The 282,165-nt window shown below is 38.4% G+C and overlaps 23 protein-coding genes, 2 long non-coding RNA genes, 1 other non-coding gene and 1 pseudogene across 56 annotated transcripts in view; 16 read left to right on the top strand and 11 right to left on the bottom strand.

The window, feature by feature from the left end:
- The window catches only part of LOC131301082 (zinc finger CCCH domain-containing protein ZFN-like), an 11,498-nt gene extending 9,479 nt beyond the window's left edge, over nucleotides 1–2,019 (top strand). For both annotated transcript variants that reach the window (XM_058327215.1, XM_058327216.1), the window contains 2 exons: nucleotides 420–752; nucleotides 1,530–2,019. In XM_058327215.1, the coding sequence (XP_058183198.1) occupies nucleotides 420–752; nucleotides 1,530–1,784 (588 nt within the window). In that variant the 3' untranslated portion in view covers nucleotides 1,785–2,019. The remainder of the gene's footprint in view (nucleotides 1–419; nucleotides 753–1,529) is intronic.
- A 1,935-nt stretch (nucleotides 2,020–3,954) lies between these two features.
- On the top strand, nucleotides 3,955–5,268 carry LOC131301083 (uncharacterized). The gene is made up of 2 exons (XM_058327217.1): nucleotides 3,955–4,252; nucleotides 4,550–5,268. Exons 1-2 carry the CDS (start codon nucleotides 4,178–4,180, stop codon nucleotides 4,829–4,831), a joined length of 357 nt encoding a protein of 118 aa, XP_058183200.1. The 5' UTR covers nucleotides 3,955–4,177; the 3' UTR covers nucleotides 4,832–5,268.
- A 1,315-nt stretch (nucleotides 5,269–6,583) lies between these two features.
- On the bottom strand, nucleotides 6,584–15,319 carry LOC131301081 (uncharacterized). 4 transcript variants are annotated; one of them, XM_058327214.1, is made up of 15 exons: nucleotides 15,191–15,319; nucleotides 14,964–15,060; nucleotides 14,272–14,378; nucleotides 13,946–14,008; nucleotides 12,965–13,060; nucleotides 11,755–11,832; nucleotides 11,533–11,651; nucleotides 11,303–11,404; nucleotides 10,457–10,573; nucleotides 9,788–9,856; nucleotides 9,514–9,580; nucleotides 9,303–9,356; nucleotides 9,060–9,143; nucleotides 7,642–7,680; nucleotides 6,584–6,978 (listed from the first exon to the last, which is right to left on the bottom strand). In XM_058327214.1, the coding sequence occupies exons 2-15, from the start codon at nucleotides 14,986–14,988 to the stop codon at nucleotides 6,871–6,873; spliced, it is 1,128 nt and encodes a 375-aa protein (XP_058183197.1). In that variant the 5' UTR covers nucleotides 14,989–15,060; nucleotides 15,191–15,319; the 3' UTR covers nucleotides 6,584–6,870. The 4 variants fall into 4 exon arrangements, 3 of the variants coding, with proteins under 3 accessions (XP_058183197.1, XP_058183195.1, XP_058183196.1); XM_058327212.1 differs by lacking the exon at nucleotides 15,191–15,319 and having other exon boundaries at nucleotides 9,514–9,625; nucleotides 14,964–15,129; XM_058327213.1 differs by lacking the exons at nucleotides 7,642–7,680; nucleotides 15,191–15,319 and having other exon boundaries at nucleotides 9,514–9,625; nucleotides 14,964–15,129.
- A 3,943-nt stretch (nucleotides 15,320–19,262) lies between these two features.
- On the bottom strand, nucleotides 19,263–20,152 carry LOC131301080 (uncharacterized). Its single transcript, XR_009191163.1, has 2 exons — nucleotides 19,897–20,152; nucleotides 19,263–19,540 (listed from the first exon to the last, which is right to left on the bottom strand). It is a non-coding gene; the product is annotated as an uncharacterized LOC131301080 (long non-coding RNA).
- LOC131301079 (cytochrome P450 CYP72A219-like) lies at nucleotides 19,461–26,078 on the top strand. 2 transcript variants are annotated; one of them, XM_058327210.1, is made up of 6 exons: nucleotides 19,461–19,934; nucleotides 20,060–20,459; nucleotides 22,483–22,700; nucleotides 23,657–23,901; nucleotides 24,450–24,843; nucleotides 25,518–26,078. In XM_058327210.1, the coding sequence occupies exons 2-6, from the start codon at nucleotides 20,180–20,182 to the stop codon at nucleotides 25,944–25,946; spliced, it is 1,566 nt and encodes a 521-aa protein (XP_058183193.1). In that variant the 5' UTR covers nucleotides 19,461–19,934; nucleotides 20,060–20,179; the 3' UTR covers nucleotides 25,947–26,078. The 2 variants fall into 2 exon arrangements, with proteins under 2 accessions (XP_058183193.1, XP_058183194.1); XM_058327211.1 differs by lacking the exons at nucleotides 19,461–19,934; nucleotides 20,060–20,459; nucleotides 22,483–22,700 and adding an exon at nucleotides 22,712–22,972 and having other exon boundaries at nucleotides 23,350–23,901.
- A 2,778-nt stretch (nucleotides 26,079–28,856) lies between these two features.
- On the top strand, nucleotides 28,857–31,567 carry LOC131301078 (uncharacterized). 2 transcript variants are annotated; one of them, XR_009191161.1, is made up of 3 exons: nucleotides 28,857–29,213; nucleotides 29,293–29,447; nucleotides 29,647–31,567. It is a non-coding gene; the product is annotated as an uncharacterized LOC131301078 (long non-coding RNA). The 2 variants fall into 2 exon arrangements; XR_009191162.1 differs by having other exon boundaries at nucleotides 29,293–29,442; nucleotides 29,647–29,692.
- A 9,486-nt stretch (nucleotides 31,568–41,053) lies between these two features.
- On the bottom strand, nucleotides 41,054–44,481 carry LOC131301077 (auxin efflux carrier component 5-like). Its single transcript, XM_058327208.1, has 6 exons — nucleotides 43,917–44,481; nucleotides 43,558–43,777; nucleotides 43,364–43,449; nucleotides 42,665–42,822; nucleotides 41,764–41,846; nucleotides 41,054–41,461 (listed from the first exon to the last, which is right to left on the bottom strand). Exons 1-6 carry the CDS (start codon nucleotides 44,422–44,424, stop codon nucleotides 41,389–41,391), a joined length of 1,128 nt encoding a protein of 375 aa, XP_058183191.1. The 5' UTR covers nucleotides 44,425–44,481; the 3' UTR covers nucleotides 41,054–41,388.
- Nucleotides 44,482–49,565: 5,084 nt separating this feature from the next.
- LOC131301075 (uncharacterized) lies at nucleotides 49,566–61,613 on the bottom strand. 3 transcript variants are annotated; one of them, XM_058327206.1, is made up of 13 exons: nucleotides 61,396–61,613; nucleotides 59,209–59,261; nucleotides 58,319–58,487; nucleotides 58,153–58,216; nucleotides 57,022–57,101; nucleotides 56,745–56,898; nucleotides 55,903–55,964; nucleotides 54,451–54,522; nucleotides 54,017–54,075; nucleotides 53,619–53,700; nucleotides 51,342–51,385; nucleotides 50,994–51,227; nucleotides 49,566–49,828 (listed from the first exon to the last, which is right to left on the bottom strand). In XM_058327206.1, the coding sequence occupies exons 1-13, from the start codon at nucleotides 61,540–61,542 to the stop codon at nucleotides 49,810–49,812; spliced, it is 1,239 nt and encodes a 412-aa protein (XP_058183189.1). In that variant the 5' UTR covers nucleotides 61,543–61,613; the 3' UTR covers nucleotides 49,566–49,809. The 3 variants fall into 3 exon arrangements, with proteins under 3 accessions (XP_058183189.1, XP_058183188.1, XP_058183190.1); XM_058327205.1 differs by having other exon boundaries at nucleotides 49,566–51,227; XM_058327207.1 differs by lacking the exons at nucleotides 49,566–49,828; nucleotides 50,994–51,227 and adding an exon at nucleotides 53,260–53,314 and having other exon boundaries at nucleotides 51,350–51,385.
- Nucleotides 61,614–63,065: 1,452 nt separating this feature from the next.
- LOC131301074 (peptide chain release factor PrfB1, chloroplastic) lies at nucleotides 63,066–73,182 on the bottom strand. 3 transcript variants are annotated; one of them, XM_058327202.1, is made up of 7 exons: nucleotides 72,840–73,182; nucleotides 71,681–71,752; nucleotides 70,880–71,100; nucleotides 70,098–70,301; nucleotides 66,276–66,491; nucleotides 65,001–65,187; nucleotides 63,066–63,753 (listed from the first exon to the last, which is right to left on the bottom strand). In XM_058327202.1, exons 1-7 carry the CDS (start codon nucleotides 73,090–73,092, stop codon nucleotides 63,446–63,448), a joined length of 1,461 nt encoding a protein of 486 aa, XP_058183185.1. In that variant the 5' UTR covers nucleotides 73,093–73,182; the 3' UTR covers nucleotides 63,066–63,445. The 3 variants fall into 3 exon arrangements, with proteins under 3 accessions (XP_058183185.1, XP_058183186.1, XP_058183187.1); XM_058327203.1 differs by lacking the exon at nucleotides 63,066–63,753 and adding an exon at nucleotides 64,323–64,887 and having other exon boundaries at nucleotides 72,840–73,164; XM_058327204.1 differs by lacking the exon at nucleotides 63,066–63,753 and adding an exon at nucleotides 64,323–64,884 and having other exon boundaries at nucleotides 72,840–73,164.
- Nucleotides 73,183–74,315: 1,133 nt separating this feature from the next.
- On the top strand, nucleotides 74,316–85,812 carry LOC131301073 (phosphoacetylglucosamine mutase-like). 5 transcript variants are annotated; one of them, XM_058327199.1, is made up of 10 exons: nucleotides 74,316–74,560; nucleotides 74,835–74,915; nucleotides 75,008–75,270; nucleotides 78,134–78,253; nucleotides 79,590–79,732; nucleotides 79,824–80,066; nucleotides 80,494–80,912; nucleotides 81,531–81,706; nucleotides 84,590–84,686; nucleotides 85,525–85,812. In XM_058327199.1, the coding sequence occupies exons 2-10, from the start codon at nucleotides 74,855–74,857 to the stop codon at nucleotides 85,677–85,679; spliced, it is 1,677 nt and encodes a 558-aa protein (XP_058183182.1). In that variant the 5' UTR covers nucleotides 74,316–74,560; nucleotides 74,835–74,854; the 3' UTR covers nucleotides 85,680–85,812. The 5 variants fall into 5 exon arrangements, with proteins under 5 accessions (XP_058183182.1, XP_058183180.1, XP_058183184.1 ...); XM_058327197.1 differs by having other exon boundaries at nucleotides 74,372–74,560; nucleotides 74,699–74,915; XM_058327201.1 differs by having other exon boundaries at nucleotides 74,374–74,560; nucleotides 74,830–74,915.
- An 11,391-nt stretch (nucleotides 85,813–97,203) lies between these two features.
- Nucleotides 97,204–99,745, top strand: LOC131301072 (acyltransferase GLAUCE-like). The gene is made up of 2 exons (XM_058327196.1): nucleotides 97,204–97,748; nucleotides 98,604–99,745. Exons 1-2 carry the CDS (start codon nucleotides 97,281–97,283, stop codon nucleotides 99,564–99,566), a joined length of 1,431 nt encoding a protein of 476 aa, XP_058183179.1. The 5' UTR covers nucleotides 97,204–97,280; the 3' UTR covers nucleotides 99,567–99,745.
- Nucleotides 99,746–119,966: 20,221 nt separating this feature from the next.
- Nucleotides 119,967–124,184, top strand: LOC131301071 (acyltransferase GLAUCE-like; annotated as a pseudogene).
- A 10,229-nt stretch (nucleotides 124,185–134,413) lies between these two features.
- LOC131299791 (uncharacterized) lies at nucleotides 134,414–135,301 on the bottom strand. Its single transcript, XM_058325368.1, has one exon. The coding sequence runs from the start codon at nucleotides 135,299–135,301 to the stop codon at nucleotides 134,414–134,416; it is 888 nt and encodes a 295-aa protein (XP_058181351.1).
- Nucleotides 135,302–140,976: 5,675 nt separating this feature from the next.
- Nucleotides 140,977–144,789, top strand: LOC131301070 (protein HEADING DATE 3A-like). Its single transcript, XM_058327195.1, has 4 exons — nucleotides 140,977–141,320; nucleotides 141,589–141,650; nucleotides 143,399–143,439; nucleotides 144,268–144,789. Exons 1-4 carry the CDS (start codon nucleotides 141,084–141,086, stop codon nucleotides 144,492–144,494), a joined length of 567 nt encoding a protein of 188 aa, XP_058183178.1. The 5' UTR covers nucleotides 140,977–141,083; the 3' UTR covers nucleotides 144,495–144,789.
- Nucleotides 144,790–151,992: 7,203 nt separating this feature from the next.
- Nucleotides 151,993–156,587, top strand: LOC131301069 (protein HEADING DATE 3A-like). Its single transcript, XM_058327194.1, has 4 exons — nucleotides 151,993–152,334; nucleotides 152,571–152,632; nucleotides 154,215–154,255; nucleotides 156,156–156,587. Exons 1-4 carry the CDS (start codon nucleotides 152,092–152,094, stop codon nucleotides 156,380–156,382), a joined length of 573 nt encoding a protein of 190 aa, XP_058183177.1. The 5' UTR covers nucleotides 151,993–152,091; the 3' UTR covers nucleotides 156,383–156,587.
- Nucleotides 156,588–159,960: 3,373 nt separating this feature from the next.
- Nucleotides 159,961–167,835, bottom strand: LOC131301068 (OVARIAN TUMOR DOMAIN-containing deubiquitinating enzyme 1). 3 transcript variants are annotated; one of them, XM_058327192.1, is made up of 10 exons: nucleotides 167,577–167,835; nucleotides 165,463–165,736; nucleotides 163,662–163,727; nucleotides 163,500–163,583; nucleotides 163,256–163,378; nucleotides 162,226–162,278; nucleotides 162,009–162,058; nucleotides 161,202–161,302; nucleotides 160,452–160,766; nucleotides 160,186–160,357 (listed from the first exon to the last, which is right to left on the bottom strand). In XM_058327192.1, the coding sequence occupies exons 2-9, from the start codon at nucleotides 165,628–165,630 to the stop codon at nucleotides 160,467–160,469; spliced, it is 945 nt and encodes a 314-aa protein (XP_058183175.1). In that variant the 5' UTR covers nucleotides 165,631–165,736; nucleotides 167,577–167,835; the 3' UTR covers nucleotides 160,186–160,357; nucleotides 160,452–160,466. The 3 variants fall into 3 exon arrangements, with proteins under 3 accessions (XP_058183176.1, XP_058183175.1, XP_058183174.1); XM_058327193.1 differs by lacking the exons at nucleotides 160,186–160,357; nucleotides 167,577–167,835 and adding an exon at nucleotides 159,961–160,133; XM_058327191.1 differs by having other exon boundaries at nucleotides 160,186–160,766; nucleotides 167,577–167,718.
- Nucleotides 167,836–171,777: 3,942 nt separating this feature from the next.
- Nucleotides 171,778–176,032, top strand: LOC131301067 (2-alkenal reductase (NADP(+)-dependent)). Its single transcript, XM_058327190.1, has 5 exons — nucleotides 171,778–172,229; nucleotides 173,348–173,525; nucleotides 174,421–174,587; nucleotides 174,680–174,762; nucleotides 175,274–176,032. Exons 1-5 carry the CDS (start codon nucleotides 172,005–172,007, stop codon nucleotides 175,650–175,652), a joined length of 1,032 nt encoding a protein of 343 aa, XP_058183173.1. The 5' UTR covers nucleotides 171,778–172,004; the 3' UTR covers nucleotides 175,653–176,032.
- Nucleotides 176,033–180,112: 4,080 nt separating this feature from the next.
- LOC131301062 (beta-hexosaminidase 3-like) lies at nucleotides 180,113–191,746 on the top strand. Of its 3 annotated transcripts, none has more exons than XM_058327182.1 (16): nucleotides 180,113–180,249; nucleotides 181,291–181,605; nucleotides 182,156–182,230; nucleotides 183,082–183,117; nucleotides 183,217–183,328; nucleotides 183,695–183,765; nucleotides 184,414–184,544; nucleotides 184,668–184,733; nucleotides 185,882–185,982; nucleotides 186,072–186,131; nucleotides 187,583–187,616; nucleotides 188,739–188,837; nucleotides 188,913–188,972; nucleotides 189,695–189,945; nucleotides 190,558–190,704; nucleotides 191,013–191,746. In XM_058327182.1, the coding sequence occupies exons 2-16, from the start codon at nucleotides 181,375–181,377 to the stop codon at nucleotides 191,060–191,062; spliced, it is 1,524 nt and encodes a 507-aa protein (XP_058183165.1). In that variant the 5' UTR covers nucleotides 180,113–180,249; nucleotides 181,291–181,374; the 3' UTR covers nucleotides 191,063–191,746. The 3 variants fall into 3 exon arrangements, with proteins under 3 accessions (XP_058183165.1, XP_058183163.1, XP_058183164.1); XM_058327180.1 differs by having other exon boundaries at nucleotides 181,267–181,605; XM_058327181.1 differs by having other exon boundaries at nucleotides 181,267–181,605; nucleotides 190,558–191,746.
- A 1,700-nt stretch (nucleotides 191,747–193,446) lies between these two features.
- Nucleotides 193,447–227,889, top strand: LOC131301064 (beta-hexosaminidase 3-like). 3 transcript variants are annotated; one of them, XM_058327187.1, is made up of 17 exons: nucleotides 193,457–193,480; nucleotides 212,539–212,588; nucleotides 214,125–214,143; nucleotides 215,955–216,294; nucleotides 217,065–217,139; nucleotides 217,997–218,032; nucleotides 218,135–218,246; nucleotides 219,536–219,606; nucleotides 220,260–220,390; nucleotides 220,498–220,563; nucleotides 221,570–221,670; nucleotides 221,753–221,812; nucleotides 224,671–224,704; nucleotides 225,718–225,816; nucleotides 225,890–225,949; nucleotides 226,736–226,986; nucleotides 227,621–227,889. In XM_058327187.1, the coding sequence occupies exons 4-17, from the start codon at nucleotides 215,971–215,973 to the stop codon at nucleotides 227,785–227,787; spliced, it is 1,587 nt and encodes a 528-aa protein (XP_058183170.1). In that variant the 5' UTR covers nucleotides 193,457–193,480; nucleotides 212,539–212,588; nucleotides 214,125–214,143; nucleotides 215,955–215,970; the 3' UTR covers nucleotides 227,788–227,889. The 3 variants fall into 3 exon arrangements, with proteins under 3 accessions (XP_058183171.1, XP_058183170.1, XP_058183169.1); XM_058327188.1 differs by lacking the exon at nucleotides 214,125–214,143 and having other exon boundaries at nucleotides 193,447–193,480; XM_058327186.1 differs by lacking the exons at nucleotides 193,457–193,480; nucleotides 212,539–212,588; nucleotides 214,125–214,143 and adding an exon at nucleotides 214,098–214,124.
- LOC131301063 (beta-hexosaminidase 3-like) lies at nucleotides 195,060–208,595 on the top strand. Of its 3 annotated transcripts, none has more exons than XM_058327185.1 (15): nucleotides 195,060–195,186; nucleotides 196,139–196,478; nucleotides 197,267–197,341; nucleotides 198,199–198,234; nucleotides 198,337–198,448; nucleotides 199,743–199,813; nucleotides 200,459–200,589; nucleotides 200,697–200,762; nucleotides 201,769–201,869; nucleotides 201,952–202,011; nucleotides 205,379–205,412; nucleotides 206,426–206,524; nucleotides 206,598–206,657; nucleotides 207,443–207,693; nucleotides 208,328–208,595. In XM_058327185.1, exons 2-15 carry the CDS (start codon nucleotides 196,155–196,157, stop codon nucleotides 208,492–208,494), a joined length of 1,587 nt encoding a protein of 528 aa, XP_058183168.1. In that variant the 5' UTR covers nucleotides 195,060–195,186; nucleotides 196,139–196,154; the 3' UTR covers nucleotides 208,495–208,595. The 3 variants fall into 3 exon arrangements, with proteins under 3 accessions (XP_058183168.1, XP_058183166.1, XP_058183167.1); XM_058327183.1 differs by lacking the exon at nucleotides 195,060–195,186 and adding an exon at nucleotides 195,257–195,297; XM_058327184.1 differs by lacking the exon at nucleotides 195,060–195,186 and adding an exon at nucleotides 195,509–195,525.
- Nucleotides 209,695–212,322, bottom strand: LOC131301066 (sister chromatid cohesion 1 protein 4-like). Its single transcript, XM_058327189.1, has 4 exons — nucleotides 211,014–212,322; nucleotides 210,726–210,831; nucleotides 210,236–210,365; nucleotides 209,695–210,088 (listed from the first exon to the last, which is right to left on the bottom strand). Exons 1-4 carry the CDS (start codon nucleotides 211,051–211,053, stop codon nucleotides 209,978–209,980), a joined length of 387 nt encoding a protein of 128 aa, XP_058183172.1. The 5' UTR covers nucleotides 211,054–212,322; the 3' UTR covers nucleotides 209,695–209,977.
- Nucleotides 227,890–228,986: 1,097 nt separating the features above from the next.
- Nucleotides 228,987–246,378, bottom strand: LOC131301061 (sister chromatid cohesion 1 protein 4). 2 transcript variants are annotated; one of them, XM_058327179.1, is made up of 15 exons: nucleotides 245,946–246,378; nucleotides 241,754–242,015; nucleotides 241,265–241,362; nucleotides 241,096–241,139; nucleotides 238,340–238,398; nucleotides 237,314–237,395; nucleotides 236,305–237,178; nucleotides 235,758–236,192; nucleotides 234,628–234,775; nucleotides 233,976–234,112; nucleotides 232,119–233,068; nucleotides 230,303–230,336; nucleotides 230,015–230,120; nucleotides 229,525–229,654; nucleotides 228,987–229,377 (listed from the first exon to the last, which is right to left on the bottom strand). In XM_058327179.1, exons 1-15 carry the CDS (start codon nucleotides 246,067–246,069, stop codon nucleotides 229,279–229,281), a joined length of 3,582 nt encoding a protein of 1,193 aa, XP_058183162.1. In that variant the 5' UTR covers nucleotides 246,070–246,378; the 3' UTR covers nucleotides 228,987–229,278. The 2 variants fall into 2 exon arrangements, with proteins under 2 accessions (XP_058183162.1, XP_058183161.1); XM_058327178.1 differs by having other exon boundaries at nucleotides 237,293–237,395; nucleotides 245,946–246,353.
- A 3,496-nt stretch (nucleotides 246,379–249,874) lies between these two features.
- Nucleotides 249,875–255,899, bottom strand: LOC131301060 (protein root UVB sensitive 3). Of its 3 annotated transcripts, XM_058327176.1 has the most exons (14): nucleotides 254,978–255,603; nucleotides 254,764–254,823; nucleotides 254,633–254,671; nucleotides 254,489–254,551; nucleotides 254,331–254,387; nucleotides 253,754–253,817; nucleotides 253,049–253,132; nucleotides 252,616–252,698; nucleotides 252,384–252,513; nucleotides 252,179–252,271; nucleotides 251,580–251,718; nucleotides 251,261–251,301; nucleotides 250,992–251,179; nucleotides 249,875–250,408 (listed from the first exon to the last, which is right to left on the bottom strand). In XM_058327176.1, the coding sequence occupies exons 2-14, from the start codon at nucleotides 254,779–254,781 to the stop codon at nucleotides 250,313–250,315; spliced, it is 1,095 nt and encodes a 364-aa protein (XP_058183159.1). In that variant the 5' UTR covers nucleotides 254,782–254,823; nucleotides 254,978–255,603; the 3' UTR covers nucleotides 249,875–250,312. The 3 variants fall into 3 exon arrangements, with proteins under 3 accessions (XP_058183159.1, XP_058183158.1, XP_058183160.1); XM_058327175.1 differs by lacking the exons at nucleotides 254,764–254,823; nucleotides 254,978–255,603 and adding an exon at nucleotides 255,622–255,754 and having other exon boundaries at nucleotides 254,633–254,763; XM_058327177.1 differs by lacking the exons at nucleotides 249,875–250,408; nucleotides 254,978–255,603 and adding an exon at nucleotides 255,622–255,899 and having other exon boundaries at nucleotides 251,014–251,179; nucleotides 251,624–251,718.
- Nucleotides 255,900–256,591: 692 nt separating this feature from the next.
- Nucleotides 256,592–256,665, bottom strand: TRNAN-GUU (transfer RNA asparagine (anticodon GUU)). The gene has a single exon. It is a non-coding gene; the product is annotated as a tRNA-Asn (tRNA).
- Nucleotides 256,666–256,724: 59 nt separating this feature from the next.
- On the top strand, nucleotides 256,725–260,636 carry LOC131301058 (pentatricopeptide repeat-containing protein At1g69290). 3 transcript variants are annotated; one of them, XR_009191158.1, is made up of 2 exons: nucleotides 256,725–258,842; nucleotides 260,507–260,636. XR_009191158.1 is itself a non-coding variant. In XM_058327171.1 (1 exon), exon 1 carries the CDS (start codon nucleotides 256,798–256,800, stop codon nucleotides 258,754–258,756), a length of 1,959 nt encoding a protein of 652 aa, XP_058183154.1. In that variant the 5' UTR covers nucleotides 256,725–256,797; the 3' UTR covers nucleotides 258,757–259,246. The 3 variants fall into 3 exon arrangements, 1 of the variants encoding a protein (XP_058183154.1); XR_009191159.1 differs by lacking the exon at nucleotides 260,507–260,636 and adding an exon at nucleotides 260,055–260,073; XM_058327171.1 differs by lacking the exon at nucleotides 260,507–260,636 and having other exon boundaries at nucleotides 256,725–259,246.
- On the top strand, nucleotides 260,303–262,983 carry LOC131301059 (uncharacterized). Of its 3 annotated transcripts, none has more exons than XM_058327173.1 (3): nucleotides 260,303–261,325; nucleotides 261,444–261,500; nucleotides 262,728–262,983. In XM_058327173.1, the coding sequence occupies exons 1-3, from the start codon at nucleotides 260,491–260,493 to the stop codon at nucleotides 262,760–262,762; spliced, it is 927 nt and encodes a 308-aa protein (XP_058183156.1). In that variant the 5' UTR covers nucleotides 260,303–260,490; the 3' UTR covers nucleotides 262,763–262,983. The 3 variants fall into 3 exon arrangements, with proteins under 3 accessions (XP_058183156.1, XP_058183157.1, XP_058183155.1); XM_058327174.1 differs by having other exon boundaries at nucleotides 262,656–262,983; XM_058327172.1 differs by having other exon boundaries at nucleotides 262,458–262,983.
- Nucleotides 262,984–281,043: 18,060 nt separating this feature from the next.
- Nucleotides 281,044–282,165, top strand: part of LOC131301057 (probable inactive purple acid phosphatase 1) — a 7,945-nt gene continuing 6,823 nt past the window's right edge. Inside the window, exons 1-2 of one of the 2 annotated variants that reach the window (XM_058327170.1) lie at nucleotides 281,044–281,201; nucleotides 281,980–282,151. In XM_058327170.1, coding sequence (XP_058183153.1) covers nucleotides 281,981–282,151 — 171 coding nt within the window. In that variant the 5' untranslated portion in view covers nucleotides 281,044–281,201; nucleotide 281,980. Of the gene's footprint in view, nucleotides 281,202–281,968; nucleotides 282,152–282,165 lie in introns of both variants that reach the window. The other variant, XM_058327169.1, reaches the window with a different exon arrangement.

The raw sequence follows: 282,165 nt of genomic DNA, 5'->3' as shown, positions 1-282,165 counted from the left end.
TCACTGTTCACCGGATTTTTTTATTAGCCCTACTTCTTTTTATGTTTTATTGTGTGGAAGTTTAAACTTGTGTTTTTAAGGGGTTTGCAATCTCCAATAGTTTATCTCCATTGAAGCAAAATGCTCATTGCTTGGCAATGCTATTCTTTGGGCGTCATATCTCCGGTGATAATTTAGTTCTGAAATGGCATGTGACATTGTTCCTAAAATCGGTTAACACTCTTTTGTTCAAAAAGTTGGAGTTAGGGTTTTTTCATACGTATGAAAATATAAATGTCTATACGTGTATATCTGCGTTTGTTTACTCCTTCTAGCTACGTGGCCTTTGGGTCTGTGTGAGTCAAGCATATCCATGTTCCGTTTGGCTTATAAAAGTTTTTTTATGGGTAATTCCGACTCATGAGAGTCTCCTTTTCCAGGGTCAGCTAAGTTCAGTGCCATCTTCAGAGAGCCTGCAGCTAACGGCAGGAAACAGTCATACTTATGGGACTTCACACCAGAGTGAAGCAGCAAATGCAGGAGGATCCCAAGGGGCACTTTCTCCATATCGTTCTGGTTCTGTACCTGTGAGTTATTATGCGTTGCAGCGGGAGAATGTTTTTCCGGAGAGGCCTGGCCATCCTGAGTGCCAGTTCTACATGAAGACTGGAGATTGCAAGTTTGGAGCGGTTTGCAGGTTCCATCATCCAAGAGAAAGACTAATCACTGCTCCAGACTGTGTATTGAGCCCTATAGGTCTTCCTTTACGTCCGGTGAGTTCTTGTTCTACACAAGTTTTCACTGCTTAGTAATTTGCGCTTCTGAAAATAAATGTACTTGCTTTAACTCCTCTTTCCGCATCCTTTCCACTTTTCTGTTTCTTTTTGTGTTTTTGTTGTACACCACTACTCTATAGAAGCTAAAAAGCTCGAATGTGGAAACCCAGCACGACACTTGAACAAGCCATTCTTTTAAAAATTAGGACACAGACACACTTGGGATATGATGAGTGTACTTCAAGGTATATCTTATAAGTAGATACAAAAATTAAAGACATCGTCTTTGTCAAAGTACAATTAAAAATGCAAAATAATGGATATATAAACCAAGAGTCGCTCAATTAAATAATTGCATTATGACCTCAATGCGTCCCTTACCCAGCTTAATCAGATCCTATGCTCGGGATGTGTACTTGTCCCTTGTCCGGCTCGAAAATAAATTCCAAAAAGTGGAGCAAGCCATGTCGCGTCGGTGTCCACATGTCAGACACGGATATACATGACGCTGGTAGATGTGTCCACTCTTCTTATAGAGGTATTCGCGCTTCTTGAGGATATGTTCCAATAAAGACAAGCGATAAGATAACTGTTATGAAAATGCTAGGGGTGTGAAGACACAGATTAAAATGGGATATTTATGGTTATGGTATACGATTGTTCTCTATCATATGTACACCTCTCTCTCTCCCCCCTCCTTTTTCTCCTCCATTTATGGACTGTCTGTTTTCACTAATTGCTAAAATTACTCGAGCTGCTGATGATTTCGTACAGGGAGAGCCCTTGTGCATTTTTTATTCACGTTATGGTATTTGCAAATTTGGTCCAAGTTGCAAATTTGACCACCCTATGGGAGTTTTCACCTACAACATGGCTGCATCATCTTCAGCTGATGCCCCAGTTGTTCGTCGTTTGTTGGCTTCATCCACCGGAACTGGTGCCTTATCATTGTCTTCAGAAAGGCGACTTTCTCTATCAGAATCAAGACAGATGTCTTCTGGTGATGATAACATTGACACAGAAGGATGAACGCTCCCTAAAAGAAAGTCGGAGGGAGATAACTTGTGGTTGTCTGTAAATTTATTTCCCATTGCTGGCGATGTACAGAGTTCATGTTAAAGCCGAATCCATTCTTCTGAAAATGTGTTCAGTTAGACACAGGCTTTACTCCATTTAATTCGGTTTGCTGCATTGTATAAATACGCGGATTATTGCTGCTTTTGGTAAAAACCTAATATGGACATTTCTATCAGTTTTAAAAGCCCGTCCTTCTCGTTTATCTGAATCATTTTCTTTTACTCATTCATTATTTTTCTTTATCTTTCTGTTTTCCATGGTTTTGGTGAAGACTGGTGCAATCGTTAATGGCTATCGGTCTGGTGTTCCCTCAACCTTTTGTTCCGAAAGCATTTTCAATTCACAATTCCTCCTGTAATTCTGTCATTCACAGTTCTTGTTTTCGCAGGGTAAAATATGTCTGTATTGGCCTATCCTGGAGGATTCCTGAAGCACTTATAGACTCATCCCCGCTAGTACTGTTTTTGCTAACGGAATTCTGTCATGGAAAACAATTGGACCATCATGTTTGTAAGGTCCAAAAACCTGAGCTCCTTTGCGTAGGCAGACTCGGCACTTCCATTGACAACACACGCATTTTTCAGTATTCCGTTTATCGAGTTGGAACTGTGTTGGAAACTAGATTCAAAGAGCTGAAACTTCATCCGAAATATAATAAATTTCCATTTCAGATTTTTACTAGGTCAAATGGGAAAAAAGGACTCTCTTCCATCGGGGAGGGACTAAAAGTAGTTCTGACACATCAACCAAAGAAGCATCACCATCCAGGGCGCTAAGACAAACCTCGCCGAGCACCCGCATACACACCAAGCAAAACCCTTAGCTTCCCTTTTCTTTTTGTTTTTCCTTTTAATAAAGCGTGGATCAAATTAGAACAAAAGATAATACTCCTACAATGCGCCATAATCATCTCCAATAGACAAAACAAGATAATGGTTGAGAAAACTATTAGGAAAAACAAACAGAATACCTCACAATTGGAATTCTTACAAAGCAAGCCTAAAAATAAGTTCATGAAAGACAATTTTTACTGTCATGCATTTAGCGTTGCCCTACAAGATTTCTTTTTCAACTTTGGTCAATGTTTTTATATATTTTTTATTCTTCTGATCGAGACACAAAAGATTACGACAAAAAGCTAATGGTGTGTTTAGAACTTGAGCAAAGAAATGGAAAGGGAGAGAAAATTAAAAATAAAAAATAAAATCTTCCATTGTTCGGTTTTTAGAGAAAGAGAAGGAAAAGTTTAAAAATCAAATTCAATTTTGTCTCTAATTTCTTCTCAATTTTCCCTTTAATTTCCCTCTTTATTATTCCCCTCCCCCCTCCCCCCGCCCCCCTTATTTCTCCAAGTTCCCAACACCCCCTTAAGAAAAATTAAATTAGTCCACACCATCAGTAGCGTTTTAAAGTTTTTCTTATAAGGTAAAATAAAAATGATTTTGGTACTCCATTTTTTTGATAATCACACATCCTTGTTTGTCTTTGTAGTGTTTGAAATAGATATAGCACAATTTTTAAAATACACCAAAAGTCAAATTTTGAAGCGTAATTATCAAAGGAAAATGATTTTCACATTCTTTTTTTAGCCACTCACATTCCTCTTTGTTTTTTTGTTTTTTATCCACAAGAATGTGTGAAAAAGTGTATTAAGTAAAGGACAAGATTAGTAAATTTAAGTGGATAAAGAATAAAAAAAAAAGAAGTGTGGGTGACTAAAAAAAAAGTGTGGGCCTTATCAAAAATTGAAGTGACGCCTTGTTCTCTTCCTTTTTCAAAAAATTCCTCCTAGATTCTCCATACTTCCAACATTTCTCTTTCTATCTCTCTCCACTTATTACCCCTATTATTTTTTAAAAAGAAATTCAGACATCAATCAAAACAAAACATTTTATCATGAGAAACACTAAGTGCAAAGAAAATGAGCAAAGAAAAGACCCTTAAAGTATACATGAACAGCTCAGATGTATTGCACAGTGAATCTGAGCCGTTTATGTACACTTTAATAATTTTTTTTTTTGCCTATTTTTTTTGTCCCTAGCACTCATCTTTTATCATTTGTCCATCATTTAACACCGTAATCATTTAACACCGTAAGAATAGAAATTGTGCTAAACAATTGTACTAGTACTATCCGGATCAAAACTGCTTCTTTAAAAACCAACAGTACACACTACACACCCTTCCAAGTTCCAACCAAAGGAAAGGGAAGAAGTATCAAAACCCATATCACAGTGTTCCCAAACAAACCAGTAGTGAAGCCACACACATTCTTTAACCAATTTCCCTTCAAATTCTTCTACAAAACTAAACCACTGCTAGTGCCTGTCCGAGCAGGAGAAAGGATGTCTGCTCATGGGCTCCTCTTCTCTCTCTTCCTTCTGCTCTTCTTCGGTCTCAATGCAGTAACCCATTCCCTTGTAAGTTCCTCTCTCTCTCTCTCACTCTCAGAACCCTCTTTAGATTCACAGATCCCTTCAGTTTTCATGTCAAATTGGATATGGGTTTTGTTTTGGGTTAAACCCATTTGCTCTTAAAACCTCTGCTGCATCAAGACCCACCTCAAATCCCACTTGCATAACTGGAAATGCCATTGTTAATTTATCTAGTTTCTTTTCTGGGTATTGTTTGTCATTGAACATTTCTGTTTCTTTTTTTCTTTCTCTATTCATTCAATGGTTTTTGTTTTGTTTTGGTTGTTGATTGACGTGGACTAGGCAAATGCTGGGGTGGTGCCGGAAAAAGGGACGGCGGAGATGAAGCCGGCGGCGGCGGAGACGAGGGTTATGATGGTGGATGTGAATGAGATTAGTAGTAGGAGGGGGTTGGGGGGGAGCTTCCAGATCTGTGCGCTGTGCACTTGCTGTGGTGGGGCCCAAGGCTACTGCCTGCCTTCCCCTTGTTGCTATGCCATCAACTGCAACATTCCAAACAGGCCCTTTGGCTTCTGTGCTTTTACCCCCAAGACCTGCAATTGCTTTGGTTGCTCCAATCTCTAAAGATTATAGTAAAACTCACTCACTCTCTCTCTCTCTCTCTCTCTCTCTCTCATTACTATTATTTAATCTTCTTTAGGGTTTCTTGATTCTGTTTAGTGAGCATTAGTGTGTGTGGGAACATTGGGAAGAATATCTGCTGTTGTGTGATTTGTTTATGTAATTACTTGGGAACTGCTATTTCCAGGTATATTCTTGCTACTTTCAGTGGGATTTGTCTTGCTGGGCATGAGGGTCAGATCTGTTTTGGAAGTAGCAAAAGTTTGCCTGGGGAAGGTAGGAATCCAAAACCATTTAAGGAGTTTGTTAGGACTGGAATGAAGGTGCGGAAACATTTATCCTTATCCTTCCCAAAGGAGGAGGGCAATGAGGTCATTTTATTGTTTTAGAGAGTGACAAGTAAACATGCAGAGTGTGAATATGAATTTCCTTTGGTAGTAGTTCTTCTCTCCTTTCTTAAGCATTGTTTCCTTTGGTATTATTATGAGCACTTAGAAGAAATGTTGCTTTGTGTTATGATGACTGGGATTTTGTATTTTTTGAGTTGTGTTTTGTTCATTGGGAAAATGCTTACAGATGATATAGATGTGACCTAGAACCGCCCGATTTGTGTTGATCGTATGTGTATCGTGTGAGACCTTCCTGTATCAGACGTTCCCAGCAAATCTTGTGTTGAAATCTATGTTTTGGGGAGAGAAAGCTGAAAAGTATGTCACCCATTCAGATTATTGTTACATTCCATTTTGCTCATTGTCCCTCCAAATTAAGAGCCAAACAACCAAGGAAAGAAAATTTCTACTTTCCCTCTGTTTTTTCTTTTATTCCCTAGGTTCTAAACATAAGCACATTTGGAATAGGTTACTCTCCTATTCACAATGTAGCCTTAACCTAGCCTGTCGGCCCCACCGTAGATTCATTTTAATGATTCGAACCGTCGAATATGAAGATCTTCGATAAAAGTTATGCCAGTACTTGGCATCTTACTTTTACGCGTACGATGTACGTATCAGTGTATTTAGAATGGACTATTCAAATCATTAAAATGAAAAACTAAAAACCTCAGACCCAATAATAGAGTCAAGTCCAGTCCAGTCCACATGGATACTGCCCTCTTGACTTTGAAATTAGCTGAGTATTGATTGTGGGTGTCAATACTCTCCACTAGGCAGTGCCAGCCAAACTAGATTTGAGGTGGGTGGTTGTTTGGTGAGCAATTATATTTGCCCAGCTACCTTTTGCTTCAATAATTAAAGTGGTGCCAATTGTGATTCTTGGTTAGCTGTTAGTTTCGTTTTCAGCATTATGTTTGGCAAATGGGTTGGTTTGTGAGGATTGAAACGAGTCATCATTTGATTATTTGATGATCGGATGTCTGGGTCAGCCTGCGAGGATTGAAACGAGTCATCATTTGATTATTTGATGATCGGATTTCTGGGTCAGCCTGCGAGAGTCATCATTAGACGGTATGGATTATATCTGGATGGGTTAGGGCAGTTATATTCCATCTATAAACGATTTGCGCCCCATTTTAGTTCCCGCGAAATAATCTACTGAAATATGTATTTCCATGTATGGCCTTGTCAATCAACTACATTTTTTTTTTGGGGGACCCTGGTAAGCGGTCCGATCCAACCATCCACTAGTTGGACCCCAAATCGAAGTTGGGGCAGAACACGTATGGACTAGGCAAACATAGAAATTAATAGCACGGAGAGTGAAAGTCGAATACCAAACCAAAGGCTTTGAGACTACCACTTCGCCAACGGTGGGTTCTGAATAAACTTTTTGGGTACACAAGGCCCGTTAAAAGATCAAGTGCTTACCCAAGTATGCTACTGCAGCAAGTAGTTCATCTTTACAAGCATTCTTTTATGATACATTACAAATTTGAAGAACAGAAAAGATGAGGAAGCAAAATGTATGCCTGTGATGCATGGATATAAATAAGCCCTTCATCGCTGGCCACTTGAACCCTTTTCTGTTATGCTTCTATAACGGCAATATACACATTAGAAGGTGGTCGAATGCCATCAGGTTACGTTCTACTTTGCTGGCTGTGGATAGGGATCGATCCAACATTCATCACTCTCTGCGGCTTTTCTCCAACGCGTTTTGAATTCCATGAAATCCTTATAGGACTGCCGTCTCACCTGAAAAATTCTCATGTCTTACCCAGTTAAGAAGCAAGGGACCAAGATTGCTTACTGTCCAGAAAGATAGTGCACCATCTTCGCTGGACGATTTATGCAAACATTTGTGTGGCGTTGCACACGGGAAATACATATTACACTCTTTCCAGGGTGGATTGTTCGTTTTGCAATAGGAAACGGTGGATTGTCGGATTTCCAATAAATCCCAACTACTGCAATTCTCCATCAGAAATGCAGGTGGATGTGTAGAGACATCAGCTGATCAGCATATCGACAAAAAGAAATTTCTTCTTGAAAAGAAAAGAAAAGAAAAGTGAGGGATATTTCCAACCGTCATCTTGTCCTCTAACATTCGCGAACATAAACCCAGTAAGTTAAATGGAAAAGGAGAGTGTGTAGCCCAAGAATCCTCTATGTTGGTCCAATTTTAGCTTCAAATGTTCAAAAGATAATTAGAACTAGGAAGATCTCGCCGTAAATTTTTGAGAAGTATATATATCCACTGATACTTCAAATTTCCTCATCTACCCTGGTTCTTTTTGTAGCACCATTCAATCTCTATTGGACAAACACGAAAAAACGATACTAAACCAAATGAAACCAATAAGACAGCTTTGAGAGTAGGCGAATAAAGTTCCTAACAAAGTTTGTTTCAAATCTTACTTTAGCTCTTCTATTGGTTTCATGACGCTTCAGCAACGCCTGCAATTCGGCCACACTAAGTCAGCATCGATGTAAAATTGGCTATGACAGAGAGCAATGCTTTTAAGAAAGATACGCGAGTTTCTACACTTGACAGTGAATCTTTGGTTTCAGAAGCACCGGGATCGCCAGCCAAATATTTCCAAAGAAATGAATATCAATGGCAGCAAATAACCGAATTGCAAAACCATGTCTAGTAAACCTTTCATGTGTTATATTGCTCTTGCAAAAACTATTCCTACTGACCATTGGCAAAAAATACAGGCATTTATTGCAAACCTAGGGTTTGATAAATTGATTACTTGTTTTCATGCATGAAAACCCATGAAGGTAACCAATGAAAGTTGCAAAGTTTCCCTCGGTCACCTTTCTTTGAAGGACGGTCCCTTAGGGACAGCATGTGTGCAGACCCATATCGGCTGTCCATTTTGGCAATGGAAAGGTTAAGATTTCATCTCAGCCGAACAAATCTCAACCATCCATCCGTTCATTGCCAAGATGAAATCTGAGCCGTCCATTGCCGAAATTGGATGGCCCGGATGGGCCAGCAGGCTCAATTTGGGTTCGTGATGGATGACTAATTACGAATATTTCAATGATACTGCTATTAACTTACACATAGAATTCGATATTGAGGATCCTTGTTAACTGATAAGGTGCTGCTTGGGGTTTAGGCCGTGTGTGGTTGCAATGCGTACGTAACTACACAGAGTGTAAAACAGCTTTTTCCCCCAACATATGTCATTTCAACTTATCCCACCTCAACTTTTAACATAAACCAGTTTCCTTCAACATGTTATCAGAATGAATCCTACCAACTTAAGCCGTGTTCAAACTTTGCAAGTAGATAATTGGTTCATTCAGGAGGGGCTCCAGTTTGATCCAATTACTACAGACTAACTTGCTTGGGCATGACTCGTTATGACTCAACCAAGCTCGAGCTTAGTTCAGCCCGAGGCAGACAAGTACTCTCCTGTTAGGGGCTGTGGACTCGAGTCATTCGACTTGGAACTGTTTGACTAAGATTGAGCTCAATTTGGCTCGAGCCACCATGCCAACATAAGGTTGTGACTACAACCTAGACTACAATGGGCCAATAGGCCATACTTCAAGAACAAAAGCTATACATCATCTATTCAGGTTTAGCTTGAATAAATTATAGAATTTACCGAAATAGTTAACCAGGTAGATTGATCTGAGCTCGAAATGTACAAATACCATTGGGGAATAATGTGAATGTACAATCTAGCTAGATGATTGACATTTCAAGGACACCTTGGTTTTATTTTAGTTTTAATTTTTGATTCCTTTGTGTGTACTTTATTCCGCTTTGTCAAATAATTATCGACAGAGCCTTTCAAAGATGTCACGTATCTGACCTTGATTTTGTCTCCAAGTGTAGGCAGGGCATAATGGACAATGTACTCTGAGTCCACAACTCCAATATTTGTGGTCCGATCACCCTATCAAAGTAGCAAGGAAGGAATCAGATAAAACACTAAGACGACAAATGCATGTATCCAAAAACAGGAAAAAAAGAGAACCAAAAACAGGAAAAAAAGAGAACCAAAAACAGGAAAAAAAGAAAAACAGATCGAGAAGAACTCATTCTAGGAAGTTGCCTGCGCACAATAACCAAGCTGATAATCTAGTCCCCAAGCATGTACAAAGTCGTTCTGCAAGGAAATCAACGGTAAATTAATGCAATGTGGATAACCACATGAACAAAGGATATACCACTGGGTTCTTTTCACATGCTTGTGACACTAAATAGATACAGAAATGTGTATCAAGACGGACGCTATGAGTTGTAACTCATTGAAGATGACCAACCTGGATCATGTACCATACACAGCGCCACGCAGCTCTAGAGAACACGGGAGCCATAATCTCTATCCACCTGGGGACAGATTTTGTTTTTTCAACTCTCCTATATATTATGTATCTATCAACAGTAGTAAAAGGATCGAGTAAACCAATTGGTTCATCCAACCATATTGAAAAACATGCACTGGTTTTCTTCAGCCAGAGAACAAATCGACTTTTCACAGCTTTCGTAGAACTATCAAAACCACAATAAGATAGTTCAGTGTAAGTTAATATTCACCCAGTGCACGGAGGGGTTGTACTGTTTCCATGACATATATCTGAACCATTACGGGACTTGTAAATCCTCCTGCAGACAAAATGGACCGAAGCTAATCAAACAACCACCATACCGGATTTAAGTCTTCTACAGAGGCCAAACATTAATGGAACAGAAGCACCAGATTATAACTATACCTAAGGAAACTGTTTCAGGTCGTGTACACGGACCTAACTATACCACCGTTCCCATGCCAACTTTATAAATGGGCTTATTAATTCAATATTCGCCAAATATCTTGTGATACAAACTTTGGGCGAACTATAGAAGGGGAGAGCAACCTGTCATATGGTTCGCTAATCTGTTTCCCTAAAAGAAAACAAAAGGCACCAAAAAATCACATCTTGTGTCATGGGTATCCAGGGATGGACAGGCAAAAATAACATACGATCATAAAGAAAAAAGAAAGCCCAATAGAGGCAATCAACGCCGTTGGATGGAGTGATATCAACGGGTTTAAAATGATATATTAGATTAAGTGCTAGGAGTATGGCATGAAATAGAGTAACATAAAACAGCTTTGACATGGCACCACCCATTGGACAAGAGTCATAAGACAGATACGTCCCGCTTGAACTACATTTTCTTATAATGGGAAAGGTACATCAGTGTTTGAATTTAGAAGACAACCTGTGCACATTTGATCCCCTCTCGCGCGCAGTAATCTGATGATGCACCTCTGATTTGTCTGGATCTAGTGCTGGTTGCGATATCTCAAGCTGTTCATCTTTCACAATTGCTAGATATCTGGAAGAACCAAACAACTTAGATAACAACACGAAGGTGAAAATTTGAAAATAGTTACCATGCAGAAACAAAATAACTGAGCTGTTAAATCTCTATTGGTTCTTATGGAAAGCCACATGGGTGACTAAGCGTCTTCTATATTCATTGATCTCATGTTTTGTTTCAAGAGAAGAACTTTTTTCATCATTTAGTTAAGCGAACTCAGCTGAAGAGTTGGAACAATTCAATGGGCCTTGCGAAGTAAAGATATGCAAAATGGAATCTATTGCCGGGGCTAGCGGTGACAACAATCACAGTCCAAACCGATTTACCCACCCACATTGCAATAAATAGATAGTTTAACAAACAAGGAGCAAATGAGTTAAACAATTGGCAGGTTAGATGGGCAAATAACAGGTTTTGTAGTACTAGAGCCAGTTGTTAACAAGGAGTTTTGTCAAAGGCCTCTAGTAGGACTCAAAGCAAAAGAAAATTGGATGTGTTTGTGTCGGGCCATTTTCTATTTTAGTTATTTTTATGCATTTTATGGCAAGATGGCAAACACATCAAACTTTAAATCTGAGACAGCGGCCGAAATAGGGTACCTCCTAAGGAGTGATGGTGAACAAATGTGGTTTACAATTCTTCAGCAGTGTTTGGTATTTCTATGCCAAAACCTTTACATAAACCACAACAAAAGGCAAGATGAAAAACACGGCAAGTGATAATAAGCGCACAGCTTCCACATACCGTTCAGGCTGGAAATCTTCAACTCCAAGGTCCTCATCCCAGAGGAAAATGTAACTGTACTCTGCAACAATATCCGGATGCAAAAACCGCTTGGCAAACCACCTATTTTTGTCATGACATGATTATCACGATCATAAAAAATGTCATACAACGTTAGAAATAAGAAGAGACGTGAAAATTGTGAGTATAGTAACTTAAGAAAATAGGGCGCTAAAATGCTAACAAATTACCATTTAGTTTGATTGACAGCGGATATATGTATGACACGATCACTCCATTCTAAATCCTTCCATTCATCCACGATACCGTCATAATGGAAAAGCATTACAACAAAATTACTTGACAGAAACTGCATTGTTGTGAGAAACAAAAATTAGATCACTTGACCATGTGTATGGACTAGGAACTAAATCTGGAAGTAAGTGAAGAAAAGATATCAATTTTATCCTTACCTTTGTAACCATCTTATCTACCATGTCCTTTTGCTTTATTCCAACGGTTGCAGAGAATAAGTTTGGAAATTTTGCCTTCTGTTGCGATATATTCAAACAGATACTTAGCTCAAAAGCAACAAAAACAAAAAAACAAACAAAAAGAAGGCAGGGAAGAAAATGAACACCAAACTCTAGAGTTGCAAATTAACCGACGTATTTCATGCACCTCTATGGTTTCTCGGAGGAGTTAGACATAGCAGTCTATCTATTTTGAGTTCTCATAACAATTGTAAGCACTTGTTTGTACTTGATTTTGTTGTATCTCATTAAGCATGAAGATAACCTAGGGGGTCATTACTTGTATAATGCTGTTCTATACCAAGTGACAACAAGAAAAGGAATTTGTTAAATCAGAAAGAAGAAATTGAATCTTTATTTCGTTCAGTAGATGGAGCAGACTAAAAGATCTTAACGATAGGAGACAATAGTCAGCAACTGAAGAACAGCCAACAGTCTGGAAAGTTGGAAAACTAAGCACTGGACAACTTCTCATCTTTTAGGTACTGAAAATACTACTGTTTATGCAGATTTTTTTGCAGGGCAATAGAAAATTGCAGATCTCAACATCTATTTGACTCAAAGTGACCCCATTAAAAAGTGGTCATTCGAACGAGTGCATCTGGGCTAGGAAGATATCAATGGCAGTATTAGCCATGAAGAAGATGTTAGTCCTGGAAGAAAAATAGTGGTCATTCGCATCACAAATAATGGAGTAGGAAGGGTGAGGGATAGCAATGCAAAGCAAAGTAGCGATTAACTCTGGTATCCGAAAGAAGATGGATGTCCCATGGATTCAATCGGAACACTGTATTGTTTGGAGAATCTTAAATGGAAACATCATGGAGTACAACAATCATTACCAAATACTATGATATAGGAGTTTGAATTAATACCATTTCCCATGATAAATACAACCGCAGCAATTAGCTGCAACAAACTCCAACAATTTTCACCTATTATAGAGAATGCATTTGTACCATCCGCTACCAAGAAAGAGATGTTCGAGCAACTCAGTTTTAAAAAAGTGAATCAATGAAAGGATAGTGGTGTAAATTCAAATGAATAAAGACAAAAAAGGGTGCACAAGTGGAAAAACAATAGTGCAAAAATCAAAATGACCTAGTGAGCAGTTACTCAATTCTTTAAAAGTGATTCTGAAAAACAGTACCTTTGGCGAGCCCCATAATGGTCGCATTTGCAAGTTAGAAGCGTTGGAGACAATATCTTTGGGTAATGACTCACTTCCAGGAGGCCTGCACTGACTCTAAAGCACCAAAACAGATCAGAACCAGAATCAATCTTAATCCAAATTACTTGAGGACAGTTCAATTAGACAAACAAATCCATCACGCGGCGAGATTACGATGCAATTTAGCTATCAGATTGAAGGCAACAATAACTCCTCACTATTTTAGAGAAAATTACCTACAGAAAAGTGACACTTAATTCCCACTAAGAAGAAATGGAATACTTAATTACCATTAGGTCCACTTTTACAAAAATACATTTACCATTAATAGAAGTGTCATCTTAGGGTTTAGGGTATGCTAGGATTTTGTGGTACCCTAGTGGGTACCCTAGTACCCTTAGGTATCTTAAAATCTTAGGGTACCATAGAATTTTAGGGTTTTAGGATACTCAAGGTTTATGGTACCCTAGAGTTTAGGTTTAGGTGCTTTCATAGAGCCTTAGGGTTTAGGTTTAGGCACTTTTATAGAAGTTTTAGGGTGCACTTTCCTATTATAGGGTTTTAGCGGTTTAGGCACTTTCATAGGGTACCCTAGGGGTTTAGGCATTTTTATAGGGTACCGTGGGGTTTAGGCACTTTCATAGGGTGCCTTAGGGGTTAGGCACTTACAATGTTTAGGGTTTTAAGTACTTTTATAGGATTTTAATGTTTCGTTAATTAGAGGAGACTTTGTGGGAATTACTTTCTATTTTCTGGACCTAGAGGTATTTTACGCCGAAGTAAGTCCTAGAACGCTAGTTGGTAGCAGGAGAGGGAATTTCAATTAACATTGGGCCAATACAAGTCGGAAGGTATGGGCAACTAACTCTAATAAACTTCAAAACACGAGCCAGAGAACGATAAGAAACACAAGCAGATAGAAAAAGCAATCTGAGAAAAAGCCTTTAAGGAAAAACATACCTTGCATTTGTCGTATTGCATCTCTTGCGCGCTCTTTTTCCATAACCCCCACCTGAATAATTTCTGTGTAATAGGACTCAAGTTATTTGATGAATACAGAAGACATGAGACCCAATTTGGTGCAGCAAATGAAGGCGAGAAAGCATGAACCAAAATAATTGTGAAAATGTTTCCAGCAGAGTCGAATAAAGTACCAAAGTAACAGAAAATGGCGTGTGAAAAACAATTCCAAAGTTCAAAGGGAACTTTCTAGGCATGATTATACAAACTCGTATCAGCAATTACCAAAACATGCCAAGTGAAGGGATTCAAGTAAGTATCGATACCTCTTTGTCATCTTGGGCTAAGAATGCACTTCCTATGAATAAAAGTAGACACAAAAGAGAAGCTGCTGGAAAAATGCTGAAGAGACATGATCTGCTTGTAGAGATGCCTGCGAAAGAGCGACAACCATGAGTCTAAAGACAATATGTCAACCGATGGAATTGTATGTATCTTTCGTCCTTACGAGGCAATATTTGACAAGACAACCTTGTTCAGTATAATACAACCAAGAGAGAAACAAGGCTTGATAACACATACAAAAGTGTCCACAAGCAAGTCCACCTATGCTTCATAACATGTTGAGCAATAAAGAATCACTCTAAAGAGGATGTGCACTGAGGATGAGTAGAACTACAAGAAAGGATCCACTGTAACACAGTTGTTGTATTATTAAAGCATATTCGACGTTCATGAGATATTAAATTGAAATTGCAGGTGGAAAAAAGAATTTAACAGTATTGAATCCACTCAGTGATGAAGTCTTACTAAACGGACCACGCTGGAGTCGAACTCCAATTTTTTTTTTTTTTTCAGGGGCTAATTTCATTTAAGAATAAGATAACAATCTCAAACATCCATGATTAGTTGAGATGCGCGTAAACTAACCCAGACACCTGAGTTATAAAAAAACAATCTCGAAACCCAAGTCCTAAAAGTAAAACGAATAGGGGTGCAGAGGAGAGGAGTGGCTTACGAAACTGGACGACTTCATCTCCCATGAACGTCCAAAAGCATCCACCAAAGACTCACTGTATATATAGACAATACCTTAGTTGTGTTGTGCCCAATAGCTGTAAACAAAACCATAGACAAATAAACAGAGCATATTGAAGACTATAGCGTCAAGTTATCAACTGAGAATATACAGTCAATAATGACAGAAGAAGAAGTTTCGTCTATGAGACAAAAGCTTCGTGGTACCTGTAAATTTCCAGAGAGAGACAGAGATGGCCCAGATGGAGAGAGATTGGAAGGACTTGATGTTCCTGTTTTGTTTGAACCATTAAACCAGATGCTAACTTTGATAAGTCAATTGGAGAGGGAGAAAGAGATTTTTTTTCCCTTTTTTTTTTGTAAAATGGAAAATGCTAATCTCCACCCGATAACGCATAAAAGATGCATTGATATTCGCAGAAAAAATTATTAATATTTATAAAAACATATTAATATTTGTCAAATATGTACTATTATTCGAACTTATTTAGAATTATTTGTGTATTACATACCCCACTGAGAGAATTATTTGTGTATTATATACCCCACTGAGTGGGCGGAGGCTAACAAAGACCGTTTAGTTTTTTATTTTTAAAAGTGGACGAGAAAGGAAGAATTTTTTTGCCGTGAATACTAATCTACTCTGTCCTTGAGACTTGACAATAGAATTTGTGCTTACCCACTCCACTTGCGGGAGAAAGAGATTGAAGTGGGCGTTTGACGTTTGTGTTGCGGGTGGAGAGAGAGTAGCCCGAAATCCGCGGCAGTGGTAGGGATAATGGTGGGGTCGTGGGGGTGCCCAAATTCCTATCCCGGTGACCATGATCTGCCACGTGTCCCACGTAGGAACCGAACCTCATCTCTTTCGACTCTACTTCACTTTTTTCATCTGGAAATTACGACGACCTCCGACTTCCGTAATATCTCGCCGGCCGGATTCTCCACCAGAGAACCATTATATTCTCCGGCCAAAATCCCCCCACCACCACCGCCGCATACTTTTGTATTGTATTTTTGCAACTGAAACCTCCTAACTCGAATCCTACTCGCGCCAAAATTCAATCAATATATTACAGTATTTTTGTGACCATTGAGCAAGAAAAACTATGGGTACACCAGAATGTGTACATCCTCGGCTCACAAAAATTATGGGAAAATCACGGGTATGGACGTTTTTTTATAATTAATAATACCCGTTAAGGACGTTTTAGCTTGGCCTTGATGGGTGTTAATTATCAAAACACATTCTGACCGTCATTTTTCAAAAAATTATTTGAGGAGAAAATGATGGTCCAGGACGTGTTTTGATAATTAATATCTGCTAAGGACAAGCTAAGAACATTTGTTAATGCTGAAAATATTCTTGGCGGGTATTAATTATCAAAACGACCGTCATTTTCCCTTATTTGAGTTGTTGAATTTTAAAAGGGGAGATTTAGTGATAGGCCCACTATAGACATTTTATAAGCCCACAAGTTCACCTAATAGTTTTGTAAAGTTACAAGTCCACACAACCTAAACCCTAGGGTAACCTATGAAAGTGCCTAAAACCTTAAACCCTATGAAAATGCCTAAATCACTAAAACCCTATAATAGAAAAGTGTACCTTAAATCCTATAAAAGTGTCTAAACCCTTGGGTACTCTATGCTAGGGTAATCTACTCTACCATAGGGTACCCTATCCTATAATAAAAAAGTGCACTATAAAATCTAATGAAAGTGCCTAAACTCTATGGTACCTTACGCTACTCTAGGGTACCCTAAAACGGACTTGAGACCTTACAAAATTAATAGGTGGATTTGTGGGCTTATAAAGTTCACATAATGGACCTAAAATTAATTTTCTATTTTAAAAAAATAACTCAATTAGATATCGATAATGATTTTATAAATAAATTAAGAGTCCCCTGAAAAAATAATGTGAGTGTGTTTGGGACGAAAAGTGATATCAACTATTACTACATGTCGTTTGTCAAAGAATAAGATTTTGAATGAATTAAAAAGAATGGTGGATAAAAAATAAATGTTATAAGGGGGACTAGCGAAGAAGTAAGGATTAGCTTATAATTGGATTGACTAGTAATTGATATTAATGGATAAAAGTTGGTGAATAAGAGTAGACAATATAAAAATTACATAATTACCCTCATTAAATTATTGGACTAAGAGTGCAAAAAAATGTTTAAGAACTAAATAAGTTTTTTTTCCCAAACACATTTATAAAAGAGAAAAAAAAAATTAATGGGGACTCCCGTAAATAAAGTTTACAGAGGCCAATATCGACTGTCAAAAAGTGTTTTAGACGATTTGATTAAAAATAAACTATTATTAACTGTAAGAAATATTTGTTACCGATAATAGTTTTAAAACGTATCTCAACATTAACTGCTGAAACAAAAGAATGAGTGCGCGGAGAAGTGAATAAGTTACTAATAAGTTTTTCTCTTTCTAAAAAGGTAGTGATAATACCAAAACTGTTTTTGTTGGTGCCAAAACTCAAGTGCATAACTTGTATATTGCACATGACCTTTTGTGCACTTAAGTTTTGACATTAACAAAAACAGTTTTGGCATTATCATTTTCCTTATAAAATAGGATTAACATTATTATGCTGGATTTTCTTTTTGGGAAATTTTCAGTTTGACCCCTCATGGTTTGGGGTCGGGTACGGATTCCCCCCTGCCTCTTTGAATATCAGCACATAACACTTCCAGCTTTGTGGGCCAATGTGCACGGTTATATTTTCCATCCAATTTGACTAGAGGTGTGGTTCACTCGCCTGTGTTAAGAGTGAGTGTAAGTACAACAACAATTTTGAAACAAAAAACCCTAATCTATCTCCAAATTACACAAGTGCCATCCTTCTTCTTCCTTACCTCTCTTCCCATATCAGAACACCTGCAATATTCCCTTCTCTCAATCATACCCGTATACAATATATGGATATTCATCGAGAATAATTTAAATAGGTAAATATAAATGTGTATATGCATAGCTATATATATACTTATAGGCTTTTAAATGTGTATCTGTGTAGAGCTATATGAATTGGGTCCCTAATGTAACATAACTTCATTATTAATTTACTAAATGTATATCAAACCCAAATCAATGAACCCTTATCGGAAATCTCAAAACAAAATCAAACCTCGTCGTTATCGCCAATGTTGGCCATGACGACCATCGTCGGTCATTCACTCCCTCTTCCCTCTGTAGCATTCTCTTTCTCTCATCCTCAGAAGCCTCCGATTTGGTTCGACTGAATTGATTCACCCTTTCTGTTTTTGGTTTTGGTAATTTATTTTTGGCAAAAATTAAAGACCCAAGTGTTAATCCAACCATCAATTTGACTTTCCCACTTCGTAACTCTCACTCTCTCTCTCTCTCTCTCTCTCTCTCTCCATATATATACCATATGTATATGTATATGTATGTATACATATATATGTTTGGTCATATTTTAAAAAAATTCAAACCAATACACATTTAGATTTGATTTCCGATTAGGGTTTTTGCAACAATTTTCCCATGGTATCCTAATGGTTTGATTTTGGGGCATTTGACTGGGTTTGTTTGTTTGTTTTTCTATTAGGTGGAAAAGAGATTATATTCAACTGGGTTTGTTGATGGATGTTTATTTTTTTTATGACATCCAATTAAAGCTTTATGCTTGTATTGTGTATGGCTGTGTATGTGTTTTTTTGTTCCCATTACCTCTGTATATATGGTTGTGTAAATTTGTGAGAATATATGTGAGAAATTGAAAAACGGGTGAGAAACACAGGAACAAAGAGATGGGGAAGAAGAAAGAGGCCAAAAATATAAGAGGGCACTATCATCATTTTTTATTTTCTGTCAAATTGGATGGAAAATATAGCTGTGCACATTGGTCCACAAACCAGGAGGTGTTATGTGCTGGGGCGCTGCTATTCGCAGCCTTTTATTTTCTTCCATAACTCGTTAAAAATTTTCAATTATACTCGACAGTTAGTTACCGAAATTGAAATATATTTTCAGTATCCAATTACTGAAAATACAATATTTTTTTCAACAGTTATTTACCGAAAATGTATGTTCGACAGTTGTTTATCGAAAGTTAAACATATTTTCGATATGTAGTTACCGAAATATAATCTTGTTTTCAACAGCTATTTACCGAAATGTTATGTATGATTTTCAACAACCATTTATCGAAATGTAGTGGGCTATGAGAAAAAATAAAAGGCTACGAATAGCAGCGCCCATGTGCTGATATTCAAAGGGAGAGGGGTGTATCCGCACCCAACCCAAACCACGAGGGATCAAACTGAAAATTTCCCTCTCTCCCACAGAATCACACCACCATGCCTGTCGCCCCTACCCACTCCTCCAGCGTCCAAATCGAAAGAAAATCGCGCAGTTCATGCATCGGAATCATCGATTACTCATTGGAACTTTGTTACGATTGATCGAGGATGTACGATTGTTCGTGATATGGAAACCTAGGGCTCCGATCCTCTTGGGACGGCCGTTCGTGGTGGGGGTTGGGGAAGGTAGGCGACCGTCGGCGGCGTCGTGCTGGTGGCTGTCGCTGCCGTGTGATGGGGCGATTAGGGTTTCGGGGCGGTACGGATCAGACGAGGAAGGGTACATGTGTGGGATGATAATTTGACGATTTGGCAAGACTCCATTCGGTGTCCGTAGCCGTGGAGAAGTTTCTCTCCCTTTTTTAAATTTATATATTTTATCAGCTGTTGTATTTATGTAGAAAAATGGAGAAAAAGAATAGAACAAAATTTGGCCGTCGCAGCCTTAGTCAACAAACTCCTTGCACTGGACTGGCCTTACGCTCACAATTCTCGCTTTCGCAGGTTTTAGTAGTTTATGATGTGTTTTAAAGAAACAGAGACGATTTCATGCTCGTGTAACTGCACGCGAATTGCGCGACTTAGGATGCAACTAGTGCCATGAGGTAACGCGTGACGCATATTGCTACATTATAACCCTTTAATTAATGTTAACTTCTTCTGCTTCTGTCTATATTTTTTGTATGTTTTATTATTAATAATTGCCTGATTTTTCCGGGGAGGCAAACAGTTTGTCGAGTAATATAAGGGGTTGGAGTCAATCTCATCTCTCATACTCCCTGCACATTGTTAGTCTCTCTTTTCAACTTGCAAATTCTCTCTCTCTCTCTCTCTCTCTCTCTCTCTCTCAATGGAGTTGAACAGCTTTGCTGCTGCTGCTGCGGTAGTTGTTGTAGTTGTGGTGATATGGTTGGGGTGGAGTGTGTTGAATTGGGTGTGGTTGACACCAAAGAAACTGGAGAGGTGCCTTAGGAAACAAGGCCTGAGTGGGAGCTCCTACAGGCTTTTATTTGGAGATGTGAGAGACAACACCAAGATGACAAAGGAAGCCATGTCCAGTCCCATCAGCCTCTCTCAAGATATCGTCCCTCGTGTCGTACCTTCCATTCATGATTCCGTCGCCACCTACGGTATGAAGTAACTCAATCATCACCTTGTGTTATTTTCAATAATCGTGTATTCAGATCAGTTTGTGCATAAATCGACTAATCTCAAGCAGGGGCGGTGCCAGAATTATTTTTCGTTAATAATAGTGTGGTCAATAGTTAAATCCATATATAAGTTACTTTGTATTTGTTGATCCAAAAGAAATATCAAAATTAAGAGGATAGATATAAGGTAGATACAATTTTGCTTTACGCTTGGTCCCCAGACTTATTGTATTTTGAAAACCATGCGTGATAGGTTCATTCGAACTACTATTAACTCCCGAAAAGAAGAGAATGCTAGAGTTTTCTCTTCATTTGAAGCAAGTTGGGGCAATTTAGAATTTTTTTTGGGATTTGGCTGTAAAATATCAAATATCCTTGTGAAAAATCAAAGTGAGTGGTGACCCCTCTTGTACCTTAGTGCCTCCACCACCGATCTCAAGGCCCATAGTTAACGAGAAATATTTGAGGAAATCTTTAGCTTTGTAGGACCTGTAAAGAGGAACTTGACTTTAAATGTCAATTTCATTGGATAATCGATAGAGACTGGACAAGTTTTTTTTGATAGGACTGGACCAGTTACATTTTTGTTTTTTATAATCGGCTATTAATGTTTAGAATCATAATTACTGTTCCTTTTAATGTTTGAAGTTGATTTTTTTGAAATATTTATTGTTATATGGGCCTCTATGAACCAAAAATTTTAGATCATCCTTGATTCTTGATGGGCCTACCAAATGCGAAAGGCAGGAGATGGAGGGATGTGAGTGTGGAGGTGAGCTCATCCCTCAATTGTTATTTGCTAATAGCAAATAAACATAACTCTATCAATTGAATTAATTTGGCTTCAATGAACTCATTTGTTTATTCTTGTGAATGCTAATGTAGAATAAGCAAACAAGACAGTAATTTTAGTCAAGTCATTTTATAATTTGGTTCTACCAAACGAGTCGTGTTTGGAATCTATGGATAAGAAATTAGTGAGAAAAACCACTGTAGAAAAGTAGGAAAATAAATTATTGACTGAGAACTAAGAAATTCACTTTATTACCTTCTTACCTGTTCCTTTACAGGTTAATTTTACAGTTAAAATTTGGGAAAATGATAGCCCATGACGTGTTTTGATAATTAATACCCGCCAAGGATATGCTGAGAACATTTGTTAATGCTGAAAATGTCCTAACAAATGTTCTCAGCATATCCTTGGCCGGTATTAATTATCAAAACACGTCCTTGGCCGTTATTTTCCTTTAAAATTTGTATACCTGCTTGTTTTACACTGAACAACACATTTCACTTTTTGGATAGTACCTGCTGGATAAAAACTCTGAGTAACTGCTATATAAGTGGCCTCGATTGAGTTTCTTTCAATCCAGCTTGGCCATTACAAACACCAAGCATTGTCCAGGCTACATCTTAGCCCATCACGTCTTATCGTTGTCCCTATACCTCACCCAATGGTTGAGTGACATACCTATGGGTGTATGGCTGAAAATAGGCTATACATATAGAAATAAGATGGTGACAATGATACATTTTGTCATCTTAGATGGTTCTTTGTTCATTTATAGCTTAAACTTAAAAAGAAAATTTGCATAATTTCTGTACATAATTAGTAATTGAATGACAGGGCAGTGACATTTAACTTATAATCTTTTTCTTTGTCAAGAGGGAAGAAGATATTATTACTGCATAAACGAAGGGGCAAACGCCCTAACATCATCGAGGGCTAAGGACGATAATCATTGGGGAAAGACATGAGGAAAACTTAGAAGCCAGCTGAATACAATCTAAAATAATGGCATCACAATCTGCATAGGAATGTGTCTGATTCAGCGCTTGAGCAAGAGCATCACCTTCCGCTATAATTTGAGACCAATGCTGAATTTTTTGTTACATATTACTGCGCATGTTATTTTTCTTTTTACAGCCACTATTTTGCGAGCTTAATTCAGTTTGGTCTAGACGTTCTTTCGATATATGAGGGTATTTGGTTTTCATGCAGGAAAGAATTCTTTTACGTGGATTGGACCAAAACCAAGGGTGACTATCACAGACCCGGAACTCTTGAAGGAGATTCTGTCGAAGAATTTCAACTTCAAAAAGGTCAAGTTTAATCCATTAGCTAGGTTGTTAGTTCCTGGATTAGTAACCTATGAAGATGAACAATGGGTTAAACACAGGAAAATTATTAACCCCGCTTTCCATATGGAGAAGTTAAAGGTCAGTTTCCCTTCTCTGTGTTTCTTTTCCATTCTGACAAATTTTTCTATGCAATCTTTGACACTAATATCCCTTCTGTCTTAAACAAGGTTCTAAAAGACGCTAGGTTCTCCCAAGTCGGCCGGGTACCGCCTAGCACCTAGGTGGGGACTAATTGGCTGCCTAGCACCTAGGCGGGGGACTAGTCCAAGACTGCAAAATAATTACTCCACCAAAAGGGAATAATTGCACAAATAGTCAGCAGTGCATGCATTTTGGTCGAGCAGTGCTACGTGCACAGCAGCTGTGCACAGACCCCGTTTTCTCCCGCCTCGGGTCGCGCAAAGATGATCGGAGCCGCTCATTTTGTTCAAAATATGTCGTTTAAGGTCTCTGTAAAAAATGAGCTTCGTTCGATATCGTTAGAGGCGTTAACAAAACACCCAAAATCACTTCAGAAATTAGGCCTAAATTTTGAAGTGATTTTGGGTGTTTTGTTAACGCCTCTAACGATATTGAACGAAGCTCATTTTTTACAGAGACCTTAAACGACATATTTTGAACAAAATGAGCGGCTCCGATCATCTTTGCGCAACCCGAGGCGGGAGAAAACGGGGTCTGTGCACAGCTGCTGTGCACGTAGCTTTTCTGATTTGGTCCTTGAATTCAGAAACACCATTTGCCCCATTAGGGATTTGAAATATCGTCATGCATAAGGATTACTTGAACTTGCAGTTTCAGATTTCAGTACAAAATTGGTGCATTGAAAAATGAGGCCTCATGGAGCATTAGCTTCATATTGCATTGGTCCTGTTGTTCCCTGTAACATATCATTTATTTCGTTAACCGTCTCTTCTAAAAGCATCTTTAAGACAAGATACCATTCTGTTTTGATCTACCTATTTACCTACATGTGCATAAAAACATTATGCTGATAGTATCTTGTTTTTTTGTCCTCTAATGTTGCTCATATATAGCATATGCTGCCTGCATTTGATACAAGTTGTAGTGAGATGATAAGCAAATGGGAGAACATGGTGTCAGCACAAGGGTTTTGCGAATTGGATGTGTGGCCTTTCCTTCAAACTTTGACGAGCGATGTGATATCTCGAACTGCATTTGGTAGTAACTATGAAGAAGGAAGAAGAATATTCCAACTTCAGGCCGAACTAGCTGAGCACACAATTCAGATTATATCTTCAGTGTACATTCCAGGCTGGAGGTAAAGTTGAAGGGCAAGGCCATTGTAATCGGTCTGTGCTCCTATTCTCATGACATGATCCGTTTGTTTTATAAGTCTTAGTCTGTAAATCCTCAACAAATTAATTACTTGATCAAGTCACAGCCACATGACTTTACTACTACTATATTTGCAAAAAAATGGATGTATGGAGAACAAATATAATCTTTGGAAATGAGTATCTATTTTTTCTTCAGAAACGTGATGTAAACACATGCGGCCAAGTATTGCACTGACCGGGTCTTCTTGTTCATCATGATAAAGATTGATCGAGACCTACAAAATGAACAGATCTAATCATTAAAACAGGGCCTGTATTTGGTCCACGGGCCTGGGCAACAATGCTGTCCAGTGAGAAGCTTAGTTTGAAATTTAATTATCTCAAGTTCTTTGAATATTTTTTAGTTTTCGTGAGCAACATTATGTTGGTTTAGTTCCCCGTTTCTTATCTTTATAACGATGAAGGAGATAGGTGATGTTAAAAACTAAAGAGGCATTCTATTGCGCCATTCTTTTCGCTTTGTATGTAGGTTTGTGCCAACAAAGAGGAACAGAAGGATGAAAGAAATTGATAATGAAGCAAAAGCATCATTAAGGGCTATTATTGATAAAAGACTGAAGGCAATGAAGGCAGGAGAATCTAGTAATGAAGATTTACTGAGTATATTGCTGGAATCCAATCTCAGAGAAAACCAAGGTAATGGGATTAATGGCAAGAGCGTTGGAAGCATGAGTATCGACGAAGTGATTGAGGAATGCAAGCTATTCTACTTTGCTGGGCAGGAGACCACCTCTGTTTTGCTCGTGTGGACTATGGTTTTATTGAGTAGATATCCGCATTGGCAACAACGTGCAAGGGAAGAGGTTTTGCAAGTATTTGGGAACAACAAGCCATACTTTGATGGATTAAATCACCTCAAAATTGTAAGTATTTACTTTTTCACACTTGCGCACATATGTGTTTCTTATATTTGCATGCTTTTGGAACTCGTTCAGAAGGCTTTTATTTTCTGATTTCTGTCTTCTCCTTTTTGGCAATGAAAGTCCTAAAAACTAGTCAAGAACAGTGGGAAAATATAATTATTGGATGCTGTTCAATTTTAGGGTAATCGTAATAGGGAGAAAACCCATTAGGGTTAATTTCATTCAACGTAAAATATATATGTACAAGCTGTATAATAATTACACTACGGTCCTAGATACTTAAACTAATTACATGATAAGACACATAATTGCACTAGATACAAATAGATCCATCATCTAACAGATGCCAATAGTATTTTTTCGTATTTACTTATTGGGCTTTGGTCAAAAGTCCAATTTGGATAGTTAAACTCATTAGGAATCACTAGATTTGAAATTGAGCCTTTCATTGCATGAGATTTTTTGTGCAGTCTTTCATGCCTGCTACAGTTGGTAGGCATACTGTGACTATGTGTGCAATATCTTCACAAACAATTTTGTCACATCGCGCATAGAAACATACTTTCTATCGGTATCGCTTGCGCTTTTGATTTTAATCTATGAACAATTCTCATGGTTATATTATGTTTCAGCTTGATGAAAGTTTTGAATATGGCATTCTTTATCTTCCTCAGGTAACTATGATTTTGAATGAGGTTTTGCGTTTATACCCACCGGCAACTGCACTGAGTCGAACTGTGTACGAGGAGACGAAGTTAGGAAAACTGTGTCTACCTGCTGGAGTGATACTTGCTTTGCCATTAATCCTACTTCACCATGACCGTGAAATTTGGGGCGACGATGCAAACGAGTTCAAGCCAGAGAGGTTTTCAGAAGGATTGTCAAAGGCAACAAAGAACCAATCAGTTTCATTCTTTCCGTTTGGTTGGGGGCCTCGCATATGTATTGGACAAAACTTTGCGATGCTAGAAGCGAAGATGATCATGGCTATGATTCTACAAAGCTTCTCTTTCGAGCTTTCTCCATCTTATGCACATGCTCCATGTTCTGTCATCTTTCTTCATCCACAACATGGTGCTCACTTGATTCTGCACAAAATTTAGACGTTTCATGTAATTCTGGGGTTAAAGTCCTTGAATAGAGGTATGGTGTTGTTTTGAAAAAAAAAACTTTGTTCAACTTACATTTGATTTGGTTCAATAATGCCTATAGGCTATAGATGTCCATTCTACTTTGATCTTTGTGGCCTATTCTGATTTTCTTCGTATACCATTTTGTGACATTTATCACTTTCATGACTAGTTTTCTGGATTGAATTCACAACATGAGAACGATGAATATACTCGTCGGAATTTATGCTCCTTAATTGAACATATTGTTACTTGCTACTATTTGTCAGTATTTCTATATAGATGTCATATCCAAATGTGTTTTGAAATGTGCACATAGAAGACTTGATTCTTGAGAGGAATGGTTAGCCCCTAAACTAAGTTGTACACAACTATGTGTAGATGAAAAATGAACTATCTAAACTGTGTACGTGTTTTTGTTGATGTTTGTTTCTTGTGTAATTTAGCCCGTGCTATCGATGGGTTGTATGCGATTCAAAATATCTTCTCGTGTAAAGATTTTTCATTCAATTTCTTATTTTACGTAAAATGAGACTCACCATGAACCCATTTAATTAGCGACCCGAGCCGTTTATTTGTGGGTCTCAATACATTCGTCATCAATATAAAAGTTTAGGTTGATCGAAGATCGGTAAGCACCTGCTTGAATCATTAATTATTGTGAGAAGAGAAGTGACCGGTCAAATTCCATAGCTATTCTACAAACCAAGGACGTAATGTAGAACAAGTTGCCAAACAATTCTCAAGAGTATTGGGCCGGGAATTGATATTAGCAGCAAAATATGATTTCTCTATATAAGCTAGCTCAAAGTCCCAATTCTCAATATCCAGCATTTAGAATTTAATAATTTATTTACAAATCAATAATTCACAAGAAGACTTAAAGAAAGATAATTTTTTTTTAAAAAAAACAACCAAATTGAAAGGTCGAGTTAAATTCTAATGTTCCCTATCATTATATTATGAATGGACATAAGTTTATACTTTAAACAAAACCTTAAACAATTTTCTTGATTTACTCTCGATCGTATGTGCATATGTGAGGAAGTAGTTGAAAGGTTGAGAGAAAATCTTGATTTGAACCACTGATTTTCTTCGATTTTTTCTTTATCCATGAGAGATGATCCCCAATAAAAAAAAAGAAAAAGAAAAAAGGTATGGAAGCTATAATTGTAAACCACGATCGAATCTATGGAAGCTTTGGTTTACACATTTCTCTTAGTCTCTGTTAAATTCTTGCGTCCCCTATCAGTATCTTATTTCCTTGTAAATTTGTTGAATACCTCAAACGATTTGGTTAATGATTTACTCACATACACAAGTATGTGAGGCTCTACTGTGCAAGTCGCACTTCCGACTAAAAAGAAATTGTGCGATTCGATCGTTGAAATCGTCGATTTTGCATCAGAACTTTGTTGTGATTGAATTCCAGGGTTCGCGATTGTTGGTGATATGAAAACCTTAGTTATTTTAGAACCACAAACACTTGCACACACAAATGCACAAACTCTCTCGTATGAAAGTGTGGGCCCCACACACAGTATGTGTGGGACGATGGAGGGCTGAGCGGCAGTCGAACGACCGTAGGTGGTGGGGGATAGAAGAGGGTTTGAAAAGGCACGAATCAGATGGGGAAGGACACATCTATGTGATATCAATTTGATGATGTGGCAAGATTTAATTAGTTGTCGGTACGAGAATGTTCTCTCTTTTTTTTAAGTTGTTGTAAGTTAATGAAAAAAAAGAGAAAAAAAAAATGGGCTCGGTCATTGACCCAGCTGGTGCAATGAGGCATTGCATGACATATTTATCTATCTTATATCTTACATATTATTGCACAACGAGTTTCCGATGCATGACGTATTTATCTATCTTATATCTTACATCCATAGATCTACGGACCATGATACCAAGTTACTAACCCATGATCCAACGGTGGAGAGCCAAATCACGATTTTGGATCCCTCTACTAACCTCAATTCTCAAACAAAAGAAAAACAAAACACTTTCCCCTCTCTCTCTCTCTCCTCAATTTCTTTGGGGAGAGAGTAAAAACGGCGGTAGAGGCAGAGATGGAAGTGGGGAGAGAGAGGAAAGTGTGATGTTTTTGTTTTGTTTGAGAATTGATGTTAGTGGAGGGATCCATCAGCGTGATTTGGTTCTCCACCTCAGTATCATGGGTTGGTATCATGGTCCCTAGACTTATTGATCTTCCATATTGCATAACGAGTTTCCGACAGAAGAGCCGTGAATGTGACAAGTGGCAGTCAAACTAATCCTTATCATAATGGAAATAATTAGTTAGGTAATTCCGAATTTCAAACAAATTTGATAATTTATGGAATCACTTAAGATTTACAGATAAAATTATCATTTCTGATTGATTAATTCTGTATATTCCGTTTACTATAGAAGTTCCCAAAGAATTCATTAGAGGTAAGTTTCCAATAAAAATTGTTTGTTCTTGCGGGCCCAACTCGCAATGGGTATGATGCTATGTAGTGGTGTGCGCAACACCGTACGGTGCATCTCCGAGCCGTCGGATCGTGCATCCGACGGCTCGGATCTCATCTTGGCAGTGCACAGCACTGTGCTCTGCATTTTCGAGCAGTCGAATCGTGCATCCGACGGCTCAGATCTTATCTCAACAACCAACGATCGATAATCGTTCATTGCCAAGATGAGATCCGAACCGTCGAATGTACGATCCAACGGCTCGGAGGTGTGCCGGACTCCTTGCAGATTTTAATCCCGCACATAAATATAATTGAGAAGAACATGTGAGTGATTCATACACAACTTCCCTTTCTTTTACAAAGGGTTCTACTCGTTGATATGTTTCCGCCTATCCAAAATAAATAAATGATATGTTTCTGCAAAGAATTGAAATTCAATTTCTTCGTCTGGATCTTCAATCTTTCGAAACTTATTTTTCGGTCAAGCCCCGATCAATGAACCTACAAAAAAGGCCTTCTAATTGTATCTGATTAAACCCAGGAATTACTGATATTCCTTCATTTCCATCATCATTTTGAATTTCCCATTTATATTCTCAAGGGGCTGGACTCCTCTTTCATTCTCCTTGCACATTAGTCTCTCTTTTCAACTTGCAATCTTCCCTCCCTCTCTCTCTCTCTCTCTCTCTCTCTCTCTCCACGACGATATGGAGCTGGACAGCTTTGCAATCGCAGCGGCTCATGAGGCTGCTGCTGCTGTAGTAGTTGTAGACTTGTAGTCGTGGTGATATGGCTGGGGAGGAGCGTGTTGGATTGGGTATGGTTTACGCCAAAGAAACTGGAGAGGTGCCTCAGGAAACGAGGCCTGAAAGGGAGCTCGTACAGGCTCTTATATGGAGACCAAAAACACAGCTCCAAGATGGCGAAACAAGCCCAGTCCAGCCCCATCAACATCTCCTAAGACATCAGTGCCTCGCGTCCTGACTTCCATTCACCACTGCGTCACTACCTACGTACGGTATCTACTTTATCTGCGTCTCGTCTCGTCTCGTTTAGTAACTCAATCACTACCTCATGTATTTCGATGAGGTCGCCAACTTCCTTGACCTTCCAGGCATCAGCCCCCCCTACATAGTACATGTCTCGTATAGTAACTCAATCACTACCTCAAGTATTTCGATAATCGAGTATTCAGATTAGTTATGGTTTTCATGCAGGGAAGAATTCTTTTGTGTGGCTTGGACCAAAATCAAGGGTGACCCTGAACTCGCAAAGGAGATTCTGTCAAAGAATTTCAACTTCAAAAAGCTCACGTCTAATCCATTATCCAAGATGTTAGACAGCGGATCAGCGACTTACGAAGATGAACAATGGGTTAAGCACAGGAAAATTATTGACCCCGTGTTCCGTACGGAGTAGTTGAAGGTCATTTTCCCTTCTCTGTTTTTCTTTTCCATTATGGGAAAATGTGCTTTGCAATTTTTTTTTTTGGTTCGACGGTCAGAAGTGTCCGAGCCATGTTACACACACATATATGGTACTTCTGATAGTATCTTGTTTTTGAATGTTGTAATAATTAATGTTGCTGGCATAGAACATGTTGCCTGCATTTGATATGAGTTGCGGTGAGATGATAAGCAAATGGGAGAACATGGTCTCCAGTACTCGAGGGATTTGCGAATTGGACGTGTGGCCTTTTCTTCAAACTATGACGAGCTCGAACGGCATTCGGTAGTAACTACGAAGAAGGATATTCCAACTTCAGATCGAACAAGCTGAGCACACAATGCAGATTTTAACTTCAGTGTACATTCCAAGCTGGAGGTAAACTTGAAAGGCCATTGTAATTGGTCTGGCCTGTCCAATTTTGATGACATGATCCATTCATTTTATAAGTCAGGATTTTTAGATCATCGACGTGTGCAACACATGGATGGATGGAGTACAAATATAACATGTAAGAACAAGTATCCATGTGGGTGTCATTATTGCATCGATTGGGTCTCTTGTCCATCGCGATATTGATTGATCACGACCTACAAAATGAGCAGATCTGATCATTAAAACAAGACCCATAGTTTGGTTATATTGCGCCGAACAAAAGGATGAAAGAAATTGTTAAAGAAGTAAAATCATCATTAAGGGCTTTTATTGACAGAAGACTGAATGCAATGAACGCAGGAGAGGCTAGTAATGAAGATTTCCTGGGTATGTTGTTGGATTCCAATCTAAGAGAAATTCAGGAGGATAATGGGATAGATAGCAAGAGAATTGGAAGGATGAGTATCGACGAAGTGATCGAGGAATGCAAGCTATTCTAATTTGCTGGGCAGGAGACCCCCTCCGGTTTGCTGGTGTGGACTGCAGGCATCCACATTGGCAACAACGTGTGAGAGAAGAGGTTTTGCGAGTGTTTGGGAATAACAAGCCGCACTTTGACGGATTGAATCGCCTCAAAATCGCAAGTATTTACTTTCAGTATACATCATATGCATTCTTAAGGCGATTATGTCGATTACTAGTATCTTTGACCTTCGAAACAAGGATTTGTGCTTTTATTTTCTGATTTCTGTCTTCTCCTGCTAGCCCATTTTTAGTGCATTCTTTAGTGGTTATATTATGTATCAGCTTGATGAAAGTTTTCAAATATGAAATTATTATGCTCCTCAGGAAAACTATGATTGTGAATTAGGTTCTGCGCTTATACACACCGTTAACTTCACTGACTCGAACTATCCATGAGGCTATGCAGTTAGGAAAACTATGTTTACCTGCTGGAGTGGTACTTTCTTTGCCATTAATCCTATTTCATCACGACCACGAAATTTGGGGCGATGATGCAAAGGAGTTCAAGCCAGAGAGATTTTCAGAAGGGTTGTCAAGGGCAACAAAGAACCAATCAGTTGCATTCTTTCCGTTCAGCTGGGGGCCTCGCGCGTGTATTGGACAAAACTTTGCGATGCTGGAAGCGAATTGGCAATGGCTATGATTCTACAAAGCTTCTCCTTCGGCTTTCGCCATCTTACGCACATGCTCACTGCAATGTCCTCGCTCTTCAACCACAATTTGGTGCTCACTTGATTCTACACAAAGTTCAGAGATTTCAAGTAGTTTTGTGGTTAAATTTCTTGAACTAGCTAGAGGATGTGATGTACGTTTGATGTAAAATGGCAAAAGAAATTGCATTTTCAACTCACCTTTGATTTGGTCCAACAATGCTTACATATGACCTCCCTGTGTACTTGTACGCATTGCCTTTTATTGTCGAATTTACGATGGTGATTGTAGTGAAGTTTTCTGAAATTAATTACTACTACATTTTGCTTGGATTTTCCTTTTCTTAATAGACTCTCTCTCTCTCTCTCTCTCTCTCTCTCACACACACACACACATCAAATTTACAGCAATTAATATCTGTTTTTCTACCTTAGAGAATGGGAAAGAGAGGACGGCATTGTAACAAAAATGATACTGCTTACCAAGGGACATATTGTTAAGACAAGATTTGGTAAGTATCCTTTGCTTTTGATGAGTTTTTCAAATTTCTGTTTCTTTTCATGTTTGATTCATTCTGTTATTTCTGTTTGCAATTTGAGTTTACCTGTCCAATGCACGATTGTGGGTAACTTGTGAGGTTCGTTAAAGAAGGAGAGCGATGGGTCCTTGCCTTTGGCGCCAATGACGAAACGAGGGGCAGATGAGACCGGGAGACCGCCTTACCCAAGTTTCAAAATTTCTTTAGAATCATAATAGTTTTGGTCTTAAAAACGTTGAAATTATATGAGAGACTTAAAGAATCATCTTCAAATGCCACTCTCCGTAAGTTTTCATCCAACGCTTTTTCTGTACTTATGATTTTATCCTATTTTTTCATAAAACCAAGACTGTTCTTATATATATATAGAGTCCGTCTCCCGTAAAGATCACCTTATTTTAATAAAATGCGGACCTCCCTTTTCCAATTGAATTTCGATGATCCGAGCCGCTCAATATGTTCAGAACGTGATTTTAAGGGTACCCGCAAGAAATCAGCAAAAAAAATGACTGGGAAGGGCTTCATCCGAGCAGTTTTTGTTTGTTTTTTTATCAAAAGGTTCAAACAAAAATTGCTCGGATGAAGCCCTTCCCGGTCTTTTTTTTTGCCGATTTCTCGCGGATACTTTTATAATCACGTTCTGAACACATTGAGCGGCTCGGATTATCAAAATTCGATCGGAAAATGGGAGAAATGAGGAGGTCCGCATTTTAACTAAAATAAGAACTCCCTCATTTGAGAGACTGACTGTGTATGTATATATATATATCCCAAAAAGGAGACCAAAATTTAATCCTCCCATACCGCGATAAAACGGGCACAAATGCTACGTACACTACAAACTTTCACTACACCATCCACTATATTCTTTATGGGACTCATTTCGGGTTCAACAAAAAATACAAAAAAATATCCATAAATTTTAAAATAATATTTTAGGGGGCCCCGTAAAAAATCAGCTCTAACGGGTATCGATAAATATTATTTCTGGGTTCGTATGTTCGAAACTGCGCAGTTGAACATTTTCACTCATATAAATTTAGAAATAATACTTACCGATACCGGTTAAAGCTGATTTTTTGCAGGGTCCCCTAAAATATTATTTTAAAATTTATGAATATTTTTCTATATTTTTTGTTGGACCCGAAATGAGTCCCATAAAGAATGTAGTGGATGGTGTAGTGAAAATGTGTAGTGTATGTAGCATTCCTCTAAAACGGGTGTTTGATTTCCGTTTTATCCGCTTAATCCCGAAATTTATGGCGAAGACTTCCATATCCTAAATTCCTTCCATTTATCCTCAACCATTTAAACCCTCCAAAAAACTTCCAAAACCATGATTTCAGTGAAATCACCGCCCCAGGACGAAGCTAGGAATTTCACCACGCAGGAGCGACCGTGCATGCGAGAAAAAAATATAAATACACATGCATAATCACGTAAATACATTAAAACTCAAAATATCGTAAATACATAAATCGGTTTAACTAATGGGGACGATCTTGATGTATGTGTCTTGTTTTCCTTCATTGTTCATCTTCTTCTTTTTCATTCATCACAACTGGACGAATTCGGTACATGGCCTTTCATGTTACTTGATTTTACCAGTCAAAAAACAAAGAATTAATAGAAGTCTAGAACAACAATGGAAGAAAGATATACCTACAACTTAAATTTCACCAAATTACTTACGGTTTCCAAAATCTCTTCTCCTTCGTTGCTATTTTCTCAAAATTGCCTTTGAAGTTTTAACAATTGGGGATGTTTGTGCCACAAGAGAGGGAGGGAGGGAGGGAGGGAGGGGATTTGGTGTGCCATCGAAATTTTAGGGCAAAAAATAAAATAAAATTGTAAAACACTAAACTCATCTAATTGGAAATTTATTACTTGAATATTCACAATATTAACTCTATAGTTTTATTTTTTGTTATATTTTATCCTTTAGTCTTAATTAATGTTGGTATCTTTGTATTTCAAAAGTTACTATTATATATATTTTTTCAAAATTCTACAAAGGGGTGAGCCTATATACTTTTTTAGGATTTTTTCTTTTTTACATATAATAGTAGTGTTTCTTTTTCTCCTTGCAGGGGCGACCGCCCCTGCTGGCCCCTCCTTGGCTCCATTCCCCCAACCTTCCAAAACCATGATTCTCTGTGAAATCAACGCCGCAAACTTCCACTGGGTTGGTCCCGTCGGCATTTCAAGCGATGAGGGCGACAGCATCCATCGTCAAATCTGCAGGAGTGCGCGATGGCGTTCGATCGTGGCTATGGGTGCAAATCGCCGGTCTGCAAAGAGGATAGAGAGAGCATGCGGCGGTGCTTGTAGAGGAGGGGTGCAAATCATCGCCGCTCCGACGTGAAATCTACTTGACGAACTACTGCGGAATTGGAGACGCCTAGCATTGGTTTTGCCGTTCCAATTTTTCTATTTACGGAGTATGTTTTTTGTGTTTGACTGTCATATGAGAAAGGGATAATAATCCCATGATTCTTGGTGAATTACCTATGTATGTGTACATCCCAATTGTTGAGTTGGTGGTTGGGAAGGGTGGTGTTGATTTGGGATTTCATGGTTTATTTTTGTAAATCGTCTTGTATTTATGATTTCATGGTTAATTTATTTAGGTAGTTCATGGTTAATTTATTTAGGTATTTTATGGTTCATAAACCATGATTTCATAGTTTATTTTATTCATAGTATGTGTATTCATAAATTATGGTGTATTCCTAAAAAATCATGGTGTATTCCATTTAGTTAATGAAATTATGGCTCGGATTTGTAGTTTTTAAATAAACCATGGTGTATTTATTAAATCGTAATTGTTTTGGTTCGATTCAATATGAAATATATCATGGTGTATTTATGAAAAACATGATCGATTTGACTATCCACCATTTTTCAGAAAATATGTTTCATTGTAATTTTGCAGAAATAAATCATGAAAAAATGAATTTTCGCAAAATTGGTTGAATCATATTCACTTAAGTTTAGAATATCACATACGACCAATTTACAAAAATTCACGAAATTAAGGATATAAAATGGTTTAGAATATATCCATTAAGGATTTGAAAATTTGGGAATTTAAAATTCCCACCATTCCTATCCATTAATGATCCCAAGAATTTTAGGTAACTGTAATTATTACAATTTCACTAATTTAGGAAGAAAAAAAATATATACATACATATGAATTTCTTATTAAAATGGTAAGATAGGTAATTCACCCTCTGAAAGGATGAAAACATAATTGTTCAAAAAATGCCAAATGAATATTTACATTGGATGAGTTCCAAGGATGAATATTTAAAAACTCCAAATTATATTAGTTCGCCCACCCAATATTTATAAAAGAAAATCTAACTTCCGTCCATTCAAGATTTTCTTTTCAAAAGTTTCATAAACGTCTTCTTAAGATTGTATGGATTTAAAAAAGATATTGATATTAGGTTAACATTTTATCTTTTTGTAATAGCTATGGGGTATGCACCAACAACTATATATGTCTATATTTTTATAATTGCATAGGTTGATAAAAAATATCTATGATTGTCTTTTTAGCACATTTCTTGTAATATGTGCCTCTTGCTGGGGAGTCAACATCTGACTTTCCATAAATCCAGAATCATCCATAACAGACTAGAGAATTCTATGAAAGTTCGATAGGCTTAAGAGTGTCATAAAGTATTCCAGAATAGTTGACAACTCTCTAGAAAAGTGGAGAATAATCAAAACTATTCTAGAACAGTCTAACATGTAAGAGAATGTTCAATATTTTTTTTGAAAGGTTATAAGAAGAAAAAAGTTAGAGAGTTCTAAAAAAATTCTAGGAGATTTTGGAATGTTCTACAAGATTGTAGAATACTCTACTATATGCTAGACTTGTGTGGAAAAATTTGAAATATTTTGGAGATGTGAAGAAGTAAAGATATTTTTTAGAAGAGTTTTTAAAGGAGAATGTGGGCCGTTTGATGAAAATAATCTTAACTGTTCATTAAAGAGGTAAAAATCTATATTAAAAAAAAAGAATGTGCTCATTTGTGAGTTTGCATTTGTGTATGGATACTTTTTAGCTCCAAAGTCATCTAGTTTTATAAATTTGTTTAGTTTTTGTGCTTAATTAGGTTTCATTACATTAACTGATTGCGCACAAACCATGGGAAAAGTTTAGAGCTTTGCAAGCTCAAGCTCAGAAGGTATGATTGACATTTATCCTTGCGCTTGACTTTGTCCTTAGTTATACACTAGGGGCCGGGGCACAATAGGTTTTCATTTATTATTTGTTTGATCAAATTTTGTTAAAATTCAACTTGCACACGAATCGCGTGTGCCCCGACCTCTAATTTAGAAAGTAAAGTAAGGAGAAACTGGGAGGTGGTGGGTAGTGATTTTACCGAAGCTGTCATCTCTTGTTTTGAGACAGGGGTGTTGCTTAAAGAATGGAATGCCACGGCCATTTCTCTCATTCCAAAGGTCAGTGCTCCCTCTTCTATTAGAGACTACCGACCCATTTCTTGTTGTAATGTCACATACAAGTGCATTACTAAAGTCTTGGCTAATAGAATGCAAATGGTCCTGCCTCTCATAATTGATCAAGCTCAGTCTGCATTTGTTAAAGGAAGGTCTATTGTAGATAATGTGCTTTTGATGCAAGAGTTAGTTAGGGGTTATCATAGACCAAATGGGGAACCAAGATGTGCTATTAAAATTGTCCTTATGAAGGCTTACGACTCAGTGGATTGGGGTCTTCTGTTTGATACAATGCTTTGTATGGAGTTTCCAACCTTGTTTGTTAATTGGATTAAAGAATGTATGACTTCAACAAAGTACTCTGTGGTTATTAATGGTAGTATGGAGGGATATTTTCCTGGTCAAATAGGGTTAAGGCAGGGAGACCCAATTTCTCCCTATTTGTTTCTAATGGTGATGGAGGCATTTGTAGCCATTCTCAAGTTTCGAGTTCAGCATGACAAGTTTAAGTTTCATCCAAAATGAAGTGCTCTGAACCTCTGCCATCTTGCTTTTGCTGATGACTTATTCATTCTTAGAAGTGTGGATCATGATTCCTTACAGCTTATTAGTGCTCTTTTGACTGATTTTCTTTCATTCTCTAGGCTGAAACCTAATGCCAATAAAAGTGTTGTTTTCTATGGTGGAGTAGATGAGCCTTTAAAGAGGCAAATGCAAAGTGTTCTCCCCTTTCTATAAGGTAGCTTCCCCATCAAATATTTGGGGGTGCCTCTCATTTCTACTTAGTTGCGATCAGCTAATTGTGTTGTTTTGAAAAAGAAGATCTTACAAAGGATTATTGCTGGTTCTAACAGAACAATGTCTTATGGTGGAAGGGTTCTACTCATCCACTCCGTATTGTTTAGTATTCAAGTTTATTAGAGTTCCATATTCATCCTTCCCAGCAAGTTAATTCAAGAGATTGAGGGCACTCTTATGGCCTTTTTGTGGTTTGGACCTGATCTCAAACACTCAGGGGCAAAGGTGAAATGGGCTCATATCTGCTGTCCTAAAGATGAAGGGGGTTTAGGGCTCAGAAGGATTAAAGACTGGAATGGGGCAGCTATGCTTAAGCATTTGTGGGCTGTATGTAAGAAGGCAGACACCCTTTGGGTTAAGTGGATTCATACATACATCATAAAAGGGCAGTGTATTTGGTCCATGGAGGTACCTTGTAATACCTCATGGACTATGAGGAAGCTCAAAGGCCTCAGACACCTTGGGCAACCTCTTATCATGTATCAAGTTGGAAATGGGAACAATATCTTTTTGTGGTTAGATAACTGGCACCCTCTTGGGCCGTTGTACTCTACTTTTGGTGAAAGGGTAGTGACTGATGTGGGTAGGTCTTTGAGGGCTAAGGTGGCCTCCATTATTGCCCATGGGTATTGGAGATGGCCTCGTTTACGAAACCCCATTATCCAATCTATCATTGCCCAAACTCCTCACTCTCTTAGACCAACTTTTGAGGAGGAAGACACTGTCATTTGGGTGCCTCATCCAAGTGGTTCTTTCAATGTTAGATTAGCTTGGAATGCCATAAGGGTGAAGTACCCACAAAACCCTTGGTCTAAGATAATCAGGGGTCAACATACTGTGCCTAGGTGGTCTTTTATTCTTTGGTTGGCTGCTCTCCAACGTTTGAGAACTAAAGATAGGTTACGAAACTGGGGCTTACAAGTGGATGAATTATGTTGTTTGTGTAATTCAATGAAGGAAACCCATCAACACATATTTTTTGAGTGCTCCTTTTCTTCAACAGTGTGGTAGCAGATGATGTCTAAGACCAGAGTTCAAGGGATGCCTATGAGCCTAGAGCAAATTCTTAACTGGTTTCTCTCTACTGGAAGGGGTACTAATACTAAGCCGAGTTTCATTAGCCTTAAAAACACTTTGGTTGCTTTTGTTTATGGGTTGTCGCAGGAACGGAATTCCAGAATCTTTCGAGCAATGGCAAAAGGGTATACCCAGGTGGCTGATGGATTGAAGCTACAATTCAGAATTTTCTCAGCTCAAGGAGACATATGAAACTATCCAGTCAAAATAAGAATATTTGTGCGATTTGGGGACTGTCTAACAGAGTCATGGAGGTTGTATAGTTAGGAGTTCTAGTTTGATAAATGGTTGTTTTTGCTTTGTTTATGTTGTAAGTTGTTTCTGTAAAGGGATTGCCTCTCTGGAAATCCTTGTTTTTCTTGTTTTGAGCTTAATAAAAATGTACACTTATCAAAAAAAAAAAAAAGAGTAAGGAGAAAGGTACCACAAACGGAACTCAACTCGCCCAAACTCATATGAAGCTAGCATGCATATAGAAAATTAACATGATAAGCATGTGCAAGTCGAAAACTTATCTAGGAAAAAATCTCTTTATCGACCAAATAGCAAGGTTATCTTAACTCACCTCTTCACCAATTCTCACGATAACTATGTAAACCTCTGTCCTCGGTTCTTGGTCTCTTCTTTTTTAAAAATCTGTAACAAACAATCAAGTAATCAAATTTTTTTTTCACTCTAGAGGACCACATATTCTTCCTAATCCCTTACTTTTTGACAAAGAAGGGAGAATGTGGAAAAATTAAAGACACTGTGAGGGTTGCTACATGCTACGCCCGGTAACTCCCTCCTCCACCCTTTTATTTGGCAATTTTATGGCATCTTCACACTTAAAAAAAGCAAGAACAAAGAAATTAGACATTAGTGCTACCAACTCATACTTAATAAAGCAAGAACAAAGAAATTCGATATTAGTGCTACTGACTCATAGTACTGTTGCTTTTTTTTCCAGGAAAATAAACACCTTAGTAGTAGAATAAAAGAAATCGAGACAAACCAAGAAAACCCACTTCAGTGTTCTTTTCGACGAGGACAAGCAGAAGGAGGTGAAGTAGAAGTGGAATCGTCTACACCCAATAAAATTACATTAGACATCAGACGGCCTAGATGGCAGTGCAATACTACTACCTTCCCCCGTACCATTTTTAATGGAAAAGAAAAATGAAGCATGAATCAGATGAAGTAAAAGAAGTAGAAAAAGTGGATTGTTTTGTACCTTAGTAAAAGAGGAATTCACAGATTTTGCAGGTCTAAAAGTTACGTAAAAGGAAAATTTCTGGGGAATTTGGGGAGAAGAACAGAGACGTGTGTAGTCTGTGGAGTTGGAGGATACGTAGTAGGGTGGTTTTTTGGTGTTAAAATGTCCAATATATTCCTACAGTTAATTGTTTGCTGTTTTTTTGTAAGGGCACTGATGGAAAAAGAAAATACATGACAAGACTTCAAAAAATGAACACATCAAAGTGGTGTTCTTCCTTTATATATTAGAATAGATTTTTTAAACTTTTCTCTCTCTTTCAAATCCATGAGGCGCCATGGTTCATATACGAAGATGAAGATGAAGATGAGTCATAATGGATTAATGTGTATGAGATAGGGGTATTTTGTAATTTGCCAAACATGAGGGAACAATTTGTAGTTTTCAAAAACTTCGGGGTTGATTTTGGTTACTTGCTGTACAAATAGGAGTTCCTTACACAATAGATGTATCCAAAGCTTACAAAGCGTCTGAATTCATTTCATCTATCCTGTTGCATGTTAGTAGTTGCAAAACTTTTCCTTCGCTCGAGCCCAACCGGTGAAATTAATGATATTCAATTAAGCTGATTTTTTTCGTAGTCGTTCTACTCAACGAGCTCTACAAAGTGAACGATTCCGATCATCGGAGCAAGACCAGAGTAGGCCCGAAAGTGGGCCTGTCCCCAAGGGGACAGCAGCCCCCCGCGTCCGTGAAAATTTTGGTTTTGTACATGATCCAATCACAGCAGTGTTGTGTAGTGTATTTTTTATTTTGTGCATATGATCCAATCACAGCAGTATTGTGTAGTGTGTTCCTGCTTACAAGGATAGTTTGGTAATTTTAGTGGAGCTCTGGGTCCTTTTCTTTTCTGCTTACAAGGATAGTTTGGTAATACTAATTAGAAAGTATAAATTAATCCATAAATAGCCCCCATGAATAAAGATTTAACAATATAATTGGTTCATCGCTTCAAATTTAAACTTAATTATGACTCTTTATATGTGTCTTGACCAACTAGAACAACTTGGTTTTTTCACAGAGCTCCTCCAAATATGGTAGTTTTTTTTGTCGTGTGTGAGTAGCTTTTTTAAACTTTCTTTGTACTTTTCTATTTGTTGAAAGTTCTGTATAGGTTACAAACGAATTTTTTTTTTAATTGAATGGAGGACAGCATGATTGCTCATCAACTCACCTATCTAGGGTTGCTAACCGAATTTCAAGCTACTTGAGTTCGAACTCGTGTTAATTAGTTCATTAAAAACTTACGTAGTCTACATGGGTTTGGTATCTGAACAAATCAAACTTGAACATTTTTTCTTGAAGCTCATTAAGTTTCTAAACCAAACTCGAACAGGCTATTACCTGACTCATGATTCGGCTTGTACGAATAAAAAATGCAAGCTACTCGAGATCAGCTCGTGTTTGACTGGTTCTAATTTTCTTTCCATGTTATACATTTCGGATATCGTTTTACTACATGGAGTTTTCATGAACATTTACATCAGTCAATCTCATGAATATAGTTTTGCTGAATCAAAATCATGATACATTTACTATATCTAGCTGAATAGGAACTTGAGCTCCCAAATTCAACACATGGTTACTTCCATTAGTTATCGGAATTTTCCATGCTCCCAAGATGATTACATTGTTTTTTTTTCTGATAACTTGGTATCTAGTCCAATAGACCGGCTAATCTAGTCAGGAAAAAGAGGGGAGGCAATTAAATCTGAAAACCGAAACAAAGCCCTGTACAGATTGGCCTCCTCGGACAAATACATGCAGCAAGTAAGTTCTCGAACAATTAATCGACAAATTAAAGTGGCAACGGAACGATCAATGCAAAGACTCTATAGCTGCATAATAAGCCATCAGCACCGGGAGCGAAACCATCGTTCCGAAGATTACCCTGAAAATGAAGCGATTTAAATTTGAACAAATTAATAGACTGTAGAAATCTTCACTGCAAGTTGCCCGGTTAGGACAGTGGACCTACCACGGATCTCACGTCGATTATTCGGCCTGTTTATTTTGTAGGGTTCTGCATGATTGGTCGTGTTTGCCTTAAAAAGGCGGCCTATTCATATTGCTATGGTTATCGAAACAATACAACTTTTTCGTAAATGCTCTACGAAGGGCTTAAAAGATAAAAGAAGAGCGAGAACCCAACTGGGCGATTAGGTGGACTGCCGTAGTTCATAGGAAACTTACGCGGTACTGAGCACGTCAGCATGTAATTGCGATCCGTATTGCTTCGCGTATATGAAGGTCGTGATGGATTGCGGCATTGCGGCCTGCATGCAACAAAATGAAGCAATTTTACTGTCAAAGAAAAAGTCGACTACTCTTGTAGTGTGTGCTGAAACATGTGTGAGCGGATGGTGTAGAGCAGGCGCTGTTGGGCGGCCAAAACGGCTTTGCCTCCTTCATTCAAATCTCAACATTTTCATTCGGGAGATGCATACCGAGACCACAACAAGATGATCCAGACCGCTTTTGAAGATGTATTATTGGCTAAACTTGGTCTGTGAAATTTAAGTTACAAGATTCAAAAGCTTTGAGGAGGCCTCAATGCCCATATTTTTATCCAGTTAGGTAGTGTTTTAATTATTCGGTTTTCCAATTTTGTCTTACCTTCAAAAAGTTTTAATTCAAAAATCAAATACTAAAAATTGAGATTAAATTCCTTCCGCCGACGACAATGGAAACTATGGATTTTCCACCACCATCGTTTTGGGCCCTATAGCGCGTTAATTGTCGATATGAACCGTTCATTTCCTAGGACCCGCAGATCTGTGTTCTCATTCAAAAAATTAGCTTCACCGGACATCGATAGGTGTATCAAAATTTAAACGTTGGTTTATAAAGCGGATCCGGTCATGGACACTTGAACTTGACATGATTAGACCGGACATTTTTTATAAACTAAAATTCAACTTTTACTTGATCTATTGATATCCAATCAAGCTGATTTTTTGAGTGAATAGGCCTGACAAGATGAACAATTCGAATTATAACATAAACGCATGGTAAGGTTCACAATGGGCGGCGGAGGAAAATCCACTATTTCCACCGCCGATGGAAAGGATTTAATCTCCTGTAAAATTACTACCTGAATGATGGCTATACGTAGGACATTGCCCCGCAATCCAACGGCTATAGACGCGATAACCATCAGTGCTGGTCCAGCAACGAACCTCAAAACCATACCGAACACGGTTAGGCCAGCACCACATGCAATTATTTTCTCTTGCATTCCAGTGAATAGTCCTGCACTTACACAAGCAACCCTCATCATGACTCAAAAATCCTAGAATAATGGTTTACGGAGGTGAATCGCGCTCATCCAAAGTGTATTGGACAGTTCAGATTTCTGGGAAAAAGTTCCCGGAAAAAATTTATTAAAATCTGGACCGTTCAATGCCAATACGGACGGCTGAGATCAAGCGGCTCCATAAATTACCTCTTTACAGCGGCTCCGTAAATAAGCCATACTCCTCAAAAATATTACTAGATTGCAAGATTCATGAAATATAACATTACGTACAACTTTAGCCGGGCCGTCAGCCTCTCAATGGAGTTCTGTCCGCGTTGATATTTTTCGTACGAAAAAAACAGAGAATTTACCTTTTTTGCGGTTGTAATGAACACGAAAAATGTTACCAAATGGTGGAGGTGGTGGAGTTTGAGGCGGCCCTCAATCTCTACCACCTTTTCGGTAATATTCTTGTTCCAGTAAAAAAACAACCGCATTCGGTTATAATTCTCCAATTTTGTAACGATAGATACTAATTGCTGGAGATGTTCTTACCCATGCTAAACATGGCAGTGCCGGTTCCGGCTCTTGACAGGACCAGTATCGATCCTTCAACGATATTAGGCATCTTAAAATGAAACCTAAAATTTAGAACACCAAAAGTTTCACCAATTAGCTCTTAACTGATTGATGAATTTTTTGTTGCTGAAATGCGACGAAGGGGAAGAAAAGAGTAGCGGAATTCGTACCTGTTCGAAAAGAATGCCCAAGTGATTCCAAGAAAACAAGCGTAAGAGTTTGGATTCATGGCGAGCTTTCGCAACACAACTTTCATCAACGACCAGAATGACAGCGGCTGCCTAGTCGTCGTAGTTTTCAGATCAACCTCCAGAGCATTGCTGTTACGATTTCCTTCCAAGTCTTTCCCTTCATCAAGAACACGGGCATCTTCGACAGTATTTGCGATAGCTGTGGAAGCAGAATTTTTTTTTGTTATAAACTTAGATTTCGCTTCCGATAACAAATCATGAATTCTAGTGGTAGCGGATTAAGAACTAAAATCTCAAAATCTGCTACTAGTAAATTCCTTTCGTAAGCTCTCACGCACTGCTCTTTTCTGCCACGAAGAATTGATCATCTTCGGTCCGACTATGTCTAAATTCCAAGACAAACAGAAGAAAAGAGAACCACACCAGAGCCTGGACCACTGCAGCCTGAACCACAAGGTCAAGCCCCAGCCGACCATACATGGCTTTCATCAGTGGAGCCCCTACAACCAAAGTATTGCTCAATGTAGCCAAACAAAAACTTGTTATGCCCCAGCTTCCATGGCTACTACTACACTTGGCCCAAAATCCAACTGCTGCCACCGCGATGCACTTGGAGATGGCGTCTGCGGCGATGAAGCGGTAGTTCATCGCGAAAGGATCGACGGTGGCCGTGAACTCAAAGGTGAAGAGAGGGAGGATGAAATAGCAAACGAAGCGGTCTATCGCGCCGCAGTGGTCCGGCGTAAACATGTGCCACCACCTGACCGATCCGTAGCCCAGTATCAGGGCTACGTAGAGCGGTGCCATGGCCTCCGCCACCTTGTAAACATCTTCCCACACCACCATTCTCTCTGTTTCTTTTGGGATGATTTTTGTGATGTGATACCCTTGGGAAAAACAGAGAGAACTTGATGATCAGTGCAAAAGGCTAGCTATTTATAGAAATGGGGGACCCTGTTATGTCTCCAAAGCGACAGCATGGGTGTTGGCCCATCCGGGCAGTCCATGCTCGTCGATAATGGATGGCTCAAATTTCATCTCGGCTGAACAGAACTCAGTCGTCTAGTCGAGATGAAATCTGAACCATCTATTGCCGAGCATGGACGGTCCGGATAGTATACACCGGAAAACAAAGCTTGTATGCTCACATTTTTTTTTTCTCACATGGATCATTTTAATAGAAGCTGAATGGTGGGTGCAGAGGGAACCGAGGTCCCTGTACCGTAGGGGTGCACTACAGGGTGTAGGGCACAACCGAGCCGTCTATCTCGGATATTAATGTTTTAGATCTCCTCTTAAATTTTAGGTTTGAAACTTCTTAGGTTCTACTCCCTCCGTTCCATTTTTATTGTCCATTTTCGTTTTTCGTGTCATTCTTTCAACTCTTATATCTCCCAATCTACAATGTTTTTCATAATTTTGAAAACTTTGTATTATAGATCTAATCAAGAACTATCAAACAAGATCCATATTGCATATATTTGGTTATTCTTATTAGAAGATATAAGCGTTGAAAGAACGACACAAAAAACGAAAATGGACAATAAAAATGGGACAGAAGGAGTATCAATTCTTATAGGGTTAATCCATACGGAGCTTTACTCTTGTTTTAATCGGTTCCTTGTTAGTGAGCGGTGGGATTGCTCCCCTAAAGATTAGTCGAGGTATGCACAAGTTGGCTCAGACAATATGAGTTACCGTTAGAAAAGGAAGGAAAGAGGGAAAATGGGTTGTATGAATGAATCACAAAAATCAAACTAGAAGTGAACTGCAAGATTTTATTGAAAGGAAAAGTTTTTAATGGGTCAGGGAGAGGAATTATTGACACATTTTTCATATATTTAGGGCACACATTTACAAATTAACTTATAAGGGTCGTCAATGATTTAATTTTGTCACTTAATTAGCAGTAAATTACATTGATAATAGGGATTAACATGAATTCATGATAGCTCTACCTACCATTAGGGCTAGAAATGAACCGAGCCGTTCATGAATTGTTCAAGACTCGACTTGGTAAATGTTCGTTCAAATTAGATTCGTCTACGAAATAAACAAATCTAGAGCCTCAATTTTAGACACGTTTAATTAATGAGCCAAACCTGAACCTAACAATATTCGGCTCTATTAAACTCGCGAACCTTGGATGTGCCATAAGAACTTCATCAATATCCTTGAATATGTATAAACTAATACTACATTCCTAATGTCCATAATGGAAATGTTTATAACATGTACATGTATAACCATTTAAAAGTACTATAAACTTATACTTAGGATCCAATGAGGGATCCCGCACGGCCTTACCGTGCGGGGCTCCCCTTTTCCGATCAAATTGTGACGATTCGAGCCTCTCAAAGTGTGCAGAACATGATTTTAAGGGTACCCGCAAGAAATCAGAAAAAAAAAATGATCGGGAAGGGCTTGATCCGAGCAATTTTTTACTGAACCGTTCAATAAAAAACTGTTCGGATCAAGCCTTTCCCGATCATTTTTTTGCTGATTTCTCGCTGGTACCCTTAAAATCACGTTCTGATCACTTTGAACGGCTCGGATCGTCGCACTTTGATCGGGAAAGGGGAGTCCCGCACGGTAAGGCCGTGCGGGATCCCTTAGGAGATCCGGACTATTTATAATCATATATATATATATATATATATATGTATGTATGTATGTATGAGCTTATATATGTACAAGATCAATTTTTTTTTTGCAGCTCTCAACCTGTATGTGTAAGACCATAAATATCTATTATTTTGACTCGTTAAGACTTTTGAATAAGTACGAGTTCGACTCAAATCTACACAAGTTCGGTTTGAGCTCAAGCAGCCAAATTCTTCTTATGCTCGAGTTCGAGTTTGCTAAAAATTTAATGAATTAACTTAAATGTTCTAAAGAGCATCCATATTTGACTCTAGAAGATTTTGGATGTAATAAAATAAAAAGTGTTAAAAGTGGGGTCCAAAAATTGTTTGTTAGAGGATTGTTAGGTAGAGTAGAAAGAAGTGGTAGTTTGACATTTTTTTTAGGGGTCTTTTAGTGTTAGTTTAAGTTTTATAAAAAAATTAAAAATGGAACCCTTGCTCTCTCCTCTCATTTGAGCACTATCTACATAAAAAGGGTTACTTGTCACAAAGAAAGGAGAAAATTTTGGGTACGGGAAGGGTATCGCAACGTGGTGTCTGGCACCTCATCCGAGCAGTCCAATACACTTTTGGATGGTTCAGATTTGAGGGAGACCCTCTTAAATCTGAGCTCTCCAAAAGTGTATTGAACGGCTCAGATGGAGTACCGAGCACCACGTGGGAATACCCTCCCATGGCCAAAATTTTGTCCAAAGGGAGACGGAGAAAATGTAGAGACAGAAAAAGGTTGATTGCAGATGCACGCCTCACCTCTTATAAGGACACTGTATTTATTGGAAGCTTGACATCTTTGCACAAACAAATTGGGAAAAAGTTCGAGCTATTATTACACTTTTCAATTTTTTGTCACAATTGTCCAATCCATTGGTATCTGAAGGAGATAATTAGCATAAAATTTAGTGGGAACCAACTAGGATTAGGATCTAGACTGGTTGATCACCCTCGTACATTCTCTATTTAGAGGTCAAATGGCAAGATCTTATCAAAGACGAGATTTGATTACTAGTTTTACATGTTCGGGTCAGCTTACGTGTACCTAGACTAAGTCTTTGGGGCTCAATCTCACCCCGCCCACTTGCGGGGAATCAAACCGGAGCAAAATTCCGTCGAAGTGGCCTCAAAGAAATTGACAATACTAGAGAGCTGATTTCTGAATGGTCACCTTGTTATTATAAATCTTGAATCTAATTCTCTTACCACAAGTAGAAAAAGATTAGTGCTGTTGATTAGACTTGTCTGGGGAAGCAAAAGTAAGGTATAGATTCATTCAATAGGAACGGATTTTCCACGTTGGAACCCACCTAATCCCCTTTTTTTTTTTTACTTCGGAATATTGACCCACTTAATCCCCTGATTTGCAGTCAAGGGCGGAGCTATGTTAGGGCTGGGGCTTCGGCTCCTCCGGCCCCGATCCTCCGAGCGTTTGAATTTTAAAAAATTTATTTTGTATACTAATTGATTTTGAATATTATTCGTAATTATTCGCGTATAGCTACTTATAATTTCAATAATTTTGGTTTGATTTGATAAAAATTGGTTATTTTACATTTTCATTTCTCAATTTCTTTCACAAATAAAAAATAAGCATGTGACGGTTGAAATAACCTAAAGAAAAAACCAAAATGTTTGGTATACTTTAATATTATTAGGCTAGAATCATTTCAATGTAAAAATATAATATAGTGGAAAGCAAAAACCTTATAATATAATAAGTATACATTTTGATAAAAATATATGTCTATTAAGCCGGCCCCCGGAGTCCTAATACTGGCTCCGCCACTGTTTGCAACGAATCGAAAAAGAAAAAAGGTCGTAAAAAAAGGGAGCGATGATGACTGAATTGTTATTTTCTTGCAGCATAAGAACCATTCTTTCTAGAGTTGTATGTCGACGGTGTGTCGTGGGGGACATTTTATGTCTAAGAATGATTCCATATAGAATAGAATGCACTTTTAGCACGCCCACAAAAGCTTTCAACATGATCAACAGCGTTCCACCATCCGTTTTTTTGGTCTGAAAGCAATAAAAACCAAACCAGGGTGAGAAATTACGGTAATAATCCGGTTGGCTAGGGCGACATTTTTTTGGGACTCTCTATGATGAAAGCGTCAAAATATAGATTTAGTGGCAATACCTCAGTGGGACAAGATTCAATTGCGATCCTCCACCCACCTCCACCGGTGAGAGTGATGGGTTTGACATCAGACCGGCTTTTTTCGTTTTGTTGTATTGGTTGTCATTTTGTTCTTGTTTCTTACATATGGAACGATCACCTACGGTCTTCGACTTAAACACCACGTGTGCATAAATATGTTACCGAGCTTGAAAAACGATCGATGCAAACAAGCAAAAAAATCCAGAACACAAAATGCTGTGATTACCAGTTGTGACCCTCGCATGTCAACCATTTGGATTTTTTTTTTTTTCCCCATTTGAAAGATTATTCAATGCCTCAGGTACAAAGACGGTGCCCCAACTCTTCTTTCCACCACACATTTGTAAGGGCTTTATCTGGGGTGGCTCATCTAATCGCACAACACTTATAGATACTGAAGTGGAATTTAGAATCCTCTATATCATCGATATGGAAGCGCGTCGCAACAAATGAAAAAAATACGACACTAAATCCATTCCTGTTCGACAAAGCGACTAGCTTGGAAACTAAGCTGTGCGCTCAATCAAACAAACTATGCGGGTACCCGGTCCCATACATACCATGACTTTGAGATGATTAAGGAATAGTACTTTTCCCCCTCCAGTCGTTCCTCACGACTAGGGATTGAGGAACTAATTCAACCCCAGATGAAGGGAAGGGAATGGAATGGAGACATTCGATCCTCACGACTAGGGATTGAGGAAGTAATTCAACCCAGGACGAAGGAATGGAATGGAGACGGAGATTATGAGATTGAAAGTAACCGACGCACACAGGCACAAGCAAAAGAAAGGCTACTTTCCAACGGATAAAAAAGTGTCGTCAATAGAGGAGGTGGTGAGCAGAGCAAGAAGACCGTCCTCATAGTACAGGACCTGCTTAGCATAGTGTTCCGGAGTCATAGGGACGGGGAGAGGGAGGCTGACGAAAGGTAAAAGCAGAGGTTATCGTATAATTGCATAAAATAAAATAAATAAATAAAAAAACTCAACCCTAGGCCCTAGTGTGGTGTAGCTTCTTCCCTAAGGTGCAATAATGTTGAGTCCCATATTCATATTCCATGCATGCCATTGACACCCAAAGGAACACCAGTATTCCACACACCTATTCTCCATATCGAAAGAACCACGCAAATGAGTATTGATCCAAACTCACGAGAAAAGAGCAGCAGCATCACAACAAACACATTAGGCAAAAGTCCAATGAAGTGAACCTTGTCAATAAGCCAAGCCGCACATACACAGTCGAAACAGCACAGCACTAGACCAGTAAAAAGAACAAATAGTCGGTGATAATCAACTAAGCAATTTCTTCTCTATCATTACAGATAGTATTTCTCAAGTTCCAAAATAAAGCAGACATCATTTTCCCTCTGACCAAGACGAGCAAGCCAATTTCTTGGGGAAAATTCCTTCAGCTGCACTTCGTGATCTAATAGCGATCATGACGCCTGTTTAGATAGGGAAATTAGTACAGATGAATCAAAATTTGTTCTTATAAAAAGAACTTACAATCGTATGCCCGGACCCACTTTTGGAGACCAAGATAGTTGGAGCAAGCAATGGTGATGCGCTGATGGTGGCATATAGAAGCAAATTATAGAGAACTAAGAGAAATACAGATTTCTCGCCGAAAACATTAATGAAGATAGACTCTGCATTTTAGTCCAAACCACGTGGTGTGTTACTTATGAACCATAAGAAGCTTATGTGTTTTGGGACAAGCCCGAGGAGTTTAATGTGTAATAACCCCTAATATAACAGGAGCAACGACTGACAATGACAACAGATAATCAATAATAAAACTAGGTGAGGAAAGGAAAAAGGTGGTTTCACCTAGTAATAATATTTAAAAGATCAAGGACCAAGGTTTTACAGTAGTGACATAATGTGATGGAAAGTGTTATCTGACCCAATCTTGGTATGCTAGTTCCATCATGGGACCTCGCGTCTTGACACAAAAATAGCTATTAGCCGTAAGTTGTCTAATTGTCTACCTTTCCTAAACCCTACTCTACATTGGATACAATTCTTTACCACGGACCAAGGTTTGACAGAGAACCTTTTCTTGTCATGGATGGTTGCTTGCTTTTTAATGTCTCCAAAGTTTCAGAGATGAGACTTTTCCTAAATGTACAACCGGATATATCGAGTCTTTGGGCATATTATTTCTTGTCGAGTTTTCCCCCTACTCTTTATTGTTTCAAATAAAGGCCAAAGGCTTAAATTGAAAATAAGCATGATGAAAACCAATAACCATGTCTAAATGGGAGATATGCCTCACCTTGTGGACGCCTTGCAGAAGCGAAATGTACAGACCTAAACATTAGCATTACTAATCCAATAGTAAAAACCAGGACGGCCAAAGGAATATGAACCAACTTACCCTTCCTTGTTACCATAAATTGCCGGAATAAATTTAACAAATATGCCCCCGAGAGTGGATACACCAAATGCAAGAGTTCTAAAGTAAAATATTCTTATGACCAAAGGTGAATTTTTTTCCATCTTAATCACCACAGATTTACGACTACTCTACATGAACAAATAAGAACCCAGCATAAAAAGAAAATGGTGACAAGGCATGTACTAACAACTGTTGCATAGAACACGTACCTGTGACGATCATAATCCCTGGAACGTTCATTTGACCGCGAGCGCGACCTGCGACGACTCCTGGAATCATAGCCACGGGATTGATCTCTCTCTCTGTCATGCCTGAGATTACGATCATAATGCCTATCACGATCTCTGGTCCTGTGGTCATAATCCCTCCCCCGATCACGGTTTTCACCTTTATCCAGATCCCTGCTAGCTTCCCTGTCACGCTCCTTGCTTCGCTCTTTTGATCTGCAGGATAAAAATGCTCAATCAATCCAAGAGCCAGCCCCACAGGGGAGGTCATGGTTTAAAAGCCTCTAGACAAGGAAGAGAGAACAAAAAAGGAAAATGAATCTGAAATACCTTCTCTCCTCTTCTAAGACCTTCCGTTTATTGTTCCTCTCTTCCTGAAATATTAATTGAGAAGAGAGCACTACTGAAACACCTCTTTGACAAAATTCCAAAGCGTCAGGCAAGAGATATTGCCAATAGACACACTACATAAGCTACGCATTAACCATATTGCCTCGATGTCTGAAAGCCTAGTCAACTTGAACATGTTCAAGTCCCACAAGAGAACAGTTTTGCCCAAAAGCCCACACTCAACATGAACATGTTCAACTTCAACTGAGGAATAATTTATTTCCCCGGGTCAATTAAATACCATAGTTATTTACCTGGGTTAAATACCATGTTCTCAACTGAAATCTCAAGCAAATGGCAATTATCTTCAAGTTTTTCTACCTCAACCTCTAACAACCAAGGCTCCAATAAGGGAAGTAATTAACCTTACTAGAACTAAATAGCATAAAAAGGTGATTGTGACTCCAGCAGAAACTGAACAGGACCGTAATCAGATATACAAATCAGAAGGCAGAGAAGATGGAACAAGTAAACCATATTGGACGTGGCACACAATCATACACAACATTAGGTTCAACATAAAAATCTGAAAAATGAGAAACAAACACAAATTTAAGCATTAAAAACATACAAGCACAAGTTATTGAAAAGAGTGACATCACATGACTCCAAAAAAGAGAAGTATATATTGATGGATGCATGCAATGCAAATAATGACAACCAATAATGATGAATTTTTCAAAAAGCATACATGTATACATGTTATATGTATAATCATGCCCATTCAAAGGCATGATATACCTGCATTCTGGAGTTGTTAAAATTTCCTTGAACTCGATGCATATGATTCTGTATTACTATTTTGATATTGCTAATTGCTAAATAGCAAGGCGTAGTCTATGACAACAAGTAGTCATTTCATATTCAAATTTTTTCCGCCACAAATAGGTGAACGAGCATGAACAAGAGATGATTGGACAAATCACTCAGTACCATTCTCGATTAAAAAGATCCCCAAAACTCTGAAATAGAGTGAAAAATAGTCGAGCCAAGCCACCGTGACTGTTTATGGCCCCTAAAAGTCAGGTGATACTCAAGCTTGGTTGCATGTTAATGACCTTTGGAGCTCAGCTCTAGTTCCAGCCAAGACCAAGGCCCAGCTCACCTCATCGAGGCTTGATGAACAGATCGTCTGACATGCTAACTCGTGTCTTTAGGGCCTCAGGCACTATGCAACTGAAGAGCAAAAAATTTACTCTTGCAAGAGAAATTCCAAGGACTGTCTTGCCATGACCGAAGGTTGGAAAGGACATTTGACAAGTCAAATCAGAAGATAATCTTACATTACAATGCAGTTTATGGGAAGTACACGAACAGTTAAAAAAAAGGGCAAACTATTAGTGGCCACAATTTATGATTTCACTCACTTTCGTATGAATTTGAGGGCAGGCAGCTCGAGGATAATCATGCTAAGGAGACAGCAAGCCAAAATTAAAATCCGTTTAAAAAAGCTGTCTAAACAAGCTGCAGCAGATCACTCAAGCACCAAATTGCCACAAAGTACAAGCTCTAAAAAACAAAGTTTGAACACGTGTCAGATACTCAACTTGTTTACAGCCCTAATCTGGATAAGGTGACCAAACCAATGGGCTGAAGTTTGATCACGATTCACGATGTTCTTAAACACAAGCACAATATTAAGCTGATTTTATTCATTCCTAACCAATCCATAACAAAGAACTGGTTTTTTAAAACTATGCTTCAGCTTCAGTATTGTCTATTGTGTTGGAAGTCAATCAAGAGACAAATGCAGCAGAAATTTGAATGTCAAACAAGAGAACGTCAACACAACCGCATCGCCCAATAAGAGACAGACAAAATATGGAAGAACACTCTTCCCGAGTTAAGGAAAACTCACAGATGCATATTAATTGAGAATCTCTCAGAAGCAACTGAAACATTTATACCAGCACCTGAATCACATATCCAGAGTACCAACTTTAAGTATTCAACACATACACTATTGGGTAAACTAACATGCAAACCACATGTAGTACTACAGCACTATTATCAGGAGCTACTAATAAATTTGCAGATGACATTAATTAGGCATCCAAGGAAACGGATAAAGCAAAAGCCCAGATCCCAAATCGGAAGAACAAAATTATACAACGTGCCAAACATTTTGTTTGCTATTCCATCTTAAACAAACTTTCTTCAACAAAATAAGTAAATAGCCCCACAAAATCTACGCAGAAACTGAATTAAATCATTTACCTGAAGCTCAGCTAACTTCTCACGGACTTGCATATAGCCCAAGTGAAGCTTTCCTCCAAAATGATCTGCTAAACGGCGGTCACTAGAGACCACATAAAACATCAAAATAGCATCACTAAAGAAGATCCTTCAATGGATAATTAAGAAGGTAATACATTAGCCCCATAAATTTAGAGCCACTAATAAGATGATCTACAAGCATAAAACAGAAAAAGACGCACATTCTTTAGCTGCAAAAGTTTATCCTCCAAAACTGGGCCAAAAGCCTGCTGGTGACAAGGAGGTATAATCGCCATGTCAAAAGCTGAAGTACTTAAAACCCCAAGTACTAGTTCTTTGTCGTCCTTAACAAAGTAGAACGGTAATTACAATTACTGAGGACTAAAAAGAAGATTTACCTGTCATAGACGCTCAAAAATGCTCCACAGATGTCACAGACACGTAGCTTCTGATCGGTCTATGAGAACATGAGAATTTCCGGATTAGAATGTGTTTATGATACAAGAAACATACACACTACAACTTTTGGGTTCAAACAACTCTTCAAGTACCAACCCTTGTTGAACTTAATTTGTTTCCAGAAAATTAGCCAAAGAAATATTCGAAGTTTCCCAGCTAGAATTTTAAACTTCTTAAGATGTGTTCTATAGACAAACTCTGATATATAAATTAGCTTTACCACTGTCAATGAAAACTAGGATAGTGGCCAAAGGCAAATTAAAAGAACCGTTGATATCATACAAATTGCAATGAAAAATATAAGACTGTCTTCCAACATGACATGAAGATTAGAAGCCATGAAGATTAGATGGATGGGAGGAGAAGGACTCACAATGCGAACATCAGCAGCAGTGTACTTGGACGAATCCAAAACAGGTTCCTGTCTTGGAGCCAGGCTAGCCAGCTGAAGAAATCAAAGAAAAAATAGCATATCAGAATTATAAGGTAAGAATAAAAAAAGATTTAACATACACGAACTTATCGTGGACACCAGGAATAAGGTGTTAAGGTATCCACATAGCTTAAAACAAATATTCCAGGGGGAAACTTATGGAGATGTGTATAGATATATCACCATAGTACATAGTTAACTGTCTCCCAAAAATAGTTACCAGTTACCACAATACACAAACAAAATTTAGAGCCAGAGATCTTTGAATTGCTCATAAGAAACTTGTGATGACCTCATGTGAAACACTTTAAAACAAATTAAAAATTCTGATAAGCATGTGTGTAGGATACTCCAAAATATCTCCAGCAGAAGACTAAAATAATTATAGTCACTGAATACCATAAAGTTTAAATCGCAAAAAAATCAGACAGGGTTCAATGAAAATATATGCATCAACGAAAGCTCATTTACCAAAAAAATTTCATGAATTTCAAGTGAATACGAAGTCCAAAAATCTACTACGAGCATACAATGATTGAGTGTAGGGCACTCCAAATTACAATTTAGGCACCCCGAACCACTCGGATGTGTTAGAATGCCATTAGGAGGTTGTTCAAAACTTCAAACATACATAAGACTGTATCGCTGTGCAATATTCTTGAAACTAAATTTGGATGCAATGGTTTACCACGTATTCCAAACGTCTCTCAGTGATTTTCCCAGAACAGTAAGAGCCTGTCTAATACTCGTAGTTCGCAGCTTGTAATGAAGTGCTTTCTAAGGAGTTTCTAAGAGCTGATTATGAGGAAAAGTTTTGAGCCTCTGTTTCACTCATCACCATTCAAACGAAAGGCAGCAGGCTTTTCTCTTTAATCTGAAAGCGCTTTTAGCATGTACATAACCAGACAATACCCAGTTTTGAATTTTGATTGCTAAGAACTCCAATGCTTAATGAATCACAACTCACAACATATGGTAGCCATTTTGCCAATAGCTATGCAGATATGTATCCACACAGCGTAAATGAACCACATTTCTCCACAATGCACAACTAGTTTGTTACTACTTATTAGTAAATCCAAAAACAGATAGTCGTATATCTGCAAAAAAAAAAAAGTGTTCTTTTATGTAGCATCTGATATAGCAGGCAATATCCCTAATTGCCCACCACATAATAAGATTTGTATAAAAAATTCAAGTGAATATGGAGCATAAGAAACATTTTCCAATACATCAGCCGCACGATTAAATATTGGAATTTCAACACACAGGAGCTAATTGACATATATCGTGAATCGCAATCATACATTCGTGGTTGGGGAATGTCCGTAGAGACAGAGAACTCAAATGTTTGACATAAGAAAGACATATTCTTAGTAGGAAATCAGAAACCTTCTTAAGTGCTTCAGCCTCTTCCAACGCTCTTTGCGCTTCATCAACCATTCCTTGCTCACCTGAGAATGGTGTGAAACGACAATTCTTTAAGGCAAGAAAAACATAGTTCAAACGAAATTAGCAACACTTAGCTAGCTAACCAACTGATATCACTTCAATACACCCCTCAACTGGAACGTCAAGGTAAGGTGCGCTTATTTCTCCCCCATAATGGGGCATCTTTCCTAAGTTGTACTTCATGATTGTTGGGCTTTGGTTTACTTCTTAAGTTATACTTGTTAGTTGTTGGGCTTGTTAGTATGCTTGTGGATGCGTTCGTTGGACTTTAAAAGCCCTACAAGAAGGCATAAAATCTACCCAACAGTTTTACCTTGTAAAACCTTCCCAACAGCTACAAAAGTAATACTTATTAGTTATTACTCACACATAAACCCAAACCATAATCATACAAAGCCATACGTGCAACAAGTAAATTGTTAGTCTGGCTCTTTTCTTCTTTCTATGTTTTGTATCAACCCTCATGGATTAAGAACTTTAAGATCACCTACAAGTTTAAATCATAACTCCTGAAAGAAGTTCAATTGCTTGTGGTAAATCGGAGCTAGTGCCAAATGTAGAATTATTTGCGTCGTCGAATCACTTCTTGAATTTTTCCTTACTGTCATAAGTCCGGTTTTCACGGTAAAGGGAGTAACTTTGTTTTTATCACTCCTACTACATGGACACTCGTAAATATGTAAATTATATGCATCGCACATAGCACAAAAAGAGATTTTATTAACTTCGCAAATTCCACCCTAACATGTCAGCCTTCTATGACATTACTGATACACACATACCAAGATCTTCGGCCTTCTTCAGCTTCTCATTTATCATTTCTTGAGTACGAGCATCTGGTGCAACTACAGGCAGGGGTGCCAATGGTGGCGGATTTGGAAGGGGCTGAGGTAAGGAAGCTCGATCTTTGTTGAAGGCATCAAGAAGCAGCATTGACTGCCATGGAAGCATTAACCATTTAATGCATGTCAAATCGATTCGAAGTACTAAAATACCATACTAGATAACATTTCAACAACAAATCTACAACTGACAAGCTATATACATCAAAAAGCTAACCTGCATGTCAGCTCTTTTCGTTCTTAGTTCATCCACTATTTCCAGAGACCGAATTTTCATATCTGTTTGGCCTTCAAGATCTGCGAAATTTAAAATAATTCAAAAACTTAATTACTAGCAAATATCAGCTCCTTTCGCCCAAATTGGAGGATTTTCACAAGACCTGCTCCCTCCACAATAGTATATAGCTATGGGAAACATGACACTGAACCTTATGCCAGACAAGGCAAAGAGTTACTAAATGAACCTCATATCTGTAGTTAAATACAATTTGCAGGTGAATATAAGCATACGTGTAATGAGATACTGATAGTTATTTTCAAACTGTTTCATGCCTCATTTATCATGTCTGTACCGATAATCTGTTTCATCAGACACAACATTATTGTCATCTTTGGCCTCTTACACGATTAATATGGTCCCAATCCTCCTCTTTTGCAGCTTCATTGGCTTGTATCTTCTACAGTCTTTCTTATCATAATTCTCTAGTACAACTTAGTTTGTACTTACAATTTCTTCATGCAGTTATGAATTATCTTTCATAACCCAAGACATGTCGACTGAAATAACGTGTAGCCACAAAAACAGCAAGTCAACAACACTTTTGCTTCCCGTAGCTATATAGTGGATGAACTACAGATATGAGGTTCCTTTAGCAACTCTTTGCCTGGTCTGGCATTTTCATCGTTGTGCTTCCCATACCTATATACTATTGTTTCCCATATACTTCATGTGTGTGTGTATATAAATATATAAATATATATTATGCCCCGATAAACCAAACCGAGCCTTATGTCCCAATCACTTGGGGTGGGCTACATGAATCATTTTCCTCCATTGAGCTCTGTCTATGGTCACTTGTTCACACAAACATATATAGATATATGAGAGAGAGAGAGAGAGAGAGAGAGAGAGAGAGAGAGAGAGAGAGAGACTCAGACACAGATATGTACATAATCACATACAACCTTTGACCAACTAGAAAAGTAATCTTTACAATTACAAAAAGGTCCAACAAATAACTACTCAACCACACCGAAAATAAAAATAATCGTAGAAAACTTGTCAGCAGAAAAAGCCCTCGAAGAATACAGTAACTAGAAAAGGTAAAGTAATCCACGAGGAACTTACCATATTGATCCACTTCCTTCAACTTCTCCTTGATCTGTTTCGATAACTCAATGACCTCAGGTGTCTAGAATTCAAACAAAACAACAAACTATCAAAACAAAAGCAGGATAGAAATAACGGGAATAGATGTGAAAAAAAGTATGTTTTCTTAGAGGCTGGCCATCACCTGTGTAACCTCAGTCACTGAAATTGCAATAGCAGCTTTAGCATCGTCATCCTCTAGACGTTTCAGAGCTCTAGTGATTTTTCTATCACACTCAACAATAAGCCGATCAATAACATCTTCCAAGTCCCGATCATAGTTTTCTAGGCCTTTTGCTCTAGCTTCTTCATATCTGGAAACAGTTAAAGTAATGCATTCCCAAGTTCTCAAAACTTAACATATACGACAAGACTTGAAGAGGAAGAGGTTCGACATACCACCGCTCGATAATCAATGGTAAGAACACATAATATGACAAACAAACATCTAAAACCAAATGTATAAAATTAAGAACACTTTGCTAGATGAACCGTAAGGCTATAACAAACAATAAATGACAGTACTTCCGATCTGGAAACTTCTACAATAAAGAACAGGAACTCTACAGGTCTTGAACTGCTATAATCTGACGACGGTCACAGTACCAAAGGGACTATGTCAGTTCAGAGATATTTCTTCAACGATCTCGGGGGAAAAAAAAAAACAGCTTCAACAGTCTTGATTAAAGCAAGATTTTGAAAATGGTCTCTTGATTAAAGGGGTTATTGACCAACACCATGTATTGTAAGGGATAATCTAACACCAGATTGCGTAACTACTGCCTCTAATTCAATACTGGAAACAAATTAGCTTTGTCTAACTTGTCCATGTTCCTTCTTTCAGAAATATTGAGAAAAACTGCATAAAATAGGCAAGAATGGAAAAGAAAAGAACACCACCTTGCCAATGTGTAGCTAATTGTTTCTTACAAGGATAGCCTTCTAATTTCTTGTGATAACATATGCTTTGACATTCATAAAGCAAAAAAAAAAAAAAAACAAAGTAACTATCCTTCACAATGGGAAAAAGGATACTCTTTCCTCAGCTGCAACGAATGCATCTTTGGACACGGGCCCATGTCCATTTTCTGGAAAGAGAAAAAAAAGAAAGGAATAAGCAGAGTAAAATATAGTGGCTAGTGACATTGCTCATGCATTAAAAATCCTTAAGATGCCACCAAAACAGAAATGCAAAAGTAAAAACAGTAGCTCAATGACATGCATAAGAATCGTACAAAATGCAGGAATTAGAACATCATATGTTCTCAAATATAATAACTCCCATTAGTACTGCAGAATGCAGGTTCACTGTAACAGCACATTATTACTTGTCAGATGTCATAATAGTGGTTATAGAGAAGACTTATCAAACAATAGGTACAAGCCCCATAAACTTTCAATATAAGCTAGAAAGCCGCTAGTTACTATTGTCAAGTTTTCACTGTAAAAAGTCCAATCATTCTTCTTAACCTTGAGAAGACCTCTTTCAAACCATAATTTCAATTAATCAAAAATAGTACAATACTTTCAGAGAAACTTTAAATTTGCCCCCCTGTGACTTGGGCATGAGCATATTTTTTATCCCGACTTTAAGAATTACCGCACGATGCCTGGTGATGTCGACTAAAGTGCACTTTTGACATCCGTTAACAGCACTGGAAAAATTACCTTAACACCTTCATCTTCTTCTTTTGATCTGATGAAATATACATCCGTCGTCCCTCATTTCTCTCTAGACGTATAATGCATATCACAATCATGGGTTTTTCATCCAAATGTACAAAATGAAGATTAATTCAATGGACGAAGACCAAGAATCTGTGCCATCAAAAGGCCTCAATTGGAGTTTTCACTCTACCCGTAGTCCCATACACATACATACATGCATAGACACACAGACAAACACCAATAAAACAAACACACCACCTCCCACCAATCGACCCCAGACCGTAGGATGTCAAAAATAAGGGGAGCATAGTGGACTAGCAACTTCAATTGACATTCTTTTACCGACAACAAAAACATATTATTTCCTCACCACTTCTTCTGTTTCTAAACAGTGGTGCTGCGTGAATGGGTCACACTCTGGTTAGTTTGTTCACTAAACAGTGGTGCTTTTCCTTCAATGTGAACAAAATTAAGTACCAGATTGTATTAACAAAATAGATATCATTTGTTCAGGGAAGTTGAAAACTACAGATTATATCTTGGAGCACCGCCACGTTGTACTCCTGGGACCATCTCACCACACATTACTGTGGAAGGCACACACCAATGTGTGGTGGATAAGGCCCCTAGGGCACCACGTGGCGGTACTCCGATATCACTTATTAATCTTTCCTCATGGAAGCTACCATATAGATCCTATTCGAAAAACTCTTCCTTTCAAAACAAATAGAAACCGCCTGTTGCATTCTGCAGATTGTTTTCCACTTGGTCAAGGCTTTCAAGTCCTATCCTTTGACGACAACTCAGAATGCCTGCATTTCGTAGAACTTTAGGGCTCACACAGAAAGCCCTTTACTTTCTCTTCAATAACCCAATAAGGGTCCTTAAGAGGAAGGGGATCCACACAAAGGAAATTTGTGCTGATTGCCTAACTCCATGTACTTTTAAGGGTCACACACTCACACTATAACAAGAGACCGAGCAAACAGGAACAGGCTTGAGTACTGTCCAACAAATTGGGTAAATGGTAAGGAGTCTAAACCCATGGACTACTGTGAACCATTGATGGACATTCCACATTAAAACATCAATTCAACTCCAGCTCTGACACTAGTAGAAGTTGCTTACACTACCAGTAGGGGTGGAAACAGTCAGGGCTTTTGATGTTTAAGTTTGTGGCATCGGAAGGTTAACGGATCATTTGAACAAGGCAGATGTGTTGCTTTACCAAGAACATCAAGAAACACCGCGCCTGCGCACACAATGTATGCAGAAGAAACCCTAAGTGAAACCACCTCTCATTAGCTTGTCTTTTTCTTTAGCTAGATCAAACACTCGTCTTACCCAGCGACCAATTTCCGAGCTTTTAGTGCTCAACCAACAACTTCAATCCATACCAAAACTTTAGCCCCAAACTTAGACCAACAATCGAATCGAAAGGCGAAAATAACAAAATAATAAAAACTTTAACGCGACAATAGATTGAGGACTAGGGTTTTTAAAACAGGAAAAAAAAATCAAAATCGAAAGAAAAAACAAGTGGGGGGTACTTACGGTTAATTGGAAGAGCTCGTGAGGGCATAGGCCGACCAAGAATAGACGGCAAACGTCGCGATCATAGTACTTTCGATTGACTTCTCTCACGTCGCCGTTCCTGTTGGCTCCCATCAACACGTCCAGCTGCTTCCTGAGCGAATCCATCGCCAATTTCTTCTCTCTCTCTCTCTCTCTCTCTCTCTCTCTTGGGGCTTTTTTCAGGGTTCGCAGCGATGAGTTCAGGGAGTATACGTAACATGTTTACTGGGTTATTTTCACTTGAGTCCCCTAAGAATGTGTTTATTTCGCTCTTAACTTTTAAACCAAACCTATTTCATCCCTAAATTAACGAGGAGGTTGCAAACAAGTCCCTGAAAGTTTGCTCTCAAAAGCGGACCATCTCCGGGGGTAAATAAACAACAATGCTACTCACACAACAACTTACACAACCTTTCACAGTTCTCACATACATGTGAGACTCACACATAGTAGTGTATGTGGAGCTCATATGTATGTGAGAGGTTGTGTTTGGTGTTGTGTTTAAATTATTATGAGAATATCATTTTTGGTAAAAAAAAACAACTTTTAACCTCGTGACTGACATGCTTATAATTTCATGCTTATAAATTTTGCATAATTCTCCATTGGGTCCTCCACTCTCCCTTTTTTTTTTATCCGCCTCCACTCTCCCTCAATCATCACTCTATGCTATTATTCACAGCCACTCTTGCAAAAAAGCAGTCTGACATATTTTTGAAAAATGTTTTTTACTCCCGCTCATGCACGTGCACATTAATTGAATTAGCTTATAAAACTCCTTGTTTATTTTTCTTGATAAAAAAACTATGAGTTAAATAGTGCAAGGGTTTATGGCACGGAAGCGGGGGGCTGTTGTGAGCAAAATACAGCAGCGTGCAATAGCATGCAATCTCACCGTCCAAGAGTATTTTGGACGGTCTGAATTTTAAAAAAGAGTATTTTTTTTTTAAATCTGAACTATTGATTGTCAAGATGAACGGTGAGATCAAGCACAGTTGCACACTGCTATCTTTGCTCACATTAGCCCCCCTTCGTTCTGGCACGTTGGAGATCCATGATTTAGGTTTGTTGAGCTAGCAATTGGAAAATTTCTGTCAGGATGATGGATCAAGCTGGGAAATAAGGAGACAACACCATCCTCATGGTTTAGTAATGTGTATATACTTTCGTTTTTTCCCTCATTGTCTTTTGCTTTCTTTCTTCTTCCTTGCCGTCTATTTTTTTCCCTTCCATTCTTCTTACCGATTGACCGGAGGGGATTGACATTTTTGGTGGTATAAACCCGCATGCCATGGAAACCGTCTATTTGAAGAGCTAACATTATATATTAGACTTCATTGTAACTATCTCAATAGTCTAGGGACGAAGTAGGCAAGTTGAAGAGGTTTTTTTTTTTTTTTTTTGGAAAGGCAAATCTTCAATTAGAAATCCAAAACGGATCAACAAAGAAATTACATGGGAATGACCCAGGCCAGGGTTAAATGGATAGTAGACCAAAAATCGGACCAGCAGACGGGTAGCTACCCCCGATGTGTCACAGGCACATTGGGTATCCACATGGCCACCAGGCACACTACTGTAGCCAGATTGCACCATGATCATCAAATATGATCACTAAATCGCTATTATCAAACATATTTATCGCAATATGACGCTAAAATGCCATTGTTATTAAGAACTCTTGTAACTACATAACTGAAATTGCACATTATTACAAGATTACAATTGATATTCCCATGCATAGCTTGTCTACGTTTGCTCGTGCTCAGAGAATAAACCATGTTTAAATAGATTTGACAACAGTTTCATCTTTAATTTCTCGGGCAACTTGGGCCAAGAGGCCCATGAGATAGGATGAGTTGGGATAATTACTTCTCTCCAGGGCTTATGAATATTACCACAACTGGTCACTAAAGGGCGAAAATACGGAAATACACCAAAACACATGCAGATTTTCCTCCTTCCTGATGGGCAAAAAAACGCACATACAATTACGCGGTAACAGACTAAGAAAATCACGGGTTAATGGTCATTTTATCCCAACTGCCGTCGCCATGGCCATGCTGTATTTGTATTTGAGATAAGCTTTGATGAAGGGATCCAATTCACCATCCATCACAGAGACAACGTCTGAAGTCTCAAGCCCAGTCCTAACATCCTTCACTAGTTTGTAGGGATGAAAAATGTAGTTTCTTATTTGTTGGCCCCATTCAGCCTTCACTGCATCCCCTCTTATCTGCTTAATTTCCATTGCTCGTTGCTCCTCAGCGATTACCAATAGTTTGGCTTTCAACCTGCTTAGAGCCTTGGTCTTATTCGCCAGTTGGGTTCTCTCTTCTGCATTTCACAAGATAACAAACTGCCCGTCAATCTTGTAACAAACCCAGAAACCCATCAGTGTTGAGAACTTATTGAGACACAATCAATGAAGAGTCTTCTATGAGAAGTAAATGCTATTTTACTAACTTAAGAGTATAATATTCTGAATGGAGAGGAAAACCTCCAAAAAGTTATACCACCGGCATCCATATTAGCCCTTGCCGTTTGGTTCTAGAGGACTTCACATCCCTGACACACAAGACTTAACGATCTTTATTTGGTAATTTAGCTTCACATAGCCTGTGTAACTTGAGCAGCCTGGCGCTGCCTAGTCTTTGGTTTCATATCACCTTAATCATATTTTATCTGTTTCCTTTTTTCAGGTGCTAAAACCTCGACATTGGCGTAGGGCAAGAACTATGAATTCACTACTGACAAAGATTTAAGAGAGTAACGACTTCCTTTGTTTAGTAAGCGACTGAGGTAATTCCAGGGACTAGGGGGGGCTAGAACATGACACACGAGACACTTGGCCTGCTTGGCAAGACCACGCAAGGATGAAGCGCACCGCAAAAAAAAAAAAGGACGAAGCACACCACAACAGAACATGTGAGGGTGGCAGGCCAGGCAGAGGTGGTGAAAGTACTCAAGATTATCAAGGGATTCGTACATTTCTTGCTAAGGGAAGGAAATCCTGGAGCTATGGGGTAACTGCATCAGTAGGCAAGAGCCCTGGTCTAGGAGCCTTGCTCCCCATGATACCTAGTCATATAAATACGCCCACACCACCAACGGTAGAGGTACACAATCATAATGGCCTATATTGTCGCAAAGTTAAAAGGTACTCAGTCCCCAAACAGCCTTATGTGCAGGATATCTTGGGCGTAGGGAACTCCATATTGACTAATGGTCCACATTAATACAACTCCTTTGCTTCAGTTTCTTAGCTCTTCAAACAAGCCAAGAAAGTAGCAGCTAAAAGTTACCAACTGTTGAAAGTCCTTCCTTCCACAAGTTCACGAGTTTGATAAACTTCAACGAAGAGCTGATCTCCACCACAATTTTCAGCAGGAAAGAGGCCATAACTACACATGTATATTATTCCTACTGTCTTGATCAAATGGCTCACAGTGTAACCATGCCACCATGCTACTCTCAAAATATCCATGGAATTCAGCAGAAAGAAAAACCAACATAAAGTTTAAAAGGGGCAAACAAAAGACTGTCCCAAAAACAAGCAAAAAACACGGTCAAGAGTAGAGAACCTGTACAGCGAACAGTGACCCCAGTGGGGATATGGGTTATTCGGACAGCAGTTTCAACTTTATTCACATTCTGACCTCCTTTCCCACCTGCCCTTGAAAAACTGATGTCCAAGTCTTCCTCAGGTATTTCAACAGCCATTGACTCATCAGGAAGAAGAGGCATGATTTCAACACCAGAAAAGCTTGTCTGTTGCAATTCAACATTCAAATATGCAGTTATATGAAGATCAGAAGAGAGGTTTATTCAAAATAGAGCCTCAAGCACAGTAATTTGATATAGTATATTGTATCAATATTCATGTCATATCTACCATGTTGTGGCTAACGACCTTCAGCATATTAATCTGATGTTACATACTGTTTCCACATTCATGTCATATAAGTTCAACAAACAACTTCAAATGAAATTCTTCTTCTTTTTCTGGCATGCTAACTATTCATCCTCTCACCATATTTTTTATGGTTAGTCTATAAAAAGAAGTGGAAATGGGGACTGCTGAATCTCCAAGACATCTGATTGTCATTTCTTTATATACGTAATAAATTTATTGAAAAGACATTAAAGGGATGCCACCTATGTACAAAAGAAAGCGAAGAACGAAATGCCAAAAAGCCAACAATAGAACATATCTGATCATCATTGCCTTTGTTATTTTTAGTTTGCCAAAATGATCATCAATACCTAAACCATATTCAACCAAACAATGGGAAAATAATCCAGGAATGAGAATGGACAAGGTTTTCCCTATTCCCCAGGTAAGCGCCCTAATTTTCTATGTACATGTTCTTAAAGAACCAAGATAAGCTCACCTTATTTTTGTTTGAACATCAGAAAAGCTCAACTCACTACAGTTTCTTCAGAAAATTTGTCAGAATGGATGGGGACCACAGGGTAAAAAACATACGGAAAAATGCTGGATGCTTAATTAAAACTCATTTTCATGCTAGGTGAGTCCAACATGGATATCTCATGTCAACTTTAAGTCTAGATGAAACACAGCAGTGACATACACATAGAACACCAGCAAAATATATGGACCAAATTCCTCACAGACGACCATCAAGTTGTTTTCCCAATTGGATCCATCTCTTAACACTTAATGGTCTCACCTTTTATGGAAGCTTTCAGAATATGAAGAGACATGATTTCAGACTCAACATCTCAAATATTATAACTCCAAAAATCTAAGGCTTTCCTTTTAGACATCCAGTACCAACCAATGAAACAGAAAAAGAAAAGAAAAGGAAAGGAAAGGGATAGCTTGGTGAAGTTACCTGCCGAAGACCTTTTGCATTAAAAGGAGATTGTCGCACAATGCGGTGTGTTCCTTTCTCTCCAGACAAATACCCATAGGCATATCGACCTTCAATTTCAACCGTTGCTGACTTAATCCCAGCTTCTTCTCCCGAGGACATTTCAACCACTTTTGTTTTGTATCGCTGCTTTTCTCCCCATCTCACATACATTCTGAGAACCATGTCAGCCCAATCCTGCACTGGAAATTAGCCAACAATATTATAGAAAGCAAGTAGATAATCACATGGACTTTGCAGTTCACCTTAGATATCTAGCAAGAAGTTTAGTTACAACATGAATGCAGGGCGTGAGACTGTTGAACAGGACCGAGGGCATACAAATCCAACCAAGTTAGCTCTTATCACAGAATCCACCCGGCATCCAGAAGAGAGAATGAAACCAAGATAACAAGAAGGTCTAATGGAACATTCCTGGTAAACATTAACCTTTATGTTTAGAGGGTGAGGGTGAGGGTGAGGGTGAGTGTGTTTGGAGGGGGAGGTTGAAAAAGGGTGTGTGGATAGTCCTTCTTTGCATGGAGTATCAGTGGTTGCCTGGCACTCTGTCTTGGTCCAAGTGGGGACAGTCTTTCTCTACATGTCCATGGAGTTTTGAAAAATCCAAACTTCTCATAGATAGATAGAGAGTTAGGAATTTCTCAAACGAACCGCACTCCTTCGTATACGTCAGGAGTCCATTGATGAGAAGGGGCAACTCAACCTCTTTCGTTGACATTACCTTTGCTTTCTTTACCTGCTCGATTTTGTTGAACGAGGCATTAGACCTCATATTTATAGCTAGTATCTTATTTCATATCCACCCCCCCCCCCCCCCAAACTCTGTTCTAAATGGCGGCCGCCGAGGCCGCCTAGGCGCTTGGAGGTACCCTGCCGCCACGCCAATACCCATTGGCGTTTGATTTGGAGCCCAGGGAGGTTTGGCGGTGTTTGGCGGCCGCCTAGGCGGCCTTGGCGGTCTTGGCGGCCGCCTAGGCGGCCATGGCGGTCTCGGCGATTTGGCGCCCAAGGAGGTTTGGCGGCCGCCTAGGCGGTCTTGGCGGGCCTTGGCGGGGCTTGGCGGCATCATCAACGTCTTTGGAGGCCTTTGGCGGCCTAAAATGTATAGTATTAAACTAATGTAGATCAAGTTTTGGAAGGGTATGGAGGAGAAGAGTTAAAGAAAGGAGATGAACTTTTAACTTGGTATTAGGGATCTCCGATCTCGTTTATTTCTACTTATTGTCTTATTCAACTTATTTGCTAGTTGCTACTACTTAATTTCATTTGGATTTGTACATTAAACTTTGCATTATGGTTATGTAGAACTTTGATCTTGTATTATGGATACATAGAATATAGTTTGATTGGATAATGGTTTGTTAAAAAAAAAAAAAAAACGCCGAATTGCTTGGCGGCGCCTAGGCGGCTTGGCGCTTGGAGGTGGGTCTCCGCTCTACTAGCGCCAAGCGCCATTTAGAACATTGCCCCCAAATCTCCCATCTCGGTTAACTCTTTTGCGTTCACTACTTTCTTATTGCTTGGTGAGATGAGTGTTTACGGACAAGTCTCCTCGTCCTTCTTTCAGAGGGCGTTGGTCGGGTGAGGTGGCTTGAATTTGAGGGGGTTCTTTCGTGTGGATGGATATGTGGGGTTTTTTGTTTGATGGATTGGTTGAGGGCATCTCTTTCAGAAATGCGTATTTAAGTGGGAGGGGGAGTAGAGGGTGAGGGGGAATACCAGAATAGAGGGCGAGTGTGGTTGGAGGGGGAGGGGAGGGTGGGTGTGTTTGGAGGAGAAGGATGGTCAGAGGTACATGGATAGACCTTCTTTGCTTGGAGTATCGGTGATCGCTTGGCTCCATTTTTGTCGAACAAGGGTCAAACCTTGGATGAGTCGAGAAGAAGCCTTGTTGCCTTCCCTCTCCGATTGATGGTCGGGGGTGGATCTTTCCTCGGAATGGTGATTTCTTTGCAGTTGACCGACTAATAGCCGGGGTGGATCTCTCCTTGCATATCTGCGTGGCTCCTTTCTTTTTACAATTTCCACTTACGAGCTTTCTCATTACGAGCATGAATTCCCCTTTCCTTTTCTCAAGTTAAAGGCTATCGAGCTTTCCAAAACAGAAGCAGCAAAAAAGATCACACTTAGAACACGGGAAAGAAGACGCTCCTATAGAGATCAGCAGATCCAGCCGTCAGTACCTTATATTCCACAAAGCCTTTGGCCAGCAATTCGGCCTTACCTCTTAAGCATTAGTGGACGCGTAGGTGGTCAAACCGAGAACAAAGAGAAAGGGGGCAACCCGCTTACTAAGCGTTGGTTCTATCCCATCTGAAATCGTTCTTTCACTCGAAAGTCCTCTCTCTACGCTAAAAGGCAAAATCATTTAGGCTCCGTTTGTTTCGATGTAAAATGTTTTCCATGTAAAATGCTTTTTCAGAAAACAAATTTCAAACTTTTATTTTCTGGTGTTTGGTTGGCACTTGAAAAATATTTTCAGAAATCGACAAAATAGTGTAGAAAGAGAGAGGGGGGCTTAAATGGTGAAGAGGTTTGAGAATATTGGAATTGAACGTGGGTCTAGGAAACTGAGCAGTGAGAATTGAGTAGAAGGCAACAGGTTCATTTCGGAAAATAACTTACGAAAGATTTAAGGGTAAGTTATTTTCATCCAATTAATGGAAAATGTTTTATATGTAAAATATTTTCCTCATTTTTTACACAATCAGACATCAGAAAATAGGTAAAACATTTTATTGGAAAATATTTTACGTCCAAACAAACGGGAGCCTTAGGCTCTTTCACAGGAATTTGTATAGTGAATAAGGAATTTTGAATAGCCAAATTCAATCAGGAAGCTCAGCGACAAAGCGCATTGACATAAAGCACTCATAAGAAGGGTTGCCCTGGAACAAGAAAGGAGGACCATTCGTTATTACAACTAGTTCAATCTTTTGGTTAGTATACGGGGTAAATCCTTGGCCAGCAGCTGACGTACTTGCCCATCCAAGATCCGGAGGAAAGTCCCATCCCTCAGCGGACATGGCATCCTCGAATCAGATGTAGTAGGAATTTCTTAATTAACTAGCTTGAGGAAAGGACCGTCACTTTATTAATGAGTTCCTTCTTGGATGACTGTTCTGAGGAACAAAATAGGGGGGCTGGGGAGCAGTTCTTAAATCGAAGAAGGGCAAGAAAGAGGAAATGATTCAAATTCAAGAATAAAGAGTCATTTTTGTCAAAAAGGGTTCAGACCTCGGAGACCGGGGATGGTTCGGCACATGCTTTCAGGTGTTATTTGGACTTGGTCATCCGGGACATAATTGTTATTTTATTATTTCCGAGCCTTTATTTGGCATGCTCTTGACTGGCCATTTTTGTCTCCCATTTGTTTTGGAGGTGTGAGGTCTCTAGGCCATTACTAGCTCAGTTATGGTAGAGACACCTTGACACCGTCCTCTTTGGAGTTTGGATTCGAGGTTAGCTCTTTTAGGTTGTTTTTGTTTCTCCCTGAGGTATGCGTTTTGTATTTATGCACTTCCCTTTTATACATACAAATTGTTTACTTATAAAAAAAAGAAGGTAAACCTTTATGTGCATGAATGAATCCAACAGACAGTTGGTAAGGGTCATCTACTAAAAATTCAATAGCCAAACAGATCTGTGCAGTAAACAAAATGCTGGTCCCCTGCAAGACTATATATGTGCATTACAGATAACAGATCTGATTCCATCAAAAGAAGGGGGGGAAAAATTGAAACCAGTCAACCTTCTTCTTGTTGTGTGTAAAGTAACAATTACCTGAGCATCAGTACCCCCAGCACCAGCTGTGATGTAGAGGACAGCACCTTCTTTGTCATATGGACCAGAAAGCAGTTGTGTCAGCTCAAACCGATCCAATACCTTGTTCAATTCTTTTACGAGACTGACAGCCTCTTGAAGAAGTGCACCGTCAATAGAATCCATCTCCTCAGTAAGATTAACTATTGTTTCTGCATCTTCAACCTGCATGAAACAATCAAATGTATTATAATCCCCATAGTATGTCCCAAGTTCGTAGCTAAGGGACACACCATGAGAAAAAGGATACGAGACAAAGACAAGGGTTCAATTGGGCACTGATGGTACAATCTCGCACTAAAGGTCTATTTGAACAAAGCTATTAAATTAAAGCCAAACTAAACATCAAACACAATCTTTTATGATTCTTAATGTGCATGTAGTTCCAACAAACAAGGTGCACACATTTTGCAGAGAGCTATTACAAGAAGACAAAAATCACAATATGATTGCACACTAGAAAAACAATTATTAAATCTTTCGTGTCACTTGTGAGACTAATTGGTTTATGGTATCATGCTTTTTCTTACATGTCTGTTATGAAAACACCCATCGGCTCCACCAGAACTAGCTTGCAAAATCAAATTGAAAACAGAAAACCACTCTAACCTAGAAAAGATCCAAAATCATACTATTGAAAAGATCGGGCGATACTAAGCTGTTTATCAGTGCTATAACAGAGAAAGTAAAGCAAGGAAAATGGTTTAAATTCCAAAAGGGGAAAGAAAAAAAAAGTTTGGGACCTGTGTTTTGATCTCAGTCAGAAGCTTTATTTTGTCTTTGACATCATTGAGAGCCATCAGGATCTGTTGGGCTCTAGTACGGTCATCCCAGAAGGAGTCATCTGCTGCTGCCGTCTCCAAACGTCTTACTTCTTCTTCCAACAGCTCTAGACTGGAAGAGGCCCGTACCTCTTCAACACGTTTTGAAGTAGTTTCAACATCCTTTCGTAACAAATAAAAATCTGGTTACAAATTGAAAAATCTTTCAGATATGGTTTACTGCACTGCCACCTTGGGGCTATTCAACTACAAGAATGATTCCTATGCCCCGTAATAATGAGACTTTGCCCACCGATTGGTCACCTAAATACTTGATGTGGCAAGTTTTCTTATACATACACCTTCTTTGATTCCATCAAAACAAAACTCTTTGCTAGTTTTCTCATATGATCACGATAGTGATGGTTTAAAAATTCAGCGAGTGAACTAGGAAGAATCCGATGCAAGAGATACAAAAGCCCTGTATTGTTTGGAGCACAATGAGTATTGCGGTAAAATCATGTCATGGTTTTCCAAAAGCACAGCATTAATATCCAATTGCACTTAACCAAAAAAAAAAAGAAAGAAGTAGTGCCAGTAGTCACTTTTCTAATTTTTCATCCGGTACTAACCAGTATATCAGCAACATAAGCAGATGATGAAAAACACACAAAAGATTTAGAACAAAACAAGATATTGACTAAGTAACGAAATAGATACTACATCGTATTATTAGTTAGTCTGTAAACTACTTAAGAAAAACCTAAAATTAAACAGACAAACCTTGCATGTCCCATTCTCTTGTTTCAGGGCTGTCTCCCAAACTTAATTGACTCTCAGGTGTTGCAAGTAAAACTGGGACAACACAGCATAATATATCAATGAACTGCCAAAACGAACAAATCTAAACAATTTACGAAACAAACATGTCAAAGTTCAAAATAAGCTATAATTCATACAGATGACCTGGTTTGGAGGCCTGATTTTCCCATTACGCATTATCCACATGTTTTTGGAGCGGATTCTAAAATGCATATTGTCAAAATGCTTTCTGAAAAATGAATGGGAGAATGCCGAATCCAATAATCACTATTGGAGTAGCTTTTTAGATTCTCATTATACTTGCGCTCACAAAATCTATTTTGCACATATCATCCAATACCAAACACTGTTACACATTCTTATTATTATCCGAACCTATAATCTAAAATCCAAAATCCAGAATTTGAAAAACAGTTGCCTCCCAAACACTCCCTGGCTATAATAGGCAGCATAAACCTTAAGATCTGGAATTTCTCCGATAGACGGCATTAACCCAAGATTGTACTAATAGCAGGACATCAACTACACCGTTCAAAACCCATATGACCAACAGCAATATTGACAACAATGCAATGTAGAAAAAAAAAACCATTAGAATTCTAGCCGCAATAAGCAAAGCATTATATTTTTTTGTCAATCGATGGTAGAGATCATTTACAACATATATGAATTACAAAGTCCAAACCCAGGACACTATATCAATTGTGAGAGTCCACAAAATAGCCAAGTCCAATAACTCAACCAATACGAGAAATAAGCCTATCATAGAGAATAAACAAAGAAAGATAGGAAAGCCCATCTAAGGAAAGAACACCCACACTCAGGTGGAGAGATTTGAACTCCTGACCTCCTAGTGAGATGCAAGAGTCCTAACCAACTACCGTTACAGTTGGTTCAAGCAAAGCATTCAAAAGCCATTTTATCATAATTTATCAGGAATTTAACTCTTACCCACTTAAATTCTACACTTGAAACAAAATTAGCAAGTTCAATTGGCAAAAAGAAACCCATCAAAATTCCACACGAATAGAACTAAACCCCACGATAAAAAAGAGAGGGCAATTTACACTAATCAGATGCAAATAAAAAAGGGAATCACTTGAAATTGAGGTTAACGCACCAGTTGAAGTAGACCGCGAAGAAGGCGAGAAGGGTGTGGAGAAACCCAGGAGTGGACGGGGAGGAGAGAGAGAGGAAGTGGGCTTCGGCGGGTACTGGAGAGAGAGTGGTGGTCTAGTTCTACTAATACGTGGTTTTGGCGATACAAGAATTGTTGGAGAACGTGTTGGGCAGGAGTGCAGTGGTCCCAGGAGGTGGTCGGATCGCTGCTTTGTGAGGGTTTGCGCGAGACCCTCTATGGTGGTCTCTGCCATAAGAGAGAGAGAGAGAGGGATAAGCAGCTACTGTTAATTGGTCGAAACTCCTGCAAAAGATGAAGCCGGTCACTCTCTCGCTCGAAATATATTTTTGGAAGTGATATCCACCCTTTTCTTTTATACTCTATATGCACTTCTTCTTCTTTTTTTTGTATTTTAGTAAAAAAAAATACTTAAATTTTCAAAAAAAACCCAAAAAAATGAGTGTGGATATAAAAAAGAGTGTGATATAAAAAAGGAGGTTAAAAATCAATTCCTATTTATTTATTCTCTAAATAAAAAAGGTACCCTCTCTGTTTCTAAAATAAATCTCCTTTACTAAACAAAATGTGATTTAAAAACAAAACAAAGTACTTCCGTTTCTAATTTTTAAAATTTCAGCGAGACAGCTCATTCTCTTACGATACATCACATTTAATTCAAAAAATAAGCTTATTTCCTTTAGCACAACGAAGCATAATATGCAGATGTGAGAGTTTAGAATTTTGGATAGCGGTTGTTTAAATAAATGTAGAAGACGCGATGACCTTTTGGTCAGAACCCTATGTCATTTTGGTGGACTTCCATAGGAAATCCTTGGACGAAGGTCCTATAATCGCTTATTTCTATTTTTTGGGACATTGGATTTTTTTACCGAAGCCCATATTTCATTATAGGGAAAATTACGGTCCAAAACGTATTTTGATAATTAATATCCATCAATGATATTTTTAGCATTAACAAATATTCTCAACATGTCGTTGTCGAATATTAGTTATCAAAACACGTCCTGAGCCATAATTTTCCCTTCATTATATTCTTTCAAAGAACCGGTAATATTCATGTTTTTTACCTTCTTATGTTTCAATGTTTTTTCGATCTTAACTGAAATTCTCATGTGATTGAGACAAGAGTTCCTTATGCTTGCCCCACCGCCTAGCAAAATTGATGTGAGCATCTTATTATGCTCTTCCACTTGTTTTTGAAATGAATGTCCAATGCTTCTGTTAGAATATGGTCCACCTAACAAAATTGACGCGAGCATCTTGTTATGCTCTTCCACTTGCTTTTGAAATGAATGTCCAATGCTTCTATTTGAATATGGTACGGATCAATAGTGGATTGAGAAATTTCACGGAGAGAAATCATCTTTTGAGCATAAACTTATAAAAATTCTGACGATCCAATGTAACGAGAAATAAACGTGTTTAATAAAATACATAACGGTAACAAAAATGAACGGACTAGTGTCTTTTCACTTGAAATATGGCCAACTAGGTCAGGCTAACCTTCTCACTTCTCAGCCCAACGGCTCGTCGCCTCCTCTCCTTTCCAAAGACCGAAGCCCTAACCTATCTCCAGTATCCCTCTCCGTCCATCTCCTCCTTCTCCGGCGATGACCCGCACTACTCCACCTTTCTCTCTCTCCATCATCGCACGATTGGCCTGATCTCAAACTGAAGCTCGAGTCCTCGACTATAAACTGGTCCCTCTCTCTCTCTCCCTCTCTCCCTCCCTCTCAGAGATACCACTTTATATGCTCTATTTAAAAGCGCTGCTTATAAAGATGAAATTGCATAACGTTGATGTTTTTTTTTGTATTTTTTTTCTCTGGTTTCTCAAGGATCTATATCCCCCTCCCCTTCCCTTGAGATTGGAAAACAGATTTGGGCTTTGGATATTCCTTGAATTTTTAATTCTACGATTTCTGCTTGAGACTGCTCAATCCAACTATTGTGCGATTATTTGCTTCGATTCAGTTGATATCGAAGAAGTAAAGATGAACGAGAAGCAACGATCAATCCTCCTCGACTCTTCCTCTCGCTTCCCCCCACCTCCAGGTCCGCATCTCACTCAATCACCCTCGAATCGCCGCACATTATTGCGTACTCCTTAACCTCTAATTTCATAGTATCTTTCGATTTTTCTACAGGAGTGAAGCTATCGTACGGAACGGCGGGGTTCAGAGCCGACGCCTCGATCCTCCAGTCGACGGTGTTTAGGGTCGGGATACTGGCGGCTTTGAGGTCTTTGAACACGCAGTCGGTGATTGGTGTGATGATCACTGCTTCACATAACAAAGTATCTGACAATGGTGTCAAAATTGCCGATCCGAGTGGGGGTATGTTGACTCAGGCTTGGGAGCCCTTTGCCGATGCTCTCGCGAACGTCCCCGATTCTCTACATCTCGTCCAGGTCTCCCTCCTTCCCCTATCACACTTTTTTTCTTTTAAATAACCGGATGTCAGGACCAGCTTGCGTGCACCTCGGCTAATTCCGGGGCAGCCTTGAAGTTAACTACAGACCAAGGCCAAACATCTAGTGGGCCAAGGTTTGCAATGTTTAGCCTCCATGGGAATGTAACATGTGGCCTCATGAAGGAGCACTTAGTTTTCTCCTATCACACTTCATGTATTATTTCTGCTTGCGACCGGGAATTGTGTAGGTAACTCGACTTACCCATTGCCATTTTGGGTGCCAAATTCATAATTTGACTTTTGACAATTCTTTTGGTAAAATTCAGTTCCACTCACTCGTTGATGCCAGTGAAATGTGAATGCCATCTTTGATACCAAATTTGGCACCAAAGATGACTATAGCCATTTCTCCCTCGTCATTGATTTGCATTGACGAATGAATGAGTTTATATTCAGTGGTGTTGATTTGACATTGTGCCAAATGGAACCAAACTGGTCCCGTAATGACGCTGTAGCAAGCCGAAATGGCTTTGGAAGGTCATTTTGGTTATGACAGGTGAACGTGCTCTTAGAAGCAAAAATACCATGCTAATCATGTTTTCAAATCGGGATATGTATTGTGTCTTGTTTTTCTCAATTTATTACTCGTATTGGGACACGTAGCCCATATCGTAAGATACATTAACAAAAGCTAATATACAACTCAAAATAGGTGTACCAAATAACACATTAAAAATCTATTGCATATATGGAAAAGAAGTTTTGTAGGATGAAAATTTTGGAAGTTTCCCAAGTGGGGTCTATAACATTGAGGCGTCTATAACATTGAGGCGTTCTAGTGTCTTGGCTAAGGGAAGAGAAGAAGAGCCCTTATTCAATTGATCATACGTTCTGTCTTCTGCTTGAGATCTAATGGATTGACGATGTGTTTTGTTCAAATGGTTTGAACATGGCCATAATTAGATCAAATGATTTAGAACATGTTTGGAGTTCCGCTTCTTAAAAGAAAGTCTAACTTTTTGTCAATAAGTAATCGTTGGATATGTACCGTATCGCGATACGCCTTTATTTCGTGGGATACATCATAGTCTCGTGGGATTTTTATACAAAAAGGATACATGGTGTAATACGTATAGTTTTTCGAAGGAGACGAGACGAATTGTGGATACGTATCTTGTATCGTAGGGTTTTAATAACCATGGCTATATTCTTGGTAAAAGTTTCAAACTTTGATTGAGGATACGAGAAATTTATTATCTAATATTGTATAAACCTTCCAATCAAACCCTTTATGAGGTCATATGATTAGTTTGTTTTTGTATTTCCTACCCTATGTTGTATATAAGTTTGTGATGTTATGTTGATCTATCAGGAGCCTACCTCTAGAAGGACACTTTTCATGTGCGTCGTCTTTCTTTCCTCCCTTTTTTTTCCCAGCATGTCGGAGGTGTAATTAACCCTGTGCATGATCTTCCAAGCCTTCGGCCCACCCAAATCCCTGTAGTTCAATATTCAATCTCGGGACCTGAGTTAATAATCTGATTGCTTTGACCTTGAAAGTACAATGAAAATCGAATACCACACCCAATATTTTCAATCCTTTAGAAAATAAAATTTCGCAAAAAGCATTGAAATTGAATAATAACCAAAAAGACTACATCAAAATGCATAAAATGAAAGTATGAAAACACAACATCTGAGCATTCAATAGCCTATATTTCATTTCAGTGAAATGATCACAACAATGGGGACAGGAAAAAACATTAAAACATAACCGAAGTACTTTCTATGCATCTGTCCGTGAGTGTTACCATGGTACAACTAACAATAGATGTAGCAAATGATTAGAATTTCATGGTTCATTCCGATTAAATAAGGCAGAGCATGCAATTCTTACGAGATTGCAGAGTGGAAAAGAAGAAGTTTGAGGTTATACAATGGGTGAAAAAGGAATGTAAGAAGGAAAGGGAGCATATGCTTGCATTGAAATTGTGTGCTGGGTAATTGCTTCCCTCCGGTCTTGATTCAGGTCTTGGCTCATCAGAAGAACACTTGTAATACTTTAAGCGAAGTGCCTTGCAATTGTGAGGGATTCTAAAGCTGCAGCAGTTTGTGAAAGTGGGTGATTATGTAGTGTTTCTTTTCACATTTAGGCCTGTAATTTTATTCAGGTTATAAGTTAGTTCAAGAGGTAAAGTGATTTGCTTTGTCGTACAATTTTGTAACAGAGAATAGCGTGATCAGCTTCTAATCTCAGTAACCAAATAGGGTATTGGCTTTATATGATGGAGTAGTACATCTATACAAAGATAGATTTGCACGATGCTTATTGACGCTTGTCGGTTGAGGTTTAAAAGATTTACGATTGGTTGGCCATTTCAGTGAACGTGACAATATCATGAACGTGCATTATTTGTACAAAGATGCGTTGTGAGGGATTCTAATTTATGGATGATTCCTCATTTTTGCATGCTTATGTGTGCTAAGTGAAGTGCCTTGCAATTGTGAGGGATTCTAAAGCTGCAGCAGTTTGAGAAAGTGGGTGATTATGTAGTGTTTCTTTTCACATTATTTGTACAAAGATGTGTTGCCACAATCTTGTGGGTATAATGGACCTCTCCATTATATGAAGAGGATCTTGATCGCATAAATGTGCACATATTTGGCAATGTAGGAGTGCATTTATCTCTGTAGTCTGTAGATTCTGTAACTAGTTTAGGTTTCGGTAAAATGGCTATAGGTTTGTGGTCAGAGTTCAGATAGATATTTTGCGTTACTACGTGGATTTATGAGAACTTTGCTTTGCTTGTCTTGTGCATTCCATTGGTTGATGAATGAACATGCCTGTTTTTGGAAAACAGTTGGTTGATGATTTTGTGATGAAGGAAAACATACCACTTGAAGTAGTGCAGTCAGCTGTGATATTATTGGGAAGGGACACAAGGCCAAGTGGGGAGTCACTTCTAGAAGCTGCAAAGCAAGTATGGCTACCTTTCAAATATCACTAACTTTCCATTGTTTATATGTGTTAGTTTCAGGTCATGAGTGTATAAAACTTATTCATACTACATGTTCTCTTCTCTATTTAGGTGTGGGCCTATTTCTTATTACCTCCAACACCATATACTACGGTTTCAAAAGTTAACCACAGTACATGTCCTCTTCTCTATCTGTTTTTTATGCAAAGGAACAATGGAAAAAGTGTATGAGATAGAAGACTAACTGGATGGTGCGGCTGTCGATGAATACAAAGTCGATGGTTGGTCGATCAGCTACTCTTGTTTTTTGTTGTTGTTGTTGTTAGTTCAGTGTAAAATAAACCAATTATATGGGGCTTTAGCTAATTAAATAAACCTAACGAGGACAAATTGGGCTTTTGGGGATGTGTTGTCCAACCCTAAGTCACACAGTACGTGAGCGTGTGCAGATGCGGGTGCGAGAGCGCCAATAATTAGAAGAACTGTAAACCAGAGCATCTCAGAGCGTCTTCACCATATATATCTATATTTTTTATACTCCATGGTTTTTTTTACCGGCCTTGAGTGCAGCAATATTTGGTAATACAATATTTCATTCATTTCGTATTACTGATATTTAAGAACTATAAGTTTCAATTGACTGTGTACACATTTTCTTTGCTTGCAAAGTGGAGGACAATGCAAACAAAGTTATCCATAGAGTTGCAGACTAGTTTTGGTAGAGTTTTCACTGACAAATCCATTAGGCAATAGTTCCCTGAGATTTGATGTTATGCAAGCTTATAGTTTTTGTTGGCTAGAAACTAAGCACGTGCATTTCAACTATGGAATTAACATAAAATCTGTTGTTTTGACAAACAAATTCGTGCACAGGCAGAAAACAGTTCGCGGATTATGTTCGAATTTTTTATGAGTTCGCCAATACGTGATTTGAGTGCGGGTCTCCGCTACCCCAAACCCATGAATTGGGTGACTAAGGTCCAACCCAAGTTAAACAAACCAAAATGAGCTGTAGATTCTGTGATCCTCTCAACCTTTTTATTAATTTGCTGACATGGCGTGAGGTGATTGGCTGGGTGGACTCCATGCCCTTTCTGCCTAAGCTAGACAGAATTTTTTTTCAAACTGAAAACATGTCCAAAATCACATGTAAATAACTCATACTTGGGCAGCGAGGAGGGAGTTAAATCTTTATTTTTCTCGGTTTTCGTTCTTTGATTCCCTGTATATGCATTACATGTGGAGGGGTTGTACCAACCTTGCCTTTGAGTGAATTTATTTCTCCAATCATAGAGAGGTAGAGGGAAATTCTCATTCATCTTTTCATATTCAACTCAAGGGAATCAGTTCGATAGTTGGAGCTGTTGCTGTTGACATGGGAGTGCTAACCACCCCACAACTGCATTGGATGGTTCGATCCAGAAACAAGGGCATGAAAGCAACGGAAATGGATTATTTCAACCAGCTTTCAAGCTCTTTCAGGTTCATTTGAGCCACTAATACATACATTCCCTTTGTTTCCTTGATCAAATTTATTACGAATTATTTGGTTAATCGGTGCATGATTTGTCAGGTGCTTGATAGATCTGATTCCCCCAGGAAGTGCAGTCAATGTGATGGACAAGTTGATTGTGGATGGGGCAAATGGTGTGGGTGGAGAAAAACTTCAAGTTCTCAAGAAGGTGTTGCATGGTTTGGATATACAGATCTGTAATTCGGGAAAAGAAGGTGTACTCAATGAGGAAGTTGGTGCTGATTATGTGCAGAAGGAGAAGGTTGTTCCTCGTGGGTTTGCTCCTGCCGATGCTGGTATGAGGTGGGCCATCTTCCTTTTGGTTCATCTCGTCGTTTATTAAGATGAATATTGGTGGTAAATCCAACTCGATTTTCCCAAAATCTTTTCATCTTGTTAAAGCTGCATAGATCACAAATGATGAACACCGGAACCTATGTTGCAATTTGATGCATATATTGTTGTTATCCGCTTACTCTGATGATGCGGACTAACTTACTATTTCGTATGAATAAAGTGTATAGAAATGTTGGCACAGGTATGTTTTCTAAATCAGTTTCTCTGATATAACTGGTACTTGGGTTTGGTAGTGTTGCCCATTTTCAGTTAAGTCCCATCTCTCAAGTTACATGCCCAAAATCTTAAAAAAGAGTGCTTTACAACTTCTTGTGTATTTTTTACATTGGTACTGATGTGGGAATTAACTGCTTGGACGGTTCTAGTGTTTCAGGTGTGCAAGTTTGGATGGAGATGCTGATCGGCTTGTCTATTTCTCTGCAATACAAAACTCTAATAATAGGATTTGTCTTGTTGATGGGGATAAGATCTTGTCTCTGTTTGCTTTATTTATCAAGGAGCAACTAAGCATCCTCAATGATAATGAAGGTGACAGAGAAACCAACTCTTACCCAGCAACTCTTGGTGTTGTTCAGACAGCTTATGCGAACGGGGCATCCACAGATTACCTCAAACATTTAGGTCTAGAAGTTGTGTTTACTCCGACAGGAGTGAAATACTTGCATGAGAAAGCTGCAGATTACGATATTGGGATCTATTTCGAGGCAAATGGGCATGGAACCATATTGCTCTCGGAAGGTCTCTTGCACTGGTTGGATGGCAGAAGCAGTGAGCCTTCTTTAACTTCAAAAGGTCATATATGATACAATTCCACATTTTGCCCCACCTTGTTTTGTTATTGACAAGGATCAAAACTTCTGTTTCGTGTTTCTGTTTCAATGCCCCGAAACAGCACATTTTTTAAAACTCTGTGCCAATGTTTCAGAAACATTTTAAAAGAGACAAAAGGATACTGAAAATGGAAAAGACTTTTAGATGCATGAACTATTAAAGTTAAGTGCATAAGCCTGAGAACTGGTAATCAAATGTATTAAGATTTGTTGATTGATTAACTAATTGATGAGAAGAGGAACAAGTATAAAATAAAAAAGGTACATGTTGTTAAGAAATGAAAATTGGAGACTATTTTAAACTAAATTTCAAATCCGCATTGGCACAAATTTTGTTTTGTTTTGTTTTGTTGTGTTTTCTGTTGCTGGAAAGACTGCAATCTAGTGTTTCGTTTTATTTCTCTCTCCTTAGAAACAGAAACTTATCTGCCCTATCGGAACAGACAAATGAAAATGTTGATCCTTGGTTACGGACTGTAACATTAAATTTTCGTTGTCGTTGTGACCTTAGGTTTCTGATGATGTTTTTTCACCATTCTTTTGTTGTCTAAATTCATGATTTATGGATTTCTGGTTTCAGGTTCAGAACAGCAGAAGGCTGCTCTGAGACTATTGGCAGTCAGCAAGTTGATCAACCAGGCAGTGGGAGACGCTTTGAGTGGATTGCTTCTTGTAGAGGCTATTTTGCAGCATATGGGATGGTCAATTCATAGATGGAATGAACTTTATCATGATTTACCCAGCAGACAACTAAAGGTTTATTCTTTATTCCTTTCTACAATATGTTTATGGAAGCCTTCTGATTGACTTTTCAGTTTTGAATAGCTTATGCATTCCTAAGATGAATCACTTTTTGTGGTGTTATCATTTAGATACTCTATATATGTATTCCAAATCGAAGTGAAACTATCTTCAAGTTCAAAACCTTTAGGGCCTGCTTGGATGGAGTGAAAAGAGGAGGGGAAAAATAAGAAGGGGTATATGGAGAGGGGCCCACCCGTTTTCCCCCCGTTTGGCATCCCAGTTTCGTCCCCTATTATTTCTTACCCCCTCTTCATTTTCGCCAGTTCTAGGGTTTGTCCGGTCTTAGTTTTGGGCTTCTTTTGAGGTCCCAAAAAATAATCCGGCTGTAGAGGGGTGTTTTGTGGACGAAAATACCCCTCGTTATCCCCTTTCCCCATTGCCAGGCCCCCTCGTTTTACTATTGCCGCCCATTTTATGTATGTGGAAGAGAGGGTTTTGGTGACAATGGCCTCAATTTGAAAAAGACTGCGACTTTCAAATCATGCTTGCAACTTACGAATTGAGTGAGGCAAATAATCAATATAGGTGTGAGAATAAAATTCATATAAAAAGAATTATGAAAAATGAAGAGGTGAAATATGGACCCATGTTTAGAGAGGAGAGAGAGAGGCGAAAACAGAGTGCTCTGTTTTTCAAGCTTTTTGGCAGCCACTGGATCAAGGCCCGGTCAACCGGCCGGTTGACCTATATTTCGACCGCTACTCCATCCGGATGCATGCTAAAAGAGAGAATGCAGCTTGCCAAAAAATAGCCCAAGATTCTTGAATATTATTAGGCCCAAAATTCTAAAGTTGCCCACTAAAGTAAATTTCCTGTAAACTAACCAAACCAAAAAACAAGCCCAATCAATATCTATGTCAAGTCCCTATAAATATGCCTAATAACAGTCAAGTTGAAACTAACATTTTATCTCCAAAAGCTAATTAGATTAACATTAGCATCTTTAACAACATAATTCTAACACAATCATCAAAATCAAATTCCTAAAAAAATCACTTTCCAAAAAAATGTTTTCATTTTTCCGAACAATTAAAATTGCATCTCCCTCAATGAACATTTTCTAGATTAAATGAATTTATAAGGCTTAAACATTTTATAGATTAAATGAATTGATTTTATCAAAAAAAATGATAAATACAAACCATTAATTAAAAAAACGTTTTTTAATTTAAATTTTTTAGAATAGACATTTTTTAATTAATTAATTTTTTTTATACTTCCAATTGTCCAAAATTGATTAAATATATTGATTTTTGAATTTATATACTTATTTTAATACATAATCAAATTTAACACTGCACATGGGCAAAATAGTCATTTGACAGCTTTTCCTATCATCCACCCCTTTTTATCCCCCCATTCTATAAACCATCCAAATAAAGTCAAATTTTATTCCCCTGTTTAATACCTCATCCAAACCACATACTATTTTATCCCCCTCCATAAACATCAAATCTATGTGGGCCAACCCATCAAAATTAATACCCCCTACTATCTTATTCTCCCTTTATATTTTTTACCCCTAATTTTTTACCTGCATCCAAGCAGGCCCTTAGTTCCTGAAAGAATGGTCTTTATTTTAGCAATACAGGCTACAGCAAAGAGAGGAAGTTGGACTTTTTAAATCTCAAATCCATGCTTGACCACTGTAGTTCAGTGTTATATCGGGTTTATTCCTAAATTCTTGTTTCAACTTGTGAGTGGAGTGACCTTCGTCTCGATGTATGATGTAGAAGTTCAGGTTCTATCTCTTTCCTGAATCCATTCTGAAGTTATGGGGTCCCTGTACAATCGAACTTGCCACCTTGTTGTACTGTTTGAACTTTCCATTTGTAGTACTTGTTCCTTTTTTCTTTCAATTAAAATGTGGGGCTTGCTTCCTGCTTTTCAGTTCCCGTGAATTACAGGTCACATTGGAAAATCTATGGAGTTTAGCAAGTTTTAAATACAAGGATGGTTGGAAAATAGACCGGTTGTAACTACAGAAACTAGCCTTGAATGCTTTATGTTATCATCTGCTATAATTTGCGTAGAAACTCCCATTATTGAAGCAAAGAAACTTTACCTTACTGCAAACATTGTTTAGCGTTCTCTCTAAAAGGCGCAAATGCAAATAAAAAACATCTTCTGAAGAAGTTGTAGGTCGAAACCATGGAAAACGGAGAACGTCAGTAAAAAAGAAAAAACAGTTCTGTTGAAGTTCTCAAGAATATTGGTATGTGCTGATTGAGATTGTTCTTGGAGGATAATCACTAATTTGATATCAAGCAGCATAGTCTATCAAACAGATATTTACATTTTACATAACAGTGGTCTTTCTGTTAATAGACTTTTTGGATTTAGTATACAGTCTCTATCAGTCTATCATGACTTTTTGTGCCTGAACACTAGTGTTGCATCGTATGACCTTTGTTTTTGTAATGGTTTAGGTATTCATAAGGGCCAATTGAAGGTGGTTTTCTTGGTCCGTTCTTATTTTTGTCATTAGTTCTCATTTTTAACATGCTAGTAGAGTTATTATGCATTCTGTGAGCCTTAAGTGTGTTATCTTTCTATATTTGACTTATCTTTTTCCGGTAATTAAGGTCTCCATGACATCTGATTTTGAGGTTATTTGGATTAAGGATTTGTGGAGTGATTGACGAAGGGTAAGTAAATGTCAAGGGAGTTGCCTTTACAAATTTAGGACGTGCCCTTTGCCTTTTCTTTTTCCTCGACAAATCCCTCCTCACAATCCTTGATCTAAATACAGCCTTAAACATTGGGGCTTCAACTGTTGTTCACATCCTGTTCAATTAAAAAAACTGTTGTTTACACCCTTCCTTGGGGTTTCAGGTAAAAGTTGTCGACAGAAGTGCCGTTGTTACAACAAATGCAGAAACCGTGGTAGTAAGACCCCTCGGCATTCAAGAAGCCATAAATGCTGAGACTGGTAAGACATATCACTGTTAATCATGTTTTCTCTCTGGGATTCTAATCTTTGCCTATAAGTTTCCAGTTAATTTTTATACGTTCACCAACTTGATTGTCCATTCAAATACGCCAGTTGTTTGGCTTGCCATAGTCTATATAGCACGGACACAGATACAGACTCAAACACGGATACAGATACGGAAACGGAACACGAAATTTCTTTAAAAATGGGGACACGGCAAAAATAAATAAATAAATAAATAAAATTTATTGTATACTAGTGAAAATATAGTTAGGTGTATAAGATTGAAGCTTCAATATTTATAAGCAAGCATCATATATACATCGTAAAACGTAATATTTATTCCAAAATATATGAAGCAACTACACATTTACCCCCCAAAGTTTTTTAAAAAATTGCATATTTAACGCTCGCCGTGTCCCCATACGTGTCCCTCGCGTGTCCCTGCCGTGTCCCTCTAAAAAAATTAATTAAATTCACGTGGTGTGTCCCAAACGTATTTTGCCGTGACCCCCCACCTGTCCTTGTGTCGGACACGGGGACATGAGGGCCTCTAGGAGTGTCGGTGCTACATAGGCCGTAGTATGTACCATACTCACATCAACCTTCAATTGAAATGCTCTTTACGTTGAATGCATATGAAAAAAGAAACAACTGCTTGCAGAATCACAAACAGGGAAGCTGGACACGGGAATTTCTGATTTTCCTGCTTGTATGGGTGTTTCTTCATAATTTGCAGTATACGTTTTCTTAGCAATTGAATGTGACCTAGACCACAAAGTACATAGAGACCTCGGATATTTCTGATGTTTCTTTATTTTTTTTCCCTATGCAGCAAAATACCCACGAGGCCGATGTTTTGTACGACCATCAGGTACAGAGGATGTTGTAAGAGTATATGCAGAGGCGAGCACAGAGGAAGCAGCAGATAACCTAGCCAATTCCGTTGCACAATTAGTGGATCAGTTCCTTGGTTTCGGAAGCTCTTAATAATCACTTACCAAAATTTTCACCCTCCTTTTTTTTTTTCTTTTTCAAACATCTAATCTACATGCAGCATTTTATCAATGAAGGTGATTTTAAGGCCCTATTTATGAAAATGGAGAGAGTGACTTTACAGTAAGTCTACACACATAGCAATTGTGCACACAAGTTGTGCATAGAACGCGATGTAGGGCCCACATGAAAATGATCCGAGCTGTTTATTAAATGTAAATCATTTTTTCAAGGACCCCTATGAAAAGTCACTTCAATCCAATACTTATAGGGAAAATGTCAGGGACACATCAATGTGTTACATCTCAACCACACCTCTTTCACATATATGTGTGGGAATTTCACAATATACTCTAGGGACCCGGTAGGGACCCACATGTATGTGCGAGGGGTGTGGTTGATGTGTGACAAATTGATCCAATCATCCAACTTTTCATTATCCGAAAATCTTAATAAAAAGTTAGATGATAGGATTGAGCACTTATAGGTATCGGATTGAGCTAATTTTTTATTGGTATCTTTGAAAAATATTTTATATTTAATGAACAGTTTGGATTGTTTGTGTGGGATCTGTGGTGGGCTCCACCCCTGAATTAGTGCAAGTATCTGTGTGGGTAGCATGGTTGGAGACTTTATGGGCGAGTGTGGGTACCCTTTCCACGATTTTTGTTTCATAGCTTAACTTTTTTAGCTCCTTTTGGGAGTGTGTGAATTTTGAAATAGGTACCAAATTTTGAAGATCTTTTCCCAGATTATTGGCTAAACCAGATCCTGCTTACGTAGTTTTATTGTCAGCCTATGTCAAGGGAAATTATTTACGTTCGCATACCGATATGTTGAGGGGACATGACAACCATGAAAAGAGTAAATTGAATTATTTGAGACTCATGTATTCATTTCTCTGTTAGTTTCCCTACTCCAAATAGAGAGAGAGAGAGAGAGAGAGAGAGAGAGAGAGAGAGTAAAAACTTTTTGCTTTGTTTTTCCTTGCATTTCCATTCCTTCATATCCTTTACAAATTATAGGATTTTTTGTTTGTGGGCCGTTAGTTGGTCGGTCTTAATCAGGGGCGGATCCAGTGTAGGCACGGAAGGGTCACGTGACCCCTTTGAAAAAAGGGCTTCAAAGTAGGGCTACCAAGTTAACTCAAATGTAGACAATCTGCTATAGTATTCCAGGCAATCGGCTTCCACAGACTTGAACCAAGTTTGAATCCAAGTGCCCTCTGTCTCAGTTTTTGAGTTTAAATCATTAAAAAAAAAAATTCTTCTTCACAAAATTTTTAGTTTGTTGAGACTTGAACCTATGGAAAAATTAACTCATATAGCATTGGTACAACAAAGCCCATTATAACGATTCTATTTGATACGCAAATCAATTATTATAACTACATGTTTCACGTAAAAGTATAGAAATACTAATTTTCTTTAATATTATACATTTTGTTTAGTTTTTCTATAAGCTCAAAATTGACCAACACCAACATGAAAAATATGACACACACACACACACACACTCATTTTCGAATTGAATAATAAAAATTGATGCGAGTTCTCTTAGGGTTTTTAAATGTATAGAGCATGTTCTGAAAGGGTGACCCCTCGATAAGACATTCATGGATATGCCACTGGTCTTATTGGGTCGGTCCGTCAAATTACTACTCCATTCACTTGAACTAAAGAACTCACGATGTTGCACAATCGCTGAGCCAAAGTTCTTTAACAATAACACATTATTGCCTTTGCGATAGAGGTTTGGAAAGGGTGTTAAAATGTCAAACATGAAGGACCATCTTAGTTAAGCCAAAGTTCAAGACAATAACACGTGCATGGCCTTTGCGATAGAGGTTTTGAAAGGGTGTTCAAAAGTCAAACATGAAGGACCATCCTAGTACACCATGGATCAAAAGGGGGAACCAAAACAAAGGAAGATAGCTACTTTAACCTACATTTCTCACTAATGCCAAGCGTTGAGGAGCAAAATTTATTAGTCACTATTTGGTTGGTAGGAGTAAGATTTAGTTGGGACATAGCTATCACTCTTTTGCAGGCTTTTTTGCCTTTTTGGTCCCCAAAGTATTAGCGAGTTGTCAATTTGGTCCCCAACGTTTAAAATGTGTGCCAAAATGGTCCTCATCCCCAACGGCGTTTGCCTCTTCCTTCAAAAGGGGGGACATGAATGGAATTTCACCCCCTTTACACGTAACTTATGCCTAGTTTGGCATTATAAGCCAAACGGGTTATTTTTTTGGACAAAAAATTGCATATGTTAGTTTTTCATCTATTTTTTGAGAATATTGCTTCTTCATGACGAGAATAATCTAAAAAGTAAAAAATTAAGATCGAAATCTATTTTTTTTAATAAAGAAGAAAAAAATAAATTGGCTTATCGGCTTTTTTTTTGTCTTTATCAAAAAAAGATTGGGTTTGATTGTACTTTTTTTTTTACTTTTTAAATTCCTCTTGTCATGAAGAAGCAATAATCCTCAAAAAATCAACGAAAAACTAACAAATGCGATTGTTTTTTGAACAAGGACAATAAATAAGTCAACAAAAAAATCCTGGGTAAACAAAACCTCTCTGTGTGTGTGTTTTCTTTTGAGTGTTATAATCTATATAAGAGGTGGGGGATGAAATTTGGCGGGAAAAAGCTCTCCATGAGAAGAAAACGTGTACAGGGGTGAAATACCATTCATGCCCCTTTTGACGGAAGAGGCAAACGCCGTTGGGGAGGAGGACCATTTTGGCACACATTTTAAACGTTGGGGACCAAATTGGCTAAATTCACACATTGGGGAACCAAATTGACAACTCACTAATACTTTGGGGACCAAAAGGCAAAAAAGCCCTCTTTTGCACATGATCGTACGTTCGATTGTGGGATATGCTCCATTAATTATGGAATTTTTTTTTTAATGACAAGCAGTGAAAAGCGCAAATATCTGAATTACATTATGGAGAACATATGCTCACAATTATACTATGCCTAACTGAACAAACAACCAAACAAACAAACAACTAAACAAATAACCCCATTTGGGGAAAAAATTAACGATAACATAGACTTATTGAAGACAGATTCCGCACAGATTTTTGTGTGGCCCACTACGGGTCTCACACAAATAATTCGAGTCGTTTGTTAAATGTAAACATTTTTTCAAGTGCCCCCGCTAAAAATCAGCTCAATCCGATACTTATAGGTACTTGATCCAATTATTTAACATTTCATTATCTTGAAAACCGATTGAAAAGTTTGATAATTGGGTCGAGCATCTATAGGTATCGAATTGAGCTGATTTTTCGCGGGGGCCTTGGGAAAAATATTTTACATTTAATTAACGACTCGAATCGTTTGTGTGGGATCCTGTGCAAGATCTGTTACCTATTTATCTGTGTGTGTATGGCACCGTTGAAAAATTAATGTTTGTTTTTGGCAATGATTGATCTCCTAACCTGTCCTTAGGGAAGTGTACGAAGTTATCAGCTGAGCTAATTGAGCAAGCCCAATTCTCCCTAAATTTTATGTTCTGTCTTTTTTTTGAAAATTTTTGTTAGATTCATGTTATTTTTGGTTTAATCATTTTTTTCGACAAGAGGAGTCTAAAAAGTTTTAAAAAAAAAACCACGACTAAAAAGAAAAAAATGCACGACAAGAGCAAGCCCAAACATCTTGTATTTTTGTTATCTCATTAACTTTTTTCAACTTCGGTCTACATTTGTGTACTTTTCTGCATTCTTTTCATCGCAATAAGACCATTAATCCAAAAAATCACTACGAAAAACTAAACAAAAACTTACGAAAAGCAAAATTACCCGAAAAAGACCCAACCAAAAAATTTGGGAGAATGGCGCCAAAATTGAAATGGGCCGACACAGCATTAGTAGCTTGATACCTCTCTTTGGGCCATCAAAATCCACTTTTCAGCTACATGTTCGGCACATAAAAATCGCCATGAAAATCACCCCTAGGTCTCTTTCAAATGGAGTACTTTGTGTCGTAAAAAGCTGTAAAGATGCATATGAACATCTTTTTGGTTCTGTTTTACTAACGTCATACTACTTGTAGCAGGCCGAGCTCAACCGCAATTACACCAGGGACCACCTCTACTCCTCTGCCACCGCCAGCTGCTGCACGGGGCAGCTGACCCACTCCACCGGGGCTCGACCTCAGTCGAGGCGTACCAGTCGTTGGTTCTGCCTTTGCCTTGCGTCTGGCGACGAAGAGGATTTGTGTCAAGCTCGGCCACCATTTGGGGGCTGCTCTGCAGACGACGTTCACCTAGCCCAAATTCCCTTCGGGCTCGGCTTCCCTTCAAGCTCGGCAACCGACAGGTTCTTATGGGCTCGGCCACCTGCGCGGCCACGTGCCCACCCACGCGCGGAGACGGTTATGCCAAGAGAAATTGAGAACGCACATGGGAGTGCCAACTCACCCCCAGAAGCGGTTACCAGATCTGTTCAATGACGTCACTGTGACGTCGCCTGGCCCGTGCAAGGCACATGCCCGTGCTTGGAGAGCAAGTCAGGGAGGCTCTATAAATACCAAAGGATAACGCCTCTGGGGAGGTACGCGCTCATACACGCGAATATCCACTCAAAACCCTAGTCTCTTCCCTTTCTTCCTGCACATACTTATCCTCTCGCCGGAGGGCCTTGCCGGGCAACCCCCGGCCAGGTCTTAGTCGTGTGCTCACTGTGCAGGGTACGTGGAGAAGGCTAGGAAGCCACTGAACCAGCGGAGGAAGGACTCAAACCAGATATCACGGGCCACACACTACTATTTGAGTCATGATTTCTAGGTTTTTTTTTTTTAATGACTGGTTCGGTCTAGTTTTGGGCCGTCGTGGGTCTCTTCCGGGCTCATAATAATGATCGGAATCGTTTATTTTGTAGAGCCCGTTGAATATGTCATCTGTGCAAAAAATTAGTAGCTTAATTGAATATCGATAGGTACACGATCGAAACAGATTTGTACAAGATAAACGGGATGAAAAAAAAAATTCAAAACTTAAAATTTTCATTTTTTTCTTGTACAGATATGTATCGATCGTGTACCTATATTGATGATCGATCAAGCTAATTTTTTGCGCGAATGACATACTCGATGAGCTTTAAAAAAATGGACAATCCCGATCGTTGTTGTGGGCCAGGCTCACAACGGGCCAAAACTGGACTGAATTGGTCCTTAAAAAATTGGACTGGACCTCAGCCCGATTTTTAGAGGTGCCCAGCGGGCCGAACAGCCCGAAAACCCACCCGAGGTATTGTACAAATTTTGGTGGATTGGGTTCAATTCGGTTTGGGCAGTTTTCAAATATATGAATCACCCAAACCGCAACCAAACCAACCGAAACGGACAACACTCATGAATGGGTGCAAATGGGGAAAATGACAAACCGCAGCCAGGGGTTTGACTTCAAAACCAAACTGAACCGCGCAAAACAGCCCGCCTAGCAAATTTTTCATAGTAATAAATTAGGGTATTTGGATCAGCCTACGCACCTCGATAATTATGGATAGACCAATCACAAAGCATACTAATGGATGGCTTAATTAAAGTCGGGAGTGATCACATTCCTACTTAGTTTGAGAATATAACTCCTCGTTTAATATGCCATGGGGAACCGCATTCCCATTCCAGTCTGTTCCAAACATATGAATCATAAAAATATAACATAACATTATCGTTACTCCTCAAGACTGCCGTCATCCAACACAGCCTTCTTGAATTAATGCGTAGAACTATGAGAGTCTTTTGACTCAAAATTGATTAAAATAAACAGCCGTGAGAGCCACGATAAGCTATTTTAGTGAGGAAAAACCATGAAATAATTAATCTCTCTCTCTCTCTCTCTCTCTCTCTCTCTCTCTCTCTCTCATGCCTTCGTTGCATGTGAGCTTAGTCACATAATCTTTCAAATGTCATGTCTTGTCGCTCTCAATTCTTGTATTGCGCTCGCGCTCTTAATCTTGACCCTCGTAAATTTTAGTATTTTGAGATGTAATTTAAAAACGTTTTTGCGCATACAAATTGTACGAGTTTCTACATGTGAGATGGGGGGGCCATGATGAGCTATGGAAATCGGAAAATTCTATGTACCCCGAAAGAGTACCCAGAAATGACCCTGAATTTAAAAATTAATAGTCCTGATTGACTTTGAGTGAATCTGAACCATTAATTTTCAAATTCGGGATCATTTCTGTGTATTCTTTCGGGGTACCTAGTACTCCTCATGGAAATCAATTAAATGCGGCAGCCCCTGCTCCTACTTGTCTGGTGAAGCACACTTGCAATAAAAGCAGATTCAATAAAATGGCCATGGATGGATATGTATAGCCAAACACATAATCGCGGAATGTACACTGCGTACTCACTGGGGTCTGATCTCTTCTATCCCGAAAACTTTTGTATCTCTGTGCCGAGGAGTTTTTCGACCGTTGGATTGTGTGATTTTTTTTAATGTTTTAAATCTAATGGCCGAAAAACTCTGTGGCACAAAGAGACGGGTTTTCGGCCCAGAGGTTTCTACTTTTTTTTTTTTTTTTTCCTTTTTTGGGTTGTCGGTGGTGTACTGAACTGATCCACGAATAAATTCATTCTACGCGCAGGGTAGCAAAAAACGCATATACTAGGATTTTGCAAAATGTCCAAAATTGGTGAAAAGTAAATATAGCAAGATTGGTAACATTAGTGCGGAGGAAGGGGCAGGCTGCTGTGCCTTCATTTCGGGTCACGTCCCGAGCTCGAAAACATGATCATCCGAACCGTTCACTTTAACGTATGCAGTAACCCTGTTAGAAATTAATTTAATCGGGATGTCGGTAGCTTTACTAATCGAATCAAATAAGCTTGCTGTGTATCATTGAAATTGTATTTTGTTCTTAATTTACCGAAGAAAAAACATGCTTAGTTAACTACGTTGCTGACGTCCGATTGGCTTGATTTTTTAACTAGGCTACTGTAGGCGTCATGCAAGTTCTACAAAGTAAACGGGTCCAGTTAGTTCAATTCACTCAACAATGATAAGTACGTCTTTTGCATATATATAGTTCAATTCACTTCAACATAATTTGGTAACATCAGTCCAATTAATTCATTTCAACGGTGGTCCTCCTCTCTATATACTAATATCTCACAACCACCTTGGCCGAAGGTGGGCATGCTAGTTTTAAATACAAGCCACTATGTGTCGCCGTGTCGGTGTCCGGTTACTCCAATGGTGTTATATTGATCTCCAGTGAGACGAATCAAGAAAATTTTGGCGGATTGGCTTATTTTTGACAGCCATGTCAACTACCTATCATTGATAGGTGACGCTCATATCCATTTTTCGGTTTCCTTTACCCCTGATACTTGACCGATCCGAAGTGACGATTCCAAAGAGTTGTAACAAGCTAGGTGTTCAAAAGTTATTACTATAAATTACTAACTCAATAACGAACAAAAAAAAAAAAAAACACTCAAATGTTAGTACAAAAAGCGACCGTAAATATGAATGAATTTCATAACTGTGCTCGATCCCGTTAATAGGGAAAAGTAATTTCAAACTTCAGTTTTGCTACAGACTTCGAAAAAATGCAACGAAAACTGCTACGCTACATAACTGAGCTGGCACGAAAAACTGCTCTCGCTATAGCTACGTACCCTCTACCGACCACTCCCCCGATACAGCCGACGCAATTTTTGTTTTGGAAAATGTGTCGGTAGGGCCTAACAAAACAAAAACATCAAGTCTATGTTCACTGCACACATCCACTGCTCGGTCCACCGCACTCCTACTTGGGGTTCTCTCCGGGCTCCACAAAAATATAAAAAAATATCCATAAATTTTAAAATAATTTTTTATGGAGCCCTGTAAAAAATCAGCTCAATCGCATATCAGTAAGTATGTTTTTTATGAATTTGTAGAGGAAAAGTTGAGTAGTTTCGCCCCTAGAAATTCAGAAAACATACCTACCGATATGCGATTAAGCTGATTTTTTACAGGGCTTTATAAACATTTATTTTAAAATTATGAACTACCCAAACTACGAAAAGTTATTTAGTGCCTCTGGGACACCGTCACGCGGTATCCCACACTCTTTCTACACCCACGCATTTGTGTGGTTCCCACCACGAAGTATGTGAAGTCCAGGCAAATAGCATATTATAGAGAAGAGCCTGAGGCACTGCTAAATAAAAGTAAATTCGTTTTCAAAAGGTGTTGATTTCCAACAAAGCCTTATATTATTACGACTAAAACAAAAGTAAATTCGTTTTCAAGGTGTTCGCCTGCACACCCATACGCCAATCCCGCTAGGGGTGTAAAAGGGTCGAGCCAAGCTTTATAGTGTTCGATCTCAACTTGTTTACTAAACGAGTCTAAAATCCGAGCTCGAAAACGAACCAAGCCGGATTCATTTACTTAACTAAGCCTCTATAAATGAATACAAGGAACCGAGCCTAGTTCATTTACTAAATAAACCTCTGCAAACGAGTTCAGCTTTTTCGAGCCAAACTGAACTTTAGAGTGTTGAGCTCGGCTTGTTTCCCCTGTGTTAGGTGTTTATAGATATTTCAATATTAAATAAATCAATTATTTCATATGTCAATCATGAAGTCAATTTGGTGGTTGTCCAATTGATTTGGCAAAACAGAAATGAAGGGATAGCCTTATTAAATTAAGGGCCCGTTTGGACGTGGGATAAGGATTGGGGGTATTAGTTATGATGGGCGATAAGATAGTATGAAGTATTATGTAAGAAAGGTAAGCCCACATTGATGTGACGGGGGATTAAATAGTACTTGGTTTGGATGAGGAATAAAATGGAAGGATAAAATTGTTTTGTAGTTGAAATGGAAGAGAAATGGGGTATTATCCGGAGGTATTACGTAATAACACCCCAGAACCTCCCCATAAATATACCCCTTCAGGGGGTATTAAGGGTACAATGGAATCCGGGGCTTAGCTAATATCCCCTCCATTTTACTTCCCAAACGAGGTCTTTAAGGCTGGGCCCATAAAATAAAAGGGGATATCACAATTCCCCTCCACAATACCCCGTTCAAACAGGCCCTAACGGGTCAATACGCGGGTCTATGGCATCAGTGAATGAATTCAATACTCAACAGAGAGCCTCTATTATTTGCGTTGGAAGGGTATTTTTGTAGTGGAGCTTTGGGTAAATTATAACTCGTGCTGGGCAATTAGAGCCAAAGCTAGAACCTTACAAGTCGGGCTGTAGTATCCTAAAGGGGACAGCCCATTTTTATGTTTATCTCCGGTAATGGCGGCGGTTCAAGTTTTTACCAGCCACGTAGAGCGCGAACCTCCTGAAAGAAAGCGAGACATCCCCGCCTTTATGTATAATATATATCCATTATTTGGATTGTTTTCTGTAATATCCTCTGTGATTTGTTTGATGCGAGTGGATAACTGCAATGATTATTCTTACTAGTTGTCCGCACTACTTTTCTGCAGTTGGCTCTTGCTATACACTTTGATTCATGAGATGAGACCAAGTTTGGCTGCATTCCAAGACAAGGAAAGGAAGTATGGGGATTTAAGAGACATGGATTTTTGGAAAAATTGAAGAGAGATTAGGTTTTAGACTAGAGAGAATTAATGGAGGGGATGAGATTGAATTTTGGCGGTGGATGTTGAGTTCAGGGCAGAGGGCAAGGTGGTCGCCGACTTGCCGGAGGCAGAGGGTGAGGTGGTTGCTGGAGGTGAAGCCGGTGGGGGTCGCACGCGTAGTCCTCTCTCTCTCTCTCTCTCTCTCTCTCTTCGAACCAGACCCAGACATGTCTATTTCGTTTTGGAGGATTTTGAACGTTATATTTCATTTTTTTTTAAAACTTTGTGTTGGGATTTGTCCCATATTGGTTAATTATCTCCTCCAAAACTAGTATATAAGCCTGTGCGGCCTCTCCACTCTTTGCCAATTAGTTTGGAGTTGGATGCTGTAACACTTTGCTGTGTTAACGTGAGGGCCAATGCCACGTAAGCATGCGGTGGCTGGAGGGGTGAACGAATGCGGCGAGTGTAGATTTATTGCTGTTCGAATCACTTAAAAATCTTGTTGTGTTCTCATGGTTTGATTATGGTGTAATTTCTTGGCTCAATGTTAATTTTTGGTAAAGACCACCAACACTACGCATGTTTAAAAGACTCTAGCTAGAGCTCGTCTCGTTTAATAAACGAATTGAGCCGAACAGCTTTAGTTCGTCTGCCCCTATGACTGATTATAGTGCTCCCCCCTGCATTATGAGTCTCAATTTCCGCTCCGTACCATGCACCATCAGTATTGCTGCTGTAAGCATGCATTAAATTCATATTGAGTCCGCCGCACTCAATTTCGGCCCCGTACCATGCGTTCGATACATGATCTGGCGTTCTCGTGGGAACTACTACACTCCCGCCCGGCCACTAGGCCACTAACTAGCGCTCTCCATTGCTACCAACCATTCATTTTCCAAAAAAATGTTGAGCATATTACGCGTACAAAAAAGATCATGGTAATCGGACGTTGGTAGACACATGTCCGAGACTCATTTGTCTTACTTGATAAACCTATATGGGAGAATCAAAATAAATATGCAAAGGAAAAATACTTACCTTCTGCCATAGTGTTTTAAGTCTTGAGAAATCCGAACACCGTTTTGATCTTGAACCGAATTGTCTAACACTTACAACTCTCACTAATTTGTTTGGAGAGAAATGGGTAGGATTTCCGGTCTAACTTGATGGTAATCACAGGCTTTTATATAGATAGACAGGGACAATAGTCACAACCTATTATGTGACTCTTCATCAATAGTCACATCCTTTCCAATAGTCACACCTCGCGACTCTTCACCATGAGTCACACCTTTAGACTTCCTTCCATCAAGAAAGTATTAGGCAATTATTCATAAAGGTACCATTACATGGATAATTAACTTAAATCTAATATCCAAGTTTTAATAAATAAAATACATAAATACAATAATAAGATGACAAGTTATGTGAGCCACACTTAATAAAATATAGAACTAACATGCATTACCGTCATTCACTTAAGGAAAAACTTCAAAATAATCCATGACCTTTCACCTAAAATTTCACCTAAAATCACACAGAGACACCTGGCTACCAACGTCCGATTACTTGAATCATACGGAATACGAAGTACCAGCAATAACCCATGACCTTTCACCAGAATCATACAGAGTACTATCGTCCATTTTTGTAAACTAAATGGTATCCGACCGTACCTCTACCTATATCACATCAATTTGATTTTTTCGCACGGCTGATCTACCCAACATTCCCGTAAAAAACCGAACGGTTCAAATAACGAATATAGATTATAGAGGGCTCAAAATCGGAGGCACTACGTTGGTGCAATGCTATTGAAAAGGCTTAGAAGGTGAGGAAAAAAAAAAAATCCTTAGGAAACCGACAGCTATAAAGCAAACAACATCCATGGAGTACGTTCTTGTCATCAAACCTAATCCCATTCCTCTATAAATTAAGACCCAAGAAGTACTGAACTCCAAGGCCACCATAATTTCATCACAAAAAAAAAGCCAACCAAAGCACGATTAAGCACTTACTCTACTTGCCAAAAGAAGATGGGAACCCCACACCAATTCCAAGAGCCCCCAAGAGACCTCAAGGTCACACTCCAAGAAAAATGCCTTGTTTTCCCATCCGAGCAAACCGAGAGGAAATCCCTCTACCTGTCCAACATAGACCAGGTCCTAAACTTCCACTTCCAAACGGTTCATTTCTTCCGTGCCCGCGAGGACTATCCTCCTGGCGCGGTGACGGAGAGGATAAAGAGCGGGCTGAGCAGGGTGCTGGTGGCGTACGACTTCTTGGCGGGGAGGCTGAGGCTGAGTGACGGCGGCGGGGGCGGGCGGTTGGAGATCGATTGTGACGGGAGCGGGGTTGGGTTTGTGGTGGCGAGTAGTGAGTGCACATTGGAGGAGATTGGGGATTTGGTTTATCCTAACCCGGCTTTTCGACAACTTATTGCGCAAGGCAGTAGCGTGGATGAATTGGGAACAGATGGGAATCTGCCACTCTGCATTGTCCAGGTATAGAATAGTGTACATGGAATAGCAAGAATTTTTTTATGAAAATGAACTTTCCATTTTCATTAGACAGAGCATGCTCATCTCAACACACCATTTCCAAATTAGGAAAAAAAAATAGACCTGACTTCTACTCTCTCCGCCCCCATTTAAAAGGGATTTCGGGTTAGTGCTGTGCAGTGAAGTGCTGTGTACCTCTGAGCCGCCAGATCTCGATTCGTTTTATAAGACAACGTTTTTTAAATCACGTAAAACATTTATAAAGTATGAGATATAATTAATTGAAAAATAGCATCAACCCCCAAAAGGAACTATTTTTGATATTGTCACCATTACCCCTAGTTTTCTGCTTCTTTTCAATTAGCTCCTAAAAAAATTTCATTAGAATTTACTCTAAATGTGTCTAAGCTTGCTTAATAACCTTCAGAAATTACACTTTCATGTGTTGAATATTGCGATTTTTGGGCTTGTGTTCGGAATTTTTTATGCATAGCGGAAAATGTATAAGCTTATTTGGTTGTGCTCTACGTACCCATGGAAATATTTTCCAAAATTATGATTGCAAAGTGCCCGCACCCCATACGTCGGTATTCTGAATTTTTGTTGTTGGCCAAGAGCAAATCTACAAGTTTGCTCACTCTTAGGTCTAAGGTTTAGAATCTTTTAGTTGTTGTCTACTTTGAGAGTCAATGTCAATTCATACAGACCTTTGGTGACTTTAAAGGGCCTTGTGCCAGTGAACATTGAAATGGGTTCTTCCGAGATTAGTAAGCGCGCACAAGCTGACATGTATAATAGCTGCAAATTATCTAAATTTTTTTTTTTTAACCTTTTCTCTTTTGCAATCCTTTTTGACAGGTGACATCATTCAAATGTGGTGGCTTTGCAATAGGATTATCTAACAACCACACAACATTAGACGGCATAAGCATCAAAATCTTCCTGGAAAACCTAGCCTCCCAATCAGCTGACAAACCCTACCTGGCCATCACCCCATGCAACGACCGCCATCTCTTAGCCGCCCGATCTCCGCCTCGAGTCACCTTCCCCCACCCCGAGCTCCTCGAGCTGGAAATCCCCACCCCCGGCTCTATCCCCGACCAAACCATTCCTTCGGTCTTCGATTCTCCCCAGGACCCTGATCTCGATCTCAAAATCTTCCGCCTGACTTCCGGCGAAGTTTCTTCCCTAAAGAACCATGCTAAATCCGGCATTGCTACCGGCAACCAAGCAGAAGTAAGGATCACGAGTTTCAACGTCGTGACGGCGCACGTGTGGCGTTGCAAGGCCTTATCGTCGCGCGAAACGAGTCAAAACCCCGACAGGTCGTCTACTGTTCTCTATGCGGTTGATATCCGTCCCAGGTTGGACCCGCCGCTGCCCCAGTCGTACACCGGAAACGCGGTGCTGACCACGTGTGCGACCGCGACTTGTAAGCAACTCGAAGAGTCGCCTCTCTCGACGCTAGTAGAGATTGTCTCGGAAGGGACGTCAAGGATGACGGACGAGTACGCAAGGTCCGCGATCGACTGGGGAGAGCTGCACAAAGGGTTTCCGCACGGGGAGTTCCTCGTGTCGTCGTGGTGGAGACTAGGGTTCGCCCAAGTGGAGTACCCCTGGGGCAAGCCGAGGTACAGTTGCCCCGTCGCTCACCACAGGAAAGACATCATTGTGTTGTTTCCCGACATCGAGGACGAGGATGACGACGAACGGGCCGGCGGCGGCGGCAACGGCAGAGTGAATGTGTTGGTGGCTTTGCCTCGTGAGGAAATGCTTGTTTTTGAGAAACTCTTCCACAAGTTCTTGGCCTGCATTATATAAATGTGCAAGGAAGCACAAGTGGTATTGTACGTTAATTGTACGTATTTGGTTCTTTGACACAATATGCGTATGTGTATACGAATTAACGCAATATTTGTATGCTATGCACCACTAGTTTTATGTGTGTAGTTGTATTAATGAATGATGTTAAATGCATATGTTAGTATTAGTGTGCTAAAGTTTAAATGTTACTCCCTCTGTCCCTATTCTTTTGTCTCTCGTCTTATCCCAACAGAAAAAAACAAAAAACTACTTATAACTTTTAGTTGGTAATACTATTTATATGCAATATGGATCCTGTTTGATAGAACTCAATGAGCTCTTTTAAACGATGTTATCAAAATCACCTACAAGATTATAGATTGCAAGATATAATCCATTGAAAAATGGTATAGACTCCCGAAAAGGACTAAAGAATTGGGACAGATGGAGTATATTTAGCAGGCCCAAGAGTTTTTTTTTTCCTCTCATTAGTCCGGTTCGAGAGTATTGATTTGTCCACCTGCCTCTTCGGAATGGGTAACAAGTAAGGCTGTAAACGAATCGAGCAGCTCGCGAGCTTGGCTTTTTCGATAAAAACTCGGCTTGTTAAGAGTGGCTCGGCTCGATTAAGGAGGATCGTTTAGTAAATGACTTAGCTTGGCCCGAAAAGGGCTCGGCTCGTTAAGGGGCTCGAGCTCGAATTTTTGGCTCATTTAGTAAATGAGCCGGCTCGAGCTTGGCTCGTTTACTACTAACAAGTTACCCACCTTTCGAGTGCTACTTTGATGATTAGAGCAGCTCATTTTGTACAAATTGGCTGAATCGAAGATCACGCAAAAAAAAAAAAGGTCTACTAGATATCTGTAAGTGCTAGATTGAAAAATTGCTAGCTAGTTCTAGACCCCAAGAATTGGGCAGAATTGGAATTTTCGATGGAGTACGCGCCTAGCGCCTAATATCTAACCTTTATGCTAGTTATCGGCCCAGAAAACCCTTTGATATTTGCAACCCGAAAACGCCCATTTGCTGGCCTTCATAAGGTTGAATAAGAAACACTGCAGAGGCCCGAAAGGCCTAAATTCTGTTCCTCATGAAGACGACCTTAAGGCGCAACAAAGTTATTTATTTTGTTGGGTTTGAGAAGTTGCAAACGGATTGAAAATTGGAGCACTAGGCCGAAAGTGCATTGAAGTACCCCAAGCAAAGGGAGCCCGATATCGCAAACACACATATATCCTACTCAATTGGCTCCTCTCCCTCTGTATGGATACACTATAAAGTACCCTTTTTAAGGCCACATTCTGGGCATCAAATTGACAAAGTTTCGAAAAGAGGAGTAGAGGTTTACAACAACAGAAAGAAAAAACAAAAGAGAAAAGAGAAGTAGAGGATCGTGATTTACGCTTCAAATTTTGATGATCCGAGTCGTTCAATGTGTTCAAAACGTGATTTTAAGGGAATCTCCATGAAATTGGCAAAAAAAGGGGCCGAGAAGGGCTTTCGCGGGCTTCCATTATATCTAAGAAACAACATTTTCCAGAGCACTATATATATGGGTTTCTCTTTTCACACCAGAATTCTCATTTGGGATTAGAATTCTAACTAAAAGTAGAAGTACGATTTTGAGTTGTTTCTTGAAATTTCTCATGTGCGCAAGTGAAGTGGATTACATGCGTCTGAAGAAGTATTCAGGTCTGGCTGAAGCCCCGAACATACTTTTTAGTAATCGTAAGAAAATGAAACGATAACTACCAACCAGTATTTCAGATCGAGCTTAATGATTCAAGTCATTCGACTATTCCAAAGTAGGCTTGCAAATGAAATCATTTGCAAGCCGTTCGAGGCTCGGCTCATCAAGGACTCGGTAAATGAGCCGAGCTCAAATAGAAATTTTTGGCTCGTTTAGAAAACGAATCGATGCTTGAGTAGTCATCGCTCGGCTAGCATATAGGAGTATATTTGTGTGTGTGTGGCTCGTATAGGACTTGAACCAAGCTCGAGTTCTTGATGAAACATAAACATAGAACACCAGCAAACTACATAGACCAAATTCCTCACAGACGACCATCAAGTTGTTTGCCCAATTAGATCCATCTGTTACCACTTACCACTTTATTGTCTCACTTTTTATGGCAACTTTCAGAATAGAAGCCGACCGAAAAACTTCCAGAATAGAACAAGCCATTATTTCCTCCTCAACATGTCAAACGTATTACTCCGAAAACTTCCAGCTTTCGTTTTAGACTTCCAGGTACAAATGAAACAGAAAAGGAAAGGAAACGGGATAGCTTGGTGAAGTTACCTGCGGTAGACCTTTTTCATTCAAAGGAGATTGTCGCAAGAGGAGGTGTGTTCCTTTCTCTCCAGAAAAATACCCATAGGCACGTCAACCTTCCATTTCAAGCATCACTGACATAATCCCAGCTTCTTCTCCCAAGGACATCACCACCACTCTTGTTTTGTATCGCTGTTTCTCTCCCCAGCCCACATACGTTCTGAGAAGCGTGTCAGCCCAATCCTGCACTGGAAATTATCCAGAAATATCATAGAAAGCAATTAGATAAGCACATGGACTCTGCAGTTCACCGGAGACGTCTAGCAAGAAGTTAGTTACAATATGAATGCAAGGCGCAAGACTGTTGGACAGGACCAAGGGCATACATATCCAACCAAGTTAGCTCTTATCAGAGAATCCACCCGGCATCCAGAGGAGAGAACGAAACCAAGATAAAAGGAAGCCCTAATGGAACATTTTTCGTAAACATTAACCTTTATGTTTGAAGGGAGAAGGTGAGTAGAGGGTGAGGGTGAGTGTGTTTGGAGGGGGAGGTTGGAACATGTTTACTTAATCTTTAGTGTTGCATGTGAGCAAGCGACTAATTGGTTTTATGGTATCATGCTTTTTCTTTCCTGTCTGTTATGAATACACCCATCGCCCCCGGGTGGAGTGAGCTAGCATAATCAAACTGGAAACAAAAAGACACTCTAACACGGAAAAGATCATAAACTATACTATCGCAAAGATTGGGCGTTTAAACCTGTGAAAAAACTAAGCTGTGTTTCAGTGCAATGATTTTGAAATAAAGTGAAGCAAGGAAAATGGTTTGAATTGCAAAAGCAAAACGAGAAAAGGTTGGGACCTACGTTTTGATCTCAGTCAAAAGCTTTATTTGGTCTTTTGACATCATTGAGAGCCATCAGGATTTGCTGGGCTCTGATGGTGCCTTCTCCAAACGTGTATGATCTTCTTCCAACTGCTCTAGACCCGAAGAGGCACGTACCTCTTCAACTCGTTTTGCAGTTTCGAAATCCTTTCGTAACCAGTAAAAAATCTGGTTACAAATTGAAAGATCAATCAGATATGGTTACTGCACCTACCACCTTGGGTCTATGACTCTATCCAACTACAACAATGATTCCTATGCCCAATATTCACGAGACTTTGTCACAACGTATGGTCGCCTAAATATTTCATCAGGAAAATTTTCTTATCTTATACACTTTCCCAGTAATGGTTTGCAAACTAGGAAGAAGCCAATGCAAGAGGTACAAAAGTCCTGTATAGTTTCGAACATGGTGATGTTGGGAGTTTGATCGGCCTGAGGTTTTCCCGTGCGCGCGTAGGCCCAATTTGTTGGAGAGTATCCATGGAGTCCGCACCGCCTGAACCCAATATACATTTAGTGACCCATATTAGGAATGGCAACGGGGCGGGGCGGGTTTTTGCATACTCCGACCTCGACCCGAAAATCATTTCCCGACCCCGACCGGGTTTTTTTGGGGTACCCCTGTTCCCGCCCCGATCGGGAAACGGGTTTACCCGCCCCGTAAAAATTTTAAAAAATTAAAGTATAAGTAAAAAAGTAAAAAAAAAATGCTAAATAAGAATAAAAATTATCCAAAAAATAAAACTTTTGAAATTATTTTTGTGTCTTTTGGTATCGCAGTTTTATCTAAACTTTTAATTACCATCAATATTTTAGATACTTCATTCCATTTCTTTATGTGTAAAATTTATTATAAATATTTTAAGAGAACTTATTAAAAAATTCACTAAACACCAATAAATATCAATTTTTATTTTTTTTTAAATTTAATTAGCCTACTTGACAGTGAAGAGATATTGTTTTTTGAATTAATGCTAAAAAAATGAAAAGACATGTATATTAGTGTATATATATATATATATATACACACACACGCCGGGTCAGGTTCGGGACGGGTAATTTCGGGGCGGGGCACTTTCGCCCCGAAGGCGGACGGGTTTGGGAAATTTACCTCGACCCTGACCCGATACCCAAAAATGGGGTAGAAAACCCTCCCCGTTCGGGGCGGGTTCGGGCGCGGGGCAGGTAGGGTTGCCATCCCTAACCCATATCCACTTAATGAATTTGGGAAGCCACACAATATTTTGTACTACTAATCAGTTTATCAGAAACTGATTAGAAACAGAAACAGAAGCAGACTATGAAACAGAAGCAGACAATATTTTTTCCACACAATATTAAAAAATAACATATTTTTTATTAAAATATAGTCACACACCAATAAACACCAATAAACAGAAGCAGACTAATCAGTTAATCAGTTTATATCCACACAATATTTTTTCCTATTCTTCATCTGGTCCTAATCAGTTTATCAGAAACAGAAGCAGACTATGAAAAGCCACACAATATTTTGTACTACTACCAAACAACATATTGACTAACCAAATAGATATGCATCCTATCATTAATGAATTTGTAAGCTAACCAAAATCTAAAATTTAACAGAAGTACCTTGCATGTCCCATTCTCTGGTTTCAGGGCTGTTTTCCACACTGGGACAATACCACATGTCAAATCCCAAATTAAGCTTACTCCATATCAATGTTCTAAAAGTTGCTAAGCGCTAGTCGGGCGGTCAGAAACCTTTGAGCGGTTAATCGGTGCATATTAATTAGTAATCGGCGATTAATCGTTAGTCGGACCTAATCGGATAGATCCCATCAGTGATTAATTGGCGATTACTTGCCAATTAATTCCTTGTTTTAGAACACTGCTCCATCTATAATAGAGAAAGCATTAACCTTAACAACTGAGATTATCTTCAATATAAGGCATTATACCAAGAGTGTACTTATAGGAGGACATCAACCAGACAGCTGCAAAACCCAAATGACCAACCGCAAATATGACAACAATACAAAGCGAAAAAAAACCCATTAGAGTTTTAGCCAAGTTGAGCAAACCATGCAGAAGCCATTCTATCATAATTTATCAGGAATTGAAGTATTACCCACTTAGATTCTACGCATGGAAGTTCAATCGGCAGAAGGAAACCCATCAGAATTTATCCAGACGAATTGAACTAAAACCCACCATAAATAAAGGCAATGTACACTAATCAGTTGCAAATCAAAGAAGGAATGAGTTGAAAATTGACATTAACGCACCAGTTGAAGTAAAACGCAAAGAGGGCGAGAGGGGTGGACGCGGAGGAGAGAGAGAGAGAGAGAGAGAGAGAGAGAGGGGGTGGTGGTGGTTTTGGTGATATTGTCGCTCCAAATGCCTGCAAAGACGTTCCCCAAATCTGGGGGTGTATCCCAAGTTCCCAACCAGTTTTGGGATCAGTTTGGACTTTGGACTGATTGTGGGTCCTTTTCAGGTTCACAATAATGATCAAAACGTTCAATTTTTAGAGTTCGCCGAAAACATTGACCATAACAATAATTGTGGGCCCTTTGCAGGCCAAAAATCATGTTGATCGGATATTGTTTGATATGATTTCAAAATGTATTAATCTTTAAATAATTGTGTCAAATGGGTTGCAATACAGTGTTGCACACTTTTATTTCTTACGAATCTAATGCATTTTGAAATCATGTCAAAGTATCTGATCAACGTGATTTTTGGCGTGATCAATATTTTCTTGACGAGCTCTAAAAAATGAACGATTTTGATTATTGTTATGAATCCAAAAAGGGCCCACAATCAGTCCAAACTGGTTGGGATATAACCCCAAAATTTAGGTTGCGTGGATGGCACACAAATAAGAGAGTCCTGCTACGTACACAGCAGATCTGTGCACAGATTGTGCACAGATTTCATTGTGGGGCCCACCACGGGTCCCACACAAATCATCCAAGCCGTTCATTAAATGTAAAACATTTTTTCAAGGGTCCCTGCAAAAAATAAGCTCAATCCAATACCAATAGGTGCTTCATCCAACCATTTAACTTTTCATTCAGATTTTCGGATAATGAAAAGTTATATGGTTGGATCGAGTACCTATAGGTATCGGATTGAGCTTATTTTTTACGGGGACCTTTGAAAAAATGTTTTATATTTAATGAACGGCTCGGATGATTTGTGTGGGACCCGTGGTGGGCCCCACAACAAAATCTGTGCACAGATCTGCTGTGTGTGTAGACTTTCTGCACAAATAATTGTAGTCGTTTAATTTATTTAACATATTTTTTAAGATTTTTTTTTTTTGGTGAAAAACAGCAGAGTCATATATTTGTAAGAACTTGATCGATTATTCCTTTAATTTACTAACCAAATGGGAAGTTGAGCAAAGGATGATTATAGATTTTAGGGTAAATTACCAAAATCACCTCCAAAGTTTTCATAAAATTATAGATTATTCCTTCGCGTTTGAAAAATTACAAAAGGCCTCTAGTCTCATGACAAATTACTTTATTGTCGTGATATAGCTGTTAGAAAAGTCGACAAAAGTTGTGTGAAAACATCAAATCTGAATTATAGTGGACCGACTTGTCTTTTTTAGCCCGCGAAAGATTATTTTCACACATCTATAGCCTTTGACAAGCTACGAAAGAACAGCGTGATCCATTTTAATTAGGATTTGATGATATCAGACAGATTCTGTCGAATTTCTAGCGGCTACATCACGACAAGAGAGTATTTTTTTTTTATAATTTCCTTCACCACAGATTCCGTAAAATTTCAAGCGGTTACATCACGACATGGGGTATTTTATAATTTTCTAAACATGAGGGAACAATTTGTAATTTGCAAAAACCTCAAGAGTGATTTTGGTTGTTTACCCTAGATTTTTATATAGATCCTATGCTAGGGACTCTCAATCTTCTTAAGAAACTATTTAATTTCCTTCATCATGAAATTTTAAACTCGGCATAATGGAGATAGCGGGTAAGCAAATAGAAATATACAAGAAATGGCAGGGGGGAGATCTGTATTATCTGCCAAAATCGCATCACACATAAACATCACAGGCTTGTTGGTGACAAAAATTTTGGTAACCAAAAGAATTCGTAACTTATTCATAAAATGTGCAACTAATACAAAAAAATATGCATAAATAACAACAAAAAAATATGGTAGATATACACAAATTATAAAAGCATAATATACACTAAAAAAGAGAGAGTAACATTTCTATGATAAAAATGGGCAATCAAGAAAGGGACATAAAGGATTCGGCCCATGAGGTTGCATCCCAAGCTACGAGGGGTTCTTTACCAGTTTTTCGGAGGAGAAAGTCCCCTGGAACCCGGGGTGTCTGTTGTCACCATTCGAGCTATCCGAGCTCGGTAACGGACGGCTCAGATTTCATCTCGATGGACGGTCGAGATCTACTTGGCTGAGATAAAATTTGAGTCATTTGTTACCGAGCATGAATGGCTCAGATGGGAACAACAGGAACCTCCAATTCAGTCCCCTAACCCTGAGTCTGTCCTTTTGGCTTTGCGATGAAATAGCTCATCATGGGATGTTTCGGCAGATGAAAAAAACAAAAAGAGCGGCACATGTGGCTAGGCCTTAGTCACATAGTATAATTTTGGCGCACAAGTGTAAAAATGCCTTTGAAACACATCCCAAATTACTAAAATTTGCAAGAGAGAGGATGGAGAGCGAAAGCGTCAGGGCGTTTTAAACGGAAGTTAAGGACAGAACTGTAATTTTATAAGATGAGATGAGATAAAATTCTCAAACAGTAAACATACCTCCACTCGGTATTACATGTTGTTGTAAGGATTCTTCATAAGGCTGCATTTGTACTATTCGAAAAGAAATACTAGATGGTAAAACCTGTTTAATTTTCCATTGTCGTTAATTCGTTGGACTTTATTTAGAAACGGGGATCTTGGGGGCTGCTGTCCCTTAGGAATAACATCATTCAGCAGCATTCAATCTTACCGTTTATCTCGACAATTAATAGTCATGATTTTAAAAAACTCTTCTCAATTCTTCCATAGAAGAAATCTTTCGATCAAAATCTGGATCGTCTAAAACACTTTTTGGACGGTAAAATTGAGCACTGCCGAATGCTGTTGTCCAACAACCCCCAAGTCCTCCAAACGGGACTTGGGATGCGATGTACTCCGTATCGCGTAAAATTTTTTGAGCTCATTAGAATGGTAATATTGTCCCAAATATTTTATTGATCGAAGTTACGAAATTGCCTGAAGTATATATTACCACATATCTCTATACCAATAAAAACTAATTTTATCATGTACCATTGCCAAAATATGAAAAGCCGATCAGGGACTTTTGTGCCAATCAAATTCATCTCTTAATTATCACAATGTAAAATCTTGCGTTTATATAAAATTTCCTATCATTACATACAAAAATTTATATATATATATATATATATAGAAGAATTTTCAAGTGAGGGATCCCTCATTTTGTTAAAATGAGGGACTTTCATTTCCCGATCAAATTTTGAAAATCCGAACCGTTCAATGTGTGCAGAATGTAATTTTAAGGGTCCACGCGAAAAATTAGCAAAAAAAATGACCGGGAAGGGCGTCATCCGAGCAGTTTTTTTTGAGCAGTTCAATGAAAACTGCTCGGATGAAGCCCTTCCCGGTCACTTTTTTTGTTGATTTCTCATAGCGACCCTTAAAATCACGTTCTGATCACTTTGAGCGGCTCGGATCATCGAAATTCAATCGGAAAGGGGAGTCCCGCATTTTAATAAAATGAGGGATCCCTCACCGGAACCTAACTCTCTCTCTCTCTCTCTCTCTCTCTCTCTCTCTCTCTCTCTCTCTCTCTCTCTCTCTCTCTCTATATATATATATATATATATATATATATCGCCTATTTAGCCTGTGATTTTAAGCAAGGCTGATTAACGAACCAAGCTATTTATGTTTTGAGATCGTGTTTGTTCGTTAAAAACTCGTTCATTATCGCTTCGTTACATAAGCTTTGACATTTTTTAAGCTCGTTAAACTTTCAAATCAAGCTCAAACAAGGTACTGCTCTTCGACCTATGATGTAAAAAATTCACATTAGTCGAGATCGATCAGTTCTTGCATGTTCGGCTCGATATTTAAGACTTAGCTTGTTGAGTTCAAGATTGACTTATCTCATAAATAAGTTAAGCTTGTTCAACTTGTTTTGAAGCTCATTCTTGAACAACTGGTGTTCGGCTTGTTTATCACCTGACCTTATTCTCTTAAGTAAAATTTTGACTTACTTCACAGTAAGTTGATTGAAAGCTACAGTCCTCACTATGTAAACATTTTGCAAACTAAATCCTCTCTCTATCATAACAGCTAGACTTTGGATTTGCTCCCTCGTAAGATCTTAGGTTTGAAACCTTTCATGTGTTTTCAACTCCTTTGGGCTCCTCACAGAGTGGGCGGTGGAATTAAGCCCCTAGAATTAGTCAAGAGATGCGCACGTAAGCTGGTTCGGATATCTGAATCATCAGGAAAAGAAAAAAAGCACACGACGCCCCAGAACCAGAAAGAAAATTGGAGTAAAATTCTACAGAACATACATAGTCATTGCCAATACTAAACTCTGAGCTTGCTCCAGAGCCTGATATTAATCCTTTTACTAGCTAGCTAGTTTAGTTGAATACAGATATAAATGAAATTACTCTCAAAGATCACAAACTATATGCATGGTATATAGTATGAGAAAAACTTATTTACGGAGGCTTCATAAATAAGTTTTTACGACGTCCAATCTCGTGCATCCAAAAATATTTTGGACGATTCGGATTTTAAAAAAAAAAACCTCGTCCAGAAAAACTCTTCTCTGGAAGAGTTTTTTTTTTTAAATTCTGATCATTAATTGTCGAGACAGACATACGAAATTATGTGCTACCGTGTAAATAACTTTATTCAAGGAGAAGCCATGAACAAGTATATCTGATACGGTATAGTTCGTTTGTGGCATTGGAGCGTTGTGCACTGCACATGCTTTGGTTTGGATCCTTGGTTTTCTTTTTCTTTTTTTTTCTCATAATTTGATCTATATATGGTTATAATTAAACGGGACGATTCCGGAAACCTCTTAAACTCAGCTCTCCATTTCAAGGGCTGAGAAAATCCCTCAATTCCACTCTAAATCTAAAAGCGCTGCCCCCTTTCTCCATCCTAATACCGTCCCACCCACAGCCCCCTACTCCTCTAGCGCCCTCCATTCAGACCGACGACCCCACCGCCACCACCGACGGACAACCCGCCACCTTTGGTGACTGTCACCACCGCCGGGCTCTCTCTTTGTACTGTATTAAAATCCAGTAATTATGGAGAACAAGCGGGCTACTTGTCCCAAGACCAAGTATTTGTAAGTTTTATTTATGCTAGCATTTTCCAGTTTAAGCAAAGGGAAAAAAATAATAATGTAACGAGGCCCATTCCAAACGTGACAGCCTAGTGACTAATTATTAAAATATTTCTCCAGAAAATGATGATTGTAACTGCCTTTCTCTTTCGAGGCCATATAAATAGGAGTATCTCGGAAAATATCTTCAGTAGATTCCAACTTTAAAACGGGAACAAACTTTTAAATCTTACTACCTGAATTGTCCTTAGCCTTTTTTTGTTGATTTTAATGTTGTTCTCTAGATTGGTGTTTAGAGAGTACCAACATGGCAACATTGACTGTATTCCTATATAATAATAGTAATTTTGTGCATACTGATGATGAAAAAAATCTGATCTTCGGACTTGGTATTAACATGATTGGTCCTATTGTTTTCCTTCACTCATAGTTGGCTTTTATTTATTTAAGTTGCCAAATCCTTGCATTACGTCTTCATTACCAACGGTGCTCTATTCTGTGTTTGTGCGTACGGGTATGATATGTATGTGTATCTTTGTAATAGATACTGCTTTCCTCTTTGTAGGCAATTGAAGGGTGAACAATGGAGTTACAACCTTTAGATGATGTCGAAGTCAGGGATACCGAGACTCCAGATAACAATGTGGAAGGGTTTAAAACACCGACAATTGGGATGTATTTTGAGACAATTGAAGAAGCACCGGAATTACTATGAAGGTTATGGTCGAGAAAATGGGTTTTAGATTCGTACTCGGGCTTTAGACAAAGGACAAAATAGGTCGAATGAAGTCACTAGGGTGCAATTTGTTTGTACAAAAGAAGAAAAGTATGCTGCAATAAATCAGCAGGAGGGTATTCAACCGTTAAATGTGGATGCGGTAGACGAAGAGGGGAAGGTGATACCAAAGAAAAGAGCTAGAAATTGTTCAACCGCTAAATGTGGATGCAAGGCTTATTTGCGGATTATGCATGATAAATAGAATTGCAAATAGAAAGTAACAGATTTCGATGAAAGTCACAACCACTCACTAGTGACTCCAAGTAAGAGGATGAAAATAAAGTCAAATCGAAACATGCCGAAAGCAGTTAAGGATTTGACTGAGACATTTCATAGAGAAAATATAGATATTTTGAAAGTTCCTTTAATTTTTGGTGGTGAGTACATTGGCTTTGATAATAGGGATTGCTATAATCACTTGAGGAATGCAAGGCATAGAAACTTAGATTGCGGCGATGCACAATCAGTTCTTGACTACTTTAAGGACAAATAAGCACAAAATCCACAAATCTTTTATGCGATTCAATGTGATGAAAGTGGGAGAGCAGTTAAATTTTTTTGGATGGATTCTCGATCTCTCATGGCATACCGTTATTTTGGAGATGTGGTCACATTTGATACAACATGTCGAACAAATAAGTATGACATGCCTTTCGCACCATTTACGGGAGTAAACCATCACATGCAGTCGATACAGTTTGGATGTGCACTTTTACAAGATGAGATAGAGACAACGTTTGTATGGTTGTTTAAGGCATGACTTGACACTATGGAAGGACGATCTCCAACTTCTATCATCACTGACCAAGACTTGGGAATGAAAAGACATATTGCCAAGGTCTTTCCCGACACCTACCTTTGACATATTAGGAAAAAAGTTGTTGAAAAGTTGTCACAAATGTACTACAAGAGATCGAAATTCAAGAAGGATATGAAAGAATGTAATAAGAGGACATACAATAAAGAGGATTTTGAAAAGAGATGAATGTTATTGATGAAGGAAAATGGGTTAGAAAGCAACCAATGGCTTCAAGGGTTGTTTGATATTCGAGAATTATGGGTACCTGTTTATAACACGTGTCAACACATTTCTAGCCACTCTAAATGTCATTTGGCACTCGTACCCCTTGTTCCAAAGTGCTCCTTCGTCCCTTAAGAGTTCCACAAAGTTCATAAGGCTTTCATGAGATCAACAACAACTGGAAACCTGCTCATCGTCAGGATCGTTTCAAAGGTGTAACTTGAAATACATGTTAGGCCAAATTAGGGTGTCTATAGGAACTGCCCCGATAATTAAAATAGAGAGTTCATTTAAAATGGCTTTGAAACTACGAAGAAATATTGTCATTATTTTGACCTTTCTATTATTATACTCCATCCGTCCCTATTTATTTGTCATCTTTTTGACTTATACATGTCCAAAATTGACTGTCTAATTTCAAAATCAATAGATCAGATTATTTAAATTTACAAATCAATGGATGGGATTTGATTTTTTCAATAAGTTGAAAACCCGAGATTAGACAAACAAATCTGGACGGAGGAAGTACAGAGTAAGCCAAATGACTTTAGGCCCTTTTTTTTGGTCAAACGAAAATAAAATGGCATAGGCTTTTCGAAATGGACTGAACCAGCTCTAGAGATGCTTTAGGGCCTTAGGCTAGGCGCTGTTTATTTCTTATACTGTACATGTGAGATGAAAGATATTTTTTTCTTATCTCGTAATTAGCTAAAACGAATACACGTTAATATACCATCAGGGTGGTAGCCCAGTTGGCACAGATGATGGGTCTTAAGTGCCTCTCCCTCGATGTGCACTCGGGTTCGAGCCCCTCCGCAAAATAAAATATATGAGCTGGAGGGACGCATGGAGGGCCCTGTGCCAGCTGTGCGCTTAGGTTGTGTTGTGGTGACAGTCTGTCCTCACGGACAATAGCTATGGCTCAAATCGGACATTTCACAGCGGATCGGGAGCCCCTATGGTCACGCCTTAGGGGGGTTGCTATGCCGGTCGCCCCCTCCTACCCTTTTAGATTATCAAAAAAAAAAAAATTCCACATTAATATTCTCTACAAATTTTTAAAAAAAAAATACATTTTAAGAAAATTACTATTAATATCCTCTACAAAATAGAATTCTTTTCTATGCCGCTTATTGGTGGGTTAGTCCATTAAATTACTATTAGACGTATCAATGATGGCAGTCACAGAACTACCTTGGGGCATACGGGGGCAGTAGTTTCGGGGTTTTTTTATTTTCGAATTTCAATATTAATATTAGTTATTTTTTATTTATTAAGAGCACCTATATATTGTGTTTTGTATTGGGTGATATTTCGACATTTAAATGCTTTAAAAATATGTTTGTTTTGGGTCCCAAAACCCAACCAATCTCTCTGCACATAGTTTCTCAAATTTCTCTTGAATTATTAATTTTATTTCTTTTTCTATCTCTCCACTTATTAAGCAAAAAAACTCCCTCAAAACATGAACCAAACAAACTATAAAGATTTCGGAACCTTGAAATTTCAAAATGTTGTTCAAATTTTGGGCCCCGCATTTCCAAAATTCTGATTTCGTCCTTGAATGATGGTATATTAACTCAAGCCAAAGAACTCACGCTACAGTATGTTTTTTTTTAAAAAAAAAAAATTGATCAACGCACAAAAGAAAATCTAACATAAGAAATTTCGATAAGGGTACATTGAGAAAAAAGAATGGGGGAATCCAACCTTAAATGGGGGAAAGAAGCAAACAAGAAAGAAAAAGTAAAAGGTTACAGGAAAACAAAAACGATAGTGATTGACAACAAAAACAAGCTTCTCTTAAAATCATCGACGGAGCATGCATCAAGATTGTAATTGACAATAATAACCCGCAACGGGTTTGGCTAGGTACGAATGAAAAAATAATCGGATGACTTCCTTTCCAAGAGGTCGTAAGTTCAAATCCAACGAAGTGTCAAAGACTCCAAATCTTGGAGCTACTGGTGGTTTGCCGTCCCAATCGTTTAACTTCAGGTTCTTGAAACTAGTCGAGGTGGGTGCAAGTGGACTCGGACATCCGGTTATTGTCAAAACCAAAAGATTGTGATTGACAATAACACACGCAAGTGCCCTTGGCGATGAGGTTTGAAAAGGGTGTCAAACATGGAAGGGTCCATCTCTCATTACTCTCTCAGAGAATTCAAACAACGAAACAGGGGCCCAATGTATAAGTGAGAAACCTAACCTAACTTTGTCACTCATGCTAAGTATTGAGGATTAAAATTTATTAGTGCCATTATTCTACAGTATTAGTTAGACGTATTGAGTATTTTATTTCGGGACGATTTCGAGGACAACTAATTAGACACCTAAAAAAACACCTTATAGTTCCCGATAAAATTTTAATCATCCGAGCCGCTCAATGTGATCAGAATGTGATTTTAAAGGCACTCACGAGAAATCAACAAAAAAAAAGACCGGAAAGGACTTCATCTAAACAGTTTTTAACTTAGATTTGATGAATGGTTCAATTAAAAACTGCTCAAAATAAGCACTTCCTGATCATATTTTTTGTTAATTTCTCGCGGACACTCTTAAAATCACATTTTGCACATATTGAACGGTTCGGATCATAAAACTTTGATCGAAAACTATGAGATTTAGATTTGAAATGTTTTTTTTAAGTGTTTAATTGGTTGTCGACTGCGGAAAGGCCCCGATTTTATTAGCTAGATAGATGCAGTTGGGCATAGCTATCACTCTTTTATTATATATATATATATATATATCACATCTCTAATGGTGGCCACAACATTGTCTGTGAATGTATTATGTATGCACATGATCATGGGTTTCGCTTGTGGGAGTCGTGATTGGAATTTGAGCGCTCCTAAATTGCGGTCTCATTTGGCTTTAAAGTGGAACAATAACTTTTATTTAAAAAAAATTTACATTTATTAGTTTTGCGTCAAACTTTTGTGACTCATTGATTCGTTTCTACGAGTGGAATCGGAAAAGTAGAAAATTTTGATTAGAACTCATAATTTTTTTCAAAAAGACAAGAATAAGTAAAAAAAATTACTTATTTTTGTCTTTATTAAAAAAATTATGAGTTTAGATCAAAAAATTTTACTTTTTCGATTCCTCTCGTCGAGACGAATCAATAAGTCACAAAAGTTTGACGCAAAACAAACAAATGCAAAAAAAATTTGAATAAAAACAAAAAAATAAGTCACTCAACTTTTTAATCTAAACCTATTATTGGTTTGACGCATCATTACTGAGGTTTCTTTGATCTCTCTCTCTCACTCTCAGGAGAAGATTTTCAGTGCTGAGCGGATACCACGTAGTGTTCGCTTAGTACATTTAGGCCGTCCATTTCAGTTTTAGATGGCTTGAATTTGAAGAGAAAGAGAGAGTGTTTCAATTTGAGCCATTAGTCCGGATGTGTTGCTCGGGCACCCAAAAATTTCTCCTCTCTCTCTCACACACACTGAGAAGAAATTTTTCAGTGCCAAGCGGGTACCATGTGGTGTCCGCTCGGTGTATCCGGGTCATCCATTTCAGTTTTGGATGGCTCGAATTTGGAGAGAGAAAGAGGAGAGAGTGTGTGGGGGTGAGAGGAGAGAGAGTGTTTCAATCTAGACCGTTTAATACATTTTTGGATGGCTCGAATGTGCCCGCTTGGACAGCACATCAACTGGGTGACGTGGTACCTACAGGACGCTGAAAATTTTCTCCACACTAAGAGCTTTGATAATCACGGTTCTCACTTTTCAGCTACTTGTTCGGCGAATCGCAATAGCAATAAAAATCGAAATGGCAATCAGGAACGAAATGTCTGAACTTTAGAATTAATTTATGAGAGATGCTACGTACATTACCATCCATCCACTACACCATCCACTATATTTTTTGTAGAGCTCATTTCGGATCCCAAAATAATACAGAAAAATGTCCATAAATTTTAGAATAATATTTTATGGGGCTCTGTAAAAAATCAGTTCCAACGAATATCGGTAAGTATTATTTCTTGATTTGTAGGGACGAAACTGCTCAACTGTACAGTTTTGCCTCTACGAATCAAAAAATAATACTTACCGATATTTGTTGGAGCCGATTTTTTACAGGGCCCCATAATATATTATTTTAAAATTTATGAACATTTTTTTGTATTTTTTTGAAACCCGAGGTGGACCCTACAAAAATGAAGTGAATGATGTAGTGGTTGGAGGTAGTGTACCTAGACTTATTGTTAATTTATCTCAACTTTCGAGCTTCCTATTATATACACCGGCTGTATGAACATTCTTTTCCTCCGAATCAATTAGATTGTGTCACATGTCGAAACAGTAGTCTCAATTTAATCTCTTTTTTTTCTCAAATTCACCGCCGGTGCAAAAAATTTAATCTCGTTACAAAGATTAAAATGTCAAATAAATAGATGTATACCCATAAGGACTACAAGTCGAGGCCGGACAAATTTGAAATGGTTGGGCCACCCTCACCCCTATCCACAAGGATCGAGTTCGAGTTAGATTATCGCCTTTGGAAAAAGAATTAACCCTTCGGACCCTCCTCTTTCTCGACACATAATAGGTCACCCCTTATGCTGTCGGGCCAAACGTCTCTCGGTTTTTTGACGCATTTTTGGAACTAGTACAATTTTATATGTTTTGTCTCTGTCATGCTATGTGGTTGCTGGCATGTGAGAGCTAGCTATGAGAAGCTATGGAAAATCAACTACATTATTAAAAGTGGGAGCACCTCTTCTTCGAGTCGGGTGATCATCACGTGCAAAGCAGATCCACATAATGTGGACGGGGATGTGTATAGATGGGAGGCAGACACGTAGTCGGAATGTTAGCTACACACTTTTGGTGGCCCACCAAGTCATTCATTCTTTCGTTCGTTTATTCATTCTGTATGCAGGATAGCAACACATCCTCATAGAGTTCACGACTTAACAGGCTATTCATTTTGCGTTCAAATAAGGCAAAAGATTTCATCACAATAAACAGGAATGAATCAAAACTATCAAATCCGTGACACAAGTTACTGCAAAAAGCACACCAAGTTGACAGGCTCAAAGACCTGCTCTGCCGAAGCAGACATATGTCTGCATAGAGTCCGTCAACGACTTAGTAGTAGAGGATACTAATAGAACCCTAACTCAATCCATGGACGGGTAGCAGATGAAATCATCAATTGGAAACAAAAACCCAAGCTAGCATGCCAGCCAGCTCTCGAGAGAAAAAACAGCGCCAACAGAACGCCGGGGCGTCTTTGCTGTCACGAGCATGGATGCCACTCCAGGTCAAGCTCACGATGTCACGACAGGCTCCGGCGTGTGGGAAGGCACGACAACCCACGCAGCCACGGGTTTCTAGCTACTTTCGATAACCAAACCACACAACCATAACAAGAGAACTTATTCGCCCACCATCACCATCCATTGGATCTAGGAAAACTAGACCGGTACAGTAGCCAGACTGGGAAAACTAGCCGGAGGAAAATTGAGCAAATTAAACCAGAAAAGAAAAACGAAACCCTAACCCAACCTCATCTTTATTACCTCACCACCGGTCTCAATCTACCAGATTTGGAAAGCCAAGGAGGAGACGGACCAAATCAGGTACACCCACCAACGACTGACGACCCGATTGCCGCTCAACAACACTTGAACAACACCAAAACGGAACTGATATAAACCTAGTAGAGGAGAAGGAAATAGAGGACCAGGAGGAGGAGGGCAGAGAAGGGTTGAGGAGGAGGAGGCGGCCCCCTCCCCCAAAGGAAACCCTAGCTGCAGCGAAAGTCTAGAGAGATGGGGGAGCGAGTGATTATCAATTCAGTTCAACGATTGTCCTCCTGTGCGTCCTTGGTTCCATAGCTATAATTTAACCAATATCACAATCTTGGACCGGAGGTGGGCAAATTACACATGCATTCTCCGGCGAGAAAAATTAAGACGTCGTGGGTACACCCGCGGATTTTTGGCACATATCGATTTATGTCTGTTTTTCTGTCTGCTTAACCGCTCGTACCTGACCTAGAACGCAGTGGCGGTTCCAAAAATTGGAACACTTGTTGAAAATTTATCCTTATTAGAAGTTTTGTGTATATATATATATAGACACACACTCGCTTTGTAACCAACAATGCATACACCAAATTTTTACAACTAAAACAAAAGCAAGTTTTGTTTGCATGTGTTCACCGGCACTAGGGGTGAACATGGTCCGGATTGGTTCGATTTTATAGTAAATCAAGAAGCAAATCAATACTTACGGATTATGAATTTGAAGAACCAAACCAACCCATAAAAACCATAGAACCAAACCAATCCAAACCATGAAAATACGGCTTGGCTTCGGTTTTAAACCACGGTTTGCATATATAAAAATTTAAGGTAATTAGTTTTGGTAGTGAAGGAATTCTAGGAATAGAAATTGGAATTGGAATTGGTTTTCATGTATAGAAATTTAGGAATTGGGCAGTGGAAATTAATTAATCTGGTGATCCATATGCATTTTGTGTATAATAAATTAATAATCATAGGAAATTAGGTTTTGGTTTGATATATGGAAATTTAGTCTAAATTATCTTGGTAGGAAAGAAAAACTAAATATTGCGGTGGATAATACGATCAATAAAATTAGGAAAATAGTTTACTAAGGCTCCCCTATTTATTTGGTGAATCATAATTAAATTATATATGTATTATGTGGTTCGGATCGCTTTGAAATCATAATCGTGAACGTAAATTCACAAACCAAATCATATAACTCGGTTTCTAATTTTTTAAAACCATGACCAAACCATACTACTAAAAAACCGAATTTTGTTCGGATTAATTTGAACCTAATCAATTTGACGGATTTTTTGCTCACCTCTAACCCGCACACCATCTGCCACTGCCTCTATGACTGATTTAAGTGCTCCAATTTTTTTGTCAATTTAACTGCACCCAACTTTTGCTCCATATTGCTACGTTCTGTCGAAGCAGTTACGTGTTCTCTTAACGCTATTAAAAAACATTGGATGTGAGAGGTGACGTAGGATAAGATTATGAAAGATTTAGATTTTGAGGGTTGTTCGGCTAAATAAGTCACTTGGCTTATTTGTTTTGTCTTTATTTAAATTTTTTTCGCATTTGTTAGTTTTTCGTTAATTTTTTGGAGATTATTGCTTCGTCATAACTAAAGGAATCTAAAAAGTAAAAAATTACGATCGAAACTTAATTTTTTTGAATAAAGACAAAAATAAGCCAATAAGCCAATTTTTTCGTCTTTATTCAAAAAAAATTGAATTTCGATCGTAATTTTTTACTTTTTAGATTCCTCTTGTCATAAAGAAACAATAACCTCCAAAAACTTGACAAAAAACTAACAAATGCGAAAAAAATTGAATAAGGATAAAAAAAATAAGCCAAGTGACTTATTTAGCCAAACGGCCCCAAGTGAGTAGGAATTTTCTTTTTAGCTTTAGAAATATCATGTTTCTTTATTTGAGTTAATTCTATTTTCTTATTTTTTTTAGGAATAATCCTTGGTCTGATTTTATCTAGGAATTTTTCTTTCTTTAATGTCACTTGTTTTAGCATGAATTTATTACCATTTTAGGTAGAGCTCTTAATTTTGTTATTTCTTCTCTTCTTTGTAATTTTTTGACTAGCAAGAAATTGTCTTACTGGATTCTTACTTAAAATATGATTTCTCTACTTATAAATAGGTTCGTAAGCCTAAGGGGCAAATTTTTTTTTTTTTTCCAAACTTTTCGTCAATAATATTCTCTGAGTTTATCTCTTCCCTTGTAGATCTAAGAACTGCTCGTATATTCAAGTGCTTATTCGTTTGGATTAGTATGCAAAACTAATCTCTTCGTGAATAGTGAATACTGCTGAGTCAAGAGGACAATCCCTACTCTCTTTTTTGTTTTTTGTTTTTTGGGGTAATTGAGGACAAGCCTTAGGTAGAAACGAACAGCTGTAAAGCAGTCATTTTCCATGGCGTTCTTATCCCTACGATTAACCTAATTCCACATGCTATATATAAATACACCAGACCCCCAAACCCCATGCCATAACCATATCACCAAACCCAAACGTACCCCCCAGTCCTACTTACCCAAGAATATGGGAACCCTGTACCAGTCACAAGATCCCCCTAGAGACCTCAAGGTCACACTCCGAGAAACATGCCTTGTCTTCCCGTCCGAACCAACCGAGAGGAAATCCCTGTACCTGTCCAACATCGACCAGGTCCTGAACTTCGACGTCCAGACGGTCCATTTCTTCCGCGCCCACGCGGACTACCCGCCCGACGCAGCGACGGAGAGGATAAGGAGCGGGCTGGGCAGGGTGCTGGCGGTGTACGACTTCCTGGCGGGGAGGCTGAGGCCGAGTAACGGCGGAGGCGGAGAGGGGAGCGAGCGGCTGGTGATCGACTGCGACGGGAGTGGGGTTGGGTTTGTGGTGGCGTCCAGTGAGTATTCGTTGGACGAGATCGGCGATTTGGTTTATCCTAACCCGGCTTTCCGGCAGCTTATTGTGCCAGGCAGTGGTTTGGATGAATTGGGAACAGATGGGAATCTGCCACTCTGCGTTGTCCAGGTAAAAATACTCCTACTTTACATTCGTTGCCATGCACTTTTTTTTTTTTTTTAAAGCAGCATGCATGCATTTTTGTGTGATGAAATCGGCTTTCTCATCGGTCCTCCCCATGTGGGAGGTCAAAGTTCGAGCTCCGTTGTAGGCATTTGGAGGTTCAAAGTTATGAATAACCTTTGAACTTCTTGTGAACTAAGTTACCAACTCCCTGCTAACCATTAATTGCTCTGAAGAAATGTCGACGATCAAAATACGCGATTAACGCTTGTGAATCCAACTTGTCTACACTCCATTTTCGTAGTTGTCCAAAGAAGTATTCTTAATGGTCCGAATTTGATCATATATATAGATTCTTACCAAGAATAAAAATCTCTTACCTACTAAGAATACTTACCAGTGTGCATCTTTCACAAACCCGGAATAATTGGTTGTCGAGATGAATGGCCTAGATGCGACTGCTTCATGTCATTTAAACTCATATTGCAGTGCAACCAAGTACTTTTGTAATGGGTGACTTAGCCAAAAATTTCTCATATTTATATTTTTTGAGCTTAAAGACAAGCACCTTTTGCAATCAAACATAAGGACAAATGTGCCATATGAAAGTGTCTAAAACTCTAGGATACCTTATATATGAAGGTGCCTAAAACCTTAGGGTACTTTATGAAAGTACCTAAACTTTTAAAACTCTATAATAGGAAAATTGACCCTAAAACCCTATGAAAGTGCTTAAACATATTTTGTCCTCATGGCTAAAAAATTCAAAAAGTTGAAGAACCTCCACCGAAAACTATATTGTTGGTGTCCTTCTCGTAAATGAAAACTATTTTACCAACCTTGTGGCTAATTTTTCCTTAATAAATAATAATGTTCTTCTTTTTTTTGTTTTCCCGCAACATAATGGCAAGAAAAATGGATGACCTACACAAAAAATTTGTGAATGAAATCCGTGGAGGTCCCGGACCGCAACTACAAGTAGTTTGATATTAAATTATTAATAATGAGATTGTTACACTTCACGTGTTTTTCAGTTTATTTTTTGGGCCGGGCAACCCATAGACACTGAGGCCTCCACGAATTATCCCGCTAAAAATATCATGTAGGGTAAGAGCATTGCTGGCACGAATATTTTCACATTGTTGCCGAAAGAACCCGATCCGTAGACAAATATTCAAACGAGTGTACAAATATACGTTTAGAAATTACAATTGACTTTTTCACCGCATGTTGTGATCACCAATTTTTTCTATTTGATTAATGTTACTACTCTTTTTGATTTGAATACAATGGGGAAGTAGATCACGTAATTAATTTGGGGAAAATCTTCGTGGACGTTGAAATTATGTCTTTGTTCTTAGGAATTATTTTAATTTAAGAAGCGCACCATTAATCATAATTAATAATGTTTTCTTTTTGGAATATATAATGGCAAGAAAAACGGATTACCTAAAAAAAAAAAGTGAATGAAATGTCACGGAGCAGAAGTAGATGGAAATCAATAATGAGATTGTTACACTTCACGTGGTTTTCACATTATTTTTCAAGGCAAACATATACCTACAAAGAGTTTGGACACTCCAAGTGGGTCCAGAGGAAAAAAAAAAAACTATTAGTTGTTTCGGGCACCGTTACGTGATGTCAAATATTCTTCACTAGTAGACATTTACGTGATCCAAACAATTAAGTTTCGGTAACACATATCCCTCATGATTATTTGTTGTAATTGGTATCTACGACCTCTCCCCAGATATTACTCCATTCGTTCTATTTTGCTGTGTCTGTTTCCTTTTTGACACCTCACAAAAAATTATTCATATCTCACAATTTATAATATTTTTGTTATGATTTCAAAAATATTATTTAAAAAAATTAATTGAGATCTATCAAATAAGATCCATATTGAATATATAAAATATTATAAATTAAGAGATATAGACAATTTTTTTAAACGTCCAAAAAAAAAACATACATAACAAAGTGGGACGGATGAAGTTGTTAAGAAAAAACATGACCGCCCCCATATGACGCTTTTTTCCATGGGGAGTGGAGGTGGGTTGTTGCGGGTCTCAAGATCAAAACTCCATTACGTGGTATCAGCTCCTTTAAGGTCAGCCCATGTAGGGTTTGGCTTTGTCCTGGCTTTAAGTGAGTCTCGTGTTTGATACATAGACACCAATCGGTCGTGGCGATCGTAAAATGACCCGGTCGGGCCTCTACACAAAAAAATGTTCATTTCTTGTTTCTTGCCATCACTAGGATGTAGTAAAACTTTCGAAGTGTGATTTTTTTGCCCTGTTTTTGACAGGTGACATCGTTCAAGTGTGGTGGCTTTGCAATAGGGATATCAACCAACCACGCAACATTTGATCGGCATAAGCTTTAAAATGTTCTTGGAAAACCTAGCCTCCCAGGCATTCGACGAACCCTACCTAGCCATCGCCCCGTGCAACGACCGCCATCTCCTGGCCACCCGATCCCCGCCTCGGGTCACCTTCCCCCACCCCGAGCTCCTCAAGCTCCAGATCCTGACCCCCGGCCACGACCAGACCCCTCCCCCGGTCTTCGACTGCGCCCAGGACCACGACCTTGACTTCAAAATCTTCCGCCTGACCTCCGCGGACGTTTCTCTTCTCAAAGAAAATGCGAAATCCGTCGCGGCTGCCGGTGCGACGAAAGCCAAGATCACGGGTTTCAACGTCGTGACGACCCACGTGTGGCGGTGCAAGGCCCTGTCGTCGCACGAGACGAGCCACGACCCTGACAGGTCGTCGACCGTTTTGTATGCGGTGGACATACGGCCCAGGCTGGACCCGCCGTTGCCCAAGTCGTACACCGGGAACGCGGTGCTGACTGCGTACGCGACCGCCACCTGCAGGGAGCTCGAGGAGCTGCCGCCGTCGGCGCTGGTGGAGATGGTGTCTGAAGGGGCGAGGAGGATGACAGACGAGTACGCGAGGTCCGCAATTGACTGGGGGGAGCTGTACAGGGGGTTCCCGAACGGGGAGTTCCTCGTGTCGTCGTGGTGGAGGCTAGGGTTCGCCCAGGTGAAGTACCCGTGGGGCAAGCCGAGGTACAGTTGCCCGGTCGTTTACCACAGGAAGGACATTATCTTGCTGTTCCCCGACATCGAGGACGACGATGACGATGAGCCAACTGCCGGCAGCAACGGCGGGGTGAATGTGTTGGTGGCTTTGCCTCATGAGGAGATGATTGTTTTCGAGAAACACTTCCACAAGTTCTTGGCCTGCACTATATAGATACGCAAAAATATATAGATACGAAAAAATATAAAGTCATGCATGAGCGTGTTAATACGTGTTTATGGAGAAATTTTTCAGTGCCAGGTCGGTGCCACGTGGTGCCCGCTCGGCGCATCCGGACGGTCTATTTTGGTTTTGGATGGCTCGGATTTGGAGTCGACCGTGGTGGGATATATGGGAGAAGAGAGAGGGTTTCAATCCGGGCCGTCCAAAAATATTTGGAACGGCCCGGATGGGCTGCTCGGACACCACGTGGGCTCTGCCACGTGGTACCCACCCGGTACGAAAAAATTTCTCGTGTTTATGTGTGGGTGGTATTGTTAAGTTCACGTATTTGGTTCTTTGATGCTAGCTTGTAAGTTTGTAGATAAGAGTGCCTATCAAGTATCAACAAAAAACAGAAGTTGTAAATAAGAGAGACTTGCACACAATGCATTCTATATATATATATACAAATTAGCGCAATATTGTACGTACTAGTTTTTGTGTGTGTGTGTAATTGTTTTAATGAATGGCGTTATACGATATCATCGTGCGCGGTGTGCCATTGAAATGGAAAGTTTCAACATGTATATTAATGTGATATATAATTAAAGCGAGAGACGGGGGAGTCCTTTTTGGCGTGGACAGAAAAATGAAGCTGGCTCACGTTTTTCGTTTTACTATTAAATGCACTACTTGCATGCATCACTTTGGCAAACACATACACTCACCGAAGAGGTTAAAAGAAGTTTGTCTATGAGTATATGTATGGACTAATAGTGATGAGATTAATAATACTACATCAAACCCCGTTAATAATACTACATCAAACCCCGTTATATTGTACTGTATGTCTCATTAATCGATGGATAAAAATTCGAGGAACGATCAATCCGAACTAGCAAAAATAAAGCCAAACACCATATGTGTGTGTGTGTGTCTATATATATATATATATATATATATATATATATATATATATATATATGCCGTTCTCCTTGTCCTATTACTATTATGTTTTGTTTGGATTGATGTTTGAAAATTTTAAAAAATAGTAGGGGTAATAAGTGGAGAGATAGAGAGAGAAATGTTGAAAGCAGAGGGAATCTAGGAAGAATTTTAAAAAAAAATCTTTTTGAATTGTAAAGAGAAGAAGACATTAGTCTTTGAAACAATTTCAAAGATTAATGAATCATATGATCGTCTTGGATATACAATCTATCTACGTAACAAGGGAGAAGAGTTTTTGAATCTTATTTCCCTATAAATCGTAACCATTGATTTGCTACATAAATTCGACTGCTCTTCCTCTCAAACAATATTAATTGCACAATTGTCACTAATTAGATCTCACGTTGCGCCGTGCCTTTAGACACAGACAAACCCTAGTTAGTTAATGACATCCAATTGATGCTTTTGATCAGGCCAAGCAAAAATTCCCATAGAGCTCGTGTGTTTGATGGAATTGGTAGTGAAGCAATAAATATCAATACTTCTTATTTTGTGAAATATGTATTCAAAGGGAATTTAAGCAAACGAATAAAAGTGCTATGACGAAGGAAAAGGGGGAGGGTGGGGTGACGGTCCAATGATGAATCAAATCGATTGGTTTGACGATCTCGCTGTTTTGGGTGTCAGGTTTTTTTTATCAGGGTGAGATATCTATTGCCTGTAGGATTGAGAATGAGGCGACTCATTCTTTCCCTTTAAGAGGTAGTAGCGGTCTGTGTATTTGTACTTGAGAATGGTACCTTCCTTTGTGTCTTTCTAATCCTTTGATTACGAACGGAGTCTACCTTGTGATTATCTTATGTATCCGTGTTTCCCACCAATGAAACTATTACCATTTTGGAGAAAAAAAAATTTAAACAAACAAAAGGAGCGTAAGACCCCATTCCACTAACAACTTTTTTCACTTTTTTGGTTTTGTCTTTATTTGAATTTTTTTTCCCGTTTGTTTGTTTTGTGCCAATTTTTATTGACTTTTTTGATTCGTGGACAATGAAGAAACGTACGCAAATCTAAACGCTAAACCTATTATCCTCATCATCTCATTCTTAGGGTTCATTCGTCATTCCCAGAGCTGAGAGCTCCAAGAACATTTTCAGAGCTGTGAGAACATCCTCTTCGATCATCATCATCATCTCATTTGTAGGATTCATTTGATTTCCACGTACGCTTTGTTGTCGCCGCTGGAAGCGAAGGAGTGGAGAGGTTGAATCCGTTGAGTGAAATTTCAAAATCAGTGAAATTCGCAAACTCAAAACTAGTGAAATTCACGAGCATGTAGCTCCTGGAATTGAAGCATTGTTTGCTCGGTTTTATTTGTGGATTTGTTCTAAAATGCTATTTTGAGATCTAGTGAAATTTGCGTAACTTTTCTAGAATTAGTGAAATTCACGAGTTCCCGAGCTCAGAATCAGTGAAATTCACGAGTTCGAAAAGCTAGTGAAATTCGGAGGTGTATGTCAGCTGGAAGTAAAATATGAGAAATAATGAATTTCATTAACTTTTGTGAAAATTTGAGAAGTAGAAAATTTCACTATTTTTTTTCAAAGTAGTGAAATTTCGGCGAAAAAATTTGAGAATTAGTGATGATGAAGCAGCTTTGATGATAGCTCCGACTTGAACCTGCAAAACAAAGGTGATAACTCGTGTCACCGGTGTGGTGGCGTGCCAACCACTCTCCGATGCCTAAGTCAGTAGGAACCTTGTTATAAATGAATGGAAGTTCTCTGTGTTAGAGTTGTGTACCGTATACTGGTGTTCTACCGTCGTATTTATAGGCATTACAATCGGAGTTTGAGTCCTTGTAGGACTATATATATCTTGTAGGTTCCGAATCTCCTCTTTGAGGAGTGTGGAGTCCTGCCTTAGCTACGAATCCACGGGATTCCTATCAGGGCTAGGAATCCCATCTTCAATCATGGTTGTGCATATCTCTGGCCCTTTGGGCTTATCCCATCCTTCCCTTATCCTTTAGGATTCATTCTTCCTGTCGTGGCATCTTTATCTAAACAAGCATATCTTTCATATGATACCGTAGAAGTTAAGCTTTACAAGGGAGCTAGGGGCCGGAGCTGGTCCTTGAACTTTCTTCAAGCTTCGGCCGAAGGACAGAGCTGGAAGGGCATTGCTCCGTTCCTTGTAGGCCCTTACAGGAGGCTTGGAAGGAAGGTAGCTCGTACTCCCCAGGTCCGTAGGCCTGGTAGTGCTGAGCTACTTAGGTATGTTCTACTTATCAGGTACTCCCCTGTTCCTAAGCTCTAGGTTTGCTTTAGAGGTTGGGAACATTGGAGAAGCTCAAATGGCGGTTACCGCTTTTTTCTATTCTTCAGAAAGTTTTAAACACGTGGGTCCCATCATGGGACAGGTGTCGAGATTTCTTGCTACTTCGATTTCATGAGGTGGACGACGAAGATTCAGGAGCCGTTCTCGGGACTGGTGCTGATCTTTTAGGTTTCCCCCTGCTTTGATCACCCATCTTTTAAAGCGGCGTTCAAATCTTCTCAAGCGGTTTCAGTGTGAGATTTTCCTTCGTCGTTCTTCTCCGTCATCACGTTAGAGCTCATCCCCCGTAGGTACGCTTCCTCTCTTTTTGCTGTTCTTTCTTCGTTTTTACGCTGGATCCTCCTTCTAGTATAGAGATTACTGACTCGACGCGGGTCATTCCTAGGGGATTTATCTGTGCTAGGTTGATTGGTTTTTCCTGTATCAATTTGCATTCTCCCATTATAGAGGATTTTGCACCCTACTCTCTTGTTCTTCAGAACAGGGTTTTCCGCGACCTCTTTTATCTATCTGCTTCTTTGTACCCACGGTTCGCTGTTGGAACCTTAATGGCGGAAGGTTTCATTAATTTTTCGTCGATTCTTAATGCTGAAAAGTTGACCATAAAAGAAGAGGTCTCGATGCATCGTCGTAGTAATATTAGGGCTTCGCCTGATATGGGTCAGTCTAGCTGCGTCAGACATCCATCGCCCCCTGCTTCTTTGTCAAGGGGTTCTCGCAGGATTCCCGCTTTCTCTGCCTCTAACATTCCCTCCACCATCACTAATGAAGAGTTAGCTGCTCTCAGAGTTAGATATTCTATTCCAGAATCCATTTCCCTTAGGAAACCCTCTGGGTTAGAACGAGCTTGTTCTTTTGTCGAGAATGAGACTTGCCTTTATGTTGATTCTTTAGAAGGGGGTTTGCGCCTTCCCTTGCCCACCGTAGTGAGGGATATCTTGAGTTTTCTTAGTATGGCACCTGGCCAGATTGTCCCCAATTCTTGGCGCCTCTTAATAGGTTGTGCCGCGCTGTGGGAGCAATGTCTGACGGGCAGATTTCTTTGACGGAAGGACCTTTCTTGAACCATTTTTTCGTTAAAGAAGCCCCCGGAGGTTCTGGGTGGTTTTATTTTGCGAAGAGGCCTGGTGGAGGAGAGCTAGTCACAGATCTTCCTACTGTGAGTAAAAATTGGAAAGATAAATTCTTTTTTGTTGGTGGTGATGGTTAGGAGCTTCCTAATTGGGAGATTGGAACATGTACTCCTCGGATTCCCAGTAGATAGGGAATTCCCACTACAAATTGTAAGCCATTGCTTTTCTATAATTCTTTGTCTCTAGAAATTAATCCATATACTCACAATTTACTTCTATTTTGGTAGCTAGAGTCCCATTTCCTTTGAGCCCTTCCCTGGAAGTAGAGCTACAGCAAGCCAAGGGCTACTCAGTTCACAGTTGGGAATTGCTTGTGACTTCAAAGTCATTGGCCGCATATCTGTTGGGTCCAGAGACTACTCGTGAGGCCTTCGCACTCTCTAGAGGTAGTTTCTATCTTGGTTTGCTACTATGCCTCTAATTGATTTTTATATTGCTTTTACTTCTTTTCTTTTCAGAAGAAGAAGAAGAAGAAGGTGAAGGTGAAGGTAAAGAGATGGCACCCAAGATGGACAAAGCCCTTCTGGCCCAATTGAAAGCTGAGAGGGCCGGGCAGTCGCCCGGGGCCGTAGCTTCGAAAAGAAAAAGCTCGCGTCTTCAGAAAGAGCTGAATGTTGAAAGTTTCTTGGATGCTGATCTCTTCATCAATCCTGCTCCTGAGTTGGCAGTCGAGCAAACTGTCAACGAAAATGTTGAGAATTTAAAGAGAAAAGCGAAGGGTACTGTAGTGGGAAGTACTCCTTCTGCAAAGAAGTCGAAGGTCTCTGTTGGTTCTTCCATTTTGGGTGACCGTCAGGAAGCTCTTAAGCATGCCTCCGAGTTGCTTTATACGACAGATGAAGAATTGATGGGGGAGATGTCTCTTCAAGAGGTTGGGGAGCAAATGTTAGTTGAATTAGCCATGGTATGCTCCTTTTCTCTGACTTTATCATTTTATGATTTGTTACTTTTCTTTTCTGACTCTTTGTCTGTTCTTGTAGGCTGCAGCCCATGGTTGATATCTTACTTCTCAGAGCCATAGCTTGGGCAAGCAGGTTGTTACCCTTACGGAGGCCAACTTTAAGCTTATAAAACAAGGTGCCTCGATGACTGCCGAGCTTCAAAAGGCTACCACTGAAAGAGACATCGCTTTGAAGTTAAAGAAATAGCTGGAGGTGGAGAGAGATACTGCTGTGGTAGCTGCTCGAAGTTTGGAGAAGATTTTTGAATGGGACGTGGAGATGGAGAAGTACCGGGCTATGAGCCAAGGGATGCTTGAGAAAGTGAAGAATGCCCGAAGGGAAGCCATTGAACTCTTCCTTCAATCCCCTGAATACCGTCAGGACATAACTCAGCAATATTTTGACGGGTTTGAAGCTATGAGGAGCCGGGCGGCTTTAGCTTTTCCAAATTTGGATTTTTCCAAATTTGAAGTTGATGATGAAGAGGGGCCCTCTAGCTTTGACGGGGGACGAAGGGAGGAAGAGGAAGGCGATGATGCAGCGTCTAAAGACATATCCACTCCCAGTTCAGCAATTGTATCCCTTCTCCAATCTCCAGAAAAAGTTTCTCTTCCCCTCGAATCTCCAATTTTAGCGGTAACACCTCCTGGTCCATCATCTGGTGATGGGAAGGCTGTTTTACAGTCTTATCTTGGGACTTTGAAACTTTAAATTCATTTGGGTCTGTAACTAAACACTTTTTAATACTTTCGTATTTTGACTGTGTTTCTTTAGAAATGGCCGTTAGGTTTGGCCTTAGCTCTTAACTTGATAGTTGCTGGTGATGATCCTAGTGAGATCATTTTTGGAGCCTGTTAGAGGCTGTTTTGGATGACAGGTGTAGACAAAATGAAAGAATACTTTCATTTTGTGTTTTATGGCAATTCCATATGGTCTTTGTGCATTGTTTTTGTAGATTTTTGCTTTTGATTTCTAGTTTTGAATTCTTTGAATTCTATCTATTTGTTGTATAGATATACTACGTCTTACTCCCCTAAGTGTGTTCATCGTTTGTGTCCAAACAATGGATACGCTTGTTAGACTTTTCCGTGGGTATTCATTAGGGGAATTGTAGTTTTGTGGAGTGTATAGCTGTGCTACATCTATGAGCTTGGATATTTTCCCTAAGCTCTTCATTTTGCATAGCTGTGCTACGTCTAAGAGCTTGGATATTTTTCCTGAGCTCTTCATTTTGCATAGCTGTGCTATGTCTAAGAGCTTGGATATTATTCCTGAGCTCTTCATTTTGCATAGCTGTGCTACGTCTAAGAGCTTGGATATTTTTCCTGAGCTCTTCATTTTGCCTGAGCTCTTCATTTTGCATAGTTGTGCTACGTCTAAGAGCTTGGATATTCTTCCTGAGTTCTTCATTTTGCATAGCTGTGCTATGTCTATTTAATAACACACCAGATTGGCCCTTGGGGTTTTAATTTTGTTGCTTTAATTTGAAAGCTGTCGTTTAAATTACCCGAGGTAATCGGATGTGTAACTTCCCATTATTCTAGGCAGTTTTAGAGTGGCGGTTTTACCCACAGCTTTGATTATGATCGTGCTAATTGGCTAAGCAAGCGGTTAATGAACCGCCCATATTTTGCTATAAATACTGACGAATTTCAGAGGTTACTTCTTACTTCATAATCAATTCTTATTTTGTGATGGCGAACGAAGAGCAAACCTCTGATTTGCGTCAAGAGCTACAAAATCTGAAGGCAGCCATTGATGGGCTGTCTTCAAAGATGGAGGCCATGGCAGAATCTATTTTTGTCATGGAGAAGACGATCTGCATGGTGCTGATAGCCAACTGGGACCAGTTGAAAGCTTTCCGAGGGCAGCCGGCCCCTCCTATTCCCTCCCCTCTAAGGGAGGGAGATAGTGTTTAGGCTGTAACTTTGTGGGTTTACCCATGAAGTTTTTATGTAAAAACTGTCCACACCCCTTAGGGTGTGGATTTATTAATAAAATTTGAGTTTTATTTTTCTGCTTTTTGCTTCGCTTTTCTAATCATGCGTTTAGGAGGAAAAGCAAACAATTGTCCCTCGTGGGGATTTTTATTGGCCTCACAGACTCGTAAGTAAAACACGTGGTCCTAAAAACATCTTTGCTGCTAAAGCTTTATTGAAAATTGAAAGTCTCCTAAAAACAGAAGCGAAACTAAAAAGCAAAAATATAATTCCATTGTAAGCACCTACTTGTAGTACTTCTTGAGATGCTCTGCGTTCCATGAGTTTGGTAGTTCTTTTCCCCTTAGGGTTGCGAGCCTGTATACACCAGCTTTGACATGGTGTAGGACCTGATAGGGGCCTTCCCAATTTGGGCCGAGCTTGCCCACCTTCTTCCCAGTGGGATCTACTTCCCGTAGAACTAGATCACCAATACAAAAGCTTCTTGGCTTAACTTGTGCTTCATGGTACTTGACCATCCTCTGCTGGTAAACGGCTATTTTTGCCATTGTTGTTTCCCTTGTTTCTTCCAAGAGATCTAGCTCAGCCCTAAGATCCTCCTGGTTTTCTTGGTGGTCAATGCTTGCAGTCCTGTAGTTGAGGAGTTCCACTTCATTGGGGACTACTGCTTCTGCCCCGAATGCAAAAGAGTATGGTGTTTCTCCAGTTGCAGTTCGGGGTGTTGTTCGATATGCCCATAGCACATTATAAAGTTCGTCCGGCCAGGTTCCTTTGGCCTCTCGCAGCCTCTTCTTAATCCCCTTTTTGATGGTTCGATTTGTAACTTCGACCTGCCCATTAGCTTTTGGATGAGCTTTAGAGGCATAATGCACATGTATTCCCTTAGATCTACAATATGCTTTAAACTGAGCATTGTCAAATTGTTTCCCCCGATCCGTAACGATTACTCGTGGCAATCCAAAACGGCTAATAATTAACTTCCATAAGAAGTCAATGGTAACCTCTGCTGTGATTGTGGCCAATGCCTTAGCTTCAACCCACTTTGTGAAGTAATCCACAGCTATTATAGCATACTGGACTTGGCCCGCAGCCATGGGAAGTGGGCCAATCAGGTCTAACCCCCATTGGGCGAATGGCCAAGGTCTTTTCATTGGGGTTAAAACCGTAGGTGATCCATGAATGGTATTTGCAAAGCGTTGACATTTTTCACATTTTTGCACCATAGAGGTGCAATCCTTTTGCATGCTGGGCAAGTAGTACCCTAACCTGAGGAGTTTGTAAGCTAGCATGCGGCCACCTTGGTGATCCCCACATATTCCTTGGTAGACCTCTTCCATAGCTTGTAAAGACTCCGTTGTGGTGAGGAACCTCAGATAAGGTAATGAAAAACTCCTTCTATATAGCACATCTCCCATCATCAAGTACTTTGCAGCTCTGATCTTGAGCTATCTGGCTTTGACCTTATCTCCTGGTAGTGTCCCATTAGTTATGTAGTCAACTATGGGACCAGTCCATGAGTCACTGTAATTGATGGCCTGAACTTGTATATCTGGGGAGACGATACTTGGCAACTCTAAGTATCTTACAGGTGTATTCCGTGGAATAGCGTCCTCCTTAGCCGTGGCCAGCTTTGCCAAATAATCTGCTTCATTGTTTTCCTCCCTTGGGATTCTGACAATATTGAAGCTTTGCAATTTCGCAACTTGAGCCTTTACTTTATTCACATACTTTTGCATGATCTCCTCCTTGACGGTGTATTCCACGAGGACTTGTCCCACAACCAGTTGTGAATCGCTTTTGGCCAGCACATGGCTAGCTCCAACGGCACTTACTAGCTCCAATCCAACCACTAGGGCTTCGTATTCGGCTTCATTATTGGTTGTTTTGAACTCAAACCTAAGCGCGTAGCTAAGACGTTGTCCTTTCAGGGATGTTAGAATTAAGCCTGCTCCACTTGCATCTTTATTTGTTGATCCGTCGACCTAAAAGACCCAAGGTTTGGGTTCTTTTCTAGAGAGCTCCTCCGGCTCTGGATATGTGTATTCTGCAAGGAAATCTGCCAATACCTGTGCCTTGATGGCAATTCGAGGTTTATATTCTATGTCAAATTCACCAAGCTCTATTGACCATTGAATTAGTCGGCCTGACGTCTCCGGTGAATGGAAAAGTCTTCGAAGTGGTTGGTCTGTTAACACTTTGATTGGATGAGCTTGGAAGTATGGTCGTAGCCTTCTGGCTGCTATTACCATTGCAAAGGCTATTTTTTCAGCTCCGTGGTTGTCCATTCAAAGGCCTTTTTCAAAACCTTAAAGAATGTTTGACATTTGTCAGTTGCTCGTGAAATAAATCAGCTCAAAGCTGCAACTCGTCCTGTGAGCTTTTGGACCTCCTTTATGTTCTGCGGTGAACGCATGGCGAGTATAGCCTGAATCTTTTCTGGATTTGCCTCGATCCCTCTTTGAGACACCATGAAACCTAAGAACTTTCCTGACGAGATTCCAAAAGCACATTTTGTTGAGTTGAGCTTCATTCGGTATTTTCTAAGAACCTGGAAGGTTTCTTCTAGATCATTAACATGGTTATGTGCCTTAGCACTTTTAACCAGCATGTCATCTACATATACTTCTATATTGCGTCCGATTTGTTGCTTAAACATTCTGTTGACCAACCTCTGGTATGTCGCCCCTGCATTCTTAAGACCGAAGGGCAATACTTTGTAGCAATATAATCCCCTATCGGTGATAGATGAAGTTTTTTCTTGATCTCCTTCGTGCATTTGGATTTGATTATATCCTGAAAATGCATCCATAAAGCTAAGAAGCTCATGTCCGGCAGTGGAATCTACCAAAGAGTCAATTCTGGGGAGGGAAAATATATCCTTTGGACACGCTTTATTGAGGTCGGTGAAATCTACACACATTCTCCATTTGCCATTAGCTTTCTTTACCATGACCACGTTGGCCAACCAATCGGGGTAAAGAACCTCACGGATGGACTCCGCTTGAATGAGCTTATCTACTTCTTTGGCTGCCGCCTCATTTCATTCTGGAGCAATGGCTCTTTTCTTCTGCTTAACTGGACGTACAGTGGGGTCGACATTCAGCTTGTGAGATATGACCCTTGGGTCAATTCCGGGGATGTCTTCATGGGACCACGCAAAAACAGCTTTATTTTTTCTTAGGAATTGCAGCAGCTCTGATTTTGCAGTCGTACTCAATCCTGTTCCAATCCTTACTGTCTTTCCTGATTGCCGTGGCTCCAAGAGTTCTTCTATAAGCTCTTCCACGGGTTCTCCATGTTGGAGTTTCTCTTCATCTCGAGGGTCGAGGCTCTCTATATTCATGGTAATGTTAGCTCCTCTGAGTGAAGTAACGTAGCATTCTCATGCTGCTTTCTGATCTCCTTTGATACAGGTAACTCCTTCTGATGTTGGGAACTTTATCATCAAATGGTAAGTGGAGATTATTGCCCCAATCTTGTTCAGAGTTGTCCTTCCTAAGATCGCATTATATGCTGAGGGACAGTCGACTACTATGAAATCAATCATACGCGTAATCTGACTTTTCTCCTCTCCCATAGTAATTGGTAGTGCCATCTGACCAGCTGGGTAAACAGGCGTACCTGCAAATCCAACTAGTGGTGACGCCATAGGCCTTAGCCTTTCTCGTCCGACCTTTAACTGGTCATATGCATGAAGGTAGAGTATATCGGCTGAACTTCCGCTGTCGATCAATACTCTTCGTGTGAGGTAGTTTGCTATGACAATGGTTATGACCAAGGGGTCATCATGGGGAATTTGGATCCCTTTGAGATCTTCTTCTGAGAAAATTATGGGTATTTCCTCTTTTTTCTGGATCTTGCTTGGGCGGTCAATTGTGTTGACCTCCAAATATTCCTCCGTTCGCAATTTTCTTAGGTGGGCCTTTCTTGCATGGCTGGACTCTCCACCTCCGGCAAATCCTCCATGGATGACTTTGATCTCTCCAATGGGGCCGAACCGGGGTGCAGCACCGTCCCTTCGCTCTTTGCTTGTGTCTTCCTTTCTGGGTTGCTTCTGGTGTTTCTTTGTTACAAAACGCTGAAGTCTCCCTCTTTGAATTAGATCCTCGATCTGCTGTTTCAAGTCAATGCAATCATCTGTATTATGTCCGTGGTCTCTGTGAAACCTACAGTATTTATCCTTAGCTCTCCTGCTAGGGTCAGATCTCAACTTTCCTGGCCACTTGAGGTCTGGATCGTCTTGTAGATTGCTGAGGATTTGCTCTGCCATGGCTATGAGCGGGGTAAACTGTTTCTATTTTCCTTAGGGAGGTCCTCCAGTCGATCCTCTCTTTAGGGATAATCTCGAGTCCACCTTTTTATTCCTAGGATTCATTCTTCCTGTCGTGGCATCTTTATCTAAACAAGCATATATTTCATATTATACCGTAGAAGTTAAGCTTTACAAGGGAGCTAGGGGCCGGAGCTGGAAAGGCAATGCTCCGTTCCTTGTAGGTCCTTACAGGAGGCTTGGAAGGAAGGTAGCTCGTACTCCCCAGGTCCGTAGGCCTGATAGTGCTGAGCTACTTAGGTATATTCTACTTATCAAGTGAATTTCACTATTTTTTCAAAGTAGGGAAATTTCGCCGATTTGCCTGCCGGAGGAGGTCGCAGGTGGGACGTGGTTGTGGGGTGGAGGTGGAAGAGGTTGATGAAAATTTTGAAAAGATGATAATAAAGTGTAAAATTATATTTAGTTAAGGGTAAAAGAGTAATCTTCACATGAGGTTGTCCTTAGAGATAAATAAAAATTGAGTTCATTCTTAATGAAAAATTTAGTACTAATTTTCTAGCTCCATAGATAATTTTCAAGTTTTACAGTGGAACAAACCACCTAAGTTATTGGGCCATAAAACACCCATTGATGCTGTCAATAATAAAAGCCCTAAAGATGATATACCTCACTGGCCTTTGAAAGTCAGCCCAAAAGGCCTAAATACTGCTCCTTTTGAAGACCCAAACTCACCACTTAAAAGGCTAACTTGAAGCCCAAAAATAAAAAACAAAAAAAGAAAAAGAAAGAGAAAGAGGCCCCTTACACAAAAAAAGCGAAAAGGAGTAAAAAAGAATGGGTGCTGCTAAATACAACTGCGAATTTATTACATGTAGCTAATTCAAAAAAGGAAAATTTTGAATTCCTCTTTATGAATTGACTACATGTAGTAAATTCGCAGTTGTATTTAGGCGGATCCAAAGGAATAGAGGATCGAATTCAGGGGCACATTTTCGTTCTTATCCATTCTCAGGTTTTGCGCGTGATGTGATTGCATTGCGATATTTATGGGATTTTAGTAGTATCATAAAAAATTAAAAAAAAGTACACATGATTTTTCCAACATTTATAGTACAGGCATGTCTTGTCTTTTTATAGGGGGTGTGGGGAATGATAGAACCACCTGACCTGACCTGCTTCTTGCAATTAATTGGCTTACCCACAAAGCTAATTAGTTTCCACATATAGAACATTCTTTGGAGCCCCAACATCTAAGCACCGTTGAAAATTTGTCTAATTCAATGTGGTGTATGGCCATATATATCTAGTTGCATGATGTGGTGCATGGCCATATATATATATATATATATATAGTTGCATATAAGATGTCTAACTGTGCCACTCACGCGCTGCTCGATCTCTGCTCGGGTGTTGGAGTCATCAGGTTCGTATATTGGACCGTTTCTGTTGGGGAGCATCGTCGAAAGTGAAACTACCGTGACAGTTGTTCATCGACAAAGTTGCATGCGTGGCTTCGACGTCTGACTGTCTGGTTAATTTATCGCTGGCTTAACCTTCGGTTGATTGGTATGCGTCAGTTGTCTTACTCGTGCGACAATTCTTTTTAACAGTTGAATCATCCCTCAACAACAACAACAGGCGGGGCCACTTCCAAAAGAAAACAGAAAGTCTGTCGACACAGATATTTTATGTACAGATTATTTTGAAGGGCCCATCACGGGTTCCATACAAACGATCGAAGCCGTTTATTAAATGTAAAACATTTTTGCAAGGATCTTTGTGAAAAATCAGCTCAATCCAATCATTTAATTTTTCATTATTTTGAAATCTCAATGAAAAGTTAGATGATTGAATTGAGAACTTATATGTATCAGATTGAGCTGATTTTTCAGAAAAACCCTTGAAAAAAGTGTTTTACATTTAATGAACGGTTCGGATCGTTTAAGTGGGACACATGGTGATCTCCACAAAAAAAACTCTGCACAATCTGTGCACTTTTATCTGTGTGGGTAACAGCTTTCAAAAGAAAGTGCGGTGCATGGCCGAAAAAAGCATTACTATGTTTATAGGATCATACTAATAAGATTCTCTCCATGTTAACTGTCTGGCGAGAAATTTTTCAATGCCGAGCGGGTATATCTCACGTGGTATCAGCTCGGCACTCCCGAGCCGTCCGATACACTTTTGGACGGTTCAGATTAAAATCTTATCTATTCTCTCACCCCTCCTCTTTCTCTTTCCTTTTTCTCTCTCCAAATCAGAGCCATCCAAAATTTCATCGAACGGCTCGGTTGTGCCGAGTGGGCACCATGTGGTACCCACCCGGCACTGAAAAATTTCTCCCTGGCAAAGAGCATGATTGAGGGCTTTATCGTCGGTAGCTCTTCCATTGGTCATTGCCTGTACCTCCAGCACCAGCCCCTTCATATTCGACAAAAATAGCAGGAAAATATCTTCTTCCCCTTTGCCCTATGGGTCTCTGGCTCCTCTCCAAAAATATCTTCTTTGGAGCCCAATGATCGGGATCGGGATCGTCCATTGGTAAATTAAATAGTTAGGATTTTCTCGTACATTTTTACCAGTTAAAATACACTATAGTATTACCGGTAAAAGTACTAGAAAAATACATACAGTCAAATCGTTGATTGCAACAAATGAACGGTTTCGATCATCAAGACCGTTTCCTCTATTCCCAAATATGGACTCGAGAGGATCCATTTCCTTTCCTTACATATCGAAGGACGACTAACATGCCTATCGAGTTGATGTCTTTGTCTCCGATCCGACTTGTTTGTGATCTCTATCTCCTTGTCCAACAAGTTCCTTTCCTTCAGCTTCATGGTTTAGGATTAGCAGGAGCACAAAGGAGCCGAGTCGACCTTTAGAACATTGGATATCGGCTATATATAGCTCGTTGAAAATTCAGTGAGTGCGAGATGTTTGAGTTTGAGATTGAGGTTGATAAGTGTAAAGTTATTTCTCTAATACCATGGTGAAATTTCAAGGGGAAAACTATAAAATTTAAAGGGTATCATCATCATCTCGAATCCTACCCAACCCCGATCGATTCTTCTAATTCTCTCCCAAACTTAAATCGGTGCCTAAAAATTTGATCAATACGCCCCAATCGGATTGAGACAGTGTTGACAAGACAGGACCGATTACCATCCCTAATTAATGATAGTACGAGAGACTAGTAGAACCTGAGACCCAATCATAGTTTCACGAGGTCCCTCATTGTCAAGAAACTACTATTGCGCCAGCCCAGAGGAGGAAGAAGATATTAATTAGATAATATAAGTCATAATAATGTTGATTGAGTATGAAATAAAGTCATCTCTGATCATTTACACTAAAACTCCCCCCCCCCCCCCCCCCCCCCCCCCCCCCCAAAAAAATAAATAAATAAATAAATAAATAAATAAATAAAATAAATAAACAAAAAAAAAAGTCATCTCTGATCAATATAACATTGGGTTAATTGATTTAATTTTCACAGGTAATAATATTAAGCGCCCTAATGAAAAAGATTCAACGATGATAATTAATTAAAAATAGAATAATTAAAAAAGTCATCTCTGATCAATATGCATGTGAAAGATGTCGACGTAAATTCTTTATCGGAACCTAAAGTTATCATATCATAAAGTTTTTCTTTTCTAATATTTTACATTTATACATTGAAATTATTCTAGCCTAATGCAGTTAAAGTAATCATTTTATATATTTTTTTAGGCTACTGTTACGTGCTTATTTTTCATTGATTAAAGAAATTGTGAAATATTAATGAGAATGTAAGATAACTATTTTTTATGAAATCAAACCAAAATTATTACTCTATCCGTCCCAATTTGTTGGTCCTCTTTGGGAGTGCGTGCAATTTTTTAATTAATTATATCTTACAATCTATAATCTTTTAGGTGATTTTAAAAATTTTATATAAAAAATATCATAGATTAAGAAATATAGACTATTTTTCAAGACTTCCAAAAAAAAGAAAAGATGACCAATAATTTGAGACGGAATGAGTAATATAATAAGTAATTATACACGAATAATTATCAATAATATTAAAAATCAGATATATATACAACATAAAAAATTTAAACTCGGGGTCTCGGGATGCCAGACCCTTAGCTCCAACATGACACCCCGGGACCCGGCTCCAACATAACGTCTTGGGACCCGGCCCCACCATAGCTCCGCCAGTGACACCTACTCCTCGGCGTGCCATAAAACATTACCAGGTGTCATATTTTGTATCCATTGACAAGACGTTACATTTCTAAAGTGGAAAGAAATACAAATAAGCCACATACGGTTTTTGGTAAAGCCAAAAGATTCCTAGGGATAAAGAGAAAATTGGTGGGTTGCACAGTAACATAGGACGTACGTAGTAGTACGGAATTATTTTTCCGTAAATGCTACGGTACGTGACATTGGAAACGGTCAAGTGTTACTCCAGTTTTAAACTACTTGTGGGTTCTTTCCAGACCCACAACAATAATCGGAATTATTCACTTTTTAGAATTCGTCAATAACAATGACTGAACCTAAAAATCACGTTGATTGGATATCGTTCTGTATGATTTCGATCCAGTGTTGCACACTTTTTTTTCCTTACAAACTTAATGCATTTTGAAATCATACCAAACGATATCCGATCAACTTGATTTTTGGTGCAGTCACTGTTTTTGACGAGATCTAAAAAATGAACGATTCTGATTGTTGTTGTGGGTTTAGGAAGGGCCCACAAGTGGTCAAAAACTGGATCTGGTTGGAGTAACAATTGACTGGACCCTTGCCCCATTGGAAACATGAAATTGTCCATGAATAGGATGAACGGTTTGGATTCACATTGGGTATGAATCCGAGCCGTCCATTATCTTTCATAAACACCTTCATGTATCCTATCAAATCCCTTATTTTTTGATGGACACGGGTATCTAAACTAGTTTACGCGCACCTTAATTTATTACATCTATGGTCCGCTCAAGGCAAACCATCTATTACCGAACTAAAAGGTTCACAAGAAATTTCTTTTTTTCGACCCTAATAAATCATATCGCGCATAATTGTGTGATCGATTAGCAAACCCACCAACCATGCCAACGTCTTTTTGATACTCGGGTAGATCTTATCTGTTCTTATTCCTTTTAATCTTTGTTCCTTTACAGAGATTAATAAAAAAAAAATTGCTGGAAAAAAACAAACTTACCAACCAATTAACCCGATAGAACCCTCCAGGGCTAGTATAGTACCGAGGCATAGTTCCCCAATGCAAAAAGTGCTTTTAGCACTCTTTTATCGTTATTTAAATCTTTAAGCTAAGTGGAACGCCACCTGAATCTGTTGATAAGACTAAAGATAAAAAAAAATCAGATTAAAGTATTAAAGCCTTGTACCTGAAATCGGAATAAATACTTATTTTTTAAGAAGATAATTTTAAGTTTAAAAATTATGTGTTTACGTTTCTATCATTATAGATTTGATAAATCTTATTAAAATCTTTTAAACAGTAAAAAAAAAATTAATTTTTTTTATTTATATTATTTTATTATTTTTAAATTTAAAAATATGAAATAAATTGTTTATTTTTTAAAAAGATTTGGCCTAATTTACACACGAACTCATCAAACTATATAAGTACACCCTTATCCCCTCCTCTCTTTGAAAACATCTGCATCATCAGAAAAACCACAACATATCCCACTACTCTACATTACACTACAAACATATACTCCATAAAATGTAAAGATCTAGAGAGAGAGAGAGAGAGATGAGGAGGGAGAGGGATTCGCTAGTTCTGGGGCGAGTCATAGGAGACGTGTTAGATCAATTCGAAAGGTCTGTAAACCTAAGTGTAACGTACAACAGAAACAATGACACGAGCAGCAGCAGCAGCAGTTGCTGCGGTAGGGAAGTGACAAATGGGTGTGAGCGTAAGCCTTCGCAAGTCGTGAACCATCCGAGGGTTGACATTGGCGGCTGTGATCTTAGGACCTTTTACACTCTTGTAAGTAGTAATTATAATTACACGTGCATATGGTGATCATTGTTGTCGTCGTCATCATCTTCATATCACGAGTTTGTGACTGATCTTTGTTTCTTGTGTTTTTCAACATGCTCATTTTGTGACGAGCAAAGCTAGGTAGCCCAAAAATATCTCGAAAAGAGAAATCAGTGGTTCGAATCACTTATTTTCGGGTTAAACTTTTGAAACTACCTAGCATTATGGTTTTGTGATATTGGGAGGATTCTGATCACTTCCATTACTACTTTAGGTTATGGTGGACCCTGATGCTCCAAGCCCAAGTGATCCTATCCTGAGGGAATACTTGCACTGGTGAGATATCTCTCTCTCTCTCTCTCTCTCTCTCTCTCTCTCGTTGTGTTAAAAAAAAGAGCTACAGGATACTCTGTATTCACAACACGTACTTAATGACCCTTCCCTCCATTTCCATCGCCGCTTTATTCCTCTTACTTACTTCCAATTTCTGCCGGAAAACTACATCCGTCGTTCCCGCCGTCCACTCATGACCCGTCCTGCGTGGAAATTCGAGCTATGTGAGTGCAAGTCAAATGCCCGCCCGCCGCTCGTACTCAGTACTACGTTAGGACTAAAACACCAAACTAAAGCTTCACAACACCTTTAATTGTTGCCTAAAGGATTGAAGAAATTAGCAAGGCAAATCACAACATTATGTTTCTTCAGCGGGAAGTGCTACAATACACACCCCTTATTTGGGTATGTATCATATGCACCCTTATTAAAATACACCAAAATGTTATGAATCCCAAAATGTTACGAATCTATTGCTAAAAAGTTACGAATCATATTGTTGAAAAGTTACGAATTTTTAGTATAAAAGTTACGATACGAAATAAAATGTTATGAATGACCGGTCCTACAAGTAATTTTTTATGAGGTGGCACAATATGAACCACACAATAGGTGCATATGATACACACCTTAAAGGGGTGTGTATCGAAGACTTTCCCTTCTTCAGCGGTACCTGAATTTGCCACGTAGGGTATTCACTGCTCTTAAACATTTGCTATATATATATATATATATATATATATATATATATATATGCATTCTTCACTTTCCTTTTGGTAGAGGCTAGGAAACAGTAACTACAACTATATGTCCCTATATACTTTAATTATGGTTGTTCAAGTCAGGATGTCCGGATTTTGTTTAGATTCGGACTTTTGCTCTAAGCTCTTAGATTGTGTTTTCAATGGTCCGAATCTGCAGAAGGTTTATGACCGGTAATAAATGATTTATGACAAGTCATAAACCTTTCTAAATCCGGACTATTGAAAATACAATCCAACAGTTGAGATCGTGCTCCGAACTTAAACTAAAATCCAGATGTCTTGACTTGAACAGCTCTGATACTTTAATGGTACTATAAAAGGCATTTAACTTGTGAATAAAAAAGGTTATAAGAGGGTAATTTGGGAAGATGAATAATTGAAACAATTTTACAAAAAAGAAAAAGGAGACACTAAACTATTGTTCTCCATTTGTATATTATACAATAGAATAGATGTATACTGGTGTTCTTTCCCATGCAATGCACTGGAAGACATAGATCTATTATTATTACGTATTAAGAATCTGATGTGCGAGTAAAAGTAACTCAAAATAATTAAAAGATTCAAAAACTTTAGAAAATGTATTGTGTGTTTAATTTTAGTAGATGTTAAAACCCTTCACATTGGTTTTTTTTTTTTCCGGCCCCGTGTATCAAACAGCGACAATGTTAGTCGATCAACGAAAAAAGAGTTTTTTTTTTCCGTCAGTCCCGTGTTCGATGCACGCTAACTTGGTTCCGTTCCATGCACGGCAAGACGTATATCTAAAGTTTTATGAATTAAACATGTGATGCATTAATTGTTGTACGTTTAGAGTATAGATTGATACATGTAGAATAATTCATGTTAATTTTCACTTTTCAGAAGCTAAGATTAGGTTAATTTGTCCATTGATAAGACTGTTGTACTCCTAAGTCCTAATCTGTTTCTAATTTCTGCCTCCGCCACTGCTCGTAACCTGTTTCTCTCACCGGAGTTTCCATACAGGTTGGTGACTGATATTCCAGCAACCACAGGAGTAAGCTATGGTCAGTAAATTTTTCTCCAGTTTTCTTATTATATAAACATTGGAACTAATTACGTAAGTTTTGTATCCCAATAATTGACATCTCTTTAAAATAAAAAAAAAAGTACCATAACTAAAAAGACGATGACAATTGTACCCAAAAGCAACGATTTATATTTTCCTTTTTCGCGGATAAAAAAAAGAACTTACAAAACAATACTCCGTAATTTACAGAAAACAAAACATCATGATACCCAAAATATGTTTCGCATTGATGAGTATGCATATGAATAAATTTTTCACACAAGCAAAATCTTGCTTTGGTAGGAATTGAATGATCCCTCGAGTACAAGGTTAGAATAAACACCCCTAAAAATTAGTGTACAGAAGGTACTTTTGTGGGGTTATTTATGAATTTTTGTAGTTCAATATACAATAATTTTTTGGTGTCCATTTATGAGATTACATTTATAACTGCGCCAGTTTTTTGGGATTTGCATCCTATTTTTTACCACAAAATTCATAAAATAAACCACCATAAAATTCATAAAATGAGCCACGTACAAAATTTCTAAAGGGTACAACGTACACGAAAAAAAATAAAACGATTCACAAATTCTGATAAAATGAGCCACAAAAAAAATCGTAAAATGAGCCACAAATTTTTTTAAAGGTGGTGTGCACTTAATACTTTTGCCTTACTACAACGTTATGACCTCTTTACTTAAATAACTTAAAACTTTTCAAGTTGGATCCAAAATTTCTAGATTTATGCAATGTGCAACAAGACGCCGGAGAATAATGGATATATACATACATATGGTTGGACTGTATGCATATACATGTACAGGACAAGAGATGGTGTGTTACGAGAGCCCGAGGCCGGCGGTCGGCATCCATCGGTTCGTGTTCGTGTTGTTCCGGCAGCTGGGGAGAGAGACGGTGTACGCTCCCGGGTGGCGCCAGAATTTCAACACGAGGGACTTTGCGGAGCTTTACAATCTTGGTGACCCTGTTGCTGCCACCTACTTCAACTGCCAAAGGGAGTCCGGCTCCGGAGGTCGAAGACGGCCATGATCGTTGGTCGCCGCGTCGTCGATTTCTCTGCTGCCTGTATCGATCCGGTGGCGGAATCTAAACATTCTAATCTAGGGTGCTGATATCAATCTTAAGAAGTTCAACCTGGAATCTTACTGCGCTAGTGTCTATATAGGTGTTGGGCGTTGTGGGTGTGCAATGTACGTATATGTAGAAGTAGTAATTGCCAAAACCGGGTTTGCCCGGCCTGTATCGGTGATTCTATGCTCCCTATGGATATGTATCGGTGTATGGTGTGTGCGGGATCCATAATGAATATGAGAGAGTTTGTGTATATGTTTGTGTGCAAGTGTTTGTGATTCTAAAATGTTTGATAATCTAATTTGATGTTCGTATTTGATCAAACAAACAGATATGTTGTTTTTCGTTGTAAAAAACTTGCGGTTGTGCTCGAACTGTGGGTCCACTCCGATCTTGCTCCGATGATTGAAAATGTTCACTTCGTAGAGCTCGTCGAGTAAAATAACTATGCAAAAAATTAGCTTAATTGGATATTATTAAGTGTCTGATCGGAACACATATACTCAGTCCATGGGTTACAATGGATTCGATCCAGTGTTTCGGATCCATTCTTTTCAAGATACTAAAAAAGTTCCGATCAGGCTCTTAATGATATACAATTAAGCTGATTTTTTGCATAGTTGTTCTACTCGAAGAGCTCTACGAAATGAACGCTTCCAATTATCAGAACGAGACTAAAGTGAACCCGCAGCTCGGACACAACCGCAAACTACTGCCCCTAAGGGACAACAGCGCCCCCACTTCCCTTCGGCACTATGCACTATACCTCTCGGGGTTTGCAACAAGACTGGTCTCACTAGGTTCCTATGTGCTTTGTATGTTGGGGCATTCTGACTTTTGAAAAAGGATGATAACCTCTCCTGAGCGGATGAATAGCTGAACCGATGGGAATTGTTTGAAAATGTTCACTCAATTTTTTAACTGCAGGTTCTGTTTTGAGTTTTAATTTGAAAAGAGAAGGCAGATTCCAATTCGGATTTGGTCTTGTACAATATCCACTTAGAAATTCATCCCCGAATCGAGTCAAAGTGTTGGGATCAAATCTGCTTATTAGACATGCTAGAAGCTAGCTCTTTTCTTACATATGAAAAGCTGAGTCTCCCGGACACTCTCCCCATACAAGTTTTGATTCAAGCATGCAAAGCAATGCTGGCAAGCATGGGGCGTACGTTGCAACATGCATTACGAGAGCGGAATCAAGTGGCAGATCAACTCGCAAATATGCGAGTGGAGCAAGAAGACAAGATGGTATTGCATATCATCCCACCGGATGACCTTATCCTGCTTCTTGAGGCGAATACGAGAGGAGTGGCATTCGAGAGGTTTTAGTTTCTGTCTCTTCTTTCCTTTGTACCAAAAAACAAAAAACAAAAAATAAAATTGAGAAAGAGGAGGACTATATATATATCATTGCAAAGTTATTGGTCCATAAAACCCTTTGATGTATGCAGGCTTGAAGGGCCTATTTGTTGCCCTTCATAAAGGTCGAAATTGGAATTAGCATGTTTCCCTCTTAAAGCCCTAAAGATGATGCCTCACTTCACTGGCCTTTTGAAGTCAGCCCAAAAGGCCTAAATTCTGATCCTTTTGAAGACCCAAATGTACAACAACAAGGCCTAAGGTTGTGTTCCGGTTCTTAAAAAATAAGTGCTTATTTATAATTTTCAAACTCAAAAATAATAGACTCACCGAAATAATTTTTTGCGAAATATGAATCTTGTTTTGAGATCTTTTGAACGGTGTAAAAAAAATCAAGAAATTATTTCTTTAAAAATATTATTTTTAAGTTTGAAAATTACAAATAAATACCCATACCATTAGTGGGGCAGGGCCTAAATTGGCGCCAAAAAATTGGCCGAAAGTGCCTCCCACTATATGTATACAATTAAATGACAAACATACCCTTGTGTAGATTACATTTTGAGCATCAAATCATCAAAGTTTAGCAAAGAGGAGTAGAGGGTCCAACGAGGGCTTCCAATCCATCTACGAAACACGTTGAGTTTCTCTTTTCACACCAGGGTTCTCATTTAAGATAGGATTCTCGGTATACGAGAATGTTATGTGTTGGTAGTATATAGACAAGTTATTCATGCGTTCAGCCCCAAGGGTTATTCCGGTTAGTTGGTTAGTGTGTTCTCCACGCAATTGATCAGAGTTCGATTTTTGCAATCAAGCCGCAAGAATGAAAAATTTTATGAATTCCTTACTTCCGGCCTGAATGGCATGCTTTTGAACGGACTGAGGGGGAGATTAATTGAGGTTCGTGTAAGCTGACCCGAATACCCTTGATTGTCGGAAAAGAGAGAGAGAGAGAGTTAAGTATGCGTTTGAGTGATCTCTCTCACCTTTTCAGTGAACTCTATAATGTTTCATGACGTATGTGATGATGTGGGATGCGCTTTCTTCGGTTGTGAGTCTTCTTGGAACGTGGTTAGGGTGGTTGAGCCTTCGAGCGTGGAGATGGAGGTCCTGCACACTTAGCATCCGTGTTAGTGCCGAATCCGAATCGTTGGGAGTCCGGAAAAGGCACTCTGATGATCCAGTCAGTATAGATGAGCGAAAGGAGAAAGCTCTGAGTAGGTATGAAAGTTTTTGGGGAGAGAGAAAGGCTCATACTTAGCACTCGTGTTAGTGCTTAGCCTGGATCGTTGGGAGTCCGGGAAAGGCACTCCGACGATCAAGTCAGTATAGATGAGTGAAAGGGGAAAGCTCTGAGTAAGTATGAGAGTTTTTGGAGAGAGAGAAAGGCTTACATTTTTCTGAAAGAGGAGCACTTCTTTTATAGGAAGAGGTAACTTGGAGCTCCACCCACACGTGAACCCCACGCGCTCGGTGGTTGGGCTAAAGTGATATGCTTAGATAGGCCTGCTCTTATCCAAAAGCCTGTCACGAGCTCTGTCCTCCGTTCATTTGCCATGATGGGCCATGTCACGCCAGCTTCCATCCACCTATTGGCCCTTAGCTGTGACGACACCTGACCCTCCAACCTATCCAACTCTACCTGACTTCCTCTCCAAGTCAGGGGACTACGGTGGCTCGGCATCGTGTTATGTATCCAGACACGTACGTACGTCCGGCAATATGGCCTAGCGCTCCATTACGTCAAGTAACCTTGGTCCAGCGAGAGCACGCCAGGCAACAGGAAAGAACCCTGCTAACCACACATACATCTGTGCACAGATTTTGTTGTGGGGTTCACCACGGGTCCCACACAAATGATCCGAGCCGTTCATTAGATGTAAAATATTTTTTCAAGGGTCACTGTAAAAAATAAACTTAATCTAATACCTATAGGTGCCCGATCCAATAATCTAAATTTTCATTCAGATTTTCGGGTAATGAAAAATTAGATGATTAGATCAGGCACCTATAGGTATTGAATTGAGCTGATTTTTTACAGGAACTCTTGAAAAAATATTTTACATTTAATGAACGGCTCGGATTGTTTGTGTGGGACCCGTGGTGGGTCCCACAATAAAATCTGTGTACAGATTATCTGTGTGGATAAATTTACCTAACAGGAAATCGCCAAGCCTACCGGACCCAGTTAAGCTCTGGGACCTCGGGTTCTTAGTATCGAACCGGACGAGTCCAGTTCGGCGAATCACCTCGGCAACAAGAGTTCGGCAAAGACTCCAAGTGAGCAGGCTGCACATGCACGAGTCACCGGTCAACCCGTGAAATCTTGGTGTTGACCATTTGGTAGAGAATGACGTGGCTGAACCCTTGGGCCTTTTTCCGAACCCGGCCACCACAGATGCGTAAGCCCCGTACGTATTGTGGTTGATGTCGAGTGATCTCGTCAAGAACCACAAATCAATTAAGGATATGAAGGAACTCCTCCGAAAGGTTTCAAGTTCGAATTTAAGGATCGGATAGAAAGTTACTCCCTCCGTTCTATAAAATTTGGCACTTTTACTGTTTCAGTCCTATGAAAAAATTAATTATATTTTTTAATTTGTAATATTTTTTATAAGCAATATGGATCTTGTTTGATAGATTTTAATTTGTTCTATTAAACAAAGTTTACGAAATCGCCTAAAACACTATGGATGAAAAGATATATGTAATTTAAAAATAACACGCATTCTTGAAAATACCAAACATTATGGGACATAAGAAGTAATTTTGTTGTTTAATTAGACCTTATAGTTAAAAAAAAAAAAAAAACTATCATCCAGATGATTCAAGTCATCCAACCATACCAAGTTGACTTGCCTGAGGTTCTTTGGAAAAGAGAGCCAATAAATAAGATACATTGTAATCCAGATGATGAGAGGGGCCCCACAGAGGGAAAAAAAAGAAATGTGATGCTGATATTTGTCTGTGAAGATGCACAAAAGATATTCTGGTTACATGTGGGCTCTTTTTTATATGATTATATGAGATTGATAGAAGGCTTGCTCACGAAGCTAATTGGTTTCCATATATGGAAGGTTCTTTGTAGCCCAATTAGCTCTTTTTCACACCCAGGGATAACGAAAAGTCAAAGAGCCAATTGAAAGGAGCATGGCCAAAAAAAGGATGTGTAAATATTCTCTCCATGTGTAATGGCATCATTTTTTTTTTTAAAAACCGGATATCTGAGCTGGCTCGGGCCCACCAGCGGCCCCAGAGTTTGAAATGCTTGACCTCCGTGAAATTTAAACTCGCGATCTCGAGGAGAATAAGCACTCATTGGCTTTCTGCGAGGGCATGATTGAGGGCTTTTGATACTAAAATCTGTGAACTCCTCAGTTGGTCATTGATTCTACTTCCAGCCCCTTCTTATTCCCCCAAAAATATCTTCGTCCCCCTTTCTCCCATATATCATGTCTATTGATTTGGTGTCTTCGTCATTCAACTGGGTCCTCTCCTTTAGTTCCATGGCTTAGGATTAGTAGGGGTACAAATCGGTCGAGTCGAGTTTTGGAGGGTTCGAGTTCTGCTCGTTGAAAATCCAGCGGAGTGCGAATTTGAGCCCCAATGTTTTGAGTTCGAGATCGAGGTTGGTCGATTAGGATATGAGAACTCGAGCTCAATTCAAATACGTACTAAACGAGCCTCTATAAGCGAGCCGAGCTCATGCACAGGCTTCGAGCCTATTGACATGAGCTGACTCCTTTACTTATAAACGAGCCAAAAGTTTTGTTTAAACTTGTGATGATGGATCACACTGATTGTTTTCTGATCTCATATTAACTAGGAGTATTAGCAATTGCATAGGATAATTTCTGATCGATCTCAGATCCATTGATGATTGGAATGGCATATCATGGTTTCTTTATCTTGCCCGTAGAGTAGTATATTCAATTTTTGATATATCTATCGATGCTCGACCAATCAAATTTTTATTTTATTTTAATTAAGTGTATTCAATAACGTATATAGTTCTATTCTAATTTGTTGTGTAAATATTTTAGTATGCGAGCCATACAAGATGAATTAACAGTTCAGATTAGAATAGTAATTGCACAGTAAAACCCACAATATGACCGTGGTGAAAATCCCAAAATACTGGCTTTTACCGCTGGCGGATAGAATTTAATCGACATATACAATAATGGGTGATTCATGATATATTTGTCTAATGAGATTGACACGGTAACGTACATGATAGTTTATAGTTTGTGTTTCATTTTCACCATCTAGTCACTGTCGAAGATAATGACCCTGGCCGGCCGGTACGAAATTTTTAAAATACTTTTTGAAAAAAGGGTATTTATAAGTTTTTTTTTTTCTTCCATTTGTGAGACTGTGAGTACATCTAGTAGTAGTAGTCAAGTGGCAATGCTATTCCGTTTGACCAAAATAAAAAAAAAGTAAAGTAGTAATGAAAAGGGGAAAAAGTAGCCCTTCTTTTTGATATTGGGCTACGCGCTAATAGAGCTAAAAAAAAGTCGAATCAAGTCGAGTTTTAGAATGTTCAAGTCTGTGTTAAGTTTTTAGTGAACTTAAGCGTGAACTCATGTCGAACGAAAATTTGACGAGCCGAGATCTAATTGAACTGGCCTAGGCTTGAGTTGAGCACGACCTTGTAAACAAGTTTGATGAGCCAAAAAAAAGTCACACACACATATATATACATACAGTTTACTTCCTATTGGGGGATTCCTTATTTGGCCTATATGCAAATTAACTTCTTATTTTCGGGTCATATTTTGATAATCTAAATCATTCAACTTGTTTAAAAAATATTTGTAAAGCTACTTGCAAGAAATCAACTCAAAATATGACCGATATTCTTTTGCGTTGATTTTTCGTGACTAACTTTAAAAACATGTTTTAAACAAGATAAACGATTCGATGATAATCATCAAAATATGATTCGAAAACGAAAGACCTGTGTATAAGCATAATGAGGAATCTCTCAGTAAGAAGTGGACTAACCTTAAAAACATGTTTTACCCCAACCTTTTAACACACTCCACCAATTAGCTAGCGATCAAAAGTTCTTTTACCAGGTGGCATATGGTAGCCGTGATGGTGCTTGTCGACCAGCCTAGGCTCTAGCTCGGTAAATCAGATCCACATAATATTATGACTTGAACGTTACATTTCTAAAGAGGAAAGAAGCATGAAAAAAGCACTTATGGTTTTTGGGTATAGAAATGTTAGAGACAAAGAAAATTTATCCCGAAAGTACCCCGAAAAAATAAAACGAAAATGCTAGGGATAAAAAGAAACTTATCCCAAAAAGAGTAACTAGTGGTTGAAAGTACTTTGATGTATGAGATATAATCATCAAAGTGAATCTTAACCACTTATTGTTTTTTGGGATACTTTTGGGTAAAAATTTTCTTTGTACCTAGCATTACTATTTGTCCTTATTTTTTTTAAAAAAAGGGGGGAATTGATTTCTATACTTCCCTAATTGCTACAAAAAAAAAAAAAAATTTTGTCTTTTAGCAGTTGAATTTAGGAAACAGTTCCAGCATGTGCACACCTTTTACAAATTTCAGGAACTGTTTTGCAAATTCACCCGTTAAAAGACACAAAAAAAGGTGTTTGCATCAATTAGGAGAGTGCACATAGAAATCAATTTTCGAAAAAAAATTGCATTTGATTGTTTTGCGTCAAGTTTTTGTGAATTATTGATTCATCTTGACGAGTGATATCGGAAAAAGTAAAAAATTACTATAAATTTTCCCCAAATATTCAAGAAAAATACAAAAAGTCTAGCTTTTTTTTTTTTTTTTTGTACTTTTTCTAAGATATTTTCAAAAATATTTGGGTAGAATTCATATTTCAATTTTTTTTAACTTTTCTAATTTCTCTCGTCCAGACAGTCTCGACCGACAATCCACAAAAACTTGACGCAAAACTAAAAAAAATAAAGACAAAACAAAAATACGTGTCTTCTTTTTTTTTTCTTCTATATATGGAAACTTTACATTTACACGACTCCTCACAGCATATAAATACGCGTATCCCCTCCTCTCTTTGCATACATCTTCAAAATCACAAAACCACCACATTCCACTAACCCTATTACTCTACTGCTCTATATAGTCTGCATATACCGCTACTGTTTTATTTCAGGAGAGAGAGAGAGAGAGAGAGAGTTTGGATCATGCGGAGCAGCAGGGATCAGAGGGATTCACTTGTCCTGGGGCGAGTCATAGGAGATGTGTTGGATCATTTCGAAAGGTCCGTAACCCTTAGGATAACGTACGACGCGAGCAGTAGCAGTAGCAGCGGCAGTAGTAGTACTGGTAGGGAAGTGACGATCGGGGGTGAGCTCAAGCCTTCGCAGGTTGTAAACCAACCGAGGGTTGACATTGGCGGCCGTGATCTTAGAACCTTTTACACTCTCGTAAGTTTAATATTAAAACCCAGATATACAAATGTAGTATATTTGATCCTTATCTATATATATATATATATGTGTGTGTACGTCGATTTACATGGTGATCGTCGTCGTCGGTTTACATGGTGATCGTCATCGTCGTCTTTCGTATCGGGACTGGTTTTTATTTCTTGTGCTGTTTAACAAGCTCTTTTTTTTTCCTGATATTGGGAGGGTTCTGATCGCTTCCATTCCTTCTGAAGGTTATGGTGGACCCTGATGCTCCAAGCCCAAGTGATCCTAACCTCAGGGAATACTTGCACTGGTGATCTCTCTCTCTCTCTCTCTCTCTCTCTCTCTCTCTCTCTCTCTCTCTCTCTCTCTCTCATGTTGTGTGTGTATAACCATCAAAAGAGTGGAGGTGGTGCATTGTTCTGTTTTAGGGGATGTTTTCACTTTTTCAGAAGATAAGTACAGATAGGTCTGAGCAAAATGATACTTAGGTTAAGCATAACCTAGCCCAAGTACTACTTGTATATATATATATATATATATATATATATATATATATATGGTAAAAAAGAAAAAGTACTACTCTATCATTTTCCTTTTTGTTGTGGCCGTCTAATTCACCTTTTACATTTCTCGATCGAGAATCTAAAACATCAAATATATTTTGAGCAAAAGTTTCAAAAATTCTTTCGAAAAACGAACGTACACCAGATAAAAAGAGAGAATAAGTTGACAGTACAGACAAAACTCCATTTTCACGCATGGTTACCCTGCATGCACATGTCTATGAAGAGCCACCAAATGCTACAATACACACCCCATTTGGAATGCATATCGATGCAGTCTTCATAACTTATACGGGCACCAATTTATTTTTTTATGAATTCCGATCCTATCAATGTCATGAATCTCATATAAATGGTACTATGATTCTACGATAGAGGGCATGAGATCGTCAAAAATAAAACTAATCTTTCATATATATGACTTCTAACAATATGATGTTAATGTATCATCAAAAGGTATTTTGCCAGTGTCTTGGAACAATATTACCTGTGAAGTATTGCTTTACATTTTTCCAAGTACTTCTTTAGATTTTACATGAAAAATTTATGTCCTCGCGATGCATATATGCAACGATCCGCTCTTTTCTGGCGAAATTTATTGGAGACTATCGAAAAAAATACTTGAGCCCACATTATAGTAGTTGATAGAAAAAGATGATCCATTGTAGTATATCATTGGTGGAGACACATATAGGACACAACATGGGTTAAATATGATTTTTTTTTTAAAGTTGGGAAAAATGTGTATAACTTTAAACATTTTGGGTCTAAGTGTAATATGATGTATATTGCTTATTTATATATATTGAAGCTTCATGCTTGTACATCTAGCTATAGTTTCCATTGCTATAAAATAAATATTATTTATTTATTTATTTATGTCGTGTCCCCTATCGTGTCTCCATTTCTTAAGAAATTCTTTGTTCCGTGTTTGCATCTGTATCCGTACTACATAGGGGTCTTGGACTTCTGGAGAAGAAACGATTAAGAGGGAAGGTATTAAAGCTAATTCTATCTTCTTTTTACGATAAGTCCCTCTAAAATCCAAGATCCTAACATTACTCTAAAATGCATATATATGGTAGTATTACATGGCAAGCTTGATCTATTCATCAGTACTCTATTCATAACCATAGTCATATATTTGGTATTATCAATCGAGCTCTCAATTCTCGCTCTAAGTTCGCTTTCTCAATCTTCGCTCTCGCCAATTTTAGTAGTTTAGAATATTTTCGAAATACAGTACTTTTACACTTATGCTCGCGCTCCCCGGACTTACTTTATGTGACTTGGCTCCTAACATGTTTCTCTTAATGGAATTCCATATAGGTTGGTGGCTGATATTCCAGCAACCACAGGAGCAAGCTATGGTCAGTAATTTTTTCTCCAGTTCTATTCTTAAAGATTTTTTTTTTTATAGATAAAAATAACATTTTATTAGGAAAATGGGACTTCCAACCAAGAGTTGGAATACATCCAAATGGGAACAAAGCCCATAACACCCAAAGGCCAAAAAGCCCAAATACAACAACGAAGCCCAAAAACACCCCAAAAGGGGACAAAGCCCTAAAAAAAGGCCTAAAGGCCCAGATAAAAAATGTAGCCCAGTCCAGCCAAAGAAAACCCAAAACTCTAACCCTAACACAGTACATTTTCGCAACAAGCCTTCCGCCACGCCTCCACCACCTCTGACTACCCACCAGCACAACGTCGACCATCCCATTCAGCCAACCACCGAGCACCCTTAGAGAATATTTTGAATCCAAATAGTTGAGCTCTGATAAAAAAAAGTAATATTCATTCTAGTATAAAGGCAGCATGCATCTGGTGCATATTTATTAACCTTTTTAAAAAAAAATTACAATTGTTTTTTTTTTTTTAAATATTCACTTCATTTTAGAATAAACAGACAACTTTTTTAATTACTTTTTCCATTACTAAACTTTTTTTTAAAAATAATCGTAATTTTTTACTCTTTAAATTCTTCTCGACAAGAGAAATCAATAATTCACAAAACTTTGATGCAAAATTAAAAAATTTCATAAAATACCAAAAATGTATAAAAAAAAATAATCCAATAGTAGATTTCGCCAAATACCACCTTAGCACTACATACTTACACTATTTTTTATATTTCTCATAAATTAATTATTCATCAAAGATAGTGGGCTTTATTGAGGTTTAGTGATATAATTTATTTAGCTTTTTGTTAAGTTTTTCAAGATTAATCATGTGTCTCTCGACGAAAGGAATGACTAATCCAAAGATAATTTGACAAGAATTTGTCAAAAATTCAGAAAAAATATGGCTAAAAAGACCATGACAATAATATCCAAAAGCTTGTCCAAACATACGAGAAACATATTCATTAACAAAACAATGATTTGCAGAAAACAAAACAGTACCCAAATTACGTTCTGGCATCAAAAAAGAACTACTCCATATATATACATAAAATTTTCATACCCAAGATAGATCTTGCTTCTTTTTTTTGAACCGCGAAAAAGGATTTTTATTAATCTTTGGAAACAAATTACAAAGATTAAACGGATCCAAGCATAAGGTATCAAATCAGAAGAAGGAAAAACCACAAGAAGGCACAACCTCACTCCGACAATCACAAGCAGCTAGGACCCAAAAGGGAACGAAAAGTAATCCGAAACCAACCAAGAGAGAAACCAAAAAAAAAACACCCCAAAGCCCAACCGAACCAAAAAACACCCAAAAAAACTCCCAAGAATCAACCATCCTAAGGTAGATCTTGCTTTGGTATGAAATGAATGATCCCTTAAGGACAAAGTTAGTCTACAGTATGTACTCTTGTATTTTGAGTAATACCCAAAAAAAAAAAAAATTGTATATTGAACCTCCAATATTCATGAATATATAGCACCATAAATATTTGTAAAAAAAACTAGAGAAATTCGTAAACACCAAAAAATTCATAACTTCGCACCGTACATCTTTGTTGAGCTTGCGCCATTTTTTATTACCGCAAAATTCATAAAATAAACCACCATGCACAAAATTTGTAAAATGGGGGTGCAAGACCCAAAAATAAAACAAGCCACAAAAATTGATAAAATGAACCACAAAGTTCGTAAAATGAGCCGCAAAATTCGTATAGAGAGGCGTGTGCTGAATGCTTTTCCCTTGAATATAAGGTTACGACCTCTTTGTTTAATAACTTAAATTTTTTAAGTTGGATCCGAAATTTATGTTTGGACTAATGGATATATGTTTGGACTGTATGTGTCTATATGTGTACAGGACAAGAGTTGGTGTGTTACGAGAGCCCGAGGCCGTCGGTCGGCATCCATCGGTTCGTGTTCGTGTTGTTCCGGCAGCTGGGGAGAGAGACGGTGTTCGCTCCCGGGTGGCGCCAGAATTTCAACACGAGAGAGTTTGCCGAGCTTTACAATCTGGGTGACCCTGTTGCTGCTACCTACTTCAATTGCCAAAGGGAGACCGGCTCCGGAGGCCGAAGACGGCCATGATCGTTGATCATCGTATCATCGATCTCGTCGTTTCATGTCTAACTAGATCTAGTGGTGGAACCAGAATTTTCTAATAATAGGGGTCGCCAAAGATTACAAAAAATAAAGAGGATGATCGATCATCCTTTTCTTACACTGTTCTCGATGATCGATCCAAGAATATAGGAGTATATTTAACTGAAAATAAAGGATTATTTAAGGATGTTTCAATCGGATAATGCTATGGTGTTCCCGGTCATTTTGGGGACACCGTAATTTTTGACAGAACTTCACTATTATGAGCATAACTAAAATCCATTACAAGTATAACAGAACCCAAATAAGGCATAATCAAGAAATATCCAAAAAAACCAATTAAGGCATAACCAAACCCAATCAAGGCATAACAATCAAGTTATGCCTTGTTATGGTTTTGTTATGCTTATAATGGTTTTGGTTATGCTCATAATAGATTTTGGTTATGCTCATAGTGGTTTTGTTATGCCAAAAGTTACAGTGTCCCCAAAATGACCGGGGACACCGAAGTCATTCCCGTTTCGATTATACCAGATGATGTATAGGAGGGTACAATTGTTGTGATGCTATGGTGTCCCCGGTCATTTTGGGGACACCGTAATTTTTGGCATAACTTTACCATTAAGAGCATAACTAAAATCAATTACAAGCATAACAGAACCCAAACAAGGCATAACCAAGGAATATCCAAAAAATCAACCAACGCACAACAACTAAACCCAACCAAGGCATATGGTTTTGGTTATGCCTTGCTATGGTTCTGTTATGCTTGTAATGGGTTTTGGTTATACCCATAATGGTTTTGTTATGCCAAAAGTTACGGTGTCCCCAAAATGACCGGGGACACCGAAGTCATTCCCACAATTGTTTATATCTAATGACGTTGTTATAAACCTGATTGGAAAGTAGTATTAATTCCATGCCGCTGGGACATCACATGGCGGTGTCCCAAACTCTTCTTTGCTACACATTTGTTTGAGCTCCGCATACTTTGCAGTAGGGACCACAAAAATTGTATGGTAGAGGATGAGTTTGGGGCACCACGTGACTGTGTTTCATAGGGCACTAAATAATTTTTCGATTAGAAAAGTCTCGTGTTATCTACTCCTAATGATGAAAGTTTTTATGCAAATGCTAACTTTATAGTCCTGCTGACTATATAGTCTAATCTGAAGTTTGTATTTCATCAATCAAAGCTAAATGATTTTCACACCCCATTTTTTTTTAATAAATGCACCCAATTTCTTGTCTTTTACTAGTAAAATTTTGTGTGTAATTTTTCATTGAAAGACAATAAAATGAGTGCATTTATCAAATAGAAGAGTACGGAAATCAACTCCTATGTATTGTTTTTCGTTGAAAATAACTAATTCTTTGTTTGGTTCCTCTTTCAGAAATATTCTCTCCAAAAAAATTTTACTGTTTCGTCATTTCTGTTTTTTCGTCTTTAGTGAATTTTTATCAAATTTTTTACTTATTGGATATATATAGTACATACCTCTATTCAAAAAGTAAGAGTTTGTCAAACTTTAAAAAAAATTGACTAAAGAAGAAAAAACATGCAAACCTATAAATAAATAAAAAAATTATCTTAAAACTGACAAACAAAGTCTAAAAATCCATACTAGGGGTCTTCGGGACTGTACCTCTTGGGTTGGCAACAAGGTTGGCCTTACTCGGTTCCTATGAGAGCTCTTTAAGTTAGGGACATTAACTCCGAGTAGGGATGATAGTTTTTCCGAATCGATGGATACTTGAACCAATTTAAATTGTTTGGAAGTTTTAACTTGATTCTTTAAACTTCGATCGGGTTTTGATTTTTAATTTGAAATAAAAAGGCAGACTGCAGTTCGAATTTGGTTTTGTACAATATCAACACCAAAACTCAACTCCAATTCGAACCAAACCGTAATATATACTTAAGTATATGCACGCACATATAATATGCCCTCATTATATATTTAGGCCCCGTTTGATAACAGTAATAGATGAATGTGATTCGTAAGGAGATGAGATTAGGATTGAGATTGGTAATGAGATGAAATTGTTAATGAAAAGGGATTGATAATGAGTATGTTTGTTTGGTATAAGATTAGATGATTGGATTATTAATATCATGTTTATTTGAGATAGGATTAGATGATGCAATTGGATTGGTGGAAGAAATTGGTAATGAGAAAGGATTAGTAATGATAAGGGGTCGGGATTGGACTACGAATACCAAGTCCTACGGGATATTGCTAATACCCCTTTATGGGCCGAATTGTTAATCCCATGGGACTACCAATCCGGACCAATTTTGAAAACCAAACACAGTATTACTAATACCATCACCTTAGCAATCCAATTCCAACCTCTAATCCGTTTATCAAACGGGACCTTAAAGAAAATGCCATTGAGCTCCATCCCATATGACACTTCCTTGACCCTTTCAACTGGGATGTCTTGAGTTTAAACCTCGCTACAGGCGAGAGGTAGTGTTGCCATGATAGTATATACTCTATGTCCCCTTTCCCTTCCCTTCCTCCTCCCCCACCCCACCCCCCCCCCCCCCCCCCCCAAATTCTTGATTGAATTTGATGATCCGAGCCTCTCAATGTAATCAGAACGTAATTTTAAGGGTACCCGCGAGAAATCAGCAAAAAAAATGATCGGGAAGGGCTACATCTGAACAATTTTTTATTGAACTTTATTGAACGGTTCAATAAAAAACTGCTCAAATCAAGCCCTTCCTGATTATTTTTTTTGCCAATTTCTCGCAAACACCTTTAAAATCACATTCTGAACACAATGAGCGGCTCGGATCATCAAAATTTGATCGAGAACTATGAGATTAAGATTTGGAGGGTTTTTTTAGAGGTTTTTTTAGAGGTTTTTTTAAAGGTCTCCGGAACCACTCTGTGTGCGCGCGCGCGCGCGCGTGTGTGTATATATATATATATATACACACACAAAAACGCCCGCACATATACAATCAAACATAAAAACTAGGTTCACGATAAAATCTAACCGAAGCGATCCCCATCGGGAACGGTTACGATCGAGGTGTAAGAAAATCCAACGGGCAGGTACAGTTACGATCTTCGTGAAAGAAAAGCCGACAGGGTTTTGGTTCGCGTTCAGTTGTGGTTGAAAACATTGAGATTTGATTTGGGTTTTGTCAAAAGCCCAAGCCGAACCGACCCGTTGCTGCGATCTCTACTTTTGAGCCCACTTAAGCTTAGCTCCTTCCGACAGGGCCTTATCATGTTGCCAGGGTAAAGCAGTTTTTAGAAGGCAATCCAAAGAGAAGAAAACACTACGCAGCCTTTTCTGTCTTCTACACCAGGGAGATATGTTTATAGGGACATTCCAAACCTTTTTCGATATCTAAACTTAAAATGAGAATTTCAATCAACTGGCAAAATACATTTCTTAATTCCAATATGGAATCCTCGTCTAGATTTGGGATTGATTGCATCGAGTTTGGATGCGTGTTTTATTTAGCCTTCTTTACGTGTTCACGTAACATTTCGTACGAATCTCTGCCAACGAATTGAATAAAAGCGCTTCCAAAATCGAAATCAGTCTAAAGTTTAATGGGTTAAAACCTCAAAACTCTATGCTTCCAGAGAGTACGGGAAAAACCCAGTCGTTTGGGTTTAAGTCGGCTGTGCATCATTGGCTAATGGGGGCAGTTGTGTGGATGTTGCCCCTTTGCCTCCTCAGCATATACAGATAACTCTTTTCCCTTCTCCTTAAAAAATGAAATAGATAATTAGAAGAGAAGTAAGCTCAGCAAGCACGCATTCGTCGGAAAAATAACTGAAATGTCTGAAAAACATTATTGTTCATGTATATGGATTGTTACAATCCTTAATTGGAAAAGCTAAAGTTGACCCTGAAATCCCCCAGCTATCCTGTGAGTTTATCAAACTTGCTCGGGAGACTAGGCCTCTTTCCCAGCTACTTATCGTCAGCCTGCCAATCAGCCAATGTCGCGGAAACAAGTTTACCACCCAAACACAACCACCAAGGGGCACAGAAGTCGACAAAATAAGCAGCGTCAGCTTACCAGAAAAGGCAAGAGTCACTTCGGATAGAGAATGTCGTAGTGACCGGGTCTGTATAGCAAGGTGATAAACGGTTTGATGGTTTCAGAACCGCCGCTACCACCTGCAGCTGTAGCTGTAGCAGCAGCAAGGGGTAGATCACCACCACTAGGAGGATTAGGAATGAAATCGTGATGATTTACGCTGACACCACCAGCATCACACGAGCTGCGGTCAAGATATACAACACGGATTGGCACACCCAGTGCATCTGACAGAGCAGTAATGTGCACATGATCACTCTCTTCACCCATTGGTTCCACTGATGACTTGCAAAACTACACGAATATTGAAACATGTCAGACAGACTAGATAAGCTTTGGAAAAGGTTCGAGGAATGATGAATTCTGAACCTAATCTCAAACCATATGGGTCTAAGTGTCTAACCATACCTACTGGAGTTTAAAGTCAATAAAGTTGCTAGAACTGTAAAAGTGTGAATGTGCAACGACTTCACTAAACCAAATGATATATGACAGTTCTACTACTACACCGATACTACTGCCAACATCCTAACCGGCAAGTAAATGTCATTTGTAATGATAACATATCAGCAGCGTAAAATACATCCTAACGTCATTCCTCCAAATCACAATATGTAACAGTTTGTTAAAAAATTCTATGGAAGCATACCCTTTGGTTCTAGAACATTAATATAAAGGAATACTGGCTTTTGTAACTATAACCACTAGAGTTCTATATATCAAACAAACCTGCTCTACTGTTGCATTTGTTAATCCCAGAATAAATGGCTCAAAGAACTCAGAGCGCTTGCGAATTTCACCAGAAGTAACAAATCTGAAGAACATCACAACTAAAGAAGAAACATTGTAAGGAGAAGCAGAAAGAAAAGCAGCACATAAAACCTTCATGCACTTAACGTCCTCTTTCTTTTATGGTGGAAACCTATGTTACGTGGACTCGCCAAAACTGATGAGGTACCTGTGTTGTGTCAGCACGACGCCAAGAGGGAAATAAGATATGTTCCCCACAAGACTGTAAAACTAGGTGAGGCTAAGTATTGTTGTGTCTTGAACTTCACAGGCAAAAAAAGAAACTGGTTGATGAAACATATTGCTATTGGATGCTTGTAGGCTGATGAAGACAGAGTTGAAATCGAAGCCTATTTTGGTCGAAGTGGGGGGAGAGAGGGTCCATAGAAGTTGTTGCATATTAGAGGGAGAGCATGGGTTGCTATGTCTGCTGTTATTGATGGCGAGAAATGCAAAAAATTTAGCTTTGGGCTATGCCAAGACAAGCCCAATTTGTGGCAGGCTATTCATTTTGGAAATGCTATTGGACCGTTATGCCCATTTTCTTTGGTCAGATTCATGCACTGTACTTGAATTTTTGCACCTATACATAAATTTTGTTCCTGGCCTTCCCAATTAAAGGTATCCATGTATCTTTCATATTAGATTTGAGCGGTCCGACCCCTACGTAATAACACGCACCAACACACGACACTCATACCCGCGTCCACGTAACATAGGTAGAAACATGTGTAATATGCCACTCACTGTAATCCGATACTGACTGATCTCGACTCCTCTGTATAAGTTCATCATGACTGAAACCAGAAATCCAGGGGTTAATTCATTTGCATTTGTGGAAACAAGTGAAAGTTTGGCTTGACAGAGAAACATTTCAAATCATGATTACCAAACAAAATTTATGTTTTTTGATAAGTATGAATACCAAACGAAATACAACAGATGAAAGAGAAAGTCTTAATACCTAATTGATTCCTTATTTCCTTGAAGAACACTTTCCAGCTGCTCGAGAAATAGCTGAAATATGAGAGCATGGAGGATTAAAAGTAGGATTAGCAAAAAGAGAACAAAAGCAGAGGAGGAGAAACTATTGCACCAACAACTCTTAAAAAGAAACAATAATAAAAATATATATAGTAAAGATTGCGGTACAGCAAAATGCTGTACAGCAGCGTGTACAGATGGGTTTTGCGCCCGTCTCAGGTCCCGCAAAGATGATCGGAGCCGCTCATTTTGTTCAAAACATATTGTCTACGGTCCCTGTAAAAAATCATCTCAATCCGATATCGGTAAAAATGTTTACAAATCATCCAACTTTGCTTCAAAATTTAGGATCCGATATCGGTAAAGATGTTTACGAATCATTCAACTTTGCTTCAAAATTTAACCTAAATTTTGAAGCAAAGTTGGATGATTCATAAACATCTTTACCGATATCGGATTGAGATGATTTTTTACAGGGACCGTAGACAATATGTTTTGAACAAAATAAGCGGCTCCGATCATCTTTGCGGGACCTGAGACAGGCGCAAAACCCATCTGTACACGCTGCTGTACAGCATTTTGCTGTACCATTAGCACTGCTGAAAAAAATATTAAAGGAAAAGAAATAATCAAGATTAGATAACTGGAAATTGACAAAATGGACTAAATAAACAGAATAATGGATTGCAAAATTCAAGCGTATCCAGTGCTAAAAACTCAAACCAGAAATATATACCAACACTACTCTTATCCTATCCCACAGCCATTCCAGAACCAAAAGCATTGCCAAAATCCCATTCCATTTTCTACCACCTTGATTATCTATGTATCTAGATTATGAAATGCAGATAGTTCCTCGCACCGGAGTACCAGACCACAACACTAATGGATTCAAACGAGACTGCTGTTGGTGAAACTAAAGACTTGTAGGTTACATAAAACACATCTGCTGTGCAAAGAATAAAACAATAAAAAAGAGGTACTCAATAGGTAGGAAGGAATAAATTTACCGCGAAAAAGTCTTCGAAGGTAAAGTCTGCATAACCCAAACTCTGAAGTGTCCTCCTGCAATTTTCTACATTGCCTGTAATGCGATGAACTTCTTCTTGGTCTTGTGATTCCAAAATACGCTCCTATTTTGGCAACCCACAAACTCTTAGCAGCTTCAAATTTACAGATCAACTCATTTCCCCTAGAGCAAAACACTAAGTAAGAAATTTAGGAGAACTTCTCGAGACACAATAGAAGACATACCAGGTAGGAGAACATAAAGCTTCGAAAGAAGCAGTTACCATCTCCACGTGTTCGTCTAATGGCAGCGAATTCTTCCGTAAGCAACTACATTGATGTTAATAATTCAAAACTACATAAGGAATGAGAATGCAAACCACAAAGCAAACATGATTGAAAACAGACCTTTATCTTCTCCAGTAAAATAGGGCTTCCTGACTGATACTCAGCAGCTAATGAAGAGAGAGGTTCCTGCAGTTAAATTACCAGTCTCTCTTACATGTGTTTGATAAAACAGAGATGAAAACTTCAAACTTTTTACAAAAATGAAGATTACTTAACGCAGAATTTTTATAAGCTGGAACCAGTTTGACAATATGAAAACAAGTGTTGAACTAAAACAAGCACTTCAGTGGCTGAGCCACTTGAGGACGAGCGGGGGCACGCGCCCCCACTGAATACTCTTTTTTTCTCTTTCTTTTTTTCAGATTTTGTATTTTTTTCTGTAATTGGCTTCTTAAATTGTTCTTTGTTTAATAACTTTAATACATTTTGTATATATTTCATTCTCAACTTTTTGTTTCCAATATTACAACAATTCCACTACACTTGCGAAGTGAGATTTTTAATGAATAAAAAGAGAGTCCGCACTCATCATTTGAAACTCCTCAATACATAATGTCCAAATTTGTAAGTGGCTAAATCATGGGTTATATGCATTATACTTCATTAATTATTCACAATTTTAAAAGTAATCTTGTCATTGTCGATAGAACTCACAACGTGTGATGAAATAGAGGTTTAAGCATACAATTTGAAAAGAAAAGCAAATTTTTCTCATTGGATCAAGATTGCTGAATATTAACATTTTAATTATTGTGTATCTAACTGTTATTAGACTTGGTCCATTGAGACAATTCAAACAGTTGATTTGTTTTGATAGTTTATGAAATTACTACCTTCCTTAGTAAATGTGTTAGTTTTTTTTTTTTAATTATTTTTAGCATAAGCATTCTTCTATTATTTTGGTGTTGCTAATTATGATTTTTTTTTTGTTGAAGTGTGTTTAAAAAGTGCCCCCACTATCTTTAATTCCTAGCTACGCCACTGAAGCACTTTGATATATCAACAAAGCTAAAATCTAGTAGTTTTCTCATTGTGGCGGCGGCGGCGGCAATAGTGGCACAATGGTGGTGGCTATGGCAGTGGTGGCAAGAGTGGCTGAGAGATGGTTGTGGAGGGGTGGAACTACGAATAAGCGAAGAAGTTAATATTGTACAAAGAAGGATTTAAAGTAGTACGCCAGCCATAGCATCTTGGAAAGAACAATGAATTGCACAGTCAAAGTGTCACTCGCTGGTTCTAACATCTGAAGCCAGAGTCATTGCTGAGCTTGACCAGTTCACCATCTATCTTTCCAATTGAGGCGGAGCACTTAGGGCCTTCCTCGGGTCAGGAATGGATTAAGGGCCCTTTGTTTCTAAGGAAAGTGCCTTCAGGTGCGAGCCGGCTTGCTTTTCGCAGAACTGGCAGAAGTTAGTGAATCCCTCTGTCCGCAAGCAGGTGTGGTTGAAGCTCGTTCCTCCCTCTTGAAATGAGAATGGGTAAGAGATCTGGTCAAGTCTCCTATAAGGGCTGCGGCCATTACTTATGAGAAAATTTCCCCCTTACAGGAAGGGAAGTTTTCTTTGAGTGAACGAACGTAAGGATGCCGGGGTCAGCGAGCGAGTGAGGCAACATGAGATAGGTGCGGACTACTTCTACGAAACCACTTCCCACCCAGGTAACAAAGGAGGGACAATAGCAAGCAAAGCTACGTTTTTTTTATTAATCTGAATCTCCTAACCCACATTTTTGCCCCTAGCTCTTGCTGGAGATGATTAAAATATTAAATACCAAAACCTGGATAAATCTTGAAAATACAGAATTAGAAATAGGCAGCAAAATTAAACAGAACTTGAGCTTTATATTCATGGTTAACTCTTGCCTTATCACCTACGAAAGGAATTTTCTCAGCTTCCTCAGCCCAAATTGACGATTGCTGCTGCATAATAGCATCGTCCCTGAAATTTTCCCAATCATCAACATTGGATGCCTGATTGGAGGTTATTCCTTCCACTTCTGCGTCGGCCAGAAGCCCGTCCTGATTCTGCATCTCTCAATTCTCTCCTAATTACACCAGACCAGTCCTGTGCTTGTACAATCTTACTTGAATGGAATTTGATTACATAAAAGGGCTTGCTTTAACATATAGCAACAACCTGTTCAGTAACGGGACAGAAAGAGGGGGTGAATCTCCGGTTACTCCTAAGTTTTAGTGAATTCAACTGTTAGTTTTGCGTATGCAAAGAAGCCTAACTTCAATTAAGAAAGAATAGTTTTAAGTTCAGAAGGAAAATAAATCCTCTAGGAAGGAGGGAACAATCTCTAATAACATCATGCCTGTAAAATTGGAAAATTAAATGCTCAAAAGTTTTCAGTGTTGACATTATCTTCAAACATTCAAAAACAAACTTATCTATTTAGCCAGATTAGTCAACATACTGACCAAGCTGTGCATAGTATAGAAACTAATTTTATCTGACTTGAACTTATCTTCTTTACACAGAACTCAGCTACAGCTGTATTTGATAACAAATGGTTCACATCTCAAGCGCTACAATTTTCTTGAACACCGTAAATAAATTTTAGTTACTAAAGAAAAGTAGTCCTACCGACTGATAACAGGCCACGAAATTGAATCCAAAGCAGTGAGATAACCTAAACCAACAAAACTTCAAATCCAACTACATAGTTTTTCATTTAACTGGAACTTGTCAAAGAAAACGATTCTATTTTGTAATTGATTTTACCTACTAACTCCAAAACACAATTTAAGAATTTGACATTATGGCAGATGTGAATAACAAATAACTTCAGTTATGAATACAACCAAATCAATAAGTTGAAGCGGGCCAAACAGCCAAATCAAAAGGAGCCACCAAATAAAGAAATACGGACACTATTCGCTTGCATATTAACGATGAAATGTCTTGACTCTTGATGGAAGGCGAACCAAAGAATATAGATCGTATGGTCAAAACATAAGCATTGAGGACTACGGTTTACTGAGTCGAGCATATTCTACTTTGTGTTTTTTAGTCTATTCCACCATCACAATTATCCATTATATACATATCTATGTACGCAAAAGCCTTTCCACTGGAATACTTCACAGTTCACAGTGACCCTGTGATTTAACTACTAGAAAACGTTTGTTTCGATTAATTCCGTTAAATTTGAATCGACATGTTTACTTCTCCGCATTCAATACATGGGGAACTTCACCATACTCCCGCACTATTTTTATACAAAGCTCTATGTAAAGCGAAAATAGTTACATTTGGTTGTAATTTTATTGCGCCTAGTTTATTTTGTTTTGTTGAGTATATTACCTACTTACTCACAAACTTACGTGAATTTTCACTTACTTTCACGCATGGTTGATTCAGTGTCGACAATATTAAAGGAAAATTAAATTATAAGAAAAAACAAAATTTAAATGTATTTTTGGAATCCAGGGGGTCCGAGCAGAACATAGTAGAGCCGGACCCCTGCTCCCGCGCCATCAAAACTACAATGGATTTAGCTTCTCTAGAAATGGAACTAAGCAAGAGATCAGAGAGAATTTGGCATTGGCATACTATGTAGAAAAAGTGAATCACTCAAAATCGCAGGGGATCTAAATAATCTCCATCTATCACTGAATTTAAGATCACTACCTGAAAAGATCAAAATACCGACCACGTAAAGGAGCCAGAAATCACAATAAACAAATAAGCTAGTCTCTGAGTCCCTCAATTGAAGCAAAAGGAGTGAACGCGTTGATCGAAACTATAGGTACAGGCATTCACACATAACTACGCCCACATATTTCCACAAAATGTGTTTCAACGAGTCAAGATATTCGGGTCCAGTTGACTAAGAAACCCTAATTATCATCCATAACCGAAACTGAAATATGGCGTATATACACAATTATATACATGGTTACAGAAGCACAACACGAATATATGGAGAGAGAGAGAGAGAGAGAGAGAGAGAGAGAGAGAGAGAGCGTACCCCGGGAAGGAGCGAGAGGTAGATGTAGAAGTGCAACTGAATACTAGGTTAGAATGTCATGTTTCTTAGTACTACGTAATTTTTAAAACTCGATCGGAAGATATATGGAAAAAGAATCAGAGAAAACTATAGCAAGTGGGGGGCGTAAATATCTGAGAAACGATAAGTATGGCAAGATTGCGCTTCTCCTTTTATAATCTGAGTGTGTCCGGACCCGTTTGCACGTACTTGATTAATTACGAATTCTGATGTTAAGAACAGTCAAATATCTGTTGGTCCCAAATTTTGAAACCATTGACCTTCGTGAGATTCGAAGTTGGAAGTTCTTGGGGCATGCCATTTAACTTTTGAAGGAGGGTAAGAGGATATTTCCGTATACCAACTCACCTAGACAATTGCGGATTAGAGAGAGGCAAGCCATTTAACTATTGCACATTACTTTATAGTTTATACTATTTTCTAAATAGTAAAAAAAAGTTGCTTCCCCCCCTTTTGAAACAATGATTTTTTATTTTTTTTGACATTTCTCCTACGCACTAAATTTAGAATCCGACTGTGGGTACTGAATATTGGAGTGCCGAAAATATAGGACATGTAGGGTAACAAATCATCCAAACCGATCATTAATTTTAAAAATAATTTCTCGAGTGGCCTTATAAAAGATTAGCTCAATTGGATATGTGTAATTGGTTGATTCAATTTTTAATTTTTTCAATTTTGAATAAAAAAATTAAAGATTAGATCAACCGGTTACACATATCGATCTAATTGAGCTAATATTTTTTTTAAAGTCCAAGAGGATTGGACATTTTCAATAACTGCTCGTTGCGGATTGTTTTGAGGAGGAGGATCATTTGTAAATGAGAATAAATTATTTATACCGTCGGTGTAAACATTAGTTTCCTCCAAATCAATTACATCATGCCATGTTGTAAAACAATGGTCTCAATCAATAGATTATGACGACGTAACGTAATATAATTGATTTGGAGAAAACAAATGTTTATCCCAGTTGTATAAAGAATTTATTCTCTCTGTAAATCAGGTTTAGCTTGTCGGCCGGAGTCACCTTCAATCAATCTCAATCTTGGCTCATTCCTTTATCCGCTATATACTGTACTACGGAGAGTCTCTTTTCGCACCTCCCCGACACACCCCTCTCCTCTGTACCCCACCACCTTTCCTCCCTTGCCCCTCCCTCCTCTTCCCCCCAGTTTTGTCTTTTTTTTTACTTATACTAGTTTTTTTTTTACTTTTAAAAGACTTTAATTACTGTCTCCTTTCCTTTTCTTTTTTTTACTTTTACTAGTTTTTTTTTGTTTTACCTTTAAAAGACTTTAATTATTGTTTTGTCTTTTTTTTTTTTTTACTTATGCTAGTTTTTTTTTTACTTTAAAAAGACTTTAATTACTATTCCCTTTTTTTTTTTTTACTTATACTAGTTTTTTGTTTTACTTTTAAAAGACTTTAATTATTGTTTTAGTTTTTTTTTTAAATTTTACTAGTTTTTTTGTTTTACTTTTAAAAGACTTCTTACTATAATTTTAATTAATAAATGAATAATTAAAATATAACTTGTACTAATTTTAATTAATAAATGAATATTAAAATATAACTTCTACTAATTTCGTCGAAGAGTGAAAATAAATAAGTGGTTATAGTTGAAGATAAAACGATAAAAGGAAATCTGAATAAATGGTTAGAAATAAAATAGATAAAAGATATAAATAAATACAAAATTAATAAATTCAACAACATAAAAGAATTATAAAATTAAAAAAAATTACTCACGTATATAATACTAGTACTTGCTCATACCTACGGCACTACGTACGGGCATTTTTGTAATATATTTTTATTTTTTTATGCCAACACCAGAAGCCAAGCAGTGGGAAAAAAAAACCGATGACATTTTGTAATATATTTGTAAGAGTGTGGGTGTTTTCTTAAGAGAGTTGAAGAGCACACATCAGTCATTGGATGAAATGAATCTCAGCCTTCTTTCAACTTATGTTTGTGTGGTACTCACACCCTTGTGTTTTATTAGGTAGATTAAAAAAAACATAGAAAGAGTAAAATATATAAATAAAAAGACCTAAATAAATAGATAAATGAATAATTAATTAAATAACTTAAATGGATTAAGAAATTAAATAAAAAAAAATTATGTAAAAAAAAATAAGTGTTCCAATTTTGAATTCTTTTGAATCGGTGCGAAGATCTTGTTTTTCTTATTATTTAATCTTAAATGGTCATAATGAATTTTTTGCTATAAGTCCTTTCAATGAGCACCTTAAGAGAGACCTGAAACTAAATAAAGAGCCTTAGAGTGCTTGTTGAAATGCCTTAAAGCCAAAAATTCATTATGATCATTGAAGATAAAATGATAAAAAAAACAAGATCTTTGCACCGATTCAACCGGATTGTAAATCGGAATAATTAAATAATATTAAATAAATAAAAATGAAAAAAGGAGTATAAAGATTATTAATAACAGAGAAATATGAGAAAATGGGAAGTTGTATTTCTGGGGGTATTTTCGGAAAGGGGGGAGTGGGGCCGGGGGGGTGTGTGTGTCGGAGGGGTGCGAGAAGAGAATTACTGTACGGAGTATATGATAGTCAGGCCTCAATAAAAATGACCCCGAGTTGTGCTTCCAAGCTACCCAAAATGCAAATACACAAGTTTTATTATTTCAAATAAATCTAAATACAAACATCAGGGGTTTCTCCTGGCATAAGGAAAAGAGACATCGAAACAATTATAACTTCTAACTTTAGATAAGCATATATTCTTTTACGTAATAGATAAACAACTTTAGAATTGCAGTCAAACTTGTGTTTAATGGTAGAAGAAACTGCGGAGGCATGGCTAAAAAAAAAAAAAGAATCATATTTCCTTTCGATTATTTGCTCAAAATACGATAATATGTTGTCAATTTTATTAGTGGTACAAAGTTACAGTTTGTAAATTTAAAGGTCGTTTACAATTATTAGTGGAGTACCTTTTTTTGTCTTTTAGCAAAAAAAATTATACACTTTTAACATTAGTAAAAAGCAAAAAAGGGAATGTGGATAACAAAAAAAAAAAGTGTGAATATCAATTTCTTTACTTTAACCTTAACAAATTTTCTTTTTTTTTTCTTTTTGGTCAAAAGTAGAGAAGATTAAAAAGAATTACCTTCTTTTGTTTGGGAAGAAACATGAAAAAGTAGAAAAGAAAAAACAACGTAAATTTTTCCTCCCAACTTTCTCCACCTTTTCGTTTAATATTTTTTCTTTCTTTTCTCAATTTTCAAACAGACCCTTGAGAATTCAATAGCCTTGATTGGTTGAGCATGTACGATTTTGACATTTCTAATTTGCTAAATAAAAAGAGTAACTTTTTACTCAACATAATTTTATCTTCCAAATTGTTTCCAGAGTTTCTACATAATTATTTCTTCGACTATTTCAAAATTAATCGAAATGCGTGTAAACTAATCTACATACCTAAGCTCTATCTAAAATGGGCTTTTGATACATTCTTTATCACCTCGTATAATTTCCTCGCACACACAGAGTTAGGCTATGTTTGGAACTTTGGAAAAAAAAAAGAAAAGAGGAAAAAATGATTAAGAGGGAAATGAGAGAGAACGTTAGGGAGAACTTTAGAGAGAAGCTGAACTATTCTTTGAGATTTTTCCTTCTCTTTTCTTTCTTCAAGAAAAAGAAGGGAAATTTTTAAATTTTCCTTTCCTTTTCACACTTCTTACCATAAGTTCCAAACATGGCCTTAAGATCTGCTTCAAGGACCAAGTTAGGAGTATGTGGAATTTTACATGTTCCATTTGGGAGAGCACAAATGCTAAAGACACCGATCAAATGGGTACAAACAATATACAGAAGGCATGTGGGGTCGTGAGCGGGCCCACACAAAAAATCCGATTCATTGATAAATTTAAAGATAAATTTTTTAGCAAATTCGTGAAAAATAAACTCAATTCGATAATTGAAAGTATTCTATTCAACCTTCTAATTTTTCCTCCAAAATGCAGGATTATGCATCCCAAGACTACTCAAAAAAATTATTCTAAAAATTATCAACGAATTAGATCATTCGTGCGGGATCACTCACATGCCGCACCCGCTCTCCTTGTACATTGGTACGTACCCATTTGGTCGGTACTAATAGTCGGGTTGTTTTGAGAGGTAGGTGGACATAAGCTATCCGTCGTAGTCGATGCCGCTGGCACCTACTCGAACAGTTACTCCTTCAAAACCGAGAACAGGAAAGGGGAGCTAATAACCAACCAAAGCTGAAATTAGCAGAGTTTATAACCAAGTTCAGTTCACCTCCTTCAAAACCCAGAACAGATCAGAGCAGAGCAGATACAGCAGAGAGAGCAGGAAAGGGTAGGCTAATACTATATCAAGAAAGTAAAAATCAATGGAAACTGCGGAGAACAAGCAGGTGATATTCAAAGGGTACATTGATGGAGTACCGAAGGAGACGGACATGGAAATGAAAATGGGTAGTAAAGTAGAGGTCGAGGTTGTCAAGGGTTCAGGCGCATTGCTGGTCAAGAACCTCTACCTCTCGTGCGATCCTTACATGAGGGGCCGCATGCGCCAGTTCTACGGCTCCTACATCCCTCCTTTCGTCCCCGGTTCGGTATTGCTCCTATCCAAGCATCTCTCTCTCTCTCTCTCTCTCTCTCTCTCTCTCTCTCTCTCTCTCTCTCTCTCTCTCTCTCTCTCTCTATGCATGTATGTATGTATACATGTATTGCTTGATTATGTTGAAGAATTCTTGTTGTTTATCCTGTCATTTCTTATGATCGATTAGTTGTAATTGGATTGGCCACTGTATTAATGGCTATGGATTTGGATGAAGAATTCTGAACCCAGAACTACTTTCCTTTTATTTCTCAAGTGTAAAAACCCTAATTGTTTACAAACAAAATTGTAGTAGCTGGGACTTGGGAGGAGATGAAGTTCAAAAAGTAAAAGAAAGAAGGAATTCTGGAGCATAGAAACTGTATTTTTTTTGTTCTTGTTTTGAGGAGAATTGGATCATTGGGGAATAAAGGGAAGATTGTGAAAATTAAACAAAAATTCCCTCTCCTTGTTTGGTTTGAAAAGAAAGTAAGAAGAAGATAGGAATGCAAAGTTTTGATCAGTACATTTCCTCCTATATTTTCCTCACACTTTCTTTCTTAACAATTTTCTCTTCCCTTTCTTTCTTTTCCATAGGGTAAGATACTGAAAGACTCTTGGGAAAATAGCCATTGCCCTGAGATGGCTTATAAAAGAGGGGAAGCCCAAAATGTTGTTTTCCCTTTACATCTTAGCAAGGGCTGATAAACTAGCAGAACGCACCGAGCAGTGGATTTTTTAAGTTCTGCTTGAAAATTGAAGGTGCTTGAATAATATGTTGAAGCTTGGCTTTTTAATCAGGAAAGTCAGTCCCACATGAGCTTTAATGTAGTTGGTCACGAGCTAATCTCGAGTAGCTTGAATGTTTTAAACACCGTAAACTTAACGAGCCAATTAGTAGCTCGTTGAAACTTGGTTTGAAAGCTTAATGAGTTAGAAAAAAAATGTTAAATCTTGGTTTTATGCGACAAGGCGATCTTAAATGAGTTTCTACATAGCAAAAACACTTGCTCAAACTTGAGCAGCTTGGTTTGTTTTATCGGCCCTAATCTAAGGATGTAGGCCTCTACAAATTTTGTACATCAGTCTGCTCCACCCTTCATAATTGCTTAACTGCTGGTATTTTTTGCGAAGGTTATCGAAGGATTCGGTGTTTCCAGAGTCGTGGATTCTGATAACCCGAATTTCAAGACTGGGGATTTAGTCACAGGAATAACAGGTTGGGAAGAATACAGCTTGATTCACAAAACCGAACAGTTGAGAAAGATCCAGCAAGATGATATCCCTCTTTCGTATTACGTGGGTCTTCTCGGTATAATACCTTATACCTTTCCGTTTCTGAATCTTTCCATAAACACACAACATTGGAAGGCTTTGCCCTCTAAGCAAGACACAAATGTACACATTCTTATGTTCTTCTCGCACAAGGACTGATATTTGCGGCCTACATTATGTTAGTTAAAATAGGTCAAGTTGTTATTGCCCATCATATCTAAAGCACACAATCAGAAGTCAGAACAGCAAAGAAGGGACCTGAAAATAATTAATTCCAGTGGTATGTTTGCTAAGTAAATAATAATTCTTCTTCTTGTGAAACCTAAGGTGCTTGTCATTCACTAATATCAACTCATCAGAGTGCTTTAGTAATAGACCATGGTATGACCGATGGCGCAACCTGAATAAAAATTCAAACAATAACAACATCCCTCTCGACTGTGATATAGTTATAGATGTAATTCTTAGGCATGGTTCTTCTAATGGGATGATATCTTTTTTTCCAAATAAGACCATGATGAGGAATAGATTTCAGGATTTTATCGGATGTTTGTTTGTTATTTGAAGATGTATCTTGTTCTTAACTCCCAAGGAATATTGTTACTTAAGCTTTATCTTCGTCTCCATCTTCATCTTCTGTCTTATCTGAAGGGTTCCTACTTCCTAGGGTTCTTCCTCCAATGTTCTTTTTCAATGATTGTTCTGCATTAGACCATCTTTGTCATGTTCCTTTTCTCCGGCTGACGATCAAGGGAACCCTTTAACTGAAAAAACTAGCCTCTTCATTCCAGACCATTCGATTTCTTTCTGCAGCATTCCACGACCATTTTTAAGCAGTTGACTGCAAAAAGTTTAGTTTCTCAGATACAGTAGTGGTTTATGTCTCAAGCCTTGTTACCGGAAGGAGTTATGTAACAATAATTTTGCCACAGGTATGTCTGGTTTTACAGCTTATGCTGGATTTTATGAGGTGTGTGCCCCTAAAAAGGGGGATTGCGTTTTTGTTTCTGCTGCATCTGGGGCAGTTGGTCAGCTTGTTGGCCAGCTGGCTAAGCTTTATGGATGCTATGTAGTTGGAAGTGCTGGCACAAACCAGAAAGTAAGTTTCTTTCTGTAGATCTTTGAGTAGCCTGTTTCACGTTCGATTGCTGTTTGAGCTGACTAGAAACATAATTTTCTTGAATGGGGTAGGTTGATCTTCTGAAGAATAAGTTTGGGTTTGATGAAGCTTTCAACTACAAAGAAGAGCTAGATCTAGATGCAGCATTGAAAAGGTTTGTAACCTACTAGCCTTCTTTCAAGGAAGTATGAGAGTTATCCCAACTAAAGTGTTATAAATTGTTCGGGGCACTAGACATTGAAATGCAGTTGCAGAGAGCTTTAGATGATGTGTTTCCTTAGGTGTAGCCAAATGCTTCAGTTGGCTGTTTTTCTTTTTCTTTTCCCCACGAAATCATCTCAGTCAAGCCTCATAACATCTGATGTACTTTCCATGATTTATTTGAGTGCTGTCTAATGTCTATATAAGCCCGCAAACGTACATAGTTAAATTTAGGACATCTTGGGTGACCGGATGAAGAATGGTTTTACTAAAAGGATAATCTCGACAAGACTTGTGTGACTATCTGTGTCAAGGATCTTTTTAGTTTACTCGTTCCTTTCTCATTTGCTGCACGGTGTTTAATGGATGACCACTATTCTCGACTCTGTTTATGGTTCGAATTCTCTTTCTGTGGTGTTGTACAATCTAATTTCATAGTCTTCTTTGTTGTTTATAATTGACAGGTACTTTCCACAAGGCATTGACATTTACTTCGATAACGTGGGCGGAGCCATGCTCGATGCTGCCCTTATGAACATGAGCCTCCATGGCAGGATAGCTGTTTGTGGAATGATTTCTGAGCAAAGTTTGTCCAATCCCAAAGGGATTCACAACCTGTTCAATCTCATATCAAAGCGTGTAAGGATGCAGGGATTCCTGCAGAGTGATTACTTGCATTTGTACCCGCGCTTTCTGGAAGATGTCATTAGCTATTACAAACAAGGCAAGATTGTTTACATCGAGGATATGAAGGCCGGCCTGGAAAGTGCTCCAGCTGCACTTGTTGGCCTCTTTGCCGGAAAAAATGTTGGTAAGCAGGTGGTGTGTGTAGCCCACGAGTAATTCTTGCATGGGGTAAACTGATCAAGTGAGATTTCTGTTCAAGTTTGCTGTTGAACGTGTGGTTTGCAACTGCGGTTGGAGTAATATCTACGAACAGCAAGCATTTGTAAACTTAAGGCTTCCTATCGACGAAATGCATCTCAATTGAGATCTGCTAGACATCTCCTTCGTTGTGCTCAAGAATTCTGTTTTTCAGTTCAATTGATCTATGTGGTTAGATGGGTTGAGTCGAAAACTCGGAACAATGCTACTATCTCTTGGATTTTTCAGTCGCGGTTGTTTCACTGCCTTGTTGGATATTTCACTGCGCTGGCTTTCAATGTTGGTGTCTTGCGGTGTTGATTGATAATGGGAATGGTAATAAATTTCTTTAACTTGAACTGTCATAGTTATTACAGAAATAGTGTTATTTCCGAATTACCCAAAAAGAAAAGAAAAGAATAATATCTTGATTTGATATACGAAATTCTGTTTAATTCAATTATTGAGGACCCACCGACCCCAATCTCACAGTCCACTATTGGGAAGTCCTATTGAAGCAGATGTATAGACTAGCTCAATGAAAATTGATAGCACCTCGACGTTTTGATTAAACTTTGAAAAAATTTGCCACGTCTTATTGTGTCTATGGCAAAGTATTTTGCATATGAATGTTTTTATTTTCTTTCTTTAAAAGTGTAGTGTATGACATCTTCTTATATTTTTGTAAACATGCGTAATAATAATTAGTAGTACAAATTATGAAATCCAGTTACATTTCTTAGTCAAATAATTCCATCATTGAGGTTACATGCAAAGAACCGCACATAGTGCATAGAACAGGTTTACTGCTAGTCTAGCTAAACACTATAAAACCCCGTGCGCGCTGAGCACAAGATGTGACAGTATTTTGCATCATTAAGCTCTTCTCTTTTACCGAACAATTAAATTATACTACTTTTATTCTCAAATTTACTCTAACAAAATATTTTTTCATGGATCATGGATCCCGAGTGATCTTCACATAAATATTTCACCGCATCGCCATACTCATATTCATTTTTTTTTAAAACGAAAGTATCCAAATCAATTTACGCACATCTCGACTAATTTTGAAGGATCAAATAATTGTTGTAGTTCTCTTATTTTGTTTGATATTGTATTTTAGTTATCAACTTGGCCATGAGTCCATGACTTCTTAATCTTCTTTGGATCCATACGTTTGGGAACCCAACCTTGTCTCCATTGGCGTAATATCTGTGGATTTATTATCATTTTTCTTTCCACAAAAGAGGGGTATGTGAACTTTTTATACTCCTAGGAAGGGATTTAATATTAAAGAAGTGGAGGTTAAGCACACTTTTCAATTAAAATGCTTAAATAATGGGACCGGGATCTTGTGGTGAGCAAGTCACTGCAGGAGTGTAGTGATCATTCGGACCGTCCATTTTCTCAGTCAATGGTTCAAATTCATGGTTAATTTTTACCAATCAAAGTTATATTTTATCGGTAAAAGATAACATACAGATTAAAAAAATTGATTGGTGAGATGAACGGCTCAGATTACGCACTACGGGGGACGCTATAGGGTTGCTCACTACAGGGTCCGCTCCGCTGATGGCCTAAATGTCAATGGAGAGGAATAATAAAATAGAGTCCAACTACTCACATAGATTTTTTGTGCACAGATCATTGTGTGGGGCCCACTAAGGGTCTCACACAAACGATCCGATCTGTTCATTAAATTTAAAACACTTTCTCAAACGCCCCCTAAAAAATCAGCTCAATCCGATATCTATTGATACTCGATCCATACATCTAAACTTTCATTCATACTTTAGATCCTAAATTTTGAATAAAAGTTTAGATATATTAATCGAGCACCTATAGGTATCAGATTGAGCTGATTTCACGCAGGAGCCCTTGAAAAAGTGTTTTAAATTTAATTAACAAATCGGATCGTTTGTGTGAGACCCTTAGTGGATCCCACACAATGATCTGTGCACAATATATGCCAGAAAATCTGTGTGAGTAGACTTTCTGACTAAAAATGCATGCTCTTATCACATGTATTTTGGTTGCTAGCTAGTTTATTTTATCTGATTTAATTTGTAAGTTATCTAACTTATTTCCTGCTGGCAATCTGACTCTCGTTTTTCATGACTTGGGTGGCAATCGAATAAAATTATCGAAGAAATCATTTCTTATAGAAAGGAGAAGATACCATTAGATATTTTCCGGAGTTAATGGTATTAAAAAGTGTCAAAAATTTAGAAACATCTGTCGCATTCATAGCCCTTCTCATGTCATGATGGTAAACCACGAAACGTTACTTTAATATAGTGTTGATTACGCAATTGAAACGACATTAAATTTTAACAATTTGATATATCTATATATACGGGACGGTTCAAGGGACACCCAAAAAAACACCCCAAATTTCAATCTCATAGTTCCCGATCAAATTTTTATGATCCGAACCGTTCAATGTGTGCAGAATGTGATTTGAGCAGTTTTTATTTGAACAGTTCAATAAAAAACTGTTTGAAACTGTTCACTTGGTGGTTTAGTAATAAATTCAATATGAGGGTAAAAGTAAAATTCTTGCAAAATTTGTGCTTTTTGACGGGAGTGGCTCCCGGATTTTCATCCAGAGAGCTAGGTGACAAAAATACATAATATGCAAAAATGACGAAAAACTCTATACAAAAAATAAACTCTAAAGACACGATATACTATTAGGAAAATCTACTTTTAGGTTTTTAAAAAAGTTTTATTGCAGAGCTTATTGTGTGTGGGTATATATGCACGAGCAGCACGACAAGTGTTTGTTTGTGTATGATTTTACAATTTTTATTTATTTTAACTCTGCACGAATGATCCAGTTCCGACTTAGTGCTAGAAAAATTTTGATTGATACAATAGACATAAAAATAAGCCTTTTTTTTTTAATCCCGAAACACATTTCATTAAAATGTCAAACGACATTTATAGCGAATTCAACCGAAAACAATGAAAGAGAGACTACAACCAATCCGACACAGAAAAATACATAAGAATTGCAGGGACAAAGACCCATCAAATTTTGAACTCAAAGTTCATTTCCTTCCTGGTTAAGGCACCAACAGGTTTTTATTGTGCCCCGCAAAAGTGTTTAATTAGTTTGGAGAAGATAATATTATATTTACATATTTTTATTCCTTCAGTTAGAAACAGAAGGATGTGGAATACAAGTTTTTGAAATTTGTTCTTCAAAAAGAACGGGGGCAGCTGGAATACTATACGAGGGGCTCAAGCGAACCCTCTGATCTCAAAAATGCACTAAATTTATTTTTTTTAATGTCGAATTTTTTTCGCATTTGTTGATTTTGCCTTAAATTTTTGTGAATTATTGGTTCGACTCGACGAGAGAAATTGGGAAAATAAAAAATTATGGTCAAAATCAAAAAAAATTAATATAGACGAAAAAAATGGCTTATTGATTTTTTTTGGTCTTTTTTCAAAAAAAAGAAGAAGAAGGGTTTGGATATTAATTTTTTACTCTTTAGATTCCTTTCATCCCGACGAAGCAATAATCTACAAAAATAAAAAATAAAAAATGATGAAAAACTAACAAATGCAAAAAATAATTCATCAAGGACAAAAAAAATAATCGAAATGGATTATTTATCCAAAAAACCCAATAACAGTAGCGCATTGTGAATTTGGACCGTTTGTTTTCTTTCATAGACATTTTCATATTTTGAGTGTCATGTATTCTAACATTTTTGTTTGATAATCTCTTGGTGGTAAGCCGAGAGAGACATATCTTTTTGACCAATTTGAAGAAACAATTATGCTACATATACAACAATCCAGTTAATCATATGTGAAAATGGATTGGGAAATCATGTAGTACAAGACCCTACAAGGCACCCCGTATAAGGCACACGAGTCATCGATTTTGATAATGAATGGTTGAAATATAATTTTTAATTATAACTAATAAGAATCAATTATTATCGATCATAATTACTTTTTAATGTGGATTATTGATTGATAAAATTGACGATTATGTGCTGCTCTACACATTTACTAGACAAGGTGCTCCCTAACAGTCAGGGGAAAGAAAATCCTACTGTTCCTCCCTCTCTCTCTCTTGTAATAAATACGACGAGTTTTTCAGTGCCGAGTGGGCACAGTCATGGGATGCCGAGCATGTATTTCAACCGTCCAAACGTGTTTTGTATGATCCAGATCTGTTTGGGCTTGAGGGAGTGTTTTGATAATTTTACACTTAAAAAATTATCCAAACAGATCTGAACCATATAAAATACGTTTAGACGGCCGAGACGGTGCTCGGCGCCACGCGGCCTGTGCCCACCGGGCACTGCAAAATTTCTCGAAAAATACGTTACCCCCTTGGCCATCCTACTGTTCCTCTTCCTCTCTCTCTCTCTCTCTCTCGTGTAAAATAGTGAAAATAAGAGTACGTTTCTCTCTCTCTCTCTCTCTCTCTCTCGCGTGTAATAGTGAAAAATACGTTACCCCCTTGGCCATTGATTTGCTCCTCCCAGCCTCCGCCTGCGTTGAGGAATTTGCAAAATGAACAGTACCCTCACTTCACTGCAAATTCCAGGTACATAAAGTCGCCGCTATCCGACGCTCTCAATCACTTGATCATATATACATACGTAAGCGGCTCTACCATGCACATGCTTCCTCTGTTTTCGTGTTTATCGTTTGAGCAATTGTCTTTTAAATTCCCATTAAATGTGCTCATCGACACCACTCCATGTGATAAAAAAGGCTCAGAGTTTGAATTTATACGAAATGTTGGCTGTTTTTTGAGCATAGAGATTCAAAGCGTTAGTTAGTTTTATTGACTTGGTATATGTGTGTGTTTGCATACATGTGTGTGTGTGTGTGTCTATATATATATATATATATATATATAGAGAGAGAGAGAGAGAGAGAGAGAGAGAGAGAGAGAGAGAGAGAGAGAGAGAGTGAGAGTGAGAGGTCAGACTTACCATGAGATGCGTGTTCAAGTTGATTTGTTAAGAAATACTCCTAATACTACTACTAAATTGGTTGCTCAGTTCTCTCCCATTCTGATCTTTTTTCAGAATACTGTCTTACCTTTTTTAACAGATAAACAAAAAAGATACTTAAATACATTACGTTAAATGAACTTTAATAGTTGCTTCTTCGCCCCATCTCTCTCTCTCTCTCTCTCTCTCTCTCTCTCTCTCTCTCTCTCTCTCTCATAATGTGTTGTGTGTAAACATTCAAACAGACATGGACATGGACATATGTAGTTACTGTAATTCATTTACTTCTGCCAGACCATATGATCCGTTCATTTCGGAAAGTCAATGGCATTAATAGAATAGAAAAATAAAGCACGTACTACTCTATTTCTTAATTATTCCAACTATTTGAGATCTTTAGATTTCTGTAAAAAATTTAAAACCTATGCTTCTCATGCTCTACATTTTTTAATCTTATTTATGACACAGCTTTCAAAAACGGATATATATATATATATATATATATATATACACACACACACATCTCCATGGTGCTACATATACACACATGTGCATTCTGATTTCTGTCTGCCTTAAAATTCTCCTCCCATCTTGATTGCTAGAGTTCAAAGTTTGTGATGGTGAAGCTGGTGGTGGGAGTCCTTTTTCTTGGCCTTGTCTTCCAGTTAGTGGTGTCTACTGTGGATATCGACAGCCTAAACATATGGCCGATGCCACATTCAGTGAGCTATGGGCATCAAGTTTTATACATGAGCAAGGACTTTGAGCTAAGAACTGAAGGAAGCAAGTATCCTGATGCGTCGGGTATATTGAAGGATGGTTTTTCCAGATTACTTTATGTCATCCGTGCCTCTCACGTCGTTGATGGTAACGTTTCCGATTCTCAGCAGTCTCTTGTGCTCCAGGGAATCAATGTGCTCATTTCCTCAGCCGATGATGAGGTGATGCTGTCATGTTATTAAGGATTTTCAGTCGTTTCTTGTATGTCTAGCGATCATGCTTAGGGAGGAATTTGAATTCTATATGGGTGCTGGCCTTAATGGATATCGCAGTGCTTTAGCGGCTGCCTCTCTATAATCGAAGGACCCAAGCCCAAAAACTAGGAAACTGTGAACTTCGTCATAGGGGGCAAAGACGATTCTTGCTGCCTCCTCCGTTTGCCAATGTATATTGTCATAGTGGTTGCTTATTTATGTATCTTTTTGGTGCCAAGAGACCCCTCCGAAGTAGAGCCACTTTGGACTCATATGCAGGCAAAGTCGATACCTGCGAATATGGGTAGTTGTGTTTTGATTTACTGAATTATCATCCCCTGTGAATTTATCTTCTTAGTAGCAACAATGGAAGAAGTTAAAAATTCCGTATTGTTGCAGCAATAAAAAACCTATCGTCTGTAGGATAGTCATTTCCCCTACCTTGCCATACTTAAGTTGGTAACGGTTAGTCTACGAAAACACAACTCTGTTACAGAGAGTTATTTGATGTTTGCAGTTACAATACGGGATTGATGAGTCATACAAGTTATCCATCACTTCAAGTGGAGATCCAGTTTATGCACATCTTGAGGTGTGTATGATTATAGCTTGTGTTCCATTTTAAGTTTGTGCAGGACGTAGTCCATTCACCATCTACTCTCGATAATTTAGTCTACTTTGCAATCCATCATTATTGACAATCATGCAGCGAAGCTTCTTATCAAGATATGGAATTATTGAATTCGTTACGGATATCCTTTCAATTAAATATATCATTTTGCTTGTAATTTGTTAAGCTCAAAGATTTAGCGAATTGGACGGGAATCAAGTAGAGCTTTTATCAAGAGAAAGAGAGAAAGGGTCAAAGGTAGTTTGGAGTACAATAGTTGCTAAACTATCAAGTACCTAATAGTGAGATATTTAGCTGTCTTCGTTCTTCTGAAATAGCAACTTAACGCCATGAGGCCTCACCTCCTTATTTCAGAACCTCAAAGTACAACTAAAGTGGCTAAATAAGAACATTATCAGCCTAGGTTTTTCTTTTTTGGAAACCTGACCCAAATTAATCTGTAGGAGGAGCTAAAGAATCATAGGTAACTCATTTAGAGAGGCTTCTTTCCTCCTAGTTGTTTGGTAATTGGTATTATTACCAAGGAAATACAAATCCTGTCCAAGAAAATTCGGACACGACAAGGTTCTCATTTTTCGTAGTAGCCTTTTTCTATTTTTGAGGATAAAAGGGTATTTACAAGTTGAAACAGATAAACAAGATGCCAAAATGATAATAACATCAGTATTCCACTCAATGTGTTTGACATCTTTACTTTGTTGAAAGGTCATAAAAATGCCTATAAGTTGTTGAGATTTATCTAATTTACATCTGCAGCTTTTCAGTTACTTCATTTTCGGTGGTTTACTCAAAGCCACAACTATATATTGCAGGCACAAACAGTTTATGGGGCTCTGCATGGGCTGCAGGTTTCATGTTTTGTCTTATATGATACCTAAAAGTTGCAGATATTTGAGTTTGTGAAAGACATTTTTGCATCTCAAAATATGTGACAATAAATCTTGCAGACATTCAGCCAACTTTGCCAGTTTAACTTCCATACCAGGCTGATTGAAGTACGTCAAACCCCATGGGACATTAGTGATCAGCCAAGGTTCCCTTATCGAGGGCTCTTAATCGGTACTCTCGTATTCCTCTTCTTACATGTTGAGTATCAATTGAAGTATTATATACATTCATTTCTATGGTGAGTAATTAAAATTAGGATAACTATTCTTCCTTTGAGTTAACATGTACAGTTTCCTTTTTCTTCTCGAAGATGTCTTCTCTATATATTTTAGCTTACAGAAACGTTGGGCTATTACTTTGCTGAGATATTGATGTAAGGTCCTGATCCTATGCATAATGTGTCGCAAATGCAGAAATGGTTAATAATTGTGGCGATTATTGAGATTGGAAGAGTATTCATTTTCTTTAGTAGTAGGGAAGAGAATCTTTTCAAACATGCAAATTGATTGTTCTAACTTGTGAATGGGAATGTTGCAGATACCTCTCGACACTACCTGCCGCTTCCAATTATAAAGAAAGTTGTTGATTCTATGACATACACAAAATTGGTATGTAAGGCACATTATTTTTGGGCTGTTTAATCTGCTAGCAGTTTTAATTTTCAGAAAACTTGTAGTAAGAACTTGCCAACTTTGATACATATTTTGTCCCTTGTATTTTAATTTTGTTGATGCTACAGTTTTGGGGCATTTCTTGTGCCTAGTGCCTAACAGTGCTTATCCTAACGGAAATGGACAAAATCTTGCCATGCTATTTGAGTTGTGGCAATTTTAGGTTGATGTAGCGAAGAGGCTAACTATACTGCCTGAGATTGCTTTGATTAAGGAAAATCTCAGTTTCGCAATATGCTTATGTTTTGCCAGTGGTTACTAGGATTTTTGGGTATCTTCTCTTTCATTGACAGAGGTTGCTACTTAGATGAATAATGAGGATCAGTTTTAATCCTCTTTTGCATACTTCCTGTGCACAGAGTTTGTGCCCTGTTTGGCACCTTTTAATTGAATAAGTCTATCAAAAAATACCAACTAAGCTTAATCCTGTTTGTTAAGGTGGTTCCATGCTGGTATTATGTAGGTTGAGTTGACATTTAGTTCCCTGCAAGTGGTGCGCGTGAATTTCAAGTACTTAAGAAGACTCGACATTCTACAGTTTGCTTAGTTGACTAAGATCGGTATTCCCTATTTGATTTCATGCAGAATGTACTTCATTGGCACATTGTAGACTCACAGTCTTTCCCTCTAGAGATACCTTCATATCCAAAACTATGGAATGGAGCTTATTCTATTCCAGAAAGATATACAATGGCTGATGCTGCTGAGGTTGTGAGGCAAGTGATTTCTGCCTTCTTTTGCAGGCTAAATGGATATATGATCCCTAACTTGTGCTTTATTGACTTCTTGTATTCTGAGGTCATACCTGAACTTTCCTCCAATAATTTTTCATTTTGCAGTTATGCTCAGAGACGAGGGATTAATGTATTGGCTGAGATCGACGTCCCAGGACATGCTCAATCCTGGTAAAATGATTGATACTATTCTCATCATTTATTCGACATATTTTCACTCTGATATTAAAGGAAACACCTGTTCATGATCGACCTAAACCTGTATTAGACTTTTGATGTTGATGGCATCACTTAACAAAGTGATTACCTTGCAAATCTTTCTTTATCTTTTGTTTGTTTGCTTTCTGTTTGTTATTTGTCTGTTTTCAGTTTTGTTGTTGCTTTATTATCTTTCTTTTGGGGGATCAGGGGTTGTGGGAAGACCATTATAGATTTGTCTTACCTAGATTTTGCTCTTGTAGCTGTAACTTTACTCATACCTAGTGCAGTATACTTCACATGAAAATGATGTTTGTGGGTTATCATTATTTCCTGCTGTACTCTTATACATTAAACCAATGGGACACTCCTAGAAAAAATAATGACTTTCTTAATAAACTTTGCATGAGATATAGAAGGCCATGACGATTTGGATGAATCTTGAAGTTCTCGTCATGAACATCAGGGAAAGAGGAAAAAATTCCATCCTTTTTGACGCACTTTTGCACATTATCCTTGCCTATTTATGGTATTTATGTGGTTTGTCAAACTGTGAAGGTATCTTCTTGTGCTAAGCACCTCGGAAAGAACCGCAGATATGTTGCAACAAAGATTGGTTCTGTTTTACTTTTGTTTCACAAAAATTGTATGTCAAAAAGAGGATTTTTTTTCTCAGATGATACCAATTCTTTTCTTGTCTGCTGGATGAGCTTAGAAAATGGTTTACATACTCTTAAAAAAGGTTTGTTACCCTAAGAGTTTATGCGATGAAGTTTATAGGACCATGAAAACTGATTACAAATGTCTATCATCTTGAACATTGGGGGTAGGACCTGTTAGTGACATCTTGTTGATGGTTTTTACTGCTTGGGGGTTTTGACTAAATCACATTAGCACAGTATATTAAAGAAGGCCCAAGCGTAGCTTTTTCATCAAGACAATTCCAATCTTAAATGGCTATGAGTTCCAAGGGGCAATTTGTTGTTACCATGTATTCTTCAACAAAGTCCAGTATCTCTGTCATAAATCTAAAGGTGCTCTTGTAGATGAGATCAAGAAAAAGTTTCCTTGATGGTGTTGCACAAATTAACACAGGTGGCTATTTTTCTTTCAATCTGTAGGGGGACCGATTATCCTACCCTTTGGCCATCACAGGATTGTCAGCAGCCACTTGATGTCAGCAATGAATTTACCTTCCAAGTAATAGATGGGATTCTTTCAGGTATTGGCTATTTACTTACGAAATCTTTTTTTCGTTTCAATTTTGGAATAACAAAATAATCAACATTCGTCACGCTTCTCGCGTTTCAGATCTCAGTAAGGTCTTCAAATTTAAATATGTCCACTTGGGAGGAGATGAAGTTAATACCAGTGAGTTGAATGTTTGGAATAATATTTATGTTTTCAAGGAGTATACAATCTATTGTTGTTTTATTTTGAATGCTGTTACGCGATCTTGAGCAGAACTCAACCCAAAAATTAGCTATTAAAGTGAGGGATCCTTCATGCTTATAGAATTCGTATTTCTTTGGTAGAGACTTCACTTCACACTTTCTCACTCACAATGTGCTTACTCGGCGGCACCTGCCACAAGCAAGCCAGAGACTTGTAGACTACTGGCCTTGGTTCCTAACTCCGATACCTTGTTATATGGTCTTGGGTAAAATTCAACCCCAAAAGCTCGGTATTGAAGTAAGGGTACCCTCACGCTTATATACTTCCCAGGCGATGTGGGACTTCGCTTTACATATGCATGACATCAAAAACATCGAAAAGGCTAATACGCGTTACTGGTGCTGCTGATATGGGTGCTGGGAGTTTCTAGAATAAGATTTAAAGCTAGTAGTGCAACTCAACATAAACTAACGTATCACATTGCTTAAATACTACCAATGCAGGCCATGCATAGCTCGAGAAACTTTAAACACAGAGATGGCAAAAATCCGAGAGTGCTTACTTCTGGTTTGGGACACATTTCAGACCTTGTTTAGTTGAGTTCATTAGCAATGGGAGAGTTGTTACGTGTAGTTTGAGATTTTATGTGCTGCAGAGAGTTTAGTTATATATTTTTGAGGATCGACTATGGATCACATGGGTCAAGTTATATCAATGTTTTTATTGGTGACGGTTCTTGTTTGAGTTGGAGTTCAATTTCCTGTGAAGAATTCTTTAAGCTTCTAGCAGAGAAAATGTTTAGAACATTTCTAGACCTGCTGAAGCTGTGGTGGTCTGAGACTCTGATGCAAATCTGACCCTAGGTATGATGCCTTTGAGAATAGAGCCTCAATTTTCATTTTCTCCTGCAATTTCAAGAATTTTAATGGTCAACTAGATTGACCTAGGCTTCATTTCCCTACTTTGGCCCTATTTTACTATTTGATGACATTTTTTCTTAAAGCTGTCAATCATAGAACATAACATAACCCTAAACCAGCCCATGTTATTGCTTGTGGGTACAGTTCATTGTACCAGACCAACCAAAGGGGGCCCAAACCTCGTATTTTCAGGATCAGTACCCTGCTTAAGTTGGTCCTTATAAACCCCTAGTAACCCTTTGTTTTACCGACATTCCAGGCACCAGAAAGCAACACTCCTACGTTCGAGCATGTCAATGTTTACAAATTTTAGATGATTGATGTGCCACAGCAATATATGTTTTCTCTCCTATTTTGCTATTTGTGCATTTTGTTTCTGCATCAAGCTGAGTGCATTGAAAAAATTCTTTAACTTGTATGGCTGTTCCTGTTAAGCTTTATCAGATAGCACTTCGTAATTTTAATGCTGACACTCACTGAAACATAAAATTGAACTATTAATTTCAGATTGCTGGGTAACAACTCCTCACGTAAACGACTGGTAATGATCGCAAAATCTTAGTCCTCTCTGCATTGTTAACTAAAATTGTCTATTTATTTGGCTTATACATGTCGTATGCAATTTCCTTGATGAGAACTCCAGGAAGTTGCAGAGCTCAAATCATGTTTATTTATATATAAGGAATGGTCACATGCTAGCATTTTATTTTTGTCAGTTCTCTTTTCATTTGGAGGTCGAGTGAGAAGCATTAGCTTTCACTTTCAGCATTGATTTATTCTCTGGATATCTTTGCGCTCTTCTGGATTTGTCCAGGACAATTGCTGTTGCAATGTTGCAGTCTTCATCCAATGCAGAATAAAATCGAAGAACCAAAGCATCCATTCATGTTTTGGGAATCTAACTCCAGAAATCACAAAAGTAATTCAATGGAAGTTCGCCGTCTCCAATATTGACTTATATGAAAAGGACACAAATATTCTATTCAATTTGTAGATTCGTCAACTGCATTGAGGGATCTAGTCTGATAAGTGTGGTAGTAACACAATCCTGTAAAAAGATAAAAAGAATAAAGATTAAGGTGCTAAAGGCTCTCTGTGACTCTACAGATGATTCCTACTTTGTGAGTTAGCTACTTGATTGGTTTAGGAAATTAAGAAAGAAAGTCGCTTCCCTATGGTCCTCCTGCCCCTGAGCAGGGATAGTTCACACACAAATATTCTACTCAATTTGTAGATTCGTCTACAGCATTGAGGGATCTAGTCTGATAAGTGTGGTAGTAACACAATCCTGTAAAAAGATAAAAAGAATAAAGATTAAGGTGCTAAAGGCTCTCTTCTACAGAGTCACATAGATGGGTGGTCATGGCCTCTTTGGGAGTCATAGTCTCATAGATATAAAATTTTTAAATTCCAATTCAATTTCCATTTTTCATTTTACAAGGGCAATAACTGTTTTTTCTACTTATATTTACTCTTGGTAATGTATCTTACAATGTCTATCCCTATACAAGACATAAAATTGGGAAACGATACGCAAGTATCCTGTTTTCGCAACTTTGGTTGTGATATGTTTGGTGCTAAATTCACCAGGGAAAATTGTTTCCATGGCGATTACTCGAAAGCTATTTTGACTTATCCACACAATCGACACTCTGATTTTCAGGTTGCAGAAGCAAGGAATGAATGCATCCCAAGCCTATGAATACTTTGTCCTACGGGCTCAGGAAATAGCATTATCACATGGATACGAATGCATTAACTGGTACAGAATTTTATGCATGATGATTTTGTTTTCCTTTTTTTTTTTTCACACGTAATGCTCATGATAAAATTGCAGGGAAGAGACCTTCAGAACCTTTGGCGATAAATTAAACCGAAAAACTGTGGTGCACAACTGGTATGCCTTAAAGATACTTATGCCATCTAATTATGGTAGTTAAACTATATGTTTGCATTCAGAGCAAGGGATGTCGGACAGAATAATTGGCTTTCCTACTTCTCTGCCAATGCAAATCTATAGAGTGCATTAATTGCATCACCTATCTAGTTTTCTTTGGCTGTTATATCATGAAATTAAAAGATCTCGTGTTCTTGATTTAGGTTCAAATACAGATCAAAATTGACTGAAGTCATCTCGTTTTTTGTAACTTACCAAATGTGCACTTGAGAAAGTATGTTTAGAATGTGGCATGGTGTGTTCATAGGAGTAATAAAGATGAGACAACAACTGCTTTTGGCTGTGCTTTTCTTCTCATTTCCTTTTAATGAGTTTTAGTGTCTGCCAATCGCATCGCAAGAAGCAATCTTATTGCAGCAGGGGAAACTTTCAACTGGGAAAAAAAGAAGTTAATCTTCAGTTTACCCAATGATGGTTCCCTTATTGGCTGCGAACTCTGACAATGGTCATAGTGCCAGACTGCCAGTGTTCACCCTATACGGCGATTCGACCTGGACACACAAAAACCCAAATAAATATTAGATAGTAGTGTACTTATAACAGTTCAGAAGCTAAGTAATCAAGGTAATCTCGGGTTGAAGTGCATGAGGGAGGCTGGTTTTTCTGTTTATTGTGCATGGTGATATGCTTAAGCTGTGTTTTATTTACTGGTGGTGGTGCAGGCTTGATGTTGGTACTGCGGCGCGAGTGGTTGCAGCAGGGTTGAGGTGCATTGTAAGCCGCCAAGATAAATGGTATTTGGACCATTTGAATACCTTTTGGCCTGAATTCTATTCATATGAACCACTCACTAACATCACAGACCCCAAGCAACAAGAATTGGTTATTGGGGGAGAGGTATGCATGTGGGGTGAAACAGTTGACGGTTCCGATATCGAGCAAACCATATGGCCGCGTGCTGCTGCCGCTGCAGGTAAGTCTATCATTCGTTGCAATTCTCTTCTTCCCATGTGCCCTGTGATCCAACAAATTTCAGGGTCATTTGTTTAACCGAATATGAACGTCAGATCGGATGATATATACCAGGTGATCCGTATTCGGTGTTCACTAAATTATTTTGGCATGGATTAACCATACAATACCATGGAGGGCATGGTACCATTCAGCCCACGTACAATGCCATGGAGGCTGTGGTGTGATTAATCCGATCGCTATTGATATTTTCGATCACTACAGAATTCCTTTATTTTTTAATCTGATCAATGGCACAACTTTTCTCCCTCGTAAGGTCTCGTATTCGAAATCTCTTAGGTCCTACGGGGCTAGTCCTTATAATTGGGATGGGACCCTTGCAAATGGACGGTGGATTGGTCCTGAACTCGGACACCAACTTATCAACAAAAAAAAGTTGACCCGGACACCTCAGTTATAAAAAATAAAAAACAAATTGAAAATAGACAAACAATATGGGTTGGGGAGAATAGAAGTATTTGCGTGATTATCTGCTCAAAATTTTATTCTGTTTATTATTATTTTTATGCTGTAATATTGCCTTTGTTTCTGTTTTGGTTGCTCATGGATGAAGAGAGGCTGTGGACACCATATGAGAAGCTAGCCAAGGATCCTGCCCAAGTCATTGGTAGGTTGACACAATTCAGGTGTTTGCTGAATCAGAGAGGAGTAGCTGCTGCCCCATTGACCGGTTACGGTCGAGGTGCCCCACACGAGCCAGGTTCCTGCTACATGCAATAAAAATCAACCGGATACCCTTTTTAATTGATCAGAGTCGGCCCTGAGCTAAAGCTTGAGGTGCGGCCGCTTTAAGCCTCTTAAAATTTACAAATGTTAGGGCCCGACCTACTTTGGTACTACTTACAATAGTCCAACAAAAGACAAACATCACCTTTAATCTTCGCTTTAGTTTCCCGAAAAGTCAGGGCCAGCTCTGTAAATCGATTGGGGTTAGTGGGATATGGTTTATCTACTGTGAGAGTTGATCACTCAATGTACTACTTTTTGGCCCATGGCGTTTCATGCCAGGTACTGAGGCAGGTTGGAGGCGCAGTACCCGCAGGAAGAAGACGCAGTAGCTGAGATAGAGAATCCTGAGAAGTCAAACTTCCATACTAAATTATGTTTTGCTACTCTAATTATCTTGTTTAATTAATAGAAATCTTGATTAACATGCTTGAGAGAAGAGATCAGTTCCATCACAATTCCATCACCAGTGAAACTTTACACCCCATCACCAATCTCTTTGATGCATCACCGAACTATAGTACTAGCCCCTAAGCTCCAATTATAGAGATGGACGGAAAATGGTAGATGGTAGTGTGTTCGTTGACGAGGGATTGCAGATGGCTTATTCGCGCTTTTGACTTGATTCGCTCCGTACAAGGCCTGAGACAGAAGGATGAAGCTTTTGGTCAGAGGTGTTGGCCGGGGTTTCTAATAATCAGACGATTTTCAAGAATGGGGAGCAGATTGGGTCAGATTGGATTCCAAAAAGGTTTTGCTGGATGGAGGAAGAGTTGGGAAGCGGAGACGGTAGTGGCCGCGGCGTGTTGTTGCTTATATAACGGTCATCTCGTGTGCTCATGTGTATACGCACGAATTTTAAATGGTAACATTGAGATTATACTTATTTTGAATTGAATTGAATTGAAACATGCAATTCTACGTAGAGGATGAATCAAAGAATGTTTTGTGCCATGATATTAGGAACTTATTTTATACTAGTACAGCTAATTCTAAGAATATACTTGTGTAGCTTTTATCTGTGAGTTTTCTAAATTGGGGGAGGTATATGATATAGAGGCCAAACGATGCCGATTTCATTTTTCTTTATGTTTTGTTAAGCAAATTACAAATAATCTAATAAATTGTACCCCCTCCTGCTGAGCGAGTGCAGAGCGGCCGATCTAACCGTTTATCTCGACACGAATGACCCAGATTGAATTTGAGCGCATAGAAATCGCATGTAAATCTGGACATTTCATTGCTCAATTAAGATCCGAATCGTCGATTGCCGATACGAGCGGCCGGATCGACCGCTCTGCAGGATGCTGCTCGGCAACATTCCCCATTTGGACTGAAGGAGTAACATGGAGTATTACTTCCGGGTCTGGGATTAATCCTACAGGGCACTTCCTGTGGTGCACTTTTTTTTTTTTTTTTTGTCACGGCAATATACATCAGCGGGGGTTAGTGGGGGTGTTAGAGTTAGCACGGGGAGACCAGAAGCTATCCATAACCCTGGTCCCCTAAAGGGTCTGCCCTCTGTGGGGCTCGAACCCAAGACCTTCCACAAAGAAGAGGCAATGACTGACCAACTGCACTAAGCAGTGGTTGTCACCAGTAGTGCACCTTGCAGGGCACAATCATGGCGATTGGGAAATCCTGTAGTGCAAGGGCCTGCAAGGCATCCTGTAGGGTACACACGGGCCATCGATCTTAATAATTAATGGTTGAGATATGATTTTTAATTATGATCGGTAAGAATAATTTATTACCTGTCATAATTGATTTTTAATGTGGACCATTGATTAATGAGATCGACGGATATATGTCGTCCTACACGTGCACTACACAGGGGTGCACTACAACACTCCCGGATCCCAATCATGGCTGTCCACTAGTGTTTTCAACGATCTGAATTTAAAATTAACTCTTTTTCGGAAAGAGTTGGCCATAAATTTACCTAATACTGCTCCCTCCGTTTCCGTTCCTAAATGAGAGTTCCTCTTAGGAATTCTTACTTTTTTAGGGAACATGTAATCATTATACTTACTTTCCACCATTACTCCTATATTCTATCTATTTTACATCATTTGTATTCACATTTGAGGGATACTTTTGAAATTTTATCAAATTTTTATTTCTATTTTTAGAAAGAAATAATCATTTGTGGAACATCTCAAAATAAAATAAGGGAATCTCAATTAGAAATCGAGGGAGGAGTAGTTGCTGTATCGAGAACAGAAGAGTCAGAACGAGGAAGGATGGCCTTCCTCTCCAACCAAAGCCCAAGCACGTGCAATGTTCTGTCATCCATGTGCACCCTCATTTACTCCTCCATTTCTGTCTCTTGCCATAAAATTCCAAATTTACCCTTATCCTCGTTTGATCACCAACACATATTTTCAATCCTCATCTGCACAGCCTGCACCAACACTCTTTCTTTTACAAAAGTAATGAGCGGAGATAGAAAAATCTAAGTAATATTTACGCTCCGTTCCGCAACCTTAAATAAGGCCTTATTTTTTAATAAGGCAATTTCAAGTTAAAAAATAATGTGTTTACGTAAATAATTTTCCTACCAATATGAATCTTGTTTGATAGATCCTATCAAGATCTTTTATACGGTGCAAAAAAAATTAAAAAATTATTTTTTATTTATATTATTTTATAGTTTGAAAATGTGAAATAAGCTGCTTATTTTTTAAGAAGGTTTCTGGAACGGGGCCTAAGAGAGAAAACTTATAAGGGTTTGTGCAGATTGTGCGAACTATGCGGATTGTGCGAACAAAGTCGAGTTTCAGAGTCGCTTTTTACTACTCTTGCTTCCGAATATCCGATGAGCTTCACAGTGGCAATTCTCTCTAATTTTTAAATTCATTTCTAAATCGTTTCTCTTGCTTTATAATTATATATACAAGGTACAGTTGTAAAACCAAATCTCCTTTAAATTCATAATTTTTAAGGAAAGTATTTTAAAGACTTTCCCAACTTTCTTGCCAACTGCAAGTGGAGCAGTGGCAGTTAAGTAGAAGGCATCATATATTTCTATGCATTTGTCAAAGGTTCAAACTTCACTAATTACAACTAATAATGTTGACTTTCGCTGGCTAGTAAAAAAAACTATCTTGCTAACTAACACTCCCTTCGTCCCATTTCGTTTGTTCCCTTTTAAATTTTTTCATGTCCCAAATCATTTGTCCATTTTTTTTTTATCTGTAATCATTTGTCCATTTTAGAAAATTAAAATACAATTTTCTATGAATTTTCTCTTTCACCATTCTCTCAAGAATTAAATGACTTGCCTAATTCGAATGGAAGGGCCTTTTGTTGTAAAGTTCAAAACTATAAAGTATAATAACTGTATTTCCATATTAAGTTGGATTTTTAAAATGGGCAAATAAATTGGGACACGGAGTACATGAAAATAGAAAATGACTTTTGCATTCAATATTTTCATAAATGATATCCAAATTTGGTAGTTGGATTTTCAAAATGGGCAAATAAATTGGGACCAAGGAGTACATGAAAATATAAAATGACTTTTGCACTCTATATTTTCATAAATGCTATCCAAATTTGGTCTTATAGTGCCTTTATTGCGTGTAATTTTAAGCACTAAATAACAACTTTTGAATTGCATTTATAAGAAAAATGGAATGCGAAAATTACTATTCCAATGAAAATACGCATTCTTTTTTTTTAGAAAGTAAATTTTTTTATAAGAAAATACACATTCCTATTACTCAGAGAAATTTTTCAGTGCCGAGCGGGTACCACATGGTGCCTGCTCGGTGTATCCGGGTTGTCAATTTTCGATTTTGGACGGCTCGAATTTGGAAAGAGAAAAAGGAGAAAGAGTGTGGGGGTGAGAGGAGAGAGTGTGTTTCAATTTAGGCCGTCCAATACATTTTTGGACGGCTCGAATGTGCCCGCTCTAGCACCACGTCAATCGGGTGACGTGGTATCCACTCGGCACTGAAAAATTTCTCATTTTCTTTTCCTGGCACCTCAATGACGCAAGCAAGGGAGAACCAACAATTGAGGCGGAGGTTCGAACCCCACGGAAGGCGAATTTGGGATTTAGGACTATGAACAACTTCTGGACCCTTTATTACTAATACCCCGCCAACCCACCCGCTAATGTCAAAAAAAAATTAACAAACCCTTACTCAAATTAACAAACCCCGCTGATGTATACCAAATTAACAAACCCTTACTCGAATTTGGGGTTTAGGGTTTGTTAATTTACAAAAATATTGTATTACATCAAAAAATTAACATTGCCAGAGTAAACAATTCTGGGTGGCACAATAAAAAACCGTCGGTGGCATTAGCGGCTTCCACTCCATTTACAAAATTCCGACAGTTTCTCGTGTTTTTTCCACTCTCTCTCTCTCTATCTCTCTCTGCACACACTCACTCATTCTCTCTCTCTCTCTCTCTCTCTCTCTCTCTCTGTGTGCGCAAATTTCAGGTACGTTGAAGAATTCCAGTCTTTTCGACACTCTCCAATCACTTGATCATTAAATATCTATGTCTATGTCTATATATCTATATCTATATGCATATACAGATGCTCTATGTCGTACGTGCTTCCTCTGTTTTTGTGTTTATCCTTCTTTTCAGTCATTTGATTTTTTCATCGCGCATTGTCTTTTACAATTGTTCTCAATGTTTTTTTTTTTAAATCATCGGAGACTGACTAGCTTGCGCACACCTCGACTAATTCCCCGACGGGCGGCCCAAAAGTTTAGAATGTTTGACGTCCGTGGGATTGAAACCTGCGGCCCCAAGAGTTACAATTGCTCTAAATGTTAGTTGTTGTTTGTTGAACATAAAAATTTTAAGTGTTAGTTATTTAATTAGTATATAAAATACATGAAGAACTCTAAGTGTTTGTTATTAATTAATTAGTATAATCCGTTTCCGCCCACCAGCCTCGGACAACAGTCGCCGCACATTTGATTTTCTTTTGCCGGCACAAGTGATTTGTTCAGCCACCGTTAGGTGGTCCTTCCATTGGTCCTTCCATTAGAGATTGAACTACCGTAACTCAACTCAACTCAACCAACAAAGACTCTCTTCGCGGGGAGAGCTGGCACTAACCAATAAACAAGGATGGTAGGCTTGGTGTGAAGTAGGCTGCAGTAGAATAAAAGAATAGAGCAGTACACAATTTCATAGTTTTTTAAAACGTTTTATGTTCCAATCAAAACAACTAATTGAGATCTTTAGACTGCGTAAAAAAGTCAAGATTTACGCTTCTCGTGCTTTATTTTTTTAGTCCGATTAACAACACGTAGTTTAAAAGGGGAAAAAACAACATGGGACGGAGGGAGTACATGAATAGATATATACATACATGTTTCTACGTACACACACTTACATTCTGGGTGCCTTAATTCTCCTCCCATTTTTCATGCCAGGGGTTTAAATTCTGTGATGGTGAAGCTGGTGATCGGAATCCTTTTTCTTGGCCTTGTTTTCCAGTTAGTGGCGTCTGCTGTAGATGTTGACCGCCTAAACATATGGCCGATGCCACAATCAGTGAGCTATGGGCATAAAGTTTTATACATGAGTAAGGACTTTGAGCTAAGAACTGAAGGAAGCAAGTATCCTGATGCTTCCGGTATATTGAAGGATGGGTTTTCCAGATTACTTTATGTCATCAATGCCCCTCATGTTGCCGATGGTAACATTTCCCATTTTCAGCAGTCTCTTGTGCTTCAGGGAATTAATGTGCTCATTTCCTCAGCCAATGATGAGGTGATGTTGTCATGGATTATGCTTTGTAACAGTTTTCCACCTCCATTATATTGTTAAGGATTTGCAGTTGTTTCTTGTATGTCTAGTGATCATTCTTAGTGGTTAATATGAATTCTATATGGGTGATGGCCTTAATGAATATTGCAGTGCTTTAGTGGCTGCATCTTTATAATCGAAGGACCCAAGCCCAAAAACTAGGAAAAGTAAAAGGAATCTGTGAACTTTGTCATTGGGGGCAAAAACGCTTCTTGCTGCCTCCTCCATTTGCAATTGTATGCATCACAGGGGTTGCTTATATGAATCTTTTTGGTGCCAAGAGACACCCTCTAAAGTAGGGCCACTTTGGACTCATATGCAGGGCAAACTCCGATACCTGCAACCGCCCACAAGCCACAATTTTTTTGAACTTTTAATCTTCTCTATGACTCTGAGCAATATGCTTCTTTCTGTTTTGTAAGATGTTTTGTAGTAATGTAGCAATTGAAGTAATTGCTTAGTATGGTAGTTGTGGTTTACTATTATTGCTCACCTGAACAACAACATGGGTAGTTGTGTTTTGTTTTGCTGAATTATCCCTTGTGAATTTATGTTAGTAGCAATAACACAACTTTTGATGAAATTTTTTGGGAAATATGGCCCATGCAGATATGGAAGAAGTAAAAAACTCCATATTGTTACAGCAAAAAGAGTATCTTCTGTAGGATAGTCATTTTCCCTACCGCGCCATATCTAAGTTGGTTAGTCTACGAAAACACAACTCTTTACTGAAAGTTAATCCATGTTTGCAGTTACAATACGGGATTGATGAGTCATACAAGTTATCTGTCGCTTCAAGTGGAGATCCAGTTTATGCACATCTTGAGGTGGTTATGATTATAGTTTATGTTCCATTTTAAGTTTGTGCAGGACATAGTCCGTTAAGCATCTACTCTCGATAATTTTGTCTATTTTGCAATCATCATTATCGATTATCATGCTGCGAAGCTTGTTATCACGATATGGAGTTATTGAATTCCGTACAAATATCCTTTCGATTAAATATGTCATTTTGCTTGTAATTTCTTAAGGTCAAAGATTCAGTGAATTTGATGGGAATGATGTAGAGCTTTTATAATAATGATGAAAAAAGATTGTCAAAGGTAGTTTTGAGAACCATAGTTTGCTAAACTATCAAGTACCTAATAGTGAGATATTTAATTGTTTTGTTTCTTCTGAAATAGCAACTTAAGGCCACGAGGCCTCACTTCCTTATTTCAGAACCTCAAAGCACAAGGAACTCTAAGCCTTGGCCCACTAAAGTGGTTAAAGGCGAACATTATCAGCTCATGTTTTTCGGAAAACCAACCCAAATTAATCTGTAGGATTTGAGCTAAAGAATCATAGGTAAGCTGATTTCCAGAGGCGTCTTTCCTCCTAATTGTTTGGTATTATCAGCAAGGAACTACAAATCCTGTCCAAGGTAATGGGACACATCACATTTTTCATAGTAGCCTTCTAATTTTGAGGATAAAATGGTATTTACAAGGTGAAAGATATAAACAAGATGTCAAAATGATAGTAACATCAGCATTCCCCTCAATGTGTTTTGGCATCTTTACGTGATTGAAAGGTCATTAAAATGCCCATCTGTTGTGACATCAAGATTTATCAAATTTACATCTGCAGCTTTCAGTTATTTCATTTTCTCTGGTTTACTCATTACCACAACTCTATATTGCAGGCACAAACAGTTTATGGGGCTCTGCATGGGCTGCAGGTTTTATGTTTTGTCTCATATGATACCTCATAAAAGCTGCAGATATTTGAAGTTGTGAAAGAGATGTTTACATCTTAAAATGTGTGACGATAAATCTTGCAGACATTCAGCCAAGTTTGCCATTTTAACTTCACTACCAGGCTGATTGAAGTACGTCAAGCCCCATGGGACATTAGTGATCAGCCAAGGTTCTCTTATCGAGGGCTCTTAATTGGTACTCTCTTGTATTCCTCTTATCACATGTTGAGTATCAATTGAAGTATTAAATAGATTCCTTTGTACGGGGTTTCCTGGATTAGACTGAAGTCAGTGGGTCTTTGATGCAAAATAATTTTCGAGTGGGTGTTTTTGATATGTTAATGTTTTTTGGACTGAATCTCAATTATATAGTTTTCCTTTGATGTTAGTATGGTCACTTCTTGATTCAAATGTATGGACTTTATAGCTGTTGAGGAATAGGACAAACTTGTTTTTATGAATTTTCTTTTGCCTCAAGGGTTGCTCAACGTCTTGTTCAGCTCAATTGCAAACTAGCAGTGAACCAGTGCACGGGGCCTGTGATTTACCTGTAACGATATTTACCTGCTTGCAACTGATCACTTGAGGCTATGTCCTAATTGAATTTTTACTGATTCGAAAATATTGTGTAGACACATTCAATCTACATGTTCAGCTTATCTCAACAACAAATTATCATACGTCTCGTAACTGCTATTAAATACTCCCTCTGTCCCACTATGTTTGGGCTTTTGGGGGAATTCAACTCTTTAAGGAACGTCATCATTACAAGTTAAAAATTATTCAATTCCCCCAAATACCCTTGATTTGACATCTTATATGAAGTCAAAAGAGTGTTTCAATGTTGATTGTTACTTAAAAAGAATGGGCAAAATAAGAAATGTATTGAAAAGTCAACATGGACGTACATTTTGGGACAGCAGAAAAATGGAACCATGGGCCGAGAAAATGGGACGGAGTGAGTATTTAACTTGAACAATTAGGTGGTTGAATGACTTCTCTAGACGAACACACAAGGATTTGTAGTTATTCTGCACTCATTGACCTTAACTCCTTTCTTGCATTTGCATTGGCTGTGGCCTCAATTCTGTCTGCTATCTACTCACTGTACCTGATTGTGCTTCTCTATCACTAGTCTAATATTACGTGAATCATTTTATTTTGATACTTAAATTTAGGTTAGGTTAGGTTTGGTTTGGTTTAGGAGAAGTATTTTTCCTTTTATTTAACATGTACAGTTTCCTTTTTCTTCTGGAAGATGTCTTCTCTATATATTACTAGCTTACCAAAAGCTTTAAGCTATTACTTTGGTCAGATATTGATATGAGGTACTGATCCTATGTATGATGTGTCCCAAATGCAGAAATGGCTATGAATAACTGTGGCGATTATTGAGATTGGAAGAATATTCATTTTCTTTAGTAGTAGGGAAGAGAATCTTCTCAAACATGCAAATTGATCGTTCTAACTTGTGAGTGGGAATGGTGCAGATACAGCTCGACACTACCAGCCACTTCCAATGATAAAGAAAGTTGTTGATTCTATGTCATACGCAAAATTGGTATGTAAGGGACACTAAATGTGAGCTGTTTAATTTGCTAGCAGTTTTAATTATCAGAAAACTTGTAGTCAGAACTTGCTAACTTCAACAGTTCAACACATGTTTTGTATTAATTTTGTCGATGCGACAGTTTTGGGGCATTTCTGGCACGTAGCACCTAACAGTGCTTGTGCTAATGGAAACAGACAAAATCTTGGCATTCTATTTGAGTTGTGGCAACTTATGTTGATGTAGTAAAGAGGCAAACTATAGACTGAGATTCTTTGATTAAGGAAGTCGGATCCCAACTCAGTTTCACAATATGCTTATGTTTTGCCAGTGTGTTACTGGTATTTTTGGGTATCTTCTCTTTCATTGGCAGACTTTGCTATATAGATGAATAATGAGGATCTGTTTTAATCCTCTTTTGCATACTTCCTGTGCACAGAGTTTGTGCCCTGTTTGGCACCTTTTAAGTGAATTAAGTCAATCAAAAAATACCAGCTAAGCATAATCCTGTTTGTTAAGGTGGTTCCATATGGGTATTATCTAGGTTGAGTTGACATTTAGTTCCCTGCAAGTGGTGCGCATGAATTTCAAGTACCTAAAACATTCTAAGTTTGCTCAGTCGACTAATTTCGGTAATTCCTAATTGATTTTATGCAGAATGTACTACATTGGCACATTGTGGATTCACAATCTTTTCCCCTGGAGATACCTTCATATCCCAAACTATGGAATGGAGCTTATTCTATTTCAGAAAGATATACAATGGCTGATGCTGCTGAGGTTGTGAGGCAAGTGATTTCCACCTTCTTTTGCAGGCTAAATGGATATATGATCCCTAACTTGTGCTTCTAAGGTCATACCTGATCTTTCCTCTGATAAATTTTCTTCTCTGCAGTTATGCTCAGAGACGAGGGATTAATGTATTGGCTGAAATTGACGTCCCAGGACATGCTCAATCCTGGTAATTTGATCGATACTATTCTCATCATTTATTCGACGTATTTTCACTCTGCTATTAAAGGAAACACCTGTCCAAGATTGACCAAAACCTATATTAGACTTTTGATGTTGGTGGCATCATTTTTACAAAGAGATTACCTTGCAAATCTTTCTTTATCTTTTGTTTGTTTGTTTTCTCTTTGTTATTTGTCTGTTTTCAGTTTTTTTGTTGTTAGTAACTTTCTTTTTGCATGCTGTATACTTCATATGAAATTGATGTTTGTGGGCTATTATTTTTTTCTGCTGTACTCTTATTCGTTAAAAACCAATGGGACGCTAATAAAAAAATCGATAAGCTTCTTAATAAGCTTTGTATGTGATATAGAAGGCCATGATGATATGTATGAAAATTGAAGTTTTCTTCATGATTATCGGCAAAGAGGGAAAAAAATCTATCCTTTTTGACATGCTCATTGCACATAATCCTTGCTTATTTATTGTATTTATGTGGCTTCTCAAACTGTGAAGGTATCTACTTGTGCTAAGCACTTGGGAAAGAACCTCAGATATGTTGCTACCAAGATTTGTTCTGTTTTACTTTTGTTTCCCAAAAAATCTTTCAAAAAGTTAAATTTCTTGTCAGATGATAACATTTCTTTTTTTGGTCTGCCGGATGAGCTTAGAAAATGGTTTACATACTCTTGGAAAAGGTTTGTTACCCTAAGAGTTTATGCGATGAAATTCATAGGACCATGAAAACTGATTACAGATGTCTATCATGTTGAAAATTGGGGGTAGGACCTGTTAGTGACACCTTGTTGATGGTTTTTACTGCTTGGGGGTTTTAATTAAAGCACATTAAGCATATATTAAAGAAGGCCAGGCATAGCTTTTTCATCTAGACAATTGGAATCTTAAATGGGTATGAGTTCCAACAGGCAATTTCTCATTTCCTTGTATTCTTCGGCAAAGTCCACTATCTTTGTCTTATATTTAATACAGGTGGCTATATTACTTTCAATCTGTAGGGGGGCCGATTATCCTACCCTTTGGCCATCAAAGGATTGTCAGCAGCCACTTGATGTCAGCAATGAATTTACCTTCCAAGTAATAGATGGGATTCTTTCAGGTATTACTATTCGCTTACGATTTTTTTTTTCAAATTTGGATTAACAAAATAATCAACAATCTTCACGCTTCTCATGTTTCAGATTTCAGTAAGGTCTTCAAATTTAAATTTGTCCACTTGGGCGGAGATGAAGTTAATACCAGTGAGTTTAATGTTTTAAATACTATACATGTTTTGAAGGACTATAAAATCTATTATTGTTTTACATAGAATGCTGTTGCACGATCTTGAGGGTGCCTTCATGCTTATACAATTCATATTACTTTGGTAGAGACATCACTTCACACACTTCCTCACTCGCCGCATGATTACTCGGCAGGACTTGCTGCATGCAGGCCAGAGACACTCACAAGACCATCCTTGGTTCCTAACTCTAATACCATGTTATATGGTCTTGGGTAGAACTCAACCACAAACTCGGTAGTGAGGGTAGCCTAACACTTACATACTTCCCAGGAAATGCAGGACTTTGCTTTACAAGTGCATGACATCGAAAAGGCTAATACACATTACTGGTGCTGCTGATATGGGTGCTGGGAGTTTCTAGAATAAGATTTAAAGCTATTAGTGCAACTCAACATAGAGTAACGAATCACATTGCTTAAATACTACCAATGCCAGCCATGCATAGTTCGAGAAAATCTAGACATAAATAGATGGCAGAAATCAAAGAGTGCTATCAGGATGGGACCCATTTGTGACCTTCTGTAGGCGAGTTTATTGGCAATAGGAAACTTGTTATATGTAGTTTTAGTTTCTATATGCAGCAGAGAGTTTAGGTATATTTAAATTGAAGTTTACTTAAGGGGGTTTTGGTAGGCTCCGAATTTTTCTGAGGATCGCCCATGGATCATATGGGTCAAGTTATATCAATGTTTTATTGGTAAGGGTTCTTGTTCGGGGTTTTTTTTTTTTTTTTTTATAGGTAAAAGAGGGATTTTATTACCAAAAAAAAACCAAAATGCAAAGGAAATAAGGGGCATACCCCAGCAAACTGTCCAGAAAAACTGGAAACAAAAAGAACAGGAAACAATATACACCAAGGAACTGGCCTAACTACTGCTAGCTACAAAACTTTCTCCGATATGTTCCAAGCTCTACATAAGACTCTATTAACAGTGCTACGTCTACAATTTCTCCAAGAGAACACTCTATCCCGCACGTCCTTTACAATTTGCTCAAAAATGGTATCCAGAATGTATTGTTTGTTACCAAAAAACTGAGTCATTCCTAGCCTTCCAAATGTAATACCCTGTCCCAGCCATAGCTAGCTCATAGAAAGCAAATGAGAACCCTTTCTTCTTAAGGTGTTGAACAACCCAGTTAGTTTCATGCTCCCACTCCCCTGGACATCTGGTCATGCCAAACAAATGGAGGATTCTGCCCCAGATACAAGCTGAGAATGAACAGTTAAAAAAGAGATGCATGTAGGCCTGTCAATGGACCGGATCCAATCCGAATCCGACAGATCCGGATCGGGATCCGGATCCGATAAGACCCAATCCGATCTGGATCCGATAAGACTCAAATCCGATAGTGGTAATCTGGATCCGAATCCGAAAAATCCGGAACCGATCCGGAAACTTTTTTTACTTCAAAAATTTTAGCAAAAAAATAAATATTTTTCAAAAAAATAAAAAAAAAATTTTCAAAAAAAAATATTTTCCGAAAAAAATAAAAATACAACTTCTTAAACATTTTTTTTTTCAAAAAAAAAAAAATTAATATTTTTTTAAAAAAAATTTAAAAAATTTAAAAAATAAAGTTCGGATTCGGATTGATAACGGATTTAATCGGATCTGATCCGGATCCGTATTGAATTACTGGATTCGGATTATCGGATCGACTTTATCGGATCCGGATCCGGATCGGATTTTTCGGATCGGATCCGGATTAGATCCGGTCCATTGACAGGCCTAGATGCATGTGGGACTCATTCACACTACGACATAGAACACATTGAGGGTCCACCCTCATCCCCCATGAGAGAAGCCTATCCTTTGTAGAGAACCTACCTCAATAAACAAGCCACGCGATTAAAGCCCATCTAGGAATACCTTGCTTAATCCATACAATATGAGCCCATGGAACTTTAGGGGGAGGATTCTTGAGGGCTTCCCAAGCAATTTTTACTGAGAAAATACCATTAGGGGCAGGCAGCCAAGTCACAGAATTTTCCACAGCTATATTAGGTCTAAGAGTTGAAGATGTACTCCTCATAATTTGCATGATTGTCCTGCTCTGCATGGGCCAGTGCCAACCCCCATTTGGAATTGTGGATGAAACTTTGGCCAGAAGGGAGCTTCCAACATTGCTAACTATATCTTCACCAAACACTTTGTAGAGAGGACCTGCATCATGCCAGTAATCCAGCCAAAGGAAATTAGTGTTCCCGTTAGGGGCTGCACTACCTCTCTAAGTTTAAAAAGCTTACAGATAGTCCAAGAAGAATCTTGAGGCAAACTCATCTGCCAAAAACACTTCCTCTTTAAGTCTTTATAATGTATGAGTGGACCCTTCTTGTTTGGGTTTATATGGTCTTTAGAAGTATAGTTTCTAGGAGTTCAGTCTCCTATGAGGAATTCGTTAAAGCTTATATAGTGATGGGCTGCTTCTAGCAGAGAACATGTTTAGAACATTTCTAGAGCTGTTGAAGCTGTGGTGGATTGTCTGAAACTCTGATCCAACTCTGACCCTAGGTATGACACCTTTGAAATCGAGGTGTGACGCCTGGAGTTTCATTTTCTCTTGCAATTTCAAGCATTTTACTGCTCAACTAGATTAACCTAGGCTTTATTTCCCTACTTTGAACCTATATCTCTATTTGATGCCATACTTTCTTAAACCTGACAATCGTAGAACATAACATAACCCTAAACCAGCCCATGTCATTGTTTGCTGGTACAGTTCATTGTACCAGACCAGCCAAAGGGGGCTCAATCCTTGTATTTGCAGGTTCAGTACCCTGCTTATATGCTGGTCCTTATAAACCCCTAGTAACCCTTTGTTTTGCCGACATTCCATGCACTGGAAAGCAACTATCACCAGCCTTAAGCAAAGCCTTCTAACTCTGTATTAATTTTGGGCTCACCACTAGATAGGCGACTGTTCTTTTTTCTAGACCTATATGACCATGTAAGCTTCAGTCATATGAGTGGATGACACATCAATTGGGAGAAATTCTACTCGGTCATTATTGTCACCTGAACCATTAACGAGTGAAACTATAGCTTATAGAATATGCATCGTTGTAGAAGGGTGCATTCTGTTCAACATGTGTAAACGTTCAAGCATGTCAATGTTTACAAATTTTAGATGATTAATGTGTCACAGCAGTATATGTTCTCTCTTCTATTTTGCTATTTACGTATTTTGTTTCTGCGTCAAGATGAGTGCATTGAAAAAAATCTTTGACTTGAATGGCTGTTCATCTTAAGCATTATCAGATAGCACTGGGTAATTTTAATGATGACACTAACTGAAACATAAATTTGAACTATTAATTTCAGGTTGCTGGGTAACAACTCCTCATGTGAGGAACTGGTAACGATCGCAAAATCTTAGTGTTCTCTGCATTGTTAATTAGAATTGTCTATTTATAATCAATGCATGTCGTCTGCAAATTCCTTGATGAGAATTCATATGTTTATGTAGAACGATCACATGCTAGCATAATTTTATATCGGTTTTCTTTCAACAACTTTGATTTATTCTCTTGATATCTTGGAACTCTTCTAACCACCCTTGGGGTTGCCCCAGAGGAAGGGGAAGGCCTTTGACTAGAGTTGGGCAAGGTTCAACTCCTCCCCAGGGCGGTACCCTGACGTACCTGGAGGTCGGAGCGGTGGTTTGCTTGTCGCCCAGGGGTTGCCCTATGGGTTGGTCCAATTAGTGAACTCTTCTTCTTTTTTCCAGGACAATCTCTGTTGCTTTTGTTATACTGTTTGGTATTATTACTATGGCTAAATTTTATTCAAAAAAGCTTCCAGAGGAGATGCAGTGTTGCAGTCTACATGCAATGCAGAATAAAATCGAAGAACCAATGCATCCATTCATATTCCCTTAATCTTACTCCGAAAATCACAAAGTAATTCAATGGAAGTTTGCCATCTCTCCAATATTGACTTACATGAAAAGGACACAAATATTCATTTCAGCTTGTAGATTTGTCTACAGCATTGAGAGATCTAGTCAGACAACCATGATAGTAATACAATCCCGTAAAATTACAAGAATAAAGAGTTAGCTGCTAAAGGCTCTAGTCACATAGATGGGTGGTCATGGCCTCGTTGGGATCAAAGATTCGGAAATTTTAAATTGCAACCCAACTGAATTTTTATAATACAAGAGCTGTAACTGTTTTTTCAACTTATATTTACTATTGGTAATGTATCTTATGATGTATATCCCTGTACGAGACATAAAATTGGGAAATGCTACACATGTATCCTGTTTTCACAACTTTGGTTGTGAAATTTAGCTGGGAAAATTGTTTCCATGAGGATTACTCGAAAGCTATTTTCACATATCCACAAAATTGATACTCTCATTTTCAGGTTGAAGAAGCAAGGAATGAATGCATCCCAAGCCTATGAATACTTTGTCCTACGAGCTCAGAAAATAGCATTATCACATGGATACGAATGTGTTAACTGGTACAGAATTTTATGCTTGAGCATTTTGTATTCCGTTTGTGTTTCACGTGTAATAATCATGATAAAATTGCAGGGAAGAGACCTTCAACAACTTTGGCAATAAGTTAAACCAAAAAACTGTGGTGCACAACTGGTATGCCTTCAAGATACTTATGCCATCTAATTATTGTTGTCAAACTATGCGGTTGCATTCAGAATAAGGGTTGGACTTAATAGTTGGCTTTCCTACTTCTCTGACGATACAAATCTATAAAGTGCATTAATTGCAGCACCTTTTTAGTTTTCTTTGGCTGATATATAAATTAAAAAATCTGTGTGTTCTTGATTTAGGTTCAAATAAAGATAAAAATTGCCTTAACTCATTTCGCTTTTAGTAATTAACCAATGTGGACTTGAGAAAGTATGTTTAGAACGGGGCATGTTGTTCATAGGAGTGATAAAGGTGAGACAACAGCTGCTTTTGGCTTGGGAATTTGCAAGTGGCTGTGCTTGTCTTCTCATTTCCTTTTAACGAGTTTTAGTGTTTGCCAATCGCATCACAAGAAGCAATCAGCAAGGGAAACTTTTGACTGGAAAAAAAATTAATTTTGAGTTGCCCAATTATGGTTCCTATTGTTGTCTGTGAATTCTGATGATGGTCATAGTGCCGGTGTTCACCCTATACAGTGATTCCACTTGGACACACAGAAACCAAAATGGGTATTAAATTAGTTTTAAACTTGCTAGTGAAAGCTATCCTGAGCTTGTTGCTGTTTTCTAGCTTTTTTATTAGAAAGAATAGAAACTAAGTAGTCAAGGTAAACTTGGGTTGAAGTGCATGAGGCTGGTTTTTCATTTTATTGTGCATGGTGATATGCTTAAGCTGTGTTGTGTTTTGTTTTGTTGTTGGTGGTGGTGGCGGCGGCGGCGGTGGTGCAGGCTCGGGGGTGGTGTTGCGAAGCGAGTGGTTGCAGCAGGGTTGAGGTGCATTGTAAGCAACCAAGATAAATGGTATTTGGACCACTTGGATACCTCATGGTCTGAATTCTATTCAAATGAACCACTCACTAACATCACAAACCCCAAGCAACAAGAATTGGTTATTGGGGGAGAGGTATGCATGTGGGGTGAAACAGTTGACAGTTCCGATATCGAGCAAACCATATGGCCGCGTGCTGCTGCTGCTGCAGGTAATCAATCATTTGTTGCAATTGCATTCTTCCCATGTGCCCTGTGATCCAACAAATCTCAGGGTCCATTTGTTTGACCGAATATGAGTGCCAAATTGGGTTATATATGCAAGGTGACCCATATTCGGTTTTACGTTAAATTATTTTGGCCTGGATGAAACATAAAATACCATGAAGGGTGGGGTACCATTAATCCCACTTACAATACCATGGAAGGTGTGGTGTCATTAATCCAATGACTTTTATCACCTAGTCTATCCCATCGATCAATGTATTGCTTCATTATTAGTCCCGTCAAACTAGCGGGTCCTCAACCTTTGGTCGTTTTTAAGATCAATATCTTATACGTCACCTTGTCCATATTCAAATGATGTATCATCAAGCGGACAAAAACTTATGCCCAACTAATTTTCCACCCTAATTGGATTTGTTCTTTTGATTAGGGCAAAAGAAATCAAATAAAAACTTAATGAACAGAATTGCTTTATTTTTTAATCTGGTTAATGGCGCAACTTTTGAAAATAGAAAAACAATATGGCATGATTATCCGCTCAAAATTTTATTTTCTTTATGATGTTTAGAGTTTAGACTGATAATTTGCCCTCATTTCTGTTTTGGCTCCTCATGGATGAAGAGAGGCTGTGGACACCTTATGACAAGCTAGCCAAGGATCCTAGGCAAGTCACTGGAAGGTTAGCACACTTCAGGTGTTTGTTGAATCAGAGAGGAGTAGCTGCTGCCCCATTGGCCGCACCCGGTCGAGGTGCCCCACGGGAGCCAGGTTCCTGCAACATGCAATAAAAAACCAACCGGATACCCATTCTAATTTGATTGGGAAATTTCGATGTTGTCTTTGGATAATTTTTCTTCATATATGAAAGAATGATTGACCTTGTCCGATCTCCTATAGGCTCCAATGTTTGTCATCTCTGCCTCAGCATTCAGCAAGACCATTGGGTTTTCTTCTGAGAAATTAAATGTTAATGTGTTTATATAACAAGAGTCATGATCCCGTCCCATAAGGGGAAAAAAAACAGAAAGATTAAAACTAGATGCGTAAAAAAAAACCCAGAATATGACTTAAGCAAAATGACCGGTTTAGAAAACAATAGTAATAACAACGCAAAACGACAAGCTCCTTAATGAAAAAGGCAAATTAAGCAGCTTGTCTAATGAACTGGTGGTTGATTGTGCATTTCACAGCATGAATAAAAATTACTTATAAGATGCATCATCTTACAAGTAACCATTTCACCGCATGATGCTCGCGTGTGTGGAACCTTGATGGGGTTTTTGATTGGTCTTGTATTGCTCATTTTCGATTGGGTCATTGTTTACGGAGTAGTTTGCTGGGTTGTTTGTACGTTTTGTATTGTTGGGTCGTTTTGTACGGTTGTGTGTTTGGTTGGACTATATTATTTGGTATCTATGAAGTTTTCCCTTTTCTCGAAAATGGGAAAATGACGGTCAATGACGTGTTTTGATAATTAATACCCGCCAAGGACATTTTCAGTATTAACAAATGTTCTTAGCATGTCATTGACGAGTATTAATTATCAAAAATGGGTAGGATTGCAAACCCTATTGACAGAAAGTATCCAAGGTTGACACATTCGGAGAACAGTCATTGCGTTACACATGTTCACTGGTAAAAAGATGAAAACATAGGACTAAACATAGAACAGTCAGTGTTACTTTTTTATCCCCACTTAGGACTACTATTTAATTAATGCCCTTTTTTTTTTTTTCCTTTTCATTTTTAATTTGATTGCATTGGGATCAAGGATTCGGAAAGGGGTGGGCCAAATGGAGCAAAAGGTAAATTGTAAAGCAAGAAATTATTTTGTGCCCAAGTGAACTTTAGCACCATAAAACAGGGACAAGAAGGCTTAAGGGAAATAAATTAAGCGTTTTTTTACAGCAATCGTCGAGAAAAGACCTTAAATGCTTCGGATGTAACACGGGTACAAGAGCGCGAGATCGCAATGGAACAAATACAGGTTATTCGAATAGCTAAACAGCTAAAATTAGCACCCAACTGCAAATGACAGATTATATACACATAAACAAGGTTCATATTACATCACTTTATACGATCGCTATAGGGATACATGAGGCACTTGGATCCACCACTAGACTAAGCAAAAACTACCAATTACATGATACATCACAGCGGATACGTTAGAAAAGAATTGATACAAGGAAGAATAAACCCCATAACTTACTGAACTTTCTGCTAATTAGTACTTATGATTCTTTGCAAGAGTGTGTCGTCTTTATCTATCTAAAGGATCACAAGTCCGATTTCATGAGCATTACTCGAGGCTTTATATTTATGTCTCCGAAAGGGGCTAGCTTCCTGCTCTACATGGATGTAATCTCTAGTTTTAAGAACCTGCAAATAGTTCATATTAACACCAACAACAATTTGGTGAAGAGTTATTATAATTAAATAAAGTGAACCAAAAACAAATGCTAAAGACGAAATATAACGAGTCTGCTTTCAGTTCTTCCACAACTAGAAAATTGGTATAAAACGTACCAATGCTTCAAAAAACATCCTCGATGCCTCCTTACGAGTTTTTCCTACCAACAGGTTGTCCATGGGAAGAACCTTCCTTCCATGCTCTGCTTCCTTCTCAAACAAGAGTTGAAGGTACTTGGCAACCGCCCTGCAAGCAAAAAAGAGGGTGAAACTTCTGCAGACCAAAACTCCTGAAGGTAAATGATGATATTTCAAACATCAATGAGCGGACAAAAAGGAACCGATAAAAAGGATAAGATGTAGATAACAGTGAAGATGGTCACAACAGTACCAACGAGAAGAAACCCTTATCCTCGCTGTAGTCATGCTGCGCATGCAGCGAATACTAAGAATTGGCCAACATGAAACAACATATTTGACCGGAAATATGTCATGGTCACTTACTAAATCAATGAGGTTGCGACAGTAAAAAACAGCATTTAAAAACCCCAGGGTAAACACTGTTGCATCCCCCCATGGAATAAAGAACCACATGAGAAATACAGACCTGCTGCGGGAAGACCATCCGCTGTTCTCCAGGAAGCTGGTTTGCTCTGCACTTGGCATACATTCTTCGTCCTCAGCATAGTCCTCATCATCAGCATTTAGAAACCCTGCACATAAAAACCTTACTCAAAAGAGATCCATAGCTAATCCAACTAGATAAAGCTTCCCAGTCACGGATCTTCTGGATACTTCAACCAATAGGCAGTTGAAATCCATGGAAATTTACACGGCATGTCTAACTTTCATGCAAGTAGCATATTTTCATTGAAAAAAAGACAAGTAAACACACCTGTATCATGCCAATCTACTGCATATTCCATATCCTGCATATAATGCAAAAGAGTGTGTTTAGACTTTAGCCATGCCTCACAAGGAGGGGGAAAAAACTTTCTACTGACAAATAAAAGACAATAATCCCATAGCAGTTGTAGAACTGTGAAAGGCAAAGAATGCAACCATCATGTGAGTGTTGGATTCTTGGCAGAAGCTGCTAGTAGCAGACTGATTACCTAATCAGGAATCAACATATTCTAAAAAACACAGGGTGCCCAAATTTTGAACCAGATACCATACTATACAATAGAGTCCTGCATTCCAGAAAATTCCAATTATCTATGGCTAGCAAGTGATAGCACGGTTTTAGGTGTTATGAAACACGCCACTGCTAGGAGAAATGGTTAGCATAGATTGGGGCTCGGGCACGCAAAGAGCTTCATCAATGGAATGGGGGACATTCTGGGGCGGCAAACATTCAAGGGAAAAAAACCTTGCATGGGTTGCAAGGGTTTGAACTTCTATGGAGGAAAGAATTCAGCAAACAAAAAAGGCATTTAAGGATTCAGAAATATTATGGTTAAGGTGTTAACAGAAAACAAGAAGTTCAGAAGTTGAAACACAAGAACAAGATAAGAAGAGGAAAAAAAGAGCCTAGGAGAATTCCTTACAATCCATAAGCGTATGCTCTTCTCGGATCAAATGCAAGAGAATAATTTACTTTCGCAATTAAGCACATTTTATTACTATCACAAAAACTTACAATGAAGTTCAAAGCATAAAACAACTCCCTATGAGAAAACAATAATTTAGAATAAGGGTAACAATTACAATAAAATAAAATTTGCTTCTCCCTAGCACGCTTGAGTTTGCAAATTGTTGGAATTTGTCCCACGTCGGTTAATTGTCTCCTCCAAAAACTAGTATATGAGCATGGACAGCCTTTTGGATAAATGGTATTTGGACCATTTGAATACCTCTTGGCCTGAATTCTATTCATATGAACCACTCACTAACATCACAGACCCCAAGCAACAAGAATTGGTTATTGGGGGAGAGGTATGCATGTGGGGTGAAACAGTTGACGGTTCCGATATCGAGCAAACCATATGGCCGCGTGCTGCTGCTGCTGCAGGTAAATCTATCATTCGTTGCAATTCTCTTCTTCCCATGTGCCCTGTGATCCAACAAATTTCAGGGTCATTCTCAATTAGAAATCGAGGGAGGAGTAGTTGCTGTATCAAGAACAGAAGAGTCAGAACGAGGAAGGATGGCCTTTCTCTCCAACCAAAGCCCAAGCACGTGCAATGTTCTGTCATCCATGTGCACCCTCATTCACTCCTCCATTTCTGTCTCTAAATTCCAAATTTACCCTTATCCTCGTTTGATCACCAACACATATTTTCAATCCTCATCTGCACAGCCTGCACCAACACTCTTTCCTTTACAAACTTAACGAGCGGAGAGAGATAGAAAAATCTAAGTAATATTTTGAGAGAAAACTTATAAGGGTTTGTGCAGATTGTGCGGATTGTGCGAACAAAGTCGAGTTTCAGAGTTGCTTTTTACTACTCTTGCTTCCGAATATCCGGTGAGCTTCACAGTGGCGATTCTCTTTAATTTTTAAATTCATTTCTAAATCGTTTCTCTTGCTTTATAATTATATAGACAAGGTACAGTTGTAAAACCAAATCTCCTTTAAATTCATAATTTTTAAGGAGAGTATTTTAAATACTTCCCCAACTTTCTTGCCAACTGCAAGTGGAGCAGTGGCAGTTAAGTAGAATGCATCATATATTTCTATGCATTTGTCAAAGGTTCAATCTTCACTAATTACAACTAATAATGTTGACTTTCGCAGACTAGTAAAAAAAACTATCTTGCTAACTAATACTCCCTTCGTCCCATTCCGTTTGTTCCCTTTTAAATTTTTTCATGTCCCAAATCATTTGTCCATTTTTTTTGATCTGTAATCATTTGTCCATTTTAGAAAATTAAAATACAATTTTCTATGAATTTTCTCTTTCACCATTCTCTCAAGAATTAAATGACTTGCCTAATTCGAATGGAAGGGCCTTTTGTTGTAAAGTTCAAAACTATAAAGTATAATAACTGTATTTCCATATTAAGTTGGATTTTTAAAATGAGCAAATAAATTGGGACACGGAGTACATGAAAATAGAAAATGACTTTTGCATTCAATATTTTCATAAATGATATCCAAATTTGGTAGTTGGATTTTCAAAATGGGCAAATAAATTGGGACCAAGGAGTACATGAAAATATAAAATGACTTTTGCACTCTATATTTTCAAAAATGCTATCCAAATTTGGTCTTATAGTGCCTTTATTGCGTGTAATTTTTAGCACTAAATAACAACTTTTGAATCGCATTTATAAGAAAAATGGAATGCGAAAATTACTATTCCAATGAAAATACGCATTCTTTTTTTTTAGAAAGTAAATTTTTTTATAAGAAAATACACATTCCTATTACTCAGAGAAATTTTTCAGTGCCGAGCGGGTACCACATGGTGCCTGCTTGGTGCATCCGGGTTGTCCATTTCGATTTTGGACGGCTCGAATTTGGAAAGAGAAAAAAGAGAGAGTGTGGGGGTGAGAGGAGAGAGTGTGTTTCAATTTAGGTCGTCCAATACACTTTTGGACGGCTCGAATGTGCCCGCTCGAGCACCACGTCAATCGGGTGACGTGGTATCCACCCGGCACTGAAAATTTTCTCACTTTCTTTTCCTGGCACCTCATTGACACAAGCAAGGGAGAACCAACAATTGAGGCGGAGGTTCAAGCCCTACGGAAGGCGAATTTGGGGTTTAGGACTATGAACAACTTATGGACCCCTTATTACTAATACCCCGCTAACCTACCCGCTAATGTAAAAAAAAAATTAACAAACCCTTACTCAAACTAACAAACCCCGCTGATGTATACCAAATTAACAAACCCTTACTCGAATTTGGGGTCTAGGGTTTGTTAATTTACAAAAATATTGTATTACATCAAAAAATTAACATTGCCAGAGTAAACAATTCTGGGTGGCACAATAAAAAACCGTCGGTGGCATTAGCGGCTTCCACTCCATTTCTCTCTCTCTCTGTGCAAATTTCAGGTACGTTGAAGAATTTCAGGTAAGTGTTAGTTATTTATCGGTTATTTAATTAGTCTATAAAAGGGTTAATTACTTGTTGCCCCCTTTATCTATACACATTTTTCACTTTACCCCCTCCAACTATAGAACGCTACAACCTACCCCTTTATCTTCCAATTCCTAACACATAAGGCCTGCCGTTAGTTTGGAATCCAAAAAATCGTCAAAGGGGCATGTGCATGTCACATGATCTGTAAAAAGAAAAAAAATTAAGTGCTCTAATTTTCAATCCGTTTGAATCGGTGTGAAGATCTTATTTCTCTGATCATTTTATTCCAAAGGATCATAATTAATTTTTGGCTCTAGGGCTCTCGTTAGTTAGCCCTAAAAGATATTTGGTTCTACTACTTTTTTAGGACTAATTAACGAGAGCTCTAGAGTCAAAAATTAACTATGACTCTTTAGAATAAAATGATCATGGAAATAAGATCTTTGTACCGGTTCAAACGGATTGAAAATTGGAGCACTTAATTTTTCATAAGTACTTTATACGAAGTATTTTAAAAAATATGGTTAAAAAATTAAGTGCTCCAATTTTTATTCTGTTTGAACCGGTACAAATATTATGATACGGAGTATACTAACTAACAAGAGCCCTAAAGCCAAAAATTAATTATGATTCTTTAGGATAAAATAATCAGAGACATAAGATTTTAGCACCAATTCAAACAGATTGAAAATTAAAGCATTTAATTTTTTTTTTATTTTTTACAGATCATGTAACATGCACATGCCCCTTTGATGATTTTTTGGATCCCAGACTAACGGCAGGAGCGGATCAAAAGAAAAAAAAACAAACGGCAGGCCTTATGTGTTAGGAATTAGAAGATATGGGGGTAGGTTGTAGCGTTCTATAGTAGAAGGGGGTAAAGTGAAAAATGTGTATAGATAAAGGGGGCAACAAGTAATTAACCCTATATAAAATGGGCGCTGCTATTCGCAGCCCTCTATTTATTCCCATAGCCCATTAAAAATTTTCAATTATACTCGACAGTTAGTTACCGAAATTGAGATAAATTTTCAGCGTCCAATTACCGAAATATAATATTTTTTTCAACAGATGTTTACCGAAAATGCATGTTCGGCAGTTGTTTACCGAAAGTTGAACATATTTTCGACATGTAGTTACCGAAATATAATCTTGTTTTCAACAGCAATTTACCGAAATGTTATTTATGATTTTCAACAATCATTTACCGAAATTTAGTGGGCTACGGGAGTAAATAGAGGGCTGCGAATAGCGGTGCCCTATAAAATACATGAAGAACTCTAAGTGTTTGTTATTAATTAATTAGTATAATCCGTTTCCGCCCACCAGCCTCGGACAACAGTCGCCGCACATTTGATTTTCTTTTGCCGGCACAAGTGATTTATTCAGCCACCGTTAGGTGGTCCTTCCATTAGAGATTGAACTACCGTAACTCAACTCAACCAACAAAGACTCTCTTCGCGGGGAGAGCTGGCACTAACCAATAAACAAAGGATGGTAGGCTTGGTGTGAAGTAGGCTGCAGTAGAATAAAAGAATAGAGCAGTACACAATTTCGTAGTTTTTTAAAACGTTTTATGTTCCAATCAAAACAACTAATTGAGATCTTTAGACTGCGTAAAAAAGTCAAGATTTACGCTTCTTGTGCTTTATTTTTTTAGTCCGATTAACAACACGTAGTTTAAAAGGGGAAAAAACAACATGGGACGGAGGGAGTACATGAATAGATATATACATACATGTTTCTACGTACACACACTTACATTCTGGGTGCCTTAATTCTCCTCCCATTTTTCATGCCAGGGGTTTAAATTCTGTGATGGTGAAGCTGGTGATCGGAATCCTTTTTCTTGGCCTTGTTTTCCAGTTAGTGGCGTCTGCTGTGGATGTTGACCGCCTAAACATATGGCCGATGCCACAATCAGTGAGCTATGGGCATAAAGTTTTATACATGAGTAAGGACTTTGAGCTAAGAACTGAAGGAAGCAAGTATCCTGATGCTTCCGGTATATTGAAGGATGGGTTTTCCAGATTACTTTATGTCATCAATGCCCCTCATGTTGCCGATGGTAACATTTCCCATTTTCAGCAGTCTCTTGTGCTTCAGGGAATTAATGTGCTCATTTCCTCAGCCAATGATGAGGTGATGTTGTCATGGATTATGATTTGTAACAGTTTTCCACCTCCATTATATTGTTAAGGATTTGCAGTTGTTTCTTGTATGTCTAGTGATCATTCTTAGTGGTCAATATGAATTCTATATGGGTGCTGGCCTTAATGAATATTGCAGTGCTTTAGTGGCTGCATCTTTATAATCGAAGTACCCAAGCCCAAAAACTAGGAAAAGTAAAAGGAATCTGTGAACTTTGTCATTGGGGGCAAAAACGCTTCTTGCTGCCTCCTCCATTTGCAATTGTATGCATCACAGGGGTTGCTTATATGAATCTTTTTGGTGCCAAGAGACATCCTCTAAAGTAGGGCCACTTTGGACTCATATGCAGGGCAAACTCCGATACCTGCAACCGCCCACAAGCCACAATTTTTTTGAACTTTTAATCTTCTCTATGACTCTGAGCAATATGCTTCTTTCTGTTTTGTAAGATGTTTTGAAGTAATTGCTTAGTATGGTAGTTGTGGTTTACTATTATTGCTCACCTGACAACAACATGGGTAGTTGTGTTTTGTTTTGCTGAATTATCCCTTGTGAATTTATGTTAGTAGCAATAACACAACTTTTGATGAAATTTTTTGGGAAATATGACCCATGCAGATATGGAAGAAGTAAAAAACTCTATATTGTTACAGCAAAAAGACTATCTTCTGTAGGATAGTCATTTTCCCTACTGCGCCATATCTAAGTTGGTTAGTCTACGAAAACACAACTCTTTACTGAAAGTTAATCCATGTTTGCAGTTACAATACGGGATTGATGAGTCATACAAGTTATCTGTTGCTTCAAGTGGAGATCCAGTTTATGCACATCTTGAGGTGGTTATGATTGTAGTTTATGTTCCATTTTAAGTTTGTGCAGGACATAGTCCGTTAAGCATCTACTCTCGATAATTTTGTCTATTTTGCAATCATCATTATCGATTATCATGCTGCGAAGCTTGTTATCATGATATGGAGTTATTGAATTCCGTACAAATATCCTTTCGATTAAATATATCATTTTGCTTGTAATTTCTTAAGGTCAAAGATTCAGTGAATTTGATGGGAATGATGTAGAGCTTTTATAATAATGATGAAAAAAGATTGTCAAAGGTAGTTTTGAGAGCCATAGTTTGCTAAACTATCAAGTACCTAATAGCGAGATATTTAATTGTTTTGTTTCTTCTGAAATAGCAACTTAAGGCCATGAGGCCTCACTTCCTTATTTCAGAACCTCAAAGCACAAGGAACTCTAAGCCTTGGCCCACTAAAGTGGTTAAAGGCGAACATTAGCAGCTCATGTTTTTCGGAAAACCAACCCAAATTAATCTGTAGGATTTGAGCTAAAGAAGCATAGGTAAGCTGATTTCCAGAGGCGTCTTTCCTCCTAGTTGTTTGGTATTATCAGCAAGGAAATACAAATCCTGTCCAAGGTAATGGGACACATCACATTTTTCATAGTAGCCTTCTAATTTTGAGGATAAAATGGTATTTACAAGGTGAAAGATATAAACAAGATGTCAAAATGATAATAACATCAGCATTCCCCTCAATGTGTTTTGGCATCTTTACGTGATTGAAAGGTCATAAAAATGCCCATCTGTTGTGACATCAAGATTTATCAAATTTACATCTGCAGCTTTCAGTTATTTCATTTTCTCTGGTTTACTCATTACCACAACTCTATATTGCAGGCACAAACAGTTTATGGGGCTCTGCATGGGCTGCAGGTTTTACGTTTTGTCTCATATGATACCTCATAAAAGTTGCAGATATTTGAAGTTGTGAAAGAGATGTTTACTTCTTAAAATGTGTGACGATAAATCTTGCAGACATTCAGCCAAGTTTGCCATTTTAACTTCACTACCAGGCTGATTGAAGTACGTCAAGCCCCATGGGACATTAGTGATCAGCCAAGGTTCTCTTATCGAGGGCTCTTAATTGGTACTCTCTTGTATTCCTCTTATCACATGTTGAGTATCAATTGAAGTATTATATAGATGCCTTTGTACGGGGTTTCCTGGATTAGACTGAAGTCAGTGGGTCTTTGATGCAAAATAATTTTCGAGTGGGTGTTTTTGATATGTTAATGTTTTTTGGACTGAATCTCAATTATATATTTTTCCTTTGATGTTAGTATGGTCACGTCTTGATTCAAATGTATGGACTTTATAGCTGTTGAGGAATAGGACAAACTTGTTTTTATGAATTTTCTTTTGCCTCAAGGGTTGCTCAACGTCTTGTTCAGCTCAATTGCAAACTAGCAGTGAACCTGTGCACGGGGCCTGTGATTTACCTGTAACGATATTTACCTGCTTGCAACTGATCACTTGAGGCTATGTCCTAATTGAATTTTTACTGATTCGAAAATATTGTGTAGACACATTCAATCAACATGTTCAGCTTATCTCAACAACAAATTATCATACGTCTCATAACTGCTATTAAATACTCCCTCTATCCCACTATGTTTGGGCTTTTGGGGGAATTCAACTCTTTAAGGAACGTCATCATTACAAGTTAAAAATTATTCAATTCCCCCAAATACCCTTTATTTGACATCTTATATGAAGTCAAAAGAGTGTTTCAATGTTGATTGTCACTTAAAAAGAATGGGCAAAATAAGAAATGTATTGAAAAGTCAACATGGACGTACATTTTGGGACAGCAGAAAAATGGAACCATGGGCCGAGAAAATGGTACGGAGGGAGTATTTAACTTGAACAATTAGGTGGTTGAATGACTTCTCTAGACGAACACACAAGGATTTGTGGTTATTCTGCACTCATTGACCTTAACTCCTTTCTTGCATTTGCATTGGCTGTGGCCTCAATTCTGTCTGCTATCTACTCACTGTACCTGATTGTGCTTCTCTATCACTAGTCTAATATTACGCGAATCATTTTATTTTGATACTTAAATTTAGGTTAGGTTTGGTTTGGTTTAGGAGAAGTATTTTTCCTTTTATTTAACATGTACAGTTTCCTTTTTCTTCTGGAAGATGTCTTCTCTATATATTACTAGCTTACCATAAGCTTTAAGCTATTACTTTGGTCAGATATTGATATGAGGTACTGATCCTATGTATGATGTGTCCCAAATGCGGAAATGGTTATGAATAACTGTGGCGATTATTGAGATTGGAAGAATATTCATTTTCTTTAGTAGTAGGGAAGAGAATCTTCTCAAACATGCAAATTGATCATTCTAACTTGTGAGTGGGAATGGTGCAGATACAGCCCGACACTACCAGCCACTTCCAATGATAAAGAAAGTTGTTGATTCTATGTCATACGCGAAATTGGTATGTAAGGGACACTAAATGTGGGCTGTTTAATTTGCTAGCAGTTTTAATTATCAGAAAACTTGTAGTCAGAACTTGCTAACTTCAACAGTTCAACACATGTTTTGTATTAATTTTGTTGATGCGACAGTTTTGGGGCATTTCTGGCACGTAGCACATAACAGTGCTTGTGCTAACGGAAACAGACAAAATCTTGGCATTCTATTTGAGTTGTGGCAACTTATGTTGATGTAGTAAAGAGGCAAACTATAGACTGAGATTCTTTGATTAAGGAAGTCGGATCCCAACTCAGTTTCACAATATGCTTATGTTTTGCCAGTGTGTTACTGGTATTTTTGGGTATCTTCTCTTTCATTGGCAGACTTTGCTATATAGATGAATAATGAGGATCTGTTTTAATCCTCTTTTGCATACTTCCTGTGCACAGAGTTTGTGCCCTGTTTGGCACCTTTTAAGTGAATTAAGTCAATCAAAAAATACCAGCTAAGCGTAATCCTGTTTGTTAAGGTGGTTCCATATGGGTATTATCTAGGTTGAGTTGACATTTAGTTCCCTGCAAGTGGTGCGCATGAATTTCAAGTACCTAAAAGGACTCAACATTCTAAGTTTGCTCAGTCGATTAATATCGGTAATTCCTAATTGATTTTATGCAGAATGTACTACATTGGCACATTGTAGATTCACAGTCTTTCCCCCTGGAGATACCTTCATATCCCAAACTATGGAATGGAGCTTATTCTATTTCAGAAAGATATACAATGGCTGATGCTGCTGAGGTTGTGAGGCAAGTGATTTCCACCTTCTTTTGCAGGCTAAATGGATATATGATCCCTAACTTGTGCTTCTAAGGTCATACCTGATCTTTCCTCTGATAAATTTTCTTCTCTGCAGTTATGCTCAGAGACGAGGGATTAATGTATTGGCTGAAATTGACGTCCCAGGACATGCTCAATCCTGGTAGTTTGATCGATACTATTCTCATCATTTATTCGACGTATTTTCACTCTGCTATTAAAGGAAACACCTGTCCAAGATTGACCAAAACCTATATTAGACTTTTGATGTTGGTGGCATCATTTTTACAAAGAGATTACCTTGCAAATCTTTCTTTATCTTTTGTTTGTTTGTTTTCTCTTTGTTATTTGTCTGTTTTCAGTTTTTTTGTTGTTAGTAACTTTCTTTTTGCATGCTGTATACTTCATATGAAATTGATGTTTGTGGGCTATTATTTTTTTCTGCTGTACTCTTATACGTTAAATACCAATGGGACGCTAATAAAAAAATCGATAAGCTTCTTAATAAGCTTTGTATGTGATATAGAAGGCCATGATGATATGTATGAAAATTGAAGTTTTCTTCATGATCATCGGCAAAGAGGGGAAAAAATCTATCCTTTTTGACATGCTCATTGCACATTATCCTTGCTTATTTATTGTATTTATGTGGCTTCTCAAACTGTGAAGGTATCTACTTGTGCTAAGCACTTCGGAAAGAACCTCAGATATGTTGCTGCCAAGATTTGTCCTGTTTTACTTTTGTTTCCCAAAAAATCTATCAAAAAGTTAATTTTCTTGTCAGATGATAACATTTCTTTTTCTGGTCTGCCGGATGAGCTTAGAAAATGGTTTACATACTCTTGGAAAAGGTTTGTTACCCTAAGAGTTTATGCGATGAAATTCATAGGACCATGAAAACTGATTACAGATGTCTATCATGTTGAAAATTGGGGGTAGGACCTGTTAGTGACACCTTGTTGATGGTTTTTACTGCTTGGGGGTTTTAATTAAAGCACATTAAGCATATATTAAAGAAGGCCAGGCATAGCTTTTTCATCTAGACAATTGGAATCTTAAATGGGTATGAGTTCCAACAGGCAATTTCTCATTTCCTTGTATTCTTCGGCAAAGTCCACCATCTTTGTCTTATATTTAATAAGGATGGCTATATTACTTTCAATCTGTAGGGGGGCCGATTATCCTACCCTTTGGCCATCAAAGGATTGTCAGCAGCCACTTGATGTCAGCAATGAATTTACCTTCCAAGTAATAGATGGGATTCTTTCGGGTATTACTATTTGCTTACGATTTTTTTTTTCAATTTTTGATTAACAAAATAATCAACATTCTTCACGCTTCTCATGTTTCAGATTTCAGTAAAGTCTTCAAATTTAAATTTGTCCACTTGGGCGGAGATGAAGTTAATACCAGTGAGTTTAATGTTTTAAATACTATACATGTTTTGAAGGACTATAAAATCTATTATTGTTTTATATAGAATGCTGTTGCACGATCTTGATGGTGCCTTCATGCTTATACAATTCATATTACTTTGGTAGAGACATCACTTCACACACTTCCTCACTCGCCGCATGACTACTCGGCAGGACTTGCTGCATGCAGGCCAGAGACACTCACAAAACCATCCTTGGTTCCTCACTCTAATACCATGTTATATGGTCTTGGGTAGAACTCAACCACAAACTCGGTAGTGAGGGTAGCCTAACACTTACATACTTCCCAGGAAATGCAGGACTTTGCTTTACAAATGCGTGACATCGAAAAGGCTAATACACATTACTGGTGCTGCTGATATGGGTGCTGGGAGTTTCTAGAATAAGATTTAAAGCTATTAGTGCAACTCAACATAGAGTAACGAATCACATTGCTTAAATACTACCAATGCCAGCCATGCATAGTTCGAGAAAATCTAGACATAAATAGATGGCAGAAATCAAAGAGTGCTATCAGGATGGGACCCATTTTTGACCTTCTATAGTTGAGTTTATTGGCAATAGGAAACTTGTTATATGTAGTTTTAGTTTCTATATGCAGCCGAGAGTTTAGATATATTTAAATTGAAGTTTACTTAAGGGGGTTTTGGTAGGCTCTGAATTTTTCTGAGGATCGCCTATGGATCATATGGGTCAAGTTATATCAATGTTTTATTGGTAAGGATTCTTGTTCGGGGTTTTTTTTTTTTTTTTGAGGTAAAGAGGGATTTTATTACCAAAAAATAACCAAAATGCAAAGGAAATAAGGGGCATACCCCAGCAAACTGTCCACAAAACTGGAAACAAAAAGAACAGGAAACAATATACACCAAGGAACTGGCCTGACTACTGCTAGCTACAAAACTTTCTCCGGTATGTTCCAAGCTCTACATAAGACTCTATTAACAGGGCTACGTCTACAGTTTCTCCAAGAGAACACTCTATCCCGCACGTCCTTTACAATTTGCTCAAAAATGGTATCCAGAATGTATTGTTTGTTACCAAAAAACTGAGTCATTCCTAGCCTTCCAAATGTAATACCCCGTCCCAGCCATAGCTAGCTCATAGAAAGCAAATGAGAACCCTTTCTTCTTAAGGTGTTGAACAACCCAGTTAATTTCATGCTCCCACTCCCCTGGACATCTGGTCATGCCAAACAAATGGAGGATTCTCCCCAGATACAAGCTGAGAATGAACAGTTAAAAAAGAGATGCATGTGGGACTCATTCACACTATGACATAGAACACATTGAGGGGCCACCCTCATCCCCCATGAGAGAAGCCTATCCTTTGTAGAGAACCTACCTCAACAAACAAGCCACGCGAATAAAGCCCATCTAGGAATACCTTGCTTAATCCATACAATATGAGCCCATGGAACTTTACGGGGAGGATTCTTGAGGGCTTCCCAAGCAATTTTTACTGAGAAAATACCATTAGGGGCAGGCAGCCAAGTCACAGAATTTTTCACAGCTATATTAGGTCTAAGAGTTGAAGATGTACTCCTCGTAATTTGCTTGATTGTCCTGCTCTGCATGGGCCAGTGCCAACCCCATTTGGAATTGTGGATGAAACTTTGGCAAGAAGGGACCTTCCAACATTGCTAACTATATCTTCACCAAACACTTTGTAGAGAGGACCTGCATCATGCCAGTAATCCAGCCAAAGGAAATTAGTGTTCCCGTTAGGGGCTGCACTACCTCTCTAAGTTTAAAAAGCTTACGGATAGTCCAAGAAGAATCTTGAGGCAAACTCATCTGCCAAAAACACTTCCTCTTTAAGTCTTTATAATGTATGAGTCCCTTCTTGTTTGGGTTTATACGGTCTTTAGAAGTATAGTTTCCAGGAGTTCAGTCTCCTATGAGGAATTCTTTAAAGCTTATATAGTGATGGGCTGCTTCTAGCAGAGAACATGTTTAGAACATTTCTAGAGCTGTTGAAGCTGTGGTGGATTGTCTGAAACTCTGATCCAACTCTGACCCTAGGTATGACACCTTTGAAATCGAGGTGTGACGCCTGGAGTTTCATTTTCTCTTGCAATTTCAAGCATTTTACTGCTCAACTAGATTAACCTGGGCTTTATTTCCCTACTTTGAACCTATATCTCTATTTGATGCCATACTTTCTTAAACCTGACAATCGTAGAACATAACATAACACTAAACCAGCCCATGTCATTGTTTGCGGGTACAGTTCATTGTACCAGACCAGCCAAAGGGGGCTCAATCCTTGTATTTGCAGGTTCAGTACCCTGCTTATATGCTGGTCCTTATAAACCCCTAGTAACCCTTTGTTTTGCCGACATTCCATGCACTGGAAAGCAACTATCACCAGCCTTAAGCAAAGCCTTCTAACTCTGTATTAATTTTGGGCTCACCACTAGATAGGCGACTGTTCTTTTTTCTAGACCTATATGACCATGTAAGCTTCAGTCATATGAGTGGATGACACATCAATTGGGAGAAATTCTACTCGGTCATTATTGTCACCTGAACCATTAACGAGTGAAACTATAGCTTATAGAATATGCATCGTTGTAGAAGGGTGCATTCTGTTCAACATGTGGAAACGTTCAAGCATGTCAATGTTTACAAATTTTAGATGATTAATGTGTCACAGCAGTATATGTTCTCTCTTCTATTTTGCTATTTACGTATTTTGTTTCTGCGTCAAGATGAGTGCATTGAAAAAAATCTTTGACTTGAATGGCTGTTCATCTTAAGCATTATCAGATAGCACTGGGTAATTTTAATGATGACACTAACTGAAACATAAATTTGAACTATTAATTTCAGGTTGCTGGGTAACAACTCCTCATGTGAGGAACTGGTAACGATCGCAAAATCTTAGTGTTCTCTGCATTGTTAATTAGAATTGTCTATTTATAATCAATGCATGTCGTCTGCAAATTCCTTGATGAGAATTCATATGTTTATGTAGAACGATCACATGCTAGCATAATTTTATATCGGTTTTCTTTCAACAACTTTGATTTATTCTCTTGATATCTTGGAACTCTTCTAACCACCCTTGGGGTTGCCCCAGAGGAAGGGGAAGGCCTTTGACTAGAGTTGGGCAAGGTTCAACTCCTCCCCAGGGCGGTACCCTGACGTACCTGGAGGTCGGAGCGGTGGTTTGCTTGTCGCCCAGGGGTTGCCCTATGGGTTGGTCCAATTAGTGAACTCTTCTTCTTTTTTCCAGGACAATCTCTGTTGCTTTTGTTATACTGTTTGGTATTATTACTATGGCTAAATTTTATTCAAAAAAGCTTCCAGAGGAGATGCAGTGTTGCAGTCTACATGCAATGCAGAATAAAATCGAAGAACCAATGCATCCATTCATATTCCCTTAATCTTACTCCGAAAATCACAAAGTAATTCAATGGAAGTTTGCCATCTCTCCAATATTGACTTACATGAAAAGGACACAAATATTCATTTCAGCTTGTAGATTTGTCTACAGCATTGAGAGATCTAGTCAGACAACCATGATAGTAATACAATCCCGTAAAATTACAAGAATAAAGAGTTAGCTGCTAAAGGCTCTAGTCACATAGATGGGTGGTCATGGCCTCGTTGGGATCAAAGATTCGGAAATTTTAAATTGCAACCCAACTGAATTTTTATAATACAAGAGCTGTAACTGTTTTTTCAACTTATATTTACTATTGGTAATGTATCTTATGATGTATATCCCTGTACGAGACATAAAATTGGGAAATGCTACACATGTATCCTGTTTTCACAACTTTGGTTGTGAAATTTAGCTGGGAAAATTGTTTCCATGAGGATTACTCGAAAGCTATTTTCACATATCCACAAAATTGATACTCTCATTTTCAGGTTGAAGAAGCAAGGAATGAATGCATCCCAAGCCTATGAATACTTTGTCCTACGAGCTCAGAAAATAGCATTATCACATGGATACGAATGTGTTAACTGGTACAGAATTTTATGCTTGAGCATTTTGTATTCAGTTTGTGTTTCACGTGTAATGCTCATGATAAAATTGCAGGGAAGAGACCTTCAACAACTTTGGCAATAAGTTAAACCAAAAAACTGTGGTACACAACTGGTATGCCTTCAAGATACTTATGCCATCTAATTATTGTTGTCAAACTATGCGGTTGCATTCAGAATTAGGGTTGGACTTAATAGTTGGCTTTCCTACTTCTCTGACGATACAAATCTATAAAGTGCATTAATTGCAGCACCTTTTTAGTTTTCTTTGGCTGATATATAAATTAAAAAATCTGTGTGTTCTTGATTTAGGTTCAAATAAAGATAAAAATTGCCTTAACTCATTTCGCTTTTAGTAATTAACCAATGTGGACTTGAGAAAGTATGTTTAGAACGGGGCATGTTGTTCATAGGAGTGATAAAGGTGAGACAACAGCTGCTTTTGGCTTGGGAATTTGCAAGTGGCTGTGCTTGTCTTCTCATTTCCTTTTAACGAGTTTTAGTGTTTGCCAATCGCATCACAAGAAGCAATCAGCAAGGGAAACTTTTGACTGGAAAAAAAATTAATTTTGAGTTTGCCCAATTATGGTTCCTATTGTTGTCTGTGAATTCTGATGATGGTCATAGTGCCGGTGTTCACCCTATACAGTGATTCCACTTGGACACACAGAAACCAAAATGGGTATTAAATTAGTTTTAAACTTGCTAGTGAAAGCTATCCTGAGCTTGTTGCTGTTTTCTAGCTTTTTTATTAGAAAGAATAGAAACTAAGTAGTCAAGGTAAACTTGGGTTGAAGTGCATGAGGCTGGTTTTTCATTTTATTGTGCATGGTGATATGCTTAAGCTGTGTTGTGTTTTGTTTTGTTGTTGGTGGTGGTGGTGGTGGCGGCGGTGGTGCAGGCTCGGGGGTGGTGTTGCGAAGCGAGTGGTTGCAGCAGGGTTGAGGTGCATTGTAAGCAACGAAGATAAATGGTATTTGCACTACTTGGATACCTCATGGTCTGAATTCTATTCAAATGAACCACTCACTAACATCACAAACCCCAAGCAACAAGAATTGGTTATTGGGGGAGAGGTATGCATGTGGGGTGAAACAGTTGACGGTTCTGATATCGAGCAAACCATATGGCCGCGTGCTGCTGCTGCTGCGGGTAATCAATCATTTGTTGCAATTCTATTCTTCCCATGTGCCCTGTGATCCAACAAATCTCAGGGTCCATTTGTTTGACCGAATATGAGTGCCAGATTGGGTTATATATGCAAGGTGACCCATATTCGGTTTTACGTTAAATTATTTTGGCCTGGATGAAACATAAAATACCATGAAGGGTGTGGCACCATTAATCCCACTTACAATACCATGGAAGTTGTGGTGTCATTAATCCGATGACTTTTATCACCTACTCTATCCCATCGATCAATGTATTGCTTCATTATTATTCCCGTCAAACTAGCGGGTCCTCAACCTTTGGTCGTTTTTAAGATCAATATCTTATACATCACCTTGTCCATATTCAAATGATGTATCATCAAGCGGACAAAAACTTATGCCCGACTAATTTTCCACCCTAATTGGATTTGTTCTTTTGATTAGGGCAAAAAAAATCAAATAAAAACTTAATGAACAGAATTGCTTTATTTTTTAATCTGGTTAATGGCGCAACTTTTGAAAATAGAAAAACAATATGGCATGATTATCCGCTCAAAATTTTATTTTCTTTATGATGTTTAGAGTTTAGACTGATAATTTGCCTTCATTTCTGTTTTGGCTCCTCATGGATGAAGAGAGGCTGTGGACACCTTATGACAAGCTAGCCAAGGATCCTAGGCAAGTCACTGGAAGGTTAGCACACTTCAGGTGTTTGTTGAATCAGAGAGGAGTAGCTGCTGCCCCATTGGCCGCACCCGGTCGAGGTGCCCCACCGGAGCCAGGTTCCTGCAACATGCAATAAAAAACCAACCGGATACCCATTCTATTTTGATTGGGAAATTTCGATGTTGTCTTTGGATAATTTTTCTTCATATATGAAAAGAATGATTGACCTTGTCCGATCTCCTATAGGCTCCAATGTTTGTCATCTCTGCCTCAGCATTCAGCAAGACCATTGGGTTTTCTTCTGAGAAATTAAATGTTAATGTGTTTATATAACAAGAGTCATGATCCCGTCCCATAAGGGGGAAAAAAACAGAAAGATTAAAACTAGATGCGTAAAAAAAAACCCAGAATATGACTTAAGCAAAATGACCGGTTTAGAAAACAATAGTAATAACAACGCAAAACGACAAGCTCCTTAATGAAAAAGGCAAATTAAGCAGCTTGTCTAATGAACTGGTGGTTGATTGTGCATTTCACAGCATGAATAAAAATTACTTATAAGATGCATCATCTTACAAGTAACCATTTCACCGCATGATGCTCGCGTGTGTGGAACCTTGATGGGGTTTTTGATTGGTCTTGTATTGCTCATTTTCGATTGGGTCATTGTTTACGGAGTAGTTTGCTGGGTTGTTTGTACGTTTTGTATTGTTGGGTCGTTTTGTACGGTTGTGTGTTTGGTTGGACTATATTATTTGGTATCTATGAAGTTTTCCCTTTTCTCGAAAATGGGAGAATGACGGTCAATGACGTGTTTTGATAATTAATACCAGGCCAAGGATATTTTCAGTATAAACAAATGTTCTTTGCATGTTCTTGACGAGTATTAATTATCAAAAATGGGTAGGATTGCAAACCCTATTGACAGAAAGTATCCAAGGTTGACACATTCGGAGAACAGTCATTGCGTTACACATGTTCACCGGTAAAAAGATGAAAACATAGGACTAAACATAGAACAGTCAGTGTTAGTTTTATATCCCCACTTAGGACTACTATTTAATTAATGCCTTTTTTTTTGTCCTTTTCATTTTTAATTTGTTTGCATTGGGATCAAGGATTCGGAAAGGGGTGGGCCAAATGGAGCAAAAGGTAAATTGTAAAGCAAGAAATTATTTAGTGCCCAAGTGAACTTTAGCACCATAAAACAGGGACAAGAAGGCTTAAGGGAAATAAATTAAGCGTTTTTTTACAGCAATCTTCGAGAAAAAACCTTAAATGCTTCGGATGTAACACGGGTACAAGAGCGCGAGATCGCAATGGAACAAATACAGGTTATTCGAATAGCTAAACAGCTAAAATTAGCACCCAACTGCAAATGACAGATTATATACACATAAACAAGGTTCATATTACATCACTTTATACGATCGCTATAGGGATACATGAGGCACTTGGATCCACCACTAGACTAAGCAAAAACTACCAATTACATGATACATCACAGCGGATACGTTAGAAAAAGAATTGATACAAGGAAGAATAAACCCCATAACTTACTGAACTTTCTGCTAATTAGTACTTATGATTCTTTGCAAGAGTGTGTCGTCTTTATCTATCTAAAGGATCACAAGTCCGATTTCATGAGCATTACTCGAGGCTTTATATTTATGTCTCCGAAAGGGGCTTCCTGCTCTACATGGATGTAATCTCTAGTTTTAAGAACCTGCAAAGAGTTCATATTAACACCAACAACAATTTGGTGAGGAGTTATTATAATTAAATAAAGTGAACCAAAAACAAATGCTAAAGACGAAATATAACGAGTCTGCTTTCGGTTCTTCCACAACTAGAAAATTGGTATAAAACGTACCAATGCTTCAAAAAACATCCTCGATGCCTCCTTACGAGTTTTTCCTACCAACAGGTTGTCCATGGGAAGAACCTTCCTTCCATGCTCTGCTTCCTTCTCAAACAAGAGTTGAAGGTACTTGGCAACCGCCCTGCAAGCAAAAAAGCGGGTGAAACTTCAGCAGACCAAAACTCCTGAAGGTAAATGATGATATTTCAAACATCAATGAGCGGACAAAAAGGAACCGATAAAAAGGATAAGATGTAGATAACAGTGAAGATGGTCACAACAGTACCAACGAGAAGAAACCCTTATCCTCGCTGTAGTCATGCTGCGCATGCAGCGAATACTAAGAATTGGCCAACATGAAACAACATATTTGACCGGAAATATGTCATGGTCGCTTACTAAATCAATGAGGTTGCGACAGTAAAAAACAGCATTTAAAAACCCCAGGGTAAACACTGTTGCATCCCCCCATGGAATAAAGAACCACATGAGAAATACAGACCTGCTGCGGGAAGACCATCCGCTGTTCTCCAGGAAGCTGGTTTGCTCTGCACTTGGCATACACTCTTCGTCCTCAGCATAGTCCTCATCATCAGCATTTAGAAACCCTGCACATAAAGACCTTACTCAAAAGAGATCCATAGCTAATCCAACTAGATAAAGCTTCCCAGTCACGGATCTTCTGGATACTTCAACCAATAGGCAGTTGAAATCCATGGAAATTTACATGGCATGTCTAACTTTCATGCAAGTAGCATATTTTCATTGAAGAAAAGACAAGTAAACACACCTGTATCATGCCAATCTACTGCATATTCCATATCCTGCATATAATGCAAAAGAGTGTGTTTAGACTTTAGCCATGCCTCACAAGGAGGGGGAAAAAACTTTCTACTGACAAATAAAAGACAATAATCCCATAGCAGTTGTAGAACTGTGAAAGGCAAAGAATGCAACCATCATGTGAGTGTTGGATTCTTGGCAGAAGCTGCTAGTAGCAGACTGATTACCTAATCAGGAATCAACATATTCTAAAAAACACAGGGTGCCCAAATTTTGAACCAGATACCATACTATACAATAGAGTCCTGCATTCCAGAAAATTCCAATTATCGATGGCTAGCAAGTGATAGCACGGTTTTAGGTGTTATGAAACACGCCACTGCTAGGAGAAATGGTTAGCATAGATTGGGGCTTGGGCACGTAAAGAGCTTCATCAATGGAATGGGGGACATTCTGGGGCGGCAAACATTCGAGGGAAAAAAACCTTGCATGGGTTGCAAGGGTTGAATTTCTATGGAGGAAAGAATTCAGCAAACAAAAATAGGGATTTAAGGATTCAGAAATATTATGGTTAAGGTGTTAACAGAAAACAAGAAGTTCAGAAGTTGAAACACAAGAACAAGATAAGAAGAGGAAAAAAAGAGCCTAGGAGAATTCCTTACAATCCATAAGCGTATGCTCTTCTCGGATCAAATGCAAGAGAATAATTTTCTTTCGCAATTAAGCACATTTTATTACTATCACAAAAACTTACAATGAAGTTCAAAGCATAAAACAACTCCCTATGAGAAAACAATAATTTAGAATAAGGGTAACAATTACAATAAAATAAAATTTGCTTCTCCCTAGCAAGCTTGAGTTTGCAAATTGTTGGAGTTTGTCCCACATCGGTTAATTGTCTCCTCCAAAAACTAGTGTATGAGCATGGGCGACCTCCCCACTCGTTGCCAATTGGTCTTGAGTTTGATGCTTTAACATGGCATCAGAGCTAGGGTTTGTGCCATAAGTGCACCGTTGTTTGTTATAATCCATGAGTTATGGATCGTTTGTTTACCTCTCCACGTGCGAGTCGGGGGTCACACGTGCGGGAGAGTGTTGGAGCTTTTCCCACATCGGTTAATTATCTTCTCCAAAAACTAGTACATGAGCATGGACAGCCTCTCCACTCATTGCCAATTGGTCTTGAGTTGGATGCTTTAACACAAACCTTCTCTTAGTTTCTTAAAGTTTTCATCCAGTGATGAAGCTAGGCTATCCACACATGAAATACTTCTTAATACTGTTGTAAGTCATTCCAGCCAATTAATCACCCTACACAACCTAGAAATCCATGGTTACCTTCTCAAGAAACTGCTACCAAACATAAGAACTCATATGACGAAGATTGAATCACTGAAGTTCTAGTATAATGAAGAGAGACATTATTCCTTCTTTGAGACTCCTACTAAGAGAGGGCTATGAATTTATGAAATTTGATCAAACAGAATCACGAAAAAAAGGATTCATGTACGTTCTCCATATCTTATCCCTCATCTGACAGGATCACATGAAAATAAGTTCTCAAGTGCAATGACTAGTAAACAAGTTTGTAGAGAAACTCACTCTGCCTAGTCTTGTCTCATAATCCAACTCCTAAAAAAAGAAAAAATAACTCCAGCAAACACATACAAAAAAAGTCCATGTGAGAGTACATAACTAGGAAGAAATAATTTGTATGATTGCCCAGGAAAATTGACGGTGAAAACAAAGCCAAAAGGATAATAGAAACATGATTCAAGGCCAAACTGGGTCCTTCATTAGAAAGTTGGAAGACTAAAACTTACGCTGCAATCAACAGTGGCAGTATGGGCAGCAACAGAAATATCTGCTTCCATTGTGCAGTGTGGATCAGCTTCCCAATAGCCAGGAGGAGGCCCGGGATATTCACCGTCATTTGAGGAGATATTATTCACATCTACATTGAGTTCCACCGGATATGAAGAAGCAAGTTTTAGTTCTTCATTAGAACCATAAGAGGTCAGGTTCTTGCCCATGTCATAGCCCAACTCTGGAACAAGAACCTCATCTTCATTTGGAAGACTTCTGTGCTCGTTTCGACTTACTTCCTCGACAGTGCCAATAGTTACAGTCACCTGGTCACTAGGCAAACCAGTCTCTGCAGAAGTTGCAAGAGAAGGATTTGCTCCACAGGCAGTTTGCATGTCGACGCTACTTCCTAAACCAACTTCAGTTCCTTCCAACAATTCATCCCTCACTCTGGCCTCTGCTGTTCCAACGACAGCAGAGTCATTATTTTCCTCTGCCTTGTCAAACAAAGCTGATCGAAGCGCAGAGTCGGCTGAAACGTTATTTTCATAACCAAAACCAAAATTGGGAGAGGAAGCTGATTCAAAGACAAAATCAATGCCAGGATTTACAGCATCAGGAACTGGAACATCACAAATAGCCTCCATCTGCAAAGGTGTGTCATAACCCTGCAATCGTAAGACGTGGTCTTCAGCCTGTTGATTCTCAGGATGCGCTGCTTGCACATGATTTCCGCCTACAAGGCACTCATTGGTCCCATCCATTCCAGCATCGTTGTGGACATTCGGCCCCACTGAGAACCCCATATTAGTTGCTACTTCAAAGGGATTAGTTACATCTTCTAGTACAGCCACGTGTTCCTTTGTTGCAGCTTCGAGAAAAGGATTATGTGCATCAATTTGGGATATCACGATTTCACTCAGATCATATGTTTGACTGTGCAACAAAGCCAATCCTCCACAAAAACCTGGAAAAAAAATAACACAACTCAGGTAATTGGCAAGAATGCAAGCCCACAGTTTCCCAGAAGTGGTTTCATAGCTTTTACGCTAAACAAATAATAATATTCCATTTGGCCCAATTGCTGGTCCATTTTCGGTATTTGTGCCTTCAAGCAGACCAAAAGTATTTTTTCTAGAATTTTTTACATCACTCAGAAGTTCACAGAGGTGGTGTAAAACAAGAATGGACAATCCAGAAGTTAAATGGATGATATGCCCTCACTCACAAAAGGAGAAGTCGAGGAAGCGAGTCTAAAGGCCAAAGATATGGAAATCCATATTCACTGGGCCTTTCGACCCAATCGAATGGAAAGCCCTATGGCGCCATATTCCAGGAGCCCAAACAGTTTGATAGAATAAATCGTCCTCCATCTGTTGGAGGAATAGCTGCTGATCTCCTGAAGGATGATATATAAACATTTGGATTTTTGCCAATGTGTTTTAAGAGAGGTTGCTGACTTGAAGAAAAAAAGTGTGATGTCTTACACGACTTCAGTTGGTGTTCTCGCTTGAGGGGCTAGTGGGTGCCTGTACAAAACCTCCCCAAAACCGAAAGCCCAAGAAACTAAGAAAGGTGCTGATGCAAATGGACTGAGAGAAGCCACATTACCTACGGCCTATGCTTATATGTGGCAGAAATATATAAAATGCACTAGAATAATGTAAAATCAATTTCGTTGGAGTCTTCTTTAGGGAAGAAAACTAGATTAGCAATCTAGCCACATTTTAAGCTACAAAGCACCCGGAAAACAACATTCTCATCAATCAAGGTCCAATCTCATCGCAAGTAAATACTTCCTCTCAGAGGAGGAAAAGAATGAGAAGGAAATAAATATGTCTCAGAAATGCTGAACTTCTACACCATGATCTCACCTGTGAATATAGGTTCACTGAATATTTCATCTTCCAAGAACTCTTTCTGAATCATCCAAATTTCAGGACGGGTGCAAGGAGCTTTCTTCCGTGTGCGACGTATGTCCTCAGTACTAGTCAACTGTTGCCGTATAACACTTCGGTAGAGCAAAAGTTGAGATTGTAAGCAATAATAGAATGTAAGAGGTAATACAATATGCCAAATATGACACTTAAACCAGTTATGGAACATAGGTAAAACAGCATGGATACAAGTATAGGCAGCTTATTCAACACATGCATGCTAGAAAACCAATAAGGCTAAGCTTAACTAGAACTACAGGTGTCTTTTGAGAATAGCAATAAATGGGACAGTAAGGACTGAATTTCTCAAAGTACTACTTAATCAGAAAGAGCGGATCAATAGGAACAGTGAGGAGTAAACTAGATTCTCAAAGTACTGTTTAACCAAAAAGATGCAAAATGCAAATAAGACCATTCTAAATGGAATATCAGAAGGGTAGTAGGATACACACAAGCTTTCTATCCAGGCCTACTTTGTACAAAATTGCAAACAATTATTTCCATTTTAAGCAACCATAAAACACTAGAACACTTGGAATAGCAAGTATTTGAGTATATGCTAAGTAGCACAAGTAGAAGAGGAACATACTCGCCATGCAAAATCATGGCATCGTCCATAAGAATCTTCCTCTTTGAAGCAGAAACCCGGGGTGCAGACTGCTGGCGTTTCATTCGTGTTACCTGCGGTTGAGGAGTAGGTGTGGGCATAATTTTCAGAACTGAAGATCTTCTTCCAACTGCAACAATAAAAGACCTAGCTTAATTGGAAGCAGGAACCTTGAAGCATAAACTCACAAGCCAAATAAATTCTAAAAGATAAAATTCTAATAAAGACAGCCATGTCTCCCAACATGACAACTGTGTCCGACACGCGTTTGACATCAACACTAGTTTGATACACCGAAACATCCCAACGCATCCTCTTGTTTGATATCCTTTAATGTGAAAACAAGAATGGACACGCGTGTACATTGCTTACAGCCACGAGACACTTGTAGAATATTGGCACAAGCTTGTAGACTCTATGTAAGAGGCCACGCATTTAACCCCCATAGGAAGAAAAAGAATGAATTTCTGGTTACTAATCAATCTTAAGGCATTTATGCTATGTTTGGATGAGTTTTTGAGAAATTTTTGAAAATTTTTTGGGGTTATGAGGGGAGAGAGAAATGAGAGTAATGATTGAAAGTAGGGGTAATGAGTGGAGAGAGATGGAGAGAGAAATGAGAATAATGATTGGAGATAGGGGTAATGAGTATAATTGAAAGTAGGAGTAATGAGTATTTTTTGAGTTGGAAAAAAAATTCCAAAAAGGGAACCGAGCAAGGCATTAATGTTTCAAACTCTAAATCTAACAAGTTCATGTGTTTGTGATTCTCAAGATTATACATTACAGCTTTCTATTCCGCTTTCTGTCCATCTAAAGTAGAGAATGACTAGGATTTATATCATCACAAATGCATAACAAAGATTTATCCTCCATAAAAAAAGACAGATCTAATATTGAGGTGTTCCCCATGTCGATGTCCTAAGGTTTTGAAATTTGTCAAGTTGGCATTGCCCATATTGTGTTGTATTAACGTCCCGAGGTGGAATGCATACTGCTTAGTCAAAGCTTCAAGGATGAGGGTGCATATGAAAAGATGTACTAATTCACTTCACTAGTTACTCTTGGGAAGAAAATTAATGTGCAAGAATTCCATAAAAAATCTTCAATACCTAGAATGGAGGCCAATAAATCGTCGTCATCAGGGATATATTCCTTGGTTCTTTTAGATCGGGCACCCGCCAAAGATTCAACTGAATCTAGACTCTGCACAGTCAGAGTACTTTCGGTGAAACTGCGCTTTTTTTGGGAATTTATGTTGATCCCAGCATCATCACCACCACCAGACAACAAGTGTGCTCCGTCAGGTGTGGACTCCATGAAATTATCCTGTAGATCAGCAAACCCTTCTGGGACAGATAGCAACTTTTCCGGTGCAGGTAATTCAAATTTCTCAGACCCAGCTATACTATCTATTTTACCATCACCTAAAATCACGTCCACATCTTGATCAGTATGTTTGTTAATGTCCGCCTGAATCTCTGCACTTGAAGCAGGTTCCGTTGTTTTGTTTTCCTCCAAGTGATGTTTCGTGAAACACCCTTCACCTGGAAAATGAAATATGTCAAAAACAGAGATTGACCTACACCTTGTATCCACATTTCCTGCTACCAAGAAAACTGTATATATATTAGATTCTCATGAGCCTGTCAAACAAACCTTCAACATTAGTGGAAACTCCAGAAGCATGAGTTGCCTCCTTCCCTCCAGATATCTCAAATGAGCATAGCCCTGAAACATCAGATGGCAAGAGAGGACCAGCTGAGACATCACTTTCAAAATTTAATGTACTCAATTGGTTCAGATGCTTGCATGGCTGAAGAACATGAATATCAGCAGCTGCCAGTTTTTCATCAATGTTAGTGGGGCATTGTTCTTCCATGTTTCCTGCATTCACCTCATTATTCGGAACTTCTGGCCTAACTACTGCTTGATTAGTTTTTGTAACATATTCTGACACAGGCTGGCAGGTGGTGGATATGCAAGACTTCCCGCAATTATTCTCCACAACATGCACTTCATTAGACAAATTAGGACATGACGTTTCATCCAAACTAACTCGGAGTTCTACAAGGTCTGTTTGGGTCCCATCATTGGAGCGACTACCAAGCTCATTGTTGCTGTCAACTCCATTCTGTTGCAACCCATTTACACTGTCAGATGCAGTATGGTTCCTATATGAAAATTCAGAACCTGGAGAAATGGCTCTAACTGCTTCAGCCAAAACAGAATTCCCAGCAGTAGACGGCGAATCTCCCTGTGACTTTAATTGGTTATCTGGGTTACTGGTAATGCTTGTCATGTCCTCTTTAGCTGCAAAGTTGGTTATATGGTGATTTTCTGATTCTGGATCATAATCACATACTGAAGCCTCCTGAACATTGGAGAAATTCAGCTCTTCCACCAATTCCAGTTGATCATCACCTGCTGAAGCCTCTTGAGTTTTGGACAAGTTTGGCTCTTCCACCAATCCTGGAGTGCACGGAGCCTGAGCATACTCGATGCCATCAGTATTCTCAGCAAGACCATCAATCTGCTCACAAGAGAAACCAATTCATTAATTCATGTTTGTCAATACACCTTTAGTCATTTCAACCTCAAATAGACTAGTCATCTCCTATTTAGAGGTAAAATTCTCAGTATTTACTCGTTCAGTAGCAACCATCACCTTAGAGTTTCCATTGATTCCCCCATCGATTTCATCTTCCTCAAGAGGGCTCATTGATTGAGCAGATGCACAAGGCACAGCACTGGTATCAGACAAGACAAGTGGAGTACGTAAGAAGCTACTAACACATTGGGCTATTATACAGATCAACCACCAATACTGACTACAGGAAGATAAACCTCCTGTATGATGAGAATCTGCATGTTTGGAAGAAATAACCAGACTAGATGCCACTAACAGCACATAAAATGCCCTCCCTCCCTCCCTCCCTCTCATGCACACACAGCATTTTTATTATTTTCCTTCATTTCCAAATTGCTCCCCAATAACTAGCACCGGGCAAAACTTTTGTTAAGATTGACAAGTTATCACTTTGAAGGTAGTTTAATATGTAGATTCTTCTACATGCATGAACAGCCCACGTCCATCAGAACAAAACAGGTTTGGGCAACGTAGTGGTATAACAAAATGTGACATGTCAAATTGGATTAACAATAACCATTTCCAAGTATTAGTGTCTTCTATCAAATATAACCTCAAGTCCCGCACTGTCTTCCTTTGATTACACTATGGAGTGGGGGCCCATGCTAAGTCCATGTTACTCCAAAAATACAAGAATACAAACAATACAAACCTTAACATGCATGCCTGTATTATAATTCTAAAGAGTCGAGAATTCTGAGTTGGAAACAGACCTTACCCCAAACGAGCACCCAAGTCCATAAAACATAAATTAGAGGAAATGTACCATGCATCACTCTGTCACCAAGACACTAAGGAAAGGACATGATCTATCAACTCCAAATCACTTTAAAAATTTTAACCTGCCTTTTTCCCCTCTAAACTTAACATTCCATGATCGATTGCTGAACAAAGAAATTGACTACATTATGCAATTGTCTTCCACTCGATAAAGGGGTAAAAGCACATCTACTACGACAGCCACATAATAGAAATAAAACAAGCAAATATAGGGCAAAAGAATGGAAGTAACAAGATTCTAGTGCCCTAAAAGGAAAAGCGTACTCTGAAGCCAGCATAACTCCAGCATGTCCAGAAGCTGCAACCTTGTTCAGAAATATTTCCTGCAAACAACAAACTATCGTTAAAAGTTATGAAGAAGAACTAAGGAATATGATTGTGGATAACTTCTATAGACGCAATTTTGTAATACAGTACAAGGTAGCACTACAAACCTAATGACAAAGTTCTTTGGTCGAGGTTTATAAAGGTAGAAGTAGGATTATGAGATTTGCAAGAGAAAAATGAATCGTATGTTTGTATTTGATTCATTTTGCAGTAGGCACAGGTTCGATTTACATGAAATACTATGCTGGAAGTTCAGGAGTGTATTCGGAGTTAAAAGCACAGTTAAGAAAAGAACAAACATGCAAAGTGTCTACATAAGAGAAGGAATTAACCATGTGAATCAAAATTACACGATCAAGCTATCAAATCCACATATTCTAAGGAAGAGTACACTCATTGTCATCGATAAAAGAATAGTCACCATTGTGTCTAATATGATTATTTTATTTTATGTTAATTGAAGAAATTGTGTCTAATAGGATGCACATCAACAATCCTAGGAGAAATTGTGTTTAATGTTTTTAAGCTCAAGCTCTATTTCTAAAAGCACACTTTTAAAATCTATTTTCTTCACAGCTATAGCGGATAGGCTGTTCAGTTTTATTTAATTTTGTTTGCTTCATTTCACTTGTAGAGAGACACCATCCCTTGATGCTTGGCCAATTCAGTTACTAATAAGAGATAAAGGAAGTATAACTCCAAACCCCAGTCAACATCAAGCATACTTGGTCATCCAGAACTGATAATGTAGCTTTATCACTTGACAAGAAAGGGTGACATTACGCCTATCAAGCCTACAGCATTTACAGCGTAACAGTTAACGTCCAAATGAGGAGCGAGGGGATTAAAGAGAGGCCCTTCAAGTGGTCTCTCATTATGCTTCTTTTTGAAGGGTCTCTCGTTATGCTTCTTAACCTCATAAGTGATTTCCTTTTCAACCATCACAGGTGACTTTCTACAGCATTCAAAGAATAGATGACCAAAACTAAAGAATCAGAATATTTTTGGACTTGTAACTAAACCAAACCAAACCGAGCCTCAAGTTCCAACCAATTGGGGTAGGCTAAATCAATCCATTTTTGCCCATTGAGATCTGCTGAGACTCAAGGAATCGTATTCTGAGATATCCAAGAAACCAAAGGTCTTTTCAAACTACCGAAAGTTGATTTTGGTCCACCCCTTCTCTTAGTGCTAGCATCTATCGTAACCACGTCACTCCTTTTAATTACCGCATCGACCTTCGTTAAAACAAGAGGAAGCACTAGGACGCGATCCTTCATTAAATACATATTTGTTCCTCTATTTGGGAATTCATTTAGCAGTCAGATTTATTTGTGTGTTCATCCTTCTGGAACTTGCATCATTCTTTTATGCTGATCCGCATAAACTTTTACTTCTTATGTTTGACATGTTTGTGCCTTTTGTATAGTACAGAATTTAACTTCCTTAGACCATTTCAGGCACATGTCTGCATCTTCCTTTATTTCCCAAGTTTCTTGCCCTTTTTCCTTCATTTCATTCTAAACATAAAGGGCCAAACAAATGAAGAACAAGTAAAAAAAAAAGCAATATGGCTTGGCAAGTAGTAGTTAGAGAGCTATTGCAGAAAGCACCAAGCACTACAGGAGGTTAATCCAACAAGGCAGGTATCCTAGGTTCTTTTAGGGTGACTGATAAAACACTTTCCAGACCCAATCATCTATGTGATAGGTGTTGGGATGGGTACTGTTCCCCTCAGGGATTTCAACTTTGATTCACCTAGCTGTTCCAGAGGATCTAAGTGTCTGTGGAAAACACGAGAAGGATCATGAGGCTTCAATATCAAACTTGTAAGACCGAGCTTGGAGAACCATAGATAAAGATTCCAATGCTGGGATGGGTTCAAAGGTCATCGTAGGCCGTAGGTTTGAAACAGTAGATGAAGGATTCAAGGATTAGCCCCAAAAGGGATAGCTATTGCTTTGAATTTCAAATAGGAAGTTCCACGATTCAAAAGAAAATTGTAAAGGACGTTTTAGATACCAACTAGTTTGAAGGCTTAGAAGTTATAACCTATGGCCAAAAGGTAAGAGAAACGAAGAAGATTTGAAGGCTTAGAAGTTATAACCTATGGCCAAAAGGTAAGAGAAACGAAGAAGATTAATCAAATGTAGGTTTGGTAGCTGATGTGAACAGTAGCTCACTACCTTGGGTGGCCAAGAGGCCGTTGGCCCAACGGCATCAGGGGTGCACTTAGGCACCAAGGGTAAGGAGGTCAGGAGTTCACTTCCAAGGTGCTAAATTGCTAATCTAACTATTCTAACAATAATGACTTCCGCCTATCAAATAAAAGAAGCTCACTACCTGGGGTGATTTTCCCCCTCACATCTTTCCCTCTGTATCCCTCCATTAAAATAACAAAAACTCCATGGCAACATAACATGTGTATTTACAAGATATACAAGACATACAAGCTGGTCAAGATATACAAGCTGTGCCCAACATGTGTATTTACGTTTCAATAAAGGTTTATTTTCATGCATTCTGCATAGGAAACCTAAACGTAACATTTAAACCATAAATAGCATATCCAGACTCAAAAACTCTCAATAGTCTAGTCCAATTCAGATAACAAGGCACAATGTACAAATCTTCCATACAGCACTACACTACAACTATTTTGACACACTGTACTGATGGTTATTATACATTACCTCATCAAGGTCTAACCCGGAAGCATCACCATCCCCAAATCGCTCTGCAGAAACCACAACAAACAGGAAGGGAAAAGTAGAAGGCGAAATCAGATTTAGAAAACAAGCAACTATCAAATAAGTTCATAATCACGCCATCATGCCATGTCAAGCAAACGTAAAAACTAACCATCTAATCCAAACTTGGATGTGGAGTAAACCACTCCTTCCATCGTATCTTGCAATGTAATCTGCTCCCTCGTACTGACATGATGATCAACATAGTTGCTGCACAAGTACACAAATGTCAAGATTAATTGGGAGAAAAGTGTTAATGCTTTAATCACTCAATAATATTCCCTTTCCAAGCAACTTACAAAGAATTCACCAGCCATTATCTAAGGAATCAAATACAATGAAAAAAAACAGAGGATGGACGTTTAAACAGAGGCGCCCTCCAACTTATGATCTCAACTTAACAAGGTGGTGATCACCACCGACAATTTTCTTACACACTTGGCATATCAGGCATGTATGAAGGATGGCCCATAGTAAAGGCGGCAGTTAATATCAGAAGAGTATTGGACCTTTTCACAGAATCACATTAAGTATCAAGAGATATTCTTATGCATGACACCAGATATGCTTAAAAACACAAAGTGGATAATTTGGAACCAACCCCTGAAGAATGTCACTATCCGGCAGCTCAAAATCATCGAGATCGAAAGTCTCAGGCAACGTTATCGAGTGATACGGTGCAGTAGATTCTTCAGGTGGTAAATCGACAGCAGTTGAGCGAAAAGCTTGCTTTACCTTGAGCAAGGCCTCACTGCAATCATCAAAAAGGTAATTCACCTTTCTGGAATATATTCTCACCACGCCAAGCAAAAGATGGCTCGACAACCGCAGTGCAATTGGTACATCAGGAAAAAGAATTGAATCTGTCAAATGCAAGTAGAAGAGGTTAGATGAGCCCAACAGAGTACTCAACAAGAAAAGAAAACAAAAGCACTGGGTTGGAACAAAACAAAAGGCAGTGAACAGAAGCTTTGCCTTCCTCTGCCCCTTGACTAAGACTAAGAGACCGTTTCTGTTCTCCCCAGTTTAATACTCCCTCCGTCCCATAAAGTTTGGCACTTTCACTATTTCAGCCTTATAAAAAATTAACAATATCTTTTAATCCGTAATATTTTTTATCAGCAATTTGGATATTGTTTGATAGATTTTAATTTGTTCTATAACACAAAGTTTAAAAAATCGCCTAAAACATTATGGATTGAAAGATATATGCAATTTAAAAATAGCACGCATTCCTGAAAATGCCAAACTTTATGGGATGGAGGGAGTACTGTTTATAAAGATGTACAAAAAAGAAATTCTGAGACTGGTAAAACCATTAAAGTAGTCTTACAATGACAAAAGGATTTGCATGCCTCACCACATAGAAGGAAACCAAAATCATATTCTATCTACTAGTGGCAGCATCGTTTAAGTCCTTATCTACAAATATTTCTGGGATGCCGCCCCCTGAGCTGACAAATGGCTGGCTGTCTACCAAAGACTAATACTAGTGCCAGTCTGACTCATTGGTGCATGATGGATATAGAGACTTGTCTTATGTCTAGTAATCCTAGGGAGACTCGTCAACACCTTTTCTTCGAGTGCAATTACTCAAAATAAGTTCGGCAGGAAGTCTAGGGCAAGAACAGGGTACAAGGTGTCCCCTTGGAAGTTAACTGCAGAAATGAGTTGGTTTATTCGTAATGTGAAAGGCAGAGGCGGCTGCACATATATGATTGCTTGGTCACGTGAACACCCTCAACAAGGAAAAGTAAGCGGAAAATTACTAAATACGATGATTTACTAATTTATCATGTACTTTGACTATCCTACTTTGTTTGACTCAATCTCTCTATGGGGCAAAGGATGTTCAAAGACGATTAACAAAATTGTTCTTTTAGGAACCTTATTAAGAATAAATAGTAATGATATCGTCTTCTTTTTCTTCAAATAAATGAATGCCAAGAAAATCATAAAGATGTTTATATCTTAACTGAATTTATAACTCCGACACTAACTTAACTTCAATCTAACTCCCTGTACAACTGTACAACTATTTGTTCGACAAGAATGATTCTTTGGTTAGGAAAATAAATGAGAATGTATTTGATAACAGGAAGTAGTAATGATAGTATGCAGGGCTGGCAGAGGTCAGGCCCCACCCATTCTTTTAAATCTAATATTAGGGTAAGTCTACTTTTTGGTATAAATTTGTGTATTAATATCTTTTAGTATATGGTTTAAGCTGGGTTAATTTTAAATCATATTACATCACCTTACAAAATTTTGTGAATCTTTTATGCCAAGAAGTACATACCTATGTTTTTTAGATACTGAAGAAATGTAAAATAAATTCACATACTTATCGATGCACTGGGCCAAAATTTTCTATATATATAGTGTTACTAGTGTATAATACTAGACCCCAAAATATTAATATAAAGATTATATTTTTCCAAATAAAAATTTGTCTCTTCCTCCGGCCCCCCCTCGGATTGAAATTCTGGCTCCGCCCCTAGTAGAATAATACCACTTCAATATATACTTCATCAAGGACGATTGTAAACTACTTCAATTCATTACAACAATGATACCAATATATTAGGCTCAGTCTGATGTCTGGCCCCAAGCCTCAACAGAACCAGGGATAACTTGAGTCGAATTAGGTGAATTTAAATTTCTTAATTAATATCCTAACAAAAGCTTCTGGAACCAACCACTAGTGAAAGGGGCAGCGTTTGGATGCCTAATAATGACATGCTCCTGAGCAGCCACTGTGTATAGCTTAGGGGTGGAAAGAAATCGAAGACTATTTTCTGTAACATCCCATAATTTTCATTAGTTATTCTACCAGATTTAAGGTGAGAGTTAGGAATAAATTACAAACAAAATTTTAAAAAATAAAGAATTTAATAGTGGTGGAGTTATAACCAATTTGGTGTTTGTAGTTTTCTGATTTCTAGAGCTTTGTTTTGCATGGGAGGAGGCTTGTATTGCCATGTGGAGATTTTAGGTGGAGAGAGGGAGTGACTCATCACTTAGAGTTTTGGTCCTTGTCCATATATATACGTAGAGCATGGAATTTTATTAGGCCAAAGGAGATCACCAAGGTGCTAAGAACGTTAGGAAATTCAACTGGTTATGTGTTTTTAGCCAAGTGGAGTTTCTAGCCTTGGGTGGAGGTGGCATTTGTTGATAGAAATGATGTATGGTTTCGGACAGTGAGCTTCGGCCGTGATCTTCACGTCACATATTTCGACGACCGATCATAATTCAAGGTACCAGATAGTGGGCAATACATTCCTAGCTAAATCTCTTTGCAAATAGTATTCTTTTGATTCACACGTAATTGTACTCATTTGATCTCTAAGCTTATTGATTCGATTATTGTCACCTTTTGTATCGTGACATAGAAAATATTTGGTTGAAAGCCATGGAACAAATTGGTACATGTCCAAGCCCACCGGGTCAGAGAAGTATGAGAAATGTATGATTGGTTGCCCTACGTAGAGAACTTAAGGGGCCCAAGTGGCCTATACAGATTTTTACCTGAATGGTATTTGGCATGTTACCAAAATGAGTTGGGTGCTAGGGTACGGATGAAATATAGTTCAGAATGAACAGTTTGATTTGTTATCCTCGTTTATTAAGCATATTCTTATTGTTAGCCATGTTTATTGTCCTCGTATTGCATATACTTCCCGGCCCTTTTATATTTTTTAGGTGCAGAGCACAGAAGTGGGGACCCGAGTTGGAATAAATATAATGGATGGGTTCATTACTTCATTCTCTTTAGAGATTATGGGAGAAATTTTTGGTGTAAAATTATTTTGAGGTTGTAGAGCCCACTACGTATTGGTTGTAATTTTGAGGCTTATATGAGGTGAATTGTATTTTTGGGCAATGTAAAAATTCAGGTTGTCACAATTTCAAACAAAAACAACAACAAAGGAGCAGGTCACTCTTAACACTACGAACAATTTCAGAGACTTTCCGAGCTCTAAGAGAAAGGTAAAGCCTTCTCAATCGAACTGGAGATTAGGTGAGCAGGTTATACTACTAACCTAGATGCACAGTGGTTAACATTTTCCTCTGTTAGCTGATTCTTGTCAGTAACCCTACTTGTTTGATGTAACAGAGGTATGTGTTTGCCTAGTTAGGGAGCCCTGAATGTGGGCAGCGTTCGTAATCTGAGATTTTTTTAAATTAAGTAATCGACTAATTGAAACGGCATCAAAAGATGCCACCCATGTACAAAAGAGCCGAAAATATCTAACATGTAAAAGAATTCATCAGGGGTAGGTTTGTAATCTGAAGAACACCCCTTGATTCTTGTTACCTTGGTTTGAGCTTTGGATGGTGAAAAGGAGTGTGCGTGTGTGTGTGTGTGAAAGAGAGTAATTTCACTTATTTGGATACCTCAAATAGCCGATAAATGGTGAGGAAGTATGAGAAATAAACGGAAAAAGATACGAATCATTGAGGGTTTTCATTTCGTTTCTCACCAAATCTCACCACTTCAAATGAAACTTGCCAGAAAGCACAATCTTTTCAAACGAAAGGAAAGAAAGGAGAGCAATTTCACTCATTTAGATAGCTAGAAGAGCCAAGAAATGGAGAGAAACAAATAAAAAACTCAAGAATCTTCACGGGTTCATTCTGCTACTCACCAAATCAAATCAAATCTCATCACTTTCAATGAAACTCACGAGAAAGCACAATCTTTTCTTCTCTTTTCTCTTCACCTCTCACAATTCAATGAAGACAAAAAAACAAGAAGAGTACTAATTGGGGAAAAGTACAGTACTGACCAACGGAGACACCAATATCGGTATCAGCGACCTGGTTCTTGCGTAGCTTCCGCTCCAAGTGAGCAGCAATCCATATCGTCCCAAGCGTGCCCTTTTTCGCGAGTATAAACTGCGAGTAGAACATCTTCCTTCTAAAAATCCGTCTCTCACCTCATACGAGCTTCCAAACCCTAGAACCGTTCCCAAATCGCCACCAAAAACCCTAACTCGAACGGAAGCGTGAAATTCGGACTCGGAGGAAGTCGAATTTGATCTGCGGGAGAGAGAATTTGGGGAGTCGAGCGAAACCTGGTGGGAATTTGAAGGTCGAGGTTACGCAGCAGAGAGAGAATAAGGACCTGAGCTCGTGGTGTTTTTCGGGGGGAGCTGATAATCCAGGTTCTATTTTATGATCCCAGGCTTGACAACAGAAGCTGGTGAAGCGCAACGGACGGATATGACCTTGGAAAGGCTCAGATTTACTTTTCACTTCGAAATCAAAGTTTGACCATATTCAAATGGAGTTGGCTTGTCCGCGTTCGGGTTAGGGGGTGTGGAGGACCTCAGCTGTTTACTAAACGACCCTATGACTACAACTTGAACTCGAGCTCAGCTTAATTGTAAACGAGTCAAGTTGAGTTTGAATAATTTACTTAACGAACATTTTTAAATGAGCCGAACTTATATAAATGCGCTGAGCTTTTGAGTATCGAGCTCAGCTTATATTTAGTAAACGAGCCGTCGAGATAAACTCAATTACTAAACAAATCAAGCCGAATGATAAGTAAGATAGATCTAAGGAGTTCAGCACTACGAGAACTACAGACCTGTGGACCTAAGGAGTATAAGTTAACCTCACTAGGACCTCTCTAGGAACTTACCTGGAACAAAGTTAGGATTTGCCAGCTCCGGCCCCTAGCTATAACGAGGAGAATAATATCCATAATATTATCCACGAATATACTTATCCCAATAAAGATACTGTGATGAGAAACCTAAATCCTAAGGGACAAAGGAATGCTGACGGTAAGATAAGCATAAAATGCCAATGATATACATGATCAAAGACGGGCACAGATTCCTAGCTAAGGCAGTACGCCCATGGATTCCTAGCTAAGGCAGCACTCCACATCTCTCAAAGAGGTAATCTGGAATCTACGAGATATAGTCCTACAAGGACTCAACTTCCTATCACCACACTGGTGACTCGAGCTATTGCTTTGTTTTGCAGGTTCAGGTCGGAGCTGACGACAAAGCTAATTCATCACCGAGCCAAGCCACAAGCTACTCGGGAGCAGCTCGGTTCGTTTACAGCCAAATAGAAAAGAAAAGAAAAAAAAACCTATTTGGGGGCTTGCACCAGTTTTTTTTTATCATCTGAACCATTGAGTTTGTAAGATTTGATAAGAATCACGAGTTATCTAAAGAATTATGTTTATCGAATATTGATAAATGTCTTTTTAATGCACATATTTATAAATGTCTTTTTAATGCACATTTTCTTAACAGAGTATAAAAACGGAGTTAATTCAGGGGCATTAAGTCAAATTTTTTCAAGACAAATGTGTTCTAAAAAGATATTAATCAATGTTCGATGAACATAGTAATTGGCATGATTAAAGTTCTCAACGGACTCTATAATGTGAATGGATTTATACTGCATTCTCAAAACCAACTCCTCGTTTTTCCTTTTTTCTCCGTAACCAACCAACCAAACAAGTCCGATTGGCTGAAGATATATGGCGAGAGCACGTATGTGTAGGCATGAAGAATTATTCAGTGCTTTGGGTCCACCGTCGTCATCGTGTGTCCTTTATATACGGAGTGTTGTGCTGAAAATGTGTCCATTTCAAGCTCAATGAAAACATATTAATTGTTTCATTTTTATATTTTTTATTTAGAAAAATTTCAAAATAGCACCTGACCTTTCGCATAAATCACACACAGGCACCTGACCTTTTAAAATTATCAAAAAAACACTTGACCTATTTAAAAACCCATCAATTTTACACCCACCGTTAACTTCCCATCCAAAACAAACGGAAATCCTGAAAATGTGAATTTTGGCACGAATATTGGCAAAACTAGATTAAGGCTCATTTTGGCAAAACACAATATTATACTCATAAACAAGATTAAGGCTCAATTTAGCTTTCAAAGTTAATTAATAACTTAATTTTTGTCTTTATTCAAAAGAAAAAAAAACGCATTTGTTAGTTTTGCGTCAAGACGAATCAATAAGTCACAAAAATTACTTAATTTTTCAATCCAAACCCATCTTAAATAAGGAATCAGGCTTAATTTAGTAATTAAATACTCATAACTATGCAGCCAAATAAGATTACTTTGTATTAAATAAACAAAGGAAAAGGCAAAAATAAAAAACATATAAGAGAAAAAAGGTCAGGTGTTTTTTTGATAATTTGAAAAGATCAGGTGCCTATATGTGATTTGTGCAAAAGGTCAGGTGCTATTTTGAAATTTTCCCTTTTTATTTTTAACAATTGTTCATTTTGTTCAGCTCAATGAGTTTATATAGTCTATAAGAGAAAAAAATAAGATTGGTCGGACTACACCCTTGCGGGAAAAAACACAATTTTCTATAAATTAAATGACCTATAATCGCAACCATTAGTTTTTTGTCTAAGAAAATGTGTTCATTCATGTGGATGTCGAGGTCCAATCAATCTCGCTTTTGCGTTGACCAAAAATTCAACAGACTAAATAAAATTGTCAATTTGAACCCTATTTGTAGGCCCAAACAGAAGAGCATAGCACCATGTTGTGGTCTCAACTCACAGCACGGCACAAAATCCTTTACAAACATTCAAGTATGCAAACTCTAACTCACACAATGGACGTGCGGGAGCACGAGCGAAAATGGAAGCGAGAGCGTAAGAGCACATTTTTAAAATGGGGTGGTTTTGAACCATTGAATATAACTCCTTATATGCATGTAGGAGACAGATGTCAAGCTCCCCTTAACATTTTATTCTTCTCACTCCTTCAAAACTCTTTTCTATGAATTCAAAAACTGATTCGCATTGATAATTCAAACCGCTAAACAATCAATTTGATCGTACATCAATTGTTACGTGAACGACACGTATTTTTAGGTACGGTAATTATATTTTAATCTCAAACCATCCATCAATAGAAAAAAACATCGACACTTTTTTATGTATGTCCGATTAAGCAAATTTTGGAAGAGATGTGTTTTTTATAAATAAATAAAAAAACGTACAAAATCAACGGTTGGAGTCTTTTATGTTACCCCGACTCACAAAAAGAAATTTTCAAATATGAAGATGATAGAGAGATGAAAAAGGAGCATGAACCAGGAGCAAGCCAAGGATAAATTACTCTGTTACCACTGGATACCATAGCAAATATCATTGTCTATCTTTATTGTCCTACCCTTTTTTTGGTCATTTATTGTCCCAAGATGTTGCCCTATGGATACATTAACTATCTCTTTGTCTATCTTTATTGTCCTACCCTTTTTTTGATCATTTATTGTCCCAAGATGTTGCCCTATGGATACATTAACTATCTCTTCATTTTGACTTACATCAAACAAGGACGTGGATACGCACGCCTCTGTGATGGGAGGGGATATTTCATGTAACGGATATATCCCTTCTTCTCACAATGCAGTGGGGATCACTGTCTTGTGAGAGGAAAGAATGTACACCCGTTACATGAAAATACTTTCACTTGTGATGGAACATGGCCTGAATTACACGGGCCAAGAACCAATGAAAGCGAGCCTGACAAGAATACTTAAGCCAACGATGAGTATAAAATTTTACAATCCCCTTCTATCATGGAACTAGGCCGTACTGTGCAGGTCAAGAACAAAGAAAAACGATCCTGGAAGGGTTATGCAAGCCTATGATACAAGAAAACAATCCCAACCAGACCACACAAGCCATGCGTGAACACAGAAATCCAGTTCAAACAATGCAGGTTCTTGTATAAATAAAGCTCAATGCTTGCCTCTGACTGGAAATCATTCTAAGAGGAACAAGTTTACACTGTCAGCAACTTTAAAACAAAAATAAAAATAAAAATACAGAGGTCAAATTAATTAAGTGACATCTAAGTTAAATTTCAATACAGTAGTTAAAATGTCAGAAACACTTGTTCTACTTGTTCTGAGTCGTGAGAAAGGGACTGGCTCTCATCGCGTAATGGTAATCTAGCCAGATTTGCATAGCCATCTCAGATATTGTTTCCCTGTATCAATGTTGCCATTCCACATATCTGCAACTCAAGAATCTTTAGTAACTTCAAAGTGACGGGTTTTCCTTTCAAACAGAACGGCAGTTGTTTTCACTTTCTCAATTTTCCAGCACCAGCTGAATTTCATGTGATACTAGAATTCACTAGTCGATCTTCTTGTCACTTGAAGGCACCCAATTGGCCCTCCAAATGATTGAGGGTGACAAAAGGCGTTCTGTTTTCCACCCTGATGACTGCAGCTGCAAAACGAATCGTTTATAGGTATATATTAGGTATTGCAAAGATGCAGGATTTGAGCCACAAAATGTAAGATGGCCCCCTCTTTGTTTCTATTCTGGATTCCAATTTAGTTAAGATAAGGCTTACAAAACTAAAATTAAGCTAAATAAAGTTACCTCCTCAAAGCTATATTTTAACACCTTTTACAGTTATACTCCAAAGAACAACAATCCTACATCTGACTTTCAGTTGAATAACTGTTGCTTTGCTTTCCTATTCTCATTTTCTGAAAAACACAGGCACCTGTTTAGCGAAAAAATTTGAAACTTGTATTTGTATTCTCAGAAAGTAAATCCGCAAAAGAACACAATAGTAAAACAATGGATGTTTTTGCCTTCAAGTACAGTTACTGAGCAGTGTTTTTTTTGCTAAGCAAGTTACTGAACAGTGTTACGCAAAACAATTTTCGAAAATGGCACCAAACATGCTATATTTTGTTGACATTATCCCCTTAGTCACATGGTTGCCAGCAGAGCTTATTCCATATTCACTTGTCCGTTAGCGAGTCACGTATATGAAGTTAAACGGCCACCTAGATAATACCTTCACAACAAGGTTTTGATAGTGTTCGTCCATCCATGAATGGCTCTCCGAATGCGCAGACTTGTGTTCGTCAAAAAGATTTGCGATGACAAGAGCATGCAAGAATGCCTGCAAGACATCTGTAGCTATCGAATCCTTATGCATAACAATACTGACTGTTCCCTTTTGCTCAAGCAGCAAATACTTTGCTATAAGGACAAAAATGAACAACTAAAGTCAGCCAAGAAATTGGGTATTCCTGAATAGAGAAGTATCAAATATATCTCAACCTTTCTTGTAATGAGATCCAGAAGATTCCATGAGTCTCACCCTGTTTGCCAGAATAGAAATGTCACTTCAATATTTTGTCTTTATGCAACTTGACATGCAAATATGCACGCAATGGGTGCAGTGATAGTCAAAAGGACTTTAAATTGAAGATGCATTGTTATATGCCAAAATAATTAAAACAGCACAATTAGTCACAGAAGTGCAAGCATAGGATCATAGTAGCAAAAGACAGACTTCAAACTGGACGAAGCTATTTGCACAAAAAAAGCGCCCTAAGTTTGATTTTGTCAAGAAAATTAAATAAACTCGAGAACTCACATTTCCTGGTGGTTAAGTGAGGAAACCCTCACACCTAAGCGTACCCGTGTATGCAAAAATTTCGTATTCTTTGAGCTCCATGAAGTGATCCACAATGGTAACACATGCTCCATGACAGAGACTTGCTCTGGAGAGAGAACTGGCAGCCAAGAAATGCAGATACTTTCAGTATCATTATCATATAGCATAGTGTATGCAAAAACATATTTTGCATAATGATTAATGTTGATTAGTCAAACCCAGTCTATATACCTCTAAAACCAACGTGCTTCATAACTAGACCAGTTTCTGTTTATACAATTGGAGTTAATCTTTGCACAAAAGAAAGCAGAGAATTTGTTCTATTAAGTTTTGTATCGCCAAAAGTTGAATATTGCAGGGCCTGCGTAAGGCCCATTGCGTGCTCTTCCCGGAAGTGTTATCAAGTATCAATAACCTTCACTACACATGGTAGTGGGTGAGATAATTAAAAACAAGAGGTAACAGAAGTAGTTTAGAAAATACACATGACCAGAAGGAATGAAGACAACAGCCAAGTGTCATATTTGTGTCAAAAAAAGAAGGGGAAAACAAGTAAAAGGAAAAATCACATGCCATACCTTGGCCAGTCTTCAGAAAATGCAGCAGAAGAATTGAGCTTCTTTCACAATTCAATGTAGTTAATGAGAGACACCGAACAGCCTTGTAGTTCGCTGGAAAAAGCCAAAACAGCCAAATCTATTAAGACACACATGATATTTCGGGCACCCGGCTCCCAAGAATGTGGAAAATGTACATTTGGATATACTCAGAAGCGGAACTAACCATACATATGGAACATGGTCAGAGACAAAAAAGAAAGCCATATGGCTAGAGGGTATCCCATAGTAACATGTGCAAGCAGCATTCCGAAGGCCATCCCAATCATTGTGGCCACTGTCTCTTGGCTTCCTTCCTGTCAAAATATAGGTATAAGATCACGCCAATACGAGCTATGTTTATCATATGCCAGATTGCCAGTGGTGAAAACTGTAGCCTTTGCCAAATTCTTCAGTACCTTGGCAGATATATCTGCTGCATTATTCTGAAGGGCAAAATGCTGTGTCAGAGCAGCTCTAGTTGCTCCACTAGCAACACCAGCTGCAAGGAAGCATAATAAAGAGTGACAACAATAGAGCAGCATTACCAACGTAGTTGTAATATGTGATCCAGTCGGTCATTACTAACTGTGCACGCTTAAGCATGTGTGGGTTAACCAAGCAACTTAATTCAAAAACTGTTTTGGGTATTTAATGTATTTTGCATGGAATAAAAGTGAAGCAAGATGGGGAGAGAGGTCGCAGTTGATCCTCCATCTTTAACAGTGAAAAAAATGGATCCAATATGAACTAGTAAACCTACACTGGTAGCGTCAACAAAATTCAGTTAGAGGTTTCAGCTAGTCAGCTGATTTTGCAAATTGGATGTAAGCAATGGGAAAAATAACTTACTGAATGATCTTGACAAGCTCCCCAAACAAACTATGAACACAAATGCTGAAGGAAATAAAGGAGAAACAAGGTCCATCAACATCCCTGCAACCAAAAATGATACGCTGTCATATCATCCCGGGGCATTGGATAATTGGACGTCTATCAAGATTTTAAACAGTAGAGCAGGACATTGGGAACGACATAAAGATGAAACTAGTGTTCTAGTCAAGAGAACATATCACCAATGCTTGATAAATAGCCTCTCATAAGTGTAGCGTTATGAGTTCAGTCATTAAGACATACATGACCCATTTAGTTTCTTCGAAAAAGTGAGCCCCACTACAGTAGTTAGGAGCTGCAGTACTCCAAATTAATCACTGTTACAAAGTAAAAATCTGAATTCAATTTTAACCAAAGTAAATAATAGAGGTCTTTCCACATAACAGGAATTTTGATATGAAAGTTGGCATCACTAGACCTAGTTAATAAGAAAATCAGAGGAAAGTTGAACTCTGCCAATTTGCTGAGTGAGATTTCAAGCAGAGGTTGCTATCTACAATTTATATAATAAAGCACCTAGGTGATTTCTTTCTTCCCCCAACTAAACCTTGACTTACCCAGCCACAAAGAGAGGTGCACTGGCGAAAAGGAGAAGAAGGGGAAGGGGTGTTCTCAAACAACTGTCTTGAAGAATTAACTAACGGAAAATGAGTTGAGTAGTACCAAGATCATTCATGAAATCTGCAATTAAACGCCACATTTTGGCATTGCTATCCAGGTTTGAACCCTGAAAGAGAAACAATCAAAGGGTTATTGTGTTGGCACTTGACAATATGAAAAGTGAAAACAATAAGCCAACTCTTTAGATAAAAAATTAAGTTGCTCAAAACACGCTATGTACAAAAAAAAGCCCAAGAAGATTTGCTGCTACAAACCCCATAGTTCATCGCAAATCAGGGTTCATTCCCTTCTAGAGGTAGACCACATTTTGCAATTACCCTAACAAACAGACCTGCAGTTTCACACCTTTGTTGGTTTGACAAAATATAATGCAGTTTTGGGACTTTTATCTCAACACATTTATTATCCTTTATGGATATCTTCCCACAGGCCAAAAAGAATGTGAAAAGCTAATGGCTTAAGGAGGAGAGACAGGACAGGATCAATCCCGCCACACAATCTCGCTCTGGAGATGAAAAAAACATGGAGGGGCAAGGCACACATGCATTTTGTGTGGTTGCCCCTTGTTAATTCAGGACAATTATTACTTTTATTTTGGTGAACAATCAGAACAACATACTTGGTAGAACGTGAACAAGATCCCTCCGAGCATGCCAGTAAAATCCCTCAAAAACCACTGCGGCAGCAACATGCAGAAACAGTTGTCAATATGAACATATCAAACAACATTGACATAGAAGATAATGCATAAAAGTTGTTGACAGTATTAGGTGTTACCTGAAATGTGGCCCCAATGACCGTAGCTGATTTTTCACCGACTCCAATGGCACTCAAGAGAGCCTAAAAATGATTAAATTCTGAGCAGTCAAACTAGTGTCTGTAAGGCATTTTAAAAACACCGTTAGAAGACAAATACTTTACCTGGGTAGAAAGCATGGTCCGAATGTAAGTGGAAAGGCCCTGCCACAAGTTGCAAACAGAAACCATTGTTTGAGAGTTAAGTTTTCAGTCCTTGTGTAGATAAATAAAGACATGGTGTGTTGGCTCTTAACCTGCATTAAGTCCCACATTTGAAAAGGAGCATAATCTGGAGTCACACTGCTTGGATAACCCTGAATTTACACAAGTATGGAATCAAACGTGTCATACACAACAGCATGACAAAAAATTTGAAACGGAAAACTAGAGGTCTGTCTTGCTGTATTCCACTTCCTTATTTCAAGTTCTATTCCTTTTTCAAGTACATTTTATTCTCTTTGTTCTTGCCTTTGCAAAGTTGTCTTGTACCAGTTCCTGTCACCAATTGATTCTGAATTCACATCATCTCCTTTGGTTAATCCTGACTCCACATCTCATCTTCAATTTAATATGGGGTCCATTTGGTTGTCACGATGACATGAAATGCACAATTTTACGATTGAATCATCAATAAATAGAATAGCTGGAAGTGCTTTACAGCAACGTAGTGTGGCAGATTTCACATTACCTTATTTCCTGAATTTTAATGGAAATTCAAATGAATTATTTGGGAGCAAAGTCTTTTTATTTCCTCCCTGCAGTTGTGTCCTGTGCTATGTAATGTTGAATTCAATCAAAACGGCTGAATTTACAACAAATTTAATTTTTATAACTCAGGTGTCCGGGCTGCTTAAGCGCACCTCGACTAAATCCCACTGCCCACCCTAGCCTAGATTCCTGAGTAATAAAAAAATGTTGCAAATTAAGCCGTTTTGATTGATTCCAATCTCTGAACCAGCTACTGACAGCTTCGATCTTCAATAATCAAGTTAAGGAAATGAAGGCGCACAAAAGAATATAAATTTTACTAGTAACCGCGTTTGTCGATGTCTTATCGAGATATACATACGACAAGACATCTGTATATAGAGAATAGAGAGGAGAGAGATTGCCTCGGGCACGAATGCTTGAAGAAACCGTCTCGAGATTTGGTTGAATCGGCTTCCGGAGCGTCGAATGGCGATCGAAGAAGGAGAAGCGGTGATGATGGCGGTTCTAGTGAGCTTCGTTGACGAAGACCCACTCCACTCTTCCACTAGCAACTCCATGGGCTCCTCCTCCTCCTCTGCTGTTGTTTCAAATTTTTCCAAGTTGAATCCTCTGACTATACTGCGCTGAACGATAGCCAAACCCGAGGTCAAACTCGCGTTTCCAGGCGCGAGCTTGAGAAACTGCGTGTTTGGTTCACTAGTCCTTGTTCGGTTGTTCCACTAACCCAATTCGGAAAAATAAGTATTTTATTTTTTGAATTAAATTAAAAGTGATGTATTGCGAAGAGTGATCTGTCTTGTAAAATAAAAAATATGAACCTTAGTGGAAATGGGTTTTTCCATTGTTTTGTCTTTATTCAAATTTTTTTCGCGTTTGTTGGTTTTAAGCCTAATTTTTGTGAATACTTTTTTTATAACTTTTACTTTTCAGAAATATCCAAGATATATCTTCAAAAGTAAATTTTTGCTTTTTTTAATTTCTCTTTCTAAAGAGGAATTAATAATTCGCAAAATTAGACGAAAAATTAACGAAGACGAAAAAAATTTAAATAAAGACAAAATGAGGGGGAAAAGGAAAAGGAAAGGAAACGAAATTGACTTCTACTCTACACTCTATTTTTTATCACATATACTCATTTTTTTGTCTTTATTTGGTATGAATTTATTCTATTGTCCCTTAATGTGTAAAAAAAATGAACTTATGAAAAAGTCAAAAGGTAAATTCATATGAATAAGGATAAAAAAATAAAGTGTTCGTAATATAAAAGGGAGTGTAAAAGTCAATTTCCGAAGAAAAATAACTTATTGAAACAAGGCCTTAATTTGATTGGGTAGTAACTTGTACGGAGAGATACAAATCAAAAATAAAAGTCGCTAGAAGGAGGGCTCGAACCTCCGACCTTGTGGTTAACAGCCACACGCTCTAACCAACTGAGCTACTCCAGCTTCTTGATATTGAGGAATTCACAATAATATAATTAATCAAAATAAACATGCTTCTTCTCGATTTTGTTTGACGTCTGTGATTCTGGAACATCGAAAGCTGCAAGAGGGGAGAGAGAGAGAGAGAGAGAGAGAATGTGGAGAAGAGCTCTGTATTTGCTATCACACAGGCACTTCTCCGCCGAGCCTGAAGTCCCCAGCCTCTACTCTTTCCTCCAACCATCAATCTTTGCCCTGAAGAGGGACCCGCCACTCCCCCCCAAGCCCCAACAAGACCCAACTCCACAAACCCTAACCCTAGAGCGCCAATCCACCCTAGAAGCCACCCTCCGAGAATCCCTCAACGCCAACAACACTGACGAGGCATGGAAGTCATTCAAGACCCTCACCAACTGCTCTTCATTCCCAAGTAAGCCTCTCACCAATTCCATGATCACCCACTTGTCTTCGCTCAAGGACACCCACAACCTGAAAAGGGCTTTTGCCTCTGTGGTTTTCTTGTTGGAGAAGAACCCGAGTTTGGTAGAGTATCAAACTGTCGAAACCCTTTTGAATTCTATGAAAGATGGTGGCACTGCTGCCCCTGCCTTTGCATTGGTTAAGTGCATGTTCAAGAACAGGTATTTTGTGCCTTTTGGAATCTGGGGCAGTGCTCTGGTGGAAATTTGTAGGAAAAATGGCAGCTTTGCGGCTTTTTTGCGCGTTTTTAATGAGAACTGTAGGATTGCTTTGGATGAGAAGCTGGATTTTATGAAGCCGAATTTGGTCGTGTGTAATGCGGCTTTGGAGGGTTGTTGTCGTGATCTTGAATCTATTGTTGATGCTGAGAATGTTGTGGAGACAATGTCAGTGTTGGGGGTTAGGCCGGATGAATTGAGTTTTGGGTTTCTTGCTTATTTGTATGCATTGAAGGGGCTTGAAGAAAAGATAGTTGAGTTAGAAAGTTTGATGAGTGGGTTTGGTTTTGCTAATAAGAGGACATTTCTTGGTAACGTGATTAGTGGCTATGTGAAATCTGGTAGCTTAGAATCTGTTTCAGTTAATATTTTACGTAATTTAAGAGCTAATGGAGAGGACTCAAATTTTACTGAAGAAACTTTTTGTCAAGTAGTAAGAGGATTTCTTCAGCATGGAAGTTTCAAGGATTTAGCGAATTTAATAATTGAAGCTCAAAAGTTGGAAACACAATCAATCACAATCGAGAAATCCATTGGTTATGGCATTATCAGTGCTTGTGTTAATCTTGGCTTTTTGGATAAGGCACATAGCATTCTCGATGAAATGAATGCTCGGGGATGTAGTGTTGGGCTTGGGGTTTATGTGCCAATCTTGAATGCTTATTGCCAAGAGAAAAGAACAGCTGAAGCGACTGAATTGGTTACGGAGATAAGTAATTCAGGACTTCAGTTGGATGCTACTACATATGATGCTCTAATAGACGCATCAATGTCAAGCCAAGATTTTCAGTCGGCATTCTCTCTGTTTAGGGACATGAGGGAAGCAAGAATACCTGATCTGAATGGAAGTTACTTGACGATAATGACAGGTTTAACTGAGAATCACCGGCCTGAGCTAATGGCAGCCTTTTTAGATGAGGTTGTTGAGGATCCTCGAATTGTAGTGGGTACCCACGACTGGAATTCAATTCTTCATGCCTTTTGTAAGGCTGGGCGGTTAGAAGATGCAAGGAGAACTTTCAGAAGGATGGTATTCCTGCAGTTTGAGCCAAATGAGCAGACATATCTGTCCCTCATTAATGGTTATGCAAATGCAGAGAAACACTTTAATGTTATGATGTTGTGGAACGAGGTTAAGAGAAGGCTATCTATTGATGGAGACAAGAGGTTCAAATTAGACCACAATTTGGTCGATGCGTTCCTTTATGCTCTGGTTAAGGGAGGATTCTTTGATGCCGTGATGCAAGTTGTGGAGAAATCTCAGGAGATGAAAATTTTCGTTGATAAGTGGAGGTACAAACAAGCTTTTATGGAGAACCATAAGAAACTCAAAGTGGCAAAGTTAAGAAAGAGAAACTTAAGGAAAATGGAATCACTTGTTGCCTTCAAGAATTGGGCCGGTCTGAGTGCAGAGTGAACCTCACCTCTGTCTGTTGCTTATTTTGTTCACACAATGCCCTCTTGAGATATTATTGGTATCTGAGTGACAGCTCCTAATTGAAGGTGAGAAACAGGGATTCAGTTGGCATGTTGTTTCTAGATACTTGAGCCGATTGTGCAGTAATTTTGACACTCAAAGAGTATATTAGACATGAATTTCTCTTCGCGTAAACACTAGGCTTGGTGCTTGGTCCAATTTCATACTTCATTGCAACTACTCTGTAAATTTTAGGGATCAATAAAGCTAGAGGTTTGTCAGCCATTATGAGATCATTGTTTCAACACTTAGTTGTTGGAAGTTGTTTGATCTGTTAGAGCTACAAACAGGCGACACGCTTGATGGTTTCTCTGAGATTACTCTGTGCAGTTGCTGAATTAAATGATTGTTCTGGACAACAAATGTACTAATGGCTCTGTGTGCCTTACACATCAAATGTAGAGAATGACAGGCACTGTATTTTCTGCCATCCCCTTTTAACAAATTTAGGCTTGACTTCATGTAGATTAGCTATTTCTTACCCGGCTTGTCTTCTTTACCATATAGTTTGATACTCGTCTTGTATTCTCTGTTTCTTGTTCTGTGGTCGCTATAATTTTGCCTTGCATGATAGTGTGCGAAGAGAAATTAATGTTACGCATGATAGCTGCCAAGTGCCAACTGCTATAGAAATCTTAAATCGCTTGACTCATTATGATTTTGGTGATTGTATCTAGTTTGTGAGCGATAAATTTCCAATTCGGATGTTTCTGATTTATAATTTGGGTAAAAAAACGTCTCAAATTTAATAAAACTTGCATGAAAGTGATCATTAACGCATTGCTTCTTGTGTCTCATGGGATTAGTTTTTGAGTTGTATCTTCACTTCATGTTTGAATAACTACTTCATTTCTTCATGCTTGAGAACTGCCAAGCTCATTGCACTCTGCATCTTTCACAAAGAGAACAGAACACTGCTCCAGATGACCAAATTATATCTGCAAAATACTATAAATCTTTCATCTAAACAAGCTCCATTTAGTTTCTTGACAGTTTCAGTAGAGAATGTTAGATATACTAATTACTTCCTCTTGGGTATATAGAGACATGGCAGGTCCACTTTATTTAAGAAATTAATGGTATGTCACCATTTCCTCTTTTTATTATTTTTATTTTTGCTGTATTTTTATTGCTAACAAATTGTTACTGTATTAGTTGCTCAACATATGAGACTTCATCTGCAGCAGTGGGGGCGAGTTTTACTATCCCCAAAAATGACTATCTTTTTTTATAACCAGGGTCCGGGCCAGGTTATGCGCAGCTCAATTAGTCCTTTGGGACATAAATCCACCGTCCACTAGCAGGCCCCCTAAAAATGACTTGAAAGAGCAGCACATTGGCAGTGTAACTTTAGTGTGACAAAGTCGACCTTTACTTGTGCAGTTGCAGAAAATGAGGACAACTTTTTGGAATTTTTATTTGACTAGTGCACTATAACCATATTGACCCCTATAACTGGTAATTTGCTTGCTTTTCCCCTTGTCCTTAAATATCCATAGTGCCTGTTAGCTAGAACCCATGATATGCATTGGCTCTACTTTTTAGGAATGTTGAAAAAAATCACCTCCACCGAAAAGAACACTCTCCCTCCTCCTTATCAAGTAGGAGTATCAGTTTATATAAAATACTGAACTCTTGTATTAATTTGCTCCATTTTGTCTAAAAACTCCATCAATGTCCTTTTCTACAGACTCATGGCTGCTAACCCACATTCTGCTCTTTCTTCCCCTATTTCACCCCGTCTTTGCTGCTACTCATACCACCCCAAAGAATGCAACGTGTCACAGCACTTGTGGCACGCTCCCTGTGAAATTCCCCTTCGGTACAGGGTTCGGATGCGGGCACGCTGATTTTGCCAGATACGTAAGGTGCAGCTCAGGGACACTCCAGTTCTCCACCGGGACCGGCGTTTACACTATCTCCTCAATCGACTACCCGAGCAACACGTTAATCTTAACGGACCCCTTGATGTCAAACTGTTCTTCGATGCAGAATTCCGGGAGCTTTAGCTTGGATAGCTCCAGCCCATTCAGCTTAGTGGCGGGAGATACCTTTGTTTTGCTAGGTTGCTCCACCACCTCTCCTGTGTTCGACCAAAACGAAGAGTTATGCAACACTGGTTCGGGTTTACACATATGCAGAGGGATGTATTCTTGTAAAGGAGTCGCTGGAATTGGGTTGACACCAAATGCGCCGATTTCTACTTGCTGTGTTTATGATCCGCAGATTGTGCTTGGGTCGGGTTTTATGTTGGATCTTCCAAAACTCCAGTGCTCATCTTATACTGCAATTTACGGGTACGGTGGCGATGAAGGCGACCCGATGAAGTGGCAGTTCGGGATCTCTTTGCAATACAATGACTCGTATTACACTGAAGCATGCAGGAATTGCGAAGACAGTGGGGGGTTGTGTGGTTTTGCCGGGTTGTGTGGTTTTGCCGGGTTGAATGAGTCGTTCGCCTGTATTTGTCGAAATGGGGTGAACACCTCCAACAATTGCTTTGGCCGCGGTTAGTTTTTTAGACAATTTCTTTCTTTTTTTTCTTCACGTCTTGAATTATTTTGGTTGCTTTATGTTTTTTTTTTTTGTTGATTTGTGTGTCTGAATTTTTGTTTTGTTATGATTAGGATATGCTTGGAGCGGGACCTCTAGACCCAAAATTCCAATCAAGATGGGTGTTGGAGGTACATAAAAGGCATCCTTTTGTCATTCTTTACTTTGTGCTACTTGCCTTTCAAAAGGTCTTTTTAGCTGGAGATTTCCTGTAGTGGGTGTCATGCTTTCCACTGCTTTTTACTACTTTTTGTCAATGTTTGGTGGTGTGTTTTCTCACTTAAAATTTTCAAATGAAAGCTCGATGACAAATGAGTGAAGTTAAAGTTTGAAGAATGATAAACTAAGTGCCAAGGGTTCTTCCGGTTGGTTGGTAGGTTTGCTCACCACACAATTAATCAGGATTCGATTCTTTGAGTCAGACCGCAAGAAAGAAATTTCTTGTAAATCCCCAAATCCCGGCGTGGATGGCCTGTCTTTGACCGGACCGGAGAGGGGATTAGTCGAGAGGTGCGTGTAAGCTAACCCGGACACCCTGACCGCCAAACCAAAAGAAAAAGAGTTCGAAGAATCTGTTTTGGAATGGATAACAATGTGGTAACAAAATCCTTGCTGCTAGGTTTCTCAGAGAAAAGGTTAAGGGTAAAATGCGTATTACCTCCATGTGATTAGGCTTTTGGCGTCTCACCTCTCTGACTTTTAAAAATGGCCAACTCGGCACCTTATGACACTTTAGTCAAAAACACAAGGTGCCAAGCTGGTGAAGTGCCATAGCCTAAACCACAGGGAGTTTAATCTAGGTTTTGTATTGTGTTGCAATTATGACAAGAACTATTGGGTATTTCTCCATACAATAACCGAAATTATGTCTAAAGGAGTTGATTAATCGTAACTTGAGAACCTTGGTAACAAAAGTTTAATCTAGGTGTTGTATTGTGTTCCTTCCATTTTATGAACTATGTTACCCGACATAGGTACCGGTATGGCGATATTAGGTGCGGGTAAGTGTCTACGCGTCGAAGTCATCTAATTGTTTTTTTTTCTAATTATTCTTTCTTTTATTCTCTGGGAAAATTGGTGTTTACAAGGTGACATAGAGCTGCCCTTTGCACGTAGTATGGGGTTTTACTGGTGCCTATGTGGTAAAAAGAGATTTCCAGAACACAACGTTGGATGAATTTAGACGCGTGTTCCCTTATCCTTACGAGAGCATCGAGTGTCTGTCACAGCGACACGAGTACTTGAAACATTTAGGATGTTCTTTACGATATGCATTGCTGTTTCAGGACAACGTTAAGAAGGATTCAAATCTGCCATGAAAACGACAGTAACTGTGTTCTTTTACGGATTCTTTATAGGTTTTTTGGTCTCGTTGATCACGCTATTCATCTGAGGCAGAAAATGATGCTCCAGGAGTTGCAGGAAAGCTTGTTACGCGTATACTTGGCGAAAGTATAGTTTGTTGCTCATGTTTATTGAATGAATTTCTAGTTGTTGAAGAATTATCCGGTTTCGGGTATTGTAACTCTGTCACGTTTGAGACACATTATTGTATTTTTTAAGATGGTTGAAATATTTATTTTATTGAATTAGAATTATGGCCTAATTCAATCATATTCCAGTCGTAGTATCTGGCCAACAGCTTGTTTGGTTGCAAAGAAAGTGGAGGAAAAAGAAGAAAAACATGGAAACTAGTTTTGAGTTGAAATGTTTCCGCGGTTTGTACCGCCAAACCAACTGACCCGACAAACATTAAAGTGTAGTTATCAAAATATGGAGTGCATAAAGCATTTTTACTTTTGGATTTGGTCTTTAATTTATATTTTTGTTATTTAATTTCATAATTTTTAAAGAGTGTTAATGAAAGGTGGTGGCTTAAAAAGTAGGAAAGAAAGGGATTTGCGAGGATTTGATGGCCATGTTGGGTTAGTTTCTTTGAATCTGTTTGGAAATTGGGGAGAGAAGGAAAAATAATTAAGAGGGAAAAGAAACAAAAAGAAAAGAGGAAATTTTTACTCGTACTATTCTTAACCACGCTATTTTGTCATTTCCCCTTATTTTCTCTCTCAAACAAAACAAGGGAAGGGAAAGATTTGAACACACGTAAAAGTATGCAATGACAAAACTCAAATTAACACCGAAATATGATCCAGAAAGCTTCAAATTATGAGGTCCTTAACTTTGGTCTCCATTTTAAGGTTCTTATTAGAAGTGTATATATATATAGGCATGTTCAAGTCAGGACGTTTGAATTTTGTTTAGGTCTGGACTTTTACTCTCAGCCGTTGGATTGTGTTTTCAATGGTCCGGATCTACGGGTGCTGCAGATCCGGACCATTGAAAACACAATCTAATAGCTGAGATCATGATCCAAACGTTCTGACTTGAACAACTGTGTATGTGTGTGTGTATATATATATATATATATATATCCAATTTCTCTCACCTTATTAGCCTCTACCATAACTTTGAAGGAGTCAAATCACCTCTACCACCGAAGCTCTTTTATACGAACATTGATATTTATAGAACATTTTGAAAAGATAAAATGACGAAAAATAAGATTACCGACCTTCTAGACTAAAGGCAGTATCTGTTATCTCATGGGTAATGTTTGGGGCTTGAGTCTTGATCCGTTGGAAATTGCACATTCTTCCTTTCCTCAATTAGCATAAAAAAAGACATGATTTGTATTTACATGGATCCATCGAATTCAATCTTTATATTAATAAAAATAATCATATCATATACCAAATGGAACAAAATCCTATAAAGTTTTAAAAAATTGAATGAAATATAAACTTAATAACAGTAATTTCTTGTACATGTTAGTGGAATTGGCTTTGATTAGGGAGTGGGAATTGATTCTTAATAGTTCGGTGAGAGAAAATCCGAGAAGTGTAGTAAAATGTCACGAGCCTCATATTTTACAATGCTGAAGACTTGTTGGACAAGATTGCAACTGGGGCTTTGAGAAGGAAGTGGAAACTCAAAATGGCAGAGTACAATACAAAGCGTCTTGGAGTAGCAAGCACGCGCTGGAACATTAATAATATACGAACTAGGATTCGGACTAGGACTAGATCAACCCCGACTAGTGCCCTAATCAAGAAAGAATTCCAACGCAAAATCGTCTACCAATTGAGCCCTCGAGAGGCTCTAATCCCTAATTCCTTCAATCAATTTAACCTCAGGAATAATGTTGGGATATTGGCCTGGCGGTCAATGACAATGCCTGATATATATATATATATATATATATATATATATATATATATATATATATATATATAGGAATTTAGTATATCTCATAAGGTTCCAAGTTTGAAACAGCTGATCATGACGCATTTGTCTCGCAATTTTTTCTTGAGTACCGCAAGAAACCTATTGTAGCCTAAGCTAAGCGAAAAGGTAATGAGACCTTATTGCATGCAAATTAACTTTAGAAGCTCAACAAAATGAAAAGGATCCTATTCCTACCTGATGACAATAAAATGAAAGGTCTAGTTGAGAGCAACCATCACGAGGAGGAGAACAAGGAAAAATCGGTTAGACAAGCAATTGTAGAATCATCAAAGGATGTATATACACTTTTATAAAAATATGAATCTTCTATTTTTCAGCGCGAAGTCTCTGGTTGGGATTGCTGGAGTTGTGGCTGAGATTCAAAGGGAGAAAAAGGTTTAGGACAACTCGCTCGGTATTCAAACTCCGTTTCTCGTTTAAAACGGTTTTAATGCTAAATCCTCCGATTTGAGAAGCTTTGTCGCATTTCTCAAACCGAGTAAATTCAAAGAGAAAAGCTGATTGACTTAAGTTATGACAGGGATAGGATCCCCTAGACCTAGCTACTCGTTTTAAATAGTTTAAAACTCATTTTATCGCGTTTATTTTCTCCCATTTCAAAGCACCTAAAAGCTGACCGTCTTAACACCGTGACCCATAATCTGTTTCCATGGTCGCGTTCGAACCATCTCAAGCAGAGAATCGAATGTCAGGCACCCCACAAATATGGAGGAAAGGTAATGCCTTTTAAAAAAATTGGTAAGCTTCCCTCTTAATTTTTTTCCCCCCATTTTGGGTATACTTTTATTGGGTTATTTTGTTATCTTAATATTTCCTGATTTGTGTACCAAGGAAAAAAAAAAAATCTTAGTTCTACATTTTATACTTAACTTGTCCAATATAGCATGTTTCTAATCCCACTAGTCCATTTCTTAAGTTCATAACCCCTCTAGTCCACTAGACTAATAAAACAATTTTTATATCAAAAATACCCATGCTATATAACCACTCATAGAGAGAGAAATCCTAAAATATTTATAGATCTAGAGCAACTCCTCTCTCTCTCTTTGATTACTCGTCGCCGCCACTGTCCTCCTCCTCCTCTCCTAGCAATGCAAGCTCCTCCACCACCTCCCCCTTCACCACTGCCTACACCACCACCTAACCCAAAACCTCCTTCAAATCCTCCACCGCCGGCACCACCACCACTTCTTCCATCGCCACCGTCGCTACCACCAATTCCTTTGCCTACACCTCCTCCAAAACCAGCACCTGCTCCGCTACCAGCTCCTCCACTAACGCCATTGCTGATGCCCCCTCCAAATCTGTAACGTCCCGAATTTTGGAAACGTTAAATAGACAATTTCATTGAAAAACTAAATAAAGTCTGGCTCATTATTACATTATAATCTTAACAAAAGTACTTTTATTCAACAAAACAAGGGGGAAACTAGGGTTCTATCTTCTACTCCGCTTGTTCCTTCATCCTGGCTAGCTCCAAAGGCTTCCAAGGTGTAGAGTTCATCATGTTCGTCTATAAGATCTAACACATTATACCAGTGTCGCCACCAATATAATATGTCAGGGTCACCAAAAGGTAACACCGTGAGCTACAAAAGCTCAATAGAGTAACCTATACCCACTAACCCCTAACTTACGAACAAACGATCATAAATTCAATGATTTTCACATAGTTCATACATATTCGACAAAACAGTTAATAATGACACATCCACATTCATTATCCAAACTAACATTGGTGTCCATGATTTTTCGAGTTTCTCCTACGCGACTCCTCGTAGACCGTGTCACCATTTTCCACATTTCATAACCATATCAACATTTTCAAAATCGTCATTTTACACACCCAACCTCGGTTTCGCCGCGTCGATCTCCCGAGTATCCTCACAATGGTTCTGTCACGCTGAGTTCCCATAGGCACACAAAATTTGCATTGGCTCCTCTCCGCGGATAACCAAGCTACTCACCCAACCTCGATTCCGCCGCGCCGGTCTCCCGAGTATCCTCACAATGGTTTCGCCGCGCCGAGTTCCCATTGGCACACCCAAACACACACACCACACAATGGGCTACCATGTTCGGCCACATTGCGATTTTCAAAATATTTCTCCTTTCCAAAACACGTCTTTTCATTAACCACACCCTAGGTGTCATGTTTCTAACTTTCTCGATTTTCGTGTCACGTTTTCATGCATAGACTCCGCGGTAGGACTTTTCACGGAAGTAAACATAAATCATTCATTGAAATCTTGAAACTAAACTAATAAGATCATCCAACTCTATGTTACTAATCATGATCAAATCACCACTTAAGCATAACGCCACATGTACAGACGTGTTTGAAGTGATAATCACTTATGCTTTACAACAAGACAAGTAATACAAATAATTCATAATACATGTTCAAAACCATCCTAAAGATCAAAATACGAATACTTCTATCAATGACAAGATCTTATCTTTCGAAAACTGTTCTTTCTTCATTTGTGAGAAATTCAAAACAACACATGTTTATTAGAGTAAAAGTTGATTATTCCAACATGCTCATACTTCCATTAGCAAAATAAGTTATTAACTATCATGTATTTCAAACCTATAGGTGATAGATAACCTTATATACGGAAAATCTACTTATACTTCCAACAAACGGTTCTACGTTATACGTTGAGTTTAGTGGACAAAGGGACTCTACCTTTCTTCTTGGAGGTAGTGACGACTACGGAATGTAAGTTGACGATCGGGCGAAGTAACTTCCTACGGTGAACTTCCGATAGCTTCGAAAGAGAAAGGTTTCTCTCGAAACTTCTTCGTGACTAAAACTACTAAACTTTATGGATCGAAAGAGGGGTTTAGGTTGAGTTTCTTGAAGAACACAAGAAGAATTCAAGAACACTCAAGAACTGTTACCCAAATTATGCAACCTAGAGGGGGGGTGAATAGGATTGCTAGTAATAATTACCAATAAAAATTTATCTCTAACAATATATGCAAACAATAAGTATGCAATCAAAATAGAGAGATAGAGAGATAGAACCCGTTTATAGTGGTTCGGTCCGGATTTGTCCACGGTCCGGCCCTACTCCACTTCTCCTCAAGCAATTACTTGAAGGTTAGACTAATCTTTAAAAGATTACAACTTGTAAGTCTTGCGGGTGCTTACAAGAACCGAATGCCTCTAGCTTTCCCGAGGAGCTAGCACAACCGCAAGAATTTTCTCCGAAAACTTCTCAAAAACAATAACACCCAAATTCCAATCCGAATTTGGTCTTCTAAGCTTTCAAGTGTTTGACTCAAACACTCACTTAGGAAATACAAGTATGTGAAGAAGGTATGAAAATTATCGCTCACGACTTGTACAAATTTTCTCTCAAGAATAATATGAAAGTGGAAGAACAATGAGAATTTTTGGCTTTGATCTTTTGAGAATTTGCTCTTGCAATAATATGGAATGTTGTAGCTTGTGTGTATATTCATTAATGAGTTCTTGATGCCTTATATAGCCATCCATATGCTTCCTAGCCGTTGGAAACTAGCCGTTGGAACTAGCCGTTGGAAACTAGCCGTTTGAAACTAGCCGTTGGAAACTAGCCGTTGGAAACTAGCCGTTTGAAACTAGCCGTTGGAAACTAGCCGTTTGAAACTAGCCGTTTGATAGAGTGGTCATCCGGGTGGTCGTCCGGTTGTCACAGCTTTCTGTTCAGACAGCCGGCTTGTCAGCCGGTTCGTCAACCTGTGGCTCACAATTTCATCTAAATAAACCGTTAAAGCATGTATTGAGCTCAATAAAGTCTTTGTAAATATAAATCATGAATCCAAGAGACTTTATGCTATATTTCAAGGTCACGAAAATATTTAATTCGGGAATCGACTTTTCGATAATTTTGTATTTGCCGAATAAAAATATCATTGAATTAATCATCAAAATAATTAATAGAGATGCATATAAATTTTCACAAATTATAATGCATACATTTTTCAACAATCTCCCCCTTTTTGATGATGACACAAAATGATAGTTTTTATTCAAGTAGGAGTTATGCCAATCTCCCCCTTAATACATGCACCAAAGCAGTTATCTACGATCAACGAGTAATAGCAATAATCATCAGATCATAGCAAGCAATTTTTTAAATTTGCCCAAAATGGCAAGATAGATCAATTAAAACTTGGCTTTTTCTCCCCCTGTGACATCATAAAAAAAAACTAAAAAGAGAAAAACAATAGGGCCATGGTTCCAGCACCATGCCGCTCTTGCCCTGTAGCACTCTATCTTCGTACATTGAGAGCTTGGCGTCCTTGATTTTCGTATTCTCGAATAATGGCTGCTACAACGGCAGCTATAATGCCAATCCAATACCACAGAGTATCCACATTTACATTCCATCCGAACCATGGTGGTATTCTCATGGTAAGTAACGCACACAGCAGAATGAAGATAAAGAGTTGCATCCAAATGGTTTGGATAAACAACCTGAACTCTGCTCGTTCGGCATCTCTTTCGTAAAACTCAAACGGTAACCCTTGCGGTATGTTTGCCATTGCTCGATTTGGAAGGATAGAGATTTGGAGAGATTTAGGCCGAGAGAGAAGGAGAGATAGATAGATGAGGAGATAGAGATTGTGTTGTTGAATTTATAGAGTATGAGATTGCCGAATTGTTTGAAATGCTGCGCCGAATTGTTTGAAATGGTGCGCCGAATTGATTGAATTGCTGCGCCGAAAGAGAGATAATAGGGGATGCGGCACCGAATAGAGATAGGATAGGGGATGCGGCGCCGAATAGGACAAGAATAGGGGTGGCGCCGAAAAGAACAAGAATAGGGGAAGAAAATTGTGTTCGGGTGTTTATTGTTGTGTCCCCTTAATACATGCTCCCCCTAAAAGAGAGCTTTTTAAAGAATGCGAGGGGTATTACCGAGAATGATTATCCCTGCAAGCTTAGAGACAAGAAATTCATATCGGCGAAGTATATAAGAGACAATTTAAGCACTAAGCCATGAAGTTCATACAAACTAAGTGTAACAGACTTAATAAATCAGAGTTAGCAACGCAAAAGCTTGAATAAGTCTCAACCTCACGGTTGTCCGGTTGGACATCCGCTTGGACATCCGACTGACTGTCACGACCCTGACCCGCCCCTTGAGGTCTTAATCATGACAAATGCCAGTGATTTCTAGCAGAGGGCTCCCAAAAGACAGATTTCCAAAACCCACGAAATTATCAGCATATAACAGATTTGTTCAAGACTCAAAATAAATGATCAAACTTGATTCTTGTACATCTAACCAACACTTAAACATGTAAAGAAGGTAGGAGATCCCTACCTCGAGGGTTAGAAGCAAGCCCGAACATGGAGGAAACCTCAAAGTGCTCCGATCATGATTCTTCTTCGATCAATAGGAAGATCTCGTCGCGTAGAACAACTTTAGTACTTGGGATTTTTCCGAAATCTCATTCTAAGGCGATGAAATCGAAGAGAGAAGTTTGGACGAGAGGTGAGAAAGAGAGAGAGTCGGTCGAGGGAGTAGAGAGAGAGAAACGTGTGTGTGTCTGCCCGGAAAAGAAAAGAAATATATGTGGGGGAGAATTATCCCCTACACACACCTTCACTTATACACCCATGCATATTACACTTGCATCCCGAACTTCTAAATTCTAGCACATTCGACATCCGAACTCATTCTCCATTTTATATCACAACTCATGCCTTAATAAAACATAAAGAATTATGGAAATAAAATACGGGTCTCTACACTGACAAATGCAGGTTAAGTCCAGAAAACGTTTAAGAGGAGTAGCATTAAAGACCATAAAACTGTTTTTCTGCATACCAAACACAGGAAAATGAATCATATGATAAAATGTTTGGAGGGTGATTTCTTTATCAAGATCATTTGTACTCTCCATCAAGTATGATATTTACGAATTCAATCAACTCAACATTGAATCCAAAAAAAAAACTTTTGACATCAAGAACACAACTTTTTCATAAATGATTAGACATGCCGAGTTCTCGTCGAATGAAACAAAATTGTTCTTCACCAAGGGGTTTTGTGAAAATGTCCGCCAATTGCTTGTCGGTACTAATAAAGTTAAGTTCAATATCCCCTTTTTGAACATGATCTCTTATAAAATGATGTCTAATCTCAATATGTTTTGTTCGAGAATGTTGAATTGGATTCTTGGTTAAGCTAATTGCACTAGTATTATCACATTTAATAGGAATATGATCATATTGCAAATTGAAATCCTCCATTTGTTGTTTGATCCACAATATTTGGGCACAACAACTTCCGGCCGCTACATATTCCGCCTCGGCGGTAGATAGAGCTACGGAATTTTGTTTCTTGCTATGCCAAGACACTAGAGAGTGCCCTAGAAATTGGCAAGTCCCACTTGTACTTTTACGATCAACTTTGAAACCTCCAAAATCCGCATCCGAATAACCAATTAAATCAAATGCAACTCCACGTGGATAAAACAATCCTAAGTCATGAGAACCGCCAACATATTTAAAGATGCGTTTAATAGCTTTTAAATGCGATTCTTTAGGACATGATTGAAATCTAGCACACATGCAAACACTAAACATTATATCCGGTCTACTTGCAGTGAGATAAAGTAATGAGCCGATCATACCTCGATACATCTTTTCATTGACGGCCTTACCATTCTCATCTTTGTCTAGCTTAGTTGATGTGCTCATTGGTGTGCTCGTTGGCTTTGATCCTTCCATGCCAAACTTCTTAATAAGTTCTTTCGCATACTTGGCTTGGTTGATTAGGATCCCCTCATTAGTTTGCTTGATTTGAAGTCCGAGGAAGAAGTTAAGCTCCCCCATCATACTCATTTCAAATTCACCTTGCATACACTTAGCAAACTCTTTGCACATATTATCATTAGTGGCACCAAAGACAATATCATCAACATATATTTGAATAATGAGCATATCTTTACCTTTGGCTTTAATGAAAAGAGTAGTATCAATTTTTCCACGAGTAAAGCCATTGTCAAGCAAGAATGAACTAAGTCTATCATACCATGCACGTGGTGCTTGCTTCAAACCATATAAAGCTTTTGAGAGTTTAAAAACATGATCGGGGTATACATGATCTTCAAAGCCGGGAGGTTGTTTGACATAAACTTCCTCATTTATGAACCCATTCAAAAATGCACTTTTCACATCCATTTGATAAAGCTTGAAATTTTTGAAAGATGCAAAGGCAAGTAATATGCGAATAGCCTCTAATCTAGCTACCGGTGCAAAAGTTTCTTCAAAATCAATACCTTCTTCTTGATTATAACCTTGAGCAACAAGTCTAGCTTTATTCCTAACAATATTTCCGGATTCATCTAGCTTGTTACGAAAAACCCATTTAGTACCTATAATAGTGTGATCAAGAGGCTTAGGTACTAATGCCCAAACTTTATTCCTTTCAAATTGATTTAACTCATCTTGCATGGCCAAAATCCAATTTTCATCATCTTGAGCTTCCGGAAAGTTTTTAGGCTCAATTTGAGAAACAAAAGCTTGATTTTCACAAAAATTTCTATGAGACGAGCGAGTGGTTACCCCTTTCGAAACTTCTCCAAGAATCAAGTCCTTTGGATGGTTTTGCACGAATCTCCAATCCTTGGAAAGATCTTGGTTGTCTCCCATGGCATCTTGAGGTTGATTAATAACTTCATCTTCTTTGATTTGAGAGCTTTCTACTTGAGTATCACCATCAACTTTTTCTTGAATTTTCAAGTCATGAATCTCATGTGTAATTTCTAAGTCATCATTATCAACAACATCCTTAGTAGCACAAGGATTAGATTCATCAAAGGAAACGTGAATAGATTCTTCAACAAGATTAGTGCGCTTATTATAAATTCTATATGCTTTGCTAGTAAGAGAGTAACCAATAAAGATGCCTTCATCCGATTTTGAATCAAATTTACCCAAGTTATCTTTTCCATTGTTTAATACATAACATTTACAACCGAAGGCATGAAAGTAATTAATGTTGGGTATTCTACCATTCCAAAGCTCATAAGGAGTTTTCTTGAGGATAGGCCTAATTAAAACTCGATTCAAAATATAGCATGAGGTATTAACGGCTTCCGCCCAAAAATATTTTGGCAAAGAGTTTTCACAAAGCATAGTGCGGGCCATTTCTTCCAGAGTACGATTTTTTCTCTCTACTACTCCATTTTGTTGAGGAGTACGAGGTACGGAAAAGTTATGACCAATACCATGTTCATCACAAAACTTTTCATATAAAGAATTGTCAAGTTCTTTTCCATGATCCGTACGAATGTTAGAAATAACAAAGCCTTTTTCATTTTGAACTCTTCTACAAAGTTTAGTGAAATTAGGATAAGCCTCATTCTTATGAGCTAGGAACATCACCCATGTATATCTAGAGAAATCATCAACAACAACAAGACAATAATAGTTTCCACAAAGACTTGGAGAGCGAGTTGGTCCAAACAAATCCATATGAAGTAATTGCAAAGGTCTAGTAGTTGAAACAACATTTTTGGACTTAAAAGAAACCTTGGTTTGTTTTCCTTGTTGGCAAGGACCACAAAGTCTATCTTTTTCAAATTTGATTTTAGGAAGACCTTTTACCAAATTTTTTCTAGAGAGTTTTGAAATAGCATCCATACTTGCATGTCCTAGGCGCCTATGCCAAAGCCAACTATTTTCACTCAAAGCGGAAAAACATTTTATATCACAATTACTTAAATCATTGAGATTAAAAACATATACATTTTCAAGTCTTTGTCCAACGAAGAGTGTCTTGTTGCTTTTGACATTTTCAATGATACATTTGGATTTTTCAAAGATAACACGATTTCCTCTATCACATAATTGACTTATGCTAAGAAGATTGTGTTTTAAACCACTAACAAGTAAAACATCTTCAATAATAGGAGAATTACCTATATCACCGATTCCTATGATTTTGCCTTTGTTGTTGTCTCCAAATGTGACATGTCCACCATCTTTAGGCGAAAGAGAATTGAAAGCCCTCTTGTCACCGGTCATGTGTCTTGAACATCCACTATCAAGGTACCAACTTCCTTCCTTGAGAGAACTTTTGAAGCATACCTACAATAGCACATCAATTCTTGACTTTTGGTACCCAAATCATCTTGGGTCCTTGAAGGTTAGCATTGATACGGTTCTTAGGAACCCAAACCTTTTTTGCATTAGAAGATGAGTATCCTTTCATAGGACATGTAGGAGAAATATGACCAATTTTACCACAATAATGACATGTCAATTTAGAATGGTTAGAAGGAGGAACATCTTTTCCAAAAAGATTTTTGTGTTGAGTGGGATTATAACCAATTCCGGCCTTGTGAAAAGAAACCATTTGTTTTCCAAGAAGAATGTCTAAACTTTCTTTTCCATTAGTGAGTTTTGAAAGAGAATTAGTTAAATCGTCAATTTGTTTTTCTGAAGATTCGTTTTTGGAAGTATCCTTCAAATACTCTTTTTCTTTTGCCAAAGAGGTTCTTAAACTTTCATTTTCTTCCTCCAAAATATCTTTCTCTTCAATTAAATCATCCATTTCTAGTGAGAGATCTTTAGCAACCTTTTTAAGAAATTTGTTTTTAGAAACAACTTTTTCAAATTCTACTTTCAACTCTTTATAGGCAATAAACAATTCATCAAAGGAATAGGATGAGTCGAGATCTACCTCGTTTTCTTCGATGGCCATGAAACACAAGTTAGCGACCTCTTGTTGCTCATCGTCCTCATCGGAGCTACTATCGTCGCTATTGTCCCATGTGGCCATCATAGCTCTCCTTTTGTCCTTCTTTGAATATTTTTTGGCATATGGACATTCACTTTTGATGTGGCCGGGCTTCTTGCACTCGTAGCAAATGATTGGATCCTTTTTGCTACTTTCTTCTTTGCCTCCATCTTTTCTTGAAAATCCTCTACCTTTGCGAGATGCTCTATTTTTGAGGAGTTTCTTGAACGTTTTTGTGATGAGCGCCATTTCATCATCCTCACTTTCGTTGCTTGAATCCTCCTTGCTTTTTGATTTGCTTGTTGTACTTTTGAAGGCAAGATCCTTAACTTTCTTCTCTTTTTCACCCTTGAGGTTGTGATGCATTTCCTCCGTCATGAGAGATCCCATGAGCTTGTCCATCGTGTATGTTGAGAAATCTTTGGATTGTAGGATGATGGAGGTGGTAGTGTCCCAATTGGTTGGCATGGAACGGAGCACCTTCCTTGTCATTTCGGATTGACTGTAAATCTTTCCAAGAGCTTTTAAACCGTTAGTAATACTAGCAAATCTAGCAAACATTTGAGATATAGATTCATCCGGTTTCATTTTGAAGAGCTCATAGCTATGCACAAGAATATCAATTTTGGACTCCTTAACTTGACTATCTCCTTCATGTGACATTTCTAACTTATCCCATATTTCTTTAGCCGATTCACATGCGGAGACACAATCATATTCATTGGGAGTAATAGCACAAAAAAGAAGGTTCATAGCTCTATAGTTCTTTTCTATTGAAGCCTTTTCCAAATGACTCCACTCATAATCTGGTTTAGGCATAGTCTCTTCTCCAACTTTCTTAGTAGGAATAATGGGACCATTTTTGATAATTTTCCATAGATCATAATCCGTGGATTGAATAAAGATCATCATTCTATTTTTCCAATGAGAGTAATTTTCTCCGGTGAACAAGGGAGGTCTATTGGACGATTGACCTTCGATACAAGAAACATTACTAGTGGTTGCCATGGATCTTAACTCTTAGATGGTTAAATCTACAAACAAGAGCCGAGGCTCTGATACCAATTGTTACCCAAATTATGCAACCTAGAGGGGGGGTGAATAGGATTGCTAGTAATAATTACCAATAAAAATTTATCTCTAACAATATATGCAAACAATAAGTATGCAATCAAAATAGAGAGATAGAGAGATAGAACCCGTTTATAGTGGTTCGGTCCGGATTTGTCCACGGTCCGGCCCTACTCCACTTCTCCTCAAGCAATTACTTGAAGGTTAGACTAATCTTTAAAAGATTACAACTTGTAAGTCTTGCGGGTGCTTACAAGAACCGAATGCCTCTAGCTTTCCCGAGGAGCTAGCACAACCGCAAGAATTTTCTCCGAAAACTTCTCAAAAACAATAACACCCAAATTCCAATCCGAATTTGGTCTTCTAAGCTTTCAAGTGTTTGACTCAAACACTCACTTAGGAAATACAAGTATGTGAAGAAGGTATGAAAATTATCGCTCACGACTTGTACAAATTTTCTCTCAAGAATAATATGAAAGTGGAAGAACAATGAGAATTTTTGGCTTTGATCTTTTGAGAATTTGCTCTTGCAATAATATGGAATGTTGTAGCTTGTGTGTATATTCATTAATGAGTTCTTGATGCCTTATATAGCCATCCATATGCTTCCTAGCCGTTGGAAACTAGCCGTTGGAACTAGCCGTTGGAAACTAGCCGTTTGAAACTAGCCGTTGGAAACTAGCCGTTTGAAACTAGCCGTTGGAAACTAGCCGTTTGAAACTAGCCGTTTGATAGAGTGGTCATCCGGGTGGTCGTCCGGTTGTCACAGCTTTCTGTTCAGACAGCCGGCTTGTCAGCCGGTTCGTCAACCTGTGGCTCACAATTTCATCTAAATAAACCGTTAAAGCATGTATTGAGCTCAATAAAGTCTTTGTAAATATAAATCATGAATCCAAGAGACTTTATGCTATATTTCAAGGTCACGAAAATATTTAATTCGGGAATCGACTTTTCGATAATTTTGTATTTGCCGAATAAAAATATCATTGAATTAATCATCAAAATAATTAATAGAGATGCATATAAATTTTCACAAATTATAATGCATACATTTTTCAACAAGAACAAAGAAGAACAAAGTAAGAACACAAGAATTTTCTAGAGAGAAGTTGGAGGATTTGAAGGTGTGAGTTAAATGGTGAATGGGGGGTGCTATTTATAGCAAAATTTGGCTCCCCCTCTGTCCCCCATGGCCGGCCTCCCTTTCTCTCTCTTTCTCCCATGATTTTGCTTCATGGACTTGTCAAATCAAGTCTTTAACCAAAATCCTAGTCTTCCCTCACTTGTCAATCCAACTTTTAAGCTATATCCTAGGTGATTATGAAGGGTTCTTGGCATGTCAAGTCCTAGGAAGGGTTGTCTTCCAAGAATGAACATAATGATAAGGCTAGATTGTGTTTAAAGCAAACTAGAATGGGTTGTCATATAGCAAATAGGCTTAAGGCTAATAGGTGGCTTATGTCCAAAATCACATGCACACACTACACTCTCTCCTCTCTCTCGGCCTCCCCTCTCTCTCCTCTCGGCCTCCCCTCTCTCCCTCTCTCGGCTTCTCTAGTACTATATATATATATATATATATATATATATATATATATATATATATATATATATATATATATATATATATCTACATATATGGTTATATATGAGTACACTTAAGTACCAAATAGACTTACTAAGGCTAGGAAAAGAGAAATGATGAGAGGTTAAGGCTTTCAAGTGTATTGCATTGTCCATTGGTCAATAATTTTTCTAGAAAGTGTATCTATGCTTGTATAGGCTTATATAGGTATGCTTTCTATAGCTTATGAGGTACATATATACATATACATATATATATATAGAGGAATTTTCAAGTGAGGGATCCCTCATTTTGTTAAAATGAGGGACTTTCATTTCCCGATCAAAATTTGAAAATCCGAACCGTTCAATGTGTGCAGAACGTAATTTTAAGGGTCCTCGCGAGAAATCAGCAAAAAAAATGACCGGGAAGGGCGTCATCCGAGCAGTTTTTTTTGAACCGTTCAATGAAAACTGCTCGGATGAAGCCCTTCCCTGTCATTTTTTTTGCTGATTTCTCCCGGTAACCCTTAAAATCACGTTCTGATCACTTTGAGCGGCTCGGATCATCGAAATTCAATCGGGAAGGAGAGTCCCTCAATTTATTAAAATGAGGGATCCCTCAAAGGAACCTAACTCTCTCTCTCTCTCTCTCTCTCTCTATATATATATATATATATATATATATATATATATATATATATGCATCTAGGAAAGTAACTCTAGGATAATTAGACTTAAGGCTATACCCTAGGTTTGCATGCATGGCATGACTATGCTTGCTTCTTTTAGAAGCAAAATGATGGCTATGACTTCTCTAGTCAAAGTTATATATAAATTGGCAAGTCACATGTCCATAATCCAAGGGATAAAAATTCCCCTAGCATTTATTAACCAATGGTTAAAGAAGTAATGATAGTGGTCATGGCCTTGAATGACTAGTCATGGGTGAAATGATTACTCTAATGGCCTAATGGTTCAATTAGGGTTAGGAGGGGTTTATAAGGCTCAAGATGGTCAAAAAGGTCCATCTAGGGTTAGAGAAATGTAACTAAGTGAATTGGTAGTCCGGTTCCTCCAACTAGTCGGTTAAAAACTAATTCTACTTGCCATGTAGGACTTTTAATCAATAAATGAAATTTAAAGGACTTAAATCTAATTATGACGGATTAAAAGTAGAGCTGTGCTACGTGCACAGACTGCTGTGCACAGCAGCCTTTTTCTCCCGCCCCGGGTCTCACAAAGATGATCGGAGCCGCTCATTTTGTGCCTAAATTCTGAAGTGATTTTGGGTGTTTTGTAAACGCCTCTAACGATATCGAACGAAGCTCATTTTTTACAGAGACCTTGAACGACATATTTTGAACAAAATGAGCGGCTCCGATCATCTTTGTGAAACCCGGGGCGGGAGAAAAAGGCTGCTGTGCACGAATCATTTCTGTTAAAAGTAATATCGAGTAATTAAAAAGAAATAACGAAATTTTCATTCATTAAAATTCCGAATCATTACAAAATCCCCCGCCTCCACCACTTCCACCACCAATTCCTCGTTCGGGTCCCTCTCCAACGCCTCCCCCAATCCTTCCGTTAGCCCCGCCACCTGTTTCCCCACCAACACCTCCGACAATGCCCCCACCACCACCAATGCCTCCACCAGCACCATTTCCGTCACCCATACCACCACCATTTTCAAAAAAAAGAGGAGAAAATGAATACCAAAAAAGGAAAACCACAGCCATCAGGACAGAGGTTACTAAAAAAACTGTAATCAGAAACAATGTATTCTTCTGTTGTTGCGTCATGTTCATTTTAGGATTTGAATTTTGGATAATGAGTGGATAGAGATAGAGAGATAAATGAGAATAATAATTGAAAAAAAATTTATTGGAGACCGTGCGCAAAGAGAGGGTCTAAAATTCCAAAACAAATAGGGTCATGGAGGATCTGAACTGGTGAAAGAATCTAAGGCTAATAGTAGGAAACAAATCAGGAACTCTATATCCCAACTTGATCTGGAATCAAGTGTGGCATCTCGCTAGAAATAGTACACACTTCTTGAATGAGTCCAATAACTTGCTCTCTTAACAGAAAAATCAAAATTTAGAACTATCAACTTTCATATTAAAACTGTTTTTAGCTTCAAAGCTAAAGATAGACAGACCCACTTGACTCAAGTATCAATCGCGATAGACTTACGATTCCAGAGAACAAAATGCTGACCAAATTGTACATCCTTGACTTTCACATGCTTGGAACATTTTGTCTGAAGCGACGCCAGAGAGTTGTACTTTCCATGGCCTACTTCAAGTGGCCGTTTCGACTCATAGGCAATGGTGTGGCCGTCACCCCCTCTGTTTTCTCCAAATCTTGTTTGTTTCTGCATTTCTTGTTTGTTTCTTCATTTCTTGATTCAAAGCTATCTCTACAGTGTTACAACCGAAAAGATTTTTCTAGAGCCAGTTGTGACATTTAGTCCCACAGGGCGTGTCAATTGTGGGGTGGTGGTTCGAGAATCACCAACGTTCTTCCTCTGGACTGGACTACCCGTATTAGTGACCCCATATGAATTGGCTTCAGCACAATGACAAAGGCGGGTTCGGCCCACTACACCTACTGTCAAGGACGCGCTACAGAGGCCCTTATTGGACGATATTGCAACTGAGGCTTTGAGAACGAAAGTGGAACTGAAAACTCAAAATAGTGATATGAAAAGGTACAAAACTAAATGTTGGTTAAGCAAGACTTTCCACATTCTCCTTCTAGGTTTTTTTTATTTATTATAACAATCCTCAGTGAATGGCTATGATTTCAAAAATAAATAAAAAATATTTATCCAACTGCCCACATTCTTCTTCTAGGAACTTCCTAAAAAATATACTCCGTATTTCATTCTTCACATTCCACAATATTTCAAAATTCACCAAACAAATCTAACATGAAGGCTCTATCTGGAACCAGTGGAAAAGAAAAGAAAAGAAAGGAAAATAAAATAAAATGGGAGAAAAATGAGAGAAAAACGAGAAGGGAAAATTTACTATTTTCAAAATTTAAAATTGTTATTTTATTCTCTCTTTCTCTCCCAACCAAACAATAAGAGGGAAATTTTTTTAGTTTTCCTTTCTTTTCCTTTCCTTTCCTTAAGTTCCAAACAGAGCCAAAGTAGAATTTTCTACAATTTCAGAACATTGCAGAATCCTCTAGAATTTTTCAAAGCTCTCAAACATTCCAGTTGTTTTTCCCACTTTGGGATCTAGTTTAGGCCTTTATGGACCTAGTTGTGATTGGAATCATTCATTGTATAGAGATCATCGAGTTTATTATTCTGATAAGAAATTAGATTGATTAAACATCGATAAAATACATGATTGAAACATATTTGTACAAGAAAAATGGAAAGAAAAAGAAAAATTCAAAACTTATAATTTACATTTTTTTTTTGGTACAAATTTGTTTGGATCACGTATCTAAAGATATTAGATCAAAGTAATTTTTTTTTACGTGAGAAAATAACAAACTCGACTGTACCCCGAACTGCACACAAAAAACTGGACAAGAGCCCGTCCTTGCCGAGGCGGGGGGGCTGCTGCACCAAGGGGGCAGCAGCGTGCTGCTGTCCCGGCTTTTTGGGCCCACTCCGGTCTCGCTCTGATGATCTGAAACGTTTACTTTGTAGAGCTCGTCGAGTAAAATAACTTTAAACAAAATCAGCTTAATTGGATATCATTAAGTGACTGATCGGAGCCTATATAACTCTCGGTCCATGAGTTATAATGGATTTGATCCAGTGTTTTGGATCTATTCTTTTTAAGATAAAAAGATTCCGATCAGGCATTTAATGATATCCAATTAAGCTGATTTTTTACATAGTTATTCTACTCGACGAGCTCTACAAAGTGAACGTTTCAGATCATCGGAGCGAGACCAAAGTGGGCCCGGAAAGCCGGGGCAGCAGCCCCCCCGCCGTTGCCGCGCACAGCCAAAGCGAATTCCTACCACACACTTTGAAGGCCAATCACGGTGGACCTTTCCATCGAATGTTCCTCAAAATATTCCAAAAATTGTCTGCACATTAAAAAGAAATTAATATTCCAAATTGCTGCGCTCTCTCCCTCCTCTCTCTTCAGAGGTACTCTCCTGCAGGTCAGTTTACTCTCTCTCTCTCCGGGAGTGCTTTTACTTGGGCTGATAAATCATGAGCTCTTTTCGGTTTATTTTTTTGTACCCAGGTGGTAATTGTTTTAGTTAATTTAGATTATGATCAGTTCAAAACACAAAATTTAGACTATGATGATTGGGTCAACTATTTCCAATTTGTTTTTAGCTTACAGACTTGGGATACTGCCTAGTGCCTATGCACGGAAACGGGGTCCTGTAGTGCAGACGGCACTGCGGCGTCTGAGCCGTGGCAATTTAGATATGTTTGTTAACTCTGCCGGTAAAAGTGAACTTTGGCCGGTACGAGTGCTTCAGCGAATCGACCTCGATTGCGAGAACGGGCCGTCAGATGCCACACTACAGGGTGCCGGGTCCGCCTATGAACAGCGAAGAATTTAAGTTGTAAATTATATGTTGGTGTGCATCTATAGTAAAATACATGGGACAATTGTTCTCTTATTGATTAGAGTCTCAGTTTGTGAGATAATTCCGGCAAGTGTCGACTGGCAATGCTATTTGTTCAGGGAATTCCATTTTCTTGAAACTGTGCTTCTGATTCTGATTGCTGTCCACTAGTAGTGCCAGAGAAAAACTTCAAAAAACCTATTTTGGTTTGTTTAAATGGTCATAATAGCAATGCATATTTACGTTATTCAACAAAAGTGATTCTGTGCTTAGGTTGGAACGGAAAGTTAATTTTTTGGAGTTCGCATTTGTGCGAGGCGAATTGGATCTCCCTCTTTTGAGTTCAGACCTTTGGCAGAATGAGAGTCTTCAGGTTAATTTTGCTTGTGATTTTGGGAGCTATCGCGAGCCTCAGAGGGGCAACATCGGATGGAGTTCACCCTCTCTCAAGGATTGCTATTCACAAGACAGTTTTCGCTCTTGACGACCGTGCTTATATTAAAGCCTATCCTCCAGTTCTTGGGTTGAAGGTAATTTTTTCGTT

The sequence above is a fragment of the Rhododendron vialii genome, chromosome 9a, assembly GCF_030253575.1.
Source record: "Rhododendron vialii isolate Sample 1 chromosome 9a, ASM3025357v1".
NCBI lineage: Eukaryota > Viridiplantae > Streptophyta > Magnoliopsida > Ericales > Ericaceae > Rhododendron > Rhododendron vialii.
This window is presented reverse-complemented; position numbering and strand designations above follow the sequence as displayed.

Bases quoted from the DNA above. Each gene is read 5' to 3' on its own strand.
- LOC131301083 (XM_058327217.1), top strand. From the start codon at position 4,178: ATGTCTGCTCATGGGCTCCTCTTCTCTCTCTTCCTTCTGCTCTTCTTC. The intron at 4,253-4,549 runs GTAAGTTCCTCT...GACGTGGACTAG, and splicing joins ATGCAGTAACCCATTCCCTT to GCAAATGCTGGGGTGGTGCC.
- LOC131301081 (XM_058327212.1), bottom strand. From the start codon at position 14,988: ATGGGAGATGAAGTCGTCCAGTTTC. The intron at 14,379-14,963 runs GTAAGCCACTCC...GCTCTTTCGCAG, and splicing joins AGATGAAGTCGTCCAGTTTC to GCATCTCTACAAGCAGATCA. The intron at 13,061-13,945 runs GTATGTTTTTCC...TTGGTGCTTTAG, and splicing joins TGCAATACGACAAATGCAAG to AGTCAGTGCAGGCCTCCTGG.
- LOC131301079 (XM_058327210.1), top strand. From the start codon at position 20,180: ATGGAGTTGAACAGCTTTGCTGCTGCTGCTGCGGTAGTTGTTGTAGTT. The intron at 20,460-22,482 runs GTATGAAGTAAC...GTTTTCATGCAG, and splicing joins TGATTCCGTCGCCACCTACG to GAAAGAATTCTTTTACGTGG. The intron at 22,701-23,656 runs GTCAGTTTCCCT...GCTCATATATAG, and splicing joins TCCATATGGAGAAGTTAAAG to CATATGCTGCCTGCATTTGA.
- LOC131301077 (XM_058327208.1), bottom strand. From the start codon at position 44,424: ATGGTGGTGTGGGAAGATGTTTACAAGGTGGCGGAGGCCATGGCACCG. The intron at 43,778-43,916 runs GTGCGTGAGAGC...CTGCTTCCACAG, and splicing joins CTTCGTGGCAGAAAAGAGCA to CTATCGCAAATACTGTCGAA. The intron at 41,462-41,763 runs GTAAGTTTCCTA...CTTCATTTTCAG, and splicing joins GCTGACGTGCTCAGTACCGC to GGTAATCTTCGGAACGATGG.
- LOC131301075 (XM_058327205.1), bottom strand. From the start codon at position 61,542: ATGGATTCGCTCAGGAAGCAGCTGGACGTGTTGATGGGAGCCAACAGG. The intron at 55,965-56,744 runs GTATGTGTGTAT...CACCATTCTCAG, and splicing joins GAAGAAGGCCGAAGATCTTG to GTGAGCAAGGAATGGTTGAT. The intron at 51,228-51,341 runs GTATTTCAGATT...TTTATCCTGCAG, and splicing joins GTCTTAGAAGAGGAGAGAAG to ATCAAAAGAGCGAAGCAAGG.
- LOC131301074 (XM_058327202.1), bottom strand. From the start codon at position 73,092: ATGGCAGAGACCACCATAGAGGGTCTCGCGCAAACCCTCACAAAGCAG. The intron at 71,753-72,839 runs GTGCGTTAACCT...GTGTTGTCCCAG, and splicing joins TTCGCGGTCTACTTCAACTG to TTTTACTTGCAACACCTGAG. The intron at 65,188-66,275 runs GTAACTTCACCA...GAATTGCAACAG, and splicing joins ATGCAAAAGGTCTTCGGCAG to ACAAGCTTTTCTGGTGTTGA.
- LOC131301073 (XM_058327199.1), top strand. From the start codon at position 74,855: ATGAACGAGAAGCAACGATCAATCCTCCTCGACTCTTCCTCTCGCTTC. The intron at 74,916-75,007 runs GTCCGCATCTCA...ATTTTTCTACAG, and splicing joins TCGCTTCCCCCCACCTCCAG to GAGTGAAGCTATCGTACGGA. The intron at 75,271-78,133 runs GTCTCCCTCCTT...TTTGGAAAACAG, and splicing joins ATTCTCTACATCTCGTCCAG to TTGGTTGATGATTTTGTGAT.
- LOC131301072 (XM_058327196.1), top strand. From the start codon at position 97,281: ATGGGAACCCCACACCAATTCCAAGAGCCCCCAAGAGACCTCAAGGTC. The intron at 97,749-98,603 runs GTATAGAATAGT...CCTTTTTGACAG, and splicing joins TGCCACTCTGCATTGTCCAG to GTGACATCATTCAAATGTGG.
- LOC131299791 (XM_058325368.1), bottom strand. From the start codon at position 135,301: ATGGCAGAGCAAATCCTCAGCAATCTACAAGACGATCCAGACCTCAAG.
- LOC131301070 (XM_058327195.1), top strand. From the start codon at position 141,084: ATGAGGAGGGAGAGGGATTCGCTAGTTCTGGGGCGAGTCATAGGAGAC. The intron at 141,321-141,588 runs GTAAGTAGTAAT...TTACTACTTTAG, and splicing joins TTAGGACCTTTTACACTCTT to GTTATGGTGGACCCTGATGC. The intron at 143,440-144,267 runs GTCAGTAAATTT...ATACATGTACAG, and splicing joins AACCACAGGAGTAAGCTATG to GACAAGAGATGGTGTGTTAC.
- LOC131301069 (XM_058327194.1), top strand. From the start codon at position 152,092: ATGCGGAGCAGCAGGGATCAGAGGGATTCACTTGTCCTGGGGCGAGTC. The intron at 152,633-154,214 runs GTGATCTCTCTC...AATTCCATATAG, and splicing joins CTCAGGGAATACTTGCACTG to GTTGGTGGCTGATATTCCAG. The intron at 154,256-156,155 runs GTCAGTAATTTT...ATATGTGTACAG, and splicing joins AACCACAGGAGCAAGCTATG to GACAAGAGTTGGTGTGTTAC.
- LOC131301068 (XM_058327192.1), bottom strand. From the start codon at position 165,630: ATGCAGAATCAGGACGGGCTTCTGGCCGACGCAGAAGTGGAAGGAATA. The intron at 162,059-162,225 runs GTATTAAGACTT...TTCTGGTTTCAG, and splicing joins GGAAATAAGGAATCAATTAG to TCATGATGAACTTATACAGA. The intron at 161,303-162,008 runs GTGAGTGGCATA...TTTCTTCTTTAG, and splicing joins TCAGTCAGTATCGGATTACA to TTGTGATGTTCTTCAGATTT.
- LOC131301067 (XM_058327190.1), top strand. From the start codon at position 172,005: ATGGAAACTGCGGAGAACAAGCAGGTGATATTCAAAGGGTACATTGAT. The intron at 174,588-174,679 runs GTAAGTTTCTTT...TGAATGGGGTAG, and splicing joins GTGCTGGCACAAACCAGAAA to GTTGATCTTCTGAAGAATAA. The intron at 174,763-175,273 runs GTTTGTAACCTA...TATAATTGACAG, and splicing joins CTAGATGCAGCATTGAAAAG to GTACTTTCCACAAGGCATTG.
- LOC131301062 (XM_058327180.1), top strand. From the start codon at position 181,282: ATGGTGAAGCTGGTGGTGGGAGTCCTTTTTCTTGGCCTTGTCTTCCAG. The intron at 183,118-183,216 runs GTTTCATGTTTT...TAAATCTTGCAG, and splicing joins GGGCTCTGCATGGGCTGCAG to ACATTCAGCCAACTTTGCCA. The intron at 188,838-188,912 runs GTACAGAATTTT...ATAAAATTGCAG, and splicing joins GGATACGAATGCATTAACTG to GGAAGAGACCTTCAGAACCT.
- LOC131301063 (XM_058327183.1), top strand. The intron at 206,525-206,597 runs GTACAGAATTTT...ATAAAATTGCAG, and splicing joins GGATACGAATGTGTTAACTG to GGAAGAGACCTTCAACAACT. The intron at 207,694-208,327 runs GTAATCAATCAT...TCATGGATGAAG, and splicing joins GCGTGCTGCTGCTGCTGCAG to AGAGGCTGTGGACACCTTAT.
- LOC131301066 (XM_058327189.1), bottom strand. From the start codon at position 211,053: ATGCAGGATATGGAATATGCAGTAGATTGGCATGATACAG. The intron at 210,832-211,013 runs GTGTGTTTACTT...TTTTATGTGCAG, and splicing joins AGTAGATTGGCATGATACAG to GGTTTCTAAATGCTGATGAT. The intron at 210,089-210,235 runs GTACGTTTTATA...AACTATTTGCAG, and splicing joins GGATGTTTTTTGAAGCATTG to GTTCTTAAAACTAGAGATTA.
- LOC131301064 (XM_058327188.1), top strand. From the start codon at position 215,971: ATGGTGAAGCTGGTGATCGGAATCCTTTTTCTTGGCCTTGTTTTCCAG. The intron at 221,671-221,752 runs GTATTACTATTT...CTCATGTTTCAG, and splicing joins AATAGATGGGATTCTTTCGG to ATTTCAGTAAAGTCTTCAAA. The intron at 225,950-226,735 runs GTATGCCTTCAA...GCGGTGGTGCAG, and splicing joins AAAACTGTGGTACACAACTG to GCTCGGGGGTGGTGTTGCGA.
- LOC131301061 (XM_058327178.1), bottom strand. From the start codon at position 246,069: ATGTTCTACTCGCAGTTTATACTCGCGAAAAAGGGCACGCTTGGGACG. The intron at 242,016-245,945 runs GTCAGTACTGTA...TGCATTTGACAG, and splicing joins CGATATTGGTGTCTCCGTTG to ATTCAATTCTTTTTCCTGAT. The intron at 233,069-233,975 runs GTGAGATCATGG...TTTTTTTTCCAG, and splicing joins CAGTGAACCTATATTCACAG to GTTTTTGTGGAGGATTGGCT.
- LOC131301060 (XM_058327175.1), bottom strand. From the start codon at position 254,698: ATGGTTTCTGTTTGCAACTTGTGGCAGGGCCTTTCCACTTACATTCGG. The intron at 251,719-252,178 runs GTATGGCATGTG...CTTGGCTGCCAG, and splicing joins TTTTCTGAAGACTGGCCAAG to TTCTCTCTCCAGAGCAAGTC. The intron at 250,409-250,991 runs GTATTATCTAGG...TTCGTTTTGCAG, and splicing joins ATCAAAACCTTGTTGTGAAG to CTGCAGTCATCAGGGTGGAA.
- LOC131301058 (XM_058327171.1), top strand. From the start codon at position 256,798: ATGTGGAGAAGAGCTCTGTATTTGCTATCACACAGGCACTTCTCCGCC.
- LOC131301059 (XM_058327172.1), top strand. From the start codon at position 260,491: ATGTCCTTTTCTACAGACTCATGGCTGCTAACCCACATTCTGCTCTTT. The intron at 261,326-261,443 runs GTTAGTTTTTTA...TGTTATGATTAG, and splicing joins CAACAATTGCTTTGGCCGCG to GATATGCTTGGAGCGGGACC. The intron at 261,501-262,457 runs GTACATAAAAGG...GGTGTTTACAAG, and splicing joins AATCAAGATGGGTGTTGGAG to GTGACATAGAGCTGCCCTTT.